Source organism: Schistocerca gregaria, chromosome 5, assembly GCF_023897955.1.
Source record: "Schistocerca gregaria isolate iqSchGreg1 chromosome 5, iqSchGreg1.2, whole genome shotgun sequence".
NCBI classification, from domain to species: domain Eukaryota; kingdom Metazoa; phylum Arthropoda; class Insecta; order Orthoptera; family Acrididae; genus Schistocerca; species Schistocerca gregaria.
In genome coordinates, this window is record NC_064924.1 from 62,865,171 (window position 1) to 63,153,528 (window position 288,358).

The window sequence follows — 288,358 nt, forward strand, 5'->3', positions numbered from 1 at the left end:
TAGATGGAGTGGGCTCAAACATCTTTCATGCAATTCACATTGTCAGTGGAAAGTGTCGGTTTGTTTCTCCTTACGAACAAAGTGATTTTTAGAGCGGGATTTTGTGTGCCCATTCGATAGAGCGGTCCGAGATTAATTTAGTGGGATATTTGTTTTATCTATATTTCTTTAACAGGGACAGTGAAAGATGAAGAATAACCAGTACACCAGTAGCGACTGAAGAGCGCTCCTACTTGGCGGGGTAACGGGTCGGAGTAGTGCTGTCGCCGCTCCATTACTGGCTAGTCCTCCTGTTTTACTGTCCCTGCCAAAACGTGTCGATAAAATGGATATTGAACTAGACTAATTTGCGACTGCTCTCTCGAATGTGCGCTTAAAACTCCCCGTTAAAAATAATTTTGTTTGTAACAGGAAACCTTTTCCTTGACGATAAGTGTGACATTCAAGACGTGATGAGCAGTATTTATTTGGGCTGACTCGAGCTACTCACTGCGAAAACGAAATTGCAGATATCTGCAGAAACACCACAGAAAATGCGACCCTTCGTGAAGACAGTCGGTATAAAAGACCTAATTCATTACGTCGGAGTTTGCATGGTGCTGTCCACGGACGATGGTGCTGTAAACAGAGAAGTCACAACACTAGAAAACTGTAGGGAAATGCAGGAAGACACGCAGAGGATCTACCACTTGGTGAAGTGATTGGGGTACTCAGTATAAACAAATGTAAGATATTAAGCATAAAAATGCTGAAACCCGCGTTCCTGTATGATCAAACGATTGCTGAAGGAGTGCAGCAAGCAGTCAGCCATTAAATATCTACGAGTATGCGTACGGAGCGATTTAAATTGGAACGACCACATAAAACTAATCGCAGGAAAGGCAGACGGCAGACTGAGATTCACTGGAGAATACTCACGAAGTGTAATTCATTCGCGCAGAAGATAGCTTACGAAACACTTGTCCGACCAATATTCGAATATTGTTCGTGAGTCTGGATTCCGCACGGGATACAGTTGATCAAAGAAACAAAGAAGACCGAAAAAATAGCAGCGCATTCTATCGCAGGTTCGTTTAGTAAACTCGAAAACGTCACGGAGATGCACATCCAACACCAACGGTGTATGCTACAAGAGGGACGTTCAGCTACACGGTGTGGTTTACTGTTTCAAATTCCGTGCGCGTACACTGCTAGATGAGCCAAACAACGAACTGCTCCCTCCAGTGTATATCGCATTTTGTGAAAATACCACGAAAGTAAATTTCGGAAGATTCGAGGTCACACGGACGATTACTAACAATCGTTCTTCCCTCGTACCGATCGCAGCTGGAACAAGGAAAGGCGGATGTGATGTTCCCAGAATGAGATTTTCACTCTGCAGCGGAGTGTGCGCTGATATTAAACTTCCTCGCAGATTAAAACTGTGTGCCAAGCCGAGACTCGAACTCGGGACCTTTGCCTTTCGCGGGCAAGTGTTCTACCAACTGAGCTACCCAAGCACGACTCACGCCCCGTCCTCACAGCACACAAGGCAAAGGTCCCGAGTTCGAGTCTCGACTTGGCACACAGTTTTGATCTGCCAAGAAGTTTCATATCAGCGCACAATCCGCTGCAGACTGAAAATCTCATTCTGGAAACATCCCCCAGGCTGTGGCTAAGTCATGCCTCCGCAATATCCTTTCTTTCAGGAGTGCTAGTTCTGCAAGGTTCACAGGAGAGCTTCTGTAAAGTTTGGAAGGTAGGAGACGATGTACTGGCAGAAGTACAGCTGTGAGGATGGGGCGTGAGTCGTGCTTGGGTAGCTCAGTTGATAGAGCCCTTGCCCGTGAAAGGCAATGCTCCCGAGTTCGAGTCTCGGCTTGGCACACAGTTTTAATCTGCGAGGAAGTTTCGGATGTGATGTTGGTACACAGAGTACCACCTACCACACACTATTACCTGGCTTGCGGGGTACGAATGTCGAGTTTTAGGGAAAACACGAATTTTCTAAATTGGGATAATCGGAATTGGAACACTGCTCCCACCGTCTGAAAGTCGCGTTTTGACGTTGTTCTGTGTTATTAAACAGCAGGTGTCCTCCGTCGATTCCGTTTACCGCTCTAGGAGCAATCCTGAAATTTGGTGTAGTGAATACGGACGAAATGCTGGCGACGCCTTCCCTGCGATACTCGCCTCACGGCTCTAGCAGCTGTTTTCCTCTGTCGGCCCCCCACACACGCCAGGATACGGAAGGTAAGGGAAATCAGCGAGGCAGACAGCGGTTTTTCAGCTGATTGCTATCAAGGACGGCGCGTCCCCACGGCCGCTGTCTTGGCAGCGTTAAGTGGCCCGCTAGCTGCGGTGTTATTCCGCGATCCGTGTCTGGGTCTACCGCACGCCGGAGGCTGCGCTCGCCCGTCTGACTTCTACCTGCTGACGCACGTAGTCAGTCGCTAGCCCTCTGACCGGCGGGCGCCCAGTTCTTCGCCGGACGGCGCACGCTTCCAGCACGTCGCTCCCAGCAGCACGGCGGCGCCAAAACCCACAAGGTAATGAAGAAACGATTTTAAAAAAAATCTTTGACGGTATGCTCATTCTCTGTGCTGGAGTCAACAGCAGTTACCAATTCGCTACTCTTCAGATTCATATTGAAGAAAATGACACCATCTACACAAAGTGTTCCCGTAAGAGCGTGCAAAAATCAGTTCATGGAGGATGCTGCACTGAACAATTTGAGGTAGGGATCCGGGGCTCGGAGAAGACAGCTTAAGACGATAATATGAATAAAATCACATTACTGTGTACTTTTTTATTTACGTTAGTTGCAGTTAACTGCAACAGTCACAAGCATTTGCATGGATTCATTGTGGCTGATATGGGTGTAATTGTTGCGATGTTGCACCCAGTTCTATCCTTAGCTGGATCACTTTTCGCCTTTAAATGACCGTGGTTGGCGACGGGACTCGTAGTTATCATGAGGGGACACTCACATCTACTAAGACCTCAATGTTGATTTCACAAATCGCTCTAAGCTCTGCAGCGCTAACTTCTTACCGCTCAATCTTTAATTTTGAATAATTGGAGTCGATATAGTAACTTGACAAGCAAACAAGGGGGAGGAGACGACACAGTGTAAGCCATAACCACTTTGAAATACAGACATACACTGCATATGGAACATATGGATCCTGCAAATGTATTACTTTCGTTACTGCAGGAAAAGACACTTTCATTAGTACAGAATAAATCTACTTTAAACTTGAGACACTTTTATGTAAACTATCTCTGAAATGTTGAGTAAAAATATGCTGCTAAACACTTAAGATGCATACCTACTGCGGAGTTGTTATCTGCAATTTTTGTAACTAACAAACGTCTTTCTTTAACATTATCGTTACACAGAATTGATCACTGACTGAAAATGAGTTTTTACGCTGATGTTTCCAATTAATTTTCAACGTGAAGAATTTTTGAACTGATAGTACTTCAATGCAACTTAACAAACACCCTTTCCCGCACTTTTGTTGAAACGCAAATTTAATTTGTCACACGCCATGAATCAGTGGAACTCCGATTTCTGAACACTACAGTAATAATATTTGTTTTAGTAGTGACAATGTGCACAATACCTTTCGTTCTCTTCTTCTGCAACTGCTTTTATTACGCCTGTGAATGTAATAAAATAGCTGGTACTTTGTACACAATCTGATGCTTTGTTTAATGTAGGAATAATAATTTTAATCACTTTATAGAGGGATACGTATATCTAGCATATGATCTGAAAATGTTGCTGGTTAAATATCACAGTGAAAAGGAAACATTAAACACCTACTGAAATAGCAACATTGTGATAAAGCTTGTTGCTTTTAAACACTTGCCTTGTATTAACTTGTACAAGAGGAGGACGAATCATGGTTTTTACAATATGTTCGTCACTATGAAAACTAGAATATAATAAACTTCACCATATAAATAAACGCTTCAGTACTTTTGTGGTGTTGGGCAAGGTATTGTAACCTCTTACGACATTTTGCTATCGATGAATGGTTTAGCAGATTTTACACAGTGGCTTCCAAGTCGTAATTTCCCTCGTAATATTCGGCCAGCACAGCGAGTAGCGCTGTAACATTACGTCTGCCCCCTTCACAGCAAACAACGACACGCAATCGCCGTCGTAATAACGTTGCCACTTCTGCTTGATTGACAAATAGCTGCTTAATATTGTAGAATTATGTGCAGCAATAGTCTCCCCTCCATCCGAGGCCCTTCCCCTTCCGCGGGGAAGTCCCTTTGGATTTTAACTTAAGCCTAAGGCCATGTCCGGTTATAGCTTGAATTACAAAGGTTCATAATACTTTTGAAACTAAGATCCACTTAACAACGTATAGAGATTAATACAAAAAACATTATTTGCAGCTATACATTTCCTTGCAGGAAATAAAGAATGCACATGTAAATAAACAGCTCAGTACGTGTAAACTTGTACGCATGTTAGTTGTAAATAAGCTAATGCTAGGCAAAGCGGTAGACAAGTTTACTTCTGTATCTGCTTCAGCTGGCTTCTCCGACCCCAGATTCCCTACCTGCAACTGTTCAGTGCAGCGTCCTCTGTGTCCAGTCACATTTTTGCACGCTCTCTCGGGAACACCCTACATAAGAGGCAACGTCCTGACTGACTCACCATCGCCCACCCCAAACTGCTAAGGATAGAAATTTGAAATCTGGCGAGGGTGTTGATATTATACTGGCATTTTTCGAAATTCCCCCTCTAAGGGGATGAAAGGTTTGTTTTAAAAAAATATGTCGCAATTAAGGCAATTTTGAAGGTAGACCAATGGAAAATTGGTATATGGTTTCTCAGTCGGAAAAAATACGTATTTCAGCATTTTTGGAAATTTAGTCCCTATGGGAGTGAATTAGTGGGTGAAAGTTATTTTGAAAATAAATCTTTATTAAAGAACTATTAAAGCATTTTTGAGCTACATCTATGAGAATTGGTGTTGGACTTCTCGGTTACAAATAAAGACATTCCGGTTTCAGTTTTTTGGAAATTCATCCTCTAAGGGGGATGAAATGTTTTATGAAATATTTTATAGTGAAAGCATTTTTAAACCTAAATCTATGGAAACTGGTATTTGACTTCTCTGTTGGAAATGGAAAAATATTAGGTGTTTCACTGTTTTTCGAAATTCAATCCACGGTAGTGGAATAGGGCCAGATTGATTCACTGGCTCATCATCGCCCAGTCCAAACCTCTAAGAATAGAAACTTGAAATGTGGATAGGATGTTGATATTATACTGTAGGCATCTTTAAGAAAGGATTGTTCTAAATTCCACTCCTAAGGCGGTGAAACAGGAGATGACAGGCATTTTGTAAATATATCGCTATTAAGGCAATTTTGAAGATAGAACTGCGAAAATTAGTATTTGGTTTCTCAGTTAGAAATAAAAAAAATATGTGTTTCAGCATTTTTGGAAATTCGACCACTGATGGGGTAAAACACTGAGTGAAGGCTTTTTTGAAAATAAATCATTATTAAGAAGTACTAAAGCATTTTAAAGCTACATCTATGAAAATTGGTATTTGACTTCTTGGTTAGCAATAAAAAAAAATACATATGCCAGTGTTTTTGTAAATTGAACCACCTAAGGGAGTCAAATAGGGGACGAATAGTTTTATGAAATTATTTCATTATGAAAGCAATTTCAAAGCTAATTCTATGACAACTTGTATTTGGCTGCTCTATTAAAAGCAAAACAAAAACATCTATGCACTTCACTGTTTTTGGAAATTCATGCCTTTATGGGGTGAAATAGGAGATAAAATATTTTAAGAACACACTTCGTTGCTGAAATCTCTGGGCTAGCAGGACAGAGCGGATGAGGTTACATGTGTGGAAAGGGGCCAAAATAAGTTACTGTCAGTTGCACTCAACATATAAACTTAATTTGGTAAAACACACAATCACACAAGCAAGAATGAAAAACTCTCAAGGTTTTAACGAAAGAGACCCCCTTTGATTTAATTCAGATCGGCTGAAGGCCACATCGAAAATCCAAGGCACAAGTTCTATGCAAGGAATTTAGGTACAGGAGTTCTTCTGGAGGTTTCACTTCTTTAGAAAAAAACTTTTTTACCTTCAATATAAATAGGCTGAAGGCCTTAGCTTAAATTTTTCTCATACATCTCAGCTGAAGGCCACATATTAATCAAGAACAGTGTTACGGCTTAAGGCTGTGACAAGATTTTCACTGTTTAATCTGAATAGGTTGAAAAACAAAACAATTTAATGGCTTAAGGTCTAGGAAGAAGACCTTTCAATTTGAAAGGGCTGAAGGCCTTATCTTAAAATATTTCGTGTAAAACTCGGCTGAAGACCTTATACTAAAGAATAACAGTCTTATGACTTAAGGGCAAGACAGGGATTTTGGATTTCTAATTTAAGAGAGATTATAATTCGGCTGAAGGCCACATGCCATACAGAAAACAATTTTACGGCTTAAGGCCTAAACGGAAGAGCTTCTAAATTTCAACTAAAACAGGCTGAAGGCTTTATCCTAAAATGCTTTACATAAAACTCGGGCGAAGGCCACATACGAAACACAAACAATATCATGGCTTAAAGCCCAGACAAAGAAATTTCAAATTTTTAGTTTAAGCTGGAAAACTCAGCTGAAGACCACATACAAACTAGAAAACGTTTCTTATGGCTTAAGGCCTAGACAAAATTTTTCAACTTTTGATTTGAAAAGGCTGAAAACTCGGCTGAAGGCCACATACCAAACAAGAAACATTTTTTTTTTTTTTTACGGCTTAAGGCCTAAGAAGGAAAGCCTTGCAATTTTAATAAGCTAAAACTCGGCTGAAGGCCACACACAGTACTTAAGACTAAAAAGGAAATCACTATGTAAAACACAAGGAGCAGCGCTCAGAAGGTTCCAAGGGTCGGCCAGGGAAGGTAACACTAACGCACGTTTAGGTGAGACAGGCAGCCAGACCGACAACCTCTTAATTGGAAGGCAACCCAACCGAAATCCAGCTGACAAACCAACCAAGAAGATCAGTTCTGCTCCACCCGACAAGCAAAACGACAACAAGATGTCAATAGCACAACGTTCTGGATACTGGTGCCCAATCCAGTCAAGTCAGAATAAACGCCCAAAACTACCAACAACACCTCAGCTGTCGAACTACACACTGTGCTGGACAGCGTCAACACGACGAGGAAAATACCCTGCCAAAAGCTACACCAACGCCCAGGGCAGGTAATCAGAATGTCAACAGCCACAAGGCAGAAGATACCGCTGGCATACTTCAGTAATGAAGGAATGAATTAACTTCAGTTAAACACCACACAGGAAGACGGCTGGAATTCCATGCACACTCGTTGTTGCTCGCTGGAATCTCCCAGAAAACAACAACCAGGATCAAACGAAGAGATGTGTTAGCAGTTGAGGCTTGATAGTAGGTTAAGTGTCCAGGATCCGTGGGCGACGAACTTCGTAACCCTCGAAAGAAGCGCCTCACAAGTCCAACCGCGCGTGCACGCCACCAGTTGCTCCAGCCTGACCATGCGCACGAAGACTTCCTCGCTGCTGTGCCCTAACCGAGCGACTGCCCAGGCCCGGAAACGGTCAAAGGACCAAATACACGTCGGCCGATGAGACGACCAAACGAATTACCAACCAACGCTCGTCCTGCTCCAATCTTCTTCTGTAGGACAATTCATGTGTGTCGGCAGCGGTCGGCGAGCACTGGCTATCCGCCCCTCACCGGCCCTCCGTCCCCGACTTCACTGCTGTTGCGTCCTGACTGAGCTCCCGACTCAATTCCAGACACAGGTCCCGGAAATACTATCAGTCGCTCCAGAGATAGTACGAGAGTACACTTATCGATAAGCGCTGCTGCTGCCACGCACGGGCAGTTAAGGCAGGAAGTCAGTGACGCCAGTAAATGGAATAAGAAAACGAGGCGGCAATATGGTAAGAGAAGATGACAAACAATAAATGGGATGAACACGAGCCGCGGACGGCTCAGTTGCATTAAATTTTTTTAAGGCTGATGCTATGAATATTGGTATTTCAGTTCTCTGTTGGATGTGAAGATACACCTAAAATAAAGGTTAGCACCACCCCAGTTCCCATAACTCCTGACTGTGGATATTGTATCACAGACACAGTCCATTTGACTGTTCAGAGATGTGACTAAACCTGTCCAAAGATGTAAACAACCATGCATGAGCAGCGCTTATTAGACAGAGGGGGTCCGACAGCCGATCAGTTCCAGCCATTCCAGCAGGAAGGAGGTACACGGCTCGTGTTATCTGTAGTTCAACCATGCCCAGACCGTCAATACCGCGGTTCCATCTCGATCACATTGTTACTTCGTGTCAGGAAGGGATCTCAAAAAGTGAAGTGTCCAGGCGTCTCGGATAGAACCAAAGCGATGTTGTTCGGACATGGAGGAGACACAGAGAGACAGGAACTGTCGATGACATGCCTTGCTCAGGCCGCCCTAGGGCTAGTACGGCAGTGGATGACCGCTACCTACGGATTATGGCTCGGAGGAACCCTGACAGCAACGCCATCATGTTGAATAACGCTTTTCGTGCAGCCACAGAACGTCGTGTTACGACTCAAACTGTGCGCAATAGGCTGCATGATGCGCAACTTCACTCCCGACATCCATGGCAAAGTCCATCTTTGCTACCACGACACCATGCAACGCGGTACAGATGGCCCCAACAACATGCTGAATAGACCGCTTAGGATTGGCATCACATTCTCTTCACCGATGAGTGTCGCATTTGCCTTCAACCAAACAATCGTCGGAGACGTATGTGGAGGCAACTCGGCCAGGCTGAACGCCTTAGACACACTATCCAGCGAGTGCAGCAAGGTGGAGGTACCCTGCTGTTTTGGGGTGGCATTATGTGGGGCCCACGTACGCCGCTGGTCATGGAAGGCGCCGTAACGGCTATACGATACGTGAATGTCATCCTCCGACCGATAGTACAACCATATCGGCAGCATCGCCCCAATCGTGCACATCTTGTGAACGATTTTCTTCAAGATAATGACATCGTTCGACTAGAGTGGCCAGCATGCTCTCCAGATATGAACCCTATCCAACATGCCTGGGATAGATTGAAAAGGGCTCTTTATGGACGACGTGACCCGTCAACCACTCTGAGGGATCTATACCGAATCGGCGTTGAGGACTGGGACAATCTGGACCAACAGTGCGTGAAGAACTTGTGGATAGTATGCCTCGACGAATACAGGCATGCATCAATGCAAGAGGACTTGATACTGGGTATTATAAGTCCCGGTGTGTACAGGAATGTGCACCACCACCTCTGAAGGTCTCTCTGTATGTTTATGTTGACCTCTATTCCAATTATCTGTACAGGTTCCGAAGTTCTCGAAACAGAGGTGACATAAAACTTTTTTTGATGTGTGTGTATATGTTAGGGGATGAAAGTTTCTATGGAAATATCACCACAAGAGTGCAAAAGGTGTTATTAACGAACACCTTAGATTCCAGCTACCAGAATCGCTTTTTGGTCAAAAGTACATTCGGAAAAGAGCATGATTTTGTGTCTTTAATTAGCGTGAAATATGTAAAAGGTGTCGCAGTTTGTGAATAACATAAAAAATCAGTTAAAAGAAAACAAAAAGAAAGACACTGCAGACCATAAAGTCTACGTGAGCGAAGCAGCAGGCACTACGCTAGCACCATATGAAGCCCCCCTTTACTCTGAAGTGAACATGAATGTGCAACAGGGAATGAGAGCTCTCTCTCCTGTAAACGAAAGGCGCTCGTGATCCAAAGCCATTCGGTCGTATTCGGTTCGCATTCGCTCTTGTCCGCTCGTGTTCTGCTGTTCGTCAGTCTTTCAGCGAACCACAAACGGAATTTCGCTTTCCCTCCTCTTCAGTTCTAGGAATACAGAAAGGTTTCGTTTGCTATCTAGTCTGCTTTTGTTGTTGTTGATATGAGTTGCTTGAGCGGTGGACTGGTCCGAAGAGAAACGTAGTACTGCTGATAGAAGAATATACAGGGTGTCTCAGAATGACGTTTTAAAAATTAGGGACGGGACTCGTTCCTTACACCAAAACAAGAAAACAATGTCCACTAAAAATGGGCTGCGAAATGCGAGCACTTGTTCAACCTCGATACTGCAAGCTCTTTGTTTTCCTTATTTTGGAAGGAGGAAGTAGTATGAAAAAAAAAGGCCTCGTATACATTGATTCAAAAATGCACATCTTATGATTTACGAGCATTTGTTCACCTTCGCTACAGTGAAACATATCTCCTCTACTGCTCTACTGAACCAGTGCTTACCTCTCTTAACGTAAGCTGGACTTTTTTCGGTCCATACTACCTCCTCGGAATATATGGAAAGCAAAGAGCCGGCGGTAGAAGAGATGTGGTTTACAGATCGATGATGAACAAGTGCTCATAGTTCTTAAGGTATGCATTTTGCAGCTCATGTTTATTAGACATTTATTTCTTGTTTTGGTGTGAGGGGCCCGTCCACAAATTTTTAAAACGTGATTTTGAAACGCCCTTTTGATAACATGCGTTCTCTGCGATTCACAACAGAAATGTCGAAGAAAATGAAATACGACAGGTAGAAAATTGTCGAACCACTCTAAAGAGCTACTGGAGAAGTGAAAAAGACGATCCTTGTATCGGGTGGGAACCGACTGAGTAAATACATAATTTATAGTTTTTTTTAAGCAAAAGCACGATAAATTTCCTCGCAAGTAATAGCATCTTTTACGCCGATCAAAATTAAAAATATACGAAATATTTGATCACTCTAGGTATTTACTTCCATGGTAGCTGTAACTGCATGTGTACCGTACACTGAAATGACAAAAGTCATGGGGCAGCGATTATGCGCATATACAGATGGCGGTAGTATAGCTCACATAAGGTATAAAAGGCGGTGCATCTGCAGAACTGTCATTTGTACTCAGTTGGTTCGTGTGTAAAGATTTCCAATGTGATTGGTGGCGGCTCGACGGAAATTAACAGACTTTGAAACCAGAATGGTAGTTAGAAGATGATATTTGGTTTTTGGGGCCCTCAGCTGCGCAGTTATCAGCGTCCTTACAAATTCCCAATCGTTTCACTGTCCAGTCTCTTCATTTCCACGAATGATGATGAAATGATGAGGAAAATACAAATATCCATTCTTCGGGAGGAGAAAATTCCCGATCCGACCGGGAATCAAACCCAATACTCCGTCATACAGAGACAGCAACGCTAGACCATACATCACAACCCGCGGACTGGTAGATAGAGCCAGACGGAAGGGGTATTCCATTTCGGAAGTCGTTGGGGAATTCAATATTCCGAGATCCACAGTGTCAAGAGCGTAGCGACAACACCAAATTTCAGGCATTACCACGGACAACGCACTTTCCAATATCCATCACTTACCGACTAAGAACACTGGCGTTTGCCTGGAGTTGTCAAGCTTAACAGATAAGCAACACTGTGTGAAATAATCACAGAAATCAATGTGAGACGTATGATGAATGTATCCTTTAGGAGACTACGGCAAAATTTGGCGTCAATGGACTACGGCAGCAGACGACCGACGCGAGTGCCTTTGCTGACAACATGGTAAAAGCGGTGGCTCGGCTGTGAGTTATTGTCCCTTGCTGTAGGGGCTATAATTTTTTTTCCTTTCTAAACTAGCAAGGAGAACCGGCCACTACTTTCACCACATTAAGTGGATTTCTTGCTCACGTGCTCGCACTGAGCCGTGGGCACTTCCCATTTTGGAGAATGATCGAAAATTGTCATCAGTTTTCTCGTTGCCATGCGTGCAATGGTCGTGCCAGGCGCGCGATATGTAATCTTTATACTATTCAACAAAGGCGCGAGACCCGCACGACCTCATGGCAACCGTTATAATGAGGGTGGTTCTGCATTAATTCTTTTTTTTTTTTTTTTTTTTTTTTTTTGTTACACTGAGGGCGACTTCACGAAAAGAAAGAGAGAATTTACAGATTAAAGAATTCATTTATTCATCGGTTGAGCACTGAACAATCATACAATTATGTGGGGGTGGGGGAAGAAAGAATAGGGCTCATCAGCCTACCCCAACTTACATTTATCATAAGCCGCGATTGAAAAAGTAGGGAATTTTTAGGAGCGATCGCCGTGTCGTCTACTAGAGTTCGATTGCCGGCATGCAATGACCACCACAATGAATACGAAAAATGCTACTGGGGGTTGTATCGCGACGTAACCTCCCGTCCTAAAGGAATAAGACCTGCACGACGCGAATCGGTTCAAACATGTGGTGCTAATTGACTTGGGCTCGCAATCCGAATAGTGACCGAAGCAAAGGGGTGCCCGACGCGAAGCTGCAATGCACGCCCGCGCTCATGCTTACCGAAAGGTTCCACTCCTGGAAGCAGCACCTCCAGCCTCAGGCACGGTCACACTCGAACTGCCCTCAGCCGCTTTGTCCTCTATCCACCTGACGAGGGCGGTTGGCGCCCACACGCGAAAAACGGGCGCGCACCTGAACTGGCCAATCAGAGGGCCGGAATCTTGCAGGGAGGCGACCTCGCGACATTAAAAGTGAGTAGAAATAGCAGTTCCAAGGTTGGTACTGCAGGTTGGAGAACTGCGAATAGTAGAAACTTTGGCCACTACTGAGTATTCAACCGACACCACGTGCTACCCCTGGCGATCGAAAAAGGAGGGAAACAGGAAACCATCATGGCTGCTAAGGAAGACTGCTGCCCTCGCCCATAACATAAGGGAAATTCCGAGCGCCAAGCTCCTCTCACAGATCAGTGTGAAATATCGTTAAATAACGTTAAATAAATTAGTAAACCCAAGGAAATTATTGGCAGGGCTCGAATTCCTTTATGACCGATTACCAGAATGCTGGTATTAGGAATATGAAAGACGAGCACTTAGTGGTGAACGCAGTGCACGTCTTTCAATGGTATTGCCTGTAGCGCCTCTACTGGGCTCTTCACTTCATCGGTTGGACGCTAGACGACTGGGAAACCGTAGCCTGATCAGCTGAGTGTCGATTTGGTTGAGTTGGTAAGAACTGATAGAAGGTTCGAGTTTGACGCCATGGACCCAAGTTATCAACAAGCCATTGTGCATCCTGGTGGTGGCTCTGTAATGGTGGGAGCTGTGTTCACATGGATTGGATTTGAACCTCTAGTCTAATTGAACCGATGATTGACTGAAACAGTTATCTTCAGCTACCTGGTGACCATTTGCAACCATTCATGGACTTGGTGTACCCAAACAACGATAGAATTTTTATGACTGACAAGGCGCCAATGTCACTGGGACACAATTGTTCGCGATTGGTTTGAAGGACATTCTGGACAATTCAAACGAATGATGCGGCCACCCAGATCGCCCCACGTGAATCTGATCGAACATTTATCATAAACAATCGGGGGGTCTCCTAGTGCACAAAATCGTGCACCGGCAACACTTTCGCTATTATGGACGGCTATAGAGGCAGCATGCCTCAATATTTCCAACTTATTGAGTCTATGCCACGTCTAGTTGCTACACTAAGCCGGGTCAAAGGAGGTCCGACACGATATTAGAAGGTATACCATGAGTTTTGTCACCTAATTGTATCACTGTTATGTTGAAGAGTTTTGATTATAAAAAAAAAAAAATGGTTTCCCTGGGATCAGGTTTTCTGCCCTCTAACAGACTATACATCAGATTTTATCAAGTAGCCTATGCGACACAGCGTATCTATATTTCATAAATCTTTAGCCAGCCTTTATTGGCATTATTTATTAGTTATTGGGAGCTCCAACGTTAGGCGGGTGATGGAGCCCCTTAGGGAAATAGCGGAAAGGTCGGGGAAGAAGGCCAGTGTTCACTGTCTGCTTGCCGGGGGGACTCATCCGAGATGTGGAGGAGGTCCTACCGGCGGCGATAGAGAGCACTGGGTGCACCCGACTGCAAATTGTTGCTCATGTCGGCACCAATGACTCCTGCCGTCTGGGTTCAGAGGTCATCCTGTTCGTACAGGCGGTTGGCGGAATTGGTGAAGGCGGAAAGCCTCGCTCGCGGGGTGGAATCAGAGCTAACTATTTGTAGTATCGTTCCCAGAACCGACCGCGGACCTCTGGTTTGGAGCCGAGTGGAAGGCTTAAACCAGAGGCTCAGACGATTCTGCGGAGAGCTGGGGTGCAAATTTCTCGACCTCCGCTATCGGGTGGAGAAATGTGGGGTCCCCCTGAATAGGTCAGGCGTGCACTACACGCCGGAAGCGGCTACAAGGGTAGCGGAGTACGTGTGGAGTGCACATGGGGGATTTTTAGGTTAGAGAATTCCCTCCCTAGGCCCGACAAGACGCCTCCTGAGACGTGGCAAGGTAGGAGTAGAAAAAATTCAACAGGGAATAACAATATTAATGTGCTAATAGTAAACTGCCGGAGCGTCTATAGAAAGGTCCCAGAACTGCTCTCATTAATAAACGGTCACACCGCCCATATAGTACTAGGGACAGAAAGTTGGCTGAAATCAGACGTAAACAGTAATGAAATCCTAAACTCAGATTGGAATGTATACCGCAAAGACAGGCTGGACAGTGAAGGGGGAGGCGTGTTTATAGCGATCAGAAGTGCAATAGTGTCGAAGAAAATTGACGGAGATCCGAAATGTGAAATGATTTGGGTGAAGGTCACGGTTAAAGCAGGCTGACATGGCAATTGGATGTCTCTATAGGCCCCCTGGCTCAGCAGCTGTTGTGACTGAGCACCTGAAAGATAATTTGGAAAATATTTCGAGTAGATTTCCCCACCATGTTATAGTTCTAGGTGGAGATTTTAATTTGCCGGATATAGACTGGGAGACTCAAACGTTCATAACGGGTGGCAGGGACAAAGAATCCAGTGAAATTTTTTAAGTGCTTTATCTGAAAACTATCTTGAGCAGTTAAACAGAGAACCGACTCGTGGCGATAACATATTAGACCTTCTGGTGACAAACAGACCCGAACTATTGGAAACAGTTAATGCAGAACAGGGAATCAGCGATCATAAAGCGGTTACTGCATCGATGATTTCAGCCGTAAATAGAAATATTAAGAAAGGTAGGAAGATTTTTCTGTTTAGCAAAAGTGACAAAAAGCAGCTTACAAAGTACCTGACGGCTCAACACAAAAGTTTTGTCTCAAGTACAGATAGTGTTGAGGATAAGTGGACAAAGTTCAAAACTATCGTACAGTATGCGTTAGATGAGTGTGTGCCAAGCAAGATCGTAAGAGATGGAAAAGAGCCACCGTGGTACAACAACCGAGTTAGAAAACTGCTGCGGAAGCAAAGGGAACTTCACAGCAAACATAAATATAGCCAAAGCCTTGCAGAAAAACAAAAATTACGCGAAGCGAAATTAGTGTGAGAGGGCTATGCGAGAGGCGTTCAATGAATTCGAAAGTAAAGTTCTATGTACTGACGTGGCAGAAAATCCTAAGAAATTTTGGTCTTATGTCAAAGCGGTAGGCGGATCAAAACAAAATGTCCACTCTGTGACCAAAATGGTACTGAAACAGAGGATGACAGACCAAAGGCCGAAATACTAAATGTCTTCTTCCAAAGCTGTTTCACAGAGGAAGACTGCACTGTAGTTCCTTCTCTAGATTGTCGCACAGACGACAAAATGGTAGATATCGAAACAGAAGACAGAGGGATAGACAAACAATTAAAATCGCTCAAAAGAGGAAAGGCCGCTGGACCTGATTGGATACCAGTTCGATTTTACAGAGAGTACGCGAAGGAACTTGCCCCCCTTCTTGCAGCGGTGTACCGTAGGTCTCTAGAAGAGCGAAGCGTTCCAAAGGATTAGAAAAGGGCACAGGTCATCCCCGTTTTCAAGAAGGGACATCGAACAGATGTGCAGAACTATACACCTATATCTCTAACGTCGATCAGTTGTAGAATTTTGGAACACGTATTATGTTCGAGTATAATGGCTTTTCTGGAGACTAGAAATCTAGTCTGTAGGAAACAGCGTGGGTTTCGAAAAAGACGGTCGTGTGAAACCCAGCTCGTGCTATTCGTCCACGAGACTCAGAGTGCCATAGACACGGTTCCGCAAGGCGTTCGATACAGTTCCCCACAGTCGTTTAATGAACAAAGTAAGAGCATATGGACTATCAGATCAATTGTGTGATTGGATTGAAGAGTTCCTAGATAACAGAACGCAGCATGTCATTCTCAATGGAGAGAAGTCTTCCGAAGTAAGAGTGATTTCAGGTGTGCCGCAGGGGAGTGTCATAGGACCGTTGCTATTCACAAAATACGTAAATGACCTGGTGGATGACATCGGAAATTCACTGAGGCTTTTTGCAGATGATGCTGTGGTGCATCGAGAGGTTGTAACAGTGGAAAATTGTACTGAAATGCAGGAGGATCTGCAGCGAATTGACGCATGGTGCAGGGAATGGCAATTGAATCTCAATGTAGACAAGTGTAATGTGCTGCGAATACATAGAAAGACAGATCCCTTATCATTTAGCTACAAAATAGGAGGTCAGCAAATGGAAGCAGTTAATTCCATAAATTATCTGGGAGTACGCATTAGGAGTGATTTAAAATGGAATGATCATATAAAGTTGATCGTCGGTAAAACAGATGCCATACGTAGATTCATTGGAAGAATCCTAAGAAAATGCAATCCGAAAACAAAGGAAGTAAGTTACAGTACGCTAGTTCGCCCACTGCTTGAATACTGCTCAGCAGTGTGGGATCACTTAGTAATCGCGAAAGCGTTACGGAGATGATGATAAACTCCAGTGGAAGACTCTGCAGGAGAGACGCTCAGTAGCTCGGTACGGGCTTTTGTTAAAGTTTCGAGAACATACCTTCACCGAAGAGTCAAGCAGTATATTGCTCCCTCCTACGTATATCTCGCGAAGAGACCATGAAGATAAAATCAGAGAGATTAGAGCCCACACAGAAGCATACCGACAATCCTTCTTTCCACGAACAATACGAGACTGGAATAGAAGTGAGAACCGATAGAGGTACTCAGGGTATACTCCGCCACACACCGTCAGGTGACTTGCGGAGTATGGATGTAGATGTAGATATTCTTAAGGATTTATAAAATCCTTGAACTCGTTCGCAGGTACCACAGCAGATATCAGAAACAAACTGAGATACTGCAGTTATTCAAATGCGAAACGATCACTTTGTAAATTTCTCGCGTCCCTAATCAAAAAAGAGTGTAAATGCTAGCCGTTTTCAGGTTATGTTGCTCGTCGGTAATTCATCTTCTGCTTTTAAACTTCATTCTCAGCTTCAACGAAAAACCATTGAAAAGAATCAACCGACGTATGTGCGAAGTTTTGGGCTATTGCTAAGGAAAGCTGGAGCAGCAATTCAGTGTTGAGTGCAATACCTTCGCACACTTCACACTTACGTACAAATTCAGACATTTAAATTCTTCTTTTGCCACGGAATTTACTTACTTCGTCAAAAGCAACGCGCTCGTATTGAAAAATAATCCTCTCTCAATATCATAGTTTTGAATTGTGGCTCTATCTAAGTATATAAAGTTGTATCGTGTGTGCCGTTTGTTATCGCCCCGAGACAACAACGCAGCGTTCATGGGTTACATTCGTTATCGCGTTTTCTCTTCCGTTAGGTCGAGTGTAAACGCAGATACTAGCGAATGGTAGTCAACGCTGTGGAACAGTCTCTGAAACCGCATTCGCTTGTGTTCGGCTACATTTGGTTCGGTGTAAATGGGGCTTAATGCAGCCTTTCACGGCCGTTACTTTCTTGGTGACATGCCATTTTTGCGATTTAAAACGTAATCTTAGTGCAATTTGCCGCCTGACGTTTCGTCCCTTGCAGTGGGGATAAGGTCACAAATATATCTTTAAAGTACGCCACACTAGCTGTTGCGAAAAATGAATACTCGATGTCTTGGCGGTAGGAAGTGAAAGCTGAACTATTAACTCACGGCTCCGTCTTTCGATGTCACCCGAACGTTGCGAAAGTAGCACCGAATTGAATCCTGGAGGTCTATCAGCATATTATAAGAGCCCTACATGAGACATACAGGCTGATAATTATTGAACTATATGAAATAAAATCGTAATAACTTCTGAACTTTTCGCGTTAAGACGTTCAAACACCACGGTTGGCCGCGATGCATTACTTTACAAAACTGTAGTAGGGAAAGACTAAATAACGAGTAACCTAGCACCATTAATATCTACTAAAGCTGAGATTAATAAGCATATACAGTACATCGAGTATAACTGATAACGCCCACTGGAGGTTGTGTACGACACAGCATCATTGAACGAAAGTCAGAATCATAGAATAGCTGCATCGAACTACAATAAATGAAATGGATCTGATTGCCGATATGGTTTGGTACGAAGTGTATAAATTGCATGTGAGCAGCGTAGTGCCGTAGACTCGAAGCTATGTTAGCTGTAGCTCTGTGATCTGAAGAAATTTAGAGTGGTGATGTGTTACTGAGTTAATTAAAGTAGTACTCGTGTAGATGTGGTGTTGTGGGAGTAACTTGTAACACACTCTATCCTTGGTAGGGCAGGAAATTTGACTGCCTCGGGGAAAAATAGCTATAGGTGCTGAAAAATAGATGTAACATGTAAGTGCATATGTAATAAAATAGAGATACTACTCTCACTGTAAAAAAGAACCCTGTACGAACTCTGTTCGAAAAAGTCTTGAAGGCCCAACGTACCGACAGACCTCCATGAAATTTCTCGCGGTCATATTATTCTTGGAACCGAGAACTGGCTGAAACCCGGAGTAGAAAGCTTCGAGGTATTTAACGAGTCATCGAACGTATTTCAGGAAGAGGAGGGGGAGTGTACATTGCAGTTCACAAAAATGTTGTCTCTATTGAGGTCGAAGTTGAAGGTGAAAATGAAGTTATCTGGTCGCGTATAACAGGTCTACGCGGAACTAAGTTAAATGCTGGGTGGTTCTGCAGGTCACCCGACATTTCCAGAACCACTCAAACAAAGTCTACGGTCAGTAGCTCGTAAATACCGAGATCATGGAATACTAGTTGTAGGCGACTTTAACCTACCGAGTATAGACTATGGCGTCTATGGATTCATCGTGGGAGGCGCTTGGGAACTGATACATAGTTGTGTGAAGTGCTTTTGAACTTGTTTTCTGAAAAATGTTCTGAGCAGCTAGTTAGGCAGCCCATAAGCAGTGGAAGTATCTTAGATCTTGTAGCTACAAACACGCCGAACTTATCGACAGCGTCAGTATACAGACGGGGTTAGTGATCGTGATGCAGTTGTAGCAACTATGGCTACGAAAGTTAATAACTCAATCAAGAAAACAGGGCGAGTGTTTCTGTAATAAAGAGCATCTCACTCAGAGAGTGAATTCACTTAGATCCAGTAATATGGACATAGAGAAAATATGGGAAAAGTGTAAACAGATTGTAAATCGTGGTCTGGAAAATTATCACGATGGTTTAACAACGAAGTTAAGAAAATGGTGAGGAAGCAAAGGCTAATGCACTCTCGGTTCAAAAGAGTACTTGAAAATGACGACAGGCAAAGGTTAGCAGAGATCCGGGCGTATGTGAAAAGATGTATACGCGACGCATACAACTACCGCCATCATACTTTGGCAAAAGATCTGTCCGAGAACCCGAGAAAATTCTGGTCCTATGTAAAATCGCTGAGCGGGTCTAAAGCTCCATTCAGTCCCTCGTTGACCACACGGTTGTGGCAGAGGAAGATAGCAAAAGTAAAGTTGAAGTTTTAAATGTCGCATTTAAGAACATGTTTTCGCAGGAGAATCTTTCAAACATACCGTCGTTTGACTATCGTATAGTCTTCCATACGGAGGACATGGTAATGGCCATAACTGGTGCAGATAAACAACAGAAATAGTTGAAAACAAAGAAGTCGCCACGTCCGAATGGAATGCCAGTTCGGTTTTACAAAGAGGTCTCTACGGCACTGACCCCTTATTTAGCTTGTATTCATCGCGAATCTCTCGCCCAGCGCAAAGTCCCAAGCAACTGGAAAAAAAGTGTAGGTGACTCCTAAATATAAGAAAGGTAAAAGAACAGACGTGCATAATTACAGATTAATATCTCTAAAATCGATTTTCTGCAGAATCCTTATACTTATTCTCAGTTTGAATATAATAAATTTTCTTGATACCGAGAAGCTTACGTCAACGAATCAGCACGATTTTAGAAAGTACATGATACACTAGGCAGTATGGGTGAAGGGCAACTGGCAGATTCCACATTTCTAGATTTCCAGAAGGCATCTGAAATGGTGCCCCAAATCAGACTGTTAAAGAAGGTGCGAGCACATGTAATAGCTTCCTGGATTTATGAGTGGCTCGAAGACATCTTAAGTAATAGGACCCAGTGTGTTGCCCTCGACGGCGAGTGTTTATCAGAGACAAGTATATCGTCAGGAGTGCCCCAGGGAAGTGTGACAGGATCGCAAATATTTTCTTTATATATAAATAATCTGGCGGACAAGATGGGCAGGAATCTGAGGTTGTTTGGTAACGATGCTGTGGTGTACGGGAAGGTGTCGAAGTGACTGTAGGAGAATACAAGATGGCTTAAAAGAAATATCTAATTGTGTGACGAATGGCAGCTAGCTCTAAGTACCAAAAAATGTAAGTTAATCTGGATGAGTAGGAAAAACAAACCCATAATGTTCGGATACAGCATTGATTGGTTCCTGCTTGAGACAGTCACGTCTTTTAAATATCTGGACGTAATATTGCAAAGTGAGATTAAATGTAGCAAGCATGTAAGTATTGTGGTAGGGAAGCCGAATGGTAGACTTCGGTTTATTGGGAGAATTCTGAAAAAGTGTGGTTCGTCTGTAAAGGAGACTGCGTATAGGACGCTGGTGCGACCTATTCTTGAGTTCTGCTTGAGTACTCGCACCAGGTTGGATTAAAGTTTGGTGGTGGTGCTGGTAAGTTCTTATGGGACCAAACTGATGAGGTCATCGGTCGTTAAGGCTTACAGATTACTGAATCTAACTAAAACTAACTTACGCTAAAGACGACACACACACCCATGACCAAGGGAGGACTCGAACCTCCGGAAGAGGAGGAGGAGGGGGGGGGGGGGGGAGGCAAGGCGCCTCGGCTCGAATGAAGGAAAACAGCGAAGCAATCACAGGTGGGCTGCTAGATTTGTTACCGGTAGGTTTGAACAAGACGCAAGTGCTAAGGAAATGTTGCGAGGACTCAAAGGCAATCCCTGGAGGGAAGCAAAAGGATTTTTTTTGGAGGAACGTTATTGAGAAAATTTAGAGAACCGGCGTTTGAAGCTGACTAAAGAACGACTCTACTGCCGGCAACACACATTTCGTGTAAGGAGAATGAAGATACTAAATATTAGGGCTCGTATGGAAGGATACTGACAGTGGTTTTTCCCTCGCTTAATATGCGAGTGGAACAGGAAGGATAACGAAGATAAGATATGAGAAATTAGGACTCATGTGGAGGCATGTTGACAGTCGTTTCTCCCTCGCTCTGTTTGCGAGTGGAGCAGGAAAGGAAATGACTAGTAGTGGTGAAGGGTACCCTCCGCCACGCACCATACGGTGGCCACGAAACAAACTAGTACAAGCTAACGCAACATCTTCAACACATGATTTTAAGTTCCACGCAAAATAATATTCAATGCAAAGGCAAAAATGAGTAAAGTGAACATTCACTCCCTGCTGCCACTGGTGCTTATAGCAACAGGTTTAAGCGCGATCTAACTCGCAGATCTCAATCCGACATAAAATAGTTATCCAGGCACTATTTGAAAGTGTGAACCCACCAGCGGCTCGGGCCCGACTTTCTAACGAAAATTCACAAACCTCCTCCGGACGCTGTGTCCAGAGCCAATTCTTTACAGAGAGGCGACAAACGACCAACACCTGGCTCCCACCAAAGAGCGTGATCTCTGAGCCACCCAGAGGGTTTCGGAAATTGCAGGCGACCATTGGTCTCCAGTTTCCTTCTTAACATAGAAAAGTTCCAGAAAGTTCTGCGCAGTACTGTACACGGTCAATCGAAGGAGTTGAGTTTAAAAACGGTGGGAAGGTTGGCTTCTGCCGATGAGACTTGCTCCCGCCAGCCAGGCATAAAGAAAGCCAACAAACTCTTCTACGGCTTTCAAAAATAGAAGGAAAGGAACTACCTCCAACTTGAAACTTTGTCACCGTGTTCTCATCCTATGTAAGTGACTATACTTGGACTTCGTATACGAAAACGAATGAGGCTGCTGGTACTAATAACGACATGGAAAATAAAATAAGATCTCCAGTAAAAATCTTCCTGAAAGCAGCGGCATGTAACAGACAAAAGTACACTGACTTGCTTATTCGAGGCATGCTGCTACTGGATGGTAGGTCCGCAACTTCTAAATAATTTATTTTTTATTTCGTCCTCAGTTGCACTGATATAAAATTCAGTTGTAGTGGTTATTGGTTTGGGGCTGACACACCCATTTTCGAACCACGCACCTTGCCATTAACCTTAATTATTCATACAATATGTTGTACCCAAAAATCACAGCGAAGTGTACAGCGGGCAACAAGTACCCTCACTCATCTTAGTCTGTGCGTCCACTGAAAATGGCACCACACTGTATGAATAATTACCGTTATTAATATGGTGTGTGGTTTCAAAACTGGTGCATCGGTCCAAAACCAGTAACCACTACAGCTGAATTTTATATCAATGCAACTGAGACAGATGAAATAATAAATAAATAATAAATTAAAATAAAATATCCATTTTTCCGAAATATACACTCAGTGACAAAAGTCGTGGGATACCTCCTAATGTGTGTCGGGTCTCCCTTTGTCCAGTGTAGTGGAACATCTCGACCTGGCACAGACTCAACAAGTCGTTGAAAATCGCCTGCAGAAATACTGAACCTCGCTGCCCCTATAGCCAACCATAATTGCTAAAGTGTTGCCAGTGCAGGATCTTCTGCACGAACTGACCTGTCGTTTATGTCCTATAAATGTTTGGTGGGATTCATGTCGAGCGATCTGGGTGGCCAAACCATTCCCTCGAGTTGTCCAGAATGTTCTTCAAACCAGTTGCGAACAATAGTGGCCTGCTAACATGAACACCAACTACATGAATGACTGCAAATGGTTTCCAAGTAGCCGAACATAAGGTTGGCTCTCAGCACTAGGGGACTTAACATCTATGGTCATCAGTCCCCTAGAACTTAGAACTACTTAAACCTAACTAACCTAAGGACATCACACAACACGCAGTCATCACAAGGCAGCCGAACATAAGCATTTACACTCAATGATAGGTTCAATTGGGTCAGAGGGCCAAGTCCACTTCATGTAGACACAAACCGACACAATAACGGAGCCACCACCAGCTTGCACAGTGCCTTGTTGACGACTTACGTTCATGGGTTCGTGAGGTCTGCGCCACATTCGAACCCTACCGTCAGCTCTTACCAACTGAGTTCGGGTCTCGTCTGACCAGGCCACAGGTTCCCAGTCCTCTAGGGTTCACCCGGTATGGTCACGAGCTCAGGAGGGACGCTGCAGGCGATGTCGTGCTGTTACTAAAGGCGCTCATGTCGGTCGTCTGCTGCCACAGCCCATTAACGCAAAATTTCGCCCCACTGTCCTAACGGTTGCGTTTGTCGTACGTCCCACATTGATTTCTGCAGTGAAAATTGAAATTTGTGGTAAGGTTCTATAGGAACAAAGTGCTGAGGTCATCGGGCCCTAGAATTACACACTAATGAAACTAACTTACGCTAAGGACAACACACACACATACACAAATGCCCGAGGGAGGACTCGAACCTCCGATAGGGGGATTTCTGCAATTACTTCAGGTAGTGAAACTTTCTGGCAGATTAAAACTGTGTGCCGGACCGAGACTCGAACTCAGGACCTTTGCCTTTCGAGGCCAAGTGCTCTACCATCTGAGCTACCCAAGCACGACTCACGCCCCGTTCTCACAGCTTTACTTCTGCCAGTATCTCGTCTCCTACCTTCCAAACTTAACAGAAGCTCTCCTGTGAACAGTGCAGAAGTAGCACTCCTGAAGTTTTAATCTGCCGGAATGTTTCATACCAGCGCACACTCCGCTGTAGACTGAAAATCTCATTCTGGAAACATCCCCCAGTCTATGGCTAAGCCATGTCTCCGCAATATCCTTTCTTTCAGGAGTGCTGGTTCCACACGGTTCGCAGGAGACCTTCTGTAAAATTTGGAAGGTAGGAGGCGAGGTACTGGTAGAAGTAAGGCTGTGAGGACGGGGCGTGAGTCGTGCTTGGGTAGCTCAGATGGTAGAGCACTTGCCCGCGAAAGGCAAAGGTCCTGATTTCGAGTCTCGGTCCGGCACACAGTTTTAATCTGCCAGGAAGTTTAATATCAGCGCACACTCCGCTGCACAGTGAAAATCTCATTCTGGATTTCAGGTAGTGTTGCTTGTCTGTTAACATTGACAACTCTACGCACACGCAGCTGCTCTCGGCCATTAAGTGAAAGCCTTCGGCCACTGGGTTATCCATGGTGAGGGGTAACGACTGTAATTTGCTGTTCTCGGCACACTCCTGACACTATGGTTCTTGGAGAACTGAATTCCCTAAAAAATTGCGGAATGCAGTGTTCCACGCGTCTAGCTCCAACTACAATTCCGCGTTCAAAACCTGTTAATTCCCATCGTTTGGCCATAGTCTCGTCGGAAACCTTTTCACACGAAACACCTGGGTGCAGTCCGCCTGCTTAGCTGGGTGGTAACCTGCTCGCCTCCCACGCAAGCGGGCCCGGGTTCGATTCCCGGCCGGGTTGGAGATTTTCTCCGCTCGGGGACTGGGTGTTATGTTGTCCCCATCATCATTTCATCCTCATCAGCGGCGCGTAAGTTGCCCAATGTGGCGTCGACTGAAATAAGACTTGCACTTGGCGGCCGAACTTCCGCGAATGGGACCTCCCGGCCAAAGATGACATACGGTCATTTCCATTTACCTGAGCACAAATGACAGCTCCGCCAACGCACTGCCCATTTATACGTTGTGTACGCGATACTACCGTCATCTGTAGATGTGCATAATCGCTGTCCCATGAATTTTGTCTCCTTATTGCATACCTTACAGATATATCGGACGAAACTGGTAAGTCAGAGAAAGATAGAACTATGAAGGTAATGCGAAAGTAACCTAAAGCTTTCAGAAGGAAAAAGGGGAGGGGAAACTTCAAGTGTCGGCAACAAATGGTACTTTCCATATGGAAATCATAAGCCTTGAGGATGGTAGAGCATCCTAAAGTGCGCAATTTGAGATGAGGAACGAATGGTTGGAAATTAGTAGTTGGGTTTTTATTGACGTAACAAGAAATATTCTTAGCAACAAATGAAACTAGTATCAACTGTTCAAAATGAGGACTGCCCGTCTCAGTTACACTGGCGCGTAATTTTGACGCAACCTCTCCAGTATCCTTGTAGTGTGATGTACAACCGGAAATGTTGCAAATCACTCGTGCGACCCATCCTGGAGTATCGCTGAAGTGAGCGCAACACGTAACGAGTAGAACTAACGTGGGGTAATGAACGTATAAAAGGAATGAAGGAAGACAGTTACAGTCTTGGTCACTTTTTACCTTTCGAGTTTTTGTTTCTATAGGTGCCTCACGTGAGGCGATGTTTCGTCGCGAGTAACCTCGTCTGAGGAAGCCACCAGGATCTAACGGCCACAGACCATGGATTGCAGAGCGCTGCCTGGCTCTTAACGAGCTCTCGCCGTCGTTACGTTCACATTAACGGTCGTCGTCTGTAGGCGTAACAGGGACAGCAGGCGCTGCGCAGCTTTCGGTCCATCTATCCTCCGCGACACGTAACTCTTGTGGCAAGAAAACACAGAGCACATGGTCACTGAGAGTCAAGGAATTGAAATCGGCAGATGTATGGTGTAGGTAGCTCTCAAGCTTCACAATCGGTTCAAGGCATCCAAGGAAAGTTAGCAGCAGTAGTGCACGTTCAGGCGACTATTATACGCCATACTTGACATCTCTTAACATTTTTAGCGTCCATGTCGAGATACTGGCGCAACTCCTTTTCCTTCAGATGGAAATATGTACCTTTTTCTTCGACAGAACTCGTTAAAAGATTAGTGGGGCGATACGTGGCTCACCTAAATAGTTCAACGAACGGTGTCACAAACAACCAAAGCAACAGATACAGAGAGAATTTGTTCGCCTTCGACTAGGTTCTATTGGACACCTCCTGCGAAGGTGGTTGCAACTAATCGAAAATCTTTCATGAGAGTGCCCGGGACTTCCTTAATCCGGTATTTTGGCTACTCTCCTAACCAAAATGTAATAATATGAGTGTGGATAAACGTCGCAAGGATATTAAAATGGAAACTACCAATAAAAGCACCAAAGACATTCTAAAAATTTAAACACACCCACACCTACCCGCCCACCCACACCCACCCACCCACCCACCCACCCACACACACACACACACACACACACACACACACACACACACACACACACACACGCGGTGTAACAGGTAAAAGTGGAGAAATTTCTATTAGTGACTGAGGGTAGTATACTGAACAACATATATCAGTATTTACGTCATGGATAGACTAATAGTTATAAGTATTACAAGCTGTATGTTTTTAGGGTGGTTAGTACTGCAAGAACCAGTCGCTATAATTAAAGTGCAGCTACTCACAGAGTTGGCAGTAATTATCATATGTGCACCGAAACATGGTATACATTTTAATGCTTTAATGCAGAACCTATTTACACTGGAAAAAATTTGTACACATTATTGCCATCAGGTGCAAATTTGGCGCTGTAAGTGCAAGAATATCTTATAGGAATGTTTCCGTATGTAATGGATTAGGAATGGTGTGTGGGCAGAAATATTCCAACAAGTGAGAAAGGTACAATGTTGATTTTTATTATTAACCGCCGCTTAAACAATTTGTTCAGTTTGAGCACTGGAGACGTCAACAAGATGCTGTACATCGCCAGATATGCACCTGGTGGTCAAAACTGGAACAAATTTTTTTCCAGGTAAGTTGGTTCCACATTAACGTATTAGAGTATCTACCAAGTTTCGCTGTCTTACGATAATTACAGCCCACACTGGAACTCTGAGAGTGGTTGCACTTTATTTATAACCACCTGCCACATGTGGCAAGAGAAAGCACTGAATGGCTATTGTCTCCTGGGCAACAGGTCAGTTGCTTAAGTGTGAAAGCGAAGTGGTTAGTCTATACTGACAGGTATAGTCCATTTAGTAGTGTAGTTGCAGCTGCGCAGAAAACATCACGTTGTGAAGTTTATGATGTGTTTGTGGGAAGACTGTTCGACGAAGAAAAATAACATCGAATACAATAAAGTGTGTACATATTAAGATACCACATAAAAAATATCTGCACTTGTACCCGTTCCAATATATGGTGTCTCGCCTAAGAGGCTCATTTTCTCTGGTGTTTTGTTTCGGCAGGTATCTGCAATTCCTTTTCTCCAACGTGTAGCTGGAGTCAGCCCAAATAAATGCTGCTCCTCATCTCATGTCTTTCATGCGACGCCCAATTACGAACAAAGTGATTTCTGAAGTGGAATTTTTGTGCCAGTTTGACAAAACTGTTCCACATTAGTCTAGTGCGATGTTTCTTCTATCTATGTGTATTAGCAGAGACTGTAAAACACGAAGAAGAACCGGTACTCTAGCAACAGCACCACCACCACTCTGGCCCGCTGTTATCGCCATGCAAAAGCGTTGCTCAGTCGCGACTGGAGTACTGATTTTTCTTCGTAATTTACTGTTCCTGTTAACACAAATCGATAAAACGAATTACAACTATGGGACCGCTCTATCGAACGGGCTCGTAAAATTCCACTTTAAAAATCGTTCTGCTTGTAACGGGGAAAAAACCGACGCTTTTCATCGATGCTGGGCGTCGTATGAAAGATGTGATTAGCAAAAATGAAATTGAAAATACCTTCCGAAACACCAGAGAAAATACGCTGGACGACCCATAGGAGAGACGCTCAAAATCACGGCCTCAAATGTGATGCAGTAAAAAGGTAAAAAGCAATGGAAATAATTTAAAGATGGTAGCAGACACCTGCCAGCTGACTGATCGCTGGAATAAAAGGGATGAGCCAACCACTCACTAAAGCACGCTACAGTCTTCAGCCTAAAATCGTGAGTCAGTGCCCAGACACGTCACAAACTTCTAAGAGCTTGACGACGCTCGTTTCGTCATCATCTGAAATACAGGAGAGATCCCGCAAAATGAACTCAGTTAAAATGTGGCGTACAGCGATATGTACGCCAGAGGCATCAGAGACTGGTAGATTAAAAAGCCATGTTTTAGGGGTCAGGGCCCACTTCGTAGGCAAGTCAGAGCTGCTTCTGTCCGCTGGAGTGACTGGCACGAGGAAAGGCCACGGGGGGCCGGTTGGCTTCACAGGCCCCCTGCTTACTGTCCGTCACTGCCGGTCACTCCTCCTCCATCAACTGCATGGGAGCGTGACTCCCCAGCGAAATGATAGCTTGCAGGGTAATGGCACGTTGTGTAAATTTATGTTTCCTGCAGGCCTCCTTGGCGGTTTAGTCTACCTGTTCATTTCCCTAAATTCCAGCGTGACCTGGAAGCTAGCAGAATGACAACTCCTTTTTCCGTAATTTATACATTTGGTCATGTATGAACTGGAACATTTTCTTTGCTGGGTACATGCGGTGCAACGGCTGTAGAGCGCTAGGGAAATCTGAGCAGATGAGAAACTGTTTGCCCTGAAGACGTCTTGTCTGCTCCATTGCTCTCAGAACTGCATAGAGCTCTGCGGAAAATACGCTGTAGGACAAAGTTAATTCTGAAGACACGTTCGGGGAAGATGAATCAATGCCCAAGGGAGTCCCCTTGCTGGAAGCCATCAATGTACACAACTTTTGAACCGTGTTGTCTATCTAAAATGTTAAACAAATAAATAAATAAATAGAAACTGAAACTTTAAATCTCGAATGTATTTTTTTTAAATTTGTCAATCTAAAATAATTTAGATCTTTGTAGGTGATGTTGTTGTTGTTGTTGTCTTCAGTCCTGAGACTGGTTTGATGCAGCTCTCCATGCTACTCTATCCTATGCAAGCTTCTTCATCTCCCAGTACCTACTGCAACCTACATCCTTCTGAATCTGCTTAGTCTATTCGTCTCTTGGTCTCCCTCTACGATTTTTACCCTCCATGCTGGCCTCCAATGCTAAATTTGTGATCCCTTGATGCCTCAGGACATGTCCTACCAACCGATCCCTTCTTCTAGTCAAGTTGTGCCACAAACTTCTCTTCTCCCCAATCCTATTCAATACCTCCTCATTAGTTACGTGATCTATCCACCTTATCTTCAGCATTCTTCTATAGCACCACATTTCGAAAGCTTCTATTCTCTTCTTGTCCAAACTAATTGTAGTCCATGTTTCACTTCCATACATGGCTACACTCCAAACAAATACTTTCAGAAACGACTTCCTGATACATAAATCAATATTCGATGTTAACAAATTTCTCTTCTTCAGAAACGCTTTCCTTGCCATTGCCAGTCTATATTTTATATCCTCTCTACTTCGACCATCATCAGTTATTTTACTTCCTAAATAGCAGAACTCCTTTACTACTTTAAGTGTCTCATTTCCTAATCTAATTCCCTCAGCATCACCCGATTTAATTTGACTACAAACCATTATCCTCGTTTTGCTTTTGTTGATGTTCATCTTATATCCTCTTCTCAAGAGACTGTCCATTCCGTTCAACTGCTCTTCCAGGTCCTTTGCTGTCTCTGACAGAATTACAATGTCATCGGCGAACCTCAAAGTTTTTACTTCTTCTCCATGAATTTTAATACCTACTCCGAATTTTTCTTTTGTTTCCTTTACTGCTTGCTCAATATACAGATTGAATAACATCGGGGAGAGGCTAAAACCCTGTCTCACTCCTTTCCCAACCACTGCTACCCTTTCATGCCCTCGACTCTTATAACTGCCATCTGGTTTCTGTACAAATTGTAAATAGCCTTTCGCTCCCTGTATTTTACCCCTGCCAACTTCAGAATTGGAAAGAGAGTATTCCAGTCAACATTGTCAAAAGCTTTTTCTGAGTCTACAAATGCTAGAAACGTAGGTTTGCCTTTTCTTAATCTTTCTTCTAAGATAAGTCGTAAGGTCAGTATTGCCTCACGTGTTCCAACATTCCTACGGAATCCAAACTGATCCTCCCCGAGATCCGCATCTACCAGTTTTTACATTCGTCTGTAAAGAATTCGCGTTAGTATTTTGCAGCTATGACTTATTAAACTGATAGTTCGGTAATTTTCACATCTGTCAGCACCTGCTTTCTTTGGGATTGGAATTATTATATTCTTCTTGAAGTCTGAGGGTATTTCACCTGTCTCATACATCTTGCTCACCAGCTGGTAGAGTTTTGTCATGACTGGCTCTCCCAAGGCCGTCAGTAGTTCTAATGGAATGTTGTCTACTCCGGGGGCATTGTTTCGACTCAGGTCTTTCAGTGCTCTGTCAAACTCTTCACGCAGTATCTTACCTCCCATTTCGTCTTCATCTACATCCTCTTCCATTTCCATAATATTGTCCTCAAGTACATCGCCCTTGTATAAACCTTCTATATACTCCTTTCACCTTTCTGCCTTCCCTTCTTTGCTTAGAACTGGGTTGCCATCTGAGCTCTTGATATTCATACACGTGGTTCTCTTCTCTCCAAAGGTCTCTTTAATTTTCCTGTAGGCAGTATCTATCTTACCCCAAGTGAGATAAGCTTCTACATCCTTACATTTGTCCTCTAGCCATCCCTGCTTAGCCATTTTGCACTTCCTGTCGATCTCATTTTTGAGACGTTTGTATTCCTTTTTGCCTGCTTCATTTACTGCATTTTTATATTTTCTCCTTTCATCAATTAAATTCAATATTTCTTCTGTTACCCAAGGATTTCTAGCAGCCCTCGTCTTTGTACCTACTTTATCCTCTGCTGCCTTCACGACTTCATCCCTCAGAGCTACCCATTCTTCTTCTACTGTGTTTCTTTCCCCCATTACTGTCAATTGTTCCCTTATGCTGTCCTTGAAACTCTGTACAACCTCTGGTTCTTTCAGCTTATCCAGATCCCATGTCCTTAAATTCCCACCTTTTTGCAGTTTCTTCAGTTTTAACCTACAGGTCATAACCAATAGATTGTGGTCAGAGTCCACATCTGCCCCTGGGAATGTCCTACAATTTAAAACCTGATTCCTAAATCTCTGTCTTACTATTATATAATCTATCTGATACCTTTCAGTATCTCCAGGATTCTTCCATGTATACAACCTTCTTTTATGATTCTTGAACCAAGTGTTAGCTATGATTAAGTTATGCTCTGTGCAAAATTCTACCAGACGGCTCCCTCTTTCATTTCTTAGCCCCAAACCATATTCACCCACTATGTTTCCTTCTTTCCCTTTTCCTACTGACGAATTCCAGTCACCCATGACTATTAAATTTTCGTCTCCCTTCACTACCTGAATAATTTCTTTTATCTCATCATACATTTCATCAATTTCTTCATCATCTGCAGAGCTAGTTGGCATATAAACTTGTACTTCTGTAGTAGGCATGGGCTTTGTGTCTATCTTGGTCACAATAATGCGTTCACTAAGCTGTTTGTAGTAGCTTACCCGCACTCCTATTTTTTTTATTCATTATTAAACCTACTTCTGCATTACCCCTATTTGATTTTGTATTTATAACTCTGTATTCACCTCACCAGAAGTCTTGTTTCTCCTGCCACCGAACTTCACTAATTCCCACTATATCTAACGTTAACCTATCCACTTCCCTTTTTAAATTCTCTAACCTACCTGCCCTATTAATGGATCTGACATTCCACGCTCCGATCCGTAGAACGCCAGTTTTCTTTCTCCTGATAACGACATCCTCCTGAGTAGTCCCCGCCCGGAGATCCGAATGGGGGACTATTTTACCTCCGGAATATTTTACCCAAGAGGACGCCATCATCATTTAATCATACAGTAAAGCTGCATGTCCTCGGGAAAAATTACGGCTGTAGTTTCCCCTTGCCTTCAGCCGTTCGCAGTACCAGCACAGCAAGGCCGTTTTGGTTAATGTTACAAGGCCAGATCAGTCAATCATCCAGACTGTTGCCCCTGCAACTACTGAAAAGGCTGCTGCCCCTCTTCAGGAACCACATGTTTGTCTGGCCTCTCAACAGATACCCCTCCGTTGTGGTTGCACCTACGGTACGGTTATCTGTATCGCTGAGGCACGCAAGCCTCCCCACCAACGGCAAGGTCCATGGTTCATGGGGGAGTGTAGGTGATAGCCATTGTCAAACACTATCGCTAGCTAACTTCTGAGTGTGGTGCTATGGTACTGCTTAAGATGACAATATTATTAAACAAAGACAGCAAGCAATAACTGGCTATAAACGACTCAGGTAGGTGGAAGACGTCAATCTGGATTGATTCAGGGTCATAACGTTCTATGACAAAAAGAAGAAAGACGCTCCACGAATGAATTATCCAATGAGATGTAAATCAGTAGATGCGATGTACATGTACAAACAAACAAATTCTCACGATTTCTGAAAAATTGGATGATTTATTCAGAAGAAAGAATTTTACAAATTGAGAAAGTCCACACCGCATTGCTCCACCTCTGGTCGTTATGCAAGCAGGTATTCACCTTGCATTGTTTCATAGAGTTGTTGGATGTCCTTCTGAGGGATATCACACCAAGTGCTGTCCAATTAGCGCTTTTGATTGTCAACATCCCGAGCTGGTTGCAGGGCCCAGCCCGTGTTGCTCCAAACGTTCTCAGTTGGTGAGAGATCCGGCGACCGCACTGGCCAAAATAGGGTTTGGAAAGCACGAAGGCAAGCAGTAGAAACTCTCGCAGGTTGCGGGCGGGCATTATTTTGCTGAAATCTAAGCTCATGATTGCACGCAGAATATCCTCGAATAGCCAACAGGATCCTCCTCTGACATGAAATAGCATCACAGATCGTCACTCCTGGTTGTCAGGCAGAAGGGCGGACAATAGTCAGGTTGGTATCCCACTGGTGTATGTGGCTTCTCCAGACACGTCTCCACAGGTCACCAGGGCTCAGTTCGAAGTGGGACTCATCACTGTAGTCAATGAGATTCCAGGCCGAATCTTCCCCACACCACCTGCTTGTTGGATCTATAGAGATCGACGATAGTCGGCACAGGTACGCCGAGAACTCGGTCCCTTATCCGTGAGCCGTCTATTTATGGCCCTTGCTGTCACTGAAACACCTGTTCCATATCGGATCGTTTGTAGCGATGAACACGAATCTCTGAGTGCCTCTCTAGCGACTGCTCGGTCCTCGCGTCCAGTCGTCTACCTAGTTCGACCACTTCCTTTTCCACGCTGTCTACGGTCGTGGTTCACCCATACTTGCCAACATCATCGAGTAGTGGCATTGCTTCTATTCAAATATCGAGCGACTCGCCTATTACTCCACTGGCTTGTTTGAGCCCAACTACATCTCCTCTCAAACATTGACATCCGTATATATTATTCATGCGCCTGTCTGCGAGGCATTATTCGTCTAACTGAACACGTGGAACCAAATTCGCAAAGATTTTATGCTTTGGTATCGTACGTCACCTGTTTATCATCACTGCCTAAGCGCGGTGAAATTGCGCTGCACCCATTTATCCATCAGCCGACAAAGTTTACAGCAGTTTTGCATTTTCCATCGATATTTGCATTAATATCAGTTTGGGACCAATTCGAATAGCCTCTTCGTGGTGCGTTGTGCGCGCGCGCGCGTTTGTGTGTATGTTTTGGTGAAATTGTCAGACTCAGAATGAAAATTCCTTTCAGGATGTATCTGCATCTAGGCCTACATCTACAGCCACATCTGCGTGTACAAAAGCCTATCTATCTCTTCGAAGCTTTAAGATGGGAACAACCTAATGAAACCATTCGATTTAGTCGTTTGTTGAAAAACAATCAACTCATTCCGTTATAGTTTTGTATGTCAGTCACATTACTTATTCGTTCTTTTGAGTGAATCCGAACGAAACAATCGATTCAGTCGGGTCAGGTTGCATTATGATATATTTACATCTTATTCACTAAATTATTCTTTCTTTCTTTTCAACTGAAAACACTCTATAATTTTTCTGTCTGCTGAACCATGTATTTATTGTTTTAACTGGAACCATTCTTTAGTGTTTTATTTTTATTAAGGTATCCATTCATTCTTCTGAGTGAACATAGTGTGCAGTACTTTCATTTGAACCAAAGCAGTGGTATACAACCTTGACGCACATACCCAAAGAGAGTGGACATATCCTAAGGGGCCTCGCCAAAGTTCAAATAAGCATTGTACACAATAGTTTAATTACGTCCTGAGTGGACTACTTATCCTTTCCATTCCTTACAACTCACTAATATATTACTGTGGATGAAGTTGATCCAGACGCTAAGTAAGCTGTTGTGCCTTCCGGGGTACACACTTCAGGATAAAAGTTGTACAGGTATGTGAAGAAAGGAAAATGGTCAGATTTTAGCGTCTATTTGCATTCCGTTTTACTGAAAAGGTGTCATGATGTCCATTAATTAAAAATAATTTGAATATTATTCAGCCGTTTATTTATGTTGAAAGTAAGTATATTGTACAGAAAATTACGTTACGACCACGTATGTACAAAACCACATCCAGGTACACTAACCTATTTACATTTAACAGACTTTGTAAAGTAGCAGTTATAGTATTTCACGCGAATAAAGAAATGCTATTCGCATTCACACATTGGAACTTCAATTTCAGATTTAAGCATATCTCTAGCCATCACTGTAAACAGTCTGTAACCATGTTCGCACCCTTCTTTGCCACTGGGCAACTGAAATCGTCTGATTCCCGGCACATTTAGGTCTGGGTGGAAACACTCCATCGTTCTGACACTGTTAAAGCATTATTGTTAGCTGCAGTCTGTTATAGCTTGTCGTATTTCCTATTTTTGCTGTTTTGTGAATGACAGTGAGTAGCTTTTAGTAGAGTTTTTTGTCCTTGGTAATAAATAGGCGTTAACTTAATAACGAACTTTGTGGCTGGATTAGAATGGTGAAACACTGAGCGGAGTGGAAACTGAAGAAACCATATGACTGGATAAAAACTGATCCTCAAGATAAATTCAACGTGATATAAAGGATATGCAAGGATGATTCATACTCTGAAGCTGTGTTAATTTAAAAAATTCAAATAACATTAACGAGTGATGACAAATATTTCTCGCTAAAAATATATTGCCGACAAGTGACAGCATATGCTTAAAATGCAAGTGACTAAGCCGTCAAACAATTAAAAAAATTGTTGTATATGTACTTTGTGTTCACGTCAGCTCAGTGTTTACAGAAAGAGCAAGAATGCAAGGATAAATTGGAACAGAAAAAGTTTGTGAATCAAGATATTTATTTAGTGCACTTGTGTCCTAGTAATAGTGTCAGTCCTTTAATTTTCGATCAGTTATCTAAATTTATAGACAAATTTGTGTATTATACAAACAAACAATTGCGATATACCCATCAAAAGAAACTGCAGCGTTTACTACACACACAATACCCTGAAAAAAGACCATAGCAGACACGTACATCACCTTTCCAGTTCCACGCAAGATCTACAAACCTAACAGATATCAGTTTCACAACTGATGAACATAAATTACTCGATAAGGGCATAAAATATAACTTCCAACCAAAACCAAACATGAGATAATAAAAAACCTCATAGCTACAACCAAAGTCGCAATCGACACAACAAATCTATCAGTCAGACCACAAAACGAAATAACAATTCAAGCATCACCTACTATATAAAAAAAAACATTAACCTACAATCACAGATACAACCAACAGACAAAATTAGAGCACATCACGCCTAGTAGCATAAACCAAAAACTCATCACAAACGGCACAAGAGCAATTAAAGCAGATAAAGGAAATAGTTTGGTCATAATAAACCATAATGACTATATAAACAGAGTAGAGGATTTTTTCACAGCTAACAACATCACTGTAATTAATAGAAATCCTACCAACAAATATACCGCACAAACCAAAAAAAGTTAAGAAAAGCTGCCATACAAATCTCATTAATTTTGAGAAAAATACATAGTAATGAGCCCAAGGACACCTAAAATGCGTGGACAACCAGAGGTCCATAAAACCCAAATCCCATTACGCCCAGTGGTTAACTGTATAGATAGTCCATCCTACCTCATTAGTAGAAAACGAAACACCCTCCTCTCAAAATACTATACATATCAAAAACGGTTCACAATAAAAAACTCAAAGATGTTAAGAAACAGCACCAAAGATATAATAATTCCAGAGAATGGGAAATTCGCATCCTTTGATATCACCAATCTATACACTAATGTCCCTATACATGAAACAATTGATATTATAGAACACAACTTGCTACAATATAGAAAATTACCCATTACCGGGATACAAGAGATCATTGAACTGCTGAAATTAGTACTAAACCAAAACTACTTAGTATTTAACAACGCAATATACACCCAAAAGGGTGGAGTAGCCATGGGGTGTATCATAGCTGCTGGCACCATAGCTGATATATTTTTACTTTAGAACAAAAATTATTTAGCCCCACAAACATACTTACAAAAAAAAATTGTATATTATTTCCGTTGTGTAGATGACATGCTTCTCATAATGAACGGTTCTGACACAGACATTCAGAAGATACACGAACTACTAAATGAACTTCACCCCAACATGAAATTCACAATGGACCAGAGAACAATAAAACGATCAACTTCCTGGACCTTACAATAAAAAACTTTAATAATACACATCAATTTGATATCTACAGAAAACATACAACATCAGATAACGTAATTAACGCAAATTCTTGTCATCCTGGAACACACAAACACGCACACTTTAATACGATGATAAACAGGCTGAGAAACCTACTATTACAACAATCTGCAATACAAAAAGAGTTATAAATCCTCAGATATATAGCACAACAAAATAACTTCAGTCGAAACATAGTCATCAAAATTTACAATAAACGCAACAATCCGTTTCACACTAAGATTCATAGCGACATGAACTTAAGCAGAGAGACACCAACGAAACAAAAAATAACATACCTACCACAGACATATGTAGTTAATAATTCCAAAAAACTTAACGCTTTACTAAAGAAGACCACAGTTAGATTTGCATACCGCACTACACACAACCTAAAGACACAAATTAACTCCTGAAATACGAAACTACAAGTGCATTCATACCCTAGCGTATACAAAATTAATTGTAATGACTGCGGAAAATTCTATATAGGCAAAACACGCAGAAATTTCCAAATTAGATACCGGGAACATATCAGAAACAGTGACACAAACCCATCTACATCATTTAACCACGTGAAAACTGAAAATCACAACATAGACCAGATTGAAAATAAGATGCAAATTCTGCACGTAACATCAAAAGTCCCAATATTGAACTTTCTGGAAGAGATAGAAATCTATATACACACCTGCAAATATCCAGAAAAAAATTTAAATGAACAAACCGATTTAAATTATAAAATCTATTTTGATAATTTTATTGAAATTATTGACCACGGGTAATATACAGCTGCAAATATTTTACTATCACACAATTCCATAGATTTGTAAAAACAAATCGCTAACGATGTAACACCACTGACATAACTCGAACCTGTCAAACTTCCAAAATGTTAACAAGATCTTAGCGATACTGGCCAACAAAGAAAAATTCGACTGCTGAGACATTACTCAGTTAGTAATTTATAATTTCGTCTATGCTTTGCTTAAAAGCGTACCAAGTAATATATCTAACAGGAAGAGTGTCAACTACGTAATATGGAAGTAAATCTTACGCCAAATGTACAAAATAATTATTTTGTTACGAAAAATCACAGATATAGGATCTAAATACCGTACTATATGTTGCAGAGTGCTTGAAAATGGCCTTTGAACCGTAATACGCCTATAGCCAATGAAAATAAAGTCAAAATAATAACAATTGCTACACTAAGCAGCGTTTTGTAATGTACACAATGTACTTTCAAGATGGAACTTCTGTCAGCTGTATTGTTTATGGATTTATTGCTACCACAGGCTGGCAATATACACAGCCTATTTTTGTTCGCACTCTATTTGGTGGGAAATTGAAAAGCTTCTAAGTGAAGTTACCGATGACTGCGAGTATTCAGGTCCTTTACAGAAAAATGGAAATATGCATTCTGAAGAAGAGGAAATGCAGCGCCGTGAAAGAGAAGAAGAAAAGGATTATGAGGATAATTTTAATTTTATTTGTGCGTCTTTTGTTATAAAGATGGTAAAACAAAGGTATACAAGCAAAATGTAATAACAAAAACAGCAGAAACGTCCTCAAAAAATATAATAAAATCTCCTTCCCCGTAAAAAAATGTCTGCTAGGGGTATTAAACAAGATTAGACCGTGTTCAACAAGATTGTTAGCGAGTATATGATTGATTCACTTGTGGAAAACAAAAACTAGCAATTACAAACCTAATACTACAAAATAAGTATTGTAAAGTGAAGGATGTAAAGGGAACTTCTAGAGAGGAGATCTGTACTGCCATTGGAACCTATACTTTGTTTGGCTAGAAGGGTGAAAATTAAAGCAAATGTTGAAGAACTTTGTAATATAGATGGCACTGGTGTGATGATTGTTAGAGCTTGTTTGTCATACAGATGGTTCTTATTCATCCTCAGAAGTGTGAGATTTCATGATAGGTTGTCAAGAAAATAATGGCACGAGAAAGATAAATCAGCAGCAGTCAGGTAAAATACTGATAAATTTATTAAAAATTGTAAAGTAAGCTTTAGTTTGGGAGATTGTGTAATCATAGATAAGATGCTTACACCTGTTAGAAGAAAATGCTCATGCGTTCACGATGCGTTATGAGGCTGAGTGACAAATACCGTGATGGGAGAGGCATGTTGCCAGCAAAGTGTCCGTAGCCCAGCGGTACCGCCCGTGTCTAGTGTGGCAACGGTTCAAGGAGTCGTACGTTGTAACCGTAGTAGGGGTCAGCGTGTGCGAGCTTTTTTTGTGGTTTATTTTATAGAGCTGCGAATTACCAGAAAAATTCTTTAACGAAATCAGAAGAAAACCTTCAAACACCAAATCCTCTTGGCAGCTCGACTCAGTATGTTGTTTGTGTTAGTGGTCACAGATCTCGGCTTTCTGACTGCCAAGCTGCTTCACAATACAAGCGTCTCTGAAGAAATTCGAATCGACTGTCAACGATACGAAATTCAATATTGTTCTTCACTTAAGACTCACATGCCAGGGTGATAAGTATGAAGGAAATGAATTCATAAACAAATCGCAAGAAAATACTTTCAGCTCATACTGCAATGGTGAAAAACTTACAATGCTGCACAACAGGTAACGCCTCTTTCGGCTGCAGACAAGCAAATTTTGGGTTTCTATGAATACATTTTATTTATGAAATGCCACACTTGCATTCCTGTTGAGTATGATACAGCATACCAATTAAACACAGACCCAATCGAAATCTAAGTGAATAGTATTTTACTAATTCGTGCCGATAGAGGCACGCTTGTGTACAGATTCACAGTTTTATTAAAACAGACTTTCGTCATAAGGTTATCGTGGGTAGTTTTGTTTCATTTCTTATAATACAGTGGACAATTTTCGTAAGGTTTATTTTAGTGTTGTTAAAACAATACTAAACATGAAAGAAAAATTAATCATCAACGATACGTGAGAATTCTCTGATGTTATCTGTAACAGTCTGACAATGCACGTGCAGTTTATTGATTACATGCATGTAGAAAACTTATTCTGAGTAAAAGCTGTCAAACAAGGTTTGAAGAAGAATAAAATGCCTCTACCAGACGACAGCTAATGTGGAAAGTACTTTTCTGACTATTTAGCACGATACGCTCTCCCTATACATAATACAAAAGCTTCGAGATGCATCTGCTGCCTGGCCGTCTATTAAACCTGAAAAGAACAAAATGTCACAGAAGTTAGCCCTTTTTCCACATGCGACTATTTTGTGTTGAGAAGTGAAGGGAATTATGTTCAAAGTTCCATTAAATTGATAACTTCAGCAGACAGCAGAATTGCGTTTTAAAGAATGTAGCATCGAATGTAACAGAACTCGGGACGCCTCAACTACAGTGCGCGACGCTCACAGTTACGCGACTAGCTGTCACGTAGCTATAGCACCTCCAGAAGTCAACAACAGCTCCTCCTGAAACTTCCGCATTCCACAGTGGTGTGAGGTAATGCATAAGGCCGGATCTAGACTTCTGAGAGACAGACAGTTACAGCTTTTCTTTTGCACTGCACGACGGTGTCAACAAACAGATAGCGCAATAGAGTAGCTCAAATGGAAAGGAACACTTCCTATTTAAATTTCTGCATCCTACACTGTTGGCAGTTCTGTGTAGTGGCAGACTTTATTTTATTCCGGTGACTACAAAATAGAGTCGAATGTATGCACTGGATAGCCGAGGCAGCCACTTCATGGCGATTAGGTCAACCAAGTAAATGAATGTACTGAACATACTGCAAACCACTACAGGAAGCCTGTGTGTCTGAATTCTCATCGAGTGTGCCGCATCGTTGTTATGATAGAAAAATGAGTGAGCGAGAAAAAGATTTGGTGGTCTGTAGGATTAATGATAGGTTCATGTAATGACGGTCTAGGTTCGATTCCAACTTCTGCCGATGCTTTTTGATAGGAGAGACAGATTCTATTCGCTTCTGGCTACGCCAAGTGAAGAAGGTATTATGGTATTGTGGTCTGAAATTCACATTAAATATGATATTCCTTCTCTACCAAGTAGACGTTAGGTTGAACCACAATAAAGTCAGGAGTGGCGACATGTAGAAACTCTATCACCAGTATTCTTTCTTATACTAGTTATCTATTTCTAGTGACGAACAAAGGCTATGCAGGGTTGCAGGACACTTATTTCATCTTTTTTACTTTGAGCTTCTGTATGCCGATAAAATTGGTTCTGAACTAGGAATGCAACTCAGACCGCCCTTGACGCGGAATTTGATCCCTTCGTGACAATACAGCTCGACTACAATTTGTTGTTTGTTCAGAACTGCAGATTCCTCAAAATTTCCACATATTGCGCATAAATGGGTTCGAATCCTGGCCCGGAACTAAGGTTTTCATTATGAATTATGAAACTCTAGCATGAGAACACCTATCTGCTGATGAATAATAATTTTGATTTTTAATGCATTTTCATTCGTTGTCAACACTAACGATTCTGACGTTTTTGACTCCGAGTGAGACATATTACTATTTTCGAGATCACTAAAGTTCAAGGATGTTATTCCGAGCTGCTGATGGAGAAAAATTCGGTAGCTGACGTCTGCTTGTGTGCAGTCAACAACGATATGTGTGGGGCTTGATTCCCAGTCAGCACTGAACTCTTCGTCATATTATTTCTAGTTCAGACATATTCACATGTCGCTGCTGCAGTAACAAACCCATATTTAACGTTCGTTTTCTCTATAATATAACAGCGATAGATGCCGGGTTGGAGTTGTGGGAAGGAAAAAAAATATGTTTCGTCTCGTCATTTCAGTTAAAACATCTAGCTACTGCCAAGAAAATCCGATATAACACAGTTGATTGTGCTTCGATAACAATCCGATTAGGTTCTGTGTTCGAATCCCTGTCCAACACAAAGATTTACCTCACGGCATTTCAAGTAAGTTACTTGTGAAGAAGCAATATTTTACATCTCTCGTAGTTCATTATCAGGAACAATAGATGCTGGGTAGGAATTCGCGTCCGTTAAAAATGTTTACGTTATGTAATTTAAAGTTGATATTTGGTAACTGATACTGTCTAAAATCTAGGTATATTACTCTCTGTATGCCTAGTCAAGAATGACTGTTAGTTTCCGCCAGTCACGAAATCTTAGTCTGCATGACCTGGATTTAAATCCATATGCAGAACGAGACGGTTCGTCGTATAATTTGAAGTTCATACACATTCTCAACTAGCTGCTCGTGAATAACTTATTTTTTTTTTCATTTTGTGTTAAGTAACAAGTACGGTATGTTACTTGGATGAGGAAATCTTGAACACGACGACCTTACTACGTGCATTACCTATCTCACGTAATAATGAGAGTGGTAACATTTCAGGTATGTCATTTATTGTCATAAATGTGAGCTTACTAGTCTTAAGGACAGTCTTATCTGTGATAACGTGTTCCCTGATATTTATAGTATCGTGGTATTACTTTACATCCTGAGTTATTGCGATACAGAGCAGTGTTTTCTAGTGGTGACTTGTTAGAACAATTTTAAATAGTCGAACGACTGTACCAAATAGCGATTAGAGGACCTGCTAGACAGCTGCATTATGTGGGTTGCATGGGAATCAGGCGAAATGCGATTCAGGCAATTCAGGTCGTTCGGATACTTTTGAGCATGATTATACATAATCAGGAGATCAGCAATTATGTACGGCTGTAGAGGTAGCATGGCTCACTATTTACGCAGGGTACTTTCAACGAAGTGTTGGGTTCATGCCATGTCGAGCTGCCGCAACAAGCCGAGCTAAAGGAGGTCCGATTCGATATTAGGAGGTATCCCATGACCTTTGGTACCGCAGTGTAAAAGAGCAAGTTTTCCTGGTTAGACTAAGCGAAGGTATCTTTAATGATTTCCACACGGCTGCTCTGCGATGCAATTTTTTTCTTTTCGATGACGTTCGGACGAACTGTTGTCCAAATGCACCTTGTTTATTAGGTGAGTGACTCATTTCTGAAGCAGAGCACACGGACGCTTGTGTGTTAAGTCTTATCTAGTGCCGGCGGCAGCCTCATTTTGTCAGCTGAGCTTGATACCGCCTGCTCGACTTGATTACTGTTATCTAGTGCGGCGAACCTTGTGATCTCAGCCCGCCAGGTCAGTTGCTTTCACTTCACTGTGTATAACTAATTTAATCATTTGGCTTGCAGCCTGCCGCACCTTTCCACGTAGCTATTTGTTGGTCTGGGTCTATTGTACCTCAAGAGTAACAATAGAGTGCGTGTGGCTGTGATGTCGATGTGCACGTGTGCGTGTAGTGTTGTGTGTCGTATTGAGTTTATGGCGGCGATGGGAAAAACTGGAAATAGTGAAGCCCATTGCCAGTAAATTGTCTGCCCTTCACAAGAAACCCCTTGAGTGTGAAGTCACAAGCAGAATCATTAGCAAGGCTCATCTGAAAGTGTTGTTTTAAGAGTAATGATATGAGAAATATTAGCTGCTATGACTCACCACGTGCATCAGGAGGCCGACAGAATGTGAGTGTCCGGAATGTGCAGAGATCATCTTCTATAGGATGTATGTATTATACTCCACCAAATGGACGTCATCAACATTCAAGAAATGTTCAGAATAAACCATTTACTTGCACCACTGTTGGAATGTGAGCACATGCCACCGTAAGTGAAACGATCTATCGTGAAGTTTATCGTCAAACTGGCTATCCTTTAACGCGTAGGTGTAGATAGTCCGACAATATGTTTCATAGGCACGGAACAAACAAACATCCAGAGGCTGAATTTGTCCATTGGTTCCAGGTGGTGTGAACTAAAATGTCACACCCTTGTCAGGAGGTATAGTTTGCTCTAAAGGAATATGATTTTTATACGCAGACCAGAAATCGAAGCAAATGCAAGTTATCGTGACCAATAGAGCAAAAGCAAAGTTTATATCATAGCTGAAGTTCTCATAGCCTGTTTTCGCACTCTTGCTTGCTGTGACGTAAATATTCCCTACCGCTTTTGCAAGATCATGTAGACGGGAAATAATCGTAAGGGGGCAGAGCACTACAGCTTCTGGCTGCACAGCAAATAACTTTACAGCCAATTTACCATCCAGATTAACAGTTGGCATAGTCGTATACGAATGCCTTAAGACATTGATGTTAGTTAATCTTGATACAACTCTCTTGGTACCTCTGATTTCCAGGATTCCTTTCATATACATTTCCTCTTGAAATTCCAATCGGTCGGAGCTGAAAAAAATTCTTTACTGGACGACGGGACGAGTTTGTTTACCTCATCTACAAATTTTCGGGCCAATTCCGCAGTTTTCTGTGCATCGCCAAGTTGACGGTTTGTTTGAAATTACGTTATCTTACGTCTTCCAATTCTGTAGCACTGTTTGAAGTTATGCAATCATCCACTGCTTCCCTCGAAATCATTGTAATCTATGTCGCGCGGACATGGATGCGCACAGCGTAGTACAACACTATAATGCACATACTGTAAAGTGTATCAAGCATCCTTGAAACAGGTTTTGTAATAAGTGTTGAATATCGCTAGTTTTTCTTGTGCACCACACGATCATATTGCTGCTGTCTTACTCGAAATCCGTTCATATTTGTTCAAATGTGTGTAAAATCTTACGGGACTTATCTACTAAATTCATCAGCCCCTAAGCTTACACACTACTTAACCTAAATTATCCTAAGAACAAACACACACACCCATGCCCGAGGGAGGACTCGAACCTCCGCCGGGACCAGCCGCACTGTCCATGACTGCAGCGCCCTAGACCGCTCGGCTAACCCCGCGCGGCGTTCATATTTCTTTTTCCTTTTTTTTCTTTTCTTTTTCTATGCTGCGGATCAGTTTCCATGTATGTCATTATGTTTAGTACCCGCTCCTTGGACAACGATCGTCCTGTACTACTTTTCACTGGAGAGGGCTCCCTGTCCGACAAGGATGGTGAAATACATGGCTGACATCCCTTTCGATATCGCTTTCACTTGTTAAGCACTTATCGTCATCATTGTACTCCTCACGTACCGTAAACTGTCCGCACAGCCTAGCGTATACCTTCCACTGACCCATCTTGCAGAAACGCTAATATTTCGTCTGCTACTTCTTTTTCACTCTGCAGACTTCCTTGAGTTCCATTCTGACGAAATGTCAATTTCGGCAGCTGTTCTTGTGGATATAATGCAATGTTTGATTTGTTTATCGTTACCATTGCTCTGCTTTGCATCAACTCAACAAGCACTGTAGCAGTATTGTGAGCTACTCGTCGACTAAGCTGTTCAACTACGCTTCGTGGCCTCATGCTGTGCTCACCATTGGATACATCCAGTCCTGCCGCCTGTTTCCATTAGCAGCCAAGATAGTGGTTGCATGGCGGACAATATACGAGCGTCGAATACCGTAACCATAATTGGCCTTCTGCGGCCTCGCACTCAAAGGATTTCCTTGTCAGGCTGAACCAAGAGGACCACCGAACATTGTTTCCCGATCCGGCGAAAGCATCGCCATCAACAGTATTTTATGCCCTCACTTCGTAAGACACTGCGGAGAGGTTTGGAATTAGATCCAGGACTTTGGCGTCTACAGTGCTGAACAAAGGAAACTGCATCTACATCCGTACTCTACAGACGACGGTGAAGTGAATGGAGGAAGGTACTTCCGAGTGCACCACATATTAGGTCTGCTCCTGTTCCATTCATGAATGAAGCACGGGAGGAATGAGCATAAGTGCCTCTGTGAACTCAGATTACGCCCATAAGAAGGCAACGAGACGTCAAACAGCTAAGTTCTCACGTCTCCTTGACAAACCATCTCTGCAGGTTCCGTGCAAGACTGTCATCAATTTGAGTGGCATGGTGCTGAGTGATGATGCGGTCTCGGTTTTGCAGAAAGGTCTCAACTTCGCTCCCACCCCCAAGTTCACTCCGGTCGCAGAAATTGTTAACGCTGTTGAACATGTTACAGTTCGACTTCCTCCTGAATCACCTGAGGAAATACGTCTTGAAACTTGTCGTGCGTTGACGAAATCCAAGCCGATGAAGTCAAATATCACCAGTAAAGACAGGGCGGCCATTCGTGATCTAAGGGAGCGCTCTGAAATTGTTGTCTTACTGGCTGACAAAGGCAATGCTACAGGTCTCCCATAAGGACTACACTGATAAGATGCAGAGCCTGCTAAATGACGATTCCTGCCGGGAGATCAGCGTTGACCCTACAAAGAAGGTGGAGAACAAGACGAGGTCGCTTCTCAAGGACGCAGATTTACCGGAGGGTGACGCTAAGAAATTGTTACCTCAAGGTCCGGTACCGCCTAGACTATAAGGACTCCCGAAGGTTCACAAAGAGGGGGTACCATTACGCCCCGTTGTCAGCAACATCAGGGCAGCTACATATTTGTTGGCCAAATACCTGACGGGAATATTAAGTCCTTATGTGGGTAAATGCCCTCATCACATCCGTAATTCCGTGGATTTTGTTAAACGCCTTGATAGCTTCAGGCTGGATGAGTCAGATATCATGGTGAGATTTGACGTCGTTTCGTTATTCAGAAGTTTGACGAGAATACCACTGAACTTTTTAGGCATGTCTTGACTTCCACCTTTTAATGGAGAATACTACGAACAAATGGAGGGAGTCGCCATGGGTAGCCCGCTCTCACCGGTGGTAGCGAATTTGTACATGGAGAACTTCGAGGAGGAAGCCCTGTCGTCATCCGAATGGAAACCTACTTGCATTTTCTGTTACGTGGACGACACATTCGCCATCTGGCCACATGGTATGGATAAACTCCTTGACAAATCTGATAAAGATTCAATCGGGTGCTCAGGCTTTGCTAAATTTTAGCTATTTCAGCTGATTCTCAACATCACTTCTCTATAAAGCTGTGCGAGAATTATTTACAAGCAATAGTCGTCGTTACTGCGAAGTGGAACACACATGAGCATTATAAAGCTGTGTATTAAATAAAATACACTTTAAAAGAACAGAACGTCCATAAAACTTTGATAAAATCATAACTTAGGCGACAAAAGAACACACATTTTTTTGAGAGTCAAAGCACAACGATTATTAATTTAAGGACAGAGTATGCATGCTAATATTACGGATGACAGTACCACTAAACTGGTGAATACGAACTAAATATTCCAGAATTCTTATAAAGAACAAATGCCAGCATTAACTTAGAAGTAGATATCTTCGGTGTAGCAAAACAGCTTAAAGCACTTAATAAAGGCAAGTCCTGCGCTACAGATTGTTTATCAGTCAGGTTCGTTTCAAAGTATGCTCATACAATAGCTCGTCGAAAGATCCGTGCTAAGGACTGGAAAGCGGCACAAGTTATACCAATACCCACGAAAGGAAATAGGCGTATTCCGCTGAATTACGGACTTACAGTCTATCAATAACGTCGATTTGCAGCAGGAGCTTGGAACTTATACCGTGTTCGAACGCGATGAATTGCCGCTAAGTAAACAATTTATTGACAAACAACCAACACTGATTAAGAAAACATCATTCTTGTGAAACACATCTGGCTCTTTATTCTCACAAAGTAGTAAGTGCCATGGGCAGGGGATGTCAAACTAATGTCATATTTTTAGATTTTCAGTAAACTTTTGACACAAGTTCCTCACAAACGACTACTAACCAAATTGCGAGCCTATGGAGTGCCTTCTCGGTTGCGCGACTTGATTCGTGAGTTCATGCCAGAAAGGTCACAATTCGTCGTAACTGACGGAAAGTCATCAAGTAAAACTGAAGTAATCCTGGCGTTCCCAAAGGATGCTCTCTGTTGTTCCTAATTCGTATTAATGATTTAGAAGACAATCTGAGAAGCCATCTTAGGTTCTTTGCAGATGAGGCTGTCATTTACGGTCTAGTAAAGTCATCAGCAAGTCGAAATCAGCTGCACGATGATTTAGACGAAATATCTGTATTGTGCGAAAGGTGGCAGTTGTGGGCCTAAATAATGAAAAGTCTACGGTCATCCACATGAGTACTAAAAGGAATCCTTTAAATTTCGTTTACAAAGTAAGAGTTACGAACAACGTTCATTTGAACTATCACGTAGATAATGTTGCGGGAAGGCGAACCAAAGACTGCATTTCGTTGGCAAAACACTTAGAAGATGCAAATGATTCACTAAAGATACTGTCTAAGTACGCTTCCCGTCCTCTGCTAGTGTACTTCTGTGTGACATGGGGTATTTATCAGATAGGATTAATGGAAGGCGTCAATAAAGTTCAAAGAAGGGTAGCGCCTTTTGTATTATCGCGAAATGGGGGAGAGAAGTCAACGGATATGATACGCGAGGTGGGGTGGCTATCATGAAAACAAAGGCGTTCTTCGTTGTGGCGAGATCTTGTCACAAAATTTCAATCTCCAACTTTTTCTCCCGATTGCGAAAATATTCCCTTGGCGCCCACCTATATAGGGATAAATGATCGTTGGAATAATATAAGAGAAATCTGTGCTCGTGCGAAACAGTTAGGTTTTCGTTTTTCCCGCCCGTTGTTCGAGAGTGGAACGGTAGAGAAATAGTCTGAAGACGGTTTCAAGAATCCTCTGACAGGAACTTATGTGAATTTGAGAGTGGTCATATAGATTTAGTCGTGGACACGCTTCATAAAAGAAAGGAAAGTAGTGCAGTATATAAACTTAAAAAAAAAGTACAAGCAGAGTCACATGCATATGTAAGAGGCCATAACGTAGAATGTTATGTAGACAATTGCTCTTCTTCCGGCAGCAGGATATTTTGTTTACGTTGTTGAACTGTAAGGCGGTATCATCGCGGCTCCGACAGGGCCACAGAGCACCCCACTGCGGGCACAGAGAGCGGGGCGAGCGGTGACTCGGGGCGCAGGTGGACCGCGATGTAGAGAGCAGGTGGTTTCCAGGTAGTTTCCAGCTATACTGGGTGCAAATTGCAGAGACTTCTGGATGCGCGGAAATTTCACTAGGATCCTCAGGAAATATGATCCTCCTACAAACGGGGTAGGTTACAAAATCCACGTTCGCCCAATACTTGAATATAGCTCGATAGTCTGGGATGCGTGCCGGATAGGACTGTAGAGGGAGTAGAGAAGGACAGCGCGTTCCGTTACTCACTGAAGAACCAAAGAAACTGGAACACCTGCCTAATATCATGTAGGGCCCCACGAGCAAGCAGAAGTACCGCGACGCGACGTGCCATGGACTCGACTGATGTGTGAAGTAGTTGGTTGGGTTGTTTTGGGAGAGGAGACCAGACAGCGAGTCATCGGTCTCATCGGATTACGGAAGGATGGGGAAGGACGTCGACCGTGCCCTTTCAAAGGAACCATCCTGGCATTCGAAAAACTGGTTCAAATGGCTCTGAGCACTATGGGACTTAACATCTATGGTCATCAGCCCCCTAGAACTACTTAAGCCTAACTAACCTAAGGACATCACACAACACCCAGTCATCACGAGGCATGCCGGCTATGCCGGCAAGCCTGGATGTGGTTTTTAGGCGGTTTTCCACATCCCACTAAGTGAATACCAGGCTGGTCCCCACGTTACGACTCAGTTATACGTCTCAGACATTTGTACACATTCGCACTATTTCATGGATTACACTACAGGCAAACAGGTGGGGTACACTACTTCTGTCCCTGTGGGGTTTGGGGTGGTGGCAGGAAGGGCATCCTGCCACCCTCTGCTACTAACACTGCCAAATTCGTTATAACACAGCCAACCTCACGTTGGTATGGGACAAGGTCCAAAGGAAGAACATATTCTAATAATTTATTACCAATTGTGTAATCGTGTAGCTGGCCGCTGTGACCGAGCCTTTCTAGGCGCTACAGTCCAGAACCGCGCTGCTGCTACGGTCGCAGGTTCGAATCCTGCCTTGGCCATGGATGTGTGTGATGTCCTTAGGTTAGTGAGGTTTAAGTAGTTCTAACTCTAGGGGACTGATGACCTCAGATGTTAAGTCCCATAGTGCTTAGAGCCATTTGAACCATTTGTAACTGAGTAGTTATGGATTTATTAGCGTATTTGTGCACAATACGCAACTTTGATTCCAGTTTAGGTTTCAACTGCCTGTACCTGCAGCAACCCTCGACCCAGTGCTACCTCAAAAATCTTACTAATACTAATGTGACTGTCTTCTATGAATTTTATCAACTATTTCTTCAGAAGAAACCTTCCCTCTAACACCTCGAATGAGCTACATCTATGTTTACGTTTCAACTCATTTGTCCAAAGATAAAAAGTTATGAGTTTTCAACGACTTCTTCGAATGGAATGGAATGGATCTACCAGCACTTTATCCATTTCCACGAAACGTGTTACACCTATTACTTAGTGTTACTTGTTGCAAAGACCTGCACGTTGTGCCTGTTAGGAAGAACGAGCAGATTAGATAGACCTACAAAGACTCACACCTCTTCGAAAGCTTGTTATGTGGTAAAATTGTCCACGGCGTATCGCTTTGTTCATACCCCTTAAAAGGCACAATGTTAATATTCGTACTGTTTTTAAGGGAACGTGTAAGACAGTCAGATGTAAACGAAGTTCTGCATATGAAGAAACTAAGTGCACGGTTTGTGAACTGTAGATCAAAATTTCTCTAAAGCATAATTCAAAGTCATATTTGGAAAAACAGAAACATAAAACGCAAAATTTTTGAATTCATTATGTAACTTTTGTTGCAACATAGAAAAGTCTGTTGTACTACTGCAAAGAAAGCCACCCCAGAGATGACTGACACCGCATTGGAGCAGCGATATGTGATGCGTTTTTTGAATAGTGGAGCTGTTAGAAGTGGGTGCCATATGAGTTGACTGGTGCAGTGAGGAATTGTTGCGTCGATGCCTGTAAGGAAATTAAGCGTCGTTTGCAGATGATAGGTAATGGATTCGTGGACAGGAGCTATCATTTTACAAAATGATGGGAATCCGATATATCGATATTTAAAAAAATATCGCTATCGGTCCTCTATTTATTGGAAAGAATTACAGATCTATCGGTGGAAATGTATCGAGTTACCGTAAAAAAAATCGGCTACATATTGTAAATATGTTGCCGGTTCTAGAACTTTATATTAAAGTACTGATTTATTATTAGATATTCATCAACAAGCTAGCAACCTGCTTATCCTGCTTAGAGCTAGAATTGAAAGAAAAACGATGCAAGTTTACTCTTGGCGATGACCGCTTCGCTAACGTTGGTAACTGCTTGTAAGTGGCGCAATAAAAGGTGTCCGGCGGGTTCTTCATTTGGTTTCGTCACAGATCGGATTTGTCTGGAACACTCCATGTCGACGTCCCTGCTTTTTCATTTCTGCAAAAACTAGCGACGTAGCAGTTGTAGTGTCAAAATGGCGTGGTTGAGCTAAATGTTGCAGTTTCTGTCGGTAGCGCAGACAACGTCAGCATTTCCCCTCACGCGTCTCCGCCCACCGTGATCCGTTGATGCTTCAGGACGTGTCCTACCAACCAATTCCTTCCTTTAGTCAGGTTGGACTACACATTTCTCTTCTCCCCAATTCAATTCTCCCCAATCAGGAGAGCCAACCGTGTTCCTAAAGGAGGCCGAAATGCACGCGTTTCAGCTCACGCAGGCTGGCGTGAGGTCTGGAACATGACAAGGGAATTGAGAAAAACGGACGTAGCTGGTGGAATACTTAACTTTAATCTATTCATGGAGAACGTCGCTCTTTATGGTACATGATTCACAATATCAATAGTAAGGATACTGGCGCCTTGCTAGGTCGTAGCAAATAACGTAGCTGAAGGCTATGCTAACTATCGTCTCGGTAAATGAGAGCGTAATTTGTCAGTGAACCATCGCTAGCAAAGTCGGCTGTACAACTGAGGCGAGTGCTAGGAAGTCTCTCTAGACCTGCCGTGTGACGGCGCTCGGTCATAAATCACTGATAGTGGCGACACGCGGGTTCGACGTATACTACCGGACCGCGGCCGATTTAAAGGCTAGCACCTAGCAAGTGTGGTGTCTGGCGGTGACACCACATATTCAGTTCCTCCTCATTAGTTATGTGATCTACCTATCTAATCTTCAGAATTATTATGTAGCACTACATTTGAAAAGCTTCTGTTCTCTTCTTGTCGAAACTGTTCATCGTCCATTTTTCGATTCCATACATGGCTACACTCCATACAGATACTTTCAGAAAGGACGTCCTGACCCTTGAATCTATACTCGATGCTAAGAAATTTCTTTTTTTCAGAAACGTTTTTCTTGTCATTGCTAGTCTACATTTTATGTCCTCCCTACTTCGACCATCATCAGTTATTTTGCTCCCCAAATAGCTAAACTCCTTTACTACTTTAAGTGTCTCATTTCCTAATCTAATTCCCTCAGCATCCACTGATTTAATTCGACTACCTTCCATTATCTTCATTTTGCTTTTGTTGATGTTCATCTTATATCCTCCTTTTCAGACACTGTCCATTCCGTTCAACCGCTCTTCCAAATCCTTTGCTGTCTCCTTTGCAGAATTACAATGTCATCGGGAAACCTCAAAGTTTTTATTTCTTCTCCTTAGACTTCCGTTCCTACTCCAAATTTTTCATTTGTTCCTTTACTGCTTGCTCAATATATAGCTTGAGTAACATCGGAGATAGGATACGACCCTGTCTCACTCCCTTTTCAGATACTGCTTTTCTTTCGTGCCCCTTGACTCGTGTAACCGCGATCTGGTTACTGTACAAATTGTAAATAGCATTTAGCTCCCTGTATTTTACCCCTGCTACCTTTAGATTTTGAAAGAAAACATTCAAGTCAACATTGTCAACGCTTTTCTTTAAGTCTACAAATGCTATAAACGTGGCTTTGCCTTGAGTAGTTACAATACCCTTAAATCTTAAAAGCTGGTAAACAGGACACTACAATTATTTAGGTAACTGCACACAGGTTTTAACAGTCAGTTTTTCATGTTCTTGTACTCCTGGGATGGATGAATTTGATTCAGTAAATCTTAGCTTCCCTTCAAGATTAAGAAGTCATAAAATTATACACAACTGTGTTTCAAATTAAGTTTCACCATCAGTATTGCTTTCAAAGTCGCTACTTTAATTTGAGTTTTCTCAGGTGTCCATAACTTAGTCAAAGAAAAGACCGACTCGACTGTTACATTTACACCGGGAAAACACAACACAAATTCTACAGTCTTAGAAATATTTTCATAATATATACAACGAGGTGACAAATGTCATCGTATACCTCCCAAAATCGTGTTGGACCTCCTATTGCCCAGAGTAGTGCAGCATTTCGACGTGGCATGGACTCAACAAGTCGATGGAAGTCTCATGTAGGAATAGTGAGACATACTGCCTCTGTAGCCGTCCATAACTGAGGAAGTGTTGCCGGTGCAGGATGTTGTGCACGAAGTGGCCTCTCGATTATGACCCACAAATGTCCGATGGGATTCATGACAGATGATCTGAATGGTCATATCATTCGATCAAATTGTCCAGAACGCTTTTTTAAACCAGTTGCGAACAAGTGTGGCCTGGCGCATTGTCATCCATGAAAATTCAGTCGTTGTTTAGGAACATGAAGTCCATGGATGGGTGCAAAGGTGGCCGAAGCATAACCATTTACAGTCAGTTATCGGTTCAGTTGGACCATATGTACATGTGCAAATCGCTATCCCCTTCCTTACACCTCCGTATATATTTGGGTGTTGAGTGCATTTGTATCCAACGCATATCTGTGACACTCTTTCCTGTGCTCGATTTTTCTGTTTCCTGAGGTGTGACACACTCTTTCAACAAGTCATTATCATCAATTTTGCATTTCAGTAACGTTTGTAAGGAATTGGTAGCACTTTTGTATTTCATCCCGCCTAGGTAGACAGTTCAAAAGAACCCATATGTAGTCTAAAAAGGCATAAAAATGATCTGTCCACTGTACAATGAATAGCCAAATAAAGTGGAACACCTGCCTAATAGAGTGTAGGGCCTCGGCGAGTACACAGAAGTGCCGCGACACAACGTGGTATTGACTCGACTAATGTCTGAAGTAGTGCTGGAGGGAACTGACGCCATGAATCCTGCAGGACTGTCCATGGTTCCGTCAGGGTACGAGGCGGAGGAGATTTGAATAGCATCATCTCAGACTTGCTCAATAATGTTCATGTCTGGGGAGTTTGGTGACCAACGGAAGTGTTTAAACTGAGAAGAGCTTTCCTGGAACCACTCTGTAGCGATTCTGCACGTGTGGGGTCTCGCATTGTCCTGCTGGAATTGCCCAAGGCCTTCGGAATGCACAACGGATATGAATGGATACAGGTGATCAGACAGGATGCTTACGTAACTGTCACCTGTCACAGTCGCATCTAGACGTTATCAGGGGTCCCACATCACTCCAACTGCATACGCCCCACACCAATTCCGGCTGGGGTGGCCGAGCGGTTCTAGGCGCTACAATCCGGAACCGCGTGATAGCTACGGTCGTAGGTTCGAATTCTGCCTCGGGCATCGAAGTGTGTGATGTCCTTACGTTAGTTAGGTTTACGTAGTTCTAAGTTATAGGGGACTGATGACCTCAGCAGTTAAGTCCCATAGTGCTCAAAGCCATTTAAACCCACACCAATTCAGAGCCTCCACCAGCTTGAACAATCCCCTGCTGACATGCAGGGTACATGGATTGATGAGGTTGTCTCCATACCCTTACACGTCCATCTGCTAAACACAATTTGAAACGAGACTCTTTCGACCAGGCAACACGTTTGCAGTCATCAACCGTGCAATATCGGTGTTGACGGGCCCAGGCGAGGGGTAAAGCTTTGTGTCGTGCAGTCATCAAGGGTGCACGAGTGGGCCATCGACTACGAAAGTACATATCAATGATGTTTCGTTGAATGGTTCGCACGCTGACACTTGTTGATGGCCCAGCATTGAAATCTGCAGCAATCTGCGGAAGGTTTGCTTATCTGTCACGTTGAACGATTATATTCAGTCGCCGTTGGTACCGTTACTGAAGAATTTTTTTCGGCCGCAGCAATGTCGGGGATTTATTACAGTATTTCTGATATTCACGGTACACTCGAGAAATGGTCATACGGGAAGATCCCCATTCCATCACTACGTCGGAGATGCTGTCTCCCATCGCTCGTGCCCTGACTATAGCTCCACTTTCGGACTCACTTAAAACTTGATAATCTGCCATTGTAGCAGCAGTATCCGATCGATCAACAGCGTAAGACATATGTCTTATGTAGGCGCTGCCGACCACACCGCTGTCTTCTGCCTTTTTACATATCTCTCTATTGGAATACGCATGCCTATACCAGTTTCATTTGCGCTTCGGTTTATATTGCTAATGAAATAAAGTATAGATGCTTTTCCAATGCTAGAAATGTAAATAGTTATACAGGGTGTTACAAAAAGGTACGGCCAGACTTCCAGGAAACATTCCTCACACACAAATAAAGAAAAGACGTTATGTGGACATGTGTCCGGAAACGCTTAATTTCCATGTTAGAGCTCATTTTAGTTTCGTCAGTATGCACTGTACTTCCGCGATTCACCGCCAGTTGGCCCAATTGAAGGAAGGTAATGTTGACATTGGTGCTTGTGTTGACATGCGACTCATTGCTCTACAGTACTAGCATCAAGCACATCAGTACGTGGCACCAACAGGTTAGTGTTCATCACGAACGTGGTTTTGCAGTGAGTGCAATGTTTACAAATGCGGAGTTGGCAGATGCCCCTTTGATGTATGGATTAGCACGGGGCAATAGCCGTGGCGCGGTACGTTTGTATCGAGACAGATTTCCAGAACGAAGGTGTCCCGACAGGAAGACGTTCGAAGCAATTGATCGGCGTCTTAGGGAGCACGGAACATTCCAGCCTATGACTCGCGACTGGGGAAGACCTAGAACGACGAGGACACCTGTAATGGACGAGGCAATTCTTCGTGCAGTTGACGATAACCCTAATGTCAGCGTCAGAGAAGTTGCTGCTGTACAAGGTAACGTTGACCACGTCACTGTATGGAGAGTGCTACGGGAGAACCAGTTATTTCCGTACCATGTACAGCGTGTGCAGGCACTATCAGCAGCTGATTGGCCTCCACGGGTACACTTCTGCGAATGGTTCATCCAACAATGTGTCAATCCTCATTTCAGTGCAAATGTTCTCTTTACGGATGAGGCTTCATTCCAACGTGATCAAATTGTAAATTTTCACAATCAACATGTGTGGGCTGACGAGAATCCGCACGCAATTGTGCAATCACGTCATCAACACAGATTTTTTGTGAACGTTTGGGTAAGAATTGTTGGTGATGGCTTGATTGGGCCACATGTTCTTCCACCTACGCTCAATGGAGCACGTTATCATGATTTCATACGGGATACTCTACCTGTGCTGCTAGAACATGTGCCCTTACAAGTACGACACAACATGTGATTCATGCACGATGGTGCTCCTGCACATTTCAGTCGAAGTGTTCGTACGCTTCTCAACAACAGATTCGGTGACCGATGTAGAGGCGGACCAATTCCATGGCCTCCACGCTCTCCTGACCTCAACTCTCATTTATGGGGGCATTTGAAAGCTCTTGTCTACGCAACCTCGGTACCAAATGTAGAGACTCTTCGTGCTTGTATTGTGGACGGCTGTGATACAATACTCCATTCTCCAGGGCTGCATCAGCGCATCAGGGAATCCATGTGACGGAGGGTGGATGCATATATCCTCGCTAACGGGGGACATTTAGAACATTTCCTGTAACAAAGTGTTTGAAGTCACGCTGAAACGTTCTGTTGCTGTGTGTTTCCATTCCATGATTAATGTGATTTGAAGAGAAGTAATAAAATGAGCTCTAACACGGAAAGTAAGCGTTTCCGGACACATGTCCACACAACATATTTTCTTTCTTTGTATGTGAGGGATGTTTCCTGAAAGTTTGGCCTTACCTTTTTGTAACACCCTGTATATTCAAACCTTACATGACCGAGAACTCTATTTGATTTCGAATAACCGAAACATTTACGCTTCTCAACAGAATTCACTGGCGACAGCGGGACTGGAATGGAATATTCGGACTAGTCCGGCAAAATCGGGTCACTTTAATGAAGGGTAACAGCTGAAAATGTCCATCAGGGCGGACAATTCCTTTCTAAACTGAGTCCAGTACTTTACTCACTGTGCCACCTCGATCCACAGTACAGTACGGAACGATAGGCTGTGCCAGGAAGCGCAAGCTCAACCACAGACGCAGATACGGATGCGATATCAGCTGCGAGCGCGTTCGGGCCCACTGGATCACGGAGACGCCCCTGGAACACGTGCGTGTCACGTGCGGGCGTCCTGGAAAGCGGCGGTATCGTCGGCTGCCTCGCAGGCAGGAGAAAACATAAGCCGCCAGTTGCGCAACCAGCCGGTTTTCCTGCTCAGCCCGAGTCCTGCGTTTCCTCAACCGAGAGGCCGGCATCCCGTCAGTGACGTGGCCGACAAGAAACTGGAGGCTCCAGTAACATGCTCTCGAAACGCGCTAAGCACGTACACAGTGCGAGTGCTATATTCGACTGAAGTGCTCAACTCCGAGAAAAGCGACGTCCCATCGTCTCTCATCCACGGTTCGTATTCATTCAGTTTATATCTCTTTCTTGTTGTAGTTTCATCACCATCTTCCTGCACCACTTACAGCTACGTTTTGTATGTCATGTAATATATCAGATTGTTAAGGGGAAAGTCTACAATCGGAATTTAAGGCATCGTCCACAATGAGGTCCTTTCAGAAACAGGTGGGACAAATACTAATGTCTTCTCAGGAACTCAAGAATCGTTTAGATGCTCATTTCCAAAACTGTAGATGAAGTACAGGGTGCTTAAAAAAAGTGGCACATTTTGCTACATGAGGTATCATTCGTCAAAACTAGAAGTAAAGTTCCGATAATTATGGGTCCAGTAAGCAGTACCTGTTACGATACATTCACCTGCCTGTTACACAGAAGTAGACACTATAGACATTGCTGCAACGGGATACCACGCATCCCGACTCACCGTTCAATCATTCTCCGCTGTGAATCAAGCAGTCTTCCAAATACAACTAGTAACATTCTTCGTAAAAGTATTGTGTTTTTGTTTGCCAATGAATATGAAATGCGTAATGTTTGTGTCACGCAAATTTACTATGTGGTGTGTTGTTGAGCAAATGACTTAATCTGCAAAACCAATACGTAATTTTCATAATGAAATCAGTCTCTCTGAAGTTTGCCTGGTCTAGTGAGCACCAAGTTCTATGGCCCTGTGCAATAAACTGACAAAATTCCCTATTCGCCGGCCGGAGTGGCCGCTACATTCTGGAACCGCGCGAACCCTACGGTCGCAGGTTCGAATCCTGCCTCGGGCATGGATGTGTGTGATGTCCTTAGGTTACTTAGGTTTACGTAGTTCTAAGTTCTAGGGGACTGATGACCACAGCAGTTAAGTCCCATAGTGCTCAGAGCCATTTGAACCATTCCCTATTCAAATAAACAATGAAATAAATTTTCCTAAGCTCTGAAGTTGCTACGGATGTAATCTTGGTATCCTGATCTCTCCACAGTATGCATTGAAAATATTCAGTCTTGGCATAGCGAAGTGCAATGGCGGCCGTAAAATAGATTCATACAAATAATATCAGTAGATTGGTTGACAAATGAATAACATTGAAAATGGTCAGTGAAAATATTGGATATTAGCTCAGCGCAGTGCAATATAGCCTGCATTAAAGCTGTTACAAACATTAATATTTTCTGATCTAGCACATTAATATTTTTCTGACTCTGATTTAAAAATGATTTCTTTAAAAAAATTATTCATTGGTTTCAAATAAACACGAAATGGAAGATGATCAGGTACTGATAAGGGGATGTCCTAAGACTAAATGTTTCAGTTTGAAAATTGTATTCAAAATAAAGTTTCTCCTTCATAAAATCTGATATGAAACATTTTACATTAACTTCAAAATCTGTGGACTTCTCAACTGTTCTACAATTCACACTTACTGTTGTAATTAAAAACACTTGGATTGTTATATGACAAAAAGTCTGACATCGTTTGACAAAATAGATTACAAAATTTAACTTCTCTGTATCAGGATTACAAAACCCACAAAATATTACAAATCGTGTATAGATAATCAACCTTTACATTAAATCTGATGGAAAATGCTTGGTTCCTACAATCAAGGTTAAATACTGTAAAAATTAGCGAAATCCAAATTGCGTTGCTGCATACTTAAAACCAGATATACAAATTTTCATTACCTTACAAACTTGTTCCAGTTGCTTTACCTTTGAGTTACAGTATCAATTCATTGCCCTTCTCTAACTGCCATGGACTATGATCAATATTGTTAACGATCAGTATCACTTCAATTCTTGATAATCTTATAGCCTTACAAATTAATAATACACTTTACACTTTCATAGAAATTACTACGATCTAACATTTACTGGCTCTGTGTGAGCATAAACAGTATCATTCGTCCATAGACCAACAACTAAATTATATATATGAAGATAGCAACTGCTGTCGAAAGAAGAGATACCATTGATGACCGTGCAGCTTCTCTAGAATAAATGATAATTAATTGAAACCCTCAGCTGCCGACAGGTGTTGTTGATATACCCGGGATCTCCTGCTTACATGCAAGGGATAAGTCCCTGCAGTCGCACTATTCACCTGTGTCCTCAGTGGCAAAGATGGATAGAGCGTCTGCCATCTAAGCAGGAAATCCCGGGTTCGAGTCCCGGTCGGGGCACATATTTTCAGCTGTTCCCATCGAGGTATATCAACAACACTTGTCGGCAGCTGAGGGTTTCAATTAATTATCATTTAACAACTAAATTGTTCCAGCTAGCCACTCGTTCCAAGTCCTTCATCCTACATAAGACAGAGCGCAACGGCAACTGCTACTGCGCTCAGCGTGCACCCACCAACAATCGATTCTGCCAGTCTGGCAACATCTTTGGTTCAGTGGTGCCAAAAATACAATCTATTCTATGGACGTATTGTCCCACGATCCGTATAAATTTCGTCTAAAACACAGCCGTTGCTTTTCTGCAAGGCTAACATTGTCCAATAGCGCTAGTAATTAACCACAGTGTACTCTATGATACACAGCACCTGTTAATTTGTTTGATAAAGTCTGTGGCGCTCAGAAGTGAAACGGCCTATATCTCAACAAGCATTGGTTTCTGGACTTATAATTATGGAACTTTTCTTCTTCTTTTTATCAATGCCACCTCCTTTAGGAATATGGGACACTTGTAAAGACGAGTAGAAGCAGGACCACTGAACGTGACAGCTCAATGCCTTTCCAGTCGACTTCAAATAACGTGCTAGGGCTGTTCAATAAAACTGATCATAATTTTTATGGTCATAATTTCTCGCGCTAAAATTTAATCTTATGATATTCTGTTAGCTCAACATGCAACAAACACGCCGAAATAGTTTCATTGTTGGGACTCCTGGTTCCTGCCTGTGAGAGGCGGGCATGGTCAGACATATTCAGTAACGCTTACTGCTGCAATCTAGGTAACACGCGAGGAACAATATGCGGCTTCGAAATTCTGCTTTCGTCTCAACAAATCTTCAGCTGAGGCCTATACAATGTTACAGGAGGCCTGTGGATAGTCCGTTCTTCCCTACAGCACAACTCGAAGGTGGTTTAAAATGCTTAAAGAGGGGAGACAATCAATTTCAAAGAACGGTTGACCTGGTGCTCGAGTTACTGCTCTTACAGAAGAAAACATTTACACTGCTGATGTCACTGTAGGGGAGGATCGACGAATTACCTTAAGATCACTTTCTGATATACTGAACATTTCATTGGCTGCCACCCACACGTTGGTGACAGAAAAATTACACGTGTTTGTGCACTATGGGTTCAAGACTGTTGATTCCCCGAATAAAAGGACATTCGCGTGCACGTCTCATGCAGTTAAACTTGATGTTACAGGAAGATCCGGAGTTTCTTTCAAATATATGCACTGCTGGTAAAACTTGGCTACATCATTTTGATCCTGAGAACACACAGCAAAGGTCAGTGTGGAAATCTCCTTCATCACCAACCCCCCAAAAAGCAAAAGTGGTTGCTTCTGCTGGGAAAGTTATGGTCATCTCATTCTTTGATGTCCATGGATCAGCAAGTTGTAGCTGCACACACATCAGTAACTGGACAATACTACAAGGATGTGCTCAAAATATTGCAAGTCCATATCAGGCGCGAAAGACCACATTTCCGTGAAGAGGGCTGGATGCTGCACCACGATAATGCGCGGCAGCATATCGCCAATGTTGTTGCTGAATATCTTGCAAAAATCAACGTGAAGTGCATCGCTTACCCTCCCCATAGTCCGGCTTTACCCCCGTGTGACTTTTTGATATTCCCTAACATGAAGAAACGCCCTCGTGGGAGGCATTATCAGTCATCAGAAGCAGGGGTGAAGGCTGCGGAGGCGATTTTGAAGGACCTCTCAAAAAGTGGTTTCCAGCATGTATTTGAAGACGGGCAGAAACGCTGGGACAAGTGCATAGCATTCATGGGAGACTAGTTTGAGAAGGACCATCAAAATTATGAGGATGAGTAAAGGTATGTTCTCAAAAAAAAATTAAGATCATAATTTATTGAACAGCTCTCGTGTATACTTATAGGTCGCTTTGAAGCAGTAGATGGAATGAGTAAATGAAATGTCAAATCAAAGTCCTTCAGCCGTCTATATCTCCAAACTTATTTTATTTTTCTACCAGCTGCGGCGTTACATGACACCATCTTCAGTAGCCCTGAGTGACATGTATGAAGAACCCCACCTCTAGTATAATCGGAATAGAGGCCAGCATACAGTAACTGTTGTCCATAGACTTCTTCGTAACCTCGCGAGCCCTTCGACCATTTCTTACAGACTCCAGCAGGACTTTGAATCTGCAAACGATGACGAAGGGATCGCGTTGTTATAAAGAAGTTTGCGTATACCAGCGATTGTATGCTGGCCCCTATTTCGATTGTACGAGTGGTAGGATTCTTCCTTCACGTCGGTCAAGGGGACTGAAGATGGGATAATGTAACATGGAAACTGGTAGCAAAATAAAATAAAATTGGAAATATGGAGGGATGAAGGGTTTTATATTGAACCGCAGTTGTGTCGCAACTATCCTGGATAAAAATGAACTTACAGAGAATAAGTAAATATCGTGTGGCTCCCAGCCTCCTTTGTTGCATGTTCCACGGATCATTTGCGCGATAGATCATATTTATGTGGAACGAATCATTTTACATACACACCGCAACTTAATTTTTAAGTATGGCTACATGCAGAACATTTATAGTTAAAAAAATCGACAGATGTGAGTTAGTAATTCCTACCCTCCATCTTTTACACATTAACAGAAATTCTTCTAGAGAACAGAAAGAGCTGTCACGGAGAAACTTGTTAGTTTCTTTTTCAAACTTTACTTTGCTACCTGTCAGACATTTTAAATCGTTGAGTAATTTTTAAAAAAAATTTTTTGCGACATTTTGAACCTCTTTTTCTGCTGAAGACAATCTTAATGTAAAATAATTAATGTGATTTTTCCTTCTGGTAGTGTAGTTTGTACATCATTGTTGCTTTTGAGCTGCAGTTGATTATTTCCAACAAACTTATTGAGGGAATAAATATACTGTGAAGCATTAATCAGAATGCCTAACTCCTGAAACTGGTATCTACAAGATAATCATGGATGAATACCATGTATTACTCTTACAGTACGTTTTTGAGCTATGATGGCTTCCTTTCTTAAACATGAGTTATTTCAGAATATTATTTGATATTACGTTATTCAATGAAAATATCCAAAATATGTCAACTTACTGATTTCTCTCCCCCCAAAATTTGCGATGATTCTAACTGCAGATGTGGCTGAATTACGTTGTTTTAGGAGTTCCAAAATGTGCTTTTTCCGTTTAAATTCTCATGAATACGAACACATAAGAATTTTGAAGTTACAGCCGTATTTTATTATTTCCTCACCATGTGTTAGACTTATCATCGGTGTAGCACCCCTAGATGTGCATTGAAGTTGAGGATGAGAAGAAATAGTTAACAATGATACGTTAAGAACATTGTTTACTATTTCTTCTGTTTCTGTATGTGTGCTTGGATTGATATCAATACTAATGCCATCTGTAAAAAAAAATTACTTCTGGTGCAGGCCTTTCAACTTGATCACACTTCGGCAGCTCACATGTCAGTGTCTCTACTTATTTTATCGAGCAGCTTCTCATTTTCCCTCACCAGCCTAAGTACACTCGGCTTAGGGAAGGGAAAAACCGACCGTTTAAAACCGATGCCGGTATTTTGGTTCTGAATAACCGGCTATTTTTCGGTATTCGTTTGGTCTCGGTTATAAAAAGTTGTTTTTTTATTTTTACTAGTAGCAGAGTGAAAAAACCGAAATACTAACTAGCCATAGCAACAGTGCATTTTTTTTTAAAAAAAAAAGAGGAATTTTTATTTGTAAAATTTGCGTTGGTTTGAAATATTGCGTTATTACAGAAAATGGGAAAAGCGATCGGTGATATTTAAATGACAGTGCAACAAGGACATGGCGTATGAATTGGTACAGAATTGCTAAGACAATGATGTTCATGTTGGCCACGTGTCGTGGCTTGAGCCACACATGTACGTGCACTACGTAAGACTCTTTTTTTTCCTTTTTCGTTACTGAATTTCCATTCCCCCTCCCCCACACCAGAGGGGGGTCGGGCTGGCAGCAGCGTAACTTCACTCTCTGCAGTCTACAGAACTTAAAAACATAATGAGGAGATAATAAAACATTAAATCAGGTGATAAAACGGCGACTGGTTAAAACTGTGACATGGCGAAAAGTTGTGAAGTGAAAATAAAACAAAAATAAAGGACTGGTGCTGCTGAGTAAAATACATAGTAATTAGACAGCCACAAAACACGGCGACAGTCTGGTTTCTGTTCTCAAGAACTAAAAGCGACACCTAGCGACAGTATGATGTCTGTTTGCAACACAGGAAGTAGACGCACAACACTTAACATTCACTTAACACTGCACCATAGAGGAGACACGACGGCAGTTGGTGGGGGAGGGGGGGGGGGGGGGGGGAGGGCAGTATGCAAGACTTGCCCCCATCCTATCTATATGGTAGTTTCTCGGTGTCGTCGCCGAACGTCCGTTGTATTGCAGAATGACACCATGGCACCAACCCTAATGTGGAAATCGTTTTATGAAATACAATATTTTAATGAACTACAATGCTGTATTTGCTTCACTACCAGGGTTTCCCGGAAAGTAATGCACCGCAGTTTTCGTTTTTCTCAGCCAGAAACAATGCTATGAATGCGAAATGTTACGTACGTATCATTTCAAGTCTCCTGAAGGGGCAGGCCAAGTGTCCGTCACTTCTGACATAGCGTAGCTGAAGGACAGTTTCAAAAAGGCGTCTGCAGGTGATGTACGTTACAATCAACGTGCCGTCATTGAATTTCTCACTGCAGTGAAAGAAACTGTGGGGAATATTCACAGACGCTTGTGCGAAGGCTATGGAGCATCTGTCGTCGACAGAAGTACAGTTAATCGCTGGGCGTGGAGGGTGAGGTCATTTAATGGCGGTTCGGCGGAGCCGCGCGGTTTCCAGCGGTCGGGGAGACCATCCACGGCTGTCATGCCTGACATGTTGCAGCGAGCTGACTTCGTTTGGGCCATTAAAGGAAGCCATTCACGCAAGACAAGTTGAGGATGATGAGGAGGTGATTCACTCAGTGAAGCACTGGCTCTGCCACCAGGACGAGGATTGATATGTACCGACAGGGCATACACGCCCTTGTTTTGCGCTAGGCAATAGAACGGGATGGAGATTACGTGGAAAAATAGGATGTGTAGATAAAACACCATTATCATTATGTTCAATAAAGAAATGTTAACGAAAAAAATAAGGTGCATTACCTTCTGCGCAACCTTCGTAGATTAACGATCTGTCGGCGATTTTCATGAAATAATAAAAGACGAAGAAAACTGTGATAACAGTAATTAAATAAAACTTTAACAACAATTCATTCTTTGTATACAATAAAAATAGAATGTAGCTGGCCTGCTGCCTGGGTCAACATAATATACCTTTATCTGCTTGTAGTCCTTCAAAACGGACAAATTAAGACGAAAAATAGTTCCCAGCTTTCATCCTTTGACACTGTTCATTAGTAATGCCAAAAAAGTGGTATGGTTCCCGATTACAACACGATTTTTGAGCAGAGTTTCCAAAAACTGGAATCAGTAAAAGAATACCAGTGATCTTTTCTAGGTTTCAACCTGTTACCACTTTTCGTGAAAAGCAACTGAGCCGTGCGTGGCTCGTGTTCACGCCGTATCTCATTTGACGTCCTATTTTTACTGAACTACCACCTCGTTATGTTAATTTCAATTACTGGTGTCACTGAGTTGCCACCTTGCCTGCCCATAAGCGGCAGCGGCGGCGCTTATCGATATGAGCCCTGGCCTATTATCTTTGCTGACTGCTATTACTTGCAGGTTGTCATGTGTTCTGAGTTAGTTTGGATCTGACAGTGAGTTGGGAGGCGCTAAGCATTGCAGTTCGGACCTGGCAGTGTTTGACTTGGTTGCGTAGACAAGAGCTTTCAAATGCCCCCATAAATGAAAGTCAAGAGGGTTGAGGCCAGGAGAGCGTGGAGGCCATGGAATTGGTCCACCTCTACCAATCCAACGGTCACCGAATCTGTTGTTGAGAAGCGTACAAACAGTTCGACTGAAATGCGCAGGAACTCCATCGTGCATGAACCACATGTTGTGTCGTACTTGTAAAGGCACATGTTTTAGCAGCACAGGTAGAGTATCCCGTATGAAATCATTATAATGTGCTCCATTGAGCGTAGGTAGAAGAACATGGGGCCCAATCGAGACATCACCAACAATGCCTGCCCAAACGTTCACAAAAAATCTGTGTTGATGACGTGATTGCACAATTGCGTGCGGATTCTCGTCAGCCCACACATGTTGATTGTGAAAATTTACAATTTGATCACGTTGGAATGAAGCCTCATCCGTAAAGAGAACATTTGCACTGAAATGAGGATTGACACATTGTTGGATGAACCATTCGCAGAAGTGTACCCGTGGAGGCCAATCAGCTGCTGATAGTGCCTGCACAAGCTGTACATGGTACGGAAACAGCTGGTTCTCCCGTAGCACTCTCCATCCAGTGACGTGGTCGACGTTATCTTGTACAGCAGCAACTTCTCTGACGCTGACATTAGGGTTATCATCAACTGCACGAAGACTTGCCTCGTCCATTACAGGTGTCCTCGTCGTTCTAGGTCTTCCCCAGTCGCGAGTCATAGGCTGGAATGTTCCGTGCTCCCTAAGACGCCGATCAATTGCTTCGAACGTCTTCCTGTCGGGACACCTTCGTTCTGGAAATCTGTCTCGATACAAACGTACCGCGCCACGGCTATTGCCCCGTGCTAATCCATACATCAAAGGGGCATCTGCCAACTTCGCATTTGTAAACATTGCACTCACTGCAAAACCACGTTCGTGATGAACACTAACCTGTTGATGCCACGTACTGATGTGCTTGATGCTAGTACTGTAGAGCAATGAGTCGCATGTCAACACAAGCACCAATGTCAACATTACCTTCCTTCAATTGGGCCAACTGGCGGTGAATCGAGGAAGTACAGTACATACTGACGAAACTAAAACGAGCTCTAACATTGAAATTAAGCGTTTCCGGACACCTGCCCACATAACATCTTTTCTTTATTTGTGTGTGAGGGATGTTTCCTGAAAGTTTGGCCGTACCTTTTTGTGACACCCTATATATCTTGAGTGCGAACCACCTTGGTTGGTTTTCGGTCGGTCGTCTTGTCGGACGACGTGTATGTTGGCCGGCGATCGCTTATGGTTTGCCTGCGTGTTCCGATTCGTGATTCGTCCATGTTGTTTCACAATCGGTGCCGTCAGTATTGTGTGGTCCTTCGTCCTTCTGTTTGTGAAATTTTTCGTAGCTTGTTATCTCGACTGCTCAGTTATTTTAGTGCTGTCTCCGTGCTCATGTCTGGCAGTCATTAGGTTGTTGTGGATCAGCCAGGGAATCTCCGCACGGCGCAGAGGGCCGGGCCCGCTAGCGGTCTCTACGCAGTGTCGGAGTGTGTGGGAACTGTTCTGATTGCTACGAGGTTCGTGGCTCACCGACCCCGGACATCGAAGTTGAGTGGTGATTTAATTACCGAAGCCAGTCTGTTCACGTTGTGCCGTTGGTTTTCATGGTTGGCTGTTGGGGTTATTCCCGTGAGCAACAGCGGGTGTTCGAGTTGGCGAAGGTTTGGCCACCATCCGGTGAAGCTTAACCGTATGTTGGTTATTTGAGGTCCAAGTTCACCAGCGGAATCTTCTGCCTTGTGGCCATTAGCGTTCCGGTTACCTGTCCTGGACGCTGACATAAAATTCAGGCAGTGTCCTTTCCTCATCGTCTTGTCGCTGACCAACACGTGTGTGTAGTTTTGACAGCATATGCATACTTGGTTGTGGGCGGCTACGCCTTTTACGTTTCGGCTATGGAGTTCCTTGTGTAGGTGGGAAGCAAGTCGTCTTCTCGGTGGGTCCGTTGACTGTCTCTTGATTGGGTTGCCGGCGGATCGGATATAGTTGGGCCGACTACATGTCACCCCTAAGCGAACGTTAATATTTAAAGTGCAGACCGACCCCCGGAAACTTCTGAGCGCCGCTGGCTGTACTGCCTTTTCTTATTGGTGTCTGATTGTGTATTTTAATGGCTCACTGCCGATGGTTTGTATACTTTTAGTTGGGTTTTAAATAATGGGCCTTCAGCCGTTTTAAAATCGAAAGTTCTTTACTTGTCAAGTCTTGCATTGTTTGGGCCTTCAGCCTCATTTAAAAATTATTTCTTCTGGATGATGCTTTGGGCCTTCTGCCTTTCGAAAATTTATTGTAGTTGTGTTTTTCAATCATCGGCCTTCAGCCGTCTTAAAATTTAAATTCCTTACTTGTTAAATCTTAAATTGTTTGGGCCTTCAGACTCATTTAAAAAAAATTTAAGGATAAAGCTTTGTTCCTTCTGCCTTTGAAAATTTATTGTAGCTGTGTTTTTAAGCCATGGGCTTCAGCCATGTTAAAATTGAAAATCTTTACTTATCAAGTCTTAGATTATTTGGGCCTTCAGCCGCATTTGAAATATTATTTAAGAATAAACCCTTGCGCCTTCTGCCTTTTAAAAATTTATTGTAGTTGTGTTTTAAATCTTGGGCCTTAAGCAATTTTAAAAATTACAGAGGTTGTGCCCTTATGTCATAAGATTGTGACATATTCAGTCGATAGTTAAGCTCGAAAATTTGTGCTGTAATGTTTGGGTAACTAAATAAAGTTATATGTTCGAGAGTAACTGACAGCCGCTCATTTTTGGCCCCTTTCCACAATTCCAACAAGCTGCTCTGTCCTGCGGATTTCACCAGGCGTTTCAGCAACTTACAATGGATGGACAAAATTTTCTTGATTTACCTATTTAATTTAATACTTTGACTCTTTGTATCTTCAGACAGAGTGAACCAAAATTTTTTAATCCTCGTTGGATTTCTACATTTGCTACAGAAAATAAGAGGAATAAGAAAAAAATCGGTTATTTTGGGAATGGGTTATTTTAAGTAATTTTAGCAGTCATGTTAAACTGGCATGTAAAAGAAAACGATATAAACGAAAACCGGTTTTTCAGTGATAATCGCCATCCCTACCCCAGTACTGACCTTACCACCGCAGAATAATTTGATAATTTGAGGTAGTCACTAGGAATCGGTGTCCCAGCACCTCCACGTTGGTAGCCAGCGATGTTGCCAACAAAATCCTGAGGCACTCAAGGAATCGTAGTTTTGTAATAGAGGGAACTGTGGGGACTAAAAATTATAGAGGGAGGCGAAGGCCGGAGTACCACAAGTAGGTTCAAAATGCCGTAGTCATGCAGAGATGAAGAGGCTTGCACAGGACTGGAGATCTATGTCAAACCAGTCTTCGGACTGAACACCACCACAACAACAACATCATTCCATCTCATTTTTCACTACTCTTGCTTTACTGCTCTTGCCTTATTGCCTTCTACATCTAATCCACTGATTTCTGTAAAGTCATAAAGTATTTATGTTCATAAACTTTATCATTTTTTTTCATAATCTGATACTAGATTTAGCTTTAAAACTTGCTTTGCTACCTGTCAGATAGTTTATATTTTTGGGAAAATGATCAAATATTTCTGTTGCTGCATCTAGAACTCCATTCTGAGCCACTGACAGCCTTAATAACGAGTAGTAAAGGTCATTTTTTCTCTCTAGCGTTGTAAGAACAGATATCATTGTTCTTCTCAAATTGTGATGGATTATTTATGACGTATTTCATTAGCTAATATTCGAGGGGCGTTCAATAAGAAATACAATTTTTTTTCTGAAACCAGGTTGGTTTTATTCAGAATTCAAATACACTATATATTCCCCATTCATTTGGCTACAAAAGCCTGTTTTTGAAGACAATCCTCATTCAATGCGACGGCCTTACGCCACCTTACCGGCGGGGCCTGTATGTCCGCATAGTCTTACCCTATTTGTCGACGTCGGAACGAACGTCTTGCCGCATCAGTAACTTCCCCATCTGCTTCCTGCGGAGTACAACCTTCATTGGGCCCAACGCATGGAACTAGGAAGATCAGAGATCAGGGCTATATGGTGGATGAAGAAGAACAGTCCAACGAAGTTTTGTGGTCTTGTCTCGGTTGCGCAGATATGTGTTAGGCCTTCTATTGCCATGGAGAAAAGTAGTTCGTTAGCATTTTTATGGCGATGGCGTTCTTCAATGCCGTAGCTGTGTGTGGGCAGTCGGCACGCGGGAGATAAGACAGGTTTGCGCGACCTTGTTCAGATGATAACGAGTCACCTGCAAGAATGTTGAGGATATTCAGCCCAGTTGTGATTATTGTCACAACATGCTTCAGGTTTTAGTACTTGAAAACGAGTTCAGTGTTGTCCTGAAACATGTTGTGGCAATAATCACACGATTGACGACTGGGCTGAATATCCTCAATATTGCATGGGTAACAGTTGTATGATGGCTTCACATGCGTTATCACGTGCAAGTACCTATGAATATCTATGATGCTCTGGTTTTCCGTCAAAAGAAACTCAGTGACAGCTCTCCTCCGTTACAGACGCTATTTTGAAGACTACGTATAGCGCTGCCACCTATCGGAACTTCATGATGCTATACGGCCTGAAACGATTCAGATGTTCCATGACAAATTTCGAAATTTTTCCACCGAAGTAGTCTGAGACAATAATGTGTTGCATTATTTATTGAAGACCTCTCGTATGTGTTGTAATGGCCCAGTTAAAATGCCTAGCTCCTTCAAGAGCATCCTACATGACGTCCGTTGGTCAACACCACATAGTATTCTTTCTGCTCCCTTCTGCACATTCAGTGCTTTCTTTCTCAGTAGTGAGTTACACCAGAAAATTATTCCATTAAATATTCTTCACTGGAATGTGTGAAGTATGTCAGGAAGTTGATTTATTTGTTTCCAAGATTAGCAATTATACAAAACGTAACGGTAGCTGGAATTAATTTATTTGAGAAGCTCAGTAATATGCTTTTCACAGTTCAAGTTTCCAAAAATTTGGAACATTCTACCCTACTTACTGACTCTTGCTCATGTGCTACATCAATTGTTGGTATGTTGTAAAGAACCGTTACAAAAAAAGAAGGGAGAGTCCATTTTCTGAGAGCCACTGTACAATGCTTTGGAAAATATCATTTAGCACCTCTTCTGTTACTTTGTGTCTAATGGGACAAAGTACCAGTTTTTCTTGTTAAATGTCAAGTAGATTGCCATTTACGTCCTCGAGGTGACTTAGCTGCCCCTCCCACTGCCGTTTTATGCAACCCTCTTTGTTATAAAATGTTCAAATGTGTGTAAATTTCTATGGCACCAAACTGCTGATGTCATCGGTCCCTAGACTTAAACAATACTTAAACTAACTTATGCTAAGAACAACACACACACACCCATGCCGAGCGAGAACTCGAACCTCCGGCGACAGCGGCCTCGCAATCCGTGACATGGCGCCTCTAACCGCCACTCCACACGCCTCTTTGTTACAACTGGCCTTCATAAGCAACGCGCCAGGTTTTCACTCGCTACTCGCGAACTAAGAGCTCTTTATCTGTATGTTCGAACCAATTTCCCACAAACTTTTTAACATCCTCGTAGTCCTGGAACTCTTTCCCACGTAACGCCCCCTTCAGTGCACCAAACAAATGGAAATTACTAGGTGCTAAATAAAGACTGTAAGTGGAATGAGGCAGTACTTCCCAGCCCATTTTGTCGATTGTTTCACGGGTTAGTTGAGCAATATGAGGACGTGCGTTGTCTTGATGGAGAATCACACTTCTCCTCTGTGATCCATGACGTCTCTCTCTCTCACTGCTGGCTTTACCTTGTTTAAAAGCAAATCCAAATAGTACTGGCTGTTCACTGAACGCTGCTCTTCGAGATGATCACAAAAAACTGGATCGTCAGCATCTCAAAACACCGTCAACATGACTTTTCCTGCTGATGCTTCGGTTTTAAATTTTTTTTCTTGAAAGGTGAGTTGGTGTGCTTCCACTCCATGCTTTGTCTTTGTTGATTCTGGCTCTCAATAGTGAACCCAAGTTTCGTCACAAGTTAAAATTTTGGCGAGGAAATGCTCACCTTCTCTTTCACAAAGTTCCTTTAGCTCTGTGCACACTCTCAACCTTGTTTCCTTGTGTAGCCGCGACAACCGCTTTAGGATCCATCTGGCACATGATTTGCGGTATTGAGTTTGTTACAGATAATTTTATGAACTGTTCCAGTACTATCTTGAACATTGTCAACTATCGTTTCCACAGTCACACGGCGGTCGGCACGAATAATGTCATCAATTCGACTTTCAAGTGAGGGAGTTGAAACTGTAACTTGTCGGTCAGAACGGTCTTCGTCAGTCACTAAGTCGCGACAATTTTTGAACTGCTCTACCCGCTTGTAAAAAGTTGCACGATTCATATAGCTTCACCATAAACTTTAGACATTCTACAGTATATAATGCAACACATTTTTGTCTCAGACAATTTCGGTTGAAAAATTGCGGAATTTCTCGGGGTACATCTGAATTATACTCGTTTCAGGCCGTAAAGTTTGATGAAGTTTCTAGCCTTCAGCAAGTATAAAACGAATAATAGAATGGTGTTCAACTCGTTTCAAGTGGACTCAACATCTTGAAACGTATTTTTGAAGAAGTTATAAACAAAACATTGTTGATACATCAGCTGATCAGAGCTCATCCCAGGGATGCCAACTTAAAGCCATAAATGTAGCAAACCTCCACTACTAACAGTTTTTTCCCCAGACCAATTTGTCTCTTTAATTAATTACTGAACCTCGTATTTTGGTCTTCATTAACTGGCAATATTACACCACAAGTTAGGTTGGACACTTAAAAATGACATTCGTGTAAATTTTACCCAACAATTTTAACAGTATAACATAAGCATTTACAGTGTTGTATTCGCTCCACCTTCTGACTACGAATCTACTGCGCTTTTAGGGGTTAAGTATGGATCGAACTGTTAGCATAACTACGTTCACCATAACTTCTAAAAAAGTCGTTTTGCATTCTTTACCCTCTTGGAGAAGTTTAAATTAATAATGTTACCGAAACAACCGCCTTTTCTGGTGATGTAACAGGCCAATCAATAGAGACGAAGAAAGGTCGAATATTGTGAATAGTTCGTGTAGTCGGGAACTTTTGTGCAGTTGTAGAAGAGTGCGCCACGAACCATATACTAGGAATCCTGACTGGTGAGGGATGAGCGTTGGGCGGAAGTGTGTTTGAAGGACATTTTTGTGCGTTTTTCTAGAATAACAAGCAAAGCGTAGCCTCCAGCGGAAACGTATTGTGGTACAAAATTTAACAACATTATATTTCCTACAAAAAGGTTCTGTCCATTTTTTCTGCAGGACTAGTAGTTTTCGCATACCAACTGACAGAGCGTGGACATCTCGCGCTTGGTTTATGAAGGCCAGCTCTAACATCGCGGGTTTCATAAAAAGACAGCGGTATGTTTTGGGCAGCTGAATCACCGAATAGGAGTGGATCCAAAACTGGACCCTGTGGGAATTCCTTTATGATTTCTCTGCAGTCAGGAAAAATTTTCTACCCTTCCGACATTGTCTGAATTATTTGGAGAAGATTTAGAGACAGTGATCATGAATTTGTTTTTTTTTTTAATGTTTTAAATATAGGTCGTATTGTGAAAGTGTTTCGGGTGGTTTACGTGCTCAAATAGTGCCACTAAATTTTCACAAAATATAACAATTTTACCAGCAGAGGCGACGTAGTTTACAGCTATCCCTTGAATTTTGAGCCCAGCTTGACTTCAAGATGTGCGAGGGTTGTCCAAGAAGTAATGCACCGCATTTTTTTTTTTTTTTTTTTTTGTCTGCTGGAAGCAATGTTGCGAATGCGAAATTTCACGTTTGTATTATTTGAAGACTCCTGAGTGAGCGCGTCACGTTTCATCACTTCCGACAGATAGCGTAGCTGCAGGACAGTTTCAAAATGGCGTCAATAGGTGACGTACGTTACAATCAACGTGCCGTCATTGAATTTCCCACTGCAGAGAAAGAAACTGTGGGGAATATTGACAAACGCTTGTGCAAAGTCTACGGAGCATCTGCTGTCGACGGAAGTACAACTAGTCGCTGGGCACGAAGGGTGAGGTCATCAGAAGGCTAACTGTTAGCTGGAGGAAGGCCATAGAACGGGATGGATATTACGCGAAAAAATAGGGTGTGTAGGTAAAACACCATTGTTTCGAGTGTGTAATTCTCATTATCTTCAATAAAGAATTGTTGGAGAAAAAACTGCGGTGCATTACTTTCTGGATAACCTTCATAGTTGCTTTTCGTGAAGGTACCGTTTCCAGAGTCCTGCCAGTTCACCTTAAACCGTACGTCCTCCTATAACTGGTTAAATTATCTAAGAGGTCGAGGGAAGGCAACGGTATTCCAGCCCCAACAGGGCCATGCGAATTAGAGTACTGTGGTGCTCAAAACACCCTTCGAAATGATGGCAGCTTTGGCTCTTAATCCTAGGATGCATATACAGGGCCTCCGAGACCCTTGTATGTCTTCATTTTTTTTAAATTGTGTAAATTTTTGTTTGATTTCAAACTGCTTTCCAGTACTCTTTCACTAACACTGTGACATTCCTCCTATCAATTCTGAACGAGATACCTTTTTAAGTTTTTTGTATAATTCAATACGTTTACACATACACCGTGAATGCATAAGCAGGGCTTCAGAAGCCCTCACACATTTATAAATGTTGTTTAGCCTATATTGTCTTCAACATTTTTTTTGGGAGCAGTTATTAATTCAACAATAACTGTAGTGGTATTTCCAGCAACAGGAGTACCAACAGCAGCAGTAGCTGTAGTAGTAATAGTATAACTAAAAAATAATACGCACTACTTTCACATATTGGCGATGTCGGTGTATTTTTTACTTTTTGCTATAAAATGTTTTATTATTGCATAGTATTGTTATCCTGTGCTGCTCTTGTCAGCCTCATTGTTACTGTAGTTTGTTTGTTGTTGCAAGGTCCATATTCTTACGAGTATTGCTCGTTTAGCGCTGCACAAACTGCTGTTCGAGAGACACGCCTTTTGCTATGGCTTCGACACGCGAAGCAAGAGAGTCAGTACGTGCAAATGCAGCTAATTTTGAAAGTGTTGTGACTCAGTGGTTTGAAGAAGATGATTCTTGCGAGGAAGGAAATATATTTGAAGATGCAAGTAGTGAGGAATCAGGCAATGAACCTGCAGATGTGAATATTGATACAGATGACAGTCCTTTCGATAATATTACTTCATCAGAGTCTGAAAGTGAAGAACCACCAGAAAAAGGTATAGCAGACCACACAAACATTAGTCGAAGTGAAACGATTTGGAAATTAGATCCTCCTGCAACTTTTCGTACGCTTGTCCATAATATCGTAAAGAAGGCACCTGGTCCAGCCTGTGGTTTGAAAACCTGTAAACCTAAGGATGCTTGGGACTGTTTCATCTCCAAGCAAATACTAGAGGAAATCATCAACTGCACAAATATAGAAGGCAGAAGAGTGGCTGCTTTACGTGGTAAAACGTGGAAAAACGTTTCGCTTGCTGACATGGAGGGTTTTCTTGGTCTTTTAGTGCTTTCTGGTGTTGAGATGAGTTAGGATGCCCCTATTAGAGAATTATTAGTGGATGAAAAGGCAAATCCTACATATTGACGAAAGGCGTACCCATGAAGCTCGGTCCGCAGATGACAAACTTGCAGCCGTTCGCTATGTATGGGAAATATTTCTTGACAAGTGTAGAAATAGAATGATCCCCAATGATTCGCTCACAGTTGACGAACAGCTAATCCCATCCCGTGGAAGATGCAGCTTCACCCGGTATAAACCAGCCATGTACGGCATAAATATAATTTGGTTATGTGATGCTGCATCTGCATATGCTTTAGACGGAATTGTTTACACGGGAAGGAAGCCCCAGGAAACTATTCAGAAAACTCTTGGATTAAATGTAGTGAAAGCTCTTGCTAAAAGAATTGAAGGATCATCAAAAAATATTACTGTTGACAACTTCTTTACTAGTGTGTAGCTGGAAGAAGACATGCTTCAGAAGCAAATTACAGTGATGGGAACAATCAAACAAAATAAACCAGAAATTCCTAATGAGATGAAACCATCTGCCTCAAGGGAGATTCATTCCTCTTTGTTTGCATTTAGACATTACAATGGTGAGTTTTGTTCCCAAAAAGAAACAGTCTGTAGTTCTCATTAGCACAATGCATCTCGACAGAAACATTGATGAAACTCATGCAAAAAAGAAGTCAGATATAATGAAGTTCTGTAACTCTACGAAGGGTGGAGTAGATCAAATGGACCAGAAAATTCGTTATTACACTTGCAAGAGACAAACAAGAAGACGGCCATTTGCATTATGGATGAATATGATGGACGTCGCAGCAATGAACAGTGAAATTTTATTTTCCGCCCAACTTCTGACATACCATAGTGGAAGAAGCGATAAAAGGCGTTTGTTCCTAAGATATTTAGCAGAGGAAATGGTAAGCCCACTAATGGAACTTCGTACTCAGATCCCTAATCTTCCAAAGAAAATCGTTGATGCCATGCAAAGATGTGGTGGTCAAAAAGATGTAATATTGGCGAACCATCTGCCTGTTTCATGAATTGAAGAAGATGGAATTATTGTCTATATAATAAACACAGGAAAAGTGCTATGACATGCATTAAGTGTAAAACCAACGTTTATAAGTAACATAGCGGCGTTCTTTGTGCTTCTTGTTTGTCACATGTTGAAAACTAAGAAAAATGCAATTTCATGTGAACAATGAATAATAACTTTTTGTCAAAGTATTTGCCTGTATACATAGTATTGTAAATAATGAGTATGTTTTAATTGAAGAAACTGGTTGTAATAAATGTTATAAAATGTAAACTGCAACTTATAAGTGAATTAATAAAATTATTTGTATATGTTGTATGTAAATGGATGTAACTAATAAAAATTCAGTCCTAGAGTTTTTTTTAAAAAAAATTCATAAAATGTTAATCAGGCCCACCAGATCCTGTTACTGTATCTTAGGAATCTTTCAATATGACAATAAATTTGACAGAAATAAATTTAACTCCAAACGATGATTATATGAAAAGAGGAAAATTTTTAATTAGGGCAGGGCCTTGGGGGCCCTGCATATGCATTCATGTGGGTTTTGGGCACCATGCATCCTAGGGTTAAGGCCGAATCAGGTGGACCTTGCAGCCGTGACGTGGCAACGCTTACTCATTTCGTGGTGGCGCCTGCGAGCTATCAGCGGTTCCCGCTTCCGTCTGGCGGTGCGTCGGAGGTATAGCTCCGTCTGCGCAGTCAGCCCATTCGCCAGCAGTCGCTGGCCTCGTGGACGGCGAGTATAAGTATCCAATAGCATCGTGCTCAATTTTGATATCTGAGTGCCGTGCCTGCTACTCTTATTTCTGTAAGTATCGGCCTAACTCGAACGAGTGCTTTTGTGTGTTGTGTAGGCCTGCATCAAGCATGGAAACGAAGTTGATCGTATTTCTAAGAAACTATCTGTAGTAGCGCATTAATGCGTTATTATTTTTGTCTTTTGTTCTGTATCTTCATCCTGCACAGTGGGCCAACTCGCTTCAAAAACTGGACAGGATAGAAAAAAATATGCACAGTCCGACTTTAGTTCCGCGAAATCTTATACAGATTTTACTGGCACATAGTTGCCCAGTGCTGCGCCGTGATTCGTCTCAAGTGGTTGTGGTCAGTGTTGCCAACTCTAAAAAACCCGAGTCGCTAGATTCAATGTGAAAAGTCGCTAGAAAGTCGCTAAAACTGATTTTACTTGGTATGCACTGAAAATTTCGTGCTCTCAATGGTGCAATAAGCCAGTGGGGTGTGGGGGCGGGTATTAAAATATTAATAAAAATTGTCTCATACGTAATCGCTATACTGTCTTAATTAAATGACGCATCGCTTGCAACAAAATACATATAAAATATGCTAACGTTTAATTAAACAGGTTATCATAACTGACGCAACACATAAATTTTTGTTTCAATCGCAGTAGTCAAATATACTAGAAATATACAACTATATTTGTAACAAAAGAAAGCAAGAACTCAAATTAGGTTACAAAATATATACATACCGGTATGTGAGCTATTCATCGTCGTCATTCAGATGATCGAATAACTCTTCTGATCCTGCTCTGACAGAACTGTAGTTGATGTAGAGGGTTGAACGTCGCTCAAAAGATGATGTTGCAGTTCGACTGGTTTTGGCGCAAAAGAGTAACTTTTGTTCGTTCCAATAAGCTCCAATACGTCTGACGGTATGTCAAAAGATGCACAATCTGTATTTTGTTTCTTCAGCTGGTCTCTCAATATGATCAAAGCATTAATTGTCTTTAACGATAATCTGTTACGTTGTTTAGTTTTTATAATGTTCATAGAACTGAATATTCTTTCCACTTCAGCATTTGAATGCGGTAGGCATAGAACAGTCATTGCTAGCTGTGATATCAAAGAAAAAAGGATTCTCCCCTGCGGCATTTTTATACTGCAAAACCTCACTCCAAAATCGAACAGTGTTAGTAGTGTCAATCGACATAATGAAGTTGATATTATGCCATTCTGGCAGCATACCGTCTATGAAATCGCCACCAAAACCCAATTCTTTGGCTGCATCCGCTACAGCACTATTTTTATTCACTTTTAGTGTTTCTTCAACATTCAGCATCGACATTTTTTCAGGCTCATAACGTTACTTGGCAGTCTTTGTTGAATTTCTTTTATGAGTTTCAGACTAAACTGAATTCCTCTCTTCTTGAACTAAACTTTATTTTCTTCAGACAAACTTGACTCAGACAATTTCTGTTCAAACATAAAACCAAGGTTCGGATTTGCGTACATACATTTGCTTGGAACTGGTGTTGCCAACAAATCAACAGTTGGAAAAACTATGTTTAGTCCGAGTGAGTGCATTAGAAGTACAAGTGTATCTAGTAATTTAGTGGGGTCATTGTCTTCTCCTTCAAAAGCTTGTATTGCTATTTGTACGTCTTTTAAAGCATGCTTAAGGTAAAACATGTAAAGATGATTTGAGTCGTCACAATACATCTTGTACAAAAGATCGGCAGTGTAACAATTGTCTTGAACCATGGCAAGTGCAAAATGTAGCTTTAGTTCTTCCCACTGCTCCAGAATTCTTCGTATTACTGGTTCAATTGAAAGCCAACGTGTTGCACAGACCTTCAAAATTTTTAGTGGTTGTTTTCCACAATTTATTGTCTCATAAACCTTCTTATATTCCTCTTGTCTTTTGGGTGAAATGGAGAACCAATTGTAGATTTCCCATACAATAAACTCTACGTTTCTAGGTATGGTATTCACTGAGGCGTGCGAAACTGCAAGCTGAAGAGAGTGACAAATGCAACGGATCAATACCAAATGCTTCAAACCATATTCTCTCTTGAGTTGTCCGAAAAGCCCATTGTTTATTCCAACCACTGCAGAAGCATTATTTGTGCCAATTCCTATCGTATTAGCGATTGGAAGTTTGAGATCATTCAAAGAAATCACAAGAACAGCAGCCAGATTTCTTGCATCTACAGTTTCTACTACAGAGAGTTTGATAAATGCTGATCTAATGGTTTGGTTATTAACACTATAGTACCGTATAAAGATACCTACCATTTTAGATATTGATACATCTGTGGATTCATCTATTAGTACACTGTATTTTTGGTTACCTATATCTTCAACCAATGATTGTGTACAACATGGAGCCAAAACTTCAGTTTTAATGTTAGGGCACTTTGTACGATGTAATTGCATTTTTTTAGCGCCCTCATCACCGGAAAACACCTTCTTGCACAGTATTCCTAAATGATCTACAGCTAAAATAGAACATTGTTCAGCAATAAATTCTAACTGTAGTTTTCGGAACAATTTTCACAGTTAAGGTGGTTTGTGTTTTTTTAAATCAATTTTTTGTTTATGCTTAATAGTTTTTGAATGCTTTCTAATATCAGACAATTAAGCATAAAACTCTGTAGCACATACTTGACATCTTGCCTTGGATAAGTCTCCAACGACTGGTTTCAGCCACCCATTGAATTCAGGTTCTGCCTCCCACGCATCCCGATATTTTTGAGCGTACCGCTTCTTCTGCGGTAAATCCATTATGTAAGCCACCACAACATACGCTTCACCAATTTGTAATCACTAAAAATACATTAAAACTCAGGCGAACTAGAGGTCATGCAACAATCTACTCACTCGGTAACACGATATAGGTCCTATTGTTCATTGTTTAAAATGTAATAACGTCTGAGATACCCCCCCCCCCCCCCCGAATCGTTCTTGCGTTACCACTGTGCATGTGGTAATAATTTGACTGCGAATTAACATTTCGAAAAATTAGAGGTTGCTGGACAGAAATGTATTTTATTATACTTAATATTACATATGTTTTTTGTCAATAAGAAAAATAAACGGAGTTCAAAGGTTGAAGAATTATAGAGCGATACACTATCGACGATAACAGGCTAGTGGGTAATGAATAATGAATTGTTCTATAGTCAAGGTTTTCTTACACTGTAGGCAATTCCCACGTTCATGTTCACCAAATGCTGAACAATGCTACATGATCTGCTAAGAACTTAATTTAACTTAGTAAATCTAGAACAAAGTCAGTGTAGTACCCATTCTATAGTTAAAATCTTAGTTTTGTTACTGAAAATACTGGCCCAAAATAGTTTTGATTTGTAATTCAAAAGTCGTCAGCACTCCAAAAGTCGCCAGATGAGCCGCTAAATAATTTTTGTCGCTAACAGTTTTTTTTTGTCGCTAAGACGAAGGCAAAAGTCGCTATTTCTAGCGACAAAGTCGCTAAATTGGCAACACTGGTTGTGGTACGTTCCGTGACAGTTGACAGTAGGCAGTCAATCCGACAATGACACATATTTCAAGTATTGTTTGTGTAGCCTGTTTAATTTGTGACAGCTATCTTGCATAGTTGTCAGGATACAATAACATGGGTAGCACTCCAGAAAGCATGTTCATGACATTTTCAACCGGTATAATGACGTATATAGACTTAATACTAATTTACTACCGATATTGTCTGAAACCGTTGGCAATAAAATTTCCTTTGCGTGATGGCTCCACTTTTGCTAATAGCTCTCCTACTATCTAAATAGTATTGTTAACGATTTCAAACGCATTTGAGTGATTTTAGTGAACCGTCATTTTTCCATCGTGTGGCTATGGCACACGATAAAAATGTATCCCACATTATTGCAATTATGTCATAAACTTTTATCTGCACAAAAATGTCATTAGCTCTTCTTTACTGTAGATTTATTGTGGACCTGCTCGTAATTGTAAATTTTTCCGCAAATTGGTAAATACATTTTTTACCAGATTAAAATTTCCCCGAGTAATATTGTTTTTCCCCCAGATGATGAACTATTGAAATTTTGTACAAAGGAATCTATAACCTCACCAAGGACTTTGGAAAAAATGAACATTTCTCGAACGTCTGCTGCGACTTCACTTCAATAATGTCCGATGCCTACATCAGTCCACTTAATTTTTATGCTCGGCTATGCCATAATCGAAATTGTATCGTTGCCGAATGGTCAGCTATCTGAGGATGCGTGGCGCAGCTCAGAATAAGGATATCCGGTCTTACCGAGGAAATTTGTAAATATTTCCGTAAGAAAATAATGCATCTCATATTCCATCGGCTTCTGGCGTCTTCGGATCCATTCACCTCGTGAATCCAGAAAATTGCAAATTGAGGAGATCAACAGACGCCACCTGAGGTAAGAAATCTGCTTTTCGAACCATCTCCCAGTGTACAACCCGACAGCGACTCTTCTGTTAGCGAAAGTGACACAAGCAACGAATGTAACTGATTTGAGTGAAAAATGTACAATATCGAATAAAAAATTTCAATACAGAAATTTCGACTTCTAATTCGTTTTGAGCGTCCCGTCCGTCTCCGTAGCGTAGCGGTAGCGTTATCGCCTACCACGCAGGCGGCCCGGGTTCGATTCCCCGTTAGGGGACTTGGTGTTGTGTGCATTTCATCATTATATTCATCATCATTGGGGCGCAAGTCGCCGATGTGGCGTCAACTAAAAGAACTTGCAATACGGCGACCGAACTTCTCTGAATTGGGCCTCCCAGCCAACAATGCCATTCGATCATTTCATTTCATCAGCGACCTCACAATACTTTATACCCGAAGTTTACTCGGATGAACTAAATTTATAATTTTTAATCAGCCAAACGGGTTCCGCCTTTTGAATCTTGTAACTCCGACATCCGATTTCTAGTAAGCGACCCAAAGAATCTAAAAAAGAAACACAGTTTTCTAGGATTCTATACTTATTTTTCTATTGTGTCCAGTTTTAAAGCGAGTTGGCCCACTGTGCGCTGTGAAAAATCTTATCTTTGTTCTACCAGCTCAGTGGGAGTGGGCGAGCAAAGTACTATAGGCGTGTACCTACACTCCTCCGACAATATGATGTGTGCACGGTCTAGTTCGCTCATGTGTCAAGTCAAAGTACTCCCGCACTCCGGCAATGAGCTTAGGGGAACAGCTGCAGGAATCCTGTACAGTCATCCTGAGCAAAGTGGAGATGATTCGTTGTTTGCCTTCCTCCGACTTGTTATGAAGCGTCAGGTGTGTGTCTGAGTCGTGTGGATGACTGCGACGAGTGCCTGTGCGGTATAGTGTTGGGTTTGTGTCGTTATGGATCAAGGGGAAAATGGTTCAAATGGCTCTAAACACTATGGGACTTAGAACTACCTAAACCTAACCAACCTAAGGATATCACACTCATCCATGCCCCGAGGCAGGATTCGAACCTGCGAACGTAGCAGCAGCGCGGTTCCGGACTGAAGGATCAGTGGAAGGGAGAGGGTGAAACCCGGTGCCGGCATATAACCTACTCCTATGAGACACTACGGAGAGGTTTGGCATTCAATACAGGGCACTGGCACAAAGACTGGCGACCAGGAAGTGTACACTACCACCACTTCTCCTTTTGCTGATGGAATACTAGCTGTGAAAATTACCCACCACCAGGGTTCGAACTGCTAGTCCCCGAGTCGATCGCCACCGCAACGGCGTGCATTAGCGAGCCCGCCTGCGGAGTCAGCTTCTCTCATATGTACACCACCGGAAAAATTCTTCTGTCGGAGCACAAAAATGCGAATACGTTCCTCTCCATTTAAAAGACCCTGACTGGAAAGCGGGGTACCAACTGACTCGTTCTACTTCCATCAGCAACTTAAAGAATTTTCCTAAAAATTTTGGCATGCCAACCTATTGGGGCTTTTTTTAACATGCGACTCACCTCAAACTCCTACAAGCTGTTACTCAATCACCACCAATAGTCCATAGCTGTAAGTAGCTTGTACCCATCCACTCATTCACTCATTCAGCCTAACTCATTGTCATTATCCCTATGTGTCTGTCTTTGTCTCCGTGTCACAGCCACAATCCCCTTCGTTCTGTCCTACTACTATAGTCACTTCTTACTTTCACCGCTCCCTCTTAATTACTCTTACTGATAATATATCATTCCATCCTTTCTACTGCTGTTGTGTCACTATCTCTATCTCCCTCGTTGTCATTTTCACATACTCTGTCATTCATTATCAGTGGCTCTCACGCACCTCTACTTTCTCTTTGTCTCTCCCCCCCCCCCCCCCCCCCCCCCTCTGGCACTCATTCCTTTTCACTCATTTCCTAGTACTTTCGGTCACTGTTAACTATGTTCCACTGTCACTGTATCCCGCTTTTCTCTCACACTGCCATTGTCTCCTTCCCTCTTCCCATAACACAACCACTGTCTGCTATCTTCCAGTATTTATAACTTTTCCACTGTCATTGTCTTTTTCTCTTTCAGTACAAAACATGCACAAATATGTTCGCATGCCAAAATTTTTAATAGTGCTGAGGAAGGTAGAATGAGGCACCTAGTTGCCCCACTTTTCAGTGAGTCTTTTTAAATAAACACAAACATATTCGCATTTTTTGTATACCCATAATAGCATCTTTCCGCTAGTTCTCCTTTGCAGCAGACATGTAACTCAAATAAAATTAAATGAATAGGTTAGTAAAATTTTGATAGTTTACTAATATGAAATCGAAATAACGCAAGACTAATTTTACACTCAAAAAAATTTGCATGTGCTTCTGTACCACGACATAGGATCCCCAGATGATAACGGAGACACTTTACAGTAAATTTCTCTGTGCTGCGTCACTTTATGAACTACATTTTCGCCTCACATCGGATTTTACGTCCGTATTTTACGTGTACAAGTACGGTAACCTCAATGTCTCGGGAACGGATAAAGATATGAAGAAAATTTACAAGGTTGTTCGAGATCGGGATCTTATGAATACTTCGTAAAAATTACAGGCATTTACTGTGCACAGCTGTCTCGGAATCCGCGGCTGGTTTTTGATACCTAAAAAACAGCTTTTTGGGGTGTTTCGCGATAACGGATAAACATTTTTGAAAACGGTGAGATGGCTGCCCTGGACAAATGCCTAGAAAATATAGAGTTAAAATTTGAGCAATTTGCTGCCGTTATTTATTATTTAGATTTCGTCACATACAGAATTTTACAAGTAGGATAACTTTGAACCTCTGTATCTTGGAAACAGATAAAGATATCAAGGAAAGTGTCAAGGTCGTTCGACATCTGGATTTCCGGAATATACTGTAAAAATTCCAACCATTAGCTGTGTGAATCCGTCTTGGTATCCTTGGCTAGATATTGTCCCGCTGATGACGGCGTAAAAAACTTCTTTGGGGGGTTTTCCGAAGAACCGCCCATGAGGTAATGGTGCCTCCACAACTCTCATCGAGCCCACCGTAGACCACATAAGGTGCAAGAAGAACCACTGGATTTGTTCCGTTTACTTGCGTTGAAGGAAGAGTGTAACTTTCATATTTCGACCCTGTACTTTAGGTTAGTGACACTAAGATGATCCTTCTTGTGGGTATACAAATTATTACTCTCGAGTCAGAAACATACAAGCTTACAGTAGCCATACACATCAATATATATACATTGTTTACATTACTTGTGACCAGTACTTTGCAAGCCCTAAGACACTTGGAGCGGCTTGCAGGGGATCAATCTTCGTGCAGGATTTAGGGCACAAAGGGCACTGAAGCATGTGGCTTGTGGTTTGTCCTTATCCACAGTCACAGGACGTATCTTCTGCCATGAAGCCTCAGCTCTTCAGGTTGTCTCTGGATCGTCCAACTCCTGATCATAATCTGTTTAAAGATTTCCACACCAGCCAGCTTTCATTGTGACCAGGTGGTGGTTCTTGAGCTTCTGGCATCCATCCGTGCAGATGAGGCGTCGAGTTCTTCCATAACTCCAGCTTTCTCTTCTCTGGTGAAGTGGTGAGCTGCTCGAATGTCCTCAGGAAGCTCTTTCGCGAGCTCAGCCGTTGTTGTGGTGGATTATGTCCGTGCAGTGGATGGACACTGTTCTGTTCCACTTTCAGTCACTCCTTAGGGAGCCACTGCTCTGAGTACCCATGGTGGCGCTGTGCCAGCCAAGCAGTAGAGTTTATCAGTTGGGTAGGTCATAAACAACCTGTGATCAACCTGCAGGTTTCGTTGAGAGCAATGTCTACTCGTCTGGCATGAGATGGCCTGTAAGAAACTGGGGAAGCATATTTGGCAGTAGAAAAGCACAGTGCCGTTGCAGGAGAACAAATAGTTTATGGATGTGAGCCCCACTGTGTCCCCGCTACTTGAATTAGCTTGTTTCGAGTGGCGATTTTCATTTTGGTGTTATTACAGTGACTTATGAATGTCCAGAATTCTGTCGAGAGTGACTCCCAAGTATTTAGGGGCGTGACGATGTGATTATGCTGGAGTTGGATGCCTGACCATTCAATATGTAGCTCACCGTTAGATTCCCTGTTCCTTAAATGAAAGGCACACGCTTGTGTCTTCGAAGTGTTTGGTCTGAGTTGGTTCCGATTGTAGTGTTCCAAATGCAGCCGTCAGGTTTCTCTCCACTGTTTCAAAGCATGAGCTCTGCGTCGCAAGGGCTAGGTCATCTGCACATAAGGATCTCCTTGTGTCCGGGGTCAGTGGCTGGTTGTTGGTATAAATGTTGAAGAGAAGTGGAGCCAAGACGCTTCCCTGAGGTAGACCATGTTTCTGCGCTCTCCAGCGACTGCGTTGTCCTTGAAATTCAACAAAAAAAACTGTAGTTTTTGGAGGAGGGTGCTGATTAGTCTAACGAGGTGGGCGTTCTTGATCATATTGTATAATTTTGCATGGAGTAACCGATGATGGACAGTATCATACTCTGCTGTGAGATCTACAAAGGCTACACCCGTCACTTGTCGGGGTTCATGAAAGGAGCCTCCACGAAGACTGCAATGATTTCCGACCAAGATAAGACTTGCAATCGGGCGTACCCTGGGCGTCAGGTTTCCCTGGCGGCTGATCCCTTTACACCAGAAACGTCATCTTGGTCCTTTTCAGGACCACAGTTGACCATCATATCGGTGAATATACCAATGGCTCAATGTCCAAGGGTATCCAAAACACCTCACCTACCATTTTATCACCAGTAGAAGCCCAGGTATGGGCACTGGAAAATCCAGTTTTTATGCGCGGCGTTTTGGAGCTTATTAGGTACGCATGTTGTAACATGCATTCTCTTAAACTAAACTTAACAGTTAATAAAGTACAATCAACAGTACAATCAATATTAAAATTTATGTCCCCCTTTTTTGTGAACTTCAGGCAACATCAATTTGGTAATATTAAATGACGTGTCTTCTGCTTCACTTAACATGTCTATGTGCCTTAAGTTACTTTATCTGCGGCTTCAACAATCAGTTCCTAGCTGATGGTGGCCAAACAAGCGGAGAATCGAATAGTGAGATAATACTAATTGCTGTAGAGCCTCAAGACAGTATTTCTATTTGGATCCTATTATCATGTTTTGCTTAAGTGTTTAAGGAGCATTCAACTAATGTTTAAGTTATATTTAATACACCAGTGCTGATAATATTGTAGAAAAATATATTTTATTGAGAAACGAAAGGTTCGTCAAAACTGAAGGGAAATCCGTAAAATTTGGAGATTTCTGCAGTCACCGCTCTCCCACTGCTTCGCAAAATATTTATAGCGATTAATACTCAGGCGACACAGAAAAATATGGATCGAACTTCTTTTCAAACTTAAGAATTTGGAGCTAAAAGACGAAATATATGTCGATTATTTGTACTGTAATTTAATTAAAATAGTGACTTTCAATTTCTCGACGCTTGTCAGATATAGACAGGGTACAGAGGTTAGCAGAGGGCAGGGCCGGCCGTTGTGGTCGAGTGGTTCTAGGCGCTTCAGTCTGGAACCGCGCGACCGCTATGTCTGCAGGTTCGAATCCTGCCTCGGGCATGGATGTGTGTTGTCCTTAGGTTAGTTAGGTTTAAGTAGTTCTAAGTCTAGGGGACTGATGGCCTCATATGTTAAGTCCCATAGTGCTCAGAGGCATTTGAACCATTTGAGAGGGCATGGCTGACTAACACCTACGTCCGATATACAATGTCTAATCTGAAGTACCCGGATACCACTACCGAAATCCGGAATTGACCACTAGATGTGACGGGAGGCGGACCCGCCAGTGTAGAAGGAAGCGGGGAATACTGTGTTGTCGGTAGGGAACCAATAGCAGAAGAATGGGTCGGTCACGAGAGCTGAGTGACCTCCAGCCTGGATTAGTTATTGGATGTCACCTGAGTGACAGATCCATCAGCAGCATTTCAACCCTTCTAAAGTTATCCAAGTTGACTACTGATCATGTGACAGTGAAGTGGAAACGCGAAGAAATAACCACAGGTAAGCCAAGACCATGTAGACTTCACATATTGACTGACAGCGCCCGTCGAGCACTGCGGAGAATGGGTGTAAAAAATCGCAGTAAATCAGCGGAAGAAATCACACGTGAGTTCTAGAGTGCTGCCAGCAGTTCACCTAAAACAGTGACAGTGCGTGAGGCGTAGGGATTTCAAAAAGATGGGGTACATAGTCGACCAGCTCTTCATAATACGCACGTTTATGTGGCCAATATTAAGCAACGGTTGAGGTAGTGTAAAGAGCAATGTCACTGGATAGTGAGTGGCTGGAAACAGAGATCTGGAGTAATGAATCACGCTGTACTCTACGTCAGTTCGAACGAAGTGTTTGGATTTGGTGAACGCCTATAAAACGTTACCAGCCAGCATGTATGTTATTTACAATACTGGCCATTAAACTACACCAAGAAGAAATGCAGATGATAAACGGGTATTCATTGGACAAGTACAGCTGCCCATGCAGCTTCAACACGATACCACAGTTCATCAAGAGTAGTGATTGACGTATTGTGACGAGCCAGTTGCTCGGCCACCATTGACCAGACGTTCTGAGTTGGTGAGAGATCTGGAGAATGTGCTGGCCAGGGCAGCAGTCGAACATTTTCTGTATCCAGAAAGGCCCGTACAGGACCTGCAACATGCGGTCGTGCTTTATCCTACTGAAATGTAGTGTTTCGCAGGGATCGAATGAAGGGTAGAGCCACGGGTCGTAACACATCTGAAATGTAACGTCCACTGTTCAAAGTGCCGTCAATGCGAACAAGAGGTGACCGAGACGTGTAACCAATGGCACCCCATACCATCACGCCGGGTGATACGCCAGTATGGCGATGACGAATACACACTTCCAATGTGCGTTCATCGAGATGTCGCCAAACACGGATGCGACCATCATGATGCTGTAAACAGAACCTGGATTCATCCGAAAAAATAACGTTTGCCATTCGTGCACCCAGGTTAGTCGATGAGTACACCATCGCAGGTGCTCCTGTTTGTGATGCAGCGTCAAGGGTAACCACAACCATGGTCTCCGAGTTGATAGTCCATGCTGCTGCATACGTCGTCGAACTGTTCGTGCAGATGGTTGTTGTATTGCAAATGTCCCCATCTGTTGACTCAGAGAACGAGATGTGGCTGCACGATCCGTTACAGCCATGCGGGTAAGATGCCTATCATTTCGGCTGCTAGTGATACGAGGCCGTTGGGATCCAGCAGGGCGTTCCGTATTACCCTCCTGAACCCACCGATTCCATATTCTGCTAAGTCATTGGTTCTCGACCAACGCGAGCAGCAACGTCGCGATACGATAAACCCCAGTCGTGATAGGCTACAATCCGACCTTTATCAAAGTCGGAAACGTGATGGTACGCATTTCTCCTCCTTACACGAGGCATCATAACAACGTTTCACCAGGCAACGCCGGTCAACTGCTGTTTGTGCATGAGAAATCGGTTGGAAACTTTCCTGATGTCAGCACGTTGTAGGTGTCGCCACCGGCGCCAACCTTGTGTGAATGCTCTGAAGAGCTAATCATTTGCATACCACAGCATCTTTTTCCTGTCGGTTAAATTTCGCGTCTGTAGCACATCATCTTCGTGTTGTAGCAGTTTTAATGGCCGGTAGTGTATTATTCGGATTTCGTCACATACCGAATTTTACGTACAGAAGTAGGGTAACTTTGAAACTATGTATCTTGGAAACAGATAAAGATATCACGAAAATTTTCAATCTAGTTCGAGATCGGGGTCTTAGGAATATATCATTAAAAAATCGGCCATTTACTGTGCATAGCCGTTTTGGAATCCTCGGCTGGGTTTTGGTCCGCTGATGACGGCAAAAATACAGAAAAAACTATTTGTGGAGTTTTCCGAGGAAATGGTGATTTTTTCTTGGTTAGGGAGTTGTTCTCTTATTGCGATTAAGAAAATTCTAAAATAAAAGGGATACGAACACATTTAATAACACTGTGCTCTGCGTTCAGAAAAGCAACAGTTGCGAGACGATGAGTGTTTTTGTCAGCATGACAATGCAACCTGTCATAAATCAGCGCCTGCGACAAAATGGTACGTGAACAGTAAGATTCCTGAAATGGAATATCCTGCACAGTCCCGATCTGAACCCAATGGAACATCTCTGTGATGAGTTTAAACATTAATTTTGTTCGAGATCCCAGCGGCTAACATTACTAAATTCTCAATTTTCAGCTCTTGAGCTGTTATTCCTCCATAGACATCCGCACGTCATTGAACATGTAGCCAGCAGGGTTGAGGACGTCAGAAAGGCGATTGGTGGAAATACCTTTCATTAATCTCAACTAATAGGCAGCCGGATACTTTTGATCCGCACAGCTCTCGCGAATCGGTATGTTCTAGCCAATCAGAGTGGACATCATATGCACTCTGTATATGCTCCGCTCTTTATCTTGAAACGACATCTCGGCTCTCTTGTTGTCATCTTCAAGAGATGTGGGTTGGTGATTAAGTCACTGGGCTCCCATGGGGCAAGCTCCTTTTCTAGTTCACATTTATCGAGAGTATCTTGAGGCAGCTAATCGCCACACGTGACTGGAAGCGAATGTGTATCATTCGTATTTATGAAAGTGTAAGACTGAGGATGCTTACAATTAAAGATCAGACACGTTGACGTCGTCTATTGAAGGATCGTAGAGCACATTCTAAGATAAAATACAGGACTTTTAAAAAAGAATGACTTGATTTCAAAACTCTATATTTATTGACAAAAAGTTACTACGAACTCGGGATAAATTGCAAAAAACTCACAAACCTTAAAAATTTAGCTTCGCTACTACAAATACTCCATATATCTACCACCAGCAGCCGAACGAACAACATCTAGCGGATATCAAAATTCGTCGTAAGCTTTACGCGTTTCTGCTTTTACAGAAAGTATGGCGGCTGTTATTCTGTTCTTCGCTTGTTCTATGTCACGAGGTAAATGTGAGATGAACACACTTTCCAGCACATATCGCCACAAGAAAAAATCGCATGGAGTCATGTCTGTCGATCGTGGAGGCCAAGAACGCAGGGGACTGTCTTGGTGTCCCGTGCACTCTACCCGTTGATGCGGAGAGTCATTGAGAAAGTGACGTACGTTGTCGCGCCAGAGTGGTTAGAGCTCCGTCCTGTTGGAAAATGAAGTCATCGGAATCATCCTGAAGTTGCGGAAAAAGCCAAGTCTGTGCATTGAAGACAACTCAACGCTTCATAGGGTGCACGGACCCCTAGACACCGCCTTCCATTGTTGGCATCGGAGATCGCCAGACATAACCTCACAGGAGCTTTTCTTGGGGCGATATATGAGAAGGGAAGTGTATTCATTCCTCGTTTACCTCGTGAGGTAGAAGAAGTGAGGAAGAGAATAATGGCCGCCATAACATACGTAAAATTAGATACGTTGTGTAAAGTTTATGACGAATTTAGCTATCGCCTCGATGTTCGTGCTGCTGCTGGTGCACACAGAGCATTTGTAATGTCATACCTAAAACTTTAAGATTTTGTGGGTATTTTCCAATTAATCCCATGTTTGTGGCACGTTTTTATCAATAAATATGGAGTTTTGAACTGGTCATTCGTTTTGAAACATCCTGTTTTGTGACGTTCCTGGTGGGAAACGAACGTCTGTCGAAGATTCGCCACGGATCCAGGAAAAACACTACTGGTGTTTAAAAATGGTTCAAATGGCTCTGAGCACTATGGGACTTAACTTCTGAGTTCATCAGTCCCCTAGAACTTAGAACTACTTAAACCTAACTAACCTAAGGACATCATATACATCCATGCCCGAGGCAGGATTCGAACCTGCGACCGTGGCGGTCGCCCAGTTCCAGACTGTAGCGCTTAGAACCGCTCGGCCACTCCGGCCGGCGGTGTTTAAAAGACAGCTTGCTTTTTTCGTACACGACATCTTACAAACAATGGATGCAGATGAAAAGGTAGATTCCGTTTTATCCTATTGCCAAACGGCGTTGCACACTGCATCACATCGTTCAATTCTAACCAAGATACGATTATACTAAGTGTTTTCCCATATACGTTAATGGAAAGTATTTTCGTGATACAGGTAATTTCACAATACTTTCTTCTTAACACACTGGGAGCACACCTTTTGGAAGGGCAACGCGTAACTTCGACTTGTAGTTCCTTGGAACATCATTATTGTCAGCAGCACAAAATATTGTTGACCTAGCTGCAAGCGCTGAGTCGAGAGAGAAAAAATGTTAGTGCTTGTGTCGTTGTTCGCCGTATAAGATATAATTGTTGTAGCACGGTGTGCACTAAATGAGGTGACCAGTCAAAGTGAAAGTTATAAGAATGTATTACTTTCTTAGTTCCTAATTCGGTATGTATCGCACTTAGGTTTGTTATTTACGCGACAAAAGCTACAGCTTAAGTTTTGGAAGGATTTTCTTAGCTTCTTTGGGTTTGTAACGGTGAGGTTTACCAGCGATGCACTGTTTTGCACTATATCTCGGTTTCTTTGTACTTTACACACAGTGTACTAAGCAAAACTCATTACCTTGTAGTGTATTGAGTGAAATTGATTGGCTATACAGGATGTCCCAGAAGGAATGGTCAGTATTTAGGGGTATGACAGGAACGACCATTCGAAGCAAAAAAGTCCAGCAAACATGTTTACCCTAAGAGCTATGGGCACTTCTTCATCTGTGACACTGTCAAATATGTCTCTCCTACTGCGCAAGTGCTCATGGCTCTCAACGTTTGCGCTAAATAGTAACAACTCCTGCTCGGACACCATGTGTATGTAGATGTAGGTTTTCTGTGCGTTTCCAAAATTCGAGTAAGGACTGTCGAGATGGTTCCTCTGACAAGGAAACATCCGATTTCGTTTCCCACCCTGTTCCGTTTCTAGCCTGTGGTAAGTCTCAAATGACTCCATCGTCGATGGGAAACCCTGACAGTGCTTGTCCTAATAATACTCTGGTGTGTAAAACTTGTGGACGAAAATAACTTTCGCGTGATGTGTCAGTGCCTAGTAGCACAGCTCGATGAAACTAGGACCATACATAGAAAGAACTACTGCAATATAGTACAGATGGTAACTGACAGAAATACGCAATGAGACGAACAGAAACGGAACTTCCATTCACAGACAATAATTACACTGAATTCATCGCGATTTATGATGATCCCCTGATTAATACATAATGCGAGACACGGTTCTTAATAGGAGATACGATCACCACGGACGGCAGTGCGTGTTCTGCTATGTGCTCCCATGCTGGTTACAAGGTTGGTGAGGAGTCCTTGTGGTACGGGTTGCATCACTCCACTAACGTCTTTGACATTATGCTGGATGGTCAGCGGTACATGCGGACGCGCTGTAATACGTTTCTCCAGCACACCCCAAACGCACTCGATGGGTTTTAAGTCGGGGGAGCGGCCAGTCTATTCGCCGAAAATCCTCTACATCCATACTCCGCAAGCCACCTGACGGTGTGTGGCGGAGGGTACCTTGAGTACCTCTATCGGTTCTCCCTTCTATTCCAGTCTCGTATTGTTCGTGGAAAGAAGGATTGTCGGTATGCCTCTGTGTCGGCTCTAATCTTTGATTTTATCCTCATGGTCTCTTCGCGAGATATACGTAGGAGAGAGCAATATGCTGCTTGACTCCTCGGTGAAGGTATGTTCTCGAAACTTCAACAAAATCCCGTACCGAGCTAATGAGCGTCTCTCCTGCAGAGTCTTCCACTGGAGTTTATCTATCATCTCCGTAACCCTTTCGCGATTACTAAATGATCCTGTAACGAAGCGCGCTGCTCTCCATCGGATCTTCTCTATCTCTTCTATCAACCCTATCTGGTACGGATCCCACACTGCTGAGCAGTATTCAAGCAGTGGGCGAACAAGCGTACTGTAACCTGCTTCCTTTGTTTTCGGATTGCATTTCCTTAAGATTCTTCCAGTGAATCTCAGTCTGACATCTGCTCTACCGACGATCAACTTTACATGATCATTCCATTTTAAATCACTCCTAAAGCGTACTCCCAGATAATTCATGTAATTAACTGCTTCCAGTTGCTGACCTGCTATTTTGTAGCTAAATGATAAGGGATCTATCTTTCTATGTATTCGCAGCACATTACACTTGTCTACATTGAGATTCAATTGCCATTCCCTGCACCATGCGTCAATTCGCTGCAGATCCTCCTGCATTTCAGTACAATTTTCCATTGTTACAACCTCTCGATATACCCTAGCATCATCCGCAAAAAGCCTCAGTGAACTTCCGATGTCATCCACAAGGTCATTTATGTATATTGTGAATAGCAACGGTCCTACGACACTCCTCTGCGGCACACCTGAAATCATTCTTACTTCGGAAGACTTCTCTCCATTGAGAATGACATGCTGCGTTCTGTTATCTAGGAACTCTTCAATCCAATCACACAATTGGTATGATAGTCCGTACGCTCTTACTTTGTTCATTAAACGACTGTGGGGAACTGTATCGAACGCCTTGCGGAAGTCAAGAAACACGGCATCTACCTGGGAGCCCGTGTCTATGGCCCTCTGAGTCTCGTGGACGAATAGCGCGGGCTGGGTTTCACACGATCGTCTTGTTCCAACTGCACACCACCTGCGTCGTTCGATGCGCTCGCAGATGTTCATCCACAAAAATGAAGTCAGGGCCGAGTGCACGTCCGAATACACGCACATTAGGAAGGAGGGCAGTGTCACAATTACATTGACAAGTGCGTGTCCCGTGCCCAGAGATTGAGAGGTCAGTACACGCACGCAAAATTATTCCCCCCCTCCCCCCCCTCACAACGCAACACCCTTACAACCAAAACGTCCATGTTATGTGGCGAGAGTTGGGAATACATTGTCAAGGGTGCCCCCTTTCTATGGACGCCAAGGCGCGAACGCATCGAACAGCGCAGATGGAGAGGCTAGTGGCACGAGATGATATTCCGTGAATGGATTGGCTTGCCCGTCCCCTGGATTTACACCGTGGGATGCGTTGGACAGACATAGCGCAGCACGTCCACATGCGCCAACAACCGCCCAGCTATTGTCAACTGCCCCGGTGGAGGAATGGAATGCCCTACCACAGGAACTGCTTGCCTACCTTGTGGTGAGCATGGGAGCACATTTGGAGGGCATGCATTACCATCCGTGGTGATCACACACGCTATTGAGAACCATGTCCAGCCTTTTGTAATGTCCAGAGAACTGTCATAAATCATGGTGATTTTAGTGTGTTAATATCTTTAAATAAAAGTGTCATCATTCCTGTACATCTCATTAGATACTTCCTCGAGTTGCCTTCTGCACTATACTGTACAGTGTTTTTATGTATGGTCCAAGTTTCATCAAGCTATGTTAGGTGGTAGTGAAGCAACAAGCGAAAGTGTAGTGTCCTCGTTGCCATTGTAAGAGTCTTGCACTGTAGGAAACATGGGAGAGGAGGTTGTTATGGGTGGCTGATATCCTCTTTCTACAACACAAATGCCCACGTGAATTAATACGAATGTTTACTTGCTCTACAAACATTTACTTAACTGAAACAGAGTCCAGCGGTTGTGGTACAACCTCATCAGCTATACCCCTCTTGCAGACACTATCCGTAACCTTGCTATTATCTGATGCTATGTACTGCCGTAGCCTGAGACGTGAACAGAGCCTGCACTGCAATGAATGACAAAAGCCAAACTAGAGTGTGAGAAAGGCCTGGCCATACAGAATGCGGCCTGACCGTCCGGCCTGTGGCCTTGAACCGCAGCCGGCAGGCCGCACTGTTGAATCGCTCGTTACTGTATGGCGGCGGTCACACAGAGTGCGGCTCTGACGCACCGGCCGCCGCCGGGTTGTCACAGAGCGGCTGCTCTGTTGGCGCACCCGACTGCTCTGTGGTCACACTGCAAGCAGCGGCGTGAGGTGGTTGTTGTCTTGCAGCTCTTAGTGCATGGATCATGGACACAGAAAGGTGAGACAATACAACTTTTTGTATGATACACGCGATCCTGATATGGAGGTAGAATACTTTTGCCCTCGATATACTCTTGATAGAAAGCTGAATTCTCAGAAATAGTTTTGTCACTGTACGTCCGTAATTTCCATTATCAACTACTGTAAACTCGTAGTATGGATCAACGATCGCCAGGAGAACGAGCAAAAAGAATTGTTTGTAACAGAAGAACTGGGATCCACTATCCTTCGGGCATTTTAACCTGATATGCTTTCCGTCTATGCTTCCAAGGCAGTCTGGAAACCCCCACATCTCTGTTGTAGGAGTAGGTAAATACTTGGATTGTAGAACAGTCCATATTGCCTGGCACACTTTTTCACAATTTCTGAGACTGTTGAAAGTCTTAACCGAAAAGAAAAAGCTATGGTCTGGTGACTGTCGCCTGTAGTCAAGTATCTGGAAAAGATTAAAATTAATTGTGCCGATAGAACGAATAGATAAGTTAACAAGCAAAGATATGTTTGTTTAAATTCACTGACAGTGTTATGAATACAATGAAACAAAACAATCTATTAAGTAGAAAGTTCTCTCTAGCGGAACATACAGGACTAGATGTTACTATCGTTTGCTGTATTCGTAAACATTGAAGATAAATTTATCACTCCACCCGTAACTACGTTGTGGGATAGCGCTTTCTTCTGCTGAACCTTTCATATGATACAGTAAAACTGAAATGGAATAAATTATATGACTTCTGTTTGAAGCACAAAGAGGCCACAAATTGTAAAACTTATCTCAAAGAAATGGCTAGTCTGTGCCTTGTATCAATTGTCTTTCTCCAGTTCGTTGTGCACTTCTCGGTGCTACCTTTTTATCAGGCGACGCAGTTCCTCGAAACGTTCTCGCGACATACGAAAATATTTGAAGAACCTACCTTCGTAAGACTCCAGCTCAATACACAGACGATGGTATTCTCCTAAGCTTTCTCTCTTGCTATTAATGTCGTGCACCCAACATCTCCTCTTCTTGGTGCCATTTCGTATCGCTACTCATTTCTGCACTTAACAAAATAAACAAAACAAAAAAAAGAAAGGAACTTGCACAAAGATAACGTATCCCGCGTGAAGCTTCCAAATCGTCTAACACCGAGGCAATCGCGCTACGCATGCAAGCTTAATAATGGGGTTCGGCCCTTGCCACAGTGTCGGTTAACAGCTGACGCATCAAGAGTCGCTGCGGCCGGCCGTTGCCTGTGTGGCGTCCCTGGCCGCTGACGGGCCCGGCCTCCCACTGCGCAGTCCGTCTCAGCGACAGGTCGGATTCTGTCTCGCCAGGCCTTTAGTGAAGCCCTGCGGTCAGCGGCGGTGGCCTAAATACTTGCTGTTGAGAGGGCGTTGGCGGTCTGTTGCTTGCGAGTCTGTCTCTGGCATCCCTCGTGGTAGGCGCGCCTGATCTAGCACCTACTGTCGATCTTCACACTGCATCTTTGCCAACCGGTGTGCTGGCGACAAACTATGCCAGCACAGAAAGTTACTTCTGGATTTAGATTTTGCACACCAGTGTGTTTATTCACTCACTGTGCAGAATGCGAATTTCGCAATCAGTTATCGAGAGTCAGGCTCACTTAACAGATGCGTTCTGTTGTAAAAGTAAAGCTTCCATCGTTTTGAAGATTGGTTCTAACAACATAATGTTTTACTACTCATGGCCATCTATGTGGCACATAATTCTTCTGATATGGATAATGCTCTCAAATACCTATTAATGTTGTTGCACTTTCTAAATACTTTGTGCCAAAGAATGTCCAACATGCAGTGTACCTCCACCTTAAAGCAGGGATGCATACCCAGTTTCTCGATGTTGATATATTCCTAATATTGTTGTCGGCTTTGGAAATTACTGAAGTTAATGCGCGGCTGGTGTGTCCGAGCGGCTCTAGGCACTTCAGTCTGGAACCGTACTACTGCAATGGTCACAGGTTCGAATTCTGCCTTGGGCATGGATATGTGTGTGATGCCCTTAGGTTAGTTAGGTTTAAGTAGTTCTAAGTTCTAGGAGACTGATGACCTTGGATGTTAAGTCCCATAGCGGTTTGGTTTGGTTTGTTTTGGGGAAGGAGACCAGACAGCATGGTCATCGGTCTCATCAGATTAGGGAAGGACGGGGAAGGAAGTCGGCCATGCCCTTTGAAAGCAACCTTCCCGGCATTTGCCTCGAGCGATTTAGGGAAATCACGGAAAACCTAAATCAGGATGGCCGGACGCGGGATTGAACCGTCATCCTCCCAAATGCGAGTCCAGTGTCTAACCACTGCGCCACCCCGCTCAGTAAGTCCCATAGTGCTCATAGCCATTTGAACCATCTGAAGTTAACGCCTTGATGGAAAATTCGGCTGTATTTTAGTAGATGATATTTTTACTCTTCAAGAAATCAAGACAGCCATCTCAAAAAAGTAGTTGTACTACAATGGACTCAAATGGTAGAGTGACTGTGGAAGAAGTTTGTAGTGCAAGATATTCAGAACTTGCGTTAATAATCATCACAACAGGCAGGACTGCGAACTAACCACTTGAACTGTGGATGAGGGTGGGACTGGAGATACTGTGGACGGACGCTCTCTCACCAAGAGAGACAATCAGGTGAAGCAACGTGGTTGGCCACATACTCAACCATTCACGCCCATCGTTACTCTGATAGAAGGAATGTTGGTGGTAAAAAGACGAACAGAAAGGCCGTGACGGTAACTCAGGGACAGGACTGAAGCTGGCAGGAAATACGAGGACAACAAGAGTCTGACTGCAAAAAGGGAGAAAGTGTGAGCGGATCCACCAATTCTCAGGTTGAGGTGCTGAGTGTTCTAAGAACAGTCAGTTTTCGATGCAGTCTTCCTTACCGTGTGTGGCGGAGAGTAATTTTCATACCAATGTCGCTTGTCACTTATCCTCTTCCAGATAGAGGTGCTTTGTGGGAAGAGCGCTTCCTGGCTTGGGCTCGAATCTCTCGATTTTTATCGTCATAGTCTTTTCGCGAGATCTAGGATGAAGCAATATAGTGATGACTTTCCTAAAACCGTACGCTTCTGGAAATTTAGCAGCACGCCACACCATGATGTAGAACGCTTCTCTTGCAGAGTCTGCCGCTGGAGTTGGCTGAGCATCTCTGTGACACTTTCGCGCTTAACTTAATGAGCCTTGTAACGAAGCGTGCTGCTTTTTTTGGATCTCATCTTGCTTTGGACCTTTTCTATTTTCTCTACCAAACCTATCTGGTCCAGATCCCAGGCTGGCGAACAATATTCAAGCATTGCTCAAACGAGTGTTTTGTAAGCTATTTCCTTTGTTGATGGACTACATTTCTTGAGGATTTTTCCAATGAATCTGTCTGGTATCTGCCTTACCCGCGACGAATTTTATGTGGTTGTTCCACATACTCCTAGATATTTCATAGAAGTAATAGCTTCCAGTGAACGAAGAATTTTTAACATGTTGCAGCCCTGTCAGCCATTTAGCCATCCGGGGCAGGCGTGCGGCTCTTCGACGGTTTAAACACCGCCCAGCAATGGACAGTCTCTCAACCTTTCGAATCGCGAGAGCAAAGGCTTGCCGTGCCATTAAAGAGAGCAAAAAGCGGTCATGGCATGAGTTCCTGAATTCCCTCAATCGTTCCACTTGTTCCTCAAAAGTATGGGAAGCCATCCAGAGGATTTCCTGTAAACACAGCCATTTACCAATAGCTGCAGTGTTGAACCAGGGGTGCTTCCAAACAACACCTAGAACATTGCTCAGACGCTGGCCGAGCATTTTCCACGAACTACTGCCAATGCAGGCCAGGATCCAGTTTTTGCTCGCTACTGAGAGAGAGAAAAGTTGGACTTTAGGCAGAACAGTTGTGAGGCCTACAACTCCCCTCTCTCAATGAGGGAGCTCCAATCGGCACTGACTGGGACTTCTGAAACTGCACCTGTCCACGACCACATCCGGTACTGCATGCTTCGACATCTACCAGAGGCGTCAAAGGAAATCGTCCTCGAATGTTTTAGTCTAATATGACAGACAGGTGTCTTCCCCAACTCGTGATGGGAGGCAATTCTAATCCCTCTCCTCAAACCAGGAAAGGACCGCACATGTCCCGGTAGTTATCGGAGTATCGCGTTGATGAGCTGTGTAGGAAAGACCCTGGAATGGATGGTTAACCGTCGTCTGGTCTGGCTTTTAGAGACCCGGCAACTCCTTAGCCGCTCTCAGTTTGTATTCCGAAAGTTTCGGTCCACGGTCGACAACCTGACCCTCCTACAAGCTGCTATTCGGCAGGCTTTCCTCCGTCAGCATCACTGTATCGGCATATTCTTTGATATCAGTAAGGCGTACGATACTACTTGGAGGCACAGTATTCTCACATAACTGCGTCACTGGGGCTTTCGTGGCCACCTCCCCATTGTCATTCGGTCTTTCCTGTCTCAACGGTTTTTTCGGACTCGAGTTGGTCAAACACTGTCTGATCGATTTGTGCAGGAGAATAGTGTCTCCTGGGGTAGTGTTTTAAATGTTACCCTCTTTGCCATAGCCATCAACAGTATAACATCTACGGTAAGTCCAGTACACTGCTCCTTATTTGTGGAAGACTTTTCTGTTTTCTGTTCCTCCGCCAGTGTTGCAACGATGAGCTGTCAGTTGCAACTTACAGTGCAGAGGCGTGGGCTGCAAAGACGGGTTTTCAGTTTTCTGCCAGTAAGAGTGTGTGTTCATTTTAATCGTTAATTTGCCTGCCTTGCATATAGGGGACACTATCCTACATTTTAGAGACACAGTGCAGTTTCTGAGCCTCATTTTTGACTCCAGGTTGTCATGCCTGCCACACCTGCGAGACTTGAAAGCCACAACCCTGAAGGCACTGAACATCCTTAAGTGCCTCAGCCACATGTCTTGGGGAGCGGACAGGGTGCGTCTCCTCCAGTTTTATCGGGCTTTAGTGCGTTCACGGCTGGGCTACGGGTGCACGGTGTATGGGTCAGAAAGGCCCTCTTCTTTGCGGATCCTTGATGCTGCCCACCATGCGAGGATTCGACTGGTCATGGGTGCTTATCAGACTAGCCCCATACCCAGCCTCTGTCCTGAGGCGGGAGAACTGCCACTTACCATCCGGCGGCAGCTCCTGTTGGTGCGCCAGGCTTGTAAGTTTCTTGCAGCTCCAACCTCACCCACTCACCATATTGTTGGTTGTCCCGCCGGCCGGTGTGGCCATGCGGTTCTAGGCGCTTCAGTCTGGAACCGAGTGACCGCTACAGTCGCATGTTCGAATCCTGCCTCGGGCATGCATGTGTGTGATGTCGTTAGGTTAGTTAGGTTTAAATAGTTCTAAGTTCTAGGGGACTGATGACCACAGATGTTAGGTCCCACAGTACTCAGAGCCATTTTTTTTGGTCGTTCGCCCCTGGAGCGCCTTTTTTCTAAACGTCCACAAAACACGATACCGTTAGGGGGCTGTGTGCAACGTGTGCTGGAGTTCCTCAGTGTGGTGCCAGTACAGCCCCAAATCCAGAGTTTTAACCTCCTGCCACCCTGGTTACTGGACAGGCCCAGACTGATTTTAGATTTGATGCGGTACAAGAGAGATTGCACTGCTGCCACCGTTTTTAATGCAACATTTTCTGCCATTTTATCTGAGCACCACGACTATTTAGCTGTTTTTACAGATGGGTCGAAACAGGAGGATTCTGTTGGTTGCTCTATTGTTTTTCCAGATCATGTCTCCAAGGTCCGACTACCTCAAGCATTTACTGTCTTTAATGCAGAATTGTCTGCGATCTTCCGGGCACTGGAGCAGATGAGATGCTCTTCCCGTCCTAAATTTCTTGTCTGTTCCGATTGACTAAGTGCCCTTCACGTTTGTATGCAGCAGATAAAATAGTCCAGAACATCCAGGATGGAGCGGTTCTAGGCGCTATAGTCTGGAACTGCACGACCGCTACGGTCGCAGGTTCGAATCCTGCCGCGGGCATGAATGTGTGTGATGTCCTTAGGTTAATTAGGTTTAAGCAGTTCTAAGTTCTAGGGGACTGATGACCTCAGAAGTTAAGTCCCATAGTGCTCAGTGCCATTTGAACCATTTTTTGAACCATCCAGGATGCCCTCCTCCAACTACGACGACTGGGGAAGGAGGTGGTTTTCTGCTGGGTTCCAGGGCATGTGGCACTGCTGCGAACGAAAGGGCAGATCTCGCAGCCAGGGAGGCCTGTCTCGATCCGCAAGTATTTCAGTGTGCCATCCCCCTGTACGCACTCACCTCGCTATTGAGCTCATGAGTCATGCGTCAGTGGGAGGATGAGTGGCTGAAAATGACTGACAATAAGCTCCGTTTACTCAAGCCCACAACGCATGTGTGGTGTACTTTTTCCAGCCCCGTAGATGGGACGAGGTTCCCTCACTCGGCTTCAGATAGGCCACAGTCCTATGACGCATGGCTTCGTGCTCCAGCGAGAGGACCCCCCAGTGTGTGGTACTTGTGGCGTCCAGGTCACATTTTATTGGATTGAGTTTTATTTTCTGACCAGCGGGCCGCGGCTGACTTGCTGGTGGATCTGCCATCTCTTTTAGGAAATACTCAAACGAATGTGGTTAAAGTTAAAAGACTTGTCCAATGTTTTTACCAAGATTTTAGGGAGAGAGTCTTGATTTGTTCACAGGATGACTGGGTCGCCCATATTTTACGTAAATGGCCAGCCAGTGACAATTTCCTGTGGCATCCTTGACGCTCATTTCTCGTTTTCCTTGTGTTTTATTTTCTTACATAGCATTTTTCATCCTTTCCCGCTTTCTTTGCGTGTATGCTTCCATTTTACTAAATTTGTCCACATTCGTTTCTTTAAATGGCTGTCAGGACGCTGATGACCTCGACGTAAGCCCCAACACACACACACACTCACACACACACAAAATAGCAGGCTTTGTTCTCTTTGCTCGAAACTCTTCAGTTCTATAACACAGAGGATCCATTATTCCGTACGCTCGTATTTTGTTCATTAGGCGGAACTACATCTAAGCTTTCCGGAAGTCAAGGAACTCACCCTCTGCCTGGACGCATGTATCTACTGTTTTTCGGGTCTCGTGCGCTTATTACAATACCAACACTTTCTGCACAAATAAAGAAGATGTTCAGTGTTCAGTCAGAATGTTTACTACTAAAGGATATATTGGTGCTAGCTGCTTACAAGTATACCTTAGGAGCAGCGGTTCTACAACAAATGTTTTTGAAACAGGATGTGTCTACAGTCCTGTCTCTTGCGTCACTCTGCCTATTTCGATGTCAGCCAACACTACAGTCGTTACACCAACATTCGCTGCTTACCAGTAAAGACTCGTCAACCGTGTTGCATTCGCTCGCGTAGACTATATTGTTTTCAAAGATTTTTTATTTGTTTTTCTTTAATCGAATTGTTTACCTTTTCTCGTTTTTGTTAATCATGCCTTTTGCGTTCTTGAGGTGATATTTCCATTGAAACTTTCATCCCCTATCATATATTTCTTGATACCTGATCGAGATTTGAAACACCGATTTTTATAGCTTTAGCCTTCAAATTTTTTTTCAATGTAACGAAATATTTTCTAAAAATTTTCATCCCCTAATTCACCACTTCAAGGTTTGAATTTCCAAAAACAAGTATTTTTTTATTTCTAGCCATGAAGCCAAATACCAGTTTTCATAGACGTAGCCTTAAAATGCCTAGTAGTTCTTAATAATGATTTGTTCCCAAAAAAGCTTTCGCTCTCTATTTTACCATCTTAAGGGTTGAATTTCCAAAAATGCTGAAACACGTATTTTTTAATTTCTGACTGAGAAACCAAATACCCATTTTCGCAGGTCCAGCTTCGAAATTGCCTTAATAACGAGACATTTTCAAAAAGTCTTTCATCTCCTGTTTCGCTCTCTTAGGAGCTGAATTTCGAATAATTACTTCTTGAACAATACTTACAATATAAGATGAACACGCTCTCCAAATTTCAAGTTCCTGTCCTTAGCAGACTGAGCTGGGCAGTGATGAGACAGCGAATCAGTTTGGCCATGTTGCACCCCCCTACAGATTGATTTTCAAAAACAGCCAAATGCCGATTTTCAGAGATTCAGCTTTTCCATTAAAACTTTCATCCACTATTTCACCCTTGCAAGAGCTGAATTTCCAAACACAGTGAAACATGGATTTCTTTATATCCAATCGATAATACGAATCCAAATTTTCATAAATTTCTTCTGAAGCTCAACAACTTATGAAGAGCCTTGGCCTCTTCAATTATCTCTTTTCCATTTATCCTGGCCCCTTGCCAGCATTTCCCAATCCCTGTAGCCCATCTTCCGAAAGTCTTCTACGACTCCGTCCTCCCATTTAGTTTTCGGTCGACCACTTTCTCTCTCCGTCCTGTGGCTTTCCTTGTAAAATAGTTTTTAGCGTTTCCCTATCATTCATCTGTACCACATGTCCAGCCCACCGCAATCTAGATGGCTTCACAGTTCTTTTAACAGGCTGATTTTTGCAGATGGCGTACAACTAATGGTTGTATCTCCTCCTCCATCTTATCCTTTCGCAAATTGGGCCAATGATTCTTCTGCGATACATTTAGCGTTAAAATGATTTCATAATGAAATATTTTCGCAAAATGTTAATAAATCCCTATTTCATTCGCTCAAGCGCAGAATCTTCAAAATCAGTGAAACACACAATTTTTTTTGTTTGTAACCGAGGAGTCAAATACCAATTTTCATGGGTGAATCTTGAAAAATACTTTAGTATACTCTACTAATGGTTTATTTTCAAAAAAACCTTTCATCCCCTATTTCACCACTTAGGGATTAATTTTCCAAATTTCGTTCTTCAACGGCACCTACAGTATAAGATCAATATCCTCTGAAAATTTCAAGTTTCTACCCTTAATGGTCTGGGCTGGGCGATTGAGTCAGTGAATGCGTCAGTCATTCGGGACATTGCCTTTTATATACGTAAAGATAGATGATTGTTGTATGTACTGGTGTACTGGAACATCACCGCCCTACGGTGTGACGGAATTATCGTGCAGAATCTGTTTTTTTTTTTTTTTTTTTTTTTTTTTTTTTAGTGATCTGCGTTCGAACGTAACGTGTCTATTCCAAGAGAGTAGAAAATACTAGCGTTTTCGGAGATGAGACATTCAGTCTTGACAGGGAAGGTGGCAATGGGGAGGGGGTTATAGTACCGTATTAAACTGGATAAAATGACTTCAGAAATCAGCAAATATATTACTTCAACAGATTCAATCATTTTTTTATAATTATGTAGCGATATAGGTTGCAATGTATTTCAAACACATTTTAACAAAAGAAAGCGGCAAATAGCTTACTATCTAAACCAAAAATATCATTTAACTTAAAATGGGCATCTCATTATTTATTAATATACACTGGATGTGTATTAATGTACGAGTACCACTTACAATAATCAAGAAAGCTAAAACATGCCGGGTATGCCTACCAACACTTAAATTGCTGACCCCACACAAAAACTTCGAAATCGCCGGACATCTGCGTCAAATCGTATTATTTTCCCGGGCACACACACATTCTGTAGACACGTTTTTACCATGAAATCCAAAACAGCTACCAAAAAGTACTTTAAGCAACACCAAATTTTACCAGTTTGTCGGTGGAGGACTTCAACTCTTCTTTTGTTAAGCGATAATCCATTATTCCATTCCCCAACCCCCCCCCCCCTCCCTGCCACTAGCCCCCCCCCCCCCCTTGACCGACTTCTAGAACCACCGCTGAGTCTCGAGAACACCAAGAACTTCTCGAGCGTCAAATTCGCGGTGTAATCCACAATCACATTGAAGCAGAGCAGCAATCGCGCTGACGTCACAGCCAAGCGATCGCACGCGTCACGTCGACGTCAAAGGACGTAGTGCACGTCATTTTCCGGTATTTGGCAGCGCTGACTGGACTGCAACACCTTTTTTATTGTGTCAAGGGCGTCAATGCCCGGGGGGGGGGGGGGGGGGGGGAGGGCATCAACCCTCAGGAAAAGGAAAAAATATAGTGTATTCAGGTGTTTTTTTTTTTTTTTTCAAGAAAATAATTCAAAAGTCGGTATTCGTTTTAAAACAGATTCGCAACTGGAACTTTCTTATGACTACTTACACATTGCTATTTATCTTCCAGAATATTAGAAATACTCCATTCCAAGGTCGAGACCCTCCCCCTCCTACAAACTACCGTGTGGGCGCCCTTGGTGTGTCTGAGGTGTACAGGATATGTTTTACATCTAGATTCAACTGTTTGCGAAGAACTGAGGTTTTCTTCTTTTATTACCTTTTTTCAGTTGTATACTTACGTGCAATTTTTCCATCAGTTATTGTGCATAAATATTTTGGAACCGTTTAAATTCGGTAGTTGTAATTGCATTACATCTACGGATACATGAAAAAGAAAGTTTGCAAAATTTCGTAGGTGATAACAATCGTTGCAAAATTCCTTAATTAACTTATCCAGAAACATTTAATATTGGCTGAATTGTATGAACTTAAGAGTATTTTTGAAAAAGTTCTACATCAAAACAAATAATTCAAATTATGTACCGTATCACAAGTCACAGATGTATGAGACAGGCGAAATACCCTCAGACTTCAAGAAGAATATAATAATTCCAATCCCAAAGAAAGCAGGTGTTGACAGATGTGAAAATTACCGAACTATCAGTTTAATGCGACACGGCTGCAAAATATAAACACGAATTCTTTACAGACGAATGGAAAAACTGGTAGAAGCCGACCTCAGGGAACATCAGTTTGGATTCCGTAGAAATGTCGGAACACGTGAGGCAATACTGACCCTACGACTTATCTTAGAAAATAGATTAAGGAAAGGCAAACCTACGTTTCTAGCATTTGTAGACTTAACAAATTTGACAATGTTGACTGGAATACTTTCTTTCAAATACTGAACGTGGCAGGGGTAAAATACAGGGAGCGAAAGGCTAATTACAATTTGTATAGAAACCAGATGGCAGTTATGAGTCGAGGGGCATGAAAGGGAAGCAGTGGTTGGGAAGGGAGTGAGACAGGGTTGTAGCCTCTCCCCTATGTTATTCAATCTGTATATTGAGCAAGCAGTGAAGGAAACAAAAGAAAAATTCGGAGTGGGAAGTAAAATCCTTGGAGAAGAAATAAAAACTTTGAGGTTCGTCGATGACATTGTAATTCCGTCAGAGACAGCAAAGGACTTGGAAGAGCAGCTGAACGGAATGGACAGTGTCTTGAAAGGTGGATGTAAGACGAACATCAACAAAAGCAAAACGAGGATAATGGAATGTAGTCGAATTAAATCGGGTGATGCTGAGGGTATTAGATTAGGAAATGAGACGCTTAAAGTAGTAAAGGAGTTTTGCTATTTGGGGAGCAAAATAACTGATGATGGTCGAAGTAGAGAGGATATAAACTGTAGGCTGGCAATGGCAAGGAAAGTGTTTCTAAAGAAGAGAAATTTGTTAACATCGAGTATAGATTTAGTGTCATTAATTCGTTTCTGGAAGTATTTGTATGGAGTATGGCCATGTATGGAAGTGAAACGTGGACGTTAAATAGTTCAGACAAGAAGAGAATAGAAGCTTTCGAAATGGGGTGCTACAGAAGAATACTGGCTGTAGATTAGATGGGTGTATCAAATTACTAATGATTAGGTACAGAATAGAAATTTGTGGCACACCTTGACTAGAAGAAGGGTTCGGTTAGTGGGACATGTTCTGAGGCATCAGAGGATCACCAGTTTAGTATTGGAGGGCAGCGTGGAGGGTAAAAATCGTAGAGGGAGACCAAGAGATGAATACACTAAGCAGATTCAGAAGGATGTAGGTTGCAGTAATTACTGGGAGATGAAGAAGCTTGCAGAGGATAGATAGAGTAACGGGGAGAGCTGCATCAAAGCAGTCTCAGGACTGAAGACAACAACAATATCACAGTTCACCTCAGTGCGAGATGCTTCAGTGTGTATTTTTTGTATACATACGCGGTGTGATCGAAAAGTTACAGGAATTTTTGTTTTTCCTAAAGAATCTTTATTTATTCATCAACATCAGCTATTGTCTGGCCTCAGATATAACACACTTGTGCCATCGCGTATTCCAGTCTTGGATGCATTTCTGGAACTCATTTTTCGTTGTGGAGTTCAGCGATTCCGTCCTTATCCCATCAATGGTGGGAAACAATGTTCTTTCATGGTTCTCTTCAACCTCGGGAATAGAAAGAAGTTGCAGTGGGCCATGTCCAGCGAATACAGTGGGTAAGGCAGTATAACGGTTTTGTTTTTTGCCAAAAATCACGAAGCAGCATTGAGGTGGGAGTGGGAGCATTATCGTGATGCAATTTCCCCTAGTGGTTTCGCCACAATTCTGGTCGTTTTCTTCGGTATGCTACAAGCAAACGGCAATGCACTTTCGGATAGCATTCCTTACTGACCTCACGACCATAAGGCAGGAACTCATGATCCACTATCCTACTGTAATCGAAGAAAATATTGAGAAGAACCTTCACATGTGATCGAGTAGTCGTATTTTCTTCGGTCTTGGCTCTTCAAGCATTCTCCATTGCGACGATTGCGTCTTAGTTTCGATGTCATACGCGCATCCCCATGTTTCGACATCTGTTATAACTTTCTTTACAAGTTCTGGATCTTTGTCTACATCATTCAGCAGGTGGTGAACGATGACTACGCGACGTCGCCTTCGGTCTGAATCCAACAATTTCGGAACAAACTTTGCTGCTACATGTTTCATGACCAAAACATTCGAAAAAATTGCTTGGTAGGCACCAATGGATATGCCGACATGATCAGCAACTTCTCTGATGGCAGTTCGGCTATTTTCCCTCTTTGAAACGTTTATACCACTTGTCCACTCTTGTCTTACTCATAGTAGATTCAACAAAAGCCACAGTCAACATTTCGAATGCGGTGCTGCATTTTATTTCATTTCCCAAGCAACATTTATAGCAAATTCTTTGGTTCATATTTTTCGAAAGTAAATATTCGCAGAGCACTCGAAACATGTATAGCCTTCTCGACTGTCAGCAATAAACTAAATATTCAGAACAGCTGAAAATGTTAGTTTACATCAGGAACATGTGTACCAACGAAATAAAAAAAAGTTTTGAAAATCGCGTGAATAAAGCACGCGAAAGTCAAAAAATTCAACAATGCAACGTTGTCGAGGTGGTACCGAGAGTTCTCAAGAAATATAGAGTGATACCAAAAGAAACTGAAGGCAGATTGGAAAGAAATCGTGATAACTTTTTAGCATTTGTGAATATGCAAGAAGAGTGTCTCAATTTGAGGTGGAATAAGATGTTTAGAATCTGTGGAAGAGTGCGAGGAAAGTGCACAAGTCCCAAGTGGAGCAATGTGAGTGAAAGGCTAAGAAAGACAGTCATGTTAATAAATTTATGAGGCAGTGTTTCAGATTATCAGCACAGTTGTTCGACTAGTTGAGTATCATACATTGATGAGCCAAAGCATTATGACCACTGCCTACCCACAGGTTGAATGCCTCCTGGTGCTGTTGTGGACACGTGGCGCAGTAAGGCAAGAATGTAAGCGTAAGAGGGACGAATGGGTAGATATTATAGGGAAGATACGGGCTACACATGCGGCGGAAATCCACTGATATACGCTTTTTTCATAAAGGGCAGATTGTTGTGGCACTTCGGCTGGAAACGAGAATCTCTCAAACGACGGAGCCGGTCGCCTGTTGGCGTACAACTGCCGTGAGCACCTATGGAAAGATGTTGACGGATGGTGAAATAACGAGTAGGCCGCGTGGTGTTGGACGACCACATCTCTCCCTCACGTGGTCTTGGACGACCACATCTCTGCCCCACTGTGTAACACAGGACAGTACAGTGCTGATGCAGGCGCATGTGTTTCAGAGCGAACCGATCAAGGACCATTGTTAAACATGTAGCTCCACATCACACGACACCTAAGTGTTTTTGTGTTGACCCAGTGTCATCATCAGTTACGATTGCAGTGGGCACGCATCACTGAGGTTTCACCATGGGGCGATAGAGACGTGTTGCCTGTGAAATGAATCGCGTTTCTTTTTACACCAGGTTCATGGTTCGATCCTTACACATCATCACCCAGGGAAAGGGCTGCATGAAACGTGCACTGCGCCACAGATGCAAGCTGATGGGAGCAGACTTATGCTATGGAGGACACCGAATTGGATTCTGTGGTGCTAATTGAAGGCATAAGGATGGCGCCACCTGCATCGTTTCATCTTGCATTCTCCTCTCCTATGGTGATGACATGTTGCAGCAGGATAACTGTCCGTGTTTCAAGGCTAGAATCGTACTACAGCGGTTTGAGGGGTTGAGTGTTACAGTGAACTCACACAAGTGTCTTGGCCGCAAAATGTGCCTGATCTGTGCCCACTGGAATGTATATTGGGCGCCAACTGCTTGCCCGTAAACCACCATCCCGTAATTTGCGGCAGTTGCTTCATCTCTGCATAGAAGTCTGACGCCACGTTCTTCTGGAATCCTGTCAAGAACTTGTTGAATTCATGCCAAGTAGAATCTGCTGTACTATGTTTGAAAGCTTGAACAACACACTTTTAAACAGGGGCTCATAATGTTTCGGCTCATTGATGTATTCATTCTAGAGACAGCTTGAAGGCTGATAATGGAAACTTTCCTGGCATATACAACTGATGAGTGTTGAGACACAGATATTTCAACAGGTGTCATACTCATCAACTTTTAGCAAAGTTACGATGTATTGCAGATGGTCATAGACACTGCTTTACAAAACTTAATGACGAAATAAATGAAAATAGCATATGGATTACGTGGTGTAAATGAATGAAAGTGCGGGAGTATGTTGCCCCAGGACTGGCCCAATAACATGAGGCAGTTGAATGAATGGGAAAAGACAGTGTGTGTCTTTCAGTGAGCAGTAACAGTGCACTGTGGTGGTGTTCTTCAGCACAAGATGACTTGCGGACAACATTTTGATGGCTTCATATGGGGAAGAATCATCGGGAAGCTGTGTGATGGATGTAGCCCAGGAGTTAAGTATCAGTCACAATATTCTTTCAGGAGCATGGGGAGTGTTCTGAGCCAAAGGCACCACTGCATGAATGAGAGGAGGTGGTTGTTCATAGTCAGCTACAGCTGCGGACAATTGTTACATTATGTCAGACAGCATGTGTAATTGCAACCACATCTAACGGGACTACAAGGCTTACAATCTCACGCTCCACAATGGCACAGCAACACCATGAGGTTCGTCTCTTTGGCTGAAAACCAGTATGTTCAAAAAGTGTAGATACCTCCTCAGTAATATTAAATAGTTGTTGCTTATCTTTAGGTTGTAGCTTAATATGTGCATGAATAAGTTTACATACATATTCCACAAACTACTCACAAGTGAATGGCAGAGGATGCTTCCCATTGAATCACATATTATGGTTTCTTTCTGGTCCATTCACATATGGAATGTCAAAAGAATGACTGTTTAAGCATCTCTGTGTGCACTGTAATTAGTCAGATCTTTCCTTGTGGTCCTCACTGGAGTGATATGTAGGTGGTTATAGTATATTCCTAGATTCCTAAGTGAATACCAATTCCTTAAACTTTGTAAGTACACTTTTATGGCGTAAATGATGTCCGTCACAAAATGCTTGTCACCTCAGGTTTTTCTGAATTTCTGTGATGCAGCTCCATAAGTCAAACAAAGTTGTAAATATTCATGCTGCTCTTCTTTGTGTACGTTTAGTGTTCCCTGTTAGTCCTGTATTGTGTAGATCCCGTACACATGAGGAATGTTCTAGGATGGGCAATACCAGGAGTTTTGTGAGCAGTTTTGCTTGTAGATTGGCTGCATTTTCTCTGTATCTTACCAGGGAACCAAATTCTTTCACCTAATTTGCCTATGATTGAGCCTGGGTGATCATTACCTTTCATATCTCTGAGAACTGTTACACACACATTTTTGTACAAATTGAGTTATTCCTATTGCGACTGACTGGTATTTTCCATAAAAAAATAAATAATTGTATCAGTAACAACAGAGTCCTATTTATACTGTTACTTGTCATGCAGCCTTACAATGAATGTTGCTGCTTGACATGTAACCTACAGGAATTTCCAGTCATTGAATTTGACTTCTTTTCCACAAGAGTACATATCTGCAATCCGAATCTTACACAAGTCATCAAAGTCTACACTAAAACTATTTTTGTGTCTTGCACTGTGACTGTGTGGATCACAGGTCATCTGAAACAAATTTTAGTGACAGCAAAAAGAACCAACAAGGAGGTAAATATCTTATTTACTTCAGATGCATTCCCTCAGAATATTTACAGTGATGCCTTTGTGACATTATGTTGTACCCTTCACCAAGGGACTACATTCTGCTTGCAATGGAAGTCCAAGCACAATTGAACATCATTATAGTAACACACATATTTTTGTTTTCTTTGAATCACATGCCTATAAGGATTATGAGAATTGACAACTTCGTAGAATGATACATACTCAGCAACACTTCCTTGTTTCTTAGCTTTCCAAAATATTACATTTCCAAATTCCTAATTCCATATCCTGATGTAGACTTACAATACAGACAATCATCTATCCCCTGAACAGTCCACACTTACAAAACAATCTAAGTGATCAATATTCCCAGTCTTCCATGTGTTAACTTCAAATCACATTTCAGTACTTGCAAAACTTAATTGAAGAGACTATAGTTGTAATAATTTTTAAATCTACTCAAATGGTTTACACTGTAACTTCTATCTGGTTGTGTTCCTGAGCTAACATGCTTGAGAACACCTATCAAGTTCCTGTACTTATTATCATGACTTGCATCTTGTGCTGGTTCTAATTTGAAATTACCTTCCATGGGTGTACTGCACAATTTTTAATGTTCAAAATGATATTTGTTAGCTAGAGATATGATATAGCTTTCCTGACTAATGTTAATTACATTCTTGCATAATTATAGTCAATATTTATTCTAAGCACAGTGGCAGCTTAAGCAAAATTTTACCAATGTGCTACAGCACTACAAAAATAAACAGCTCGGTTTCACTATGTTGTCATGGTATATGTGACTTAATACTGTCACATGCAAAATTAGCTTTACCTAATGCACTAAGATCAAGCAAGTTGTTGCAATGTTTATTATTTCCCATGTGCTTTTTGTTAATATATTAGTATGTCCTAGATCTTTCACTCTCCCCTGTACCCCACACATCACTGATCACTAATAACATACATGGAAAGCAAAAATGTGCGTTGTAAACATCACACCTGCAGATCCAATTGTTTCCAAACTGAATTTCCTTCTCTATTCACTTTTTTTTCCCACAGCCTATAGCCTTTTAACTTACAAGGATACTAGTAGTAACTAAACTGAATATTTTAATTTTACATGTACAAATCAAACTATTTAAATGTATTTAAATTTTATAATTGGTAGCTTCTTAACATTACAAGGAATAAAATAAAATGAAGAAAAGAAAAATAAGGTGATAGTAGTGAGACTCTACCCTGAGCTGACGAATTACCAGTTGGTGCAACACTATAAATTATCAGTCAGTGCAATGCTGATCTGATTAGCATTGCTCAGAAATCCCTCATACTCCACTGTTAATTTTAGAAAGCATTTTACCTTTTCCTACAGCCCACTCAGGCAAAATATTTTAGGAACTTGTTAGGTTTAAGTTTGGATTAGGTCAACTTCACTCTCTAAGTCTCATTTTATCCTCCAAATACCAACTGGAGCAGGGCCTTTTTAGCAGATCATCACATTGCTTGTACAATACCTCATATGCACTTTGAAAGAAAAATACTGACTTGGCACTGCGAGCAACATAGCAGCCCAAGTGCCGGCATGGATGACGTCACATTAGAGCATGCACAGTCAAAAGCAGACATCTGCATCCCTTTTCTGACTATAATTTGAGTACTCGTTTCTTGTTACTTAAAAGGAAGCACTTCAAAACATATTTTCGACCATTTTATTCACACACCAGCATGTATTAGGCAAGGAATGTCATAATTTTAGTACAATATTTAGCGATCTGTAGCACATAAGTACATGATCACCAGCTGCCACTGCCCAAGACAGTTCTTTATTTCATCTCAGCCTCTCATTTGATACTGCTTGTATAACAAAGTGTTGATTTGTTTATTTTCTTTTTCCTTTTACCATAAATTAGCAAATCGTAAACAAACACAGTTATACAGTTCACATAATTTGTAGTCACAGGAAGTATGTTGCTAGAAAAAATCTCAGGTATGTTAGTTGAAAATCTTCAAAAGTTCTTCATCAGTTCCTTTGAAATTTTGCTACAATATTGCATTTTAATATATGTGCATTTTATATACCTATTTTAATATATATAATACATAAATAAATATGTAAGATATGAATGGGAAAGGTTATTACCGAAGTTCTTGAAAATTTCTTGATTGATTTATTTCAAATTTTTAAAAAGTGTTCTAATGAACATTCAGATGGACACAGGCTACATATTTTTAACATATATCATATATAAATACGAGGATGGTTTGAAAAGTTCTGGGAACAGAATAGAAAAGAAGTACTTACATCACTGAAACTTTTATGTTGCAATGCCATCACCTTGTAGATTAATGCACGTGGTCCAATGATGTTCCAGTGCCTTGATCCCACCCCAAAAATGAGTTTCCTCCATACCTACAAAATGGTTGTCAACTCTGACTATCAATTCTTCGTCTGATTCACCAAGAAAAATTTTCAGTTTTGGGAAGAGATGGAAGTCTGATAGAGCCTTTTTTTTTTTTGGTCATCAGTCTACTGACTGGTTTGATGCGGCCCGCCATGAATTCCTTTCCTGTGCTAACCTCTTCATCTCAAAGTAGCACTTGCAACCAACGTCCTCAATTATTTGCTTGACATATTCCAATCTCTGTCTTCCTCTACAGTTTTTGCCCTCTACAGTTCCCTCTAGTACCATGGAAGTCATTCCCTCATGTCTTAGCAGATGTCCTATCATCCTATCCCTTCTCCTTATCAGTGTTTTCCACATATTCCTTTCCTCTCCGATTCTGCATAGAATCTCCTCATTCCTTACCTTATCAGTCCACCTCATTTTCAACATTCGTCTATAGCACCACATCTCAAATGCTTCGATTCTCTTCTGTTCTGGTTTTCCCACAGTCCATGTTTCACTAACATACAATGCTGTACTCCAGTCGTACATCCTCAGAAATTTCTTCCTCAAATTAAGGCCGGTATTTGATATTAGTAGACTTCTCTTGGCCAGAAATGCCTTTTTTGCCATAGCGAATCTGCTTTTGATGTTCTCCTTGCTCCGTCCGTCATTGGTTATTTTACTGCCTACATAGCAGAAGGGCATGAATCGAAACTGAAATAACCCGATCAGGGTGGTGATTGCTGTCTTCTCGATGTCTCCAGGTGCCATGGGGATCTGGTGGTAGGCCCGTTTGCAATCAGGTGAATAAGATGGATATGGCAACAATTCATACCTTAGTTCATGTAATTTTGCCATGACGATGGCACATGTGTGAGGGCGCACATCAAGAGTCATGGCACCAATCTTGCATATAATTTTTTCATTTCTAATTCTTCAGTTAAAATGTGATATACCCTTTTAGATGACATCTGGCAAGTGCGAGCAATTTCACACACTTTAATCAGCGATCTCCGTGACCATTTTGTGAACTTTTGCAATGATTTCTGGAGTAATGACATGGGGAAGAAGTTCGGGTTGGTCACACCAAACAACACCCATTTTGCAGTAGTTCATTTATTCACCTAAACACATGCAAGGCTCACAAAGAACTGAACATGGAGGAACAGCCCAAAGACAATGCTCAGAGTCCAAAGATGAACGCATATCGATGCTGGTGTCGACCTCATTGGCTCCACATTGCCCCCCCCCCCCCTCCCCCACAGTATGGAGTACTCTTGAGAGGCCAGGGGGGGGGGGGTCACTAAAGCGTTGGCAGGTCAGCTGGACAGCGTCGTCGGGGAACTGTGTCGGTAGATGTCGTGGAGGAAGGTTTGGCCACTGAACCTGGAACGTTGAAGCAAGCCAGGCGTCGCACTGGGCGTGCAGGTTGTGTGGTGACAGGTAGGCCGGTGGGGGCGTGAGAGACCTCAACAGGATGAGGCAGGCGACAGTGGAGAGGTTGAGGGGACCGGTGAAGGGCCCGGTGGTGAGTGTGAGATTGTAGGTAAGCTCGATGTGGGGAGCATGTGGTCACTCGACAGAGTGCGTGACCCAGAGTAAAGGGCGAGATCGGAGGAGAGCTCGACGATTGGAGCTGGAAGTCACTCAATCGAGTGTGTAAGTCCGACGTGGAGGGAGTGGTCGGAGCCACCGACAGTGAGTGGCGTGGTGGTGGCCTGAAGGGGGGTAGAAGAAGGCACGACATGAGCACGCTTAAGTCTGTTGAGAGAGACTGTAACAGCTAAATCTTTCATCTGGATGTCATAGGTGTTGGCTGAGCGCCGTTGAACTCGGTACGGGCTGGTATATGGAGGTTGGAGGGGAGCACGGACAGTGTCATCTCGGAGCATGACGTACTCGCAATTTTCCAGAGATTTCGGGACGTGAACCTTAGGGCGGGAATGGCTGGCGGGCGGAGGGATATGGAGGTTGATGAAGAGGCATCTGACGCGGTCCACTAAGGAGGGTAAGTAAAACTGAGGGAGAGAAGCGGAAGGGCTCACAAGTTCGCCACGGAGAGCAATGTTCTGGGCGTATACGAACTCGGCTATTGTGCCTTTGAGGTCTTCCTTATAGATCGCACGAATGCCGAGTAGCACAAGGGGAAGGGCCTCCATCCATGTCATTGAAGAGCTGCCTTGAAAGTGCGGTGCCATTGCTCGACTGGCCCATTAGTTTGCGGGTGATATGCTGTGGTATGAACGCGCCAGATGCCGCAAATGTTACAAATACCGTTGAACAGGGCGGACTCAAATTGTCTGCCCTGGTCAGTCGTGATGATAGCTGGACATCCGAAACGCGACACCCATGACTCGACGAAAGCTCGAGCAACAGTTTCTACCGTAATAGTGGGGAGGGTGACAGCCTCGACCCAGCGAGTTGTTAGATCGATAGACGAGAGAACATAACGAAAGCCGCTAGAGGGGGGAGACAGGGCCGACAATGTCAATATGATCCTGCTGGAAACGCCCAGGAGGGATCGAAAAGGCGCCTAGGGGGTGGGGTGAAGTGTGTTTGTGTACTTTGCAGCGATGGCACGCGACGCAGGAGCGTGCCCATTGCTGGCAGTCCTTGTTGACATTTCTCCACACAAAGCGCTCCGCTACGAGGCTGGCGGACGCACAAACACCGGGGTGAGCTAAATTATGCAATGCGTTGAAGACAGCTCGACGGAGCGTGGTTGGGATGAGGAGGTGTAACGTGCCCGTACTGTCGTCGCACCAGATCTCACCAGAAATGCCAGGGACGAAGTGTAGTGAAGAAGTAGTCTGAAATCGGGTTTTGTGTTTCCTCGTTTGCGGGTTGGAGGTTAGGCAGTTCAGAGAGGTCTAACAGCGAATGGACGGCGTCGACTCGTGAAAGGAAATCAGCAACTATATTGTCAGCACCCTTTATGTTTGACATAGGTGGTTAACTGAGATATGAAGTCCACGTATCTGAAGCGGCGACGAGGTGGGTCAGCTGGCGGGTTTGTAATGGCCGCAGCCACGGGTTTCTGGTCCATTAAAACATAGAAAGGGTGTCCCTCAACATCAGTCTTAAAATGCTTGATCGCTTTGTAGACAGCGAGCAACCCCCTGTCAAAAGCGGAATATTTCCGTTGTGCATTGGTGAGCTTGCGTGAGAAGAACTGCAGAGGCGAGGTTTGGCCATCGATTGTCTGGCTAAGGACAGCGCCGATGGCAGTATCACTCGTGCCTGTGGTGATGAAAAGCTGCACTTTGGGATGAGGATGCGCGATGGTGCAGGCCTCGGCAAGAAGATTTTTGAGGCTAGTAAAAGAGTCAGTCATAGCAGGGGTCCATGGAACGGGCCGAGATTCAGAAGTGTTGGTGCCTGCCAAGGCGTCCGTCAATGGAGCCTCAATCTCCACAGCCCGAGGTAGATATTGGCGATAATAATTAACCGTCCCCAGAAAGCGCCAGAGCTCTTTGAATGACGAAGGTCTGGGTAGATTTAGTATTGTTTGTATTTTCGGAGGGAACGGTGAAATGCCATTTTCAGAGACTCGAAAACCAAGAAAAGTGAGAGCAGGTTGACGTAGCTACAATTTGCCCTGGTTGGTCTCAATGCCTGCTGCCGTGAGAGTGTTCATAACAGTTTGCACATGTAAAATGTTGTCCTCAACGGAGGAGCTGAACACAAGAATGTCATCAAGATATGCAAAGCAGAATTTTAGGGCGAATAACACTTCGTTGATGAAGCATTGCCAGGTCTGGGTTGCGTTTTTCAGACCGAAGGGCATGAATCGAAACTGAAATAACCCGATCAGGGTGGTGATGTCTTCAGGTGCCATGGGGATCTGGTGGTAGGCCCGTTTGCAATCAGTGACAAAGAACGTGGTCGCACCTGCGAAGGAACTGGTAAAGTCGGTAATGTTGGGTATGGGGTAGGTGTCCATAATTGTTCATGCGTTTAGTCGACAGTAGTCTCTGCACATGCGCCAGGACCCGTCTTTCTTGGATGTCATATGTATGGTCGTAGACCAGCTACTGACAGAGGGTTCAATGACGCAGGAGCTTAGTAGTTCAGAAATCTAATTTTTAGGGTCAGAGAGGCGCTTAGGACAAAGTCGACGTGGTTTACTGGAGATCGGGGGACCTGGCATGAGGCAAAGCTTGTGAACTGTGACGTTGGTGACAAAAATGTTGCCAGCGGCACGGGATGTGGTTTGTTTACAATGTGTGGCGGGCGGGTCAGGCGAGGTGTGGTAGTGGTGTTTGGATCCACTCGGCAGATCCGACTGGAGCCGAGGTGGCAAAGTGTCCCAGGAGTCAACGCGACAAGATGGCCACCGGCCCGAAGCAGTGGCACCGTGGCCGGGTGAGCTTGGTAGAGTTCATGAGCCGTTAGTGAGTCCATTGCCCGAGGGAGCGGCCTATGGCAGCACAGTTGCGGGCGAAACACTTGGTGTGAGTGCACTGTTTGTGTTGTCAGTGGCGGTCGCACGGCGGCGTGCAGGAGCCGAAGTTGCATAGTTTGAGGTGCTGTCTGCAAGGGGTGGCGTAGGAGCAGTCAGTTTGGGAACATGACGCTCATCCCGCATGCGCACTTGTGTCCGGCCAAGTGTCAGAGTGTCAACCGCTGCCGTGTTAGGAGGATGTGGCCCTGAGGAACTGTCAGTACATGTTAAAGCAGTCTCGATAGCACAGTTGCGAGGGGTAGTGGGGGGTAAACACACGGAGGCTCGATTGCTGGGACTGCAAGCAGATTCGGCACACTTACTGACCTTGCTTTGTCCTTGCTGTAGTGTCTGTAATTCCTTTGCTGCATCGGAGAGCTGGAGCTGTGTTTTGTGGAGCCAGACGGAGAGCTCAAAGTTTTCCTTGCGTAGGCGAGCTACGTGTTCAAGCTCGACAAAGCACTTGTGCGTGATTCCTTGCAACGTCGTCGACAGAGACGAGCGTGTACGGATGATATGAGCCCGGACCAATGTGTCACAGGTAGGTTTGCTCGATGGAGCACAGGGGAAGTGAGTCTTGGGCGGATGATGAAACACGTTGTTTTGCACTAGGTCCGGTGAGTTTGTGGTGAAAAGAAGTCAATGCCTAGTATAGGTTCGTCAATTTCGCACACTAAAAATGTCCACTCGAGTTTGCAGTTTGCGGCGAGTGACACGTGGGAAGTTGAACCCGAGCATTGTAGTTTAGTTGAATTCACTGCTTGCAGTGAAGTATGATGAAGGCATATGTTCGACGATGCTAAGGACGTAGGCAGCAGCGAAACATCGGCGCCTGTGTCCACTAGGAAAAGGTATTCCGACGAAATGTCTTTAACGTAAAGTCGTCCACAATTATCTGGTCGTTCCCAGACAGAATGGAGCACTGGGGGGTGCCTGTCATGTTGTGCGCAGGAGGCGGCACCTGGACCTACCTGGGATTGGTGTTTGGGAAGTACAAGGGTGGTCTGCAGTTCCGTGCAGCCTCACCAAACTGTATGGACGTAACAGTACGGGTAGTGCGGTTGCATTTCCTGTCGAAAGTTCGTTGCCAGTGGCGGTGGCCGAGGTTCGGTGGCCGCAGCAGGTTTGGTTGCAGGAGGGGGCGTGACCGTGGGCAAAGCCGGTGCTGTCCCAGTTGCTTGTTTACTGCTTCCTGGAGCGAGCGGAACGCCCAGCACAATATGGCCCCAGCCGCGTCTGGCAGCAGGGCGATGACCCTGAACATGAGACTTGGCAGGTAGGCAGTGACTGGCGAAATAGAGCAGTGATGCATCATGTTGCTCGTCAGCAATTGTCATTCTTTGTTCGACAAGTTCAGGAGACCTTTGAGCCAGAGCAAAGCGAATGTGAGGACATAGTTCATCTGACCAGATGGCAAGGAGAGCTGTGTCAGAGAACAGATCGGTGCTGACCAGGGCACGCAGCTGTCTCCAGAGCTGGGGAGGTTTGTAATTGCCTAGTTGCTTGACGTGGAGCACTTGCCCAATTGCTGCCTCAGATGAGCGTGCATGCCGACGTAGAACTGTATTTTTGGCTAGAGTGTACCGGATAGATGAGTCCGGGGCATCAACCAGGTCAGCAGTCAAGTCCTCCTGGTAGTGCAGGTGGGTGATGAGGCACACAAACCTGGTTGACTCGTCGAGTTTGTAATGGTCGAACACTTCGTCCACAATTTTGAACCAGGTTGTTGCCCTGTCGGGATTAAACGGCGGCAGTGTCAGTAAGCATTGTAGAATGATCGGAAGAACAGCTCGAGTCGAGTTCGTCGGGGCACTGCCTGAATCGAGCTGTTGTTGCTGTAGTATTCCAGGAGAGTGTGCCTCCAGAGGATGTGGCAACGACGGCTGTTTGGTTGGCAGCGTGAAGGTGACACGTCGTGGTTGAGCGCAATCCGTCGTGACTTGGAAGGCCAACGCAGGGTGAGATGCCGTAATGTGTCGATTGCGGTTGCCGTAGCTCAACATGTTGCAGGTGTGTTCAGATTGACGCATCGCGATAGACCGATGCGGATGAGGCACCAAGATGTGCCGAGAATGGTAGCGGAAGCTCGACGGGAGCCGGCACGCGGGCGACAGGTGAGTAAAACAGCAAAGTTTGAGAACGCGTGTTAGTACGAGGAAAGCTCGACATGTGATCAGAGCCGGGGCCACCTGTGTTGCAGGGAGGCTGCAGAGGTGCGGGCTGTCCAGAAGCACAGTGTGGGAAATGATGTCGAACATGGGACGGAATGTGTGAATGTTCACTGTTCATAATCGCTCCACTCAAAACGGTGTGCGGATAAGGTGAATGTCATGGCACAAAACACTGAGGCATAGCAGTGGGACAGAGGTGGAGATCAGGCACAGATAACAAGTTATTCTTCCTGTTGCAGGCTGAGGTACTGAAGTAGGAAGGCACGTGCTGATGCTGAACTGAGGCAGGCGAGGGCGTGGTCAGACGCTGAGGACGTAGGCCTGTGAACGAAGCAGTTCCGATCACGTGGCAGGTATCTGTGTGGTACTGCACGGATTGCGGTGTGGCAGTTGGAAATGTGGGTCTCACGGGAAGCGTGCAAGGGATAAGTCCTTGCAGTCGCGCTATCCTCTGTGCCATCAGTTGCTCAGATGGATAGAGTGTCTGCCATGTAAGCAGGAGATCCCAGGTTTGAGTCCCGGTCGGTGCATACATTTTCAGGTGTCCCCATTGAGGTATATCAACAACACCTGAAGGCTGCTCAGGGTTTCGATTAATTATCATTTCTTTCTATAGAAGTTGCTTGGTCATCATTGGTATCTCTTCTTTCAGAACAGTTACTATCTTCATCTGTTATTACTTTTATGTTGTAATTTCATGTACTGACATGTTCCATGACTTTGGAGATTTGCTCCTCAATTTGGTCCTGCAGAACTAGGCATCTATAATAATAATAACAATAATAATAATAATAATAATAATAATAATAATAACCGTGGAGGCCCGGGAAAAAAATAGGCCTCTGATATGTTCTGTCAGTCATAAAAGGTGACGAAAAGAACAAACCACTAATAGGACTAACACCCTTTTAGTGTGGTTAGTTGGTTCAGGACAGAACTAATGAAGCCTCGGACAAGCGCTGTCATGGTCGGGGACAACACTTGAACACTATGCCCGTCCACAATGGTAATGACACTGCTAGGCACACGGAAAATTATTTAAATCCAAATAGAGGTGTTTTGCAAGATATGCTTCCTCCAACCACTCTAGAAGGAAAACAAAGACAGAGGATGAGATGGTTAGATGAAGTTAACCGACACCTCATGTTCTGTTATTACCAAGCAACAAACTTAGGAAGCAACACAACTGGATACAGATGACAAGTATACACAACATTTATTACCAGATACCCAGAATTAAAAATTTTAACAGAACAATGACTAGCTGATCAGATCCTTGTAATAATCAAAAATAACAGGATACCCCAGTCAGAATTAGAAAACATCAAACAACAAGTACAACAAATACTAGATCAAAATAATGTGTAATCAGAAGAAGAAGAAGAAGAAGAAAATACAGTAATGGACTCAAACATCCCAGAGCAAACAAACAAAGAACAACACGCATCAATTAAAGAATCAAAGGAAACCGAAATCTTAAGACAGCCACCAGAACAAGCACAAATAGAACATGAAGTGACACACATGTTAGATATAGAAGAAAAATTTCAGCTGACATATATAGAATACAAAGACACAAATACAGACATTAGACCACTCTTGCATAGACCACCAAATAACCAACAAGTCGAAACAACAATAACAACTATCAACACAATCATACATAACAAAATAAATGAAAATACAACTATGGAAGAGTTACAACGACTGGTTTATATAGGTGCACTCACTACACTAAATATACACACTAGGCAGAGATAAGAACCAACCAACACACAGAAGAAACCCACAAAACCAGCATGGCACCACAGGCTACAGATCAGAACAGAAAAACTGAGAAAAGACATCGGACAGCTAACACAATTTATAAGAAATGAAATGTCAGAAAAGAAACGAAAAAGGTTAGGTAAAATCTCACAAGAAGAAGCGATAGAGCAATTAGATGAAAAGAAGCAGAAATTACAGGCATTGGCCAAACGACTTAGAAGATACAAAAAAAAGTGAATATAGAAGGAAACAAAACCAAACATTCAACACAAACCAAAAGAAATTTTACCAGAAAATAGATAACACACACATTAAAATAGACAATCCACCAAACATAACAGACATGGAACACTTCTGGAGCAACATATGGTCAAACCCGGTACAACATAACAGACATGTACGGTGGATAAAAGCAGAAACAGACACATACAAGATGATACCACAAATGCCTGACGTGATAATTTTGCAACATGAAGTCACCCAAGCAATTAATTCTACTCACAATTGGAAAGCCCCTGGAAAAGATAAAATATCAAATTTCTGGCTAAAGAAGTTCACCTCAACACATTCACATCTAAATAAATTATTTAACAGTTACATTGCAGACCCATACACATTCCCTGATACACTTACACATGGAATAACTTATCTGAAACCTAAAGATGAAGCAGACACAGCAAACCCAGCTAAATATCGCCCCATAACATGCCTACCAACAATATACAAAATATTAACTTCAGTCATCACACAAAAATTAATGACACATACAACACAGAACAAAATTATAAATGAAGAACAAAAAGGCTGTTGCAAAGGAGCACGAGGATGTAAAGAGCAACTGATAATAGATGCAGAGGTGACATATCAAGCTAAAACTAAACAAAGGTCACTACACTACGCATACATTGATTACCAAAAAGCTTTTGATAGTGTACCCCATTCATGGCGATTACAAATATTAGAAATATACGAAGTAGACCCTAAACTGATACCGTTCCTAAACATAGTAATGAAAAATTGGAAAACCACACTTAATATCCAAACAAATTCAAATAATATCACATCACAGCCAATACAGATTAAGCGTGGAATATACCAAGGAGACTCATTAAGTCCTTTCTGGTTCTGCCTTGCTCTGAACCCACTATCCAACATGCTAAATAATACAAATTATGGATACAATATTACTGGAACATACCCACACAAAAGCATACATTTGCTATACATGGATGACCTAAAACTACTGGCAGCAACAAATCAACAACTCAATTAATTACTAAAGATAACAGAAATGTTCAGCAATGATATAAATATGGCTTTTGGAACAGACAAATGTAAGAAAAATAGCATAGTCAAGGGAAAACACACTAAACAAGAAGATTACATATTGGATAACCACAGCGACTGCATAGAAGCGATGGAAAAAACAGATGCCTATAAATATCTAGGATGCAGACAAAAAATAGGAATAGATAATACAAATATTCAAGAAGAAATAAAAGAAAAATATAGACAAAGACTAACAAAAATACTGAAAACAGAATTGACAGCAAGAAACAAGACAAAAGCTATAAATACTTATGGTATACCAATATTGACCTACTCATTTGGAGTAGTGAAATGTAGCTAAGCCATGTCTCCGCAGTATCCTTTCTTTCAGGAGTGCTAGTTCTGCAAGTTTCGCAGAAGAGCTTCTGTAAAGTTTGGAAGGTAGGAGACGGATACTGGCAGAAGTAAAGCTGTGAGTACCGGGCGTGAGTCGTGCTTCGGTAGCTCAGTGATAGAGCACTTGCCCGTGAAAGGCAAAGGTCCCGAGTTCGAGTCTCGGTCGGGCACACAGTTTTAATCTGCCAGGAAGTTTCATATCAGCGCACACTCCGCTGCAGAGTGAAAATCTCATTCTGGAAACATCCCCCAGGCTGTGGCTAAGCCATGTCTCTGCAGTATCCTTTCTTTCAGGAGTGCTAATGCTGCAAGGTTCGCAGAAGAGCTTCTGTAAAGTTTAGAAGGTAGGAGACGGATACTGGCAGAAGTAAAGCTGTGAGTACCGGGCGTGAGTTGTGCTTCGGTAGCTCAGTGGTAGAGCACTTGCCCGCGAAAGGCAAAGGTCCCGAGTTCGAGTCTCGGTCGGGCACACAGTTTTAAACTGCCAGGAAGTTTCATATCAGTGCACACTCCGCTGCAGAGTGAAAATCTCATTCTGGAAACATCCCCCAGGCTGTGGCTAAGCCATGTCTCCGCAGTATCCTTTCTTTCAGGAGTGCTAGTTCTGCAAGGTTCGCAGAAGAGCTTCTGTAAAGTTTGGAAGGTAGGAGACGGATACTGGCAGAAGTAAAGCTGTGAGTACCGGGCGTGAGTCGTGCTTCGGTAGCTCAGTGGTAGAGCACTTGCCCGTGAAAGGCAAAGGTCCCGAGTTCGAGTCTCGGTCGGGCACACAGTTTTAATCTGCCAGGAAGTTTCATATCAGCGCACACTCCGCTGCAGAGTGAAAATCTCATTCTGGAAACACTGAAGGTGTTAGCCCTGCATTGTATCTATCTGTTGGGCCTGAATACAGTGATTGCAGGTCAGTTTGTATTATCCTGTAATTTGACATAGTCACTTTTAGAGCTGGATGTACAAAAATTCTGGGTGAGCCATATGCCTGTGGAGGTGTTATTCTGAGATGTGCAATGTGCTGTTCCACTTTGCAGATGAGTTGAGTTAAATCCTTACCCACTGGTAGTTGTCAGCAAGATTAAGTCAGCTGGTAGGGGTAGTTGCTCACTGTATAGGATTTCCAGTAATGAAATGCAAAGGCCTTGAACACATAATGCATTTCTAAAAGCATCCATGGCAAGGATTCTGTTCAATCACCAACGTGACATGTGAATGCTGTTTTTAGTGTGTAGTGCCAATACTCTGCCAACCCATTGCCTTGAGGGTGATTCTCTGTGTTGCAGAAGTGCTGGACACCACAAAGTAACAGATTTTGATAAACAGTGATGACTCAAATTCATGATGTTGCTCGATCATGTTGGAGGCACGGTAACCAAGATGTGAGATCTGTAATTGCACAAATACATAATTTCTGCCATGATGTCAGCGAGAGGTATGGCTTCAGTCCAGTGGTTTACCCTGTAAACTGCAGAGAGAATGTACTAGAAGCTTCCCTACTCTAGGAGAGGTCCAACAAGGTCAAAATCAACAAGTTGCAAGCAGACCTTTGGTATAACAAATTGACCATCTTTTTGGCTGTGTATGCTTAATGCTGTCTTTACAGTATTGACAAGGTGTACAACAATTTTTGCATTCTCATTTGACTTTTGGACTTACAAAATGGTCCATTATTAGTATGGTTGTAGGATGTACTCCTTGATGTGAAAGTCTATGTAGTCAGTTAAAAACAGACTTCTGCAAGTAGAGTGGGATAAGAGATTTGATATGGTTTTGCAACACGTCTTGCCAAACCTGCACTGAGGAGCAAACCCCAGCATTCCAAACTATTTTCAACCCAGTTATGCTGTCATCTAGGATGTCGTGTATTTGTTCATCCCATTTTTGTTCTTTGGATAGCTCATCATAGTCAATACCCACTGGGAGTATGTTTATCTGGAAGAAGCAGTCTGTGACAGAGTTGTTTGCCCCATGGAGACAGTGGACATCATCCATAACCTGTGCAATATAATCCAGGTGTCAAAAATGCCATGACAGCAGTATTTTGAAGGGCTATGAATGGAATCTGCCTTTGGGCAGTGATCAGTACAAATGGTAAGTTGTCTGCACTCTATAATGTCTCTGAAATGACACACCACTACATTTACTGAAAACTCCCTACAGTATGCTGACCAATTGTATGGGGGCTGAGTTAGTTTTGGTGGGAAAAAAGCAACAGTTGCTGTCCTCCTGCTATAGTTTGTAGAAGTACTGCTCCAGTCATCACGTCTCATGTCAGTTGCGATTGACAGTGCCACAACTGGCAGCAAGTATGTCAGTGTCATAGCATGAGGTATGCTGTCTTTAATCTGATCAAATGATTATAGCATTTGCAGGATCCATACAAGATTTCTTTTGCTCCATCCATATTTTCTTGCCAGTGATTTGTCACTGGAGCCTGAATGGGGCAAATACCACTGGTAAAAGTTCACCATGCTGAGAAATCAATGTAATCCATTGTAGTTCTGAGACTGCAGCAACTGCGTTGTGTAGTTGGTTGGATGTCATCATTGCTAACAGAATTACCAAGGAAGGTCACTTTGGATTTTCCCATTTGGCATTTGTCATAATTGAGCATGGTGCCAAAATGTTTCAGTACTTCAAAAATCATTATGAGATGCTTCTTACATCCATGTGGGAAGGGCAGAAGACTAGAATATCATCCAGATATCCACAGAAGAAAAGGAACTTGAAGATCATATTGTCTATGAAATGCTGCCCAGTTTGTGCCACATTTTTCAGGCTATATGGCATGAACAGAAATTTGTAAAGCCCAAATAGGGTGATGATCACTGTCTTTGGTGTGCCCTCCTTGTCCATAAAGGCTTGTAAGTCAGCTTTTCTGCAGTCTAAAATTCTGAAGACAGAAGCACGTGCTTAAGTATGGGTGAAGTCCTGAACGTTCAGGACAGGTAGCTATTGGCGACTGTACAAGTGTTGAGAACGTGATAATCATCAAAGTAGGTAATTGATAGGTGCCATTCTCTTTGGGGATGAGATAGATGGGCAAGGCCCAAGAGCTGACAGACTTTATGATAATTCCTGCTCACAGTAATTCGTTTGTAACTCACTTGGTTGCATGAAGTCTGCCTGGGCCAAGGCATAGCACTTTGTTGTGAAAGGAGGGAAGCTAAGGCATAATATTAGACCTAGTAAAGTTCACAGTCAGATATCAGTCTGTTGCAACATCACACACTAGTCATGAGGAGCAACACTGTCACACACAGAGATTTCTCACGTACTGTGAGAAAATTTCAATGTAATGACCTTTGTTGATGGTGCGACAGGCTTTGCAGTACCGATATGTCCTGGTGATGTGTGTGTACCTGCTGTCGTGGTCTCAGTGCTCACTGTCTCATTCATGATGGCAAGGCTAGAATGGTGTGACTGCTTCTATTTGAGACGTTGCAGACAATAAAACATGACAATGAGTTCATTTGCAATCAAAAGAATTTTAGCATGCAGTTTGTGATTCTCCTTGTGTGGTGTGATTTTATCTTTTCTGACTTTTTCATTGTACTTGATGATCTGTTGTAACTCTGGTTCCATTATCTGGCAGCCACAGCGAAATCAGAGATGGTTATCACAAGCAGTGACAGGGTTTCATGCCTGTGGGTTGGTATTATCAACAGCAGCTGTTCATATTGTGGTGAGATACCAATAATGCTGGTCATAATTTTCCACCTCTGTGGTGTGTGAGTGTCCCACATTCATATCTGGAGAGAAATGGAAGTGGTGAAGAAAGGGTGCCCCCAAGACAGGTTCTTTGATGTGTGAGACCAAGAACTGCCACAGAAACATGTCACGCAGACCCCAGTTGATCGTCAAGTGTCTATTCCATAAATCACAATAGACAAATCATTTGAAGCAATAGGCTGGATGATCAGTATAGTCAACTGTCAGAAGGTCCTCATTGGGGAACACCATACTCACTTCTGAACCAGTGTTGATGAGAAAAAGTTGGTCGATAGGGAGATCTGGTATGTGGAGTCCACCATCAGCGTGAGGAATCAGGACCAAACTATTTTGGTTCACGTCTCATGAAAGTAGGTAACTTGGACAAGTTCTCTGATCTGGAGCACCTATTGTGGACTGAGTTTCAAGTTTGAGGCATTACACGGGGCAAGCACCGAAGCATGCATTGAATCAACACTGGGTGAGGCCTCAATAGCTTGCCTAGGCACAACATGCTGCTGATTGCTGGGGGCATGTTTGTTTTGACTGGCTCAAGGTCACTGATACCACAGCACTTGCTGGAGGCATCATCTTCGGTAGCATCCTTGAATGCTCAGTTTGGCTAGGTTGCCTGTGGCCTTGTGCCATAGTGTGATCCTAAGCTGTGTATCTGGCTATCATTGTTGTATGGGAAATCAATCAGTGTTGTATCACAGCTAAAAGCCTATCAGCCAAAATTAATTTACATTCCATAGTTTCAACATTAGAATGAGAGAATGTGTCACAGTGTCACCTGTCATTCTTTTTTCTTCATAGTCACATCCATTTTTTATTTTGTTTATGAAATGATGTGACTTTTCCTCATTTTTTTCTCCTTTTTATGACAATGTATTAGGATTTACAAAATATTTATATTTTCTTGGACATGTCATTTGACATACACTGCTGGAAATTGAAATAAGAACACCGTGAATTCATTGTCCCAGGAAGGGGAAACTTTATTGACACATTCCTGGGGTCAGATACATCACATGATCACACTGACAGAACCACAGGCACATAGACACAGGCAACAGAGCATGCACAATGTCGGCACTAGTACAGTGTATATCCACCTTTCGCAGCAATGCAGGCTGCTATTCTCCCATGGAGACGATTGTAGAGATGCTGGATGTAGTCCTGTGGAATGGCTTGCCATGCCATTTCCACCTGGCGCCTTAGTTGGACCAGCGTTCGTGCTGGACGTGGAGACCGCGTGAGATGACGCTTCATCCAGTCCCAAACATGCTCAATGGGGGACAGATCCGGAGATCTTGCTGGCCAGGGTAGTTGACTTACACCTTCTAGAGCACGTTGGGTGGCATGGGATACATGCGGACGTGCATTGTCCTGTTGGAACAGCAAGTTCCCTTGCCGGTCTAGGAATGGTAGAACTATGGGTTCGATGACAGTTTGGATGTACCGTGCACTATTCAGTGTCCCCTCGACGATCACCAGAGGTGTACGGCCAGTGTAGGAGATCGCTCCCCACACCATGATGCCGAATGTTGGCCCTGTGTGCCTCGGTCGTATGCAGTCCTCATTGTGGCACTCACCTGCACGGTGCCAAACACGCATACGACCATCATTGGCACCAAGGCAGAAGTGACTCTCATCGCTGAAGACGACACATCTCCATTCGTCCCTCCATTCACGCCTGTCACGACACCACTGGATATGGGCTGCACGATGTTGGGGCGTGAGCGGAAGACGGCCTAACGGCGTGTGGGACCGTAGCCCAGCTTCATGAAGACAGTTGCGAATGGTCCTCGCCGATACCCCAGGAGCAACAGTGTCCCTAATTTGCTGGGAAGTGGCGGTGCGGTCCCCTACGGCACTGTGTAGGAACCTACGGTCTTGGCATGCATCCGTGCGTCGCTGCGGTCCAGTCCCAGGTCGACGGGCACGTGCACCTTCCGCCGACCACTGGCGACAACATCACTGTACTGTGGAGACCTTACGCCCCATGTGTTGAACAATTCGGCGGTACGTCCACCCGGCCTCCCGCATGCCCACTATATGCCCTCGCTCAAAGCCCGTCAATTGCACATAGGGTTCATGTCCACGCTGTCGCGGCATGCTACCAGTGTTAAAGACTGCGATGGAGCTCTGTATGCCACGGCAAACTGGCTGACACTGACGGCGGTGGTGCACAAATGCTGCACAGCTAGCGCCATTCGACGGCCAACACCACAGTTCCTGGTGTGTCCGCTGTGCCGTGCGTGTGATCATTGCTTGTACAGCCCTCTCGCAGTGTCCGGAGCAAGTATGGTGGGTCTGACACACCGGTGTCAATGTGTTCTTTTTTCCATTTCCTGGAGTGTATTTAGAACAGTGATATGGGACACTTTGACAGTGTTATTTCCTTTCTGAATGTAAGTAAACAATAAAACAGCAACAGTCAGCAGTCATGCGGAGTTGTTGGTGCTGATAGTTGCATCTCGACATGTGCATGTTTTAATCTGCCACAATTCATTTCGTGTCACTCAGGTAATATTCTTTGTCCATGAAAGACATTTTCAAACATGTCATCATCTTGTTTAAGTTACCTACATTCATGACATGTGGTCCAAGCTAGTTTGGCCCTGATTCCACATGATGATGGTTGGTTCTACATACTAGATCTCTCTACTGACCACAGATACAGATGGTCACTATTTTGCATGAGGTTGAGGCTAAGGAATATAAATTAAATTTAACTGATAGGCTTTTAGTTGTGTTGCTGATGAAGAAATGTTACATCTCTTAGAGAATTCTGGCAGTGAGCTGGAAACTGAATTCACTTATGAAGGTGAGGATTTTGTATCAAAGAAAAGTGTAGATGAAGATAAAGATATTATGAATGAGGAGTGATTAGTGGAGGAGGATTTAAATGTTGATTTATATCAATTCTCACTTCATCCATCACAGCAGGCCTCTACAGAGATGATTATTAGAGATGAAACCTACTGGGAGGTTGTCAGTTTTTCATCATCTTGAAGAAGCATGGCTGGGAACATTCTAAAGTAGTGACGAGTTCCCACTGCATACACTTGTCAATGAATAGAAACTCAGTTTTCAGAGCTTTCTGACTCAGTTTTATAGAACCAGTGCTACATATCACAGAATCAAATGTTCAGAACATATTAAAAAGCAACAATTGGACCATATCACTTTGTTGGAAACTGGAAAAATTGGTAGCCATCATATGTGCTTGGGCTGTCATTTATATTAATGATATGACTACATAGGCTCTTTAGCCACATTCTCTGGGATGTATTTTTGACAAGGACATTATGCTAAGGAACAGATTTCAGGAGCATCTCAGATTTCTCCAATTTGATGAGAAATCAGCCTGAGCTGAAAGTGTGCCAGCAAACAATTTTGCTCTTGTATTTGAAAATTAGAAAAAATTCTTGGAATACAGTATTTGTTTTTATTTCCCTGCAGAACATATAAACATGCAAGTAAGATGCAGGTTCACTCAATTCGTGCCCAACAAACTCAATAAGTATGATCTTAATTTCTGGATCGGTGCCAATATAGCAACAACTTATGTATGTAATGCTTTCTCATTCCTCGAAAAAGAGGACACACACACACACACACACACACACACACACACACACACACACACACACACACGCACACAGACACAGAGAGAGAGAGAGAGAGAGAGAGAGAGAGAGAGAGAGAGAGAGAGAGAGAGAGAGAGAGAGAGAGAGAGGGGGGGTGGGGGGGGGGGGGGGGGGGAAGCAACAACTCTAAAATATGAGTGCATCATTTTGCATGTCATGGAGCCATTTCTAAAGTAGAGAAAAAACATGATGACAGGTAACTTCTTCACATCCCTTCAGTTTGTAAGAAGTTCTTTAATTTGTATAATGAACAAGATCTGCATGAAATCCCTGCTGAGGTAAAATAGTCAAATGCTGAAATACACTCCACCACCACCCTGTGCCAGACTGGCAAAACAGACTGCAGCCTGACTATATAGCAAGGAAAGAGGAATAAAAATGTCATTCTTCTGAGTACACTGAATGCTGAAATAACAATAAGCAAATAGGAAAAAAATATCTGAAACCATAACATTCTAAAATGCAATAAAGTATGAGGTGGACCTGGATGATCAACTGACCTGTTAATATACTAAAACATTGTATGCTGGAGATGGCCAGTGGATGTCTTCTACAACATTTTGGACATGGGGGAAATAAAAACATGGTCACCTACAAAATGGTAACAAACAAGAAAATGGAAAGGAAGCAATCATACTTCAGCAGGCAAGTGAACACTAAGGAATGTACTGAGTGAGGTGGCGCAGTGGTTAGACACTGGACTCGCATTCGGGAGGACGACGGTTCAATCCCGCGTCCGACCATCCTGATTTAGGTTTTCCGTGATTTCCCTAAATCACTCCAGGCAAATGCCGGGATGGTTGCTTTCAAAGGGCACGGCCGACTTCCTTCCCTGTCCTTCCCTAAACCGATGAGACCAATGACCTCAATGTCTCGTCTCCTTCCCTGAAACAACCAACCAACCAACTAAGGAATGAAACAACAAGAAGAAGAACAGACAAAAGAAAATATGGGATCAAAACCATCTAGAAAGCAGAAGAAGTGACAAATAAACCTTTAAAAGGCAATAAGACCAGTGACTATGGTGCAGATTTCCACAAAGCCATGTGCAGAAAATGTGTGCATCTAATAGAAATCACATGTGGTGAATGATTCTGACAGATTACAGTGACTTGTACAATGTGTCGAACACAGGCAATTATAATATGGCCCATATATGCTAAATATGTTCAGAAGCTTTTACAAGTACTTAATGTATGAAAGTCTACTGTTTAGCTAACTAGTGAGCATGAGAAAGGATAAATTGGTGAGATAGTAGTGTACTAATTATCATTATAACTCACAAAAATGAAGGGATTAGTGTACACTAAAATAAAGTAATTTTTTAAGTCATACATGAAAATATTTTATGTAGGGTCAAAATAACCTCTTCCCGCCATTTTATAAATGTTAGAAACTCCACTACTCTAGTGTTAAAGAGCCAGGGCATCCATAGCATTTTGTCTGGCATGAGGGTCAAGTCAATTAATGTGTGAAGGTGCCTCAAAAACTGAGAGGATATCTTGGTGTCTAATTGCTTATTTAAATGACGACATAGTTGTTGCTCTAGTGTCCTAGTTATCCAGTGGAGGAAAACTGCCGCCTTTGCCATGTCATATTTGCCATAAACTTTGGTTGCTTTTATGGTATAGCTGCTGCACGTGGTTCAAGAGAACAATAAACTTAGAGTCCTCATTGAAAATTACATAGTTCTGTAGAACTTATTCAGTGATTGCACATAACTGGTTGGTCCATATGAAATGATAGCAGCTTGAAGTGAGGTCATTGAACAAATGGTCCACATAAATTATATCATAGATGTGGTGGCACGCGAGGTTGGAGGGCAATGGCAGATGAGCTTCCCAGGTCCAAATAGAAGAAAGTCGGAGAAGAAAATTACCTTGCATGACTTTATATGTGGGTGCTGCTAGAATGTTCCCAACATGACTGAGTTGAGAAAATTAAATTCCATGTTATCATGCTATGTGGCTATCCATAACGGTCTATGGAACAGTGTCTTGGTGGTATAAAAACAGGCTGTTCTTGTTACTGAAATTGTGTAGTAAGTCAAAAATCATTCCACATTGTTCATGTACACAAATGTCATTGTTGTTACCCACAGATTGACACATAGAAACATCACATTTGTATTACACACTTAATGGTGACTATTCCTGCTAGTCTGAAACATTAAATTATGCATTGTGAAAGTCACTGTCTTGTACCTGTAGTTCACTAAAACTTTAAATGTATTTTAGCTCCACTGTTAGAGTGTGAGGTGTAGTACACTGGGTAACAATAGTAGCTGGATCTGGGTGGGAATACTTGTAGCAGAATAACTAAGACAGCTAGTGTACATAACATGCACTTTAATACCACCACTATGATACAGAGAAAGCTTGGGCACACACAACTGTAACTGGCTCAACCAGAGATAGCCTCATTGCTGGCATTCTCCACGCTGACAAAAGAGGCTCATTTTCCCTTGCTACAGTTATTGATGGTCGAGTCACCATAACTTGTTTTCTCTTTTTTGTTTTTGTGATTTTGAATTAGACACTAAAGTTTGAACAGGGAAGATTCAATTGTTACTGATCACCAGCTCTTGAATATTATCCTTTCATTGTAGCAACGAAAATAGTTTCTCAATTATTAATTTATATCAGAGTGAATAGGTTGCATGGTGCTCTAATTGATTTACCTCATCTACAAAAGCTGTTTGCGTGTTCATAAATTTTTGTTTAGTTAGTATTTTTGTATTATCCTTTGAAGAGTTCTATTCTTGTATTCTAGATGAATAATTTGAAACTCATGAACTATACATGACTTTTGTTTTAAAAGTCAGTATTAGGCCTTTGATACTCTGTTGCATAATGTTTATTTAGTTTTCAGTATGAGATATACAGCAGCTAATTAATGTATCTGAATTTTTCAAAGTAGCCTCATTCTGGCAATTTTATCCCATTAACTTTAGTTTGAATAAGCATATATATTTTGTAGTAGTTTAACAGTAGTTAATTATTAATATGATTTCTAATAGCTAGTTCAATTTGTTAGTGTAAACCTTGTCTGCTTCCAGATCCTTGGAGGTTCTTCTTCATGGTGGTATTCATGGTACACAATGAGTGACTGAGTGATCTGTCCATTTTCCAAGTAAGACTGAAATTTTTTTGGCTGTCTGTTTCCAATGTATCAATTTTATCTTATAGTACTGAAAGACTTTAGTAATAATAAGGGAAATAATTCTTGCATATTCTTCTATAATTTTTCAGGAAGAACTTTTGTTGTGCCTCTTTATATTCTGACCATTTATTACCAGATATGAAATAAAATTTATATTTATCTAACCAAATAATTAATAATCATGTATTTCACAATAGTTTCTGTCATCTCCAAGAATTTCAACATAATGCCTTTATCATGAGGACTCGTAAAATTCTACCAGTGCCCAAATCAAAATTTCCTGTGGGTCAACGTTACCTCTCGAGATAGCCAAACAGGTAGTAATTACTGATCCTTTCCCTTGCTGATTATCACTTTCCTATCTTGGGTAATTTGTCAATATCTTATTATTAATTGTTTGCCAGTATTTTCCTCTAAACTGTCAAATTTATTTTCGCTGCAGGTACTAGCTATTTCACACATACTACATCCAAATAACTGAGGAATGATGAAAGGATTCTGGAAGAAGGCGTTTTCAGCTGAACATTTCAAAATAGATCATCAGACAGCCAACATATTTGTAAAATCTCAGGTAAATATACAACACTGGTTAACCATTTATATGATTTAGTCTGCTATAATTTACCATAAATGACACAACTTCTTGCTGTGAAGTTGACAACAAAGAAATTTTTTAAATCATTAAAAGTATCAGAACATTGATGAAATTCTTGTGTGGTGGCTGCAGTCTTTATTTAGGAATAATATGTGAGGGTAAGTTGTATTGAAGAAAACAGCAGTTCTGCAGAATAACTCATTTCAAGCAAACAAGAAGTCAAGGTATACACGATCAAGGCCTACCACCTCGTATAAGAAAAAATTAAAGCTCTATGTATACCAAAAACAGTCACAAGAAAAGAAAAGATATGCATTGATATTTATTAAGAAGCATAATATTGTCACAAACAAAGTTGTTCATATCAAACGCCTTTCTTTAGAAAAGATTTGGGAATTTATTGCATAAGAAAACTTAATTTCATGAAGGTGTGATTTGTTATCTTCTGTGTGTTTAGGGGAATATGTAGGCCCTTTAGCAGGTAGGAAATAGGTTTTATTTCACTGCTGTTTTTTATAAGCCCAGAATGTGAATGGGCAAGAAATGTTCATCCAAATTCAACAGAGTCTCCATCAAAATTTCATCTTCCATGGTGAAACTGTCATGCTTATGTTGAATATTCCCTTGGTTAAAAAGAATGAATTTAGCATTCACATATTTATGTTGTTATTAGCACCACAGAATAAGAGTTCCACTGCAAATTATATCCTCTTTACCTACTACATTAAGTAAACCACATATTCATATTTGTATAAATGAGTACAATCTAATTTTACAGTGGCAACTGCAAGATGGCATTTCAGTTCCATATTTAATATATCGAGCAGTGGTCGCCATATTCTTCCTGGCTGTGTTTATTGTCTCACTGGTAGGCATTAGCATGATGCAGACAACATCAGTACCTGGCTGGAAATGGCTAATATACCTCACAAACTGGGGAATTACAATGTGCACTATTCAAGCCATCGTTGCTCTAGTTATTGTATCCATTGCAAAGTTGAAGGAGAAGCATCAGGTATCAGGTAAACAATAATGTTGATAGTTATTACTGATGATAACAGTAAATCATTTGACAAAAAGAATTATAAAAAAAAACTTTTTTCTATTTTCATCCTCAGCAGAGGCAGGCACTGACACCATGCCACTGCACTACAAAATTTACTGGGCTATTCACACAATAGCTACAACGGCTGCTGTATGTATCACTATTTCTTATTGGTCTGTAGTGTACAAGCCTGGTGAGTATTTGGTATGCACAGCAATTTTATTTACTGTCATAAATATCTTATTTTCAGATTTTTAAAATTTCTTTACCAGTCTTTTGTGAATAATGTAATGATTCATTGCATGTCAAATGAACTTTTGCTAACACAGCACATACGACCTAAGAAAAACACTGCTTAAAAACAAAACAAGAATCACAGATCTACTTATTCCAAATCAGCTATCTACTCACACTTTCTACATTTTCTGACAAATACACAAACCATGGAGCCACTTTTGAGGCATTCACTGAATACTTCTCTGATTTTTTTAAAAAATCAATATTTGTTACCTACTGTCAAAGAGCATCACTCATGTATTAAATAACCTAACAGATTCCCAGACAGTCTGCAATCTGCATTCATTTAACTCCCATTTATTACTATTTACACCTCTCACTCGGTACATCAGCGTATACCACCTATATGTTTTTTAATTAAATGTTTTACCCATCCATAGACAATAAATACTGTATGATGTTGCCTTATGTACACGTAAATTTTATGTGAATTCATTATAAGGAAAATGGAACATAAAAAATACAATACATAAAAAATACCACACACCAGGTAATACAAAGGGATCTATATGCAGTAATAATAGTTTAACCACAGAAAATCTGCAATGGAATTATGACAGTACTATGAAAAAGGTAGGCTGCTACTCACAATATAGTGAAGACGCTAAGACACAGACGGGCACAACAAAAAGAGTGTTGAACTAGCAAGCTTCTGGCCAAGAGGGCTTCTTCTGAGTTAGACAACATACACATATTCATGCAAGAAATGTTTACACACACACACACACACACACAAACACACACACACACACACACACACACACACACACACACACACACACACAAAACCACTGTCTCTGGCTATGATTTCATGTTTCAGGGGATGGAAAAATCGCAGATTTCTTTTTAAATGTTTTATTGATGCCATTGTGCATTACTTCTTTTTGCTTACTGGGAATGAAATGCTGTGCTACTTCAGGTACTGCAGCTAAAAAAGTTGTCTGAAAATATTCAGCACTGGCCATAATATATGATATACATTTGTATATATGTAGTGAGAGTACAAGGTACAGATGTTTAAGATAATTCTTAGACCAAAACAAACGGAACTGATGACACCTTCATGGTTTGTCAGCTGAATTGTGGTAACAAGATGACACAATGGATACAGCTGATAACCCAATATTTCATCAATGAAATTTAGCAACAAAGCCTGCATTTGCGTAGTTGCTGAATAGAGTTTTTGTTCAAGTTTTATTACATGGTCATTGAAATTTATTTTTCATCTACATGAATCCCCAGAAATATTGTAGAATTTACTTTGTCACCCAGTACCAGATATAGATTTACACTTTGACTTATTTTCCCAAACAGCAGGTGATTTCTTTATTTACATTTCATGTAAACCTGCTTGCATTGATCCTAGGAATCAATAAACTGAGGACTTCATCAGTAATTATAGTTCAATGAACAAAGGAAAGTAAGGGAAAAATTTATGTAGTAACAAACTTTTGTACAGTGGACAACATACTAAAAGTAAAGATGATATCTGTTCTTTCAGACATGTCCAAAAGAAGAGATACCATCGGTGACCATGCAGCTCTCAAGAATGAAATGATAATTAAATCAAGACCCTAAGCTGCCAACAGGCGTTGATATACACTAATGGGGACAGTTGAAAATGTGTGCCCCGACCAGGACTCGAATCTGGGATCTCCTGCTTACATGGCAGACACTCTATCCACCTGAGACACCGACCATTTACCTTCTTCTGCTCAGATGCACGTGCATTGACCGAACTCTTATGGGACTCAGTAAGTTTATCAGCCACGTGTAATGAGTGTAATGGGCAGGAGCACTACGAATGTAGTGTGTGGGCATTAAGTTGGGAATGTGGGTCTCACAGGGAGGGTCCAAGGGATAAATTGCTGCAGTTGCACTATCCTCTGTAGCTCAGATAGATAGAGGGTCTGCCATGTAAGCAGGAGATCCTGGGTTCAAGTCCCGGTCGGCGCACAGATTTTCAACTGTCCTCGTTGATGTATATGAGCGCCTGTCGGCAGCTTAGAGTCTTGATTTAATTATCATTTCAACATCATAAAAATACTGTCCATGGTGTGTGAATTTAGTGTACAATTATCCCCATTACAAAATGAAACTACATTTAATTTCCTATAAAAAAGGCCTTGTTAATTTTTTCAGGGCTAATAGGGATGGAAAAATTGCAAGCTTTTATAAATAGTGTTTTAATGGTATGAAATTGATGTTTATTGTTAAATGAAATAGGTTAAGAACAAATATTATGTTTTTGTACCACATCTACGTACAATAGAACAGTATTAAGGGGAAATATGTACTCTGCAGGTGTAACAGGATACAAAGGTGGAGGTAGAGGTTAGAAGTGTGAGGGAAGGTAGGTCACTAGTTACAGTTTCCTCTTTTGTAAGTCTGTAAAATAAGCAGGCAATTCCCCATTCTCTCTGCTACACTATGTCACAAAAAGCAACTGCAGGGTATTTCACAAATAGTTTAGGAGCACATTACAAAAAAGTACAACTATTTTATACTACTTGGTGCTTTAATATGTGGTTATTGACAACTTAACAAGTGAAAGCCTCTAATCAAAAAGTTTATATTCTGGGACATCCAGTGTTCATGCACTTTCAAACTTGTGAAGTGTAATGTCCAGAAATTACCTTTTACTAGATAAAACTTTTTTATTATTCATTATTAACAATATAAATTATTGATAGTCAGTAAGCTGTATACTATTCAAGTAATATGCACTGTAATGACTGTTATTAATAACAGCAATATTTTATTGTAAATATTAAAAAATAGACTGATATTAATAATGGGAATTTGTTTATTGTCATAAATATTTTAAACACTCAAACTGAGAATAATAATAATAACAATAATAATAATAATGTAATTGGTTGGATAGAAAAATTTACTCACCAAGTGGCAGTGGAAGACTGCACTCATAAAGATATTGAAATTTGCAAGCTCTTGGAGCCAGTGGCTCCTTATGGCAGAAACATAGAAGGGGATGGAAGAAGGTTGAAGGAAAAGGGCTGGTGAATTGTAAGAAATGGGGAGAGTTTGGAAAAGTTGCCCAGAATCCCGGGCCAGTAGAGAAATACTGGATAGCATGAGAAGGGGAGTCTTTCCTTCTCCTCCTGTCTGGTAAGTCTCCCCATCCCTCCCTCCCCCCAGACCCAGGATTCTGGACAACTTTTCCAAAATCTCCCCATTTTTTACACCCCACCAGCCCTTTTCCCTCACCCCTCTTCCTCCCTTCAAAACTTGTGTCAGAAAAAGGAGCTAATGGATCCAAAACCTTGCAACTTTCCGTATCTTTATATGTGTTCTCCTGCTGTCACTTGATGGGCCAACTTTTTATTTAAACTTGAAAAAGGTACTATATAAATAAAAAATTAGAATAAAAAACAGTAAGTATGCACATCATATGTGCATTTTCACTTTCAGCAGTACAGACTATCCAAATCCCCAAAAAATTCTATTTTCTATTTTTTTGTAATAATAATATGAAATGAAGCAAAATACAAAGGTTTTAAAGACTATAAAATGGTGCACCATATACCTTTTTGGCACCTTTGGACTGTTGCTGATGGTTTCAGTCTCAGGTAGGTGCTTGCAGACTTTTTCTATCAACAATTTATATTGTGAATAATGCATAAATTTTTTTAGCTAGTATAAGGCAATGTCTGAACACTCCACTATATAAACATGAGCTGAGTGAAATTATTTCATCTACTCACATGAGAAGACTGGACAGGAAAGTTCCAGGCCCTAATGCAATCCCTGATCCCCCATCAGATTCTATACTGAATTTGCAACGGAGTTAGTTGTAGTAAGGCCCTAAAAAAAAAGTCACTCCTGTCTACAAGAAGGGCGATAGAAATGAACCAACAAACTACCGTCCAATATCCTTGTTGTCAGTTTGTTGTAGAATCTTAAAATATATTGTGATCTCAAACATAATGAGGTATTTTGAACAGAATGACCTCCTCAATGGCAACCAGTATGGATTCTGAAAACATTGATCATGTGAAACCCAACTCACACATTTTTTTGTTATGTACTGAAAGCTTTAGATCAAGGCAGTCAGGGGGATGTAGTATTTCTTGATTTCTGAAAAATGTTTGGCTCATGTCAAAAATTCAATAAAATGAAATTTGTGACTAGGGCAAGGGCTTTTTAGTAGAGAAGATGCAGCATGCTATCTTGGATGGAGAGTCATCATTAGATGTAGAAGTAATTTCAGTGTGCCCCAGGGAAGTGTGTTTGGACCCTTGCTGTTCATGTTCTATATCAGTGACCTTATAGAAAATATTAATAGTAACCTCACACTTTTTGCGGATGACACAGTTTTCTACGGCGAAGTACTGCCTGGAAGAAGCTGCATAAATATACGTTCAGATCTTCATAAGATTTCAAAGTGGTACAAAGACTGGCAACTTGCTGTAAATATTCAGAAATGAAAAACTGTGCACTTCACAAAACAAAAAAGTAGTACCCTATGACTATAATATCAAAGAGTCACTGTTGGAATTGACCAAATCGTACAAATACCAAGGTGTAACATTTGATAGGGATATGAAATGGAATGATCCCATATGCCCATTTGTGCATAAAGCATGTGGTAGGCCTCAGTTATTGGTGGAATACTGGGAGAGTGCAGTCACAGGGTTACTTACAAATCACTCTAGAATATTGCTCAAGTGTGGGACCTGTACTAAATAGAACTAACAGCGGACGTTGAAAGTGTACAGAGAAGGAGAGCATGAATGGTCACAGGTTTGTTTGACCATGGCAGAGTGTCACAGAAATACTGAAGGAACTAAAATGGAAGACTCTTGCAGATAGACATAAACTATCCTGAGAAACTCTATCAAAAAAGTTTAAAGAACTGGCTTTAAATTATGACTCTTTCTAAACTACAGCCTCCTATGTATTGCTCACATAGGGACTGTGAGGACAAGATTAGAATAATTACAACATGCAGAGAGGCATTCAAACAATAATTCTTCCTGCACATCATGTGTGAATGGAAAGGGGAGACACACTAATAAATAGTACAGTGGGACACTCGCTCTGCCATACACCACACGGTGGGTTGCAGAGTATATATGTAGATCTAGAAGTACAATGGTTGCCCAGAAAGTAATGCAACACAGTTTGTTTCTTCAACCATTCTTTTTTGAACATAATGGGAATTACACACATGGAGGAATGATGTTTTATCTACTCACCCTATTCCTCCATGTAATCTCCATCCCATTCTATGGGATTCCTCCAATGCAAAACAGGGGCGTGTATGCCACGTCAGTACCAATCCTTGTGCTGGTGGCAGTCAGTGCTTCACTGTGTGAATCACCTCCTCATTCTCCTCAAAATGTCTTCCATGAAAGGCAGCCTTTAACCGCCCAAAAAGTGGAAGTCCAAGGGGGCTATGTCAGGGCTGTAGTGTAGATGGGGTAACACTGTCCAACCCTGGTTTTTGATGTGTTCAGTAGTCCTCAGACTTGTGCGGGGCTGGGCATTATCGTGTTGCAGCAAAACATCTCCTGGGTTGCTGTGGCACCGATGTCACTGGAAGCGCATCTATGTTACTGCCTCATGGCATCACATCAATAAGAATCGCACCTTCAGTCCCAGAACATGGTGATCATGACCTTACCAGTGGAAGCAGTTGCTTTGAATTTTTTCTTCTGTGAGGCATGGGAGTGGCGCCATTCCATAGACTTTCGTTTTGTTTTGGGCTCCAAATGGTGAACTCAGGTTTCATCACCTGTCTCAATCTGAGACAAGAAGGCCTTGCCCTCTGCTTCAAAATGTTGCAAAAAATCAATACAAATGTTTTTTCTGTGCAATTTGTGATCCTCCACTAGATACCATGGGACCCATCTTGCACACATCTTTGAATATCCAAGAGTGCAGGTAATTGCATCCACCCTTTGTTTGCTGATTGATAGATGCAGTGCCAACGCCAAGTTATTATGCATCTGTCCTCATGAATGAGAGCATCAGCTGCTGCCATGGATGGTCTTCCTGACCATTGCAAATTGCAGAGCTACACTGAACTGCCTTCTGATGACCTCACCCTCTGTGCCCAGTGATTAACTGTGCTTCTGTTGACAGCAGATGCTCCATAGACTTTGCACAAGTGTTTGTAAATATTCCCCACTGTTTCTTTCTCTGCAGTGAGAAATTCAATGACAGCATGTTGCCTGTAACATAAATCACTTAAAGACACCATTCTGAAACTGTCCTGTTGCTATGCTATCTGTCAGAAGCGATGGAAACTTGACATGCTCACTCAGGAGACTTGAAATAATACATATGAAATGTTCTGCATTCATAGCATTGTTTTAGGCTGAGAAAAAGAGTGGTGCATTACTATTTGAGCAACCCTTGTAGATGTAGATGTAGAACTTAATTACAGCATGACCAAGAATCAATTTCCCCTGTTTTATTTATTTAATCGTATGGCTAGGGCCCCCTGTTGGGCAGACTGTCCTCCAGGTGCTGGTCTTTCAATTTGATGCCACTTCGGTGACTTGCAGTCAATGAGGATGATAGTATGATGATGAGGAGGAGGAGGACAGCACAACACCCAGTCCCTGGGTGGAGAAAATCACGTGACCCAGCCGGGAATTGAACCTGAGCCCAGTGGATTGACAATCCATCACACTGACCATTCACCTACTGGGGGTGGACAATTTCTCCTGTATAAGTGTAGAATAATGTGCAGAGATTTACATAGCATCTGTTGATATGCTGTTCTTGTGTTAATGTTATCAGTAATTCATATCTGAATTCAGTGTCGTGTTAACACACTTTGTGGAAATTAAGCATGAGATTTTAATGCTTTCTATGAAACAGATGAGTCGGAGGAAGGCAATGGCAAACCACCTCCATTAGGACCTTGCCAAGTATGGCAGTACGGGTCTCCCGCAACGTTCCCCTATGCTCTATCAAGCAGTATGGGACTTCATCAACATCACGAAACAGATGAAATAACAAAATATTTGGAACAACATAACAGATGAAGTAACATCATTGCCAGAAGAGTTAATGCTTTTCAATGCTTTTTGTGATGTCTCTGACAGATGGCTTGGCAAAGCGTGTCTAGTGGTAGAGTATGTAATGCCCCTCTGAGTAAATCTAATGAATCTGCCTTTGATGGACCGTTTTTTATCCCTGTGTTTTCAGATACTGTTAGGAAGAATTCATTGAATGTAGTAGTCAATGATTTGTATTTAGTATCATCACTCTTATTACTTCTTGTATTTAGCATCACATATCTCATACAAAAATACTGGTTTCCACAAATCACTTCAGCAGTAACTTGGTGAATCATAAAACATTTGACACAAATCTGGATGACGGTGACATCGCAGTCTTGCTGCATAAAACTATAGTGTGGGCAATCTAGCATTGCTTGTAGCTGTGCAGATGACAGTGGCAATGACAGGGCTTCATCTGTGAGTGCCCACTGCATGGTGAGAGAAGTGCTGAGGCATCTAATTTGGCTCTTGCAACATGGATTTGTTGCCGGGGCTTCATCTGTGAGTGCCCACTGCATGGTGAGAGAAGTGCTGAGGCATCTAATTTGCCTCTTGCAACATGGATTTGTTGCCAACAATGTCTCTCTCTCTCTCTCTCTCTCTCTCTCTCACACACACACACACACACACACACACACACACACACACACACACACACACACACACACACAAATGACTGCTATCTTCAATTAGACTCTGGCCAGAATGGCTGGAGATAGCACTCATGTTATTCCATTTCATGGACCCAAAAATGATTTGATTCTCATGAGTGTGAAATATGCCAGTAAGTATAACATAAAAAAACATAAAACATTTGAATCTAATACTTACTACCCTGATAATTTGTCAGTAGACTGTCAAAATAGTTGAATACATTCACTAATCTGGAACTGCTAATATCTACAGAATTATACACTATCAGAATGAAACATTGTTATCCACTTTTAATAAACTTGTCATACACAAAATACCTAATCTTGACTATTATGATCAAATGCCATCAAAACTAAAATCTGGCAGACATTTTTACATAAGCTTGTTCAACAGTCCCTGTTAAGATGTTCATATATAAAGTAGAAGGAGTTGCTTATCAAAAAATCTATTAAACTGTTTAAACTGTGCTTTATCTGAAACAAAGTTTTTAATGGTTGCTGGCAATTTATTGAAAATGTGTGTTCCTAAATATTGGACCCCTTTTTGGACCAAGGTAAGTGATTTTAGGTCTTTATGTAGAGTGTTCTTATTCCCAGTACTGATACTGTCTCTTGAGCTATTGGTTGGAAATTGAGATATATTACTTGCAACTAATTTCATTAACGAATAAATATACTTCGATGTTCTTGAATTTACACCACAAATGATTCTTACTAACCACCTTTACGTGCTAAAAACTTTTGCTCGATTTGATGAGTTACACCAGAATATGATCTCTTATGACAATGCTTGTGTGAAAGTGTGTGCATTTTTCTTTTCTGAAGAAGGTGTTGGTCAAAAGCTTACATATCACAATCTTCTCATCATGCCTATCTGGTATTCAGCATGTCCTCTTTACAGTTATAAGCATTATATTATTTTCATAAGATTGTTGATACTCTTACCTGGACTTTCAATTGTTTGATTTGAGCACATATCTATTGTTTAAGGAATTTAATGGATAATAGAATTAACTGCAAACATAAGCGAAATCATATCTGCTAGACAACTCATTCTACTCCATAGAATATTTCATTTATGTGTAGCAGTGTGACTTTCTGTCTGTCTGTGTGATAAAGGCTGCAATATTTACTGACTGGAGCTATAATGCCAGGGTCTTCTAAAAAGTGTACACAATGTATCTCATTTCCTTTTCATAAGCAACTGCTAAATAGTACCAAAAGCTACCTCCAAGATAAGATCTAGAGAAACCATAATTAGCCAGCAATGATCCATTTATTGACACTTTACGACAATAAAAGGTACTAAAAATGACATCTTTTTTAGGGATCTTTAATGCAGTTTATGTTAAGAACTGAATACTAATGTTTTTTGTGTTTTCAGTTCAGAACTTGAGATGATTAATGTTTCTCATGTATGTTCAATCTATGGCATTTATGTATTCATACTGTGAAACAATAATATACCACAACATAACAGTTACTGTGCTGTGATTGGTTGACAGAAGCTAATGATGCTGATTTACATATCTGCTTAGCCAACACACCTTACTTGTTGGTTTTCATATTTATATTTGAGTTGTATGAAAATATGTAGTTTAAGCCACACACCATATTAAGGAGCACTCAAAAATTCATCCTTTTCTGTTTTCTTCATCGTGCTAAATCAACATTGGTGGCTAAACATGCTACCATACATTGATCTGTTGAATTTATATGTATACTCTTTCCTGGATCTGCACTGTTTTTGTTCTTGTTTGATTAGATCATGTCTGAGCATACCACTTAAAACCTAAGCTCATGTTCTCAATTTCTGCCTAATCAAATGCAATCATACCGTTCCATTTTTAGACTCACAGTATACTAAATTGTTTGCAAGAAAATAAAACTCACAAGAACTCAAGCACAAAACCCACAAAAACAAATTTGCTAGTTTATCCTGCAGAATTTGTCAGCAAGCATGCTTGTTTCGTCTAATCATTAGCAAGCATGCTAGTTTTGTCTAATCATTCGTGAAACTCTCGGTACATGGTGCCAGTTACGTTATCATGTTCCAGTGCATTCTAGCAAGACATTTACAATTTTATCATGCCTCTCCTGCAATGGATGGAATTATTGATTAACAGTGTATCAAAGCATAATAAAGATACACAGTAAAGCGATTCGAAAACCGATGTTCAGGCACTCTGTTGATTCCCATTTCCTAAAGCAACAGAATGTGAAAATCACATGGAATTTGGTAGGACACCCTTCGGCTGAATGAACAGAGCCACTGGGTGTTGTATAAGAGTTGTTCTCCACAGAAACCACACCTCCAAAGCAGCATTTCATGGTGCAGCCTTAAGACAAACTACTACCTGTTTAAAAACAATAACTTGACATCAATAGTTCCAAAGATTTGACTGCCAATATTTAAACCTGTGAGGGAAATATTTGAAATGTCTGCTGATAATTTAAATTCTGTAATCTGTTATTATGACATATATTTTAATATATCTTTAGGGGCGACTATGTCTCAGAGATTTTAACTGTGAGCCATACCTGATCTTCAGTATTTATTAATTTTCTTTGTAAACATTGGATTTAAGACAAATCCATTGTCATCTTGTAAACTGTACTACAGCTATCAATGGGCTGCAAAAATATGTAAACACACTACCATAGAGGACCCATCAAGCAGTTCAGCACTTGCAATGGTGAACTCAAGTTTCCTTGCTATTCATGCAACCCAAGCTGATACTTGGCATGAAGGCTGATGTGGACAACTGTAAATGGGTAATGGTCACATCAATGAGCCAGCACACTGAGTGTCAACTTGCTTTGTGCAAACAGTCCATGTGTCTCATAGATCCAATTAAGGACAGTTTTGTGAGATATATTTCTTTTCACAATCTTTGCTTTGGATACCATGCCAAACATGGCATCTTAGCAGGAAAAGTGATAGTCACTTCCTATAGATCATATAGACACCAAAATTGAATGCATTAGTCAGTGCAGTTTGTGGTGCACTACTGTTTGGTTTAGTCACACTTTATGCCAACATTGCTTGTGCTACAAAAGACTAAGATTTTTAAACTTCATCAGTGCCCTAAGGTGTCTCTGGAACTGGCTTTTTATGTTTTTTGTGACATTTTATGAGCACATCACTTTGGATCTTTTTTTTTCAAATTTTGGATAGAGTATTTTGAGTGATTAATATTTCTGTGTTCCTTTTCTGGTTTAATCCTTTTAGTCCCTACAATATGAAAAACTTACCTTTAAAATTTTTCATAAAATAGTGTTGCCATATTGTAAGCAATGACAAGAAGAAATTCACAAAAAATAAACAATCAGTTATTTTAAGGAGGTAGTTTCCCTTTGAAATATCATTTTAGCATTTTTCACAAAATTTCCATTTCTATGATAGAGTAAACAATGAATACAAGACAACATTGGCAAAAAGTAATCAATCGTTTTAATGGTGTCGTTTCACTTTGGAACACTGGGGCACACAGTTTTCAACAACCCATCATTGCATGAGGTATACACTGCCAGAAAAAAATCAGAACACCGTTTTAGAGGTTTCCAATTCACTCGGCATTTATTATTGCAACAGCACACATGGAATACATGAAATGATTACATTTACCGATCAATAGGCCAACCAGTTCTGGATTACCAGGTATTCACCAATGCTGGAACACCCTTATTAGGCTATACTGCTGTAGCCTCCATAGGTGACATTGCAGCCCCTGACTTTGTCATCCACTCAGTCATACAGATGACGAATACTACCCTGGGTCATATGCTATGCCACTCTTGCTCAACCTGTTAACATAGTTCTGTAGGAGCTGTTGCTTGATGAAGCTGAAGAGTCACTTCTTTTTGTCATATCCCTTGTTGTGGTCTTCAGTCCAGAGACTGGTTTGGTGCAGCTCTCCATGCTACTCTACCCTGTGCAAGCTTCTTCACCTCCTAGTACCTACTGCAGCCTACATCCTTCTGAATCTGCTTAGGGTATTCATCTTTTGGTCTCCCTCTATGATTTTTACACTCCACGCTGCTCACCAATACTAAATTGGTGATCCCTTGATGCCTCAGAACATGTCCTACCAACTGATCCCTTCTTCTAGTCAAGTTGTGCCACAAATTTCTCTTCTCCCCAATTCTATTCAATTCCTCCTCATTAGTTATGTGATCTACCCATCTAATCTTCAGCATTCTCCTGTAGTACTGCATTTCGATAGCTTCTATTCTCTTTTTGTCCAAACTATTTATTGTTCATGTTTCACTTCCATACATGGCTACACTCCATACAAATACTTTCAGAAATGTCTTCCTGACACTTAAATCTATACTCAATGTTAGCAAATTTCTCTTCTGCAGAAACACTTTTCTTTCCATTGTCAGTCTACATTTTATATCCTCTCTGCTTTGACCATCATCAGTTATTTTGCTCCCCAAATAGTAAAACTCATTTACATTTTAAGTGTCTCATTTCCTAATATGATTCCCTCAGCATCACCTGATTTAATTCGACTACATTCCATTATCCTCATTTTGCTTTTGTTGATGTTCAGTTTATATCCTCCTTTCAGGACACTGCCCATTCCTTTCAACTGCTCTCCCATGTTCTTTGCTGTCTCTGATGGAATTACAATGTCATCGGCAAACCCCAAAGTTTTTATTTCTTCTCCATGGATTTTAATTCCTACTCTGAATTTTTCTTTTGTTTCCTTTTTTGCTTGCTCAATATACAGATTGAATAACATTGGAGATAGGTTCTCTTCCCAACCACTGCATCCCTTTCATGCCCCTCAACTCTTATAACTGCCATCTGGTGTCTGTACAAATTGTAAATAGCCTTTTGCTCCTTGTATTTTATTCCTGCCATCTTCGAAATTTGGAAGAGAGTGTTCCAGTCAACATTGTTAACAGCTTTCTCTAAGTCTACAAATGCTAGAAATGCAGGTTTATCTTTCCTTAATCTATCTTCTAAGATAAGTCATGGGCTCAGTATTGCCTCATGTGTTCCAACATTTCTACGGAATCCAAACTGATCTTCCCCAAGGTCGGCTCCTACCAGTATTTCCATTCATCTGTAAGGAATCTGTGTTAGTATTTTGCAGCCAGGATGTATTAAACTGATAGTTTGGTAATTTCCACATCTGTCAGCACCTGCTTTCTTTGGGATTGGAATTATTATATTCTTCTTGAAGTCTGAGGGTATTTTGCCTGTCTCATTTTTGCTCACCAGGTGGTAGAGTTTTGTCAGCGCTGGCTCTCCTATGGCTATCAGTAGTTCTAATGGAATGTTGTCTACTTCCGGGGCCTTGTTTCAGCTTAGGTCTTCTAGTGCCCTGTCAAACTCTTCACGCAGTATCATATCTCCCATTTCATCTTCATCTACATCCTCTTCCATTTCCATAATAATGTCCTCAAGTACATTGCCCTTATATAGACCCTCTATATGCTCCTTCCGCCTTTCTGCTTTCCCTTCTTTGCTTAGAACTGTGTTTTCATCTGAGCTCTTGATATTCATACAAGTGGTTCTCTTTTCTCCAAATGTCTCTATAATTTTCCTGTAGGCAGTATCTATCTTACTCCTAGTGACATATGCCTCTACGTCCGTACATCTGTACTCTAGCCATTCCTGCTTAGCCATTTTGCACTTCCTGTCGATCTCATTTTTGAAATGTTTGTATTCCTTTTTGCCTGCTTCATTTACTGCATTTTTATATTTTCTCCCTTCATCAGTTAAATTCAATATCTCTTCTGTTACCCAAGGATTCCTATTAGCCCTCATCTTTTTTCCTACTTGATCGTCTGCTGCTTTCACTATTTCAGCTTTCACAGATACCCATTCCTGTCAATTGTTCCCTTATGCTCTCCCTGAAACTCTCTACAACCTCTGGTTCTGTCAGTTTATCCAGGTCCCATCTCCTTAAATTCCCACCTTTTTGCAGTTTCTTCAGTTTTAATCTACAGTTCATAACCAATAGATTGTGGTCAGAGTCCACATCTGCCCCTGGAAATGTCTTACAATTTATATCCTGGTTCCTAAATCTCTGTCTTCACATTATATAATCATCTGACACCTTCCAGTATCTCCATGCTTCTTCCATGTATTCAACCTTCTTTCGTGATTCTTGAACCAATTGTTAGCTATGATTAAGTTATGCTCTGTGCAAAATTCTACCAGGCAGCTTCCTTTTTCTTTCCTTACCCCCATTCCATATTCACCTACTATGTTTCCTTCTCTTCCTTTTTCTACTATCGAATTACAGTCACCCATGACTATTAAATTTTCATCTCCCTTCACTATCTTAATAATTTCTTTTATCTCATTATCGATTTCATCAATCTCTTCATCATCTGCAGAGCTAGTTGGCATATAAACTTGTACTACTGTGCTAAGAATGGGCTTTGTGTCTATCTTGGCCACAATATGCATTCACTATGCTGTTTGAAGTGGCCTACCCGCACCCCATCATATCCCACACATGCTCAATTGGAGAAAAGTTTGGAGATCATGCTGGCCAAGGAAGTTGCTGCACATCATGGAGAGTGTATTGACTTTCATGGGTAGTGTGTGGGTCAGCATTATCCCATTGGAACAACACATAACCTGTCTGTTGCAAGAATGACAAAAGAATGGTTCTAACAACATTCTGCATGCACCGAGTGCCCTCCCCCCAGAAACACCAAAGGTGAAAAATAGCTGTAGCTTACTGCATCCCAGATCATAAAACCTAGAGTGGGGCCAGCATGTCTTGGACAAATGCTCTCTATGAGACATCACTTACCAGGTCTGTGTCACACGTGCAAATAACCAACACTTGTGTGCAGGCAGAATCTGCTTTTATTGCTGAAGATCGCAGCATGCCATTCAATCTTCCAAGTGGTCCTCTAATGCAAGTTGGTGCTATGAGTGGAAGATGGGCTAGATGTGTGTGTGCCTGTAGTCTCACTGCTAATAACCAGTTTTAAGCAGTTCATGTTGACACATCTGCGTTAAAAAGCCTTCTTATCTGTGCTGTGGTAGCTGTAGGATCTGCCACAGCTGCCCTTACAATACGACAATCCTGGCAGGCATGTGTGCTGTGTGGATGTCCGGAACATGGTCCACAGGTGTGAGAGTGGCCATGTGACCACTGATGTTAACATTATTGCGCAACTGATGCAGCACATCCAACTTATGTGGCAGTTCCACTACTTGGAAGGTCACAGTTTGACCCTTTTCAAACTCACTCATTTGGCTGTAGGAAGCATGAGTGCATCTCTGTGGCATAGTTGTCTGCTTGCTTAACATATTTGCGCCACACGGAGCCTTCTGGCTGTGAGCATTTCCTATTAAAGGGTACACAAAGATGGTGCTCTGGTAGCTATGCTGTTATGCTCTGTTTGCAAACACATTGAAACCATTATCAGTTCATTTACTATCTGCCAAGTGGTGTATGCCGTCATCAGATCAAAATTGATGTCGCCTTTCCAGGTGTATAATTTTTTTCTTTCTGGCAGTGTATTTAGAAACAATTTCACATTTTTATAGACACATTCCCACATCTATAAAACTTCCATGAACTCATAATGCCTAAAATAGACTAGTCCTGCATAACAAGAAAAAATGGAGCTAAACTTTAATAAATCTATATCAAAAGTAGATACTACTCCAGTGGTTTCATTTCAAAACAACTTATAATAACAGTAGTAGTAATTAAAACAATGGAAAATCCAGGATGGAATAATCCTGAAAAGGATAGTTGTCACTCACCATATAGTGGGGATGCCAAGGCACAACAAAAAGACTGTCAAACAAAGCTATTGTCCAATCAGAACTTCATGAGAATTAGACAACATACACACACACACACACACTCACGCAAACTCAACTCGCACACACATGGCTACAGTCTCCATCTATGGAGGCCAGACTGAGAGCAGCAGCATTTGATGGGAGAAGCAAACTGGGTGGTGGGGGTAAGGAGGAGGCTGGAGTGGGGAAGGGGAGGGATAGCAGGGTAGGGATTGAGAGGGGGGGGGGTAAAGTGCTGCTTGTGGGAGCATACAGGGATGAGGTGAGTAAAGGGTAGAGCAGTTACGTGCAGTCAGGAGGTTAGACAGAGGGTGGGTGGTGGGGGCTCTGGCAGCGGAAAAGGAGAGAAGTAAAAATACTGTGGGTGTGTTGGTGGAACAGAGGGCTGTGTACTGCTGGAATTGGAATAGGGAAGGGGATGGTGGCTGAAAGACAATGACTAGCAAAGATTGAGACCAGGAGGGTCATGGGAACATACAATATATTGGAGGGAGATTTCCCACCTGTGCTGTTCAGAAAAGCTGGTGTTGGTGGAAAGGATCCAGATGTCAGATGTCACAGGCTGTGAAGTTATCACTGAAATGAAGAATGTTGTGTCGGGTGGCATGCTCAACAACAAGGTGGTCTAACTGTTTCTTGGCCACAGTTTGCTGGTCGCCATTCATGCGGACAGACAGCTTGTAGAATGCAGCACAGTGGTTGCAGCTTAGCTTGTAGATCATATGACCAATTTCACATATAGCCCTGCCTTTGATGTGATAGGTGATGTTTGTGACTGGACTAGAGTAGGTGGTGGTGGGAGGAAGTAGGGGAGAGGTCTTGCATCTAGGTCTATTACAGGGATATGAGCCGTTAGACAAGGGGTTGGGAGCAGAGGTTGTATACGGATGGACAAGGGTGTTGTGTAGTTTCAGTGAGTGGTGGAATAGCATTGTGGGAGGGATAGGAAGGATAGTGGATAGGACTTTCTTCATTTCAGGGCATGACGAGAGGTAGTAGAAACCCTGGCGTACAATGTGATTCAGTTCCTCCTATCCTGGGTAGTAATGGGTAATTAGGGGAAGGCTCCTTTACTGCTGGACAGTGGAACTTTGAGAGATGGTGGCTGACTGGAGAGATAAGGCATGGAGATCTGTTTTTGTACAGTGCTGGGAGGGTATTATGGTCTGTGGAGGCATCAGTGAGACACTTGCTACGTTTTGAGAGGGACTACTCATCACTGCAGATGTGACAGCCAAATTTGTGTTACAACAACATTATTTATACTTACTTTCGCTAACAATGATTATCTTGATATGAGCACTATTTAAAAAAAAGGCATGTATCACAATCTCCTAGAGTCACATAGCGCAATCTCTGTGACAAATGTTGCTTTGAATGTTGTAAGTGGCTGCTGCAATGCACTACTCATAGAAGTACCTCAGTGTACCACTAGATGTCTCTTTTTTTCAATACCATTGATGATTTCATGCAAAAGGCACTGGTACTTAAAAATAGTAATAATAATAAAGTGGTGGTTTCAGGCAAAAATCACTGATACTGAAAGAGTTAAATTAGCTATCTTGTATCCACCATCATGAAAATTTTTGCTAGCTGTTATTTAAGATAACGTTCTTGTTTTACTTTTTCAATTTACCTCACTGAAATTAGAATACTTATATTTATATGTACCTTAATTTGTTCTGTTACAGGGCAGCATCCATTAGATGCAGTGAACATCCTCACACATGCCATGAATGGCATAATGATGACCATTGACCTGCTTATCATTGCACACCCTTTAAGAATTGGCCACATGTATTTACCACTGTTCTTTGCATTTGTTTATGTGATATTTAGTGGGATCTATTACCTTGCTGGTGGCACAGACAGATTTGGACGCACTTATATATACGACATTCTAAACTGGGAGAAGACAGGGTATGCCTTTCTGGCATGTCTATTGGGCCTCATATTTATAGCTGTAATGCATTCAGCATTGGCAGGAATAAATGCAGCATGCAGATATCTTGTAAAGTTTCGATGGACAGCAAAGCATAGTGACAAGTGTTTGCCCTATTAGATGAACAGCAGAGGTTAAGAATTAATTCATTTATATGTTAAATATGTGTGAAAAAGACTGATTTTGTTTCTAGAATAAGTAGCTTTCTGATAACATATCTTTGAACTTGTATGTGTAAAAAAGCATGTGGAGGAAGAGCACAGGTTGGAGCTATCTCTCAAAAGGTTGCTTGCTTGTTTCATTATGTGTATAGTCTCACCAGTGCATCATTCCAAAGTAATTCCTCATCTTCTGCATTATGTACATTCTCCCATCATATTTTATTTATAGAAACAAAGTGATATAGATAAACATTTTGTTTACTGCCTGTCACCAATTCCTTAAGAGTCTTTTGTGAAAAAGGAAAATAAACTGTCAATAAAATATGTAAATACATAAAACTATATTTTTATAATTTGTAATTTAAGCAACTAGAAAGTTTCTATTTCTTATTGGTCTACTCTAACTCCCATCAACTTATGATTTTCTAACATTCATACAAAGCAGGTTCCATAAATATCTTGTAGTTATCTGTTTATTCACTGATTCACAGAAATGTTGAGAAAAATAGAAAGGGAAAGAAATAAACTTGAATGGTACAAAAATGAGGAAATAGCTGAGAAGGGGACACACATTTAGTTGTCATCTGTTGCCGGCCGCTGTGGCGAGCGGTTCTAGGTGCTTCAGTCTGCAACCGCTGTGGTCACAGGTTCAAATTCTGCCTCAGGCATGGTTGTGTGTGATGTCCTTAAGTTAGTTAAGTTTAAGTAGTTCTAAGTTCTAGGGGACTGATGATCTCAGATGCTAAGCCCCATAGTGCTCAGAGCCATTTGAACCATTTTTTGGTCATCTGTTCTGTTATTTCTTGTTCATTTTTTCCCCTGATTTTTCTTCCACCACATTCTCTTCCCTTCTTTCTTTCTTCCATCTTCTCCTTCTGACTTTTCATTATTATCATACATTCATATTTTTCATCATAATGCTGTTCTTTTAACAGTTTTTCTCTTATGGTCTTTCTTTGCTCTTCACTATCCCATAATATAAATCCACATGTTTCTTGCATTTATTTTGTTCTGTATCATTTCTGTTCCTCTCTTTTCCCCTTCATATCTGTTCCTGTTTTTCTCTTACTCCTTCATATCTCTTCTTTTTTTCTGCTTGATTATTATTCCTATGCTAGCTTGCTTTCTTGTTGCTACTAATGTTTGGAATGCCACAGGCCCTTAAAATCAACAGAACATAATGTTCCAACAGTTAAACTGTGAGACTACAATCCATTTTAGTCATGCATACAACACGAGAAGCAAGTGAATTTCATGCTTTCACACACAAGTTGAAATTATAGGCATACTCTCTGGAGCAGATGAGGATTATATATATGATAAATTGGTATATGATAAATTAGTAGGCAAAAATATAGTTAATATCAAAGCAGATCCTCTAAAAATAAGGCTCCTGCTGTTTTGTAGGAAAATAATTCATGGGGAATGAATTGATAATTTGAGCAAAGTTACATTTAGTATTAATTTTTTTCAGTACCAAAAATGTGTTATTATTAGGATAATGTATTAGCATAGGTTATTCTGCACTTGTTGTGAAGTTCTATTTCAAATTTTGGCATGTATCCTGTATCTGAAACAAGTGGTTTATGCCTGATGTTCAAATGATGTCAGTACAATAGCTATGGTGGCACTTGAACTAACTACTGTTAACACAGATGTGCATTTGACCAGTCAGTTGTAAGCAGATGATGTTGAATAATGGACATGAGGCCCAAGTGTGTCAATATAGTGCCAGAAATCACAATGGAGCAATGAATTGAACATCTCTAAATCAAGTGATTAAGACATTCTTCAAGAGAAGAGTATGTGCAAAGTTTGTCCTGTACACTTTGACTCCTGGACAAAAACAATGATGTGTAGATGCTGCCGCAACTTAACTGAAAAGGAAAATGCAGACAATATGTTTCTGGATAAATCATCACAGTTACAAGACTTGGTGTTATCAATAGGAGCCTACCTCATATTGACAAATCACACAATAGGTCTCTGAAGATGTATGTGTGTGAGGCACAGGATGAACAACATCCCAAAGAAGGACTTTTCTCAGTTTCACTTGGCTGTATGAATGTTCTGCAGATTGTACTCAAGTGTGTCAGGGTAATATGAACCATTAAAACCACCATGTTAATTTTTCTTTATATTTTTAATCAATCCAGTCTTGAAATTATTTAGGTTAATGAGATATGGATGAGTGTCTTGTGACTAATAAATCACAATTCATTACCTCCTCTGAAGACGCTAAAAATTAGAAAAAGGTATTCCTTAATTTTGGTGCTGTTAGTTCCTTCTGTTTAAGAATATAAACCAGCTATATAAGTACACATATCAACAAAATTTTTGCATCACTCCTTCATCTCAAAATTTATGGCACACAGAACAAAAATTGACTATGAGGTACGCATATATATTCATTTTAAATGTGTACAGATCAGTAAATAAGTAAATAAATAAATCAAGCATTTCTGTAAAGACAGAATTATCTGCTTCTTGTGTGGATTTTTCACAGCACTCCTGAGCAATGTCAGTGTGTGTGGAAACGTGTCCTTGCTCAGATACAGGCTTGAATCCACCATGGAATATCAATGAGTTCATCAAGCCAGCTATGGTCCGATTTGTCCTACTCTTCAATTGCAATTCTGGATAAGTCCCGTGGAGTACGTGGTCATTGCCAGTAATCAAAAACAGCTCATTTCAGTTGATCCCACACCTGTCTGGTAAACAGACAGGCCACTCCATTCTAGTTATCCTGCATGCTGAAGGAACATGTAGACACGAACAGCATGGTAAGCATCAAGATTAAATTGTCTCCAAAATGCTGGAAACACAGTCCCACTGTTGGTTGCAGAATCTCATCCCTGAGCAGTGAGATTGCCCTCAACAACCATGAAAGGTATATGGTAGCTACATGTAATGCCAATCCAGAACAGCACTCCACCACCATGTGCAAATGTGGGACACACTGATTGAGGCATTCAATATGACCGGGCTGTCTCAAAACATGTTGTCTGCAATTATTGGGGTACAAACCAATCACAGTTTTGCCTATCAACAACACCCAATGCCAGTCCTGAGGTGCCCATTCTGTGTGGGTTCTTGCCCACGTGCTATGGAGTCCATGGTGCTGTAGTACAATGTGGTGCTGATCAAGGGTCATCAGGAATGGAGATTCTTATCATGCAATAGTCTCCTAACTGTTCAATGAGACAGAACCTTTTTGAACATTAAATTCAGTTCTGGAGCACTCAGTCCATGGTTCCTTTGACTCAAAAGTTGTAGGTTCCCATCATTCTTTGGACCTGTCAGACATGGATGGCTTATATGGTGTAAATTCTCAACACTACCTGTCAACTGGAACTGGTTCAACGTCTACATCACCTCTTTTGACTTTCCTGCTTGACAAGCCTTCTCTACATATGTGACGATGCAGACCCAATCACTGATCATGACTGTCCTTTGTGGAATTCCATTCTGGTGCTCTGTTTTCAGCTGAAGTGCTGCAACCCATTTGAGTGTGGGCTTGTGCCCTTAGGTAGTGCTCATGATAACTATAAATGTTTACAAACAATGACAGGGAAGACATTCCAATCACACAGCGACAGCCACAATAACAACAAAAATTTTCAAATGTGTGTGAATTCCTAAGGGGCCAAACTGATAAGGTCATTGATCCCTAGACTTACACACTACTCAAACTAACTTAATCTAACTTATGCTAAGAACAACACACACACCCATGCCTGAGGGAGGACTCAAACCTCCAGCGGGAGCGGCTGCGCAATCCGTGACATGGCGCCTCTAACCGAGCAGCCACTCCACGCGGCAATAACGACACATTTGCACAACATATTGTAATGATACAAAACCTTTATAGATTCTCAAAACATATTGCACAATAACAGAATGATTTAGATAGTCTACTCCCCAGCATCACAGATACTGAAGAAAGTGAAATTTTGTTTATTTCATATCAGAAGTTATTGATTACAGGACATGAATCATTGATTCAAAGATAATCCATTTTTCATATTCAGCTTGATCCCAACATCAAGACCAAGAGCCTATATTTTGGTTAATTATGGCTTGCTTTCTTGTCAATATTTCAATAACATATACCTACAACTTCAGCCATTTCTTATTTCTTGATGTTGCATAGTAGCCCTTGAGCACTGGTTCTATTGCTAGTAATTGTTATTATAATAATACTGATCAGAGGAAGAAAAGAAAATTAGGGTTTAACATTCCATCAACATCAGGGTCACCAGAAGCTGAGCATGAAGACAGACTGTTGCAAGGATGGTGTCTGGTGTCTGTTCTTTTGGACATGTCTGAAATAACAGCCACATATTTGATCCAGCAGCCATAGATATACATTGTTCAAAGGTTACAATGATGTTAGCCACATCTGAACATTGAAATGAATCAATGGCAACAAGTAAAAACAAAGTCACTGTATATATAGGGTGGTCCACTGATAGTGACCGGGCGAAATATCTCACGAAATAAGCATCAAACAAAAAACTACAAAGAACGAAACTCATCTAGCTTGAAGGGGAAAACCAGATGGTGCTATGGTTGGCCTGCTAGATGGTGCTGCCATAGGTCAAAGGGATATCAACTGCGTTTTTTTAAATAGGAACCCCAATTTCTTATTACATATTCGTGTAGTACATAGAGAAATATGAACGTTTCAGTTGGACCACTTTCTTTGCTTTGTGATAGATGGCGCTGTAATAGTCACAAACGTATAAGTAAGTGGTATCACGTAACATCACGCCAGTGCGGACGGTATTTGCTTCATGATACATTACCCGTATTAAAATGGACCATTTACCAATTGCGGAAAAAATCGACATCGTGTTGATGTGTGGCTATTGTGATCAAAATGCCCAATGGGCATGTGCTATGTATGCTACTCGGCATTCTGGACGACATCATCCAAGTGTCCGGACTGTTCGCTGGATAGTTACGTTATTTAAGGAAACAGGAAGTGTTAGCCACATGTGAAACATCAACCATGACTTGCAACAAATGATGATGTCCAAGTAGATGTTTTAGATGCTGCCGTGGCTAATCCGCACATCAGTAGCAGACAAATTGCACGAGAATCGGGAATATCAAAAAAGTCGTTGTTGAGAATGCTACATCAACATCTATTGCACCCACACCATATTTCTATGCACCAGGAATTGCATGGTGATGACTATGAACGTTGTGTACTGTTCTGCCACTGGGCACTAGAGAAATTACGGCATGATGTCAGATTTTTTGCATGCGTTCTACTTAGTGACGAAGTGTCATTCACCAACAGTGGTAGCGTAAACCGGCATAATATGCACTATTGGGCAATGGAAAATCCACAATGGCTGTGACAAGTGGAACATCAGCTACCTTGGTGGGTTAATGTATGGTACGGCATTATGGGAGGAAGGATAATTAGCTCCCATTTTATCGATGGCAATCTAAATGGTGCAATGTAGGCTGATTTCCTACATAATGTTCTACCAATGTTACTACAAGATGTTTCACTGCATAACAGAATGGCGATGTACTTCCAACATGATGTATGTCCGGCACGAAGCTGGCGTGCAGTTGAAGCGGTATTGAATAGCATATTTCATTACAGGTGGATTGGTCATTGAAGCACCATACCATGGCCTGCATGTTCACTGGATCTAATGTCCCTGGATTTCTTTCTCGGGAAAAGTTGAAGGATATTTGCTATTGTGATCCACCGACAATGCCTGAAAACATGCATCAGCACATTGTCAATGTATGTGTGAATATTATGGAAAGCAAACTACTCACTGTTGAGAAGAATGTCATTATTCATATTGCCAAATGCATTGAGGTTGACGGACATCATTTTGAGCATTTATCACATTAATGTGGTATTTACAGGTAATCAAGCTGTAACAGCATGCGTTCTCAGAAATGATAAGTTCACAAAGGTACATGTATCACATTGGAACAACCGAAATAAAATGTTCAAACGTAACCTACATTCTGTATTTTAATTTAAAAAACCTACCTGTTACCAACTGTTCATCTAAAATTGTGGGCAATATGTTTGTGACTGTTACAGTGGCATCTATCACAAAGTGAAAAAAGTGGTCCAACTAAAATTCATATTTCTTTGTGTACTACATGAATAGGTAATAAAAACTGGGGGTTCCTATTTTAAAAAATGCAGTTGATATCTGTTTGACCTATGGCAGCGCCATCTAGTGGGCCAGCCATAGTGCCCCCTGGTTTCCCCCTTCAAGCTAGACAAGTTTCATTTTTGGAGTTTTTTTGTTTGACACTTATTTCATTAGATATTTGGCCCAGTCATGATCAATGGACCACCCTGTATAATAAGGTGATGACAACTTAAGATCCTGTCTTTCAGTGTGGATGCTAACCACGCCTGATCTCTTGTGGCAATCAGGAACTGTGAGTAAGGGGTTCATTGGTAAGTGATGTAAAAAAGGTCGTTTGAAAAGTTCTCGGAATGGAATAGAGAAAAAGTACTTACATCACTGAAACTTTTTTATTTTTCAATGTAGTCTCCTTGTAGATTAATGCTCTTGGTCCGAGAATGTTCCAGTGCCTTGCTCCCATCTCAAACATGAGTTTCCTCCACGCCTGCAAAATGGTTGTTAACTCCAGCTATCAATTCTTCGTTTGATGTGAATCTTAATCCACCAAGAAAAATTTTCAGTTTTGGGAGGAGATGGAAGTCTGATGGATCAATGTCACATGAATAAGTGGGTGTGGCAACAACTCATACCTTAGTTCGTGTAGTTTTGCCATGGCGACGGCACATGTGTGCTAGCCCACATTGACTTGATGGAAGATGACTTTCTTCCTTGCTAAACCTGTCCTTTTTTCACTTTTGTTGAATTTTGTCCAAGAGGTTAGCATAGTATTCTCCAGTAATTGTTTACCCAGTGGGGAGATAATCTACAAATAGAATCTCTTTGCATCCCAGAACACTGATGCCATGACCCTTCCTGCCAAAGGAATTATCTTTGCTTTCTTTGGCGGTGGAGAGTCAGCATGTTTCCACTGATCTGACTGTTGTTTTGTCTCTGGGGTATAGTAGTGCACCCAAGTTTCATCTGTGGTCACAAAATGACACAAAAATCTTGTTTGTTTCTCCTAAAATAGGCCAAAGATTATTCTGATATGTCCATTCTCATGTATTTTTGATCCAGCATCAAGAGTTGCAGATAACTTTTTCATTTATAAATCTTCAGTTAAAATGTGATATACCCTTTCGGACGACATCTCGCAAGTATAAGCAATTTTGCGCACTTTTGATCGGTGATCCTTCATGATTGTTTTGTGCACTTTTGCAATGATTTCTGGAGTAGTGACACATTTTGGCTGACCTCTGTGTGGATTCTCATCTAAGCTCTCCCAGACCAAATTTAAATTCATTTTCCACTTGGCAACAGTTGAATATGAAGGAGCAGAGTCCCCCAGTGTATAATCACTGCTCTAATCTTGATGTTTTCCATTTTCGTAAATCACTGTGTGGGAACAACTACAGAGCCATGTCACTGCCACAGCTCCCTTCCAAGAGCTCTGACATGGTACATATTTACTGGCAACATTCCAATGAATATCATGTAAACAACTTGTTGTGCTAATGCCGATATCTCGTGGTGATTCTGAGAACTTTTCAAATCACCCTTGTATGTCAGTTGTGTGTAACAGGTTCGGAGTTTGGGCTGGATGGGAAGCATGCTCATATGGCCAGAGCAGTTAAGATGACTGCTTGTGTTAAGTGAGAAATCCAGATTTGAGTCCTGGTCTGGCACAAATTTTCACTTGTTACCACTGATTCATTTCAGTGGCCAAATACTGCTAATGTCATTGAAATGTTTGAACAACACATCCACCCATAGGGAAATCAGGGAAAACTTAAATTTAGATCATCAGACATGGATCATAACTGTCATCCTTCTGAGTGCAAGTCTAGTGTGATAAACACTACACCATCTCAGTAATACTGGTTGAACTTGATACCAAGAACATTTGATGTGTCTTCATAATACTATTTTGTTCCTCCTCACTCATTTATGTTGCAGCTGAGTAAAGATGATAAAAATGATTGAATCAGTCTAACAACTACATTACCATCAAAGCAGTTGCACTATTATTACCAATAAGAGATCCTCTATATCAGGATTATCAAATTACATAGGTCTTTGACATTTTTTCTAACTTATTACATGCCAGACAATCTTGGCCTAGTTTCAGAAGTTGTTTGTTACCTTCTGTAGGATCCTGATGGTCCCCTTGATGCACATCCTCATTTTGCACATTTTTAGGTGAGTATATATCAGGTCAACAGATGGAATGGGTAACAAGAGATATATTCTGCATTGTGAAGAAGGATTCAGGGTCTCAGAAACGTACTTTCTTATGGACACACTAACTTAGATGTATATTATTTAAATGAATGAGTTCCTCTGCTACAATTTCCTATCTGCAATAACATCTGTTATTCATCCGATGACTATACAAAAGGTTGGGAATCTATACAATATGATATCCCAAGGCTTTACAGGTAATGCTACAAACAGTTTACCTATGTCTGTCAAAACAATAAGCCTAGTTGAACTCTTAACTATCAGAGAATGCTGTAATAAGTATTCAGCTATTGCCAGTGATGTTCTACATTATATTGTGAAAATGTATTAATGGGAAGTTCTGGTAGAATGTAAATAATTTAGGAGTAAACGTAAAAACTTCCCAAATAGAAGAGGCATTGTGTAATTGACAGGAACACAAAGAAGACTAAAAACTTCGCTAACTTTTGCATGAATCCTTTTATGAGCTGGAGCACACTTACATACATATACACACACAACATGGCTGTACAGCTACATTGTGGCCGCTGAATACACAGTGCCAGAACTGCAGTTCTGCACATTGGCTGAGGTTAAGGGCTGCATCGGGTGAAGTGGGAAACAGGAGAAAAGTTGTGGGGAAATAGAGGGAAGGTTGTGGAAGGGTGGCTGAGAGTTCTGAGGGAGGCAACAGGTGTACGCGATAGGAATGTGGTAGGTAAGGCCAGCAGGTGCAAGGGCACTGCCAATGGTGAGTTCATGCAGTACATGGTGACAATGATGGGAAGGAGCTGACAGAATAGAGGGAGGGGAACTGTGGATGTGGACATGTGCTGGATGAGTGGAATTAGGTGCTTGTTCATATTGTTGCAGAAGAAGCTGAGTAGCACCGTGGTGTAGTGGTTATGATACTAAACTGTTGCATCGAGGGTCATGAGTTCAAATCTCACCTGGACTGTACAGTTATAATTTCTATATTCTGTCTGAGTACATTCTAGAAGTATCCACAAATATCAAGAATCATTGTACTGGAGTGTTCTGTAGCTGTATATATGCAGTACGTGTTCCGGCCAGAGGCAGTTTGCTCCGTGCTCTTGTATGGGCAAGTGCTGAATAAACCTTTGTTAAGTGAAGTTAGTGTTCGTCATTCATCTAATTACACCTTCTTCTACATGACAATATTGAAACTGGGTATGTTCTAGGAGATTAATGTAGTCTGAGGCCAGGAGGACTACAAGAATGACAGATTGGTTGCAAGAAAAACTCCCATCTATGTAGTTCATAAAATATTGAATTGGGAGGAAGGATCCAGGAAGCAGCTATTCAAAACTCAGCAATCTATGCTGCCACTGGATGGTCAACTCTGCTCTTGGCCACAGTTTGCTGGTTGCTTTCATTTTGGTAGCCATCTAGTGAGTGGTCATGCCTACACTGAATTTTGTGCAGAAACTGCAGCAGAGCTGGCTACTTTCACATGTGACTCTACCTCAGATATGGGGGGATAAAGAAGTGATGGGACTAGAGTAGGATGTACTGGGTAAGTGAATCAGATGAGTCTTTAGTCTGGGTCTTCCTCAGGAATATTGCATGTATTGCAAGGGGTTGGCAGTGAGACTGTCATATACTCATAGACATAGGAAATGATACTGTGTAGGTTGGGTGGGCACCTGAATATCACTTCAGAAGGGGTGGGAAGAATATTATTGTGTGTAGATCAACCCTCACTTCCATGTTGGATGATGGCACAAACTGAAAGAGGCAAAGGTCCATATTGAGATTAGGTTGATAGCAAAAACGTGTTTCCACAGCAGGGTTTTGGAGAAGGCATGTAGGTTTTTAATGAGTCAAGCATGACTGAACAGTGTGCTGAAGGTCTTAGTAAGACCTTTGTAGACAGGCACTATCCTCCGTACCTAGTCCACAGACAGATTTCTCACTTCATATCCTCACACATTCCTAATTTTCCCACCCCCACCATCCTCAGAACCAGCTGAAAAGGGGTAGATCGCCATCACCCAGTATAACTGTGGACTGGGCTAACTAAATCATACCCTTCTTTAGGGCTTCAGCTGTCTATCATCATACCTGGAACTGATGAGCATCATACTCACAATGCATCCCGACCCTCCCAAAGTTCACCTAACCTGTGCAACATTGTGGTCCATCTCCACTCACAAAACCACTCCCAGCTCCTTGCCACCTAAATAATACCCCTCTGGAAGACCAGGTGCAAGACCTATCTGTTTCACCCACCCACCGTATTCTTCTCCAGTCTCAACAGAGGCTTCTCCTACGTCATCAGAGGCAGGGCCTCTTTTGACAGAAGCTATGTTACATACCAGCTCTGATGACATTTCTGCACAGCATTTTATGTGGGTCTGATCACCAATAAAATGTCCATCCACTTGAATCATCACTACCAAACTGTGGCCAAGAGTAGAGTTAACCACACAGTGGTGGAACATATTACTGAGCACAACATTTTTGATTTCAGTGGCTGTGCATTGTACTTGCAACACATCCCTTGTTCCTGTAATCCTCCTGGCCTTAAACTGTGCTAGCCTCTTGCCCTGTACCTACCTCCACTGTGCCCTAGGGTACTAACTTCACTCATCCTGCACCTACACCCTCTTTGTCACAGTCTGCTCTTCCTTTGTTCTGCACCCCCTCCCAATCCACATCATTGTCATTATGCCCTGTACAAACTCATCAGTGCTGGTGCTTGTGCTCCTGCTGTCCTTCCCTCCTGCATTTCTATTCCATACACCTACTGCCTCCACTTAACCCATCAGTCACCCTTTGACAACCCTCTTCCCACTCATTATCTCTTTTATGCCCTCTCCCATTCCCATTCCACTCAACACAACCTCATACACCAGCCAACCACAGAACTGCAGTTCCAGTGTTGTGTATTCAGAGAGCACAATGTAATTGTACAGGTGTGTTTGTGTGCACATGTATGCCCATGAATGTGTAGTCCAGCCCACAAAAAGATTCATCCAAACTATGGTGAAGTTTTTAGTCTTACTTATGTGCTTTTTGATGTCTCAACACCTCTATTATTCAGCGAGTTTAATCATATATTGTAAATATATTACTATATAGTTATTAATGCCTTTGTTACATGCCTATAATTAATTGTTATCAAGTGGTATACGTACTCTGCATAAAAATATGGTCCACTGGAAATGAGTAACTGCACGGGTTCCAGCTGTCAGGTTTATAAAAAATTGTGGTAAATGAGCTTCTAACACAAAAGACATGGTAAATGTGCTGCTTATACAAAATACATTTTTTAACAGAAAATGATATGGCTTATGAATATGTCTTTGCACCACAGAGTGTATCTGAAACATCTTCTTTCAAAATCACAAATTGAATTTTAAATACAATGGACAATGATGAAAACATCTCGGCGACATTCACAGAGCTAACAAAGTGTTTATCACCACATAGATGAAGCACTGAGTTGCAGACGGGCACAAAGAGAAACAATACTATCAAAGTTCTTCCATAGAAGTAGAACTTTCACACGTGCGTGCACACACACACACACACACACACACACACACACACACACACACACACACACACACGGCTATTTTCGCTGGGTGCTAAGACCTGTCTGTGGTTGTTTCTGATGTGAACAGTTTTCAGCTGGTGTGTGTGTGGTAGGGGTAAGGAGAAGGCAAGTGTTTGAGACAATCAGAACCCTGGTGGAGAATGTATTTCATTTGCTCCAGTCATGGGTGGTACTGAGTCATGAGCAGGAATACTCCCTTGTGGCCTGTCTGTGGATATTTGGAGGATATAACTCACAGACTTCGAACATGGTCAGGTGATTGGGTTTCACTTGTGTCATACATCTGTATGCAAGATTTCCACACTCCTAAACATTCCTGGGTCCACTGTTTCCAATGTGGTAGTGAAGTGGAAATGTGAAGGGACATGCACAGTACGAAAGCTAACAAGCCAACCTTGTCTGTCAACTGTCACAGACCGCCGACAGTTGAAGAGGGTCGTAATGTGTAATAGGCAGATGGAAGGTGAGAAAACTTGGATTTGATGGTGGTGTGGCTGCTCGTACTTTGCGGGATTAGCACTCCTACAGGAGATGATATGCCCAACGCGGGCAACTGTCGGATAACACTTGTTACAGACTGTTTCCAACTTCTGGCTGAGTTTACGCCATGAGAGTGAAACATGGCAGGAGTTCAGACATGATTTTGACGGCCATATTGTGGTACTCCATGGCCCCTTGGTGACACTTCAAGGTAGCATTAGTGCCAAGGATTATGTGACCATCTTGGTTGATCATGTGCTTCCCATGGTACAAACGTGATTACCAATGGTGATGCTGTGTTCCAGATGACAGAGCTCCAGTTCACTTAGCTCGTATCGTCCAGGACTGGTTTTGCGAGCAAAGTTCCCAGGTTCAAGTCCTTTTCCAGCACACAGTTTTAACCTGGCAGTCAGTTTCACTTCATTTTTGTTATATATGCTGTTAATTTTTGCAATACGACCTATGACCAGCTTAGAGGCAGAAGTGATGACACTTTCTGCAAGACCTGACCATCATTTTCCAGGACAGCTCAAGCACGTACAGTGCAAGCTGTTACTGATTTGTTTGACTGATGGGACTCCTTTGTACTATACCACCTTCTGCACTCCCCTGACTTAAGGCCTCGTAAGTTCAACACGATTTCTAAAGTGAAGGAAACACTTCACGGCATTCGCTCCAGAACTGCTACAAATTCGTCGGGCAATAGACCGTGCAGTTCGAACTGTCAACACAACTGGCACTGATAAGAGTATCCTACGACTTCCACATCGCTGGCAACGGGTTATACACAATACTGGTGACTACTTTGAAGGTCAGTAAAACTTTGAAACACGTACCTATTTTTTACGAGCTGTAAATAAACAGTTGCCACTATTAAAGTTCCAACTTTTGTATTTATTCCGTGCTAATTACAAGGGAGATCAAAGATGAAAAGCAACAAACTACTATCTGCCAAGCAGTCAGCAAACAAAAAAATATACTTATTCTCAATGTCGCCTTTCATCTACTTCTTCTAAAATCAACTTATACATCATAAAAATTTCTGCCAGTTATGGTTCCAGTTTTGGTAGGATTATGTCTGTAAATATTTTGAATACAGAAATAAATAATACGATTCCCTTATAATTGGTGCAGATTGATGGTTCTTCTATTTCACACGTTTGGTGAACTGGAACTACTTTCCAATTTTCTAGAATGTGCTGCTCTTTGTACGTGATCGGAATTTCTTTCGAACTGCGTAATTTACTAACCACATGTAGACAGGTTAAAACCATTAATTATTAAAATCAGTGAGTTTTCTTGATAGTGGCAAGCAGTGCAAGGACATAATACGTAATCAATGAAGCCTACATGTGTATTAAGTTAACCGTTCAGATGAGTCTAGCTGCAGCAGCACTCTCAATAAGCGTCCTACAAGTGTGAAAATAACGGACAATTGGCGAATTAGAGAGTATATAAAGTGTAGACTGGATAAAGCACAAAAAAAATCTGAAAAAGAGGGATCTGTTAACATCTAATATAAATTAAAGTGCTAGGAAGACTTTTTCTGAATGTATTTGTCTCGAGTGTAGCCTTGTGCGGAAGTGAAATGTGGTCGATAAACAGTTCAGACGTGAAGAAAGCGTAAACCTTTAAAATGTGGTGGCACAGAATAATGCTGGAGATTGGAGAAGTTGATTGAGTAACTAATGTGGAGGCACTGAATCGAACTGCGGAAAAAATAAACAAATAACACTTCGTGACTAAAAGAGGAGGTCGGCTGATGGGACACATCCTGAGGCATGAAGGAATCGTTAGTTTCGTAATGGAGGGAAGTGGGGAGCGCATGGACAGTTGCATCAAATCAGTCTTCGAACGAAAGACCACAATAGCAACGCATGTGATGTGTTTTTTTGCATACGTGACAATACATACATGTTCATGATGACTTTTTACCACAGTATTCAATGGTTTCAGGGTTGTGCACGGCCAACAGCTAGATGGGCTGAGATCACAGACATGTTCATACAACTGGTTAACTGAAAATATAGCGAAGAACACGATTAGGTGCTCCTAGTATAGCCAAATACAACGTTAACTCAAAATGCCTTGGTGTCACACTAGACAGAGCACTGACATATCATAAACACCTTTCCATCATAGCTAAGAAAGTACGAACACGAGTGAACCTGGTTAGGAAGTTGGCAGTCAGCACATGTTTTCCACAAAGCATTCCTAGCGTTGATGCACTCTGTAGCAGAATACTGAGTACCACTTCGGCTCTGCAGTGCTCATCTGAAGAAAGCTGACGTTTATTTGAATGGAGATGTGAGAATCATTTGTGACAAAGTCAGACCTACACCTACATGCTGGTTGCCAATGCTATCGAATATCAGTCCAGTTCCCCTTAGTAAAAAATGCCCTCCCTACAACCTTGGCCATCAATGTTATAAAAATGAATCAATTATTCTCCATGAAGACTCACTCTAGCTACCAAGGAAACACCTAGAATCCCGAAGATCAGCATATGAAGGAGTCCAAATGCTCTGGACTGGGTTCGACCGCAATGGTGAATGGAGTCGTGAGCGGCAAGCCATGGGAACCCGCAGCCACGAACCGACAACCCCCCTCTTGAAGTTCCAGTCTTTCATCATGAGAGGGAGGTCTGGGCGCAGCTTAACAGATACCGGACTGGTGAAGGTATATGCAGTTATTTCATTCACAAGAGAGGCTTTTGCACTGACAGTAAGTGTGACAGTGGTGATATTCAGACAATGAGCCACATTGTATATGAATGACCTAACAGACGTTTCCCTGGTGGTACTAAGAGTCTATATGAAGTACTTCACTGGATTAAGCCTTCCGACATTCATGTATAGCCTGGGCAGTTTACTGCTTATAAAGTTTCAGGAGTTGCACAGTTGTATTTTTTAAATATGTATTGAATTTGTTGTTGCAATTGATGCATACATTAATAATAACAATTACTCATTGGCCTTTGTTGTAGCCCTTTGCTATCTTTGAACATTCCAAATGAAGTACTGTACCTATGACTATAAATTGCTAACAGAATCTATACAGAAGTACGACTGAATGTAGTGAACTCTTGAGTTTGATCTCTCTCCGTCGTGGCAATGATTCTGCTCGGTAATTTTCCGCATTGAGAGATATATCATTAACTAACAAGTTTCTTGAGGTGGCCATTTGCGCAACAGCTGTATATAAATTGCAGCAGTTTAAAAGGAAAACGCCTTTTGCATGCTGGAAGTTACAGATTTTAATTAACAATGAGCACACAGATTCTTTCTGCCTTATTTGCAGGACATCCTCAGTGGATGTCAGATCAGCATCTAAGCCATTTTTTGTAAGGTAAACAGCTTTATGTCGTGTGGCAAATTGGTTAAAAGATTGCAGTTTTCTTTTTGATCACTGTTTTCGAAATTAGCACTGTAACTGCTGTTTTCTGTGTCTCGTAAATCAAGCTTTTTGCATTCCCGAGCTTCATTTACTGGAAGACTTGGAAATCCTTAAACATACGTGCTCGGCCAATGAACAATTGTTGAACGATCAGCTGACTAGTAGGAACAAAAGCTACTATGATTCAGTGATGTCAGTTGGATTTGTAACCTCTCAGTCATTGCAGTGATTCAACCATTTTTACATTTTTTTGTAAGCACTGAATACACTGACTGTCATATAGCTGCTTTGAGCGCAAGCTGTGTGTGTCCTCTGCAGTCACCGAAGGAAAGCCTCATTCCATTGCTCACATGTTGGCCCTCTTGACGCTCATGCTGTGACGTTGCTGCGCCATCTCTGTGTATTCTCTTTAAATGTGTATATATCTTTGAGAGCGACGTCCCTCGATGGCACATATCCTAAAGAACGGACACCGCGTCTGTATATAACTAAGGCGAGACGGCTAATGATGTCTTCAGCGGAGAAACACACCAGGATCGAATTGTTATGGGAATGGCAAAATGCCATGAGTAATGAGGATTATGGCATAGGGCACTTCATAGTAGTGTGAGGATAAGTTGAGAACTTGGGTCTGGTGGGAGGCGTGCTAGGGTGGTCCGTGCAGCTGCGGTGACCACTGCGTCCGGCTGGCTTAGTGGTCAGGGCATCTGCCGCAGAACCAGGTTCGAATCCCGGCCAGCACAGATTTTCAACTTCCCTTATTTATGTAAATCGATGCCCGCTTGCAGCCAGTGCCTGTAATTCCTTTGTGTCTTAATTCCACTAATACTGACTGTACCAGTTTTAAAATCATGCACGAAGTTATTAGCAGGCAGCATTTTAATCATCCATGTCTTCGGACCAGTCTAGGAGTTTTCCTGGTGTGTGTGTGTACCCCGTATTAAAAAAATTCGGCGTCCTGTGCATCGACTTTCATTACATCATCGTTGTCCGTTTCAGGGAATGTTACGTCCTTTTGACCCCGTCGCGACTTTTCTCGTCTTCTCTGAATATTTTGCGTGTTGTCTGAAGTTTTTTTTTTTTTTTTTTTTTTTTTTTTTTTTTTTTTTTTTTTTTTTTTTGACACTACATGCTTCGGGCCTCGGGTTTGTGTTGTCATTTCACGAGAGGCTCGTCTTGTTTGCTTTCGGCTTGCGGAGCTGTGGTTGTTTCTGTTTACGTTTAGTCTCTCTGGTTTGTTTGTGACTGCGATTATCAGATGCGCAGTCCGGACGCGTAGCAGCACAGCGTAACATAACAGTCGCGACACTCCAGCTCTTTTTTGTTACCCACTGCGATTGCAGCGCACCAAGCGGGCAGGAAGTTCCACATTTGAGTCCGGCGAGATCTTTTGAAAGCGAAAGCGAATCGTAATTGTTAATATTGCTCTGTAGAATGGTTTCTATAAACGTGGAGCTTCTGTAGCGTAATAAATTGCGACAAACACAAGAGGAAGACACTACATTTGTCTTTTTTTTAGGTTTCCTAACGGCCCATGGAGGAGTGAATCGGTACATTACAGAGTAGTTTATTTACGATTTTCTTGTAACTTACAGCTATTTACTGGAGAAGTCGTGTTCTTTAAGAAGAAAAGAAATTGATAGTAAACAGCAGAAGACCTGACCTTCTGTAGAAAAGCGTCGTATATCCACTCAAAAAGCGTGGTTTTCTTGCCGCGCGGTGTGGTGGCGCTGTTAGAGGCGCCATGTCACTAATCGCGCGGCCGCTACCTCTGGAGGTTCGAGTCCTCCCTCGGGCATGGGTGTGAGTGTTGTCCTTAGCGTAAGTTAGTTTAAGTTAGATTAAGTAGTGTGTAAGTCTACGCACTGATGACCTCAGAAGTTTCATTCCTCAGGGATTCATACACATTTGAACATTTTTCGACGTTTCCTTCACTACACTTCCAGTCAAATCAGTGAATGTGGAACAGAGGAAACGTGTATGCAATGCAAAACATGTGTGAACGGCTAAGGGACCAAATTGTTGAAGTCATCGTTCCCTAGACTTACACACTACTTAAACTAACTTATGCTAATAACAACACACGCATCCATGCCATAGGGAGGACTCAAACCTCCGGCGGGAGGGGCCACGCAATCCGTGATATGACGCCTTAAACCGCGCGGCCACTCCAAGCGGCTTCGGAAAGCAATACATCAATTATTTAACGTAACAGATAAACTACCACAACTGTAGCTGAAGGAAAAACCAGACTGGTGTGATAATAAAAGAATAAGCAATAAAACTGTTTCCCAACACAGAAAAACCAGTTTCATAACTGTTGCTGCATCAGAGCAACGAACGACAAGAATCTTCTACACATTCCCTTTTGAAGAGCTTACAATTACAAAAACATTTATGTACTAGAAAGTCGAATGCGTGCAAGACTATGCGAAACATTAAGCTCTCTACAAAGTTGTTAGGTGTCAAAGGAAGTGCCCATCATAATAACAATAAACAACAAAAGAAATATATTCTTCTCATGCATGAAATATATGTTTATACTCTCTTGTTTTCAGCAGAGTAAGCTGCAATTATACACATATTCGAAAGTATTTCTTCACCATTAAGTTGTAGCTTATGTCACTGAATGAGGAAAATTCGGCTGTTTTTACGTGTTTCGTGGGTATTCACGTATTTTGGTAATTTACTAACGTTTCGAACGCAAAAATGTAATAACTATTTCGCTAATTAACTAGAAAAACAATTAAAAACGAAGTTTAATTTTACGGCTACTAGGGGAGCTACTGTCACGCCAACTGTCAGACGGTAACAATTTTCACAGTAGTGAGTGTCGCGGCTGTACGTGTTACACTGTGGTAGCAGTGTCATTATGATTCTCCAGCTGTTGGCTTTCCGCGCTGCTTTGTACAGAGATTGTAGTTTCGGGAAAAATTGATCGTAGTCTGTCGCGCTTCCGTCGAGTGAATTTCTGTCGGAGTGGCGGTATTGCTGCCGTCGTTATTTGTTTTACATATACATCGTTAACGTTTGTAGCAATTTCCGCTTGACGTCATGGGTGCTCGTATTTTCACGCTCTTTACGCCGTCATAGACTTTAGCGTTTATTTCCTGGCCATTTTTCACTGATTACTTGCAAAACTGCGCCGTAAACGGAAACTAACTTTCGAATAAGGTCGGTTGTTATTTCGAAAGGCAAGCTGAAGACACAGAACCCCACCCAGCGTTGCGACCTTGATCATCTCTCCATTTGAAAGAATAATTCTGCACATCCCTCAGATTGAGATTATTCTAATATAAGTTTCTTCATTCCATAATTTAGCAACGAAATTACGATGGTTGGAACTTAAATAGTGGCAACTATCTATTCACAACCAATACAAAACAGTTACATGTTTGTACCTGTTACTGTTCTTCAAAGTAGTTCAAATGGTTCAAATGGCTCTAAGCACTAAGGAACTTAAGGTCTGAGGTCATCAGTCCGCTAGACTTAGAACTACTTAAACCTAACTAACCTAAAGATATCACACACATCCATGCCCGAGGCAGGATTCGAACCTGCGACCGTAGTAGCAGCGCGGTTCCGGACTGAAGCGTCTAGAACCGTTCAAAGTAGTCACGAGCGTTGTGTAGAACCCGTTGCCAGCGATGTGGAAGGCGTAATATACCGTTAGCAGAGCCTGTTCTGTTGATGGTGCGAATGGAGCGGTCTAAAGTCATGGTGAATCTCGTGTACGATTGTGATGATGTTATTCTAACGCATTACGTTCCTCCACGGCAGACCGTCAACGCACAGTATTACTGTTCGTTTTTGGAGCATCACCTGCGACCAGCGTTGCGAAAGAAGCGGCAACACTTTCTGTGCAACCCACACATCATTTTGCACGACACTGCGCGGTTGCGTATAGTGCAAGCTGTGGCTGCTCTGTTTGGTCGATGGGACTGGGAAGTACTGTACCATCCACCATACTCCCCGGACTTGAGTCCTTGTGATTTTGATTTGATTCCGGAGATGAAGGAAGCAGAGATTCGTCAGGCAGTAGACCGCTCCATTCGCTCCATCAACAGGACAGGCTCTGCTAACGGTACACTATGCCTTCCACAACGCTGGCAATGGGTTCTACACAACGCTGGTGACTACTTTGAAGGACAGCAACAGGTGAAAACATGTAACTCATTGTATCGGTTGTGAATAAAGAGTTGTCACTATTTAAGTTCCAACCCTCGTATATTGCAAAACGATTACCCGATGATGTTCAAATGGTTCAAATGGCTCTGAGCACTATGGGACTTAACAGCTGTGGTCATCAGTCCCCTAGAACTTAGAACTACTTAAACCTAACTAACCTAAGGACATCACACACATCCATGCCCGAGGCAGGATTCGAACCTGCGACCGTAGCAGTCACACGGTTCCGGACTGCGCGCCTAGAACCGCGAGACCACCGCGGCCGGCCGATGATGTTCCAACTTCTTCTTTTCAAAGAGCCACTTATCTACACTGGAAATCGTGTGGTGTTCAAATTGATTCTGAAATGGAAATTTCGTAGTACACCCATGGAACTAGTTTTCCATGTTGTTGATAATATTCCATCGTGCTCACAGTAGTTTACCTGATGAACAGATCTCTTTTTAGTCGCTGTTCGATATATGACCGTGTCCCCCTCAAGATGGTGTTTCAATTCTGGGGGCTCACGTAAGTACTTCACAGACGAAGGAAGAACTGAACTCCCTTACTGATTTGCAGCTATGAAAAATGATGATATTTGTTACCGCTAATCCTGCAAGACTCTCAATCCCCCTGCTTTCGCTCACCGTTTGGGACTTTCTTCACTCCAGCCCCAGTGTCGTACTTGCCATCCGATTTCAGAATGGGCACAAACATTAATCACGACCTAGAGCACGTCTTTAACCGTTATTGGCCGCAGTATGCGTGCTCTCAAACGGCTCTGAAGCAGAGGTGAGTGTGGGACACGCCTTCGTCAGCCCCTCCCCTTTTTTTTCTTTTTTGAGTCATCAGTCTTTTACTGGTTTGATGCGGCCCGCCACGGATTCCTCTGCTGTGCCAACCTCTTCATCTCAGAGTAGCACTTGCAACCTACGTCCTGATTTATTTGCTGGGTGTATTCCAATCTCTGTCTTCCTCCACAGTTTTTGCCCTCTACAGCTCCCTGTAGTACCACAGAAGTCATTCCACGATGTCTTAACATATGTCGTATCATCCTTTTCCGTCTCCTTGTCAGTGTTTTTCACACACACCTTTCCTCTTCGTTTCTGCTCAGCATCTCCTCGTTTCTTACTATACCACTCCATCAAATTAAGGCCTATGATTGATGTTAGTAGACTTCTCTTGGCCAAGAATACCCTTTTATGCCAGTCCCAGTCTACTTTTGAAGTCCTCCTTGTTCCGTTCATCATTGGTTATTTTGCAGCCTCGGTAGTACAATTCCGTAATTTCATCTACTTTGTGAGCATCAAACCAGACATTAAGTTTCTCGCTGTTCTCATTTCTGCTACTTCTCACTGCTTTCGTCTTTCTTCGATTTACTCTCAATTCATATTCTGTACTCATCAGATAGTTCATTTCATTCAGCAGATCATGTAATTCTTCTTCACTTTCAGTCAGGATAGCAATGTCATCAGGGAATTTTATCGACTGTACTGCCCACTGAGCTATTCCATATTACTGTATCTATAGCCTGAGAGAACTTCAAGTGTATCTCGTCATTCTTTAGTATTTCCCCGCCGGCAGGTGTGGCCGAGCGGTTCTAGGCGCTTCAGTCTGGAAACACCCGCCCGCTACGGTCGCAGGTTCGAATCCTGCCTCGGGCATTGATGTGTGTGATCTCCTTAGGTTAGTTAGGTATAAGTAGTTCTAAGTTCTAGGGGACTGATGACCTCAGATGTTAAGTCCCATAGTGCTCAGAGCCATTTGAACCATTTTTTAATATTTCCGTATCCCACTTCTTTGCGTATTGATTCTTTCTAATATCTGAAACTTCAGCCTACTCTTCATCACTGCCATATTGTGATCTGAGTCTACACCTGCTCCTGGGTAAGCCTTACAACCCAGTATGTGATTTCGGAATCTCTGTCTGACCATGATGAAATCATAACTCAAATCTTCCCGTATGATCCGGCCTTTTCCAGGTATACCTCCTCCTCTTGTGATTCTTGAACAGAGTATCCGCTATTACTAGCTGATATTTATTACGAAACTCAATTAGTCTTTCTCTTCTCTCATTCCTTGTCCCAAGCCCATAGTCTCCTGCAACCTTTTCTTCTGCTCCTTCATCTACATCTACATGACTACTCTGCAATTCATATTTAAGTGCTTGGCAGAGGGTTCATCGAACCGCAATCATACTATCTCTCTACTATTCCACTCCCGAACAGCGAGCGGGAAAAACGAACACCTAAACCTTTCTGTTCGAGCTCTGATTTCTCTTATTTTATTTTGATAATCATTCCTACCTATGTAGGTTGGGCTCAACAACATATTTTCGCATTCGGAAGAGAAAGTTGGTGACTGAAATTTCGTAAAAAGGTCTCGCCGCGACGAAAAACGTCTTTGCTGTAATGACTTCCATCCCAACTCGTGTATCATATCTGCCACACTCTCTCGCCTATAACGTGATAATACAAAACGAGCTGCCCTTTTTTGGACCCTTTCGATGTCCTCCGTCAATCCCACCTGGTAAGGATCCCACACCGCGCAGCAATATTCTAACAGAGGACGAACGATTGTAATGTAAGCTGTCTCTTTAGTGGATTTGTTGCATCTTCTAAGTGTCCTGCCAATGAACTGCATTCCAGTCCCCCGTGATAAGAGTTTCACCTCCTTTTACGTACTGTATTACCCTTTCAGTATTCTCATATACTTTATCTTCTCATCTTCAGCTTGTGACGTCGGCATGTGTAACTTTAGCGATACATAACAAGTGTTTACACTGCCGCCTAAATCGTCTGTGTACACAGCAAAGTTACTGGTCATCAGGAAGGCTATTTATCATGGCATCCAGACTTTCTGGCTCGTGTTGATCCTCACAGACTACCAAAGTGTGTTGCGGAAGTTTGATAAACAAACTAAACGATATGTCTTGGACGTCTTGGAAGACATGATAGACGCACGGAAATTGGGCTTACTTTTTATAAAAGGGCAGAATGGCATTCTCCATAATGAAACTACTGACTGCCCACAGAGGGGCATTAAGGAGACAGTTTCCCCCAGCATCGATCTCTTATACAGATTTCAACTCTACGGTCAACAAAGCTGCTTATTATGACTGGAGCTGTGCATGACATGGGTCACAGCTGTACAAGGGCGCCCACCTAGCGGCCATACAACCGACGGTTTCTTCTCGGCCATGGTTCACCTCGGTGAAGCTTAGTAAGCGTCATGTGAACGCTTTTATCCGCATGAGGCACGGAGGCAGGTGTTACCCACCCACCTATACCGATTGAAAATCATCGTTTCTGGGCGCCGTAATCAGGACACAACGACGGTGGCAGATCTGAACAACGTCATACAGACGTGTACCAAGTACTCGCCCGCACAGACGGTTGCTAGGAGCTATCCACTCCACACAAGTTTTACTGCTTTACTTCTCCGGTTCAGTATATGTAAGTATTATTTGTTCGCCAACTATTTACCAATGTTGCGTGGATATGGATCGGCGCTGTTACAAATTGTTTCTGGCAGTGTTAGTGGCATGATGCCATTCCTGTCCCTCCTCCTCCCAGGAAGCAACCTGAGTACCCCTCTGTCTACATCTGGTGTAGATCTCTTGTGATAACGTTTCCTAAGGTTCGCGTTCCATGTATTTGACGCGATGCGCGTGTGCCAAACCGGTATTCACCAAGCTGGACGTGGGAAATCTAAGAACCATATCGGGCTTCGATCCTGGACTGGCTCGTCCCCCTGTGTCCTGGAAGCGTACACGTCACTGCTTTCGGCCATCTGCGCAGGTCATTCCGAGTCCTGGATAGCAGATCTAGAAAACTGTGAAAGCAAAATATTGTCGGTCGACTAATGATTCCAGTCAATAGTGATAATCCTCAGATATAAAAAAAACGAAACAAAGTAAAAATTTAACTAAACTAAAGACCAATATTTTCACCGATGTGAACACTGAAACCGACAGTGGTCCCACGTCACGCTACCCTTAGATTGGAAGAGAACAGTCTATGGCAAGCAACCAAACAGCTCACCAAAAGCCGCGCAAGGATGCCCCCTGTGTACGGTAGGCAAAGCCTTTAGTTTAGCACTGCTGACAAGGCTAACATGCACCCGGATGTCTTAGTTCGACTGACAGAGGCACAAGACAGGGCCAAAACACGATCATCTGAAGACAACTAACCGCTTTCCTTGAGGGAGAAGACAATGAAAATGACGCACTACCGCTCTTCCCACTCCAAGACGCAGTGAAAGTCATTAAAAATACACTGGAAGCAGTCTTGATCGCATAACTTTTTTAATGTGGTGACCGGTTTCGATCTTTCTGTAAGATAATCTTCAGACCATGAATGTCTGCCGGAGGCGGTGGCGCATGGCAACCCTCTTGCTTGTGGCTGGTGGTCTTAAAAAAGACCCAAACCGGTCACCACATTAAAAAAGTTATGGGATCAAGACTGCTTCCAGTTTATTTATAATAATTACAGATCGCTGTTTCCCTATATAAGAACTATGTTCTTTAAAACGAAAGTCATTAAATCGCTATCCACCACCAAGGCGCTGACCATGACGAATCAGCTATGAGGTGTAGACACAACTTCACCCTGTAGCGATCAAATACATCGCGAATATCATCAATGGTATCACGCGATCACTAATTTCTGATTGTCCCTTTTCCTACATATTATTTTCTTCTAAATTACTAACATTTATTATTTTAATACTCCGTTTCCTACAACTAATTTAAATTTCTTTGTAACTCATTGTTATTACCCTTGTTCTATTGCTCCAAACAAATTGTTGCTATTAATATGGAACAACGTAAAATTGCAATATGCACGACCTGTTTTTTTAAAAAAAGCAGGCAGCAAGTCTTAAAATATGCAATAATTCAAGTGATAAAAAAGGATCACTACATTCCCCAAGGAGTGGGGGAAAGCAGGCACAAACGCCCTGTTCCAGCAAATCACAGGCTGACCAGTTTGCTACACTCACTTAGAAACCAACGTTAACGTCTACTGCGCCTGTTCATTCCTATAGAGCAGCACACACAAACGGAGCGGCTACTCCCCAAGACGCAGTTTGTGTTTCGGGAAGACCACTCTGCCCCACAGGAATTAACGAGGGTGACTGTGGCCGCCACCCGTGCACTTAACTTGAGAGGCTTCTGTGGTATCTTTTGATATGGTCTTGCATCCGGGGCTAGTGTAAAAACTTTACTCCCTCAGTTCTCCAGGCTCCATAGTGAAACTCATCGAAAGCTACAGGTTGGGCAGATATTTCACAGACAAAGTCGATCATTCCCATTCTATCAAAAGATACATTCAAGCGGAGTGCTACAAGGATCAGTTATACGTCCAGTTATGTATGAATTAAATATGGTGACTTTGGCAACGAAAGCGAGAATCTACACGTAACGATACGCCTTTGATACGGCGCTTACCCCAACAGCACAAGCAGGGCGTTAATAACAAGGTTGCTTCAAAATGCCCTTATAAAAACGGAAGCATAGACCAAAAACGGTGTACCACGTTAAACAGCGATGAGCCGTGGCGAGCTGGCGCCAGTGTTATTTTGTTCATGTATTGTTGAGATCGATTGTAGTTGAGCTAAGCTATCTTTGCTCTTCGCGTGTCTTTCTTCCGGGTTGGCGGGTTAAGGGAGTTGGTTGTTAGCCTTCGACGGGTAACCCTCGAGATCTCGTGACATTTTTGCTAGGAGACTACTGTCAACGGCTGCTGAACGAGCGTGGTGACCGTTGCATGGTGTTGTGTGAAACTGGTTGGGTGTTTTGGCGACATGGGCAGCTTCGAGATAAAAGTTCTGTGACTTCGCTGAGAACAAAATTTGCAGTGAAGCCATGAAGCTGTGGAACCCGCTCCCTCGTTTCGTGTACGTGACATGAAGTAAGTGTTCGTAATTGTATTCTGTTGACCGACGTACTCAGAGCCACTTAAACTTTATTATTGTGGTGAGACTTTCATAGCCGAACTTTAAGATGGTGTGGAAGAGTTCAGTTGGCCTAGTTAAATGGTGGCCGTTATTTGTAAGTTTTCTCAGAAGTTTTATTAGTAGTTTGTGTCTCTTGTAATCAAATCATTGTATGTTGGCCTTTTCAAAGCCTGCGCTCTATTAATACAGTTGTCCGTGTGTAAAATACTTAAGGTCAAAGTTGCGATTTTGTCAGTAGTGTAACGTGTTCCTTTACACTCTTACCCATATATCGGGTCACAGGTTCGGCCGAGTGTTTCTATGTTACTGGAATGCCTTTGTGATTCGCACAAAAACTTTTGATTGTGCCAGCGCCTTGGCGGGGAGTGAAATGTCGTCCGAGATCTAGGCCTTGCAGTGTTTAAGAACCTGGCCACTACCGGTAATTGTTCACTTATCGCTTTCCAAAGTTTAGTATTTATCTTCCTTCCGCCAAGGCGGGTTAAGCTGGTAGATATATAAATATATATTCCAGAATGAGATAGGTAGGAGACGAGATACTGGCAGAAGTAAAGCTGTGAGGACCGGGCGTGCGTCGTGCTTTAGTAGCTCGGTTGGTAGAGCACTTGCCCGCGAAAGGCAAAGGTCCCGAGTTCGACTCTCGGTCGGGCACACAGTTTTAATCTGCCAGGAAGTTTCATAAATATATATTGTACGTAACATGTTCGTATATTAACCTGTTTCCTTAAATATTATGGATCGGTAACTGGCTAAACCTTAAGCTGCATAGCATCCACTGAGATCCTTGGGTAGCTCTTTCTAGTAATTTTTTTTATTAACACGTCTGAGAACGTGAACATTTATTTTCAAAGATCAGTATTTCTGCTGTAGCTTTTTTAAATGGATTCTATCATGTTATGTAATTGGATCTTAGCTTCGCACTAGTGTTAAAGTGTCATTAAGTCACCCTTTATTGGTAATTCTTTTTATTATATGTATTTTGAACTAAATCCTAATGGGAGTTTGGATTTCTGAAGTTTGTCAGTAATTCTGTTTTCTTAATAAGGGACTGTTTATTTGAGTACCAAGTATGTTGGGTTACTAACTGTATTTGCAAAGTGGCTCGTCCACAATTTGTAATTGTTAAATTCCGTAAAAGACGTAATGTCAATGAATTGCCTTAATTATAAATTGTGACTACCAATCATTATTCCATCCCGCTTCCTCTTTTATGGCATTTAAGATATGGTGTGTAAGTGTGGTACGATTAAGGGGATTACGTACCAAGCGACAAGACACATATCATCATGTTTAAAAATGGACGGTCAAATAACCTCCAAGCAAACTGTGTGTACATGAGCACAACACTGAGTGGCGGCCCGCTCGAAATACACTACTGGCCATTAAAATTGCTACACCACGAAGATGACGTGCTACAGACGCGAATTTTAACCGAAAGCAAGAAGATGCTGTGATTTGCAAACGATTAGCTTTTCAGAGCATTCACACAAGCTTGGCGCCGGTGGCGACACCTACAACGTGCTGACATGAGGAAAGTTTCCAACCGATTTCTCATACACAAACAGCAATTGACCGGCGTTGCCTGGTGAAACGTTGTTGTGATGCCTCGTGTATGGAGGAGAAATGCGTACCATCACGTTTCCGACTTTTATCAAAGTCGGATTGTAGCCTATCACGATTGCGATTTATCGTATCGCGACATCGCTGCTCGCGCTGGTCGAGATCCGATGACTGTTAGCAGAATATAGAATCTGTGGGTTCAGGAAGGTAATACGGAACGCCGTGCTGGGTCCCAACAGCGTCGTATCACTAGCAGTCGAGATGACAGACTTCTTATCCGCATGGCTGTAACGGATCGTGCAGCCATGTCTCGATCCATGAGCCAACAGATGGGGACGTTTGCAAGACAACAACCATCTGCACGAACAGTTCGACGACGTTTGCAGCGGCATGGACTATCAGCTCGGAGACCGTGGCTGCAATTACTCTTGACGCTGCATCACAACAGGAGCGCCTGCGATGGTGTACTCAACAACGAACCTGGGTGCACGAATGGCTAAACGTCATTTTTTCGGATGAATCCAGGTTCTGTTTACAGCATCAAGACGGTCGCATGGCAACATTGCGGTGAACGCACAATGGAACCGTGTATTCGTCATCGCCATACTGGCGTATCACGGTTCGGTCACCTCCTGTTCGCATTGACGGCACTTTGAACAGTGGACGTTACGTTTTAGATGTGTTACGATCCGTGGCTCTACCCTTCATTCGAACCCTGCGAAACCCTACATTTCAGCAGGATAATGCACGACCCCCTGTTGCGGGTCCTGTACGGGCCTATCTGGATACAGAAAATGTTCGACTGCTACCCTGGCCAGCACATTCTCCAGATCTCTCACCAATTGAAAACGTCTGGTCAACGGTGGCCGAGCAACTTGCTCCGCACAATACGCCAGTCACTACTCTTGATGATCTGTGGTATCGTGTTGAGGCTGCATGGGCAGCTGTACCTGTACACGCCATCCAAGCTCTGTTGGACTCAATGCCCAGGCGTATCAAGGCCGTTATAACTGATTTCTCAGGATCTATGCACCCAAATTGCGTGAAAATGTAATTAAATGCAAGTTCTAGTATAATAAATTTGTCCCGTTTATCATCTGCATTTCTTCATGGTGTAGCAATTTTAATGGCCAGTAGTGTAACTGGAGGTGACTATGGACCGTAGCCTCAGATGGCGAAGGGACATAAAAAACCTGAGAGTGAAGGCAGTTCGTCGACTCAAAGGGCGTTATCGACTAAAAACAAGGGCAGCAGCATTGCAGCCAGCGTCGGGCTGAAGGCAGTTTAGTACGTCCCAGTCTCATATCTTGACGATATATCGACTTATACGTTGCTACACTTAAGGCTCTTGGTAGCCATTAAGGGAACTGCAAGAATGGAAGTCAAAGACATAATGCAGAGAACAGGCAAAAGTGGCAGAGTTTAGGTTACCGGAGTAACACTAGAGCCCTGAAAATTGCAGATGCTCTGGGCAGCTTTCCCGGGGGAAAAGTTTCATTTCAAAGAATTAACTAGTAACTCCATCCACCACCTAAACACTAGGGTAAGGCGTCACAGTATAAGATGGCCACGAAAAGGGACGTCTTAGCACAGGCAGTTAGCTTGATACTTGCTCTTGAGAACTGCATCGTCAGCGGGTTTACACAGGTTAGATATATATACAGCAGACCCCACCCACAAAAAGACTGAGGGTAGGGTCAAGTGACGTAAAATCCTATTGTTGCGAACGCTGTTGCTATCAAACTTTGTGTTTGTTAATGTAAAGTGCAGAACCATCCGTACCTACCGAGTACGAGAAGGGGAAGAATCTAAATGTGGTTGGCCAGAGGCTTCCTGAAGCTGCAGTGCGAATCGCCAGATTGGGCGAAGCTTGTTAGGAGACGGTGGATTGATGGGTCGACTATAGGGAGCGAGAAATAGTGCGCCGCCACGATTGTTTAAAAACCTACGTTTTTGTATTCAAAGGGGTTCTCAGTCAGATGGTTAAGGCGACGACTGCTTGTCGCTCGTGGCCAGCCTTGGTAATCGCCGACATGTCTGCTTTCCTCACTTGGAATGCTGCTCTCAAGTTTGTATTTAACGTGCTGGTAGTGTTCGCTAATTCTGTTAGCGCTCGCCCCCATGGATTCAGACACTGTGTTTTGTTGTGCAAGCCAACTGCCTCCTTTGGTTTTTCTAAAGTTCAGAACTAGCCTTCAGAGCGGTAGTTAGTTTGATCGCTAATAAATAGAGTTAATCCGTGAGTCTCGTGCTGCAAGCATTCTGTCGAGTCCCAAAAATACCGCGCCTCTCGTAGGTGCCCTGTGACGGTGTTTGGTGCTGATCCAAGTCATCAGCTTGCCTTCACTGGGAATTTGTGTTTCTGCATTTGCTCCTCACCGCTGACCCCAGATCCCTAGTCTATCCTCTATATTGTCTTACGACACAATGCTGTCCTGGAAGACGGATGCCCAATATGGGCCTATTCTGCAAAAATCCATCTCAGAAAGCTGCAAGCGATCCGAATCAGGGCACTGAAACGTGCTGTGCGCGTGGACGTTAAATTTCCTACGGCAGATTTGCGTGGTGCTGTCAAGGTAGAAAATTTGAAAAAAAGCCTTCTAACTTAATACAAATCGCTCACCCAACTAGCTAATAAAAAATCTTGGAAACTACGCTCCCTGAGTGAGAAATCCTAAATCATTAATCAGTGAACAACCAAAAGTAGGAATACATTACTCGTCTCATAACCCACAGGAGCGTAATTAACAGACAAGAAACAAACCCCATTACTCCATCACACAGAAGTAAATTTTAAAGGACAATAGCCTTCGACTATCAACCTGCCTTCAGGAAAGCCACGCATATACGAGGGAAAGAGTAATTGCGGGTAAGTGCTGAGTTAGCCAGCTGAGCTGCCGGAACTCGCAGTATCTGAGGTTCAGGACAACATGGGTGCCTCTGGGCAGACAGAATGGCATTTACCTCTGAAGTTCTGTACGGCCTGCAACATCCCTCTTTTGTGACAACACAAATTAACTACTGATATAGTGCACATGTGTGCTCACAGGCGACTAGACAAACACAGCGAGGATAAAGTCGCCAACACTAATGTTGTTGAATGAGTGCCGTAGATTCAGTGGAACACCTGTGGTATCTTGGACGCTTCATTCGGTAGGTGTGGTCATTTCGGAACCTAGGTCGGTTCTTATATGGAGGCTGTAGTATTCTGGCACTTGGAGCCATCACTCTATTCCTACAGATTACACCCGAGCGGGACGAGGCTGTAATAGCGGGCATGTGTTGTCAGCGGGTGTGGCGTGGCAACGACGAGATATGACGCAGCACTTGTGGGAAACTGCGTCGACAGAAACCGCTTACGCCGCTCTGATTGCCTGCTGTGATGAAAGCTAGTGGGACTGATAAGCACCTTGTCTGCGCACCAAACCTCCTATCGTCACTTATTAATAGAAAAATAAATTAACCTTTGGATTTACTGTAAAATGGCATTGAGACTCTCTCAGAACTGTACTGTTATGGAGTATTTGGACCATCATTTTATAGTTAATTTTGGATAAACAGTTAATATACTAAGGAGACATGAATTACTTCGCGTGTCATTGTGTACTCAAAGGAATGATCTTCCAGCGAAGAAATTAGTGCCCACCAATAAGTTCTAACAAGGGAAATGCCCCTTCGTACTCCCCTCAGATTTAGTGGTAAGATCACCCAATCGATAGCCTATCAGAAACTGAACACAGATCAAGCACGAAAACAGGAAGGTGTACTGAAATGCGAAAAAAGAAGCAAAATAGAAACAGGGATTGGTCCAAGCACAAGTTCTGTAACACCGAGCGAGTTGCCAGTTTCACATGGTTGTGTGGTCGTGGCATTGGACTGCAAAGCGGAAGATCCGTATTCAGTCCTCTTTCTCACTCCATGTTTTTTCACAAAATTATAAGCTTCCCGTCCGGTCATCGACGTATCTGTCATCCTTCTGTAGTCGTGCACTTGTCATACTACACATTGGTTACAAAATATGAGTCATGTGGTAAGACTATATTACTGTCGCAAGTAAATGAGTTGAATAGTGAGAGCAAGCGAGATGCCGCACAAACCTCTCACAGAAATGAAAACAACAACTATGTTACAACAAAGGAATTCAAGGGCAAGAACTTCCAAAACGGAATAAAAGAGTCATTAACATGTGGCAGTTGTGTAGAATAAATAGGACGTATTTCCGTTTGAAGGTCCTTTCCTTACATTTCGTACCGTGCGAGGTGGCGCGGGGGTAGCACACTGGACTCGCATTCGGGAGGATGACGGTTCAATCCCGCGTCCGGCCATCCCGATTTAGGTTTTCCGTGATTTCCCTAAATCGTCCCAGGCAAATGCCGGGCTGGTTTCTTTGAAAGGGCACTATGTTGCGCATTTCGAGCTTGGAGCGTTCGTTATTTCTATTTTACTTCTTTTTTCATAGTTCGGTACGCCTTATTCCTGTTTTCATGCTTGATCTGTGTTCAATTTTTTACGAGCTACCCACTGCGCCATTATACTACTAAATCAGAGGGGCGTGCGTTGGGGAGTTTCCCTTATACGAACGATGGCGTCTGTTTAGGACGTTTGGGTTAAAATCGGTCCTCTACGAGCGAAACAGACTATATTAATAATTTAGGAATGCCTAGTTTGTCTTGCTACGTGTTAATAACACGAGTCGTTCTCTTGGAAAGTGATAAATGACTGAACTTTGGCTAAAGAGACTGATATGTGACTTGTGATATGAACTTAAGAGTATTAAGAGTAGTATGCATAAATACGCAACAGTGGAGTAGTCAGTTTGATGTTTTCTCTGACGGATTACATTTATAATCAAAGTACGAGGATTGCCCAGAAAGTAATACACCACACTTTTTTCTTCAACAATTCTTTATCGAACATAATGAGAATTACACACACGAAAGAATGGTGTTTTATCTACACACCCTATTTTTCCACGTAATCTGTTTCCCATTCTATGGACTTCCTCCAGCGCAAAACAAGGGCGTGTATGCCCTGTCGGTACCAACCCTTGTCCTGGTGGCGGAGCCAGTGCTCCACTGTGTGGATCACCTCCTCGTCATCCTCTAAACGTCTTCCACGAATCGCATTCTTTAATGGCCCAAACAAGCAGAAGTCCGAGAGGGCTAGGTTAGGGCTATAGGGTGGATCGCGTAACACTGTCCTACCCTGTTTTGCGATGTGTTCAGTAGTCCTCAGATTCGTGTGGGGCCGAGCGTAGTCGTGTTGCAGCAAAACATCTCCTGGGTTTCTATGGTGCCGAAGTCGCTGGAGGGCGTTGTTAATGTGTTGACATTGAAACTTCCCCTTTGCCCTTTGATTGTGAAGAATGACAGTGCTGGAAAAACTCTTGCGTTATTTAATTTTTAAACAGCTGAGCAAAACTCAGACAGTGTTCTCTTTACTTATTCTGATCATCACTAAACTGACACACAATATTTTAGGGCATTGCAGTCTGACTTTCAATAATCCCTACAAAAGAATGGCCCTGACTAACAATAACTTATATCTTTCATGAATCATTTACCTCACAAAAATCTTTGTGACTCGAAGTACTGCAATAAAGCGAGCGCCAATACTGCCAGCTAAATAAAAGTTTCTAACGACTGAAGGCATTAAGTACTGATAGGCACAGTTAGCAAATGAAAGATTTTGATAGAGAACAAATAATGAATTTACCTTAATAGCGTTCAAAAGGCATTTTGATACGTTCAGTTAAAAAAAATCCTTTTTTCTGACGGACACAACTCCAGATCTTCCGCTCATAGTAACGTCTCAGAACTCTGGCATCTCTCTCCCCACATCCACCAATTCTGGCGGCTCACCTAGAACTGCCCAACGCTACGGGCTGTTCTCATCCAACTGACCAACACTACACTAGCGAATATTTCAACACTGAGTCCAACCAGCTACAGACTGCACACAGCGCAGTCAGCGATTTTCGTACAAAGCACTACGTGGCGTTACCAACATAAAAACCTAAACGGCCTACTTACAGCATACGCTTCTGAATTAATGGCGACGCCTCTTGGCATGACATCAATGAGAATCACACCTTCACAGTTCCAGAACACGGTGATCACGATATTACCGGCGGAAGCAGTTGCTTTGAATTTTTTCTTATATGGGGAGTAGGAATGGCGCCATTCCATCGACTGTCGTTTTGTTTCCGGTTCAAAATGGTGAAGTTTCACCACCTGTCACAATTCAGGACAAGAAGGCCTCCCCCGAAGCTTCAAAACGTTGCAACAAACCTAGACAAATGTTTTTTCTGTGCGATTTTTGATCCACCGTTTGACACTGAGGGACCCATCTTGCACACACTTTTGAATATCCTAGTGTGCAGATAATTGCATTCACACTTCGTTTGCTGATTGACAGATGCAGCGCCAACTGCAGAGTCGTAATGCGTCTTCGCTCGCGAATGACATCAACTCGCTGCAACATGTAACCGCCGTGGATGGTCTCCCCGACCGCTGCAGATCGTGGAGATCCGCTGAACAGTCTTAGACGACCTCACCTCCCGTGCCTAGCGACTAACTGTACTTCTATCGACAGCAGATGCTCCATAGACTTCGCACAAGCGTTTGTGAATATTCCCCACAGTTTCTTTCTCTGTAGTGAAAAATTCAATGACGACACGTTGCTTATAACGTACATCACCTACAGACGCCATTTTGAAACTGTCCTGCAGCTACACTATTTGTTGGAAGTGACTGAAACTTTGTGCGCTCACTCAGGAGACTTCAAATAATACATACGTAACGTTTCGCATTCGTAGCATTAGCACTGTTTTCAGCTTAGAGAGAGAAATAATTGCGATGCACTACATTCTGACAACCTTCGTATCTGGTATCCCTAACTAGCTGCTGACTTCATTATTAAGATCAGATAAAATCTTAAATCCATTTCACTGCAATTCCGTATATCTTCTTATTAAAGGCAACACACTTAAGCTCTAAGCGCTACTTCTGTGCTTGGTCACCGACATCACGTGAAGAAGTGGCAAGACACAATAATGCCCGTATTCTTTCTGATATTCCAATGGACACTGAAGAGGTTTGAGTTGTCTCTGTGCTAACACTGCTTCTATAATCATGTGCTATTTGTTAGCTGTACATTTAATGGTTAATGTTCAGAGGAATGGTATTAATTCGCAACAGGGCACGTTTGCTTTCCACTCGGTTGTAGTGGGACTGCAAGGGAGATAGAGAGGCTAAATCTACTTTGCACAGGTCTGCAGAAATTGCCCATGATGACCCGTGGAGCCTTACCAAACGACGCAGCAGTGCGTTTTGCATACATGACCTGCAGTTCTCACTCGGTTGTGCTTACTTGTGCACGATGTTTTGAAGTTGCTGTGTGTGGAGGCACGATGCGCTGCTTTCGTCACTCACCACTACACCTCGCGCTGTATTGTGACGTAGCTATAGTTGAGTCGGCGTAAGTTGACCCCTGACAGCTGCAGTGCGGCTTCGCGGGACTTCCTCAACCAATAACGTAACTCGATCTTGCAAACGTCTCTACAGCAACATCTCAGTGCTGCCGTACCTATGTAGATGGCTACTGCTTTGCCTGCAGGCGTTACCACTTCACAGCTGAAAGCTGGCAACAGCGCTGTGAGCTGTCAGGGAGCTTCTTACGCCGTCTCCACATAGCTTCTATACTTCTTTAGCCGCATTGTGGTTTGTGATGCTATGGCTAATAACGAGATACATTTTTTCCCTTTCTTTTACTACCTTGCACTTCACAGATATATTTCTGACGACGTGGAATATTTTTCATTTAGTTGTATATTGTAGAACATGAAGTATGACTACGTTTACTTTGCTATTTCATATGCGAGTTCCTTATGTAAAGACATAGATTTATTCTGATAATCTTTCAAATACTTTTATTAAATGTATTGCGTGAAACGGAATGCAATAGGCAGAAGTGTTGTAAGAACTGTAGAGTGAGAGAGGTATCTATTATTGTCTGGTCGAAGAGCGTGTGGCAGTCAGTTGCGGATGATGTGTGAGCATGGCTGTACGGAAGCAAGTATTGTGGTAGTAATTGTGTGCGTTTAACGTGATATTAATACTGGACTTTCGTGTTTTAGAAAGGGTTTGAAATTTTACTTCATAATGCACATTCTAAACAGACGTTATATTACGCGGACGCTGTTGGTTTTTGCAGAACGATGCTTGCGGCAGTGACAATGCACTCGTGGACAGTATTGTCGTTGGTTTAGATTTCAGCTGCATTACATAGACTGTGAATTTAATATTGCTCATTTTCTTGACAATGATATATGACATATGCTAAAACACGAACCGCCAGTGTGGAAACTGTGAAGTGTGTTGCTACGTAAGTGACTGTTTTCATGGGAACAGTGTTATCATGAACCATGAATATTAGCAGCAGGTGGACCGACTGACTTCGCAATTGGCAAATTATGACAAATTGGATGTTAATTTAAGCACGATGCATGGACTGTTAAAAACTATCGTGTGTGAAAGTTGCAGCATGAGCTTCAAGTGTCGCATAAACACTTTGTTCCGCCCTGCCTCAAATGGATGCTACACAACTTATTACCACCAGCAGCCAAAAGAGGATGTAAGGAGACAGGATATATTAATGCCAAGGACACGATTGGATGAACTTATAGGATTCATATCAGCAACTTGGATCTGCTTCTGTCGCCGTCGCCACATCACCCCGACCCAGAAAAGACAAGACTCAAAACCATTCCTCTCTTCGAGAGGCTCACAATTGTAACCAATTTAATTTCTTTCTGCTTTGTAACATATTATCTCTTAATGTTTCTCTCCGGAAATGATAGTATAGTAGTGCATTGTGAAGGGCTGCCGTAGTGACCGAGCGGTTCTAGGCGCTATAGTCTGGAACCGCGCGACCGTTACGGTCGCAGGTTCGAACCGAGCCTCGGGCTTGGATGTGTGTGATGTCTTTAGATTAGTTAGGTTTAAGTAGTTCTAAGTTCTAGGAAACTGATGACCTCAGAAGTTAAGTCCCATAGTGCTCAGAGTCGTTTGAACCATTTTTGAGCATTGTGAAGACTTTCAGTGATTGTTGACCCCTCCGCAAACAGTAGTTATTGCCATCATTTTGTTTGGTTTTGCTTTTCAGTGTATTTGTACTAGCCATTGCATGCTTTGTGTGTGTCTTTTGGAGGGGTGTGCTTCGACGTGTATATACAGTCGTTTAGGTAGGAGAATTTATGTGTTGTGATGTGAAATGTGGTCAGACGTGTAAAGTCAGTCATCTGCCATTCAAGTTATTTACACCTAACAACTACGAAGAAGTAGCTTACTCGCCATTGTTTCAAGTTAGCGTATTAGAGGGAACTTTGACTCTAACAGCTGTCAAAGTACGCGACCCTTGTTTACATGCAACTTAACGTCGTATTTCCATTCATTCGTGTTTAGATGTAAGTTTATATGAGTTTAACTGTTACTGGTAAGCAGAATTATAGTTTATTGTGTCCTTATTTATAAAATTAACTTCAGAGTATTTTACTGTTTTCATTATCAACGGATTTTATTATCAGAATTTTAACAGGATTGAGAAACTTCTCATATAGAGGCTTGCTTTTGAAGTTTCCGGAACTAAAACGCGTTTTTGGGGTTTATACAATATTAATTTACTTCATGCCGTTTTTCTTTAAACATTTTCTGATTACAAATTCAGAGTCATAGTAAATCTCGAGGAACCGTTTTCTTCGCAAGGTACAGAGCACAGAAGTAAGCAGAGCCTCCTTTCCCGTGGCGAAGGAGCAGTGGACTGTACTTGGAGCCCCCGCCCCTTGGGCAATTATCGCGCCTAGCACAGCACCAGTCTCACTGCTTGTTTCTCACTACCTCATCCCGGCTTTCTGTGGGGATCTACTTTAGATTTATTAGTTTTCGAGTTATTACCAACGGCACAACTTGGAACTAAACTTTGTTTACATACAGATGGGACCAAAGGCTTCCGACAATACTCGAACAGTACACGATTGACACATGTGCCTCGGCATTGACCAGTCACTACTTCTGCGTATTCTTAGTGTCTGCTGAAATGGATAGTCACCGCGCAAATACACATTATCCTAGAGTACGATCATATGGAAAAGTGTTGAAAGTAACGTAGTTCAGTTCTACCCAGTGGAAAAACGGAAAGGTTTGCTTCATTAAAAAAAAAAAAAATGTAAAAAAAAGGACACCTCTAGTTGAGACGGAGAACATTGTCACATGGCGTGCACACTTTCTTAGAATAAGGAGAGAAAACGAGAAACGTGCGAAGAAACTTAAAACTTTGATCTGAATCTCAGTTCCAGTTATTTGAACGTAAAAAAACGATTTCATCTTAATTTCTTACACTTCTCTCTAGAAGAGAGTATTAATGTTATGCTACGTATGCGCTCCAGTTATTAGACAGTAACACAAGGTCCTTTTTTTTTTTCATTTCCTACGCTCACCTCTAGAATATACACTACTGGCCATTAAAATTGCTACACCAAGAAGAAATGCAGATGATAAACGGGTATTCACTGTACAAATATATCATACTAGAACTGACCTGTGATTACATTTTCACGCAATGTGGGTGCATAGATCCTGAGAAATCAGTACCCAGAACAACCACCTCTGACCGTAACAACGGCCTTGATACGCGTGGGCCTTGAGTCAAACAGAGCTTGGATGGTGTGTACAGGTACAGCTGCCCATGCAGCTTCAACAAGAAACTACAGTTCATCAAGAGTAATGATTGGCGTATTGTGACGAGCCAGTTGCTCGCCCACCATTGACCAGACGTTTTCAATTGGTGAGAGATCTGGAGAACGTACTGGCCAGGGCAACAGTATCCAGAAAGGTCCGTACAGCACCTGCAACATGCGGTCGTGCATTATCCTGCTGAAATGTAGGGTTTCGCAGGGATCGAATGAAGGGTAGAGCCATCTGAAATGTAACGTCTACTGTTCAAAGTGCCGTCAATGCGAACAAGAGGTGACCGAGACGTGTAACCGATGGCACCCCATACCACCACGCCGTGTTATACGCCAGTGTGGCGATGGCGAATACACGTTTCCAATGTGCGTTCACAGCGATGTAGCCAAACACGGATGCGACCATCATGATGCTGTACCAGAACCTGGATTCATCCGAAAAAATGACGTTTTGCCATTCGTGCACCCATGTTTGTCGTTGAGTACACCATCGCAGGCGCTCCTGTCTGTGATGCAGCGTCAAGGGTAACCGTAGCCATGGTTTCCGAGCTGATAGTCCATGCTGCTGCAAACGTTGTCGAGCTGTTCGTGCAGATGGTTGTTCTCTTGCAAACGTCCCAATCTGTTGACTCATGGATCGAGACATGGCTGCACGATCCGTTACAGCCATGCGGATAAGAAGTCTGTCATCTCGACTGCTGGTGATACGAGGCCGTTGGGATCCAGCACGGCGTTCCGTATTACCCTCCTGAACCCACCGATTCCATATTTTGCTAACAGTCATTGGATTTCGACCAACGCGAGCAGCAATGTCGCGATGCGATAAATCGCAATCGCGATAGGCTGCAATCTGACCTTTATCAAAGTCGGAAACGTGATGGCAAGCATTTCTCCTCCTTATACGAGGCGTCACAACATTTCACCAGGCAACGCCGGTCAACTGCTGTTTGTGTATGAGAAATCGGTTGGAAACTTTCCTCATGTCAGCACGTTGTAGGTGTCGCCACCGGCGCCAACCTTGTGTGAATGCTCTGAAAAGCTAATCGTTTGCAAATCACTGCATCCTCTTCCTGTCGCTTAAATTTCGCATCTGTAGCACGTCATCTTCGTGGTGTAGCAATTTTAATGGCCAGTAGTGTATTAAAAGCGAAAGTACCGTTGTCTCCCACACGCATAGCTGCATTGTGCGATCCTAAAACAAGTTTTACTTCGCTGTTATTCATATCGATTGTTTTTCTGCAGACATGAGATAACAGAAGGTATGTTCGTTTTATTTGCTGCAGCTATACAAAGTACAGTTCAGATACCGTGCACAGTTATATCGCTCGTGCGGCGCTCGAAACAACCAATAACAGAACACACATTAAATGAATTCGCAATTGCGAATACGGACAACCATCAGTTGTAGAATGGAATGACGGCAGTAGAAATTTGTGCCGGACTGTAACTCGAACCACGACTTCCCACTTATCACGAGCGGTCGCGTTACAACTTTTTTATATTATTGTATTTTATTATTTTTATTTTTGTACTGCTCTACCACTTTTTTCCGTGTCTGGACAGGAAAGCGAAAATAAAAAAATAAAAAAAAACTTGTCACCGCCACTTGTACCCTAACAACAAAAAAGTAAAGTGCGCCACTTCAGGCGGTGGCGCCTATCTACGCCTATCCCAGAACATCTAACCTATTACTACAAGGGTGTAGGAAAGGAAGAAGGTGGGGGGGGGGGGGGAGATTACAGAGAGTAGCGATGAAAATGAAAGTAGTTGTGTATGGGCTATTGTTTTTTAGTCTATTTTACTGCATTTTTGTTTTTTGCGTTTTTTTATGTATGTTTTCATTTTGTTTTATTTATTTTTTATTTTTTTTATTAAATTAGTCTATGTACTAGAATTCCAAAAGTCGCTAGCGCCTTCCGATTGGCGGAACATCCAAACGTGTCTTCTCGAAATTTTAATGGAGATTCCGTTTATAGTGCGCTCAGATCATCACGTCGGCAAAAAAGCATCAGTATCTTATGGCTTGGATGTTCCAGCTGGAAGTACACTGGACTCGCATTCGGGAGGACGACGGTTCAATCCAGCGCCCGGCCATTCTGGTTTAGGTTTTCCGTGATTTCCCTAAATCGCTCCAGGCAAATGCCGGGATGGTTTCTTTGAAAGGGCACGGCCGACTTCCTAAACCATCCTTCCCTCATCCGATGAGACCGATGACCTCGCTGTTTGGTCTCTTCCCCCAAACAACCCAACTCAGCTGGAAGGCGAGTCATGAAAGGCGTTCTGTAGAAAACTGGAAACGAACTGCTTGTATCTGAGGTTGCGAACAAGTGCACAGTGTCGATCATTAAGGTATGTCCAATAACCTAGTTCTGATTTCTCATCGGGGCCAAAAAAGGTAGCGGACCGTATGGCTGTGTATCCAATTCGCAGCGTTAGTTTTTGTTGCAGGGTAATGAATCAAAAAATTGGCTCTGAGCACTATGAGACTTAACATCTGTGGTCATCAGTCCCCTAGAACTTGGAACTACTTAAACCTAACTAACCTAAGGACATCACACACACCACAGTGAACACGGAGGGGTGCAAACAAAACTGGTTGACATGTTTGCCATTGATGGTGATATACCAGGTGGACTGAACGCTGGTGTCGAGATAACCAGCATACACCGCTTTCCACACACGACGCCATATGATCTGGGGAAACTTGTGTTCAATGGGGTTGGGAGTTTGACACATTTGAAAAGTGTCATGTACAGTCTTTGTATGGCTGCCTCGTGATGACTGGGTGTTGTGTGGTGTCCTTAGGTTAGTTAGGTTTAAGTAGTTCTAAGTTCTAGGGGACTGTTGACCATAGATGTTAAGTTCCATAGTGCTCAGAGCCATTTGAACCATTTTTAGTCTTTGTATGGAGTATACGTGGAAGGGGTAAGGAGCACAGTTAATTCAAGAAAGAAGTTCCGAAAGTGATAAAAGGGGAGTGGAATGTCTGATAACGGGACTGGGGCTGACATGGAGTCTGGCGCGTATTCAAGCAAAAGCAGCCCGGTCAGGCTCTTTGGGCAGCGACGCCAGACTGAGTTTGGAGCTAGCAAAAAGTGCCATAAATCTGTCTGGCACGTGGAATAAGCCCACTCCACCACGCTCCCGAGGAAGGGCAAGGGAGGAATACTGAACTCTAAATAACATACCATTACAGACGCAGGATCCGATCGCCATCCACATACGACGTGCGAGTGTAATCGGAACCGGGATCACTTGTGCCACATGGGGGATGCGTGAGGCGTGGTAAACATTCACATATTGCGCACGCTGTACAATGTCGAGGAATCTGAGCCGGTGGTCCACAAGGCCAGCCCTGGTCGTTAGGAGAAGACATCTACTGTTGGTTGCCACTGAACGATTGAAGTCATTGCGACAGATCTCTCTGGTTGACCCTCACCAATGAGCAGAACCTTCGATTAGGAAATGTTAAGAATCTGCCCGATGCATCCCCATACGTCGCCACCCAAGTCAGTCGTGCGAACGTCGTCTTCATTGAGGAGGCAGAGGACTAGATCGTCAGCACAGGCTGTACAACAGAAGTGGTGCCCATGCAATGTCAGGCGCACCAGGCGTTGGCGAAGCCCCTGGAGAAGGGGCTCTAACGCCAAAGCATACAGTATCGTGGGAAGTGGGCAACAGAGCATTCGATCACTAGAAGCGCTGTGAGGCGACCTCTACAGAGTATTCTTGAAGTCGTGCTGCTCAGGAGCCGCGTTACCACTGTTACTTTACGAGCCGGAAAACCCATGTGTTGGAGAACCGATTTCAGAAAGGTGTGGTCGACACAGTAGAATGCCTGACTGAAGTTAAGCGATGTTAATGCGCCAGGAAAATGTTGCGACCGCGCCAGCCGATCATGTCCCTGTAACGCAAAAGGGCCGTATGGATGTTGTCACCACGCAGCGAAGTCTGACCGAGGGAGGTGACGTATCTTGCTGCCTTCTTGAGTCACGAGTCCAACAAACGGATAAAAATTTTCATGTCACTGTTGAGTAGAGTGATGGGTCAGTAATCACAGATCCATTATCGCCCATGTGGCTTAGAGACCAGGATGACGACCCCCATGAGCTGGGATCGTAGTTGTGGTTGACATCCGTTTACGACAGATGGACGTCCAAGTAGGTACCAAAAGATGGCTAAAACACTTGTAAAATCCGAGGGGGAGGCCATCGGGTCCAGGGGACTTGTTGGCAGCTTCCACTTTGATAGCATCTAGGACTTCATCGGAGGTCACTTGTTCCTGAAGCTCGTGAGCCATATTCTCTGGTATTGTGTTGAACGTCAGTGCTGCTATTAAGGTCGGGGGATGTGGGACGGCAGCGTACAGCCGGCGGAAATGAGAATAGAAAGTGGTGATGATGATGATTCATGGCGGAGGGCGCTAAACAGCTAGGTCATCAGCGCCCTTGCATTAATGTTATTCCGAAGAAGATTTACACTATCTATGAAAGGAGGTCAATAAACTGGAAAACTACGTTTGTTCCCACCACAGGAAACATAAAGCAACATAAAGAAGGTGAGGTTCAGAAAAGCCCGTAATAAAACCACAGCGAGATAAAGTGGGATAACTAAATAAAATCAGGGAGAAAATACTTGTAAGGATGCTGTGAGAAAAGGGACAAATAACAATGGCTGGATGACGACTTAGAAATAATACGTGACCCTGCCACTCTCTGACACATTAAGATCGTACACCAAGTATTTTGGGAAGAATTCCGGACACCACACAAAATTTTAAGACTTGAACAACACTCGCCTCGTTATAAGTTAAAATAGAGGGAAGATCCTGTGGGAGATCCATTTCAACCCTCAGGTCGTCATATAAAACGCACTCAGTTACAAGCTGTCGTACTGACAGCTGTGTCCCGCATCTCTGACATACTGATGGCTCCTCCCGACGTAAGAGGAAGCCGTGTGTCAGTGGGCAATGTCCCACTCTAGGCCGAGTAAGGGCTACTTCTCCACACCGTCGCGAGCGAAAGGATGTGATCCATGGTCGCACTAAAGTTTTGATGGAACGTCCAGCCACTGGGACTCCCACCAACATATGGCCTTCCTGGTCATGAATGATGTGACAGGTGGCAGAGGGACTGCACAGCGGGCAGAAGGAGAAAGGGAGCAAGCCTCCTTGGCAGCAGCATCAGCCAGTTCGTTTCCTTGGATGCCTGTGTGCCCTGGATCCAGCAAAAAATGACTTTCTTGTTTTCCCTTCGCAGGACAAGGAGAGCGTCCTGTATCTGCTGCACCATCCGATCTGCTGGGTACATCTGTCCAACAGCGAGAAGGGCACTTTGTGAATCAGAGCAGATGATAAATTTTTGTCACGGCGCCGTCTTATCTGCTCCATTGCCCTCATGATAGCAAATAGTTTCGCGTAATAAACTGAAAACTGCTCTGGCAGCCCTATCCTGAGAACAATGTCGGGGAACACGACAGAACAACCGAAAATATCTCCGTGCTTAGAACAATCCGTGTAGACGGTAATAAAATCTGAGTGGCTATGAAAAATTTCATTAAATTTAATTTTTAAAGCATGGTCTAGGGTAGAATGGTTCTTGTAAGCAGTCATATCTGAAAGCAATCTAGGCCTTGGTAGTAGCCAGGGGGAATGCCCTACTCTACCCCTGGCTTTGGACCCTATCGCCCTCGGCCTGTAATAATTCAAGGCTCTCCTGCACGGACCCCAAATGGCCGTGTTGCCTGCGGCCGATGATCGAACAGCCGCTCCAGTCAACAAAGTAACTGGATGCTGGCGATGTAGGAACAGACAATGCCCTATATGCTTGGTGTACCACGAGAAGAAGATGTCGAATAGACAGCGGAGGCTCACCAGCCTCTGCACACAAACTAACAACAGGGCTCGTGCGATACGCCTCTGTTGACAGCCTAATGCCCTCGTGGTGAACTGCATCCAGCATTTTAAGGTATGGAGCCCTTGATGACCAATAAATCTGGCTTTTGTATTCAAGCCGTGGTCGCACAAAGGCTTTATGAAGTTGGAGCAGCCAAGCTCTGTCGGCTCCCCAAGACCTATGACTGACATATTTAACGATGTTTAAGGCCTTGAGACATCTCAGTTTCAGTTCTTTAAGGTGTGGCAACCATGTTAACTTCTTATCAAAAATAAGACCCAGATACTACGCCTTTTCCTTAAAAGTGAGAACTGTGTCGTCCAGTTTTAAAATGGGAAAATTAAACAGACAATGGAAACGATTAAAATCAACACAAACGATTTTCTCTCATGAGAAGACCATTCCTTCAACCACCTGATTATCAGTTGCAATTGCCGAGTGGCCGTGGCGAGACTGGAGGATGCACAGAAGACGGAGAAGCCGTCCACAAACAAGAAACACAGTACTGGACGTGGCACTGTGGTTGTAATGCTATTGATCGCGACGGCGAAAGCCGTGGCACTTAAAACACTCCCTCCCATTCTCCTGCTTAAAACGGTCAGACAGGGCATTCCCAACCCTGTATCTAAAATATCTGTCCGAGAGAAAGGACCGTATGAAGGTCGGTAGACGTCCACGGAATCCCCCGCTGATGGGGCTCCGACAAAATATTATGCCTCCAGGTAGTGTCGTAGGCCTTTTCCAAATCGAAGAAAACACCGGTAATGTGTTGCTTACGAAGGAGAGCTTGTTGAATTGCAGCTTCGAGCAGGGCCAGGTTATCGAGAGTGGAGCGATACCTCATGAACCCACACTGGGACTGACTAACTAGGGACCTGATTTCCAGAACGCACTCTAGGCGCCGATTGACCATACGCTCCAGTGTCTTTCCTGCGCAACTTGTCAGGCTAATACTACGATAACTACCAAGGTCAGTCCGATTCTTCCCTGGTTTTAAAATAGGGACTAAATTAGATTCCTTACACGAGTTGGGAGAGTCGCCAGTTATCCAAATTTTATAGAAGAGCTGAACGAGGACTTCCTTCGACCGTCGGTCCAACTGTTAAAACATGCTGTAGGTTATCAGGTCGTTTCCAGGGGTTGTATAAGGAGCAATTGGCAATGCAGAATCCATCTCCCAGAGAGAGAGAGAGGCTGGTTGTATTCTTCTATGTCGGTGGAACGGAAATCAAGATCAGCCTTCTCCTGTGACTCCCGATACTGACGGTAGGTGGGATCCTGGCTGGAATCAGCCGTAATGGGTTTATGTGATTCAGCCATTCTCTGAGCTATATCCCTTGTCGATGTTACAAGAGTCCCCTGTATTCGTACAGCTGCTGTTGGCGGTCGGGAGTTGTGTCTTGAGATCCTCCTAATGGCTTCCCATATTTTACTTGTAGGTGTGGACCTATTGATGGAGTTCAGGAAACCTTGCCAAGTCCTCTGCTTACAAATCTTTAACATAATACAGCGCGTACAGCAACCGTGAAATGAACAGCAAAAAAAAAAAAAAAAAAAAAAAATCAGCCTTCAGTTGCGAGGTAATTTTTACTCGTTTACCTAGGTTTCGATTCCCGTAATGGAATCTTCTTCAGAACCTATAAATTAAACATACGGACATATATTACTCACTGAAATGAATCATCAGTCTAACGATTGAATGATAAAGAAATCGTGATACTTACAACAAATTAAATTATTTTGAGAGCCAAACACTGGCCATGTCACAGATTAAAAATTAAAAAAATGAAGACGCATAATCATAAGATTATGTCTGTCAAAATTAAAACCATTAAGGCGAACGTAGACGGAGCTACGCCGGCCAGATATAAGGACCACACGTGAGCGGCACGGAAACTAGGCGTCGCAGGCAGTTCCGCGGCGAGGCTCGGCCGCGGGTAAGCGCATGCACGAGAGACAAACTGTCTCATAATTACTTACAGCAAATATACATATAAACAAAATGTGACTGAAAGCCGTCCTACAAATGGACAAACCTATCTATTGGTATAGCAACATTAAACAATTTACCTGGGAACATACTGCAAAGCCAAGGTATAATTTTTTTTTACCTTTAAATATTATAGTAACTAAAAATTAGTGTCGAAACCATGCGTGCTAAGCATAAAATGTCTTTAACATAAACTTAGCAACTATGTGTCATTACCAAGCATATTACGAAATACAAAGACACACATGTACAATCGCACTACAATAAAGGGACAAAGCAGATATGGAAACAGCATCGGCCATTCGAAGCGGACTGCGGGTCAACTCCACTGGAGTAAAGGTTGAAATCCTTCGAAATAACTTCTATTTTTAAGTTGCAGCTGATCATTAAATAAGTTGCCTCTATCAAAAATAAGATGTTTAAAAATTTGCAATTCTTCGAGGGTGCCTAGCCTACATCCCTTGACTTCATTATGCAAAAGCTCTGCGTCTTTTAGAGCCTTGAGAGCATGCGCCTTTTGGACCAGATGTTCAGCAAATGTAGATCCTCGTGTACCATCGCCGCTTTTTGTCGGCAGATGCTCTTTAACCTAACAGACAGGGCCCTTCCTGTCTGGCCAATGTAATAAGAAGGACATTCAGCACACGTGATCTTATAAACACCTGACAACGATGATTTATCATTACCTTTATCCAGAGAATGAACTAAATTCTTTTTGAGGTTGTTGGTGGTAGAGTATGGAACTTTACACCCTAGTTTTTTTTTAAACGACCTACCTTATAGGATACGTTACCTATAAAGGGAACTGATATGTATTTCGTTGCCTGCTGTTGATTCTGGGTACCTGAACTGGAAAGGGTGGTAGTCTTCTTTCGTGTCTTTTTGTTGAACAACTGTCTCACTATACTGGGATTATATCCATTATTCTGAGCGATGTTTTCGAGGACTTTTAATTCGTTCTGTACGTTGACTGGCGAAAGCGGAATGGAAAGGGCTCGATGGATACTCGAGTGAAAAAAGGCCATTTTATGGGTCTGAGGATAGCTGGAATCAGCTGGGATGATGATGTCGGAATAATTTTGAGAGACATAATCTTATGATTATGCGTCTTTATTGTTCTAATTTTTAATCTGTGACATGGCCAGTGTTTGGCTCTCAAAATAATTTAATTTGTTGTAAGTATCACGATTTCTTTATCATTCAATCATTAGAACGATGATGCATTTCAGTGAGTAATATATGTCCGTATGTTGTTTAATTTATAGGCTCTGAAGAAGACTCCATTACTGGAATCGAAACCTAGGTAAACGAGTAAAAATTACCTTGCAACTGAAGGCTGAAAAAATTGTTTATTTTCTGTACCTCTGCTTACTCTCCCGAATTATTCTCCTCGCCTTTGCACGAGCCATTCGAAAGTTTGCAAGATTCTCGTCAGTAGGGCATCGATTGAAACTGCGCATTGCTGCCCTCCTGTGCCGAGAATAGAAAGTGTGACCAATGGCGCATTGCGCAGTGTATCGTTGTCCTTTTGCATCGGTGAGGTCGTGGATGAGAGCTCGACGACGACGTCGGCGTTCTGTGAGGATGTGGTGGCACACCGGTGGCATTTCGTGAGGCATATGGTGACGGGCGCAGGATCTGACAAGGGTCGCTTCCAAGCGTCGTTGCGTGAGTGAAGTGATTTGCGCTTTAGCACGATGCACTATCGTCTGATGGACGGAAGAGAATGCCATTGAAGTGCAGTCGCGAAGCACTGCACAATAAAAGTCCGTGGTGCTCGCTTGTCAAGCTTTGAGGTCTTCGCCATATCCCATCAGTGCCCTGCGTAGAGCTGGTTTCGCGCAGGATAGACACCAGTAGAAGGTGGATGTGTATGTGGGGCGGCGTCGACGACAGAGAGCCCAAGCATCCTCAACGACCCGTCGGCAATCAGGGACAGTCAGGTGGGAATCTATTAATTTCTACAGGCCGCGGCTGTGCCACACCTGTTGGCGGGCGAGGGCGACATCGCAGATGTAGGCGTCGTCGGCAGAGAAAGCCAGAGACCCGACATGTCGAGTGCCAGCAGCAAGGGAAAGTGTGAGGTATATACGGTCGAGGCGATTGGATGAATGCGTCGTATAATATGTGAAACCTGCATGGGTGCCATGAACCTTTGTCCATGTCTCAACAAGCTGAAGTCTGTCGATGATGACAGAGAGGGCCGCACACGGGGAACGACGTGGAAGTTGGTAATCAGGCCCTTGTGTGGAGTTGTAATCGTCACCAAGAACCAGTTCATCCAGAGGACCGTTAAAAAGCGGCGTTACTTCGTCAGCAAAGAAGGTGTGTTGATCACGACGTCGACTGGAGCCGGGCGGTGTATATCCATTGAGGATGTGAACGCCGAACAGCGTGGTCTAGCATTAGGAAGGATCACTACATCTTCGGCAGGGAGTCCAGAACGGAGGATGATGGCGACTCCACTACTATCAGAAGCATGGGAGATGTATGCCGTGTAGCCAGTGGGGACGTACAAATCAGAGACGATCACTTCTTGGAGGAGGGCAATGTCGACATCAGCAGCCTAAATGGTCTCTTGGAATATTTACAGATTCTGGGAAGCCCGGATGGTGGCCAAATTCATCGTCGCGATGCGGTAGTGGGCGTGCTTCCACCATTGGCACACATGGTCTGGCAGAGATGTCTGGCTGCTGTGTAACGTCCGACACAGTCACTGTGGCCTTGGCAGGCACCTCCATCTCGATCAGCTCCATCGTCGACATCATCAGCCCAGGATACTGGAACAGGTGGCAAGCGTTTGTCACCTTCATCGAGGGCGAGTTGTGGTGACACTGCTGTAGCAGGGTACAAGGACTCTCCCTCCATGGAATCCATCGTTGTTGGGTGGGATTGTTCCTCAGATGGGACATGAGAAGCGGCCACTCCTGTCGTCAGGGCGCTCGAAGGTATATCGCTGTCTTGTGTCCGCTCCACTGCTTGTGATGCCACATGAAGAAGTGTGTCGTCGGATGGCGTTTGACTTCTCTTCTTCAGTTTTCGGGGCGACCGCTGCTTTCGGAGGTGCTGTTCTGTATCTGAATATGGATGTTCAGTGTCCGAGATCGCGCCTGTCTGAAGAAAAGCAGAGGTAGGCACCACACTCTCATTGATGTCCATCACAGCGGGCTCTGGAGAGAGTTGATGGTGTCGTAGCCCTCGGAGGAGATGGTTCCGGTGAAGCCGTGGCAGCACCGTCATTTTCGATGGGGAGTGCCGGGGGGAGAACAGGCGCTTCCTGAAATGACGCATCGGGGCTGCGTACGGCTGTCGTGTAGCTGTCTGGTAAAGAAGTGATCGGGGCTGCGTACGGCTGTCGTGTAGCTGTCTGGTAAAGAAGTGACCGTCGCCTTGGGAGCTGAGTCACTGGTCGGGACCTGGAGCAAACTTCGGTGGAGACAGTCGGACCGAACATGGCCCTCTTGTCCGCAACCGGCACACGTCCGCGGCTAGCCATCAAACATAACGGTGGCTCACACGCCACCTATTAGCGGATAGGATGGTACATGCTTGGAGAGTTTGATTTTGATATTGCTGACACCATTCAACACGTGGAATGTCGTGAACGTCTGCCATTTTTTCCGTAATGTGCTCCACAACATTTCCATAAGGTCGAAAAGCTCCAACGACCACATATTGTGGCAATTCGAAAGGGAGCTCAAAGACCCGAAGTGTTCGAAACCAGCGTGATCTACCGCTGCCTCTCCAATATGCTCCTCAGAATGCTTGAATCTCCGTGTGCGTGTTGTCGAACTACCTCAGCACATGCTTCCTCCATCGTCATCCTGTAAGGTGCCATGACATGGGCACTTACACTTTAGCTTACCAACATTAGTATTAATAATAAAGCGACTGGCAAGGGCATCAGATCATAACTCTACTGAATTATGATAAATATGGGGCACTTTCGAGCAGTATTCCCTGCATGTCCGCATGATTAAGTCACTAACTTAAAGCGTTGGTGAAAAGTGTCGGAAGTTGAGAATTGTGGAATGTAAAGTCTGCAGCTGGCCGTAGCTTGCCGGGCCATCGTGGGGGGCAGGTAGCGGTCACCGGAAACGCGGGACATTACGGCGCTTTTGGGGAGCCGGAGCCACCTGTGCTGGGCAACACGTGGCGAAGACGGGAATTTCGTTTGCCTAGGGGCGTTATGACCTACTCGATCATTGGGTAGATCTCAGAAATGCCGTTGGAGGGATTTTGGCGATGATAGAGCGTTCGACATTGGCCGAAACTGAATATTCTTCCACAGCGTTTTCGTACGCGTGGGGGACGGAAGAATTGTGGGGAGAGTGGACTTCGCCTTCAGCAATCGAGCGAAACGGACTTGGAGACGGCGTCTTGGCCATCGTCTTCGAAGGGAGATAAACGGTCTGTATCGGAGCACTCCACCAACGCGTGTTCCATGCAGGGTTCTGCGGTTAGAGCTCTTTGTGTGCTCAGAAGCGAGATTTTCACCAACTCTCAACCACTTCCAACAACTTACCTAATATTCTTGATCTGGTAGTTATCATTGCCACCGGCCGCGGTGGCCGAGCGGTTCTAGGTACTACAGTCTGGAACCGCGGGACCGCTACGGTCGTAGGTTCGAATCCTGCCTCGGGCATGGGTGTGTGTGATGTCCTTAGGTTAGTTAGGTTTAAGTAGTTCTAAGTTCTAGGGGACTGATGACCTCAGAAGTTAAGTCCCATAGTGCTCAGAGCCATTTTTTTTTTATCCTTGCGAGGTGTCTAGTTTTTATCAACACAGCTGCTGGTAATAGGGGCGCGTAATTGCAAATTGTTAATGTGCCATTCTCAGGAGTGTGTGGGTGAACAAAGAAACTCACTTCTTTTTTTCTTTTTTTTTTTTTTTGTTTGTAAATTTTGTGAGTTGTGGGCGATATCAAATTAAAATGCCAATATTACAATCGAATTATCGACTTCATTGTAGCTAGCATTTACTCTGTCCGAGTAAGATTTACGTGTACTCTAGTCACTGCACAGCTTGCCCAGACGGGAAGAAAAGCAGGTTCGCGATCTTCTATTTCAGCGGCGGACAAATAAGCTTACAATCTTAATATAAACGATACAGCCAGTGATAGAGAAGTGGATAACTATCTCTTCGTGGGGGTCCACGTATAGCTCTTCACGAATGAATTGTTCAGTTTCATATGCGCGTGGTCGTGCGTGTTTGGCTTGGAATGTTTCTTTAAGTGTCGGTCGGCGGTAATTGTTCTCCATGAGGTTCAGTAGTAACGGTAGCTACACAGCACGAAATACGGCGAATGTGGTGCGCCGCCTGGCGCGCGGAGTCGGTCCGCACGCTACAACGGCCGAAAGCCGACTGAGCCATTTGGCTGCCCTTGGATGACTGATGGAAAGCCCCAAACTAACATGTGTTGTCAACCATGCGTCTACCACATGTTTTCGTACATCCATTATGTATATTCCCGTGCAGGTCAGAGATTGTACTTGAAAGTCGCTTGCCCGGTAAAAAATGGTTCAAATGGCTCTGAGTACTATGGGACTCAACTGCTGTGGTCATTAGTCCCCTAGAACTTAGAACTACTTAAACCTAACTAACCTAATGACATCACACACATCCATGCCCGAGGCAGGATTCGAACCTGCGACCGCAGCAGTCGCACGGTTCCGGACTGCGCGCCTAGAACCGCGAGACCACCGCAGCCGGCGCTTGCCCGGTATGGGCAGATAAATATGATATTGCAGTGCCTGGATTATTCTGATTAAGATGCAAAATTCCTTTCGATATGCATGATTTCCAAAGAATATCGCATTTGTCTGCCGATACCGGCCAAGCGACTTTCAAGTACAACGTCTGACCTGCGCAGGAATGTACAGGGTGATTAGAATTAAAGTTAAACTTGAAAACCACTGTAGAAATAACACCACTGGTCAGAATGACGTCAAATTGCAACGGAATATTATCGGAGAAGGGGGAAAACGTATGGCAGAAGAAAAATAAATAGTTGCAAAATGTAGCAATAGATGGCGCTGTAAGCATCATAATTTAATAGTGGTTGACTACAAATGACAAATGAATCATACAACAATGCCTAAGGTGTAGGTTTGACGTTAAACAAACTGTACTACTTAGTGTGCATGGGTGTACAGGTGTTATACTGTTAGTTACGTAAGCCCATCCACCACGGCAAGGTTATATGACATCTGATGGGAAAAATCAGTTTTTAGTTGTCCTGGGGCCAGAAATCGCATAAAAAGCATGAATCAAAATCAAATCGGGTTATTAATTTCCTTGTGACTGGCGCATAACATTTTCAATATGCTGTCCATCATTTTCTGCAACAAGTTGAAATCGAGAAACAGCATGTTCCACAACTGATCGAAGTGTTTCAGGTGTCACGTTGAGAATGTGTTGAGCAATGTTTGCCTTCAATGCAGCTAAGTTTGCATTCGGAACACTGAACACAAAGTCTTTCAGATAGCCCCACAGCTCCAAGTCGCACGGATTAAGAACAGGTGATCGGGACGGCCAGACTGTGGGGAAATAGCGGCTGATAATTCTAGCATTTCATAACTGGCGCTTCAGCAGATGCTTAACTGGATTTGCAATGTGCGGAGGTGTGCCATCTTGCGTAAAAATCATCTTGCGCAAAAGACACTCATTGCACTTGCCAGTGACAGTGCAGGCAGCAGGACGTGAAGTACCTGTCTCTTGAAAAAATGTGGCCCTTGATAAATGATGCTGTAAACCCGCACCACAAAGTGACCCTTTCAGGATGAAGTGGTACTGGTTGATTTGGGTGTGGATTTTCCGTTGCCCATATTCGACAGTTCTGTGTATTGACAATCCTGTCAGATGGAAGTGGGCTTCGTCCGTCCACAAAATCTTCCACGGCCAATCATTGTCCACTTCCATGCGAGCAAGAAATTCTAAAGCAAAGGTTTCTCTTGCTGACAGGTCAACAGCAAGCAACTCGCGGACATGTGTAATTTTGAATGGATAGCAAAGAATGATATTTCGTAGGATTTTACGCACCGTGCTCCCGGGTATGTCAAATGTTCGGGCAATTCCCCGTGCACACCACGATTCGTCTCCTCCTGCACTGCTGTGGCCACTGCTTCCACTGACATCGAATCAATTCGTTTCCTCCCTCTACCAGGTTGCACACCAAAAGAATAGATGGCGCTGTAAGCATCACAATTTAATAGTGGTTGACTACAAATGGCAAATGAATCATACAACAATGCCTAAGGTGTACGTTTGACATTAAACAAACTGTACTACTTAGTGTGCATGGGTGTAGAGGTGTACTCCAGACCCACGGCAGTCATCGGCCCAACGCCTTTTTCAAACCCCTCAGCGTCCGGAACTTCTGCAGAGCGACGTGTGCCAAGTGATCATTAATACAGTTACAAGCAGAGGGCGATCCTGCATTGAGGCTGTCATGGCGAACGTCGCAGACGCGAAAGGAGGAAAAACCGTGTACCCGGCGTGTTTATGCCAACTTCAATGGGTCGTGCGCATAACAGGTGTTTTCATTTATCTATTCTGACACATAGAGCGCCATCTATTGATCGATTTTCGCACTTTTTTTTTTTTTTTTTTTGCTTCTGCCATACGTTTCTCCCTTCTCTGATAATATTTCGTTGCAATTTGACGTCATTCTGATCTGTGTTATTTCTACAGCGTTTTGAAAGGTTAATTATAAACACCCTGTACATAATGGTTGTACAAGTACAGATCGTAGACGCATGGTTGGCCACGTACGGGAGTTTGGGAGTGGCCGTGAGTCGTGCACGGATAGCCAAATGGTAAGACGACCGCTCGCGATAAGCGGGAAATCCAGGTTCGAGTCCGGTCCGGCACAAACTCTCACCGTCATCTTTCCATTCTACAGCTGATGGTTGTCCATACTCGCAACTGCGAATACTTCATAACGGCTGTTGTCGCCGCAGTGTTCCTTTGGACATGCATACATGTTCGAAGGAACTTTGCACCGTAATCAGAATAACACAGGCACTGACATTATAATTCTGTCAGAGACAGCAAAGGACTTGGAAGAGCAGTTGAACGGAATGGACAGTGTCTTGAAAGGAGGGTATAAGATGAACATCAACAAAAGCAAAACGAGGGTAATGGAATGTAGTCGAATTAAGTCGGGTGATGCTGAGGGAATTAGATTAGGAAATGAGACACTTAAAGTAGTAAAGGAGTTATGCTATTTGGGGAACAAAATAAGTGATGATGGTCGAAGTAGAGAGGATATAAAATGTAGACTAGCAATGGCAAGGACAGCATTTCTGAAGAAGAGAAATTTGTTAACATTGAGTATAGATTTAAGTGTCAGGAAGTCGTTTCTGAAAGTATTTGTGTGGAGTGTAGTCATGTATGGAATTGAAACATGGACGATAAATAGTTTGGACAAGAAGAGAATAGAAGCTTTGGAAATGTGGTGCTACAGTAGAATGCTGAAGATTAGATGGGTAGATCACATAACTAATGAGGAGGTAGTGAATAGAATTGCAGAGAAGACAAATTTGTGGCACAACTTGACTAGAAGAAGGGACCGGTTGGTAGGGCACATTCTGAGGCATCAAGGGATCACCAATTTAGTATTGGAGGGCAGCGTGGAGGGTAAAAATCGTATACCAAGAGATGAATAGACTAAACAGATTCAGAAGGATATATGTTGCAGTAGGTACTGGGAGACGAAGAAGCTTGCGCAGGATAGAGTAGCATGGAGAGCTGCATCAAACCTGTCTCTGGACTGAAGACCACAACAACAACAACAACAATTAATTTATTGCCACTAATTGCAGATATTTTCTCGAAAACATACAAGGAGGTAAAGAAAACAAACAGGACGAAACACATGATGAACTCACAGTATTTACGTCTTTAAAAGCACAGTTTTCGAACAAATATCTATAAGTAGAGGCAAAAGAGTGATAATGCACCACAAAAATAAGGGTAAACATGGTAAACAGTGTGAAAGAAAAAGTTCGGAGTATAAAAATGTGCTTATGTTTTGGAAATGAAGAGGTAACGCGACGTCCAGACCAAATGAGAGGAAACGCACATGCGAACAAACTATCCCACCGAAGATGGGTAATAAAAAAAAAATAAACGGTCTAAGGCGCTGTAAAAAAATCGTTAGAATGGCTCTGAGCGCTATGGGACTCAACTGCTGTGGTCATCAGTCCCCTAGAACTTAGAACTACTTAAACCTAACTAACCTAAGGACATCACACACAGCCATGCTCGAGGCAGGATTCGAACCTGCGACCGAAGCAGTCGCACGGTTCCGGACTGCGTGGCTAGAACCGCGAGACCACCGCGGCCGGCCTAAGGCGCTGTAGTCATGGACTGTGCGGCTGGTCCAGCCGGAGGTTCGAGTCCTCCCTTGGGCATGGGTGTGCGTGTGTTTGTCCTTTGGATAATTTAGGTAAAGTAGTGTGTAAGCCTAGGGACTGATCACCTTAGCAGTTAATTCCCATAAGATTTTACACACATTTGAACATTTTTTTATAATGTGCAAAACAAATGTTTCTGTGGTTGTTGCGGATGATGGCCACGCAAACAAAGTTGTTTCACCTTGCCAAATGTTTTTAGAGACTGCAGTTTTCGTATACTTTAGCTACGTCGTCTGATAGCTCTGTTCGTAGTTGAATCGTATTTATAAAATTCAAAGTTCTCTCTTTTGTCAATTTCTCCATTGCTGTAAACAACAAACAACTGCAAAGCATGTGGTTATATGTACTTAGGGAAACTTTCGAACTAAAGCAAGACGATATTGTTTTCGATACGATATTGCTGTGCGCGTGTTGATAAAGAATAACGACGCTAAATGCTTAACAGTCCAGCAGGCATGGGTTCTATTTATCTGAGCTCTGGGGGCATGCGGCCTTCTCCCGTACGACATCTAAGCTTAATCGTATCTAAGCTCGGCGTGCTTACTCTTGCACCACCTGTGCAATCGTGCGAAACTTGGTGCTATTTTCACAGATATTAGAGTAAAAATGAAGTGCTCATGTACCCGCCCTGTGGAGGTATTCCTCCGGGCAGGCGCGGCGCGGCGCCGCGTCCTGAGGCCGTCCCATTCATCACAGCGCCTCACCTCGCCCCCTTCCCCTACTCGTTTCCCTGCTGGCCGCCATTGTGGCAGCAGGGGGTGGGGTGGAGGCTGGGTGGAGGGTGGGGATAATTGGGCAGCGCTGGAATGCGCCCCCCCCCCCCCCCTCCCCCAATCGCCGGCTGCTGGCCGCCAGCGCCTTTCAGCGGCACGCCACGCCGCGATAATCTCTCAATCCTCCGCCGCGCCGGGCATCGGCGAGCCAACGTCTCCTCGTACCGCCTTCAGCTGGCGCTGGCGGCGCTGCGTCCCAGGGACTAGCCGATGCGACTCTACACGATCAAACTTGTTTGTCAAATTCGCTCTTTCCTATCCACGGGTTTGTCAAATAAGTCCGTACACGCACCAAAAAAGTTTGTCAATTTAACCCCACTTTCGAAGCAGACACTGTTGGTGTCAGGAAGTATTTTGACTCTAGAAGTATTTATTTATTTATCGTATGGCAATACAGACCAAGCCCCTACAACGCCGTAGCGGAGAAGCGAGGCAACTGTCCCCCAATTGAAGCAGCTCATTGCCGCCATTTGCAGGGATGAATCCTCAGTACTGAGGTTGTGATTTGAAGTATATGAGACGCAACAAGAGCAGATTGAAGCACAAATTAAACACATGTTTGTTTTTTAAAAAAATACTGAGTATTCGTGTCTTCTTTAAAAGTATACTAAAATGAATGAAGTTTCCTAATTTCCGAAATACGTCTGCATAGAGACGCAAAATAAAAGAATGTAAGGCTCCCTCCCGACAAGGTGGAAAGAGTTTACATCGAACTATTTGCATTACATAATTACATGCAACTTTTAAAGTAGCAGACAGTACGATTATTATTTCATTCACATAATTTTCCTGTCAGGTCCTGTTTGCTCCTTCCCGACTACTGTGTACATTTTGTACGCTTACTTTTGTTTAGCACAGTATTGTCTACACTCGAATTTTGGTATGATTAATTGTAACTACTCGTATCATTTTAAATACCGTAGGAATTTCATTCGCACATTAATTTTTAACACTGATAACCCCTCTGAAAGTGATTGAGTTTGCAACACTTGATCAAATGTTTGACCGTCACCACCTGACAACACATGTTAGGATCTAAACGCAATTATTCAACCTACCTCTGATTCATACTTAATATATATCTGATTAAAATTCTAAATACCTATCATGTGCCTAGTTCTTCATTCAGTTCAACTTAGTACATTAACCCTGTTAGTATTTTTAGTAATTTATATGCAAATACAATATAAGTACTTGACATGCAACAAAGTACCTTTGTCTGTAATCTAACACTGCAACTTTTTCCTTATGTAACTTGCAATTTTTGTAACAGAAAGTTTATTAGATACAGTATAAGGTGTAAAAATAGACATCAGGTTAGGCTATAGAACAATCTGCTGTCACCTACATTTAGCCTTTGCATTAATTGGCTTTGCAAACACTATACCTTTTGCAAATGAGTTGGAAATCCAAATACTCTCGGTATAGCATCGTCCTTCAGTTGACGTCTATGAACATAATTTTCCATGTATCAATTCTCTTCAAAATGAAGGGAGCACAGAAAATGATTTGCTGTCGGTTCGAAGTTCTCTCTCCGAGTAGCAACAATCCATTTCCGATTTAGAAAATCATTTGTTATGGAGATCTAAACAAAAACAATACTATATACAAGTAATAGAAAGTAACAAACAGTCCGAAATGACTGATCTGTGAAATGTAACATTGTTTCCGTCTCGTCTTTGCTTCCATTCTTACTGTTACAATTAAAAGCGGCACACGTACGAACCCCATTTTACGTACTGTTTCCCTGCAAATGGCGCCTTCTATCACGTTCAATGTGGGGACGCGACACTAGCGCCAATGCGCGGTCTAGTTTCTATTTAGCAAGTCTATGATACAGACACATACAAAAGAAACAGAGAAATCACTAATATAAAAAACGTTAATAATTGCAAACAAACATCACTAATATAACAAAGTTTAAGGATTACAAACAAACATCAAGTCTGGAGTTGCGAGCAGGAAGTCGTCGGGGCTCCCATTATAGGCTCTTCTGGAACACTCTTCAACAATGTGGCTGATGGTCTGATTTTCTCCGCAGTCACACTGAGGAGATGGTATTTTACCCCGTTTATACGGTGAGTAAGCACATCTGCCAGGACGAGTTCGAATCCTATTTAGAGTGGACCACGTTTTGCGTGGTAGGTCAAAACTAGGTGGGTTTTTGTGTGATGTAAGGCATGTTATGATTTTGCCATGCGTTCCATTTGTTTGTGACACTGAAACCTTCTTGTACACAGGTCCTTGCTGTTGTTGGTGGTGGGTTCCTAGATCGAAGCCTATTAGTGTTTGCAGCTTCTATGTCTTGGTGGATTGGCAGGCTTCGATTTCCCATGATGTTTTTGTATCCACGTACAAGGGCGTCAGCACGTCGCAGGTTTGGCGGCGGGAAGTGGCTTAATATTGGGAACCACTGCGTTGGAGTGGGTTTAATTACTCCAGAAATCATCCTTAGAGTGTTATGCAGCAGGACATCCACCTCTTTTTACATGTGGGCTGTTTGGCCAAATCGGAGCGCAGTATTCGGCAGCCGAGAATACAATTGTTAAAGCAGAGGCGCGGAGAGTGGAGGCCGTAGAGGTAATAGCTATCGAAGCATTTCTTCCATTGACTTCAGCACTATGTATGAGGAATAATCTCGTTGGTACACATATTCCTGATGTATGTGTGCATTTTCAGCTATTTTCAGTACTTGTATACCGTCGAAAACGTTATACGTGTTTTCAAGTGCTGGGCGAATTTTTACTTTCGAAAAAGATGGGTCAAAGTTTTGCTTGAAAAGTAGAGCAAAGTGCAATACCGCATTCGAAATGTTGACTGTAGCTTTTGGCGAAACTACTACGAGTAAAAGAAATTTTACGAGTGGTATAATAAAAAAAATTATAGTGAAATCAATAATCGAACACTTTTAAGTATCTCGGTGAAATTGTCGAACAGTATTTGAAAAAATAGCACAAGAAACAGACCGTAGAAAATCAAGAAAGCGTCCGAACTTGTTTAAAATTTGTACAAAAAGAAAATGCCCGTCAAAAGGCACTAAAATCAGACACTACAACGCAGTAATCAAACCGACAGGCACACATGCAAGTAAACACTCTCACTGAATCGAATTTACAAGAAATTAAGAAAGTAGAGAGAAAGATTATTAGAAAAATTGTGCGACCACCATACGCACAAGATGGATATAGACTGCAAACCATTGAAACACCAGGAAAGGTAGCAAACATCGAAACTGCCATCAGAAAGAGACGAATGAAGTTCTGTGGACACCTAAACAGTTAACTGGAAACAGATTAAGTAAACGTCGATTGAACTATGTGACATCGCCAATACTTTGGGTAACTGAAGTTAAGAAGTATTTGACAAAAGTGAAAATTGACGTAACAAACACATCAGACAGGGATACATTCAGAAGTAAAATTGATAAGTGGAAGTTTATTCCAGTGACGAAACTAAAACCATACCGATCAAAGTGGACCGATTTAGGCGCGCAGTCCGGAACCGCGCGACTGCTACGGTCGCAGGTTCGAATCCTGCCTCGGGCATGGATGTGTGTGATGTCCTTAGGTTAGTTAGGTTTAAGCAGTTCTAAGTTCTAGGGGACTGATGACCACAGATGTTAAGTTCCATTGTGCTCAGAGCCATTTGAACCATTTTTTGAAAGTGGACCGAAGAAATAAAGAAGGCCTTTGGGGAGAAAATGAAGAAATAATAATAATAGTAATAAACTTTTCAAAGAGGGCCGATAAGACATTGAAAGTGACGACTGCCCTGGACACTCTAGCACACCAGTTACTGACGACAATGTTGAAGGAGTACAGAAAATTGTTCTGGAAAACCGCCGAATCACCAACAGAGAGGCTGGTGATGGTGTAAGCATATCCTCTGGCTCATGAGGATTATTTTTTTCGGATGCATTGGGCACGAAACGTGAAACAGTAAATTTCGACGAAAAACGACATCACTCAGAAATTGCTGCGTGAACGATCCGCAACTTCTAAAGAAGGTTATAACAGATGGCGAAACATGGGCAGATGAGTATTACGTCGAAATCAAAGCCCGATCGTCCCAAGGAAAACTGCTTGAAGAAGACCGAAAAAAGTTTGACGCGTTCGATCACATTCGAAGGTTCTTCTCAATGTTTTCTTCGACTGCAACGTGGCATAGCGCATCACGAATTACTGCTTTATGGTCGTACGGTCAATAGTGAACAGTACCTGGAAGTGTAAAGCAATCCAAAGAAAAAGACCAGAACTGTGGAAAAACAACCAGTGGAAGATGTCGTCTTTCCATCACTGATGAGATAAAAGCAGAATCGCTGAAGGTGCTGAACACCATAACCAAAAGCGCTAGCACACTGAAGCGCCAAAGAAACCGGTATACACAGATATGCAAGCAGCCAGAATATGGCGCTTCAGTCGGCGACGCCTATATAAGCCAACAAGTGTCTGGCGCAGATAGATAGGTTACTGCTGCTACGACGCCAGGTTATCAAGGTTTAAGTGACTTTGAACGTGGTGTTACAGTCGGCGCACGAGCGATGGGACACACCGTCTCCGAGGCAGCGATAAAATGGGGATTTTCCCGTACGACGATTTTACGAGTGTACCGTGAATATCAGCAATCCGGTAAATTATCAAATCTCCGACATCGCTGCGGCCAGAAAAATATCCTGCAGGAACGGGACCAACGACGACTGAAGAGAATCGTTCAATGTGACAGAAGTGCAACCCTTCTGCAGATTGCTGCGGTGTCAATGCTGGGGCATCAACAAGTGCCAACATGCGAACATTCAACGAAACATCATCGATATGGGTTTTCCGAGCCGAAGGCCCACTCGTGTACCCTTGATATAGGCACGACACAAAACTTTACGCTTCGCCTGGGTCAGTCAACACCGACATTGTGCTGTTGATGACTGGAAACATCTTGCTGGTCGGACGAGCCTCGTTTCAAATTGTATCGAGTGGATGAACGCGTACGGTTATGGTGACAACCTCAGGAATCTATCGACCTTGCATATCGGCAGGGGACTGTTCAAGCTGGTGGAGGTTCTGTAATGGTGTGGGGCATGTGCAGTCGGAGTGATATGGGCTCTCTGATACGTCTGGATACGACCCCGACAAGTGACACGTACATGAGCATCCTGCATCCATTCATGTCCATTGTGTATTCCGACGGACTTGGACAATTGCAGCAGGACAATGCGACACCCCACAACTCCAGAATTGCTAGAGAGGGGCTCCAGGAACACTCTTCTGAGTTTAAACACTTCCGCTGGCCACCAAACTCCCCAGACATGAACATTATTGAGCATATCTGGGATGCCTTTGCAACGTGTTTTTCAAGACAGATCTCCACCCTAATCTTACGGATTTATGGACAGCCCTGCAGGATTCATGGTGTCAGTTTCCTCCAGCACTACTTCAGACATTAGTGGAGTTCATGCCCCGTCGTGTTGCGTTATTTCTGCATGCTCGCCGGTGCCCTACACGATATTACGCGGATGTACGAGCTTCTTTGGCACTTCAGTGTATATGAGGGAGATTACTTTAACGCGGACAAAACTGATGTTGAATAAATAAAGATTCTATAAGAAAAAAATATTCGCACTACTTTTTGGTCACACTTCGTATAAAGAAGAAAACGAAAACATGACACCGTTCCAGGGAATGGCTGTAATTGAGAGAGGAGTCTACACATTATAGTCTGCTGAAGGAGATATTATACACACAACCTTGTGATTACATAACTTTCTCGTAATTTAGTGACTTAATTCGCGCTCCTATTGAAAAAGAAGAAATCGAGTGTGGGAAAATTTGCATTTCGTCCTCTAGTGACAGTTCATTAAAATACCACTACATACGAACATAGACAGTCGTTGGACAAAAATAGAACGCAAAAATCAAAAATGCAGCACAATATCATACGGTGTAGGAAACCCGTTGGTATTCATAACAGTTTTGGGTCGTCTCGCAATGGATAAATGCAGGCCCTGTGTGGTTTTCAAGAGAATGTTGTACCATTCATCCTGCTAAATAGTCAAAAGCTCAGGTAACGATGATCGAGGTTCAAAAATGGTTCAAATGGCTCTGAGCACTATGGGATTTAACTTCTGAGGTCATCAGTCCCCTAGAACTTAGAACTACTTAAACCTAACTAATCTAAGGACATACACAAACCCATGCCCGAGGCAAGATTCGAACCTGCGACCGTAGCGGTCGCGCGGTTCCAGACTGTAGCGCCTAGAACCGCTCTCCCACCACGGCCGGCGATGATCGAGGTGGAAAGCGATTACGCACCCTTCTCTCCTAAGTGCACCACAAAGGCTCAGTTACACAGTATTTAGATCAAGTGACTGTGGATTTGACAATTTATCCTCATGCTCACAAAACGGGTTTTGGACAGTGCAAGCCGTATGAACAGAGCTTCCGCCGTCTTGGAACACAGCCTCACCGAGGTCGAACAAACACTGTACCATGGGATGGAACTGCTCATACAGAGTGGTCACATAATACTTGTCAACAACGCGAAATTGCGGAGTAATCGTGGGGTTCATGGAACACCACGGGATGACTGCTCAAATAACTACTAAACCGCTGCCATGCTTCACTCTTGAGACGTAAACTCGGCCAGAAGCTGGAAGCAGACCGAAACAAGACTTATTCGACCAAATGACATTCTTTCGTTGTTCCACATTCCAGGTTCTATGACTTCGGCTCCATGCTTTCCTCTTAAGGGCATTTCCATCACTGATGAACTGTTTTGGAATTACATCTCAGCCTACTTAAGACGCTCTCTTTTTTGTTATTTTAGTGCAGACGGGGTTGGCGAGTGTGATATTCAGTTCTGCAGTGGCTGTTGCAGTTGTCGTCCACGTATTATTCGTCACAGACCTCTTCAATGAACATCTGTCGCGTTCTGTTTGTACAGCTTGCACACTTTCGTCCGAGTTGTGACTTAACGCATGATGTTTTTACGTTTTCGGTGCATGCGCATAAATCTTCTATACAGCGCGTCTTGAAACACTAAACACTTCACCTTCCTTGCTTACGGAAGCACCCACCGTAAAGGCACCACCAATTTGCTCACGTTTAAATCCCGTTAGCTTCGTCATAATGCACTCACAACTACACAGAACACTGTTTGAATACGACTGACACTTGCAACGTATTGAGGTACCGTTCGTCGTCAGATACAACAGCACAACCTCCAGGCTTGGCTATCATCTGCATTTATGTTTAAACACCCATTTCTCGCAGTATTTTCGTATCAGAAGCTCATAAGGATTGTAGAAGAGAACGCAAATGGTCGATTTCGGTTCATTGGGAGAATTTCATAAGAAAGTGCTTCAGCTGCAAAGCGGGACGCATATAGGACACTGGTGCGTCACATTCATGAGTACTGCTCGAGTGTTTGTGATCCACAGAAGGTCAGATTACGGAGAGAAATCGAAGAAATTCAGAGGCGCGCTGCTACATTTGTTACCAGTAGGTTCGAACAACATGCAAGTATTACAGAATGCTTTGGGAACTCAAATGGGAATCCATGGAGGAAAGGTGACGTTCTCCTCGAGGAACTTTATTGAGAGAACAGGCGTTTAAAGCTGACTCTAGAATGATTTTACTGACGCCAAAGTACATTTCGTCAGTAGCCACGAAGATAAGACAAATTAGTGCTCTTTGTAACTTTTTTATGTTGTTGTTGCGTTTAAACTGGTTTCCTATTTTCAACCTGTTTATTTGTTGTAACGTTGACCTGAACAATGCAAGTGGTGTGCTTACATAAATGTTGTCTGACAAAAAGAGCCGTCAAGTGTGTCTGAAATTGTATAACTGTGTTGCACTTAACTATTACGAAAAATAATTAGAAAAGTAAATATGTATAAGAAACAGGCCTGTGAAATTCTGTATCATGCGGTGCAGAGAACAATGCCACAATCGTGACGTCACAGTACGTGATTTGTGGTTCCAACACACAAATCTAACAGAGTAGAAATTCTACATAAAATTACAAATCGACTTTTTAAAAAGTAACTAAATGCTTCTGTGAAAATTCTCTGTAAATTTACATACCCTGACTGACTAAGCAAAGTTCTAAATATTAAATGACACCGCCGTGAACATGTAGCACTGCATCATAATAAAAAGAATGTCTGCGTAAGAAATGAAATCTGAACTCAAAGTTACTTTAATTGACCCTGAAGGTAATTTTGGAAAGCAATATCCTGAGATGTTAAACAGGCCCTAACAAATTTTCCTGGCTTGTCTTGTGGCAATGGAAACACGGTTGTTCGAAAGTGGTAAGTATTAAAATACAGTGCCGCAGCTAACGAGCTAAAGAGAGAGAAAAAAAAGAAACTTGCCATGTGCTATACTAGCAAAAGCAGCTATTGTAAGCACATCAGGCAACTGTATTCCGCTAAGTGCCCTGCAGCGACACACAATTACAAAATTAAGCTTTTGTGAGGAGGCGGTGAGAAACACTCGACTTACTGAATGCGTCAAAAAAGACTAGCATTCAAAATCTATACTGTGAAGCTCTGATTCCTAGATGAGTACAATTATCACAAAAATCACTGCTTATAAAAAATATAACTCTGCCACGATATTCGTTAATAGATTGGTAAAGGAATGGTGAATCTCTAAGCATGATTGTAATCCGTGTGAATTGAAAACTTTATTTAATAGCATCTTTATAAAACAAACTAACTAACCGGCACCAATAAAGAAAAATTATGCAAAAAGTTTTTCTCAAACACATGATAAATTACACATAAGAATGTAATGCAGCAACGACATTACATGAATATTTTCGTACTTCTCAAATCTATCTTTATAAAATCGTATTTCCAAAACGCAACAGCCTCTATTTTTGCTTGTCTTTCTTCCGCTACCGGCCGCGGCGGCAGAGCGGTTCTAGGGGTTTCAGTCTGGAACCACGCGGCTGCTACGGTCGCAGGTTCGAATCCTGCCTCGGGCATGGATGTGTATGATCTCCTTAGGTCAGTCAGGTTTAAATAGTTCTAAGTCTAGGGAACTGATGACCTCCGATGTTAAGTCGCATAGTGCTCAGAGCCATTTGAATTTGTAATATACCTCCAAACATATCACGTTTACGTACAAACTGAGAGATCGAAAGATTTTCCTTTGTTACCAATTTTACTTACTTCGTCAGAAACAGTGCGCTGGCCATGCAAAACAGTAGTGTCTAAATATGTGTTTTGCCCCGTGGCTCCAAGTGTGAGAGGAGTCAGATTGAAACCTTTAAATTGTAATTAAAAATCGCCATTTCGCTCCGTTGTTGAGTAAGTTGGCAATATTGTTACTAATGATGTAAGGAATGCATTAAAGGCGGCAGAATACTACAAACAAGTCTAGGGAACTGATGACCTCCGATGTTAAGCAACGTGCACCAAGGGAGAACAGCGTTTTTTGCCATATGTTTTCTGGGCAGTGAATGTACGAAACATACCGAAATCCATCGGCAAATGAATGTCCAGTATGCTGAAAGATGTATATCACAGCAGCAAATATATGAGTGAAGTAGAAAGTTCGGAAGTGGTGTGACTTCTGTGACAGAAGCTGAGCGCACAGGTCAGGCACACCACGTTGTGTCACCAGAATCTATTACCGATAATGAAGCTATCCTGTTAGATAATCGCCGTGTGACGGTGGATGAAATAGCCACAGATCTGAACGTTAGTCATGGTTAAGCACATCACATCATTCATGAAGTGTTAAAGTTTCGCAAAGTCTGCAAGATGGGTTGCATAGGAGCTCGCGTCTAGCAACCTACACTTTGATACTCTACTACAGTCGCCATACTCACCACACCTTGTATGTACTGCAGTGATTGCCACGCGTTTGGACCAGTCAAAACGGCGATGGGAGGAAACAAATTTCGTTCCCATGAAGAAGTGGCTGCGCACACGACCAAAAGATTTTTTTTTTAGAGGAATCTGTGTGCCTCCTATGCCCTGGAGCAAGTTTGTTAAAAGATAGAGGCTATGTCGAAAGGTCGTACACTTGTGTTCCACTTCTGTTCAATAAAAAAAATGAAAAAGAATATTTAAGGTTTTCATTTGATTCTCCTTTGTATATAGTGTTCTATCCAGCGCGGTAATTGTTAGCTCCAGCAGCGTTCGTAAGCTATGTTCGTTATCTTGCCGTCTTGTCTATTCACTCTAGCACAAAATTTATTTACGCTCTCTGGCTTTCAAACCTCTAATCCAGGCATGGAACTTAGGTTCGTATTGTAGAGGGCTTCCAGGTTTCACACAGCCGTAAGTATAAAAGTGCTGGGAAGGAAACGATTGAGAATAGAAACTTTAACGTTACAGTTCCGTTCCCTTGTGTGCCTCGTATTCGACATACCAAGCCTGACGAGGTGAAATTGTATTCCAGGTGTGATGACCAGCCTAAGAAATGGGCCCGAAGAGAGACCGAAGGAAAAGGCGTTATAATGCCGCACGCCGTATTGGGAAAATCGGCGCCCGTCGCTGCCTTGTACGTGAAATCTGTCAGAGGTCGACAATTACTGTCGCCGTGAATAAAGGGCGGACAAAGCCGGCCTGCGGAGCAGCTGCCGCTTTTGGGAAAGGCGCGGAGTACGCCACGCATAATGGCGGCCCGTGCAAGAATAGCCGATTACGGGGCCCTTTCAGGGCGGCGGCAAAAACCCCACAGAAAGGATCCTGCGGCCTTTGAGTCCTTTTCTTGCCCACGGGTGGCACCGGGCTGCGGGCGACTCCCGTCTGGGCGGAGAGGTGGCGGTTCGGCCCGGCCAATTCACAAACTGCACTTGCTGCGTGCAGCTGGCTGGTGCAAAGGCGCGCACGTACTAGGTCACAGTCTATTGGTTATGAATTGTAGATTAAAACTGAAGAAACTGCAAAAAGGTGGGAATTTAAGGAGATGGGACTTCGATAAACTGACTAAACCAGAGGTTTTACAGAGTTTCAGGGAGAGCATAAGGGAACAATTGACAGGAATGGGCGAAAGAAATACAGTAGAAGAAGAATGGGGAACTCTGAGGGATGAAGTAGTGAAGGCAGCAGAGGATCAAGTAGGTAAAAAGACGAGGGCTAGTAGAAATCATTGGGTAACAGAAGAAATATTGAATTTAATTGATGAAAGGAGAAAACATAAAAATGCAATAAATGAAGCAGGCAAAAAGGAATACAAACGTCTCGAAAATGAGATCGACTGGAAGTGCAAAATGGCTAAGCATGGATGGCTAGAGGACTAATCTAAGGGTATAGAGGCATATCTCACTAGGGGTAAGATAGATACTGCCTACAGGAAAATTAAAGAGACCTTTGGAGAAAAGAGAACCACATGTATGAATATCAAGAGCTCAGATGGAAACCCAGTTCTACGCAAAGAATGTAAAGCAGAAAGGTGGAAGGAGTATATAGAGGGTCTATACAAGGGTGATGTACTTGAGGACAATATTATGGAAATGGAAGAGAATGTAGACGAAGTTGAAATAGGAGATATGATACTGTGTGAAGAGTTTGTCAGAGCACTGGAAGAGCTAAGTCTAAATAAGGCCCCAAGAGCAGACAACATTCTAATAGAACTACTGACAGCCTTGGAAGAGCTTGTCCTGACAAAACTCTACCATCTGGTGAGCAAGATGTATGAGACAGGCGAAATACCCTCAGACTTCAAGAAGAATATAATAATTCCAGTCCCAAAGAAAGCACGTGTTGACTGATGAGAAAATTACCGAACTATCAGTTTAATAAGTCACGACTGCAAAATACTAACGCGAATTCCTGACAGACGAATGGAAAAACTAGCAGAAGCCGACCTCGGGGAAGATCAGTTTGGATTATGAGTACATGACTCGGAGTGGTGCGTTAGCAAAAGAGAGGCGCACAGGCACGCATAAATAGGGGCCGGTTTTCTAACGAGGGGGATTCAAGTGTGGCAGCTCTCCTGGATGGCAGGGCGTGTTACATCACTGGCTACACGCAGCAGCAGATGGGGCGCCAGCGTTCCAGTCCACGGCGGGTCGCTGGTTCGACCCTCTGAGGCCAACGCAGGGTCTGCAGCCAACCAGCGGGCCGCCACTCGATGGCTCGCTATCGCAGGCAGTCTTATTGGCTCCCAACAGACGCCGGAGGCATCCTGAGGTGAGGGCCCCAGATTTAGCTGTCGGATCGTAGGAGCGTGTTGCCGCCGGCGATCTTAACCACGACGCCGAAGGAGCACACAGCGGGCTGCCCTGCAACTGCCAGAGAGTAGCGTTGAGGCAATGGGGATGAAGGCCGCTGGATCGGCTGCCGGCATTTCCTGATGTCATCAAAACACCGCTGCTGTACACAGCCGGTATGCCGCAATACGTTGCATGGGTCGCTGAGGTAGCCCTTCTGCACCAAGCTGTTTTGCAGACGGCCAAGTGGCGTCCTCGGCATTGTGGGACCCTGTGACGCAGACAGAGAGGAATGCGGCACTGTAGCTGGGAGTAATAAAACACTTAAAGATCACGGCCGAGTTTTAAGACGGCGCATCCTGACAGTTCCCATCCACGTTGAAGATTCCTCCACCGTACGCCAGCATCTACATTTGTCAATGACAGCTACACTTTGCTTTTAATAACATAAAATGTTTCAAAAATAGCACGGAACAGAAATTCAAATAATGTTACAGTATTCTGTTGGTATGCACATAGTTTAGTTTTTTACATGTTATCATAATTACATATGTGATGCTTAAATGTATTTCATGGCTACCATACATAACGCTAGAGGGGATAATAGCAGTCAACCTGTCAACTTCTATTTTGTATAAAGAAAGATAATAATTCAGAACTTCGAGGGCTACTTAAAACATAACTAATTGTGTTATAAACAACCACTTTGTGACATATTTTAGCAACCCTTCAAATTTATATCTCTCTCGAACTGATCGGGAACCATCATGAATGACTTTTTTCAAAAAGATGGACAAGAGAACTGTGAGAAATAAGAAGAGCTTGAACAGCATTAAATGGTGAAGTAATACAACCTACACGAAAAACACTGCCTAGTTTTAATAGCTGAGAGGATTTTTGGAACTTTGCGAAAACACAGAATATATGAAATCTGAAAACGTCTAAACGAGTATATGGGACGCATCTGCCACACCATTCATACCATCATGGACAGCTAGTTCGACTTTGTGGTTCATAAAATGCCTGACAATTAAGTCTTTATGTAAATGAATACCCGGAATAGCGGCTATGCCTTTGTAAAGTGTAAGCATTGTTGATGCACCATCTGTTGCGATACTCACAAAACTGTTTTTTAATACATCGTATTTAACGTTATACTTTCCATGAGCTGTTAACAGTATACTGCACTTACTATCTCGCACTTTATATTTCAGCAATATCTAAGAAATTATGGCAAGCAACAACCTCAAAAGACAAACGCACATATACACTGACGAATCACATTAATGTGACCACCCATCAAAAGTCTGGGCTGGACGTACAGGAATAGTGTCAGTGCACCATCTCATATTTTGCAGCTTATGAATGGTAACCAATTATAAAGAGTATTATCGTTCGACCCCAATTGTCATTTTAGCTACGTAATTATGATTTGCAAATGCTAATCATGACCGTAAAACAGGTTTAACATATTAAACATACTATTACACACATCAAAATAAGTTTTGCATCACCTCTGTTCCGAGAGTTCCGGAATCTATATGGAGAATTGGAATAACGATCAACATAAACATCATTTCCGCCCTTTTTATTGCTCGTGAAAACTACACATTGCATGTTGTACGACCATACAACGAGACCTTCAGAGGTGGGGGTCCAAATTGCTGTGCACACCGGTACCCATAATACCCAATAGCACGTCCTCTTGCATTGATCCATGCCTGTATTTGTCGTGGCATACTATCCACAAGTTCATCAAGCCACTGTAGCTCCAGATTGTCATACTCCTCAACAGCTATTCGGCGTAGATCCCTCAGAGTGGTTAGTGGTTCACGTCATCTACAAACAGCATGTTCGATAGGGTTCATGTCTGGAGAACATGCTGGCCACTCTAGTCGAGCGATGTCGTTATCCTGAAGGAAATCATTCACAATATGTGCACGAGCGGGGCGCGAATTGTCGTCCATGAAGACGAATACCTCGCCAATATGCTGCCGATATGGTTGTACTATCGGTCGGAGGATGCCATTCACGTATCGTATAGCCGTTACGCCGCCTTCCATGACCACCAGCGGCGTACGCTGGCAGCACATATTGCCCATCCCAAAACAGCAGGGAACCTCCGCCTTGACGCACTCGCTTTCTAAGGCGTTCGGCCTGATCAGGTTGCCTCCAAATACGTCTCCGACGATTGTCTGGTTGAAGGCATATGCGACACTCATCGGTGAAGAGAACGTGATGCCGATCCTGAGCTGTCCATTCGGCATCTTGTTCGGCTCATTTGTACCACGCTGCGTCGAGTCGCGGTTGCAAAGATGGACCTCGCCATGGACGTCGGGAGTGAAGTTGCGCATCATGCAGCCTGCTGCGCACAGTTTGAGTTGTAACACGAGATCCTGTGGCTGCACGTTATTCAACATGGTGGCGTTGCTGTGAGGGTTCCTCCGAGCCATAATCCGTAGGTAGCGGTCATCCGCTGCAGTAGTAGCCCTTGGGCGGCCAGAGCGAAGCACGTCATCGACAGTTCCTGTCTCTCTGTATCTCCTCCATGTCCGAACAACATCGCTTTGGTTCACTCCGAGACGCCTGGACACTTCCCTTGTTGAGAGCCCTTCCTGGCACAAAGTAACAAAGCGGGCGCTATCGAACCGCGGTACTGCCCGTCTAGGCATGGTTGAACTACAGACAACACGAGCCGTGTACCTCCTTCCTGGTGGAATGACTGGAACTGATTGGCTGTCGGAACCCCTCCGTCTAATAGGCGCTGCTTATTCACGGTTGTTTACATCTTTGGGCGGGTTTAGTGACATCTCTGAACAGTCAAAGGGACTGTGTCTGTGATACAATATCCACAGTTAACGTCTATCTTCATGAGTTCTGGGAACGGGGGTGATGCAAAACGCGGTATTGACTACGCATGGTTGAACTACAGACGACACGAGCCGTGTACCTCCTTCCTGGTGGAATGACTGGAACTGATCAGCTGTCGGACCCCTCCGTCTAATAGGCGCTGCTCATGCATGGTTGTTTACATCTTTGGGCGGGTTTAGTAACATCTCTGAACACAAAGGAACCCTGTGATAAAATACCCACAGACAACGTCTATCTTCAGGTGTTCTGGTAACCGGGGCGATGCAAAAGTTTTTTTTGATCTATGTAGAATTATACACTCCTGGAAATGGAAAAAAGAACACATTGACACCGGTGTGTCAGACCCACCATACTTGCTCCGGACACTGCGAGAGGGCTGTACAAGCAATGATCACACGCACGGCACAGCGGACACACCAGGAACCGCGGTGTTAGCCGTCGAATGGCGCTAGCTGCGCAGCATTTGTGCACCGCCGCCGTCAGTGTCAGCCAGTTTACCGTGGCACACGGAGCTCCATCGCAATCTTTAACACTGGTAGCATGCCGCGACAGCGTGGACGTGAACCGTATGTGCAGTTGACGCACTTTGAGCGAGGGCGTATAGTGGGCATGCGGGAGGTCGGGTGGACGTACCGCCGAATTGCTCAACACGTGGGGCGTGAGGTCTCCACAGTACATCGATGTTGTCGCCAGTGGTCGGCGGAAGGTGCACGTGCCCGTCGACCTGGGACCGGACCGCAGCGACGCACGGATGCACGCCAAGACCCTAGGATCCTACGCAGTGCCGTAGGGGACCGCACCGCCACTTCCCAGCAAATTAGGGACACTGTTGCTCCTGGGGTATCGGCGAGGACCATTCGCAACCGTCTCCATGAAGCTGGGCTACGGTCCCGCACACCGTTAGGCCGTCTTCCGCTCACGCCCCAACATCGTGCAGCCCGCCTCCAGTGGTGTCGCGACAGGCGTGAATGGAGGGACGAATGGAGACGTGTCGTCTTCAGCGATGAGAGTCGCTTCTGCCTTGGTGCCAATGATGGTCGTATGCGTGTTTGGCGCCGTGCAGGTGAGCGCCACAATCAGGACTGCATACGACCGAGGCACACAGGGCCAACACCCGGCATCATGGTGTGGGGAGCGATCTCCTAGACTGGCCGTACACCTCTGGTGATCGTCGAGGGGACACTGAATAGTGCACGGTACATCCAAACCGTCATCGAACCCATCGTTCTACCATTCCTAGACCGGCAAGGGAACTTGCTGTTCCAACAGGACAATGCATGTCCGCATGTATCCCGTGCCACCCAACGTGCTCTAGAAGGTGTAAGTCAACTACCCTGTCCAGCAAGATCTCCGGAACTGTCCCCCATTGAGCATGTTTGGGACTGGATGAAGCGTCGTCTCACGCGGTCTGCACGTCCAGCACGAACGCTGGTCCAACTGAGGCGCCAGGTGGAAATGGCATGGCAAGCCGTTCCACAGGACTACATCCAGCATCTCTACGATCGTCTCCATGGGAGAATAGCAGCCTGCGTTGCTGCGAAAGGTGGATATACATTGTACTAGTGCCGACATTGTGCATGCTCTGTTGCCTGTGTCTATGTGCCTGTGGTTCTGTCAGTGTGATCATGTGATGTATCTGACCCCAGGAATGTGTGAATAAAGTTTCCCCTTCCTGGGACAATGAATTCACGGTGTTCTTATTTCAATTTCCAGGAGTGTATTTAAAGGACTTCCTCCTTTGGTTAATTTTGGAGAATTCTGATTCTATTACTTGTGAAATATGGTTAACCAAAAGGCAGACGACGTCAGTTTACGTCCAAATTTATTCCCTTGGAGTCGAATCGTAAGTGCTTTGTCTCGCAAATTTTTTTGTGTTCACCAGCGATGTAGCAGCTGCAACATGTTTTTAAATTTTGGTGTCGCTCTGCCAAGGTGCTACACAAGCTTGTTTCCTCTCAAATTCGGATTTTCTTCCACCAAAGGCATCGTAAATGCCAGGCTGTTAGTCATTGGCTATTCTCAAAAATTAAGGCTATACGTATTCTGCTAATAGATGTATCAGTCATGTTGCCAACATACGATCCATATCTTAGACATTATTGTCAATTACGATGTAAACCTGAAAGGTAAGTGAAAAAAGACGATACACATGAATCAGGAAAACATCAAGGTCTAGACACTCTGTGACATTACAGACTGGAGAAGGGCCATTCAGTAACATGAAGATGGCTAGCTGGAGGATTGGAAATGTTATAGAACTTGGTCGGGTAATAACCGAACAAAGGCAAGACTTGAATGACCACAGTCTTCAATTGCTGGTCTGGGCCAGAACTAGATAACGACTTCAATCAATTTAACTACTTATGACTGCAAAATCCTGTGTAGGGAAGTACGCGGCTGAGTACGAGAAAGAGCAGGGCCAGCGTGAGTAGAAATACAGGCCCTGGGCCTGACCTACACAGATGTCCCTCTTGGGCCACTGCCTGTACTGAACTTTCTCACAGGCTACGCCACCTCCGCCTTTATTCTACGCGGCAGGCCCTTCCATGCTGGCACTTCAAGACACTTCCTTGCGGGGGCTCGAGTATGACCATATATGGTCACCGCCAGCGCACTGCCGCCCTCGCGGCTCGACACGTGAGCTCACTTGATACCTCGTGAGTCTATGTAACATTTCCGCCCAAACCAACGACTTCCTATGGCGTTTTCTTTGTGCTCTAGTACTTTCTAGAAAACTTATTCGTTCTGGCTACTGTTCTGTTGCCTTTCACATGCTGTATTTTTTAAATATGCGACAACTCTCTCCTCCCTGCCTCCGTAGGGAAAAATTTGTAGGCATAGCTCTCAGTCACCACAAATTTTTATACAAGGTTCACAATTTTTACGCATTCCATTAATCGAGAAATGTACACATCTACTTTACAATAATGGTCAAAAGACACACGTAATTGCTTTACAACTATCCACGACAGAAATACATATAAATCAATCTTTTCCTGTAAAAGAAACATTCACATTTTTACATTTTGCACTCAGTGTCATTGTTACATATTGTAATACCTGGAAGAAGATAATTTTGTTTTACAGTGTGAGTCATTTCGTGAACTTTACAATGAACTGTACTTGACACATCGATGTACATTTCATAACATAATTATAATTTCAGTACGTGAAACAGAAAACTCTTCACACTAGTTTTTTCACATTTTCTATCAGTGTTATCATTCGTCAGCGTTCGTCCGTTTTTCCCCATAAAAACCATTTCTAACTGCATTTCTGACGTGTGGCAGGCACTAGAGATCTGCAAAAAATTATCTTTCCACTGTCTCTAGATGTGCTTCTCACAGGACGGTACCCAACTATATCCCTGTCTGGGCAGTGATTTACGATAGTGTTGTTAACAATTTTTTTCTGCATCGATCGTTATCCAGTGTTTTGCACACAAATTTAAAACAATCTCGGCAGTCTTTACAGTGTCTGCATAGACAACATAATATTACCATAATTACTACATCAGAGCCCATGAAACCCCAGAAAGAGAAATGACCTAACGAGAAGTTGCTGAAGGCACTTCTTTCCTTTTATTCAAACTCAGTTTGTAGCTCATCCAACGTATGTCGTGTAGCTGTTACGTCATCTAACTGCCTAATTGTAGGTTGTATCGGTAGTTTCAGCTTAAGATCACTGATATTCATCCTCTCATTATTCACTATGCTGCAATCCATTCCCATGCATAATATCACGACTCGGGACATTTGTTCGTTTTACATGTTCCGACTGTATCACCGTCTGAGCTGTATACTCACGATATTTATCTAAAAATTTTACCTTCTCTGTGCCTAGGAGAGTGATATCTGTGGGACTTCCACCATAACAAACAACCATTCATTATTACTTAATGGTTTTCACAGGCATTGGTTTAATACGCGGGCTATTCGGGAAGTAAAGAACGATAGGTCGCGAAATGGAGACCACAGTGAAAATCAAATTTGTTTTATTTGCAACAGTTAGCTACACCTTCCAGCTACTTTTCCTACACAGGCACCGCTCAGACTTAGACATCTGTCGTAGGGTTGTACCAACTTTTCAATTCTCTTTTTATAGAAGATAGCCGCCAGTGCTTTTCGACAATTTTCTGCTCTGGACTGCAGCTTGTCGTCTGTGTCAAAATATTTTCTTCATAGCCAGCGGTTCATTTGAGCAGAGATGAACCTCAGGGATAGCCAATTGCCGTCTGTATTATGGGTGATCAAACACTTCCCATCGAAAACGATGCAGAAGCATCTTCATTGCCCCTGCAAAGTGCGGCCGAGAATTGTCGTGTAGAACGAGCCGCATGACAGTAATGTTATGTGGATTGCATAGCTTCAGGCGAAATCTTTCGAAAGGCCCTCATACTTGGCCGGGCGACGCTAGTTTTTAGCCATCTTTACATTCCCACTGTGAGCTCAGAACTGAAAAGAACGACAGGATGCGATCGTACCAGCCGCACAGTACATGACTGCAGCGCCCCAGGCTGCTCGGCTAATCCCGCGCGGCTGCCACATAATCATCAAAATTATACCGCACTCCAGGCGGATTTTTCTGTAGTATTCCTGGAATGTTACATGATGTTCCAAACAACAAGTCATGTGGCGTATAACCTGTCGCACTGTGCGGTGTCGTTTTACACACACTCGAAACTTTAACAAAAGCCCGTACCGAGTTACTGAGCGTCTCTCCTGCAGAGTCTTCCACTGGAGTTTATCTATCATCTTCGTAACGCTTTCGCGATTACTAAATGATCCTGTAACGAAGCGCGCTGCTCTCCGTTGGATCTTCTCTATCTCTTCTATCAACCCTACCTGGTACGGATCCCACACTGTTGACCAGTATTCAAGCAGTGAGCGAACAAGCGTACTGTAACCTACTTCCTTTGTTGTTGGATTGCATTTCCTTAGGATACTTGCAATGAATCTCAGTCTGGCATCTGCTTTACCGACAGTCACCTTTATATGGTCATTCCATTTTAAATCACTCCTAATGCGTACTCCCAGATAATTTATGGAATTAACTGCTCCCAGTTGCTGACCTGCTATTTTGTAGCTAAATGATAAGGGATCTTTCTTTCTATGTATTCGCAGCACATTACACTTGTCTACATTGAGATTAAATTGCCATTCACTGCACCATGCGTCAATTCGCTGCAGATCCTCCTTTCTAGTCCGTCCCCGGTAGCTGAGTCAATGGCGGCACGCGAATCATTTGGCAGACACTCCACTATGTTTAGGCTACGCAACAGTGGACGCTGATGAACATCGCTTAGCATGTAGTGGGGCGGCTCCAGTGTGGCACTTGTCGCACTTGGCACAACAGATATCGGCGTTCCTGTTACGCTCCGCCTGTCACACAACTTCATCAGACACACTTTTTTCCCCTAAAGTCTTATTTTCCGGCCCAAAAACCAATGCAGTGACATGGGTACAGGGAATGGTTGTGGGCTACGTCTATAACGAATCGGAGAGCGACAAAATGGATTTTGGCAATTTCTCCTGGATGGACACACGAAGCTGCAACAGCATAAGAAATATAGGCAAGACATCGCTAATTACTTGCGACTTACATTTACCGACCCGCCGGCCAGATGGGGTGTGACGGGTGAGAGATGAGATAGACGAAGAAGCCGAGATAGACATCAATCACACTTACGTACCCTTAGTTAATTTCGAGAAGACGTCCCAGTCTTACACCAACGTTTGGAGAACGAGTCGATAGATGGCTCTCTTGCTCTGTGGAACGTCGGGTCGTGAGCAGATGTCGTCCCCGACACGAATTTCATTTCATTGCTACAGGAGCATATTTCTTTTGTATTTGTACTATCCGCGAAATCTTCATGTCCTTCATTTGGACATTTTCAGTTTTATTCATTTCCATAATTAATTAATTTTCTAATTAGCGACTATTTGTCAACATTTGGACATTGTAGACACTATTTATGGCGCAGTACAACAAAACGTATGTCAGCAAAGGTTGTAAGTCTGAAGAAAAAAAAAAGTTGGTAGAACACTTGCCCGCGTAAGGCAAAGGTCCAGACTACGGGTCTCGGTGCGGCAAAAAAAGAAAAAAAGGATGGAAACAGTAAAAAAAGAAAGAAAAAAGAAAAAAAAGAAAAAGTGGTAATCGTCAAAAAACAAAACTAAAAAAAGAAGAAAAAAGTGAAAAAAGAAATTTAAAAAAGTGGTCAGCGCGACAGAATGTCAATCCTAAGGGCCCGGGTTCGATCCCCGTCTGGGCCGGAGATTTTCTTCGCTCAGGGACTGGGTGTTGTGTTGTCCTAATCGTGATCATTTCATCCCCATCGACGCACAAGTCGCCGAAGTGGCGTCAAATCGAAAGACTTGCACCAGGCGAACAGTCTACCCGACGGGACGCCCTAGTCACACCACTTTATTATTATACGTCTTTCTTCATACTATTCCATAACCGGCACTTCTTTATTCACTCATAGATTCTTCCTGCGCCCTGGTGCCCTCCAGTGGCAGAATCGTGAACTGTGTTAATGTTGCGGGTTTGACAGTTGCACTTATTTGTCTCGTCTTTCCCGACTCAGAACTCTCTTGTTTCCGGTATACTTTTCTATCTTTATGCACTTTTTGCATTCCCGAATAACATCTTTTACTGTACCCCGATCAGCCATTTTGTGTCCTGTGTCCACGTCTGCCGTGCCTGCCACCAGCTCGCTTGCGTCAACAACCCTCTTGCCATCGGCTGCCGGTGGGTCCCTGACTCGCGTCACGGCTTCAGTTTTCGCCGTGTCTTCATCTAGGCTACTGTCATACTCCGGTCACACACCAGCCGCTCACGCATCTCTCACTCACGAGAGTGCGTCAGCGTCTTGATTTTGTTTGCCACTCTCGTACAGCATCTGATAGTCATAGCCGTCCAGCTTTAACCTAAATTTCATAAATCTGGATGACGGATCTGATATAATACCTACCCATGTTAGGGGTTTATGGACAGTACGTATCAGAAACTTTTATCCAGATACATATAGTCTAAAATATTTCACTGCCGAACAAATGGCCAACATCTCTCTTTCAATCGTACTGTACCCGTTTCTGCCTTGGTCAACATCCTTCATATGTATGTGACAGGTAGGTCACTTCCGGTATTTTTCTGATATAAAACCGCTCCAGTACTTGACTGGCCAGCGTCCGTCGTAATTATGAAGTCCTTTTCAGAGTCCTAGGTAGTGTAGTATAGGCGAACCAATCAGCTTCTCTTTCAAATGCTGAAAAGCATTTTCTTGCTCGACACCTCACTTTCTTTAATAATTCATGTACCAGCTTCGCAATTTTGCTTATAAAACACCGGTGATATTCCATAAGGCCTACATACGTCATTCAACGCTTCATTGTTTTGGGCTGTGGATACTCCTTTATCACCTTGACCTTTTGTGCATCTGGCCTCAAGCCCTGGGCCGATAAAACATGACCCAAATAGCACACTTTCTTTGAGAAAAACTCTCACAAGTCCACTTATAATTTTAAATTATGGAGTATAAGCCTTTCGAATACCTCTCTCAGCCACACATTATGTCACTATAAGGAGGAGCCAAATGTTACAATGTCCCCCAAATATATGAACAATTTGTCAACTTGTAGCCCCGTCAAGATAGGCTTCATTAACTTCTGAAATGTTCTAGGGACTGCTTTCAAATCTCTGAGCATTCGTTTATACTCGTAATGCCCATAGGGCACTCTGCAAGCCGCCTTTTTTCCGATTCTTTCGTCTAATAAGATTTGATAATAGCCCTTCGCTAAGTCGTTGGTCGAGAAGTACTTTGGCTTCCCTAAACTGTTAAGAATTTCGTCTATTCTTCGCAATAGATACTCCGAATTTAGGGATATCTAATTAAGTCGCCTATAGTCCGTAACTATTCACCACTTTTGCTTTCCACTGGCATCCATATTTTCCGGAATTAAAACCAAGGGAAAATTCCAGCCACTTTTACTTGGTACTATAATGACATCCTCTAACATCTTTTCAATTTCCTGCTGGAGCATCTCCTTTTGTGTTTGTGGTATTCTGTAAGGTTGCGAATATATGACCCCACATTCTGCTTCCGGTAGCAGTTCTCGTTCCTGATGCTAACCGTATAATATGTGTCCAGGTAAATGGAAAACGTCGCTGTACATGGTGCATAGCTCCATGATCGCTGCCACCTCTTTCGCATTCAAATGTCTCATGCAGACGTAATCCGTTAATACACTTATTCTTGATTCCAGCTGTGGCTTATCTTTACTAACACGGTTCACACTGAACGACTGCCGCAAGAATGTCCGTTCTGGAACTGCTTCTGCTACCACCCGTGGGCAATGTACTGACACACTCTTCTGTAGGGTTTAGCACACTCGTGAGGCATTCTCCTGATTCTACTTTTACTAATGCCTCGGGTAAATACACGCCTTTGGTGATTTCCTGATTCGGAACGATAGCCTCTCTCATTCCATTTGCCTATATTTTTATTCGACACATCCATTCCACACACATGGCTCTGAGCACTATGGGACTTAACATCTTAGGTCATCAGTCCCTTAGAACTTAGAACTACTTAAACCTAACTAACCTCAGCACATCACACACATCCATGCCCGAGGCAGGATTCGAACCTGCGACCGTAGTAGTCACGCGGTTCCGGACTGAAGTGCCTAGAACCGCACGGCCACCTCGGCCGGCACATCCATTCCTTGCGGGTTGCTATTGTTAATGCTCAAACAATTTGTTTGAAGTCTTTTGCTTCTCTCAGGCGTTACTTGTTGTCTGCTTTTGTTGCATTCCGACAGTTACTGAGTTGGATCCACAGGCTTCCGGTGGCATAACTGTTTACGACTTCAAATTCTTTGCTAAAGTCTAGTCCACCAGTTCGTCAAATGGAAGATCCACATCTTTCTCAATTACGTCGAAACGGTACCTCATTTGCATTCCATTTCTCGGTCGTAATTTGAGGGTTACAGTTCCCTCTGTCCTTGCAACCATATTAGCGATTCTCCGAATCCTAACACGTTTGGCTGGATTATGCTTTCCTCCGTTATTTAAACTACTTTTCTTAACCAGACTTATCTGCGTACCGCTATCTACGAGAAAACTCAGGCAATTAGTAATGCCAAATGGTAAGGCGACTGCTCGCGAGAAGTGGGAAATCCGGGTTCGAGTCTCGGTCCGGCATAAATCTTCATTGTCGTCATTCCATTATACACCGGATGGCAGTCCATATTCTCAACTGCGATTACATTTCTTATATTTTATAACGGCTACAGGAGCTGCAGTGCCTGTTCTTTCAGACATGCATGAATGTCCGAAGGAATTTTGCATCGTAATTCAGAATAACACAGGCGTTGCAACATCGTATAATATTTTATGCGAGATGAGTTATGTTACATGCGGGAATGTGCGATGAATTTCTTAAATCACGGAGCGTTAGACTAACATCTGAAACTCAACACTAAGGAGGAGCCACTCAGAAAAACTTCGGGTCCAAAAGGCCACCCGTTTATGCCATTACTTAAAATTGTTGCAGGCAGATTTGTGTTAGATAAATCTTAAAGAGTAACACAAGCTAAAGAAAGACCCAAGTTTAAAGTAAACGTCTGATTTTCCTTCACAGACTAAAAAATGGCAAAAGTATAATTATCCTTCAAAAAAAGTGCGAAGGGAGTTTTTGAGCAATTTCAAGCGTAACTGGCTATTCAATGGAAAAGTCAAAGTGCTCGATGGAACACGTGTTCAGCCAGGGAGTCCACGAAATTATTGGGTGCACAACAGTGAAATTTATGATCGTACTTGTGAGAAATATTCAGCTGCTGCAATTTAAGCTGTGACCTTCGAACCATGCCTAACCACACCCTCGGAAAAAAAACAAGCAAAAACCTTTTGACGACGAATATGATTTGTGAAAGCTTAGCTTTTTTTGTAACTAAGAGGTGTGTCTACGTTAATTAACAATGAATTTCCTATTGGGTGGCTACATCACGTGTCCTATGCTCTGAATATGTGTTGTCATTGGCTGGTGTGATTATGTGACATGAGCTATGGTTGGCTGACAAAAGCGCATCGCAATCTCGATTTTAGTGCTACAGAAGCTGCCGTGCTGTATTTGGTGGAGTATTTGGTGGAATTCCTGTTTCTGTAGTTGGTAGAATTCCCGTTTATACTTTAGCATACATCAAAAATCTTTCAAAAACACGTTTTTTTGCTGCGTTTCGTTTCCTAAGGTGCCGGGAAGTTCTATGCCGGAGCATAAAACCTTCACCCTTCGAAGTTTGGTTGGTTGGTTGGTTTGTGGGATTAAAGGGACCAGACTACTATGGTCATCGGTCCCTTGTTCCATGAAATACTAAAACCACCCGAAGAGAATAAAAAACGAACAACAGGAAAGACAGCAGACAAAACAGGACAAGAAATACTCTGACAGAGACCAGACAAAACAAATTAAAACACACAATGTGACGGTGGTTGGCCGACCGTAGAGAAAAAAGAGGAAAAGCCAACCACCAAGAACACTTTAAAAACTCAGCTTAAAATCAGAGGCTAAAAGCCAGAATCAACACTCAATGGAAAGTATATTACCACTTAATACGGAAAAATGGGCTGCCGCTAGGAGTGTAGCGTATTTTCGCCCGAAAAAGTGTTTATTTAACCGGTAAATCTGGGAAAAATCCGAGATTTTTTTCCCTTGAGCACGTAATACACTCTGGTAAATCTAGATGAGCAGACAGAACAAACTCCAGCCTTCCGAATATGTGGTGGCTTGACAACTGCATGTCTCTTTCGGTTGGACCATATTGTACAATGTGCCTTTGGTCTTACATAGTTTGCACCAGATACTTTACAATATAAAACGTGGTATATCCCTGCACACGTTATGAATACCCGCTGGTGACTGCTGGACCACGAACGTGGTTCTATGCTTCTTACAGTCACTCCAGTCTGTTCGAAAACCTGACTCCAGGCGCGTAAACATGCAACGTCTTTATGTTCTCTATTCAGATCGTCTGAGAAAGTGAGTCAGCACCCCCCCCCCCCTCTCCCCCCAAGATGATATGCTGAGATCAGGAGAATTGCGAGACGTTAACGTCATGCACTGTACTCACAGATCTTTTACAGCCAACCTCAGTAACGCTCGACGGTCCCTGTCGTCAGTACTCGAGTCAGCATCGCCCAATGATGAAACGTTGAGACCAGGAGAATGACAAGACGTTACTCTCATGCACTAAAGATCTTTACAGCCATCCTCCGTAACTGTCGACGGCCGTATCCGTCAGTACACGAGCTTGGTGTTGGTTTAGCTGTTACTTAGTTGTTTGTTTAATAGATCATTAGACCGTTTCTTTTATCGAAATGGTGTGGAACGAGTCAACTTACATAATATGTGCACATGTTTAGTATTAATAATAATACCATAATAGTTCTGCTGATGCAACTGCACCTAAGATCTAGGGTCTATTTAGTGGGTGTTCATTCGCGTTTTTACTTCATGATAACGTCACCAACAGTCGATTTTGGCAGGTTTAAATGGGTTGAAATGCCCCTGATCCGTTTGTTAGATGACGTTTAATTACTACAAGCTGACGTTCAAGGTCACCGAGCTCTCTAGACTGACCAACTCTGTTGTTACTGCCTCTCTACTGACAGCACAATACTCCACACCTCTGGTGACATTTAATGGTCAGTTCCACACTACAAAGGTGTGACCGGACAGGTTATGTCGGACAGTGTGGGTGTGAGGAATGTGTTCTGAGAGTGTGACGGTAGCTTTCGGTTCACCCTATAGCTGCAGGTGTTCTGGTCGAGACAGTTTCTGGGAGGAGGAGGCGGTGGTGAGAGAAACGGCGTTGTGGACGTGCGCGGCTCGCTTGTCAGTGGATGTACCGGCCGGCAGGCAGGCAGCAGGTGTTACTGAGGATCGGGTTCGGAACCGGTTGCCTGGAAACCGGTCTCGGTCGCTGAAAAATTGCTCCGGTGCGCGGACCATTAAACAAGCGTCTTATTTCCAACGGCTTCGAGAGTGTGTGGGACGAGGCCGTTCTCGAGTGAGACGGACCGCGCTGCACGGAAAAATAAAACGGCCGGCAGTAAAGATAAGGGCTGGCCGATTTCCGGTGCCTGCCGTGGGCAGGGAGCGAGCCAGCGCCGATGAAGACATATGAAGGCGACGCGACGCCAGGCGAGGCAGGCTTTTTGCCACGCGTTGCGGTGGGGAGCGGAACTGCGGACGGCGGCGTGGTGGGGGAAACCGCCGCGGTGGAGGGCCGAGCGGGGGGGAGGGGAGAGGGCAGAGGCGCGCTAATGAAGACATCAGCGGAGCGCGCGGCGCCTTTGATGCGGCTCGCCCCTGCCTTCAAAGGGCGCCGCCGCCGCAGCCGCAGTCGGGCTAACGGCCCGCGGCCGCTTATTATGGCTCTGGCCTCACCAACTGGCCGACGGTTCCAGCTCCAGCACCTCTCCAGCGGCGCATGCCGTGTTCTTCTCTGGACCCGTGGACACTGTCGCGGGGCAATAGCCTCGAGGATCGAGAGCTGCCCACGTAAACGCACACATCCTCGAAAATAGGAACTGGGAAGAATCTGATCCAGGAATGACACCGAAATATGACGCTCGAAGTACGAGTAAGCATGTCTTCGCTCCTCTTCTAGGAGCTGTGTCGCGTAGGTCGCTGGAGGATCGAAGCGTTCCTTGTGACTGGAAAAAAGTGCAGGTCATTTCCGTTACTTTTGGTTATACGATAATTACAATAAATAAAATGTTCCGGTCTATTATGCCGCGTGTACTGCGCAATCCTTTCGACACAAACCACTCGTAACAATAACACAGTATGGGCGGACGCTACCAAGAATGCCACATGTAGAGGGAGATCGACGCCAAACAGTGTAGGCTCTACCTCGAAATACAGCATTTAAGTGTGCAGAAAGACAGTGCCAAATGTCAACGATATGTTTTCAGAAATGATCGTCTATTCAGACACAACGATGACACGGAAGCTCGGATCTTAATTTTCTCTCACTACAGATCACACTACGTATCACTACAACGACGCTCTGTACTGGACGACAGCAACAGTCACTATTTTCGTGGCATAACAGGGCTAGTGGCAGTTACCTCCTGGTAACATTGATCTTAATAGCGCATCTGAACCACAGGGTATCACTAGGTTCGTAAGATTAACTGCCACGAAAGCTAATCTCAGTCACAAAGTAAAATACTATGCGCAAGAGTATACGATGGATAGAAATCAGATATTCCACGGTAACACTTGCAGCGACAAACTAAAATATTCCAGTGTATGAACTGACAATACGACGACGCACTTCGCAAAACAACGGCGTAACCAAAATATGTCACCGACGTATAAAATCAATAAATAGGGGCTGCCTGACCTGCAGATTCCACTTAAGTGCTTTTCCTACCAAATCTTCAAAGTATCACTTAAACTCATCCAGTTAATGTGGACTAGAAGAACTTTTACTTGAAATTAAATCTACGTTCAACTTTCAACGACGTAATTTTATCTTTGACTATTCGTTGTTGTTTGTCAAAGATGACGTCAGTACGTAGCGTCTCGCTACAACAATATCAGTGGTTAAAACGAATTATAACGTCTTAAATCTTTCTCAGCTTCTCGACCTATCTACACTACATGAAATTTCGTTCTTTTAAAATTAATTATCTTTCATAAAGCGTAAAATATCTTTCCGTTTTGTTAAATCGTTTGTGTCTTTCCCCTCATTGGAAATTAATAAATATAAATTATTATTTCAGTTTCTTTGAGGGTTAATATCTCTAAAGTTTACCTCGAAGCAATGCCAACGTTTTCTTTACGTATCTGTGGCTCCTCTTTAACACTTTGCTGTATATACGAATTAATCGTATGCTTCAAAACCGAACTTTACATTCAAATATTTTTCCACTAATAATTCTGGGAGAAATGATAATTGGGACTAGTTTTTATAGTTTAGAACAGAAATTCTTTGTCTTTATTACCTGTTTTTAATTCGTGTACAGGTACAAATCAGCATATTTTCTTACGAGTGCTGGTTAACTACACAAAATCCCCCTAAGCGGGAGGGTAACAATAAAAAAAATCGAACAAAAAACGCGAATACCACCGTCACTTTTAAACAATGTAATCCTTAAATGGGACAGAAATCTTAACCACGTCAGGCGTTGACTTAACGCGAACTCACTAATATTTAAATATTTAATCACACATCACTCGTTATAAAGAGACAATTAGCGTGTCCTCGAAAAAAATGGTTCTTGCTTTCTCCTTTAGGAACCGCGGGAAAAGCTACAAAATCGATATAACGTATGCAGATCTCCGACAACTTCCGATTGGTTCTCAGTATTACGTTAACAACGTAGGATGTCTGCTCCCCTGACAACAATATTTATTACAATAAACGAGGCTCACACTGAAGTCACAAAATACACCCTAACACAAAATCGCTAATGCACTATTCCTAAGTGTTTGCTTTCTATTCCACAACCTCACGTAGAACTAACGCAACACCATTATTCCCTTAGTACGTGCTGTAATCCACCTCACATAATCAGATAATCACTTCAAAAGATAACATCTCTCCTCTTCCACAAACCAACAGAAAATCTCCAATCAGATGATACACAGTACGCCTGCAAATGTTTGGCTATCAAGCAACCCAACGTTCAGCCACTGCGTCCGCACAAAATTAACAAACAGGTCAAACCGATCTCAGACTTCAATTTTTAATCGTAGCCTCAACTTCTGTTACCCACAAAATTTGACGTTTCATCACAAATTCGCCTTCTGCTTTTCCCTCCACAGGGTGAACTTAAACTTCAGCCAAATCGGCTTAACAATTAATTTCTCCAACAAGCCTATAATATTTTCGGAGTATCTACCTAATCGGCTTAAGTGTTGCTTTGAATTTTCCTGAGGCTAAACCCGTAGCAGACTAACTTATTGCGACCCTTTCACTGCAACTCGCTCGTCGAGGCTGACTCTTAAGACCACCTCGTGGGACTGACTTTTGAGAGACTAACGAAAATTCTTAAGCCAATACCCATTTACGGCGAACAAACGTTTCACGCTAAGTCTCTCTTTGACAATAGGTGTTTCTTCTTACCAGCCGTCGGTGTGATCTTGTAGAGACCAGTTACTCTGTAGCTGTAATCTCTGCTGCACGGCCGGCCGCAGTGGCCGTGCAGTTCTAGGCGCTACAGTCTGGAGCCGAGTTACCGCTACGGTCGCAGGTTCGAATCCTGCCTCGGGCATCGATGTGTGTGATGTCCTTAGGTTAGTTACGTTTAATTAGTTCTAAGTTCTAGGCGACTGATGACCTCAGAAATTAAGTCGCATAGTGCTCAAAGCCATTTGAACCATTTTCTGCTGCACGCCGCGACTCTGGAGTCGGTTGGATGTAGAAACTCGCTGACTTGACTTGACTTTGCTTTTCACGTACGTCAGGCGACAAAATCTACATATTTTAACATATACATACATAAGAAAACTTTGCAAATTCATAAATAAATTCCCGATCCTTCCACAAAACAGTCAACTCTGATAATAAGATGAGGCCATAATACCAGGCAAAGGCCTTTAAATTTGGCGCATTACTCCTCGCCGAATAGATTTCACGTTAAAACTGAACGTTCCATCCCCATCTTCGGGGACCATTTTTAAGGAGGATCGTAGCTTCTTTGAATGTCCGCTTCAGACCCTGACTCGCTACTGACTGCCTCAAAATTTCGTTCACATGTGCTCCTGCGCAGCGGCTTGACGTCAAATAATTCAAGGTCTAAGGCCACTTAAATCTAGGAATGGCTCCGCGTGTCTGAAGGACAGCAACTCCATTAACACACGATGGAAGGATCATTTCCACGAACTATTGAATGAAGACCCAGAGATCATTGAAACGACACTTTTCACAGTTCCCCAAGAATTTACAAAACCTCATCTTGGCGAAATCCCTTCTCTACAAGAAGCTGAGAAATCTATTAAGCGGTTCAAAAACACTCAAGCCAACGGATCAGATTCTGCTGAATTTTTCGAGGAAGGTGGACGCATCTTTGGTGTACATATACTAATTCTCATTGTCAAAATATGGAGCACTGACATTATTCCTCCTGATCCACACCACAGCTCGCTACTGACTGCAGCAAAATTCCGTTTACGACTGCTTCCGCGCAGTGACATCACGTCACGTGTTTTGAATAACTGAGCGCAATTGGCCATTGTCGGTTGCCGTCGTCCTCTGTTGCTATCGCCCCATGGTGGAAGACTGATACTCATCTTCTTCAGCACTGGGGGTCAGATGTCACTCATTTTCACGCTCTGTTCCCTCCTCGTGAGATTCCTGCGGTGTTTAACAACCTCTATGGCCTCTCTGTATAACCTTCCATTGTAGCCGCTTGTGGCAGCCAATATTTGAGTCCTCTGAGAATGAATGTGGCCGTATCCTGGCTGGAAAGCATGTTCCGCAACAGCAGACCTGTTAATCTCCCCCATTCTACAACTGCGCATGTTCTCTTCTAGCCGTTTTTTGACCGTTTAATTTGTAGTAGCACGTACACCTCCCCACCACTACTCGGAGTCCTGCTCATTCCTGCTTCTTCCAGAAGTTTGTGAGCATTCTTGGCTAGTTTTATGTCAGCAGTCGGCGAACCGGGGTTTGAATCCGACATTCAAAGAAGCTACGATACCCCCTGAAAATGTCTCCCGCGAATGGCGACGAGACGTTTGGTTTTGGTGTGAAACCCATTCGACCACGGAATAACAGCCAGGAACATTTTATTAATTGTACATTTCCGGCCATGAAACTTTAAATTTTACAACCACACGATAAATCACAGAAATGTGAAGGCTGTCAGTTCAACTAAACTGGAACGATGACTTACATGATGTTGTGGGAAAGGCCAACCAAAGACTGCATTTAATTGCCAGAACACTCAGAAGATGCAACAGATCCACCAGAGACTGCCAACACTACGCTTGTCCGTCCTTTTCCGGAGTACTGTTTCACGAATGGGATTAACGGGGAACATAGAAACACCTCACAGAAAGGCAGATCGTTTTGTATTATCACCAGGCAGAGGATGTCACGGGTATGATAACGCAAGTTGGGGTGGAATCATTAAAACAAACACGTTTCTCGTTGCGGCGAGATCTTTTCACGAAACGTCAATCACCAACTTTCTCGTCCGAATGGGAAAACATTTTGTTGACGACCACATACATAGGGAGAAACAATAATCGTAATACAGCATGAGAGTGGGAATGGAACGGTAGATGAATATTCTGAAGATATTTCGACAAACCATCTGCCAGGCACTTAAATGTTAATTGCAGAGTAGTCATGAAGATGTACACGTTTTCAAGAAGGGTCCTCAAACAGACGGACAGAGCTATAGGCCTATAACTCTTAACGTCGGTCTGTTTTTATGCTTGCGTTTTATCACGTTTATGGAGACCGAAAATCCCCTCTGTAGAAACTAAAATGGGTTCCAGAAACAATAATCGTGTGAAAACCAGCTCCCTCTGCTAGTCCACGAGATCCAGAAAGCGGTAGATACTGGCGCTTAGGTAGACACCGGTATCGCGTTGCTTGACTTCCGGAAGGCATTCGATTCAGTTCCGGACTGCCGCCAAATGAATAAAATACAAGTGTGCTGAATATCAAACCAGCTGTGTGATTGTATTGTAGAGTTTCTAGCAACCAGAACAAATCAGTCATTCTCAACCGAGAGAATTCATCAAATAATGATAGAGGCTGAAGAAATGAATTAAAATATTTTACATGGCCAGGACTTGAACCCAGTCCTCCTGGCTAAGTAGTCAGGTGTGCTAGCCATTACACTGCTGCAGCACTGTAACGGAGGAAAGAGGCCCGGTTTCGGGTCCTGTCCATGGCACAAATTTTGATTCATTTCTTCAGTTTCTATCATTGTCATAAATAAAGTTGAGACATAAATGTCTCAAAGATAATTTAAGTACACTCCTGGAAATGGAAAAAAAGAACACATTGACACCGGTGTGTCAGACCCACCATACTTGCTCCGGACACTGCGAGAGGGCTGTACAAGCAATGATCACACGCACGGCAAAGCGGACACACCAGGAACCGCGGTGTTGCCCGTCGAATGGCGCTAGCTGCGCAGCATTTGTGCACAGCCGCCGTCAGTGTCAACCAGTTTGCCGTGCCATACGGAGCTCCATCGCAGTCTTTAACACTGGTAGCATGCCGCGACAGCGTGGACATGAACCGCATGTGCAGTTGACGGACTTTGAGCGAGGGCGTATAGTGGGCATGCGGGAGGCCGGGTGGACGTACCGCCGAATGGCTCAACACGTGGGGCGTAAGGTCTCCACAGTACATCGATGTTGTCGCCAGTGGTCGGCGGAAGGTGTACGTGCCCGTCGACCTGGGACCGGACCGCAGCGACGCACGGATGCACGCCAAGACCGTAGGATCCTACGCAGTGCCGTAGGCGACCGCACCGCCACTTTCCAGCAAATTAGGGACACTGTTGCTCCTGGGGTATCGGCGAGGACCATTCGCAACCGTCTCCATGAAGCTGGGCTACGGTCCCGCACACCGTTAGGCCGTCTTCCGCTCACGACCCAACATCGTGCAGCCCGCCTCCAGTGGTATCGCGACAGGCGTCAATGGAGGGACGAATGGAAACGTGTCCTCTTCAGCGATGAGAGTCGCTTCTGCCTTGGTGCCAATGATGGTCGTATGCGTGTTTGGCGCCGTGCAGGTGAGCGCCACAATCAGGACTGCATACGACCGAGGCACACAGGGCCAACACCCGGCATCATGGTGTGGGGAGCGATCTCCTACACTGGCCGTACACCTCTGGTGATCGTCGAGGGGACACTGAATAGTGCACGGTACATCGAAACCGTCATCGAACCCATCGTTCTACCATTCCTAGACCGGCAAGGGAACTTGCTGTTCCAACAGGACAATGCACGTCCGCATGTATCCCGTGCCACCCAACGTGCTCTAGAAGGTGTAAGTCAACTACCCTGGCCAGCAAGATCTCCGGATCTGTCCCCCATTGAGCATGTTTGGGACTGGATGAAGCGTCGTCTCACGCGGTCTGCACGTCCAGCACGAACGCTGGTCCAATTGAGGCGCCAGGTGGAAATGGCATGGCAAGCCGTTCCACAGGACTACATCCAGCATCTCTACGATCGTCTCCATGGGAGAATAGCAGCCTGCATTGCTGCGAAAGGTGGATATACACTGTACTAGTGCCGACATTGTGCATGCTCTGTTGCCTGTGTCTATGTGCCTGTGGTTCTGTCAGTGTGATCATGTGATGTATCTGACCCCAGGAATGTGTCAATAAAGTTTCCCCTTCCTGGGACAATGAATTCACGGTGTTCTTATTTCAATTTCCAGGAGTGTATGTAATTCTTGTATTACTTGTGCCAACTGATCCTGTACTTCCCGGATTTCTCTTTTGTATTGCGTATTAATTTGATTCTGATTTTGTTTGAATTTCTTAATGTGTTCATACTCTTCTGTGTCAGTGATGGCTACAGGTCTTGTGTCATTCAGATCATCATCTAACTTTGCACATAAGTTAGTGAACTGATCCAAAAGTTCAACCACTTTCTCCCATAGTGTACTTATTTCCTCGGTGTGTTTTTCTGAACCAAGTTTCAGAGTGTCCATTTGTGTTGAAATCGTATCTACTGTGTCCTTTAAGTTTTCCTGAGTTTTTGCAAGTAGCGTAACCGAATCGGTAGATGCAACTGAGTCAATTTTGCCCACAAGGTCTCATGATTTTCATGAACAATGGTTTGCAGTTCTTTTATGGTTGCTTCGTGATTCTGTAATAGGCTGGAAATGCTCACAAATTTGTGTTTTTACGTCATTACAGACTTTTCGACATTTTGATTCGATCTTATGTAACTGAGTAGTTAAATCTTAACGTGTTTGTTCAAGCGCGATGTCTAATTTTTGAAGCTGTTACTGCGACTGTTTTTGATTTTGTTCCATTGCGTCTAACTGTTGCTGTGTTTGTCTCTGGTGATGTTCCATTGTGTCTAACTTTCGAAGATTTTGTTCCATTGTGTCTAACTTTTGAAGGTTTTTTCCATTGTGTCTAACCTTTGAAGATTTTGTTCTATTGTGTCTAACTTTTGTAGCTTTTGCTGTGTTTGTCTCTGATTTTGTTCCATTGTGTCTAACTTTTGAAGCTTTTGTCCCATTTGTTGCATTAATTGTAATAACAATGCACTGGTGTCTGAAACATATTCCTCAGTGCTTTTCGGCAGTGAATTTGCACCTGCAACATTCACATTTTGACAAACGGAAAATGTGTCTTGACTCATTTGAGAAAACGGTGAATCTACAGTATTTGCAAGATTGCGCCTTCTCATTTCGGATTCCTGAGGCGAGCTGTTGCCGACCGATCGATCGATAATGCTTCCCTATTCACTAACTGTTTCACTGTCTACACCATTGTTTGCAGCCCGCTCCATTTCCCTATGTACAATTACCAAATTACTACTTTGAACATTAGTTAGTTCATTACGCGGCGGCGCTAACACACTGCCTTCGTCTTCACTGTCATTTCTCAGTTTACTTTGGGGCCTAGTGTTACGTTTTTCACACGCCATTATTGTCACAGTATTTCACACGACAACACAGAAAAGCACAGTTTGAAGAGCTAGATAACAAAACACATTAACGTGGCATTGAAAATAATATCTAGTTAATTGCAAGCGCAGCTGCGAAATACTTCGTGCAAAACTACATGCATGCCACAACTGTTTTACTGTACAACAATGAAAGACTGGAACTACAAAGGAAATTCTCTCTATGATTACGCGCTAGCACTAAACAAAAGCTACACTAATTACATAAACTACAAAAAAAAATCATAAGATTCCAGTGAGGTATCCTCGGATAAGGGTTGACATATGGAACGTCCCCTTTGAAAAATTATACATGACTGTGCTTAAACTGACACACAATATTTTTAGCGCAACGCAATCTGACTTTCAAAAATCCCTACAAAAGAATGGCCCTGATTAACATTAACCTATACGTTTCACAAATCACTTACCTCACAAAAATCTTGGTTACTCGAACTACTGCAATACAGCGAGCGCCACTACTGCCAGCTAAATAAAAGATTCAAACTACTGAAGGCACTAACTACTGATAGCGACAGTTAGCAAATGAAAGATTTTAATAGAGAAGAAACAATGTATTTACCTTAATACTGTTCAAAAGTCATAATGTATATAGCAGTTCATGACATCCAGTCTTACAAATTTCAAAACTCCGCCATCTCTCTCCCCACATCCACCACTGCTGGCGGCTTACCTCCAACTGCGCAACGCTACGCGCTGTTCACATCCATCTGCCCAACGCTACAATGGCGAGTATTACAACAATGCCAACCAGCCACAGACTGCACACAGCACAGCCAGTGATCTTCATACAGAGCGCTACGTGACGTTACCAATAAGAAAACCTAAACAGCCTACTTACAACATGTACATAACATCTACCGATTTCCCTCCCATTCGAGTAATTCCTTCATGGCTCGTTACTCTTTTGTCTTAGAGTGTACCTGGGTGCTACAAGTTGTAGAGATATGAAATGGGAAGATATTATAGAGTCAGTCATAGGTAAAGCAGAAGGTAGACTTCAGATCGCGGGTAGAATACCAGGAAAATGAACTGCTGTTACATGTTACTTTATAAATGTATAAAAAAGTAGACTATGTCTTAAATAAATAATAAATAATAAATAATTTTACGTATATAGGATTAGGTGGGGTAAATCCGACCAGGTGGGTAACCCCGATCGCCCTCTATTTGTAAGAAACGGCAAAGAGGAGCGATTTCGTATTAATGTTACCATACAGATCATTCGAAATAACGAAAATGTCACTTTGACAGCTTTGCCGCATTTGACATTTAGACACTCAAGAGACAACAAGTGTGTTTTCGATTGCTTCAATTTAATTTTTGTGCAAATTGCGTCATTAAATTTAACTTATTAAATAAAACGATCGCAAAACAAACGGTAAGTGATTTTGTAGTGCATTTAGTGACCTATTCAGTGTACGTATCGTTTTTTTTTTTTTTTTGGAAATTTCGTGTAAATTGTTTCTATGTGTGTTAAATGAAAACTGGCATGGGGAGTAAAGCCTACCGCTAAATGGTTGGGTAAATCCGACCGCATATTTTTTATCGTTTAAGTGTATGGAATTATTTATTTATGGAAACAAAGTCAATTTTTATTAATTTTTAGGAAAATGGTAACAAAATTACAAACGAAAAATGACAAAACGCAATCGAAACAATATTCGCCGAGCAGCTGCTACAATGCAAATCGGAATGTCTTCACGAGTTGTCGCTTGTCACTGCAACATTACTGTTGCCTCGCCGTGCAATGAAATCATTTTTTTTTTCAATTAAAATTTACCTACTTTTAACTATCAGTCATTTAGTACTCTATACATTGTTATTTTTTGAATACATTTTGTTCATTTATGTAAAAAACATAATTGCTTATAATTATTTCCCAAAAAACCGTTCATTTAGAACTATTTCTGTGGAAAGTCAACCAAACAAATAGGGAGTCGGATTTACCCCACCATTTTTGCAAATGGCAAAAATGGACGTTTCTTAAAATACGGATATCTCAAAAACTATTGATGGTATAACAAAAATATTTAGCAAACAGTTGCCCCTTTATATTACCTGTAATTTAACGTATATAACATTAAGATCCGACCCCGGAAAAGTGTTTTGTAGTCACAAGAAACTACTAGGTCGGATTTACCCCACCTTACCCTAAATAAATTTGTACATTAGTTGAAAGAAACGATGTACTAATTAGATGATGTATTTTTAATTATTCATTAATTATTTTGTAAAAAAGTATCTATGAGTTAAAATGTGCAAAGAAGACTCTGTGAAACAAAATGTAGTAGGTACACTACATTCGTTTGTCTAGCCATATAAAAAAGCTGAATGTGACTTGTTCGCTCTCTCTCTCTATTCCCCCCCCCCCCCCCCCCCCCCTCTCTCTTTTATGTACTCGCCGGTCTGATATTCTGACGATGCTGGAAGGCAGAGTCCAGCTTAATTAGAAAAGGCAGTACAATTTTTCAGTGTCGTGTTCTATCATCTAAGTAGTATTTCCTCCAGGAAAGCAAGGAACATTCATGTAGTGTTCTCAACCAGTAATTACCAATTATTCAATGCTTTCTTAAAACTCATGTTTGCTAGCAGAGATAAAATTTATTAATATTCCATTGTAATTAATTAATTCGTATCTATCTAACCAACAAAAATGCAAAACATCTTTTTTTTTAAATTGAGAAACGCTACAGTGTGCAAAAGAGATTGTTTACAAAATACTGTCCGATCCATCCTAGATTATTTTTCTAGTGTGTTGGTGGATCCATACTGCATCGGACTAACAGAGAATATTGGGCATATAAAAAGGAGGTCAGGAAAAATTGTCGCAAAGATTGATAGACTCACGCGAGAGCGCCACGAAGATACTGGAAAAACTGAGCTACCAGATGCTTGACGTTTGATGCAGACTTCCCTGTGAAAGTGTACTTGCAAAGTTTCTAGAACCAACTTCAAGTGAGGAATCTATGAACATACTACAGTCATCTACGTATCGCCCTCCCAAGGATCGCAAAGAGTAATTACAGCACATAGAGAGGCATTTAAGCACTCCATACGTCAATGGAGCGGCAAAAAGCCATACGTAGTAAGTACACTGCGAGTTACCCTCTGCCACGCACTACACAGAAGTTTGCAGAGTATAGACCAAGATGCAGACAGACAGGGTGATTCAGCTGCACCTTCCGATGTTGTTTTATGCAGCCTGTATTGTTGTATCTGGCTTTCACAAATCACTCGCAAGATTTTCATATTCTCCCGCTGTCTATGCGAAAACTATTAATGCTACAGAAAAAAGGAACAGGAATTTTTTTGTATGAAATTTAATGTAGTTAAATTCTGTACGGGGATAAGTTTTCGTTACAGCACGTAGTTTTCGTGTTATTCAAGAAAAACGAACAAAAGTGACCTTCAAGTGCCGCACCCCCCCCTCCCCACTCCCACACTCGGCTCCTACCGGTCAGGATTTCTAGTATGTTGTTCAATGCACTGTACAAAAATTTGAGACTGCACGAATTATTTCCCACATTCGCGTTTTTTTGGTCTTCATCGACTGGCCTTAATTACGCCACCGGCTTAGGAGAGCACTTAAAAATTGTAAAATTGACATTTATGTAAATTTTGTGAATTTTGACAGCGTAAAATAAACAATTATATCGTTGCATTTGTTTAATCTAATTGTCAACGTAATTAATGTAAGCGCAATGTTTACTAAAGTCGTTTTTCTCATTATCCTCAGGGACGCGTTTAAATTAATAACGTTAACGAATTAGCCGACTATGCTGGTGGCGTGATAGCCCAATCAACAGAGACCAAAAGAATGTCAAATATCGGAAACAGTTAGTGTAACCGGAAGTTCTTGCACAGTGCTAGGAGGGAGTGCTACGAACATCATACTAGGAATACTGACTGGAGAGGGATGAGTGTGGGGATAGGGGTGTTTGCAGGTCAGTCTTGTTCGTTTTTCTTGAATGAGTAGAAAACCGTGGCCTCCAGCGAAAACGTACGCAGTACAAAATTTAACTACATTAAGTTTCCGACGAAAAGGTCCAGTTCTTTTTGTCTGTACGACTAATAGCTTGCTCGTAGCGAGCTGGAGAATACGAAAACCTCGCGCGTGTATTTCGAAGACCAGATTTACCATTGCGGGTTGCGTAAAACAACATGGGTAAAAGCAGCTGAATCGGTAAGGGCAGCCGAGCCACCCTCTAGATGCACCACGAGAAGTAGTGGGATTTCTTTCTAAAAGTCAGCTCCGATAAAATACGTTACGTGGAAAAGCTAACTGAATACCTGGCTAAATGGGCAGCACCATCGTGGTTATGTATGAGAAAGAGAGAGGGAAAGTGCAGCGTTATTCGTTAATATCTCTAGGGGTTTCAAAAGCTGACTGCGCGAAAACTGCAAGACATACACAAAATAGACGCGTATCGGTGGAAACAGCATCTCTCACCTACAGCTGCTCAATTGTTGTTGTTGTTGGGTCTTCGGTCCTGAGACTGGTTTGATGCAGCTCTCATACAGTAAAGCTGCATGCCCTCGGTAAAAATTACGACCGTAGTTTCCCCTTGCTTTCAGCCGTTCGCAGTACCAGCACAGCAAGGCCGTTTTGGTTATTGTTACAAGGCCAGATCAGTCAATCATCCAGACTGTTGCCCCTGCAACTACTGAAAAGGCTGCTGCCCCTCTTTAGGAACCACACGTTTGTCTGGCCTCTCAACAGATACCCCTCCGTTGTGGTTGCACCTACGGTACGGCTATCTGTATCGTTGAGGCACGCAAGACTCCCCACCAATGGCAAGGTCCATGGTTCAATGTTGGGAGGAGCTGCTCAATATTGATACCGTTTACGATGCTGAAAACGTCAACAGGAGTGGAAGAGCACACGTGGGAAATTCATTGAACCCGTTATTGCTGCTGCTGCTGCGGATGAAGGTGCAACGACAGCAGTCTGCTTTGGAAATCTTCGCTTTGGACTGTGGTGCCTGTGGTGGCGAACTAATTCGGTGCGACAGTTGTCTTCATGTTCTGATTCACCTACCTCCTAGTGGTGCACTTCGCAACTACGTTACGCGCCTATTACGCATCGAAACTTGGAGGTATTTTTTTCTATATCTGTTGTAGGTCTTTCTCAGTCCCCTCCGAAATCTCGGAGGTACTTTAAATAATTCTATAGTAGTGCTGCACATGCGAGCATCCTTATTAGTGGAGTGCTGTCACTCGTACCCGTCTTCCATCACTTTTGTGTGGAACACAACTTGATAAAGACAAAAATTTAATTTTGAAATGCGAATTTTATGATTGCTGTCTCGTTTATATGTTAGGCCTGAATCGACTTTTGCATATCTGATGAAATAACGGTTTTCCGAGTGTCCCTTGTCTAGCATGATTGGTATACAGTACACAAACCAGATGTTCCTATTTAGTCAACATAGCGAAGTGAGATTATCAATTACCAAATAATTTTTAATAGAGAGAAAGTACGATTTCGTTAACAGTTAACAGTGAACTCGAAAGGAGAGATGTTTAAAAATCTTACCCGAGCGAGACTGTTACATTACACCCGTGTAGAACACAAGCATTTATGAAGAAAACTGGAAAGTGATCACTTGTGGAACATTATTTCTCTCAAATACATTACAGACTTGGAATGGCTGAAAAAATTTCGAGTGAATGAAGACACATTCCTATTTCTGTGCAATGAAGTAGCGAATATTTTGTCAGCAGCAAATGACTGAGGACGGAACATTTAACACTAAAAGAGAGGGAGTGCGTATGTCAGTTGTACAAATTAGCCAGACGCGTAAGATGATAATGGTGAGGGCAATTAATTTAGTTTTGGGAATTCAGAAAATATACCACGTAAGAGACGTAATACAGGGCTTGGAAAAAATATGGAAACGCTAAAAAAACGCTGTAGGAAACCTGTTGGCATTCAAAGCAGCTTCTCTGGTCGCCTCGGAATGGACAAATGCAGATCCTGTATGGCTATCTAGGGCATCCTATGCCATTCTTCCTGCAAAACGATCATGGAGGTGAACAGCGATAACGCAAATAGACCTCAAAGGTCCAATAAAATTTAGATCTGGTGGCTGTGGAGGCCAGGGGAGATGTGAAAATTCTTCTTCGTGCTCACAAAACTAGTCTTGGACGACACGAGCTGTGTGAAAAGGGGTCGTGTCTCTTGGAACACAGCATCACCATTGGGGAACAAACATTGTGTCACTGGACGGACATCGCCAAAATGGCCACATATTCTTTGGCGGTACTGCGACATTTACAGGGTAACCATGGGGCCCACGGAATATCACGATATGTTTTACTCTTTGGGCCTAAACTCAGTGAGAAGTTAGAAACAGTATGAAACAAGACTCATTCGAGCACGTGATAGTCTTCCATTGCTCCACAGTCCAGATATCATGGCATCGGCACCACGTTTTCCTGTAACGGGCATTTGCACCGCTGATCAGAGATTTGGATTTCCAGCTCGTTCTGGAATTCCCTGCATCTGGAGCTCGCTTCGTGTTGTTTCAGTACCGAGAGGATTCGCGAGTGTGAAATTCAATTGGGCAGTGAGTTTTGCAACTGTAGTCCTCTTATTTTTCATCAGAATACTCTTGAATGGCCGATCTTCACGAACACTCGAGACACACTTTCGTCTGCTTTGTGACTTTGCGGATGATGTTTTCCCGCTGTCCCTGTACGTGGTGTAAATCTTCAAGTCGGTGCTTCTTGAAACACCAAACACTTTGGCTCACTTGGTTACGGAAGCACGCTCCACACGTGCCCTGATAATTAGCCTACGTTCGAATTCACTTAGCTCCGACGTAATTCACTCACAACTAAACGGAACACTGTTGTGACCACACTAGCAACGAAGTCACTGCACGCGTGGCGCTCGCGGGTAAGTACAAAAGCGCAGCATGCTGGCTTGGCTAGCATCTGCATTTATATTCAAGCACGCATTTCTCTCGGTGTTTCCTTATTTTTGCAAATCTCTGTATGCGGTTCTCTTCAAATAGAGAAAAGAGTCACCATGTGAGGACAGTAAACACAAAATCATTTCATTCAAACACTTAACCGTTTATAAAAAGCAAGTATTTTAAGTAGGCTGTTTAGGTTTTTATGTTGGTAACGCCACGTAGCGCTCTGTATGAAAATCACTGACTGTGCAGCGTGCAATCTGTGGCTCGTTGGCATTGTTGAAATATTCGCCATTGTAGTGTTGGGCAGTTGGATGTGAACAGCGCGTTGCGCAGTATGAGGTGAGCCGCCAGCAATGGTCGATGTGGGGAGAAAAAAAAAAAAAAAAAGGTTCAAATGGCTCTGAGCACTATGGGACTCAACTGCTGTGGTCATCAGTCCCCTAGAACTTAGAACTACTTAAACCTAACTAACCTAAGGACATCACACACATCCATGCCCAAGGCAGGATGCGAACCTGCGACCGTATCAGTCGCACGGTTCCGGACTGCGCGCCTAGAACCACGAGACCACCGCGGCCGGCTGTGGGGAGAGAGATGGCTGAGTTTTGTGAAAGGACGATGTGGACATGTGTCCGTCAAAAAAAGGAAATTTGTAAGACTGGATGTCATGACTTTTGAACACTGTTAAGGTAAATACATTGTTTGTTCTCCATCAAAATCTTTCATTTGCTAACTATGCCTATCATAGTTAGTGCCTTCAGTAGTTAGAATCTTTTATTTAGCTAGTAATTCGAGTAACGAAGATTTTTGTGAGGTAAGTGATTCATGAAAAGTATAGGTTATGGTTATTCAGGCCATTCTTTTATAGGGATTATTGAAAGTCAGATTGCGTTGCGCTAAAGATATTGTGTGTCAGTTTAGTGTTGATCAGAATAAGTAAAGAGAGAAATGTCTGAGTACGTTCAGTTTTGCTCAGCTGTTTGAAAAGCAAATAACGTAAGAAGTTTACCAGCACAGTCATTTATAAATTTTTCTAAGGGGATGTTTCAGTGGGAAATTAACAACCCTGACGCAACTCAGAAGCAGTGAAGTGTCTAAATCAGCAAAAAGCGATTGTGGAAGCTGATATTAGACAGCCAAACTTGCGTTTCCTGAATCAATATTCGCGCTTTTATATGACCACCTGGAACTGTTATTACAAAATTGAGAAACGGATTACTGGGATGCGGCAGCGCCACGTAAACGCTATGAATGCAAATAGCATCAACCTGACTGTTGTCAAAGGTAAGCAAGCTACTTTTCCAGAAAGCTTTTCTTGCTATTTTTAGAACGGACTTAATATTCTCTGTACTTCTGCCTTCGCCAGTTGTCTTACAGTACAAATAGCAAAACTCGTCTAATACTTTTAGTATCTCGTTAACCTAATCTTTAATTAGATTACATAGTTGGTTGATTGGTTTATTCGCGGTGACGAGACCAAACAGTGAGGTCACCGGTCCCATCGGATTAGGGAGGGATGGGGAAGGAAGTCGGCCGTGCCCTTTCAAAGGAACGATCCCGGCGTTCTCCCGAAGCGATTTAGGGAAGTCATGACAAACCTAAATAAGGATGGCCAGATGCGGGTTTGAACCGTCGTCCTCCCGAATGCGAGTCCAGTTTGCTAACAACTACGCCACTTCGCTCGGTAGACTACACGCCACCAATTGTTTTTCTGTAACACCCCACCCCTCACTTATCTGGTTTTGGCGTGTGTTCACCCAAGCTAATTGACTAACAGATCAACAGAGAGTGCAAAACTGCCAGAGTATCGGATAATGCAAAGAAAGTAATAAGGCCCGGTGACTCCTGATTGAACTGAGGTGGCAGTGTTGACATTAATTGATTCAGAATTGATCCCTTTTAATTAAAAAGGGGTGCACATTGATCTTATATGCAGCTATTGAACACCGGATGCAAATGTTGAACATAAAATTAAGAAAGTGACTTGGGATTTCTACTACTTGATTGAAAACATATGTAGGCGATTAGCACAAATTTATTTTAACTCACGACCTTTAATCATCACATTGCATGACTCTCCTAACAATCAGTGGGAATAAAGTGCGTTTACGTGGAGTAAAGCACGATAACTCAAAATTAATTCCTATTGACTGACCCAGGTGTAATGCGAAGTGCGAGAAGAATTCTACAATACACGGCCCATGAAACCCTCGTGGAAACCTTGCGGACATGATCCAGCAGGTTAATCAGTGGCCTAACTCGCGCCGAAGCGGGCGCAATATCACCGAACTGAGGGTGGCGGGGCGTCGTCGTTAGCGGATGTCGGCCGGCCTCTTGGTGCTGCAAGGTTGCGCTCGTCTATTCACTCCTAGTTGTCTTGATCAGTACATAGATGAACGAAAACTTTCTGTCTCCAAGCCCAATCGTTCCGTTTGCTAAGTCGTAAACTGCAGAGATGCTCACTCTCTCTGAGGCAAGCTGAGTATAGAGCGCCACGTCCACAATCCAGGCAAGCTGGGAATGGAAAAAACCTCTACAGAAACTTCTGCCAGTCCGCTCTTTGCTTCGGTTTTCCTTCTAGCATAATCACTTACGCCAATTGCAGTGCAAGTCGCATTTGTTATGCGTCGCTTCCCAGCGCCGACCAATGCCTGCTCTGGGAAGTGAACAAATTCCCACAAAATTTTCCTTCCTCTCAACTTCTGCTATTTAGCTCCATCAAGGTTAGCATCTGCATAAAACACCAATTTTTCCGAAATTCTGACTCCCAGGAGAATACTTCAAATTCCTTGGTCCTACATTTCCACCAGAGGCTGGCGTATTTCAGTCTGCCCCTCTTCACCTGATTTACTTCAGACTCTGCGGACCATGAATTCAGTGTGAAGTTGCTATAGTCATGAACACAAATATTTCAGCCTATGTTGATCGCTCCACCGTAGCACGTTTCACTGAAAACGGGACGACAGAAATTTATCAACAGGCGTACAAATTCTCCGTCTGCTTCCCGGTACACTAGCATGGGGTTAACCACCCCCTCACTGTCACTCATCTTAAACGACTTCATGTAAGGGGCATAGTTCTTGCCATCTTAGATTACTATTGTTGACGTTCATCTTCTCACCAGTTTTCAAGACTCCATCCAGTCCTTTCATCTCATTCCAAATTCTTCGCTTTCTCTGTAGAAATTAGAATGTTATCGTCAAACCTTCAAATTTTTATTCCTTAAACAATTGAATGCGTTTTTATTGTTGCAATATAGCGAAAAAAATGGTTCAAATGGCTCTGAGCACTATGGGACACTGCTGTGGTCATCAGTCCCCTAGAACTTAGAACTACTTAAACCTAACTAACCTAAGGACATCACACACATCCATGCCCGAGGCAGGATTCGAAACTGCGACTGTAGCGGTCGTGCGGTTCCAGACTGTAGCGCCTTTAACCGCTCAGCCACTCTGGCCGGCTGCAATAGAGCGATATATCTATCAAAAGCACTTCGTCTTTTATATTAAAACACCTCATTTTTATTACTCTGTGCCTGGTACGGATTCCTCTTCAGTCCTCTCTTCATATACAAGGGCCGATCAAGAAGCTTCCTTTGAGGGCTTTGCTGCAGCGTATAAGCACCGTAGCGCGACTCTGATGAGCATATGAAGCACCAATATATAGGCGTAGGATTGATGTAGCATTCGTGCCTTGCCGACGTTGCGTTCGGTAAATGCCGAAATGTGAACTATGCCGACACTATTATGAAATGCATCCAAACAGGACCAACGTGCTGTTTTTTCTTTTCCTAGCTGCCGAACGACAAACACCGGCAGACATCTATTGGAGAATGAAGAATGTGTATGGGGCAATATTATTATCGGAAACCACCGTCGTGAAATGGTGCGCCAAGTTCTGTGTGGGGGTGCCGCTGCCTCATGATGACTCGCGTCTCTATGCAGCAAATGTCGCAATGCAGGAGCTATGACAACTCTAGTGGGAGACACACGAGCACCCGCCCTGTAGTCCTAATCTCTCCCCATATGATTATCACTCCTTTGGTCCTTCAAAATGCCTTGAAGGATCGACGATTCCTGTCGGCTGAGGACTCGCACATAGAAAATTATAATTATACCAATGAGATACATAAATTGGTGTAATATAAATACACTGTCTACACGTCCTAAGTAAGCTTCTTTGGATTAATATGCAAGACATTGCAATTCAAAGTAATATATGGAGTTGACCAGAAGTCACTATCGATCGTAACCCATTGTAAAAGTGAAGGTACTCCTGTTTCAATGTGATAATTATAGATACTAATATCAGAATACACTGTTATACTTTTTTCAAATAGTTATTGATACTAATCGCATTGTGCACTGCCATTAGATTAAACGTCTCTGACATTGTTCATTGTGAATATAGCCTGTGCTGAATACGTTTTCTAATGAAGAAGGAATTTTTGTTTTATAAATGTGGTACAGAGGTGGTTATTATTTAATAATAACTGAATGGAATAGTAATTCCAATACTATTCCAAATGCAAGAAAGAGGTGTCAGTTCGATCGTGGACATCCGGGAAGAGCGAGTAATCGAACTGGGGATCATCGGGGATAGAAAAGACAACAGAGAGGTAGGAGGCAAAGTGATTGGCCTTACTAATGGTGTCAGGGAAGGGGTGATCATCATGGAGAAGAGGATAGTAGGGGGAGGGTTTAGTTCCGGTAAGGCGACGGAAGGCTGACCAAAACTTGGGCGAGTTAATAGGCAGGGTAGCATTTAAACAGGTGCATGTCTGTCGCCAGTCCTGGCGATTCTTAGAAGCGAGCAAATTACGAATGTGTCACTGGAGTTGCCGGTGGCGTCAGAGTGTGCCCGGGTCACGCGTGTGGAGGAAGGCACAGTAGAGACGGTGGGATTCACGGAGGAGGAGGACGGCCTGTGGGGGTAAGGTAGGACAGTGGGGTTGGATGGCGACAGTAGGGACGTGGGCCTCCACGGCCTCAGACAAGGTCTGCTGGTGAAAAGAGGTGGAATGGGTTACATCGTCAGGGTGGTTGTAGGTGAAGGGGTGGCTATCGTCCTGGGTGGAGAGGGTATCCCGTTAGGCATTCCAGTTGGAACGGGAATAGTCATGGACGTACTTATGGAGAGGGTCATTACGAGGGTTGGGGTGAGGGCGACGACCATCTGAAATAGTGAGGAGGACAGGGGGATGGTCGCTACCAATAGGCTCCAAGACATCCACCGTTATGTGGCCAAAAAGGTTAGGGGAGGAAAGGATAACATCAGGAGTGGAGTTGGATTCGGGACGGGTGTGCTGGGTAATGGGGATGAGGTCACCTTGAAGGGAGGAGAGGAACTGATGCCACCGCCGTAACTGGCCGGCGGAACGACTATGGATGTTGACGTCGGTGGCGATAACGTAGGAGGAGAAGGTACGGTAAATGTGGGAGAGGAAGTCGAAGGGAATAGGAACGTTAGGGCGGATATAGATGGTGGCGCAGGTGACGGTAAGGCCGGGGAAGAAGAGACTAAGGATCAGGTGTTCCGTGGGGTCGGGAAGGAGAGGTTGGAGCCAAACTGGGATCTGGAGGTGGTGACCAATGGCAACTCCGCCACGCGCAATCGGGAGGGGATTATCAGAGCGGTGAAGGAGGTAGGGAGAAGTGTGGACGGTGTGGTGGGGTTGGAGGAAAGTTTCATTGAGGAGGAAGGCATACACACGGTGGGTGGCAAGAGTGTGCAGGAAGATATTCTTGTTGGCGGGAAGGGAGCATATATTGTTGAAAAGGATACGGTGCTGTCGCGCCATGACAGGGATTTAGACAAGGGTGTCAAGACGGAAGAAGGTGAAATGGGCCTGGTTGTTGGAGTAGGTGGCGTACATTTTTAGTTGGAAAATGGAACGGGTGGCGAGGGATATCTGTTGGAGGGTTTGGGGGCGCTGAAAAGGATGAACATTGTGAAGGACGATGGTGAGGAATCTGATGTCCTCAGCGGTAGGGGGTGGGCGAAGGGAATTGCCAGGAGGGGTGAGGGCGTCCAGAGGGCAGACAGGAACGGTGAGTTGAGGAGTGGTAGGAGGGTGTCAGGCCTTACATTTCTGGGAGAAAGTAGGAGGAGGGAGGTTACAGGTATTACAGGAGGGGGGAACTGGAAATTGGGGCACTGCCATAAAAAGTGGGCTTGCCTACAGTGCGGGCAGGTGGGGGCCTCGTAGCACTCAGATGTTGGGTGTGCATTATACCGCAAGCACCTCTGGCAGCGGTTGGATTGAGGAGGGGAATGGGAAGGGTCAACTTGGTAGCGTTGGTGAAAGAGAAGGGCACCCTCCTTCAGGAGACGGTCAATGGAGGGGGCGTGTTCGGAGAAGACCCACATAAGGCGGTGGGGCCAGCTGAGTTATGGATGCGGCGAAAAACACGCACCTCCAGATGGGGATGCGCCTTGAGCTCCACCAACACCTCCTCCTCCGTGATCACCAGACTAAGCCGAGTGATCATGGCGGTGAGGGTCGGCAGGTGACGCGGGGGTTGGGCTTGGTGGGAGGGAGGCGGGGAAGGGGCAGGGGTGAGTGAGGCATTAGGGCCAAAGTGGGTGACAGGGATGCAAGAAAGGAGATGTGTGTGGAGGGTAGGGCTGGGGGAGGAGATGAGCACCAAATCATGGCAAGGAGTGAGGAGGGAGATTGGGGCACTAGGAAAATTCTGGCAAAGTAAGGGGGTGAGGTTCTGGGGTTCAAGAAGGGAGGGATCAGGATGAGAGAGGAGTTAGCAGTAGGAGGAGGGGGTGGAGGAGGAGGAGGAGGAGGAGGAGGAGGAGGGGGGGCAGGGGGCAGGGTCATGCAGGGAGACATCCATGGCATCATGGGCTGGGGAAGGGGGACGAGGCGGAGCCTTTTTAGGAGCAGAGGAGGCAGGGGTGCCACTGGGGCACTTGACGGTGGCGGGCGGAGGTCGTGTAGGGGATGGGAGTGACTGGAATGTGGAGGGGTGTGGCAGGTCCCGGTGGTGGAGTCGGCGCCGAAGATGGTGAGGGTGAGGGCGAGGGCGAAGGCGACAGTGAAGACGATGGTGATGAAGGCGAAGGGGAGAGTTGTGCATGGGCCGTAGCCCACCGGGCGACCACCCTAGCAGGGGCCGCAGAAACAGAAGGTGAAGGGGGAGGGAGTGGAGGGAAGGGATCAGCAGAGGCGCGGGAGGGAGGAGCCGGGGATGGGCCGACAAAGAGTGGACATGGTAGAGTGAGGAGTGGGGGGATGGACTGAGGGGGGAGTGATGCGACACACCACGTGATAGTGGTGGCGGCGGCAGAGGGGGATTTGTATATGATGGCAGTGGTTGTGGCGGTAGTGATGGTGGTGGCGGTCGACATTACTAGAAGGGGAAAAACACAGGACAGGAAAAGAAGCAAACGCAGGACAGACAAGGCGACGAGAATCACAGAGGAAAGGGATGGAGGAACTATGAAGGAAACTGGGGCCGAAGCCCCACGCTGCTGCTGCTGGCGGGAGAGGCGACCTGGCTGGCTGGCCGGCCGATGGGGACGCTGGCTGGCTGCTGGACGCTGGCAGGGACCGCTGCAGGGTGGCTGGCATCTGCAATACACCTAACACTTCGATTAGATCCGAAAGGCCAATCGAAGGGCGGTATCCTTCCGGATTACCGCAGGAGATGCGATGATGTCCTCCGCTCCGCAATATATAGCGTACTGTAGCTATTCTGCGCATGCGTCGAAAACTTGTTAGTTGAACAAACACTGCCCGCCGGCAGCGCCCTCGCTGGTGGAATAGCGGAACTCAGTCGCCCTCTGCGTTGCTGTTTGCCACGGCCGTCGACGCACTCTGTCGTCTTCGATTTGAGCAAATCGTTGAGATGATGGGATTCCATGCACTGTCCAGCTGGTAGCCGCTGTCACGGATTAACAGATTTTTCGCCAGTCGTATTTCTATGGATTCTTTAATAATGGACTCCCAGAAAGACGTTGCTGTGGACAAAATTATTGTTTTCTCATACTCCATTGAATGTCCAGTAGAAATACAGTGTTCAGCAATAGCGGACTTGCTTGGCTGCAAAAGGCGGGTGTAACGGTGATGTTCAGTGCAGCGTTCTTTCACGGTGCGTGTGGTTTGACCTATGTAAGCTATACCACTTTGGCACAGTATCTTGTAAATTCCGGCCTTTCGTGGTAACAGATTGTCCTTAACTGATCCCACAAGGTCCGCAATCTTCGATGGTGGGCGGAAAACTACTTTTACCTGAAATTTTCGGAGGATTCTTGCTATTTTAAACGAAATGTTGCCAACGAAAGGAAGAAAAGTTAAAGATTGTTCCGGCATGTTCTCCTCTTTATTCACTTCCTGCTTCTTAGTTTTGACTGTTAGTGCTCTGTTAATATGTCACATGGAATACCAATTTTTGTTGAATACTGTCTTTAGATGGGCGAGTTCTTGAGATAAGCTATCTAGATCTGAGACAGTATAAGCTCTATTAACAAGTGTTTTAAGCAGACTTGTTGGTTCAACTATCAAGTGTTCGATGCACGTGCAGAATACACTCCTGGAAATTGAAATAATAACACCGTGAATTCATTGTCCCAGGAAGGGGAAACTTTATTGACACATTCCTGGGGTCAGATACATCACATGATCACACTGACAGAACCACAGGCACATAGACACAGGCAACAGAGCATGCACAATGTCGGCACTAGTACAGCGTATATCCACCTTTCGCAACAATGCAGGCTGCTATTCTCCCATGGAGACGATCGTAGAGATGCTGGATGTAGTCCTGTGGAACGGCTTGCCATGCCATTTCCACCTGGCGCCTCAGTTGGACCTGCGTTCGTGCTGGACGTGCAGACCGCGTGACACGACGCTTCATCCAGTCCCAAACATGCTCAATGGGGGACAGATCCGAAGATCTTGCTGGCCAGGGTAGTTGACTTACACCTTCTAGAGCACGTTGGGTGGCACGGGATACATGCGGACGTGCATTGTCCTGTTGGAACAGCAAGTTCCCTTGCCGGTCTAGGAATGGTAGAACGATGGGTTCGATGACGGTTTGGATGTACCGTGCACTATTCAGTGTCCCCTCGACGATCACCAGAGGTGTACGGCCAGTGTAGGAGACCGCTCCCCACACCATGATGCCGGGTGTTGGCCCTGTGTGCCTCGGTCGTATGCAGTCCTGATTGTGGCTCTCACCTGCACGGCGCCAAACACGCATACGACCATCATTGGCACCAAGGCAGAAGCTACTCTCATCGCTGAAGACGACACATCTCCATTCGTCCCTCCATTCACGCCTGTCGCGACACCACTGGAGGCGGGCTGCACGATGTTAGGGCGTGTGCGGAAGACGGCCTAACGGTGTGCGGGACCGTAGCCCAGCTTCATGGAGACGGTTGCGAATGGTCCTCGCCGATACCCCAGGAGCAACAGTGTCCCTAATTTGCTGGGAAGTGGCGGTGCGGTCCCCTACGGCACTGCGTAGGATCCTACGGTCTTGGCGTGCATCCGTGCGTCGCTGCGGTCCGGTCCCAGGTCGACGGGCACGTGCACCTTCCGCCGACCACTGGCGACAACATCGATGTACTGTGGAGACCTCACGCCCCACGTGTTGAGCAATTCGGCGGTACGTCCACCCGGCCTCCCGCATGCCCACTATACGCCCTCGCTCAAAGTCCGTCAACTGCACATACGGTTCACATCCACGCTGTCGCGGCATGCTACCAGTGTTAAAGACTGCGAGGGAGCTCCGTATGCCACGGCAAACTGGCTGACACTGACGGCGGCAGTGCACAAATGCTGCGCAGCTAGCGCCATTCGACGGCCAACACCGCGGTTCCTGGTGTGTCCGCTGTGCCGTGCGTGTGATCATTGCTTGTACAGCCCTCTCGCAGTGTCCGGAGCAAGTATGGTGGGTCTGACACACCGGTGTCAATGTGTTCTTTTTTCCATTTCCAGGAGTGTAGTTACAGTACGCTATATATTACGGAGTGGAGGACGTTATTGCGATCTCCGGCGGTACTCTGCAAGGTTACCGCCCTTCGATTGTGCCATTCCAGCACTAATCGAAGCGCTAGGTTTTCAGGTGCCAGCCAGCCATGCAGCAGCAGCAGCAGCAGCCCAGGCCCCGCCCGCGGCAGCAGCTGCGGCATTCCTGCCAGCCGTCGTCAGCGCTAGCAGAGTGGGACTCTGGTCCTCGTCCGCCTTCATCCGTCTCCGCCTTTTTTCCTTTCCTTTTCGTCCTGTGCCTTTTTGTTTATCCTTGTCGTCACGTCAGCCCCCACCACCACTACGACCACAGCCATAGTTTATACTTCCCCCTCTGCAGCCACCACCACCGCCATCATTACATGGTGTGCCCAGTCACACCCCCCTCTTTCCATCCTTCCTCTTCTCTCTCCTTTCGCCCTCGCCCTTTCTCGCCCCCCTCTCCAGCTTCTTCCTCCCGCTCCTCTCCCTCTGATCCTTCCCCCCCTCCCCCAGCCTGTCACTGCAGCTCCAGCTAGGGTGGTGGCCCGTCGGGCCACTGCCCATGCCCAGCTCTCCCCATTGCATTCGACATCACCGCCACCACCGTCGCCATTGCCGTCGCCTTCACCGTCACCATCTCCGGCGATGACTGCTGCATCCACGCCGGGACCTGCCCCTTCCCGCTACCTCCCTATAGTTCCTGTCCCTCATATCACCACCCACCCTTCTGCCGCTGTTAAACGCCCTAGTGGCACCACCACCTCCTCCACTCCTTCCCCCCCCCCCCCCCAGGATGCCATGGATGTCTCCCCGCCTGGCCCTGCTCCCTCTGCCTCCACCTCCTCCTCCTCCTCCCTCCCCCCTCTTGATACAAATACCTACTCCCGATCCTTCTCTTCTTGAGGCTCGGAATCTCTCTCTCCTCCTCTGCCAACACTTCCCTGGTGCCCCCATCTCTCTCCTCACACCCAGATTGGATTCCGTTCTCATTTCCTCCCCCAGCCCTACCCCCCATACTGACATCCTCTCCCACCTCCCCATCACCCGTTTTGGCCCCAATGCTTCCCTCACCCCAGGTCCTTCTCCATCTCCAACCCGCCAACCCCAACCCCCAGATCACCTGCCGACCCTCACCGTTGTGATCACTCGGCTCAGTCCGTCAATCACGGAGGAGGAGGTGTTGGCGGAGCTCAAGGCGCATCCCACGTTGGAGGTGCTGGTGGTCCGCCGCATTTTCAACCTGCCCCACCAGCCTTATGCGGGTTTTCTCCGAGGATGCCCCCTCTATTTACCATCTCCTGAAGGAGAGAGACCTCCTCTTCAACCAGCACTATAAGGTCGACCCCTCCCGTTCCCCTCCTCAATCCCTGCACTGCCAGAGGTGTCTGCGCTATAACGCACACCCAACAGCTGAGTGCCGCGAAGCCCCCATCTGCCCGCATTGTAGACAAGCGCACTTGCTCTGGCAGTCCCCTAACCTTCAATCCCCTCCCTCCTCCAATACCTGCAATTTCCGTCATCCCACCTACTCCCAAAAGTGTAAAGCCCGACTCCCTCCGTCCACTCCTGAACTCACCATACCTGTCCGTCCTCTGGATGCCCCCACCCCTTCTGGAAATTCCCTTCGCCCACCCCCTACCGCTGAGGACATCATCAGGTTCCTCACCACTGTCCTACAAAACATCAACCCTTTCCAGCGCCCTCACACCCTTCAACAGATCTTCCTCACTGCCTGTTCCATTTTTCACTTAAAAATGTATGCCACCTACTCAAACAACCAGGCCCATTTCACCTTCTCCTGTCTTGACACCCTTGTCTAAATCCCTGTCACTGCGTGACAGCACCATATACTTTTCAACAACATCCACTCCCTTCCTGCCAACAAGAACCTCTTCCTGCACGTCCTTGCCACCCACCACGTGGATGTCTTCTTCCTCAATCATACTTTCCCCCAACCCCACCACACCGTCCACATATCTCCATACCTCCTTCACCGCTCTGATAATACACTCCCGATTGCACGTGGCGGAGTTGCCATTGGTCACCACCTCCAGATCCCAGTTCAGCTCCAACCTCTCCTTCTCGACCCCACCAAACACCTGATCCTTAGTCTCTTCTTCCCCAGCCTTACCGTCACCTGCGCCACCATCTATGTCCGCCCTAATGGCATTATTCCCTTCGACTTCCTCTCCCACATTGACCGTACCTTCTCCTCCTACGTGATCGCCGCCGACCTCCTTGGCCGCATGACCGTGGATGTCCTCGAGCCTATTGGTAGCAACCATCTCCCTGTCCTCCTCACCATTTCAGACGGTCGTCGCCCTCACCCCAACCCTCGTAATGAACCTCTCCATAAGTACGTCTATGACTATTCCTGTGCCAACTGGAATGCCTAACGGGATACCCTCTCCACCCAGGTCGATAGCCGGCCCTTCACCTACATCCACCCTGACGATGTAACCCATTCCACCTCCTTTCTCCAGCAGACCTTGTCTGAGGTCATGGAGGCCCACGTCCCTACTGTCGCCATCCAACCCCACTGTCCTACCTTACCCCCACAGGCCGTCCTCCTCCTCCATGAATCCCACCGTCTCTACTGTGCCTTCCTCCACACGCGTGACCCGGGCACACTCTGACGCCACCTGCAACTACAGTGACACATTCGTAATTTGCTCGCTTCTAAGAAACGCCGGGACTGGCGACAGACATGCACCCGTGTAAATGCTACCCTGCCTATAAACTCGTCGAAGTTCTGACCGGCCTTCCATCGCCTTACTGGAACTAAACCCTCCCCCTACTATCCTCTTCTCCATGATGATTACCTCTTCCCTTACACCCTTAGTAAGGCCAATCACTTTGCCTCCTACCTCTCCGATGTCTTTTCCATCCCCGATGATCCCCAGTTCGATTACTCTCTCTTCCCAGATGTCCACGATCGAACTGACACTTCTGTCCTTCCACTCACACCTGGTTTCCAGTACTTGGACAACATTGCACACACGGAACCCAATGCCCCTGTCACTACACAGGATCTCATTGCTACACTCCGCACAAAACGCAACACCGCTACTGATCACGATCGTGTCACCTAACGTCACCTTCGTGAAGGTCCTGTCTCTTTCCTCTCCACCTTGGCCAGGCTCTACAATGAAGTCCTGTCCACCAGTTACTACCCCGACCTGTGGAAAATCTCCTGTATCCTGATGTTCCTTAAACCTGGTAAACCGCCGACCGCCGTCCGCCGTCTCCTCCTACCATCCCGTCAGCCTTACCTCGGTCTTCAGCAAGACCCTGGAATCTATCCTCATCCGCCGCATCCACCAGCATCTCCGCCAGCACCGCCTCCTTCCTGTTACGCAGTGTGGCTTTTGGCCATCCTTCCCTTCCGACGATCTTCTCCTACACCACACTCATCTCCTTTCCGAACAGCTTAATTCCCGTCGCTCCACAATCTTCGTCTCCCTGGACCTCAAACGAGCTGATGACCGCATATGGCATTCCGGTCTCGTCTTCAAGCTCCAAACCTTCGCCCTTCCCATTAATTACGTCCGTCTGAGCGGCTTCTTTCTCTCCCACCGTCCTTCCTACGTCACCATCCATAACATGGATTCCTACACCTTTTTTCCCTCAGCCGATGTGCCCCAAGGCTCCATCCTCTCTCCCCTTCTTTACCTCTAATATACGGCGGACATGCCGCCGCCGTCACCCCCCGTCCACCTCCTCCAGTTTGCCGATGACACCGCCTTCCTTGCCCTTGCCCCCACCCTGCAGCACTCCCAACACCTTCTCCAATCCCATCTTGACCGGTTCACCGCTTGGTGCAACCAATGGTTGCTCAAGGTCTATCCCTCCAAAACCCAGGCGATCATTGTAGGCAAAACCGCCCCTTCCTTCCGCCTTCTTGATTTCTATCTCACCATCTATGGCCGTCCTATCGGCCTCACCCCCACCCTCAAGTACCTTGGCGTCACCCTTGACCGTCGACTCTCCTGATCCCCATCTCCAGACAATCCAAGCCAAGGCACGATCCCATCTCCTCAAGCTCCTTTCTGGCTGTACGTGGGGTCTGGACCTCTCCACCATCCTCCACACCTATAAATCCCTCATCTGCCCTATCCTTTGTTATGCCCATCCGGCCTGGATCTCCGCCCCCCTACCTTTTATACATCCCTCCAAATCCTTGAACGCCATGCTCTCTGCCTCGCCTATCACATCCGTCTCTCCTCCCCCATGCAGATCCTGTACGATGTCATTCTGTTCCCCACCTCCTCCTTTTCCTTGAAAGGATACGGATCATGTACACCTCCCGCAAACTCGATCCTCCTCACCCGCTTGTCTCGCCCATCCTCTCCCACCCCCACCCACGGCCGTGCCTGTATTCCCACGTCCCACCCGGTCTCCATCTCTCCACCCTCCTTACCCTCTCCCAAGGTGGCTTCCGCCGGCTCCCCCTCCCTGATGATGTCCTCCTCCCCTCCATATACCCCTCCTCCCAACTTTGATCTTCCCTCCCTCTTCCTGTGTCTGTTCCTTTGGGCACCCTCCCTTCCTCCTCTCTTTCTCACTAATCCTCCCCCGGGCTTCCCCTCCCCTGTCCCTCTACTCCTCCTCCCATCTCCTCAGCCATTGGCGTATTTGTTCCACCCCCCACCCTTCTTCCCCTCTTGGCAGGTCCCCGGACTAGCACACGCTACGTGGACTTTCGCGCGCTGGAGATCATCGCCATCAGTGTCTCGTGTGTGCCGTCGTGTTTAGTGTTCAGTGTTCACCGTCGCACTCCATCGTTCACCTGTGCCATCGCCATCTTCAGTGTTCGTGCGTCGTGCCAACAGTTTAAAGTGTGATTTATCGTCGAGTGTGAACGGCTCCGTGTTTGTCTTTATGTGTCAAATGATTTATTGCCCACCGTTCTGTAACCTATGTGTAATCTTCCTGTTTTTCTCATTAAGTCTCCTATGGCTGAAGAGCAACATAGAACGCTGCTGACAGCCTGCCTATTGTACGGGTTTTAAAATAACAATAAAAAAAGACGTTATCGCCAGTCTGCAACGGCTCACCTGAAGATAACTGGCAGGTGCCCACTTGAAATATCGTGCGAAGTATTGAACGACGACCGGCTGCAAGCCCGAAATTTGTTTGAACAGTCAATTCGCCAGGAAAATTTTAAAATTCACAATGATTTAAATGGTTCAAATGGCTGTGAGCACTATGGGACTTAAGAGCTGAGGTCATTCGTCTCCTAGAACTTAGAACTACTTAAACCTAACTAACGTAAGGACATCACACACATTCATGCCCGAGCAGGATTCGAACCTGCGACCGTAGCGGTCGCGCAGTTCCAGACTGAAGCGCCTAGAACCGCTCTGCCACTGCGGCCGGCAACAGTGATTTATTTTAGAAATAAATGGCCGCCTATGTGTTAATTCAGAATGTAAGCTATCTCCACTCCAAACTTCATCGAACTCTGTACTGGTTCGACAAAGAAAGAAAATAAGCAATTTCTAGCCTGCTCTTTGCAGAGTCTAGTGGAACACAAATTTTGTAACATTTGTACGTGTGACAACGTCATTGACCGTCATGTGTGTGCTTGTTACCAGCGGATACGCTTGCTTACCATTAACCAATCCAGCCGCAAAAAGCTTACTAGATTCTACATACAAAGGCACGATATCGCTCTCTGGTATAGCCTTTAAATGACACCGTCATTGTGTGTCTTCAAGCGTCTCAGAACGTACAAGATATGCCTGGCGCTCAGCAGCTAAAATACAACGGGCTTGTATGGCAGTAACATTTTGAGAACTTTGTGTTCTTTACGTTGAATCGAACTGTATAGGATATATTAAACTAGAAAGTCATTTTCAGGAATGCGATAAAATTCAAATGTCAAAGAGTAAATAGCTCTTTCAAGAGTAATTATTGTTCCACATTTCGCGTTATATTCTTCAGATCAATAAATACTTTCACTACACACTTTTAAAAGTAGTCTTTGTGTTACTTCAGGGTATGAGCTAAATTCCGTTCCAAATTTCTTCCAAATCAGTCCAGCTGTTTTAGCGTGAAGAAGCAACAAACGTACTCCTACACAAACTTTCGCATTTATAATGTATGTGGGAATCTGTATGTGGATATAACACACCTGGACGCGAGTCTTAATACCAGCACTGCCCTTGCGAATATTCGCATGTACGAAGACACCTGCCTATGCTGCTTCACAGGGTTCGCTTCTTCGATCGCAACTGATGATGTAGTTGGATGGAAGAACGAATCTGCCGAGAAGCTCTGTATACAACAACGCATGTTGAACGTATTATATCTAAAGCTCTGTGTCTTCACCGCCGCGTACAGCGGTCTCCAGTGAGAGTAATCACAAGATGCATCATGTTCTACAAGTGATAAATGTCCACTGTGCTGGTTGTCTTGGCGAACATCTCCATGTAGGGGGATCTCATCTCAGGTCTAAGCGAACGGCCGTTACGACCAAGCCTTTTTCGGGTCACAGCTCACGCCGTTCATGCAGAAGTGCAGGACCGCCATCTGACTGCTGCACAAGGAAATGTTGGAGTATTTTAATGAACACGACAACAAACAAGGACCGCGTATCTTGGCGAGCTTTTAGCCCCTGCAACAACTGTTTTTGTTTTTCCTCTCACATTTTAGCGTGATGACCTTGTGGCGTACAAAAGCACTTTCCCTTCCGCCCCCACCGTCCCCTAGACACCCACTGCGCCTCCATGCCGTTCAGAGCATTAAGGACATTGGAGGTATCGCACTTTTAAACGGGCTCTGCTACATATACGAAGTCACCTGCTGGCTGTATTAAAATACCCTTTCATTTTGCAACCATCACTGCTGAGCTGTTTCGGTGGTGTAGCCATTTTGAAATGGTGTCCTGAAGTACATACCACGAATACAAAATATAAAAATCGTCGTACATACTTGGTACAATACGTCAAATGCAGACACTCGGATTACAATCTAACGTGTGCCTTACGTCTCTACATGTTTTACCATTATATGACTTGAAGAACACTTCTGCCAAAACCCAAGTATGCGCATCTGATGAGTTATTCTACGTAAGTACTCCATTTTTTTCTTTCGACTGAATAACATTCACAAAAGCCTTCTACCTAACTTCGCATTACAAACGTGACATCTATGCTTTTAAACCTCAATAACAGGAAGCTAGTAATTATTGCTGAGAATTTGGTACCTCGCTCTCAAAATGTTCAAATGTGTGTGAAATCTTATGGGACTTAACTGCTGAGGTCATCAGTCCCTAACCTTACATACTTACCCTAAATTATCCTAAGGACAAACACAAACACAAACACACACACACACACACACACACACACACACACACACACATTCCCGAGAAGGACTCGGACCTCCGCCGGGACCAGCCGCACAGTCCACGGCTGTGGCGCTTCAGACCGCTCGGCTAATCCCGCGCGGCCCTCGCTCTCACTTAGGGCAGTTCTTTATTAGCAAAAGTGTTCACAATTTTGGTGGAGTAGTATCGTCGGTGGGTTTCATTAGTGCAAGAGTCTCTTCCGTCAAATCGGGGAGACTAGGCTTGATTTGGTGCCAAAATACCGCAGTTCAGAGTGGTGGTTGCTCGTTCAGAGAACCAGCTCCACGACGTCTAACAGCCAACTATCATGGTTCCCATGAACGCTTATAACCTCAGTCCCCTGCTACTCTATCACGGCTATCACGCACATAACTTTCGCAAGCGTAATTATATGACAGTAGTGACAAAAGAAGACCTAAAAGCCGGAAAGCTTCTAAGTGGCTTTATTTCTTTCGAAGACTAGTCCAGATAGCGTTATCATCTTTTGATCGCTGTAATCAAGCTGTAGTAGTTAGTTTGAGCGAGCTAATGTCATCACACATCACAAAGCATTAATCATTGTACAAAGTTTCTGTAAACGTAACTATGTATTTAGCACGCTACAACTATGATTTGAAGAAGGTGAGATTTACAATAAGCTAGTTTATCATAAAAATCGAGATGGATTTGTATGTCGCAGTCAGAATATGAGTGCATACGCTGTATGGCGCTACGGAGCAACTGCGTGGCGTCTTTTCGGCTGGTTACGCAACACTGCACAAGGTGTACTGTGGTGATGATTAAATCAACACACAAATAAATTTCCACTTTTATAGATACATACATCAAAAAAAGTTTTGCATCACCCCGGTTCCCAGAACTCCTGAAGATAGACTTTGACTGTGGATATTGTATCACAGACACAGTCCCTTCGACTGTTCGGAGATGTCACTAAATCCGCTGCATGATCAGTGCCTATTAGACGGAGGGAGTCTGACAGCCGATCAGTTCCAGTCATTCCACCAGGAAGGAGGTACACGGCTCGTGTTGTCTGTAGTTCAACTATGCCTAGACGGTCAACACCGCGGTTCGATCGCGTCCACATTGTTACTTGGTGCCAGGAAGGGCACTCAACAAGTGTCCAGGCGTCTCGGAGTGAACCAAAGCAATGTTGTTCGGACATGGAGAAAATACAGAGGGACAGGAACTGTCGATGACATGCCTCGCTCAGGCCGCCCAAGGGATGAACGCTACTTACGGATTATGGATCAGAGGAACCCTGACAGCAACGCCGCCCTGTTGAATAATACTTTTTCTTTGCAACCACGACACCATGCAGCGCGGTACAGATAGGCCCAACAACATGCCGAATCGACCGCTCAGAATTGACATCACGTTCTCTTCATCGATGAGTGTCGCAAATGCGTTCGATACGTGAATGCCATATTCCGACCGATTGTGCAACCATATCGATAGCATACTGGTGAGGCATTCGTCTTCATGGACGACAATTCGCGCCCCCATCGTGCACATCTTGAGAATGACTTCATTCAGGGTAACGACGTCACTCGACTAGAGTGGCCAGCATGTTCTCCAGACATGAAACCTATCGAACATGCCTGGGAGAGGTTGAAAATGGCTGTTTATGGACGACATGATCCACCAGCCACACTGAGGGATGTACGCCGAATCGCCGTTGCGGAGTGGGACAACCTGGACCAACAGTGCCTTGATGAACTTGTGGATAGTATGCCACGACGAATACAAGCATGCGTCAATACAAGACGACGTGCTACTGGGTATTAGAGATACCAGTGTGTACAGCAGTATGGACCATCATCTCTGAAGGTCTCGCTGTACGGAGGTACAACATGCAATGTGTGGTTTTCATGAGCAATAAAAAGGGCGTAAATGACGTTTATGTTGATGTCTATTCCAATTTTCTGTACAGGTTCCGGAACTCTCGGAACCGAGGTGATGCAAAACGTATTTTGATGTGTGTAAATCAGTACATCAAGAACGATGATAGTACGTATGATTTCATATCATATTTTGGACCAGGAAAGGATACAATACCTCATTGCCTTTTACAGTCTTTCCACTTTCCATATATACCAACTTTAGTACTGTATTACGCGACCATTTTAGAAGAATCGCCTTTCCTTTGCACCGGTTAAGGACCCACCACCCATGATTTCTTAGTTACAGTAGCTCAAATCAGCAGCTACTATTCTTTGGTATCCCGAAATTATTTCTCCGTAACACCAGAACCATTTGTAAGTGGAGGGCCCGAACCTCACGGACAAAATCTGGTGATTAGTTCTGCAAGGTTTCATTACCATTCTGGTATAAGTACCAGCGGAAAGCGAAAAGCTTGCTAAACCCGGAAGTAAGTTCATCCGAAATTTTTACAAAGGACCTAACTGTATTCAGAAAGGATAGATTAATTACAGTTGGTAGTGGAGTGTTTATTGCTGTCAGAAACAGTTTACCTTGTAGTGAAATTGAAGTAGATAGTCCCTGTGAGTTAGTATGGGTAGCGGTTGCACTTGACAACCGGAATAAATTAATAATTGGTTCATTTTACCGATTCTCCGTCGCAGATTATACAGTTGCTGAACAGAAAAAAATACAGTTATAGTCGGTGATGACCATCGGTATGGGGGAAAAAAATACATGTTTGAAATCAGTGGAAAGTATAAAATGTCGCACGAGACCGTACTGAATGTCTTCTCAGAATATTCATTTAGTCATTGTAATAATTAGTTCAAGAGGGCAATGGTTGCGAAAACATACTTCACCTCTCAACAACAAATAATCCTGAACAAATATGGAGCATCATGACAGATGCAGGGTTGCTGTGACTAGACTGAATACTGCAATATCCAAACCCACCAAAAATAATCTCAAAACACATCTATCTAAAAAAAGGCAGATAAAAATTTGCATGATACCTTCCTAACAGACAGTACCCGCTACTTCCAATGTATGTAAGCGTAGACCAGATGCGGTTTAAATTCAGAGAAATAGTGTCGACGGCAATTGAGAAATATTTACCATAAATTAATAATAAATGGTACTGATCCCCCATGGTTCATAAAACAGTGCAGAATGCTGTTGCAGAAGCAACGAAAAAAGCACTCCTGAAAGAAAGGATATTGTGGAGACATGGCTTAGCCACATCCTGGGGGATGTTTCCTTAATGTGGAGTAACGTAGGAATTTTTTTCTGAAGGAATTTATGCACTTTGTAAGCGCTGGAGGACTTGCATTGAGCGTGGGGGAGTTTATGTTGAAAATTGATACAGCTTTGTACAACTTCGGCACAATAAATAATATATAAAAAATATTTAAGATTTACATTTGACTCACCATCGTACAAATGGGTGTAAGAAATCAATAGAAATGCACGTACGTTTGTATAGGAAACTTAGGAACGAAAGTAACTTACGCTCGATGTGTCACTGGGCAAGCAACATACAGTAGTTCGATGTAACTTGTACTATACACAGGACGAACTGCTATAGTATAGTATAGTATAGTATAGTATAGTATAGTATAGTATAGTATAGTACAGTAGAGAAGGTAAATGAAAGAAAGGTGCAACCACACGAGCAGAAACGGAACTTTTATTCGGAGACAAAGTCACCGCGCTGTATGAGGGTGCCCTGGAAATTACAAGACGCAGAAAATGGTCCTTAGTAAGGTGACTGAGCACCACGGACGGTAGTGCATGCTGCGCAACGCGCCAAGCTGTCCACAAGGTTGGTAAGGAGCTCTTGTAGTAGGGTATTCCATTCCTCCAGCACCGCTGCTGACAACTTCCAGGTGGTTGTCGCTGCAGGGGGTGTGTGTGTTTGTCCTGAGGAGAATTTAGGTTGAGTAGTGTGTAAGCTTAGGGACTGATGACCTTAGCAGTTAAGTCCCATAAGATTTCACACACATTTGAATATTTTTTGTCGCTGCACATGTGCACATGGGGGTACTGCTCCCCTCGGCATTCCACACTTGATCAATGAAATTCAGGTCGAGGTAACGGGTAGTCCAGTCAATTCGCTGAATACCTTCTCATTCAAAAAGCTCCTCGCTCTGCGCTGTTCGATGCGGTCGCACTTTATCATCCATTAACATGAAGTTAGGGCCGAATGCACCCCTGAAAGGACGCATATGGGGAAGCATTAGAGTGTCAAAGGGGCTCTGAGCGCCATGGGATTTAACTTCTGAGGTCATCAGTCCCCTAGAACTTAAACCTATCTAACCTAAAGCCACCACACACATCCATGCCCGAGGCAGGATTCGAACCTGCGACCGTAGCGGTCACGCGGTTACAGACTAGCGCCTAGAACCGCTCGGCCGGCAGTAGAGTGTCGGAACAACGTTTACCGGTGAGATTAGCGAGTTCAAAGATTTGGAGGTCGGTACGCCTATGCACACGATAACACCTGGAACACCAAAATGATCATGTTCGACGATGTTTCTGGTTTCAGCAGAGCCCCCAGCTCTCGCCGTATGAGGGTGCATCCAGCATTGTCGAACATAATCGACTTGGTATTCTGGGTGTTGGGGTGTGAGGAACCATAATGTTGTACGGGCGTACTGACCCCCAAATCTTGGAACTCGGTGCACTCACGGGTCAAAGTTATTGAGACGCCTACTCCTTCCACATGTGCGCCCTTTCAGATATGCATGAATGAAAATGCACAACAGCATTGAACAGTGCCGGTGTAAGATCTCTTGGGACTAGAGGATATTCGGAGCGAATACAGGTGCGTAGGTAATTTTTTCCTAAGGGTGGGGGGGGGGGGGGGGGGGAGGAGAGGGTGTTCAGCTTTTCAAATGCACGTTGTTCATTCAGATCAATATCTCAAAATATTAGCAGCTGAACTGTCATAAACAGTTTCAACATTTAGAATTGGAACGCAGGTTGCATCGCGGGTGTTCAACACACTTTGGTGACGATGTTGATGAATGGATATGACAGCACTGTAGTAGAAAAATTGCAGCGTGTATTGATGTTGATGTAAACCGCTAGTATGTAGAGTATGTAAACTGCATGTTATTCGACAATCCACTTCAAAATCTTTCTTTCTCAGCCTAATTGACTTGGAAAGAAAACGCCAGCCGGAGTGGTCGAGCGGTTCTAGGTGCTACAGTCTGGAACCGCGCGACCGCTACGGTCTCAGGTTCGAATCCTGCCTGGGGCATGGATGTGTGTGATGTCCTTAGGTTAGTTAGGTTTAAGTAGTTCTAAGTTCCTGGGGACTGATGACCTTAGCAGTTAAGTCCCATAGTGCTCAGGGCCATTTGACCCAGTTTTGGAAAGAAAACACTTTACAAAATATGTCATGGATCTGAATAAAGGGGAAAATCGTTGTCAGCCCGAGGATTAATGGTTCAAATGGCTCTGAGCACTATCGGACTTAACATCTGAGATCATCAGTCCCCTAGCACTCAGAAGTACTTAAACCTAACTAACGTAAGGACATCACACACATTCATGCCCGAGGCAGGATTCGAACGTGCGAACGTAGCGGTCGCGCGGTTCCAGACTGTAGCGCCTAGAACCGCTCGGCCACAATGGCCGGCGAGGATTAATGTTTCTGAGAGTTATAGGTCTAAATATAAGAAGCAATGGGCAAAGTACTGGCGATACGCGTAGCAAGTATATCGTTCTACAAATGAATAAATAAATAAATAAATCAATCATGGCTTAATATAATCAGAAGTAAAACGAAGGTACCATCAAATAATAAGCATCTTCCCTATCCATATCCAGTTTCTCTTTTCTCTTGGTCCAGTAATGTAATAGATACTGAGCGATAAATGCACAAGAGAGCTAATCCACTTAGTCCATTTGTAAATATTAATAAATGATATTCTACTCATTGTTGTATGACTTAATGTCAGACAATAAACTTCAGAACTTGCCTGTACTGCTGAATTTCGCAGGCATGTTTTGGTTTTCTTTAAAGTGGCGTATGACCTCTCTGCTCTGGCTGTTGTTACAGAAAGTGTGGCGAAAATCTTCAGAATGTTGTTGAAATTTGGGTGCATCACTTGTTGCATCATTCGAGTGCTTCAATGGCAAATGAAGGTCTGTAGTCCTCATTGACAGATTTCCTTCTCCATGAATATAATTTAGTAAGAACATCTTCAACTCCACGTTCCACATCTTCAACGTAGAATTCAGTTAAGGGCTTGAACACTTTTCGTTCTTCACTATTTAAGAGTACTTAATTAGTGGAAATCGGGAACAGTGAAGAAAATCCAGTCAAACTCTATTACAAATCCATCTACAAATGGGATAAAGACTACCCATCTCTTCAGGATAGCGCATCAAGTGGCTTGGTGTCTTCTTTTGGGTAACCACCCGGGAAACAAAGATTGAGACGTTCAACTTTGACAAATTTCAGTTGCCCTCTGAAAACAATCTCGAAAGTTTTTTTAGCATAAGACCTCAACATTTTAAGTCTTCCCTAAAGTTTTCAGCTACTTCTATGACCTATGTGAAACACAGTGTTGGTTTCAGAAGTCACAATTACACTCTTAAAGAAGGCAATTCCGGGGCGTTATCCATATTTTTAACGCAATTAAAGGCCAGCAGAAATAAACAATTAATGGTTTATTTAAATGGTATCATCCTAACCGTAATACTGAATGTATAACAGTGAAGTTACGTTTTTTGTCATGTGAAGTTAGCATGATTAAATTAACACAATTATTTAATAACACTTCTCTCCTCCAAAATATAAATAAAAAACTTACCATGAAGCATTAGATCAGACGAAGTGGACAAACAAAGACACGCTAAATAATGCAAGTCCTATCTCGCTAGCAATTTACGAAACGTTTTGAAACTTTCACAGACTCCATTCGTTATTTAACCCACATGTAAATAAACACACCCTCACTGATTGGTCAGAGACTCTGGCTGTTGTTATGCCATTGGAAATAGGTTCAACTTATATTGTATGTATGTGATTGTTAATTCAGAACGGATGAAATTCTGAAACTCTGAAGCATAAAAAGCCACCAAATTTTTGTAGTCACAATGTTACTGAAGCCATGTTTGTTTTACTTCAAGTTTCAGTGACCTCAATGGCAATAGTTCCACTCTGTAGATATCGATAGAAGTCAGTATAAACTGTCGGTGCTAAGTTTAGCTTAGATTTCAGTGGACTGTGAGGTGTGCAAAACGCAGAAAGAAAAATTTTGTCACCACCTTGAGGAGTGACGTAAGAGGGGGAATGTTGAATGTTGTCTGTCTGCTATAAAATAATGTAACTTTAGGCATGCGTGTTCACAGATAATCAGCAGTTGTGGTGTAAATTAGACGCGGAAGTTGTGTGAAAGCATATAATAGAATTGTTCATGTTCAAACACAGTTTTTAGCTATTTAGTTTTCAATTGGTACACAACACGAGTTCGTCGCACTGCTGTAGCGCTGCACCTATTAGACAACTGAAGCTGGGTGGCTGTCGACAAGAAGTGTCCCAGCATGTACGGTCAGCAAGTAGGTATAGCTTCGACAACTTAGAGCCATCGTGGCACTTCTCGCTACTGCCGAAGTTTGCAAACTAACAGTCACTGCAAGTGTTCAACAGTCGAATTTAATCTCATGCTACAACTAATAATTGTTGGCATATTTTAACGTGATCGAATTTAAAACCAATTATTTCAAAACAGCTTCAAGGGTCCGAGGCAGTTTGGACCTCATCATCCCCTCCTCCCCTACTATCTGCGCCCCTGGGAGAATGGATGGACGTGGCCTTTCCCCCGACTTAAATTCCATCTAGAATGTATGGGATGCGTTCGGGGGATGTATTTCAGCACATCCACATGCACCAACGGCCATAAAACGGTTGACAACCGCCCTGTGAAGGAATGGAATATCCTACTACAAGAAGTCCTTACCAAGCTTGTGGGCAGCATGGTAGCATGTTGCAGAGCATGAATTTCTGCTCGTGATCAGGCAATCGATTAGAAACCATGTCCTGTGTCTTGCAATGTCCAGGGTACCAACATGAATCACAGTGATTTCAGTGTAATTGTTGTCTTTGAATAAATGAGTCGTTTGTCTTCGCCTCATTGCGTATTTCTTTCAGTTATCTTTTGTACTAAACTGTAGCGATACTCCGTAGGCACGCAGTTTAATTAGGAGACGCTTGTGAGGAACGGTGTCGACAGCCTTCTGGAAATCTAAAAATATGGAATCAATTTGGGATCCCCAGTCGATAGCACTTATTAGAGTATAAAGAGCTAGTTGTGTTTCACAAGAACGATATGTTCTTAATCCGTGCTGACTATATGTCAATTAATCGTTTTCTGCGACGTACTTCATAATGTTCGAATGCAGTATATGTTCTAAAACGCTACTGCAAAACGACGTTAGTGCATCCGAGATTCACTCCGGCGGCGGACTGACGCATGTATCAGTGCCCACGGGTGACATATTGAACATTTCCTGTGAGTAGGAGTCGCATGTGGTATGCTGGCGGGTTCTGTTCGTCTGTGTTTCCCACGATTCATGAGTTTAAGGGAGCGAGTTTCAACATGGAAATAAAGCGTTTCCAGACCCATGTTTATGTAACATAATATCGTCATCTATGTGTGAGGAATGGGTCCTACAATTAGTGCTGTACATTTTTATTGCACCCTGTATGTATCCTTGAGACCTTCCCGTCTCCTCTATACCTCTTTTGTTAATGATAACCTTCCCTTTTACAATAACCTATGTAACCTTCCCTTAGGATTTCTATCTCTTGCTTAATAATTACAAACGAAATCTTTGCTTTGAAATTTATTCTCTTTCTCAATCCTCCCATACAAATTTAATTGCTGCTTATTAAAAGTGATGTTCTGATTATTTCAACGAAACATGTCGTCGTGGCCCTCAGCCGTTACCTGCAATAACCCAAAACTGTTCCTTACCTTTTTACTGTTACTGGATCGCCATCTGACTGCTACATCGAACTGCGACATGAATATACTTACTCTGGTTAACTATACTCTATTAACTGCTGGTGGTCTGTCATAATAAGTGGCTGTATGTATTACCAAAGCTGACATTCTTTAATAGCAAAGCTGACGTTATTCGTTAATTAATTTAAGTTACGTCATTCATAGTTACACTTTTTCTTGACAACAACAAAATTTTGCGAAGTTTTACGTTGATGGTTTTTGAGATGGATTATAATCAGTAATGCAACATTGCTGGCAAAAATTAATTATATTCTGAAAACGATTCTTCAAATATTTACTGTTGGTAATGAAATGATTTTACAAACGTTCAAATGGGACTTACTTTTTACAATAATTTTACAACTAGCATTGTGCAAACATCCCTTCAGTAGTCTTGAGTTTCGCAAAGAAAATAATTCAATAAAATTAGTTCCTCTTATGATAATAGTTAGTTGATGTCTCTGTACATCCGTTTACAATCTCTTGTAAATCATAGCTGCCGGCTGGCAGGAGCATCGCTCCTCTCAACCTCTCGCTTCAGACCTGCTACCGACTCGCTTCACATCACGCTTTCTACTGTCTTCCTACGAACGCTACAGTGCGGTCTCTCCTGCCAGTAATGCTTTCTGGTGCAGACAATCCCTGCTACCATTACAAAATGTATCAATGCGCGGTCTTTGCCGCTCTTTTCGTAAAATGTATCCATACGCAGTCTCTCCCGCCTGTGGCGTCGCAACTAGTGCGAGCGCACAGTTTTCTATCAAATATTTACTGTGAAATGTAGACAGACTGTAAAGTAGCCATCAGATTAGCATATGTGCTGTAGCGGGCAGATTACCGGTGTCCGTTCGTCTGACGTCACGACCATATGGCATGTCTGTACCGTGAGAATGTAAGACCTGTGCGCTAACTAGCCGCGTGTATAACGTGGAACTTTCATCTTTAATAACTTCTAACTGAGGAACCTGAGGAAATTAAAAGTTAATATACTAGTTTCTGTTATGAATAAAAATAAGTCATCCAAATTTGAGTTTTGAAACCTGCATATTTTGGAAATTAGAAAAATCTTACAGAAAACGCAAATTTCTACAATTTTCGAGTCTAAATAAATACCATTATGTATAGATCACCTTCAGTGACCATCCAACTATGAAACAAAATCACCTTCCGTGCTTTTGTATTTATTTTGAGAATTTTACTTTTAGAAATTCACCTATAACTTTGTTAAAACCATAAATGTTTTGAATTTTTGTGAACAGTTATTTTATATGAGTAGGTGAGAGTGAATGAGTGTGCCTGAGTGAATGAAAGAGGGACATTCGCCATTCTTTGCAAGTGTATAAAATCTAGGTTGGAACTCGCAAGTGTTCAGACGATGTAACCGTGGGAACAGAGTCGCCAGTGGTTCCCCATCTTAGTGAATGTCGGATGTCCAAGAGTGTATGGTATTGTACAAGCAGCCAGAACGTTCGCGAGTATTTAAATAATTTCTGGAAATAAAGTAAAGTCTAGTTTTCCTTTCGGTTTGTTAAATTATACAGTAAATTTTGTGTAACAAGAAATCATGACGTAAATGATTCAGAAGTCATGACTGGTGCGTGCTAGATTTTGGCGCGAGGCGCACCCAAAGAGTTAATTCTGATTGGCTGTGTGATGTGTGAGCCAATGAGATGCGAGGACGGTTAGGAGACTAGGAGAGGAGTCGGGAGTGGATGAGGGGTCGCGAAGGAACTGTGATCGAGAAGAGACATGCTTGATGTGTCCTCGCGAATAATGTGTAAAATGAAGTCATAAAACGGCTTCATCGGTTCGGTACTGTGCGATTTGAGACTGGAAGAGTCCAGTAACGCGTAGTGTGAGTTTGAGCGAGTTGTGACTTTTCGTTCCGCGAAAGACGCTAGTAACTTTAATAATTAAAAGCGTGGCGGTACTTAGTAAACTTTTACTAAGTGCTTATGGCGAGCATTAACGTTAAAAAACGAACTATTATTGAACATCGACTGCAAACGTGTATGTTAGAAAATCGTCTGTGTTGCAGTTAAGTAAATTCCGTAACTTTGAAAGCTAATTCTGGCGGGGTTTGAGTGTGGATAGAATTGTGAACTGAACTTTCTTCAAACGTAGATTAGCGGGCTGATGATCAGGCTTAAAGACAATAAAGAGCTTAAATAGAATTACCAACTTCGCGTTCTCGTTTGAGTAAACAATTACTACCATTCCAATAACTCAATTTATTTAGGAAGATTGCTCATAGATTGTATTTCAGCAAACATGTATCGCGGCCTCCGGTGAGCGGCTATTAAATTGCAGTTTCTTCAACACTGCTTTTCTGCAATTTTTCCAGTAGCTGCTATCAGGAGAGGCGAGTGCAGCAACTACCTAAGAAACGAGGTAGGTGGATTTTCTTTCAGGGAAAGGAAACTGCGCGATAAGAGCCTGACCCGTCGCACGCCCTTTTCAAAATTATATCAATGTGCGGTCTGTCTTGTCAACAATACTTTGGTGCAGGCATTCCCTGCTACCACAATTATTTCCAAAATGACAAATATTAATTAGTCCTACTTAATTCTATTAATAAAATATAAACACCTTTCATAAATTGTGATTTGACAACAGACAATAGAAATATACACCTCTCACATCCTCACACATTATTTACCCACGTCGGGTTAATAAGAGTACTGAGGCGTACATGCTCCATGTTTCCCGCGGCTCGTCTAAGGCGATGGAGAAGGATTCCGGCAAAAGGGTTTGCCTAGTCTCCTACACTCCTACAGCGGCGCAAGACGCATCGGCACCGCCCCCTGCTGGGAGCCGTACTGCGGCAGAACGCGCCCTTCGGTCAGTGACTGATGAACTGGCGCGCCTTTCCTTTGTCCAGCTTCCTCCTCGGCCACTCGCTGCAGCAGGCAGCGCTTTCAGCCTCGACTTCCTACCACCCCCTCCCCATTCCCCCCGACGGTCAAGACCTATGAAGCCGACGTCCGTTTCGCATTGAGATGTTCTTTTCACGTCCGTGCCTCGGGGCTTTGGTAGCGTCGGGCAAAACCCCTTCGCGTTCGTCACCATAATCAATCCAATATTTTTGAGCGCTGAGTCTCTCACATTGTTTGAATGACTGTACAAAATGCCTACACAAAATTTTGTTTGCGATCGAAGCACTGCCGCCTTGAGAGCGGGAGTGCATGAGGAGCGTAATCTTTCACATTATCCGCAGACGTCGCGCTGACGTCATCTCAGCTTCTCAGTACGCGCACGCCCAGTGCAGTCAGTTGTTTATTGGGAAGAGGAATTCCGATTTATGCATGGCGTTATTTTTGTGTTTTGTTTCACCCAGACGTGTTTTCAGCACATTTTGAGCTATCTTCAGTGGGTTCTTTTTTTATTTTTTAACTTACATGAGACTGTTGAACATTTATTTTTGGAGCTACTCTGCTGCACAGGCTACAACATCTCATGGTTTTGATGTTGTGGTGCTTTCTCATATGTTGTTGGCGACGTGAATAGACACATTTCGTCACCTATGGTCACTTGGCACTGCACTATTTCCGATTTTCAAAACATGGCCCAGCGTCTACTTCTACATATGTTGCACGTCCGTCTTTGCCATATGAAGAATCAGATAAGGCATTTACATGTTCAGATGAAACTGACTTGGTTCAAATGGCTCTAAGCACTATGGGACTTAACATCAGAGGACATCAGTCCCCTAGGCTTAGAGCTGCTTAATCCTAACTAACCTAAGGACATCACACACATCCATGCCCGAGGCAGGATTCGAACCTGCGACCGTAGCAGCAGCGCGATTCCAGACTGAAGCGCTCTGCCACAGCGGTCGGCAAACTGATTTGGAGGTGGTGAGTTTTTAGAACATACTTCTTAAAGTAGTTGGTTGTAGAACGCTGCAAGGTAAGGTACTTATTACTGAAAAATTAGCGGTTGAGTTGGGTAGACGCCAGTTGATTGTAAGCGATTTTGTAGATAATTGTCAGGCGACAGCCGAGGCACTTGGTCACGGTACTGAAGAACTCTGTATTACTAAATCTTCTCTACACAGAATCAGATGGTCCTAAACAATAAAAATCACCTTTCAAGAATAATATCCTTGCAGTCCTCACTGTTCGTTGGGATGGTAAACTGTTGACAGCATTAAATTTCTTGGACCCAAAAGAAGAAAGACTTCCAACCATTGTTCCATTTGGGGACAATGAACAGCTCACAGGGGTCCCAAAATTACAGAATGATTCTCGTAAATAACAAGCGAACGCTGTATGGAATGCATTAACATATTGGCGTATTGTCATCAATGTATACATTGTCTGTAGCGCCACATCTACCTCACACATTATCCATCTTACTTAAACACAAACTGAACAGGGAGCTGTATTTTCCATGCTGTCAATGTATATATGAACTTATTTGGGAAAGTCTATTTGAATGTAAAATACATGGTGTAACGAGCTGTCCTAACATACGAGTTTTTCAACATTTGAGAGGAAACTTGGAAAGTACCAATGTTAGTAATTTTCACACTGGAAAAATATTGTGGATTTCATTTTTAATGAGTCTGAAATCAAGGAGCTGTTAAACTTTAATGGAGATGATTATCGTGAACTTACAGAGCTCTGCGTAACATTTTTGGGAGGAGTCTTGGGAAAAAAATTGAAAGTATACCCTCTTGGAGTAACGCATCAAGGAAGATGCATGGCAAGAGCTGTTTATTGCTTAACAATGTTTCTGCTAAGATCACAGCTTAAAATAACCATTGAAAATTAAAATTCTTTGACAGCTCTTTCCTTTGTAGGCGTTTGTCAAAACATGCTTTCAGTGTAGTGGGGCTCTAAAAGCTTCTCTGAATCTCTGCTTCTTAAAAGACCTGAAATCATACGAAAACACAGATTGTAAGATTTCAAAAACATCTATAAGAACAGTACTTATCAGTACAGTTGACTCTCTTATCACTTTTTTATGGCCTGCCGGAGTGGCCGTGCGGTTCTAGGCGCTACAGTCTGGAACCGAGCCACCGCTACGGTCGCACGTTCGAATCCTGCCTCGGGCATGGATGTGTGTGATGTCCGTAGGTTAGTTAGGTTTAATTAGTTCTAAGTTCTAGGCGACTGATGACCTCAGAAGTAAAGTCGCATAGTGCTCAGATCCATTTGAACCAACTTCTTATGGCGAAGTAGATGGAAAAACCAAAATCAAAATGGTTAATCCTGATCACGATTTATTATCGGTTTCAATTCGTCAATTTACATTTCCTAATTCAATCTCATCTTAATTTCCGAGAAAACATTAGCCCACTCGTCTCAAGCAAATGCAGAGATATCTTCTTGTGCACCAGTTTTATTCAAGAATGCCCTTCCACATAGACGAGCTGCACTTCATACGTCATCCTCTGCCACTGGTGTCACTGCATGCGTTTCTTGCTGAAAACGTCTGGTGCGAGCACATCCCTCTCCCGGCAGGTGCCGTCTTTCTTGACATTGGAGCCTCTACTTCTCACTAAGTATCTTCTAAAGGCTGGGTACACCCCATTCCAGTCTTCCCACCAAGGAAGAACCCCTAGCAGTACGTGGAATTGAAACCGGATCCTCCACGCACCATACAGACATGCCGGTCACTGTGCTACAGAGGCCGTCTTGACCCACTAGACAGAATTACAGATGCCACCACTAGCGCATCACTCACAACTGTACAGAGTTACAATGGCAAGAAGACTCACTAAAAAAATACGGTTACATCCTTTCGTTGTATACAGTGGTAATCTTCGCCGAGAACGCGTCACAGAGTATTATGTAATGCATATCGAGGTAGCACTACGAAGGGAGCTGTTGGCTTTCAGAGGTAAACAGTTTGCAAACGATTGTTACTCACAAATTCCCTATCAAGTCCCCGTGTTGTCTGCAACATTCATTTCCGACCACTGCTTCGCTACTTGAATATAATGAGCTTAGTATCCTCTGGCATCGTCTAACACCACGGCTCAAGAGTGCGTTCGCTGTCTCAGCTACGAAAGCTGTTGGTGCAACGATATTCTGTTCGAAATTAATTCGGAACTGACAGCTATGAAGGAAACACTACGCTGTAGTTTGCCGTCTTGTGGTATCTTTCGTTGCGCACTGAGTTTTTGTTTGTGTTCAGTCGCGGGGTTAATATTTTATCGGTTATTACTGTGCTGTCTTGTGTGTCACATGATATGAACAGTGCAAGCAATAAGGCCGCCAAATACTATTCCGTGAAAAGTTCGGTGTCGCTTTCTTGATCAGAGGATTGCCGTACTGGATCAGTAGAGAGAAACGATTGGCGCGTAATGTGCTTAATCCGTCAATAATTGTTCTTGCTTGAACCGTGATTTAGTTTCAAAGAATATTCCTAAGAATTTATTTTATTTACTAGCGATTCATCAAGAACAGTAACACATTTAACTCTTTCAGACCCGAAATTTTTCTGGAGGAAGAATTTCTTTATGTAGTAGTGGTCTTAGGTGATTTTTTAATGACTTTAGGAGCAAGATTTATACAAAAATATGACCCGTTTCCAACATGTACTTTTGTTCACTTGGCTTCACTTTAAGGACTAAAATAACTAATTATGAAATATTTTCTATTGTAATAAATAGTAAAAAGATCATTCAATAATTTCCATGCAAAATAACAACAGTATTCAATTATACACTGGAATATAGCGAACCGTGTATTCTGGTGGTCACGAGTTGCTGCGCGCTGCTTCATTGACTTACTGATATTTTTATAGTGATGTCCAACGGTTGGCAGCACTTGCACGCGATTGAAAGGTTGAACATTTACAAGTGTGTATCTCATGTTCGCCTAGGGAAGAAATACTTTTGTTGCACCTAACAGGCTGTAAAAGTTAAGGTACACAATTGTAGCCAGAGGGTCTGAAAAGGTTAATCACACTATGTAAGCATGGAAGTAGTTGCCAGGGAGGAACTGATGAAATCATAACCAAATTCCTTTTAACAAGTGAGAATTCTATTCACTTTAATAAAACCTAAAAGCATTTTTTAAAAGAAACAGATTCAAAATTATCAGAAAGCACCCTCTAAATATCAAAGTTACAATTTATTCAGAGGCAGAAAGAAACAAGTTTTGACTGTATGACCTTTCGGGCAGAGAATCTTGCCGCTCCCTTTTGACACGACCGGAGAAACGACCGCTCACAACAGCCTCTAAAAGACTACACTGGTGCAAATCTGCAACACACCAGATAACTTTAAACAGAGTTTTAACAATTTACACAAGCACACAAACTATGCACCCTACGTAGGAGGGATGGAAATGGTACAAAACCCTAACAATTAAATGATTAACATTGCCACAGAAGGTGTAACTTGATTTTAACTTCTAAAAAAAGTCTTATGGTGAAAGGGTGGCAACTTGATATACTAAAATCATCATTTAAATAAAAGCCCATGAAATGCAATCTTATATAAAATCGTACTAGGTTGGCCAAACAATAGTTAAGATGCTCTGCAGCACACAGATACCGCCTCTCAAGATCATACGCAATAATATCAAAGATCAAAAGATATTTCAGGTATTACGCCGTTACACTCCAAGCAATAAATTCGTTAACACATCAAATCCGACAAACATGACAGAGGCAGCTACGAACGTACGGTTAATTGATGGGGAGATTGCCGAACAACCCGAACCGCAGGTTGCTCTAACTCGCCCCTACTCCACAAAGGAAAAACGGACCACCCAGTTTATAAACAACCACCTTCCCACGGGTGGGCAAACGTAGAAGAATGGTGGGACGACCCCAAAACAAAACGGCTGGTGACCTCACCAAGAAAACAAGTAGAATTTAACAAGAGTAATTCAAACAACATATCACCAATCACTCAACTTCTTATAAACTGCGATTTCTCGAGAAGACCTGTCGCAGCACCCCCAAATCGTTCTCCCGAACCGTCCGCTGCCAGCCGCTTCAACGGACGCAGGAAGGCTGGTCGATCTCCCGTCTCACGGCGTCGCAGCTCGCACCGACCAGACATGTGCGTTGACTCCTGTTGCTCTCGTGTCGACCGCGAAGCCACCACCCCTCGCTATACGCCGCGGCCCACTGGACTCACGTGGCGACCTCACATGCGCCGACGCTCAAGACGGACAAGTATCTTGTGTCCCAGCGCGCGACCGACCAACCGATCGATCCAACCGCCAGTGACCATTGCCTGAGCAAACTCGAGCAGACTGGCGGCCTAACGCGCAGACTCAGATGCAGGAACTAAGCCCCGACCGGGCGACCACTCGCTGAATTCTCTTACTGGAGGAGTGGAAAGACTCTCATTTATCCGGCTTTAAAGGTTGATCCGAACGACAGACACACTAACTGCCTAGCAAATGCGGACGAGAGACAGACCCAGACTGACCGACTGGCGAGCTCATAGCGCCCCTTAAATACACGTGAACAGGCAACCTTTCCCCTTTCCTACTAGAGGGAGACACCAAAGCTGCGACTGCCACAGCGGCGCCACATCCAGAAACGGAGGGCGACTGCTTCACACTGAGCACTGCGGCGCGCTCTTCAAAACAGCAATTTTTACCATGGCTCATTGACAATGTCACCAAATTTATGTTGTTATTGACGAGACGCCTACCACGGCGAATGAAGAAAATGATTAGGTCCAGCGACGAAACGTCGAAGTGAGTGACAAATTTAAAAAGGTGAAGCTTACGGATCAAATGAATCGAATATCGCTCCATAGACCATACACGAAATCTACGACGTGGTGTAAAAATGCGGGCACACGGCCATTAGGCTCGCACCTTGTCATTGCCATTTCAACCTAAGAAAACTGATACGACCGAAATTAAAGGTTACATTGCCAGCAATAATAAA

General features: G+C 43.3%; 1 protein-coding gene and 1 non-coding gene across 10 annotated transcripts; both read left to right on the forward strand.

Annotated features, from left to right (window-relative positions):
• The first annotated feature begins 2,200 nt into the window (after nt 1-2,200).
• On the forward strand, nt 2,201-156,256 carry LOC126272615 (protein rolling stone-like). Of its 9 annotated transcripts, none has more exons than XM_049975566.1 (8): nt 2,361-2,528; nt 76,807-77,050; nt 134,645-134,718; nt 134,946-135,065; nt 135,191-135,319; nt 136,122-136,365; nt 136,462-136,581; nt 153,862-156,256. In XM_049975566.1, exons 5-8 carry the CDS (start codon nt 135,233-135,235, stop codon nt 154,230-154,232), a joined length of 822 nt encoding a protein of 273 aa, XP_049831523.1. In that variant the 5' UTR covers nt 2,361-2,528; nt 76,807-77,050; nt 134,645-134,718; nt 134,946-135,065; nt 135,191-135,232; the 3' UTR covers nt 154,233-156,256. The 9 variants fall into 9 exon arrangements, with proteins under 9 accessions (XP_049831524.1, XP_049831530.1, XP_049831523.1 ...); XM_049975569.1 differs by lacking the exons at nt 2,361-2,528; nt 76,807-77,050 and adding exons at nt 120,823-120,943; nt 121,033-121,146; XM_049975567.1 differs by lacking the exon at nt 76,807-77,050 and having other exon boundaries at nt 2,201-2,528.
• Nucleotides 124,921-124,994, forward strand: Trnas-uga (transfer RNA serine (anticodon UGA)). The gene has a single exon. It is a non-coding gene; the product is annotated as a tRNA-Ser (tRNA).
• Nucleotides 156,257-288,358: the final 132,102 nt, after the last annotated feature.

Coding starts and splice junctions, on each gene's coding strand:
- LOC126272615 (XM_049975567.1), top strand. CDS start 135,233: ATGATGAAAGGATTCTGGAAGAAGGCGTTTTCAGCTGAACATTTCAAA. Junction 136,366..136,461: donor GGAGAAGCATCAGGTATCAG/GTAAACAATAAT, acceptor TTTCATCCTCAG/CAGAGGCAGGCACTGACACC. Junction 136,582..153,861: donor GTCTGTAGTGTACAAGCCTG/GTGAGTATTTGG, acceptor GTTCTGTTACAG/GGCAGCATCCATTAGATGCA.